Source organism: Artemia sp. Qi Xiang Cuo, chromosome 19 (assembly GCF_049724085.1).
Source record: "Artemia sp. Qi Xiang Cuo chromosome 19, ASM4972408v1, whole genome shotgun sequence".
In the NCBI taxonomy this organism is placed as follows: domain Eukaryota; kingdom Metazoa; phylum Arthropoda; class Branchiopoda; order Anostraca; family Artemiidae; genus Artemia; species Artemia sp. Qi Xiang Cuo.
In genome coordinates, this window is record NC_142812.1 from 12,207,840 (window position 1) to 12,454,766 (window position 246,927).

The window sequence follows — 246,927 nt, forward strand, 5'->3', positions numbered from 1 at the left end:
TGTCGTGCTATCTTTTTTATATATCTTATGATATTTCTCCAAATTCTCTTAATTGTTTTAAAACATGTTTATTCCCAATAAGAATTTTTGGAATATTTGACGACTTTAAAAATTTATATAAATGACTATGAAACTATTCAAAACTTTAACGATTAGCAATCAAATCTAATAACTTTGATCAAATCTGATCAAATCTAAAAGTCTTTTACTTTGCTCACGATATGATGGGGGTAAAAAGTCTACAACACTTGTTAATAAAAATAAATCTCCTTCTTATTTTGGCACTTTCAAGGTTTCAAAACTTTCAGCACTTTCAGAAGTTTAATCAATGCCATTTACTCTGAGCGGTCTTTCACGGTAAGGTTTATGTTTGTCGAAGCGTCGAAGGGTACTTTGAAGCAACATTAATTTTTCATCATCGGCAATTGCTACATTGTTAATAAATTGATCAAGATTATCTTCAAAGTGCTATTTTGGTGTAAGAGCAAGATCAATTGGCGTCAATTTATAGGGTGTAGCCATTTCTGAAGAATAGTGTTTACAAGTCCTTCAATTATGAATACAATTCAATTCAATTTATTGAATGCTACAATAATTACATAAATACACTTAGGCGCTAGAGGTCCCAAGAAGCATAGCTTGTGGAGAACTTCGTATCAATCACAAAATTCCAACAAAAAAAATTAGGTAATGAAAAAATTACAACAATATCTCAAAAATATAACCACAATACGAAAAAAATCACAAAAAAAAAAAACAACTGCTACATAATCTGCAATAACCTTAGACTTAATTTTCTCCAAACTGAAAATTTCCTGTAACTTATTTAAATCTGAAACCATCAATAATATTATTAAGCAACGGGGTTCTAATCTGATTCAACTTGATAAAAGAAGAAAAAAGAAAAGAAAAGAAACTAGATAAAGTAAAGCGGAAAAAAATAAATAAGCAAAATTAATAAACAAATAAAGAAAAACTTCAAGCCATAGAGAATATTTTTCTGCAAAGGCAAGAAGAGTTTTTAACAAGAGAAAGCTCACTGGGAATAGAGTTTCAAAGAACAATTACTCTATAAATTGGTGACCTCTGAGCTGCTGAGGATATCCTTTTAGGCAGCCAAAATTGTAGAACAGAGCTCCGAAGCAAAATCTGGCACTTATGTGTTGATGCTCGATCGCAGTAGGACATGATGTTTGGTGGAAGCGAGAAATTGAAGGCTCGATGAGCTAGTTTGAGGTTCTGCTTCTTGATGACCACATTTAACGCATCTAGACATGTATCACTGTAAAGATCAGTTGCAGTATAGAGTAGGGGTTTGCGAAAAGTTGTCTTCACCGCTCTATTCTGTGTTGTCCGGAGTTGCCAAAGGAAGATTAGTTAGTATTGCCCCATACAGTGCAGCAATAAGAAAGACAAGGAAGGACAAATTCATAGTCAAAAGAAAGCATTACATCGGGAGGAAGAAATTTATTGGCATGATGAAGCATAGACACTTGACGAGAAGTTATAGAATGTTTATAGGAAATATGAATTTTGAAAGAAAGAAAACAATAAACGTGCATACCAAGCTGTTTAACACAAGAGCACTGGGGAATTATATCAGTACCATAAAAAAAAATACTGGAGAAGGTTCAGACATGTGGTTTGGGGTTCGAAAATGAATAATGCAACTCTTAGATCTAGTCACCAGCATCCTGTTCTGCTCATACCAATCAGGCACACGGTTGAGCAGGAGCTAAGCCATAGCAACAGCAGAGGGCAGATCATTAGCAACCACAAAAAAATTACTATCGTCTGTAAACAAAACAGTGTAGGAATCAAGGTTGGGAGATTGAGGAAGATCATTAATAAACATAAGAAATAGGAGTGGTCCCGAAACTGAGCCTTGAAGTACCCTTTTGGAAACTGAGGCTAGATCAGAATATTTTCTATCGTAACACACAAACTGTGATCTATTAGAAAGGTAAGATTTAAACCATTCAAAAGCATTTCCCCGAACTCCAAGTAGAGACAGTTTTCCCAGCAAGACAAAATGATCTACCATGTCGAAAGCCTTACAAAAATCAAGAAACAGTCCTAGAACACAACGACCCTTGTCTAAGTTAACACGCACGAACTGTGTAACATCAACTAGAGCACATGCAGTAGAGAATTTAGGTCGGAAGCCATACCACATATCAGACAGAACAGAACCACTTCCAGTTAAAGCACCAGTAGACAGGAACGAAAAAAGCCTCTTACGCAGAAGCTTTTCAAGCAATTTAGAGAAAATTGGGAGAAGTTATATAGGTTTATAGTTTGACACTAAGCTGGGGTCACCCTTCTTAAAAAGAGGGATTACTTTTGCTATTTTAAACAAATCCAGGTATACCTCTTTGAAATAGACGGATTAGAAATATGGATAAGAGGTTCAACAACATAAGAAGCAACAGACTTAAGCACATGGTTTGTTAGACCAAGCACTTTAGCTGTGTTACTACTAGTTAAAGAATAAATAAAATCACAGATCTCTATGCTTGAACAAGGAGTTAGAAGATACTTCTCTCAGCTGGTGAGGATTTACCTGGTTTAGGAAAGGAAGGGGTCTTAACAGTTGGTAGGGCGGTAAAAGTAAGAGTTGAAGGCATTAGGTACAGCTGCTTTTTCAATAGTTGAACTATCTGCATTCTTGAAGGTGGTAGGCTGTTTCTTTGATTGTTTCCTCTGAGATAAAGCTTAATTAATTAGACTCCAAACTTTCTGTAAGTTACTTTTGCATTCCTGAATTTTCAACAAAAAATAATTCTTCTTAGCCAGTCTCATTATTGATGTTAATACATTCTTATAATGTTTATATTTTGATAAATCATCAGGTTCAAGGCTTTTGAAAGCCAGCTTGAAAAGCTCTGACTTCTGCAGTGTCAATTTCACAAGACTGGGAGACATCCAAGGCATCTTGGGTTTATATTTGCTAGAAGATTTTACTAGTGGAAATTTTTTTTCAATTAGTGTTTGCAGCCGACTCATTAATGAGGCTGATGCCCAATTAACATCTTCAGAATTCATTACTGGACACCAATCACTAGAACTAAGATCAGACATAAGGTCATGAACATTGCTCTGACTATAAATTCTTGTATAAGACTCACCTTTGGCATCCTCTCGGCTCAGCATTTTTATTTTGGGAACAGAATAATAAATTGGAAAATGGTCAAAAAGATCAGATAAAATAATATTAGAGGAAAATTTTATCAAAACTCTTCTCAAGGTTTGAACGTCTCACAACATTAAGATTACTTCCGAAAGGGATATACCACTACAGCACTTAGTTAGAGATGTAGTTGAGTGGTATGCAGTAAAACCTGGTAAGTCATACACAGACATATCATCACTTGAAGACAGGCAGGTCTCTGTGAGACCTACTGCATCATAAGGGCAGTTAACAACACCAACATATTCTAAAACATTATCCCATTTGTACCTTATACTTTGCACATTCAAAGTAAACACATAGGTTTTAACAGAAGACATTGAGGACAGCACTTTTTCATAATAATGTTGATAAGAATGGTAACAACAATCAGACTGAGGAAGAGATTTTAGCAGAGAATCATTTTCACTATCATCACTAGAAACAAAAGGTGAATCAAGGTATACTGAATCAAGAAGAGAAAGTTCAGTTAGGAAAGGAAATGAATCTTGAGACTCATCGATTTTCATTATCCAATATTAGGAAAAGTGATGAAACATATAAAGATAAATTAGTGCGGACAGTAAGAATACAGTATGGAAAATAAGTTAAAAAACCAATTAACTGCATGTAATAATATTGATGACAAGGGAAATAGCACAAGCAAAAGAAAAGATAATAAAAATGGGCCAAAAAACAACCAAGCAGATGAAATTTTGTTGTAAAGAGAAAAGTTATGTTAAGCAGCACTAGTCATTCTGAAATAATACTGGCAAAAGATTCTTGCAAAACAGAAAGGGCATTAATGTCACCAATAGATGACATTTTGAGTACCCTACTTTCACTTTTGACGAAAATACTACCATTTACAGCCCATGCATTATTCCTGCCACAATGGGCCTTAGCTTGTGAAAGTAAGGTAAGCCTAGGTTTAGTCAAAGGCTCATTAATGACCACACCAGATCCTTTCAGGTCCTTTTTATTTTTGAGAAGCAAGAATCCTACTCTCAGGTTGCAGAACTCAATAATAACTGGTCGATTTTTGTTACCAACTCGCTTTTCGATACGTTTCACAAAAACAAAGTCACAGTTCAAAAGACTGATGCCAGGAATTTATCTTGGCAAAGTGACAAAAACTTAGGTTCAGGGTTGTCAAATGTAGTATCCTCAGGTAATCCAAACACAATGAGTTGATTTTTTTTAATTCTTGCTGCTTAAGTTGACCAGTTTGAGCAGCAACATGACCAGCAAGCTTTTTTTTCAATGTCTGAAATTTCACCAGAAAAGTCCATTTCTTGAAGCTGGGAACTGACCATCTGTTTAATGTTTTCTTGGATGGAGCTTGACATCAGGTCTTTTACTGCTAAATTACGGTTAACTTTGTCACCTTTCATAGGCAGACCAAGGGATCGAACTTGTGACTGAACACTCTTTGTAACAGTAGTAAGCAGGGATTTAAAGATATTTTCTTCAATGGACTTTACCATCTTCTTCAATTAGTAATATGTGTCTGAATCTCAGGCGTAGCAACAGCAGGATTACTTGTGTTAGCAGGCCTAAAAGTAGTAGCAGCAGCAGCAGCAGGTTCGCTCCTGGTAGACATTTCAAAGAAGTAATATGAGCAAAGCAAAGCAGAATGCAGAAAGCAAGCAAATATCGGAAGAAAATAGATGCTGAGTAGCAGCAGGTTTGGTGGAAATTAGTTGTAAATTGGAATGAATCTTACCCTTATAGTCCCCTCTTTACCGCAGGGGTATCGTTGAACATGCTTGTCAGTTGTTATAGGGACAACTGATGAACCCACTGGTGCTAATGGTTGTTGTTTCTCGTTAAAAACGAATGAGATAAAGTTCAGCACACATGTCTTGAATTTTGAATTTCTCGCCCAATAAGTGCTATTTCCTTTTCTTTTTGCAAGCTAGGGAACTTACCACTGAACGATGTTGCTTTGTCTATAGTCTAACACCTTCTGACAGTTAAACAGCCTTCCATTAAATTTAAACAAAGTTCAGATAAGAGATTAATGAATTCATTGTCAATGCCATGTTTCAGAATAGCTTTCCTAAGCCGATGTTTTGAATTACTTAGAACGGAAAATAAATGTCTGTTTTCATGTTGCATCTTCAGCGTTATGATGGCGACTAATGACCTTTTTTACTATTCAAGGGTAGACATACAGTAATTTCATTATCAAAAGTATCAGTGACTACACGTTACTTCTCGAGTGTGTTTTTATTAAGATGTATTAAAATATGCCCATAAGGTTTATTAGTAGCTTCATGGTACGCAGAGAGTATAAAATTTGGTTCACCAGGGTAGATTTGCTTGTTTAGAGTTATTAATTATAAAAACTTTCTGAAAAATAAATTTTTCAAAGAAAACTAAAGGCCATTGTAAACTTAAGCTGAAAACCAATTTTATAAAAAATATTTCCTTTTGTACTTATTATTGAAAATAATCATTAAAATTATAATAACATTTTGAACTGGTGAGCTTTCAGCAATTAATATCATTATACATCAAATATTCAGTTTAATTTATTAGCTCTTTTTAAAGTTGTTAAAGACGAGTATAGTTTCACTACAAACAAGTGTTTGGATACTGCTTCCTTTCCAAACTGTAAATAAAAACCAAAATCCTACTGTGTCATTGGCCCTTAACTGAAAACGAATTATATTACAAATATTTTATTTTCCAGTTCTTACTGCATTGAAAATAAAAATAAAATTACAGTGAAATAAATTCTTGAACTGATGGATCTTTCAACAATTAATATCATTATACATCAAATATTCAAGTTGATGTTGTTTATACTTTCCAAGACTGTTCAAGACGCATATAGTTTTCAGTAGAGCGCAAATGAAGCAGTAGGTTTTAGACTTTTACAGTGAGAGAAGGAGGTAATACCCAAACGCTTGTTTGTAATGATTTTTGTTCGTTTCAAGTTTGATTTTCATATTCAATTTAAGTTTCACTCGTTTTAAGATTTATTTATTAATTGATTTTAATATCTATTGTATGTTTGTTTGCATTGATTGTTTATTTAATTTCTGTTCGTTTTAAGTTTCATTTATACTTCAATAGGAAAATAATTTTACGTCTTAAGCTTGATTTTCATATTCAATCTAAGCATTACTCGCTTTAAGATCTATTTGTTCATTTATATTATTACTTGTTGTATGTTTTTGCTAAAAATTTTATTTAATTTTTGTTCTTTTTGAGTTCAAATTTTAAAAGGTAGTTGTATCTGCTGAGCTTAAGTTTAAAATGGCCTTTACTTTTCTTTGAAAAACTTATGTTTCGGCAACTTTTCTTTTAATTAATTTTTGTTCGTTTTTGATTGGAAAAAATTTCAAGTTTTTAAAAATTCCTTATTTCAAAATCAAACTTTAAAAAATAAAACACATATTCATCAAAGTATCAAAACTGGTATCAAAGTAACAATATCCAATATCAAAGTGAAAAAATGGGTTTGTGTCAACCTCGGAGTTTTTATTATCTGATGTTTGAACTATTTTTAACAAAATTACTATCTCAAAATTTTTATCGGATGAATTTGGGGAAAAGGGCATGTAGGGACTAATTAAGCTTCAGTTTCTTTTGACTCTTTAAATGTGAACTAGAAATCTATTTTCAATCAAATAAGCCCTCTCTGAATTTTGTACCTTCTATAAGAACCATATATATCCCCAGAGTATAACTTACAACGCCTGTCCTAGGGCCCTGGGGGGTTGTGTCGACCCTGGAGTTTTAATATCTGATGGTTGAACTATTTTTAACAAAATGGCAACCTGAAATTTTTATCGGATGGGTTTATCCATCCGACATACTCAAAGGCGTGGAGGGCGGGAGGGGCTAGTTGCCCTCCGATCTTTTTCACTCTGAGAAAATGTACTTCGACTTTTAATTTCCATTCAAATGAACCCTCTCTGAAGTTTATGCGAGTATCCCTTTCATAAGAACCACATACAGTCCCAGGACATAGCTTACAATGCCTGCCCCCCCCCCCCCCGGTCGCTGGGGGGATGTGTCGACATCGGAGTTTTTGTTATATGACCTTTGAAGTATTTTGAAAAAATGGCTCTCTCAAAGTTCTTATCGGATGGGTTTGAGGCACATAGGGCGTGGAGAGGGGGGCTAGTTGCCCTCCGATATCTTTTGACTCTTAAAAAGTGAACGAGAACTGTCAATTTCCAATCATGTGGGCCCTCCGAAGTTTATACATTCCATAAGAGCCATATATGCCCCCAGAGAAATACTTACAACGTCTTCCTCGGTCCCTGGGGGGGGGGGTGTCGACACAGGAGTTTTTCTTATCTGAACATTAAACTATTTTTAACGAAATGGTCATACGTAAAGGTCATACGTAAATACGAACTATTTTTAACAAAATGGCTACCTCAAATTTTTTATCAGATGGATTCGTGGAAAAGGGACTTGGGGGGCAGTTGCCTTATGATCACTTTTGACTCTTAAAAGGGGCACTAGAACTTTCGATTTACAATCAAATGAGCCCCTTTGAAGTTTCTGCGAAGACCCCTTCCGTATGAAGTACCTCTCGGGGAAAAAACAAATGGAGTTTGGGGGGAGGCTAGCTGCCCTCCAACCACTTTTGACTCTTAAAAAGAGAAATAAAACTTCAAATTTTCAATCAAATGAGCCCTCTAGGAGGTTTATACGAGCCTCCCTTCCATAACAACCATATATGCCCCCAGGGCATAACTTACAACGCCTACCCCTGGGCCCTGGGGGCTGTGTCGACACTGGAGGTTTTTGTTATCAGAATTTTGAACTATTTTTAACAAAATTTTTATCTGATACTTTTAGGGCGTGGAGGGGGGAGTTAGTTGCCCTCCGATCTCTTTTGACTCTTAAAAAGTGAACAAGAACTTTCAATTTCCAATCAAATGAGCCTTCTCCGAAGTTTATACAAGCATCCCATTCAGAAGAACTATAAATGCCCCTAGAGCATTACTCATAACGCCTGCCTCCGGGCCCTGACGGGTTCCGTCGACACAGGAATTTTTCGTATCTGACCTTTCAACTATTTTTAATTAAATGGCTATTATAAGAATTTTATCGGATGGGCTTGAGGAAAAAAGGATGTGTGGGGGGGGGCTAATTGCCCTCGGATATCTTTTGACTCTTAAGAATTGAACTAGAACTTTCAATTTCCAATCAAATAAGCCCCCCCCTGAAGTTTATACGAGCATCCCTTTCATAAGAACTATATACGCCCTCAGGACAACACTTACAACGCCTATCCCCCGGGCCCTAAAGAGAATTTTGTTATCTAATTTTTGAACAATTTCCGAAAAAAATAGCTATCTCAAAATTTGTAGCGGATGGGTTTTGGGAAAAAGAGCGTGGGGAGAGGTTAGTTGCCCTTAACACTATTGACTCTTAAAAAGTGAACTAGAACTTTCAATTTTCAGTCAAATGAGCCCTTTATGAAGTTTATACGAGCATCCCTTGCAAAAGAACCATACATGCCCTTAGGGCATAACTTAGAACGCCTTCCCCTGGGCCCTGGGGGGTTGTATTAACACCGGATTTTTTCTCATCCGACCTTTGAACCACTTTTAACAAAATGTCTATCTTACAATTTTCCATCAGATGAGTTTGGAAAAAGAAGGCGTGGGGAGAAAGGGGGGCTAGCTGCCCTCGGATCTCTTTTGACTAATAAAAAGTGAGTTCAAAGTTTCAATTTCCAATCAAATGAGCCCTCTCTGAAGTTTATACGAGCATCCCTTCCATACGATCCATATATGCCCCAGGGCATAACTTACAACACCTGACCCCGGGCCCTGGGGGGTTGTGACGACACATGAGTTCTTGTTATCTGACTATTGAGCAATTTTTAACTTAATGGCTATCTCAAAATTTTTATTGTATGCATTTGGGTAAAAAGTGGCTTGGGGGGCATAGTTGCCCTCCAATCTCTTTTGACTCTAAATATCTGAACTAGAACATTCGATTTCCAAGCAACTCAGCCAGTTCTAAATTTTTTACGAGAATCTCTTCAATAAGAGCCTTATATTCCTCCAGGACATAACTTACAACGCCTGGCCACGCGCCCTGGGGGGCTTTGTCGACCCCGGAGTTTTCGTTATATGGTCTTTGAACTATTTTTTAACAAAATTGCTATCTCAAAATTTTTATCGGATGGGTTTGGGGGAAAAGGGCATGTAGGGACTAATTAAGCTTCGGTCTCTTTTGACTCTTTAAAAGCTAACTAGAATTTTTGTATTTTCACTCAAATAAGACCTCTCTGACTAACCATAAGATTTGGCAGATCAGAGAACCCTACTGTTTAGGTTTCAAGCCCCTATCTGTAAAAGTGTTGAATCTTGTATTATTTGCCAAAAGAAAAACCACAGATGCGTGTTAATTTTTTTTTTCCCAGGAGTGATCGTATCGAACCAACGGTTCTAGAACATCGAAAGAGGGCTTATTTGAATGTAAATTAAAAGTTCTGGTGTCCCTTTTATTTGACCAAAAAGATCGGAAGGCTATTAGCCCCCCTCTCACGTCCTTTTTCCCCAAAAAATTATTCGATCAAAAGTTTGAGATAACCATTTTGTTTGGCATAGTTGAAAGGTTCCAAAACTATATCTTTAGATTTAACATGATCCACGCAGCCACTGAGGATAGGTCTTGGGATGAAAGTATGCTAAGGATAATTTGCAAAGGTTATTAAGGACAATGTACGATCTATGAAAACCAGTTTCATAACCACAAAAACAAATAACGGGTGACAGAATGTATTGGACTTGGATACCTTGGGCTATATATTTGTGCATTAGGGGGTGGGTGTAAGGCTAGCTTACTTTACCCCACACCCTCCTAATATGCAACTATATAGCCCAAATTATATTGTATAAACTAAAGTATTATATTTTCATCATATTTTTGGCATATCTCATTAGGATTAAACTAACTTTACTTCTTGGGTGTGTTCCGTATAATTAACAAGTGCCTCTTTATCTTTAAGAAGCACTAAGACCGATGCTTATCGAAATTTTGGTAGAGTTGGACACATTTTTCCATGTAATCATAAAAGGGCCATTTTCAAAATTGTTGCTGGTGTCCCAGTAAATATACTAGCTCAATTAGAGTAAAAAGAAAAACAGCTTCTATATTTTCTGGGAAAAGGCTGGGGTTTTAAATCGACAAGGAAAAAAAATAAAAAGAAAAAGCAAATACTTCTATTAGATCACCGATAACCAATTTTCAGTGATCGGGGTATAAGCCAAGGGTATTAACTTGGAAACAGGGAGTAAACAAGGATTTTGTTCCATTCTGTGCATAAAAATGCAAAAAGGCATTTCTCGAAATTTCAAGGGTAATTTTCGTTTGAGAAAAAAAAACATCTCTAAAGGTATTTTTCCACATCTAATGGGTAATTTTACCACCTTCCTGTAGTTGTGGCTGTATAGACCATGGTAAAGAATTATTAATTACAATGATAAAGAGTATTATAATTCTAGTGATTTCTGGTCAATAGTCTAGTGATTTATGTGCTGATTTAGTGATTTTTTTCAAGAATCTAGTGATTTTTTTTCTCACCGGGTGTCAACCCTGAATAGCGATTCTCAACCTAATAAAGTAACTATAGATAGTACAGAAACTAAAATGGTAGCAGGGGCGGATATTGAGGGAGAGGGTGGATGGCAAGACGTTTGACTATCCTCTTTTTTCCTTCGGCAGAATTAGAGGGCTAGGGTATATCTAAAAAGTTCTTGCTCTAGTAGAGAGTTGCATAATAAAAGGATTCTAAGGTGTTTGAAGCTGGCAAAGCTTGCTTTTTATATATGCATCTCTGTTACCACCATTGAATTAACTATCATCATTCCTGCTTGGTGTATGGTGGGCGTTTTCCTGCTGAAGTATTAAAATACCTTTTCTATATTATCTGGTGCCTATTTTCGTAATAAATCCATAGTAAAGATTTATGGCTCTTAGAATTAACATAAAGAATCTGAAAATTGAGGAGCTCGAAACATCGCTACCTATTTTCGTGACTTATAGATGTCGATGTAAAAGAAATCTCATTGTATTCCATTTCAATATAATAAAATTTTCTGTGTTACCTTAAGAATTTAATAATGTTTTCACAACAAGCAAAACGTCTTCAAGATACGTTGCCTTTTTTACTAACACAGCGATAGAAAAACGTATCCTCGGGAATTATTTCCACAGTATAGTCAGAGCAAAAAAAGAAATTTACTAAAAACAACTAATAAACGACTCACAATAATAATAAAAAAAAGAACTTAACCCCAAGCGGGCACGAAATTGAAGTACCCTTGACATTGTCACTTCAATAAAATTATACTGAGACTCTGAGATTTTTAATATCTTAGAATAATATTCTAATTTTAAAACTGAAAATATTGGAGAGCTGGTTTAAATACAAGAATTCACTGCCACAATGATGAGGGGCATTTTTTATCATCTGTTTCTTTTTTTATCTGTTTCTTTTTTTTAGAAAACTCTCATGTAAGCCTTAAAAATGTGAAAGGTAAATGAAATTGGTTCAGTTTCAGTTGTCTTTGGAGCAAACCTGACAATTAGAACTCAATCAGTTCAATCCCACGAACTGCTTGATTATATCTCCTATTTGGTGCTTTTTTAAGTGGCTTTTCTTTTTCCCCTTTTCTTCATTTTTGTCTCTTTTGTTTTTTGTACTCTATCATTCTACCCTTATTTTTTTAGACAGATGTTCAAATATATTATTGGAGTATTATTATATTTCGAATTTCTTGGAGTTTTATTAGTTTATTTGTTGGTGTATTTATGATTAGGTCTCGTGTCTGAACTGCACTAAGTAACCATCTCTCTGTTTTTTCTTTCTTGTTTGCTTAAGTTATGTTAGTTAAGTGCAACCCCCCCCCCCCAGAACAAGTTCCACCACTTGGGTGGTTTATTGATTATGTTGGTTTACAGCAGTGAAGAGGTGTAATTTCTCACCACAACGAAAATCCAAATAATGTTGCTTCTTTTTTTTTTTTGTTTTTTTTTTCAGTAACTCTACTGATAATGATGACCGACTGTGTCATTTAAATATCTAAAGCCTTTGTATACATATTTGTTTCAATTTCTAATAAAAAGGTATGTCCCTATTTGAATCTTTTACTTGTTATCTTACTTCTGTGTTTTTCGTTTTTTTTTTGTGATTAATGTTTTTTTTTGTAATTAAGCGGTCTAGAGTGACAATAAAAACTGAAGAAAGATGTTGCAAATTCTTATCCATTCTATGGACATGTATTTTAACTATAAATTAATAAACTTTAATTAGTAAAATTAATTTAAAAATAAACTAACATTGTTACATATTATTTCATCATTTACCTTAATTCAACTATAATCTGCTATTAAATTTAATGAAGAAATACAACTCTTTTATACGAGGATAACCAATTTATTTTGTTTCCTTTGATGCTAAATTAACCAATGTATTTTGTTTTTCTTTATGATTCTATTTAAAGCATAGAACAGACACAAAACAGGAACAAAAAACCCATGGCAATTTCTTATTTATTTTAGATAATTGTACTTTTGTAAATGCACCTGTGTTTGTAGTGTGTTTCAATATATTGTGTTTACTTTTGGCTGCTACCTACCAAGGAAAAAAAAGACTTTTTCTTCTGTTTTTCAATCACTGTGTTTAAACCTTAGTATTCAAAACAGTCATAGAAAAGGAATGGAAATTCAAAGCTTCTTCATAAAAAATAGTTTCTTTAAAAATAGTTCTTTTGAAATACACTGTAAAATTGTGAAAGACGAGAATCATACTTCCTCTTAATTTTTTTGTAGAAGCACCTTAAAGTAGTTTTTGGTGCTGCCAGTTGTAATAAGAAAATGCAGCTCCTTACTAACGCAGAAACCAGGTGTTTTCTATTTTTGATCAATGTCTTAAAATAACTAAAAGCCGTCATTAAAAATTTTTTGTAGATTATTGTTTATTTTACATTTCTTTTCTTTTTTAACATATATACATAACATATTAAATATAAGAATATCTGGCAGAGAGACAAGCTCGTTTTGCACAGATAAAAGTTAGATTTTTCAAAATTATAATGTTGAAAGGCACTATATAATCACACTGTGATACAGTGTGATACACTGTGATACATAGCCCCTTTTTTCCACCTAGTTCTGCAAATTTTGTCATTGTATTTACTTCAACCTAGGACCTTTCCAATATGATTCTGTTTTAAAGATCAGGATGTAATACTATTAACGCTTAAAATAAAGTTATATATCTGCTTTCTCAAAAAGGGAGATGGTTTCATTTTAGATTTCATTTCGTCTTGAGTGCAAGTGACACATTAATGAAAGAGCTCAAATTATACAAGGAGTGTAATTGCAACATGCCAGTAGCTTTTTCAATTTTCAGACTATTTTCATTATTTCTAGTCCCAATAATAACACACAAACAAATTCGATTTTGAACAGCGAAAACCGACAAGAAGGAAAGAAAATGTTACAATCTCACAAAATGTTAAAATGTCACAAAATTTCACAATGTCACAAACTTCAAAATTTTTGAAATGATGCCTATGCAAGAGAGGGGGTATACTCATTAATAACAAATGGGTGTTGCAGTTTTTAAAATTTTAAACTTTTTAGAACTTTTTAAATTTTTTAACTATTTTAAAAACGAAGAACGAAAAAGAATGAAGAAAACAAAAATACAAACTAAATGAGGATAAGTTTAAGCAGGCTTATCTTTGTTTGGTTTTGTTTTCTTTGTTTTAGGTTTTTTGTACGTCATATAATAGCCCTTGCAGTCTTTTGTAAAGCCCATGCTTAGCCCTAGCACTCTCAAAACCTGTTTATGTCAAAGTCTTCAAAAGTCCTTGCCTTTCTCACCCTCAAAAGGCCTCTTACTGTAAGGTCATCATTCAAAAAGCATGGGCTGTGCATTATACGCTGACATAAAAAATTATATGAAAATATATTTAGTAAAATATATTATACCACACAACTTGAAACAAAGAAATTATATGATCACAAATACATCATTTGTTCACTGCAATATAATACATCATCATTACTTACTCTTCTAAACTACCAAAGACAGTGACAACGAAATATGATTATCTGGATTGATTAGACAAATGTTTATACAGCCATTCATCTCTTTTAAAGTTGTGACAAAATTAATTTTTAATGAAAAACTTCCATATACATTTGTACACTTTTTGAGAGCAGCGGGTGGCAAGTCAAATAAAAAACATGGGTATAAAATCAAAAAAAAAAAACGGCACCAAAAAGCTTAAGATGATCTAAATATTCTTAAAGGCAAGGCCGTATCCAGGGGGTTAGGGATTTAAACCCCCCACCCACCTGAAATGTTTGTCGGAAATATTTGAAAAATGTTATGCGTTTTTAAGTTTTTTTTTGTGTAAAACCACCCCAAAAAAATACCAGTGTAAACCCCCCCCCCCAAAAAAAATGGATACGAGTAGTGGAGGCATAATTACTTTAAACACATGTCCTCCCCGGATTTTAAACGCATGTCCTGTTTTAAACGCATGCCTTGCTACATAACGACATAGAATTTTAAAGGCATCCTGAAATACAACCGGTCCCTGTTTCCATGGGAGTCAGCAGGTATTTAGTAATGTGGATTACACAATCTTACTTAAGTATTAGAAGGAAAACAGGTGGTAAGGTTCCAACAACACCCAGGATTTTAAAGGTGTCCTGATTTAAATGGTCCCCAGGTGTTTAGTAATTGGAGCTGACGCATTCTTGTGTAACCTTGCTACAGGACCCATGGGGGAGTCCCCTTTTGTAACTGAGCACTGTACACCCGTGGGTAATATGAAGGGATAGCTCACATCCTACATAAAGACAACATTCATCTTAGGTAATGACAGCGCATACATCACTAACACAATACTTTTTTGAGATTTCATTTTTTGCTGAGACGCTCAACGTTTTTTTTTCTTTTTCTTTCAAGATTTTTTCTTTAATTCTTAGGTAAGGGGAATGTTTATGGATGATGCACTCCCATGCAAACCGTATCTTCAGAGTCATTGAGGGAATAATCCGCTTTTAGTTGAGGACGACACATGCGTATGGTGTTACATAATACTTAATTTTTCTTTCAGTGAATTTTGTTTCTCAAAGGATCATTATATTCAAATGATTTTTGTCCTCGTAAGGACTCGAAAGATTCCTTTCCATCCAATATAACAACGCTCCAGACGACAGGTCCGGCAGGCTATCTCCAATATTTTGTTCTGCGTAATATATTCTAGAAATAGCCTAATTGTACGCCTGGAGAATACCCATGTTTCGCTTTCTAGAATGATGTGTTTCGTACCCCTGCGGTATTTGAGGTAAAGAGACGAAAATTTATTTCTAGAAATTATTGTTACCAGTTAAATATGTAATTAGGGTAATTCAGAAAAAGCAGCATTTTAGAGACAAGACTTTGCAAATGGGAAAAACAAAATGTGAAAAAACCAGACATGGGATAAAATATAGACAAAAAAAATATTTAAATTAAAGAAAGGTATGGGTCCTCGCAAGCATTTCCAGAGGGACAGGGTTGTCACTACAGCTAAATATAAGCCATATAAAGAGCTTTAAACGAAAACACAACCTTGCTTTGAGGCAAAGCTATGAATATTTCACACCACCTTGACAAAATGCAGCTTTCGCCCTAGCAATCATACCCAGAGGGCGGGGCGGTTATTAGAGCTAAATTTAAGCCGTATTAAGAACTTTTAATGAAAATGCATCATTTCTTTGAGTGAAAGTTAGATTTTTAGTCCCCTTAAGACAGAAAAAATAGTTTTAACACCTCCACCTTAACTTTAAAGCTGTATAGCGTGATACTCCAAGCAATTCACGCCACACTACCACACTATTACTGCTCTGTGACTCCCTCTGACACCCCTTCATCATACCTAAGGCATTTTTCAGACATTTCTTGTTAAAAATTATGCTGCAACCCTTTGATTCAAGTTTTCGCCTACCCAGTTCAATCAATTCCATTTTCCACTCCGCCCACTCCAATCCCAACTGTAAATCCGACTCTGGTTGTGTCAGTTCTGGATTCCCCCACTTCTGCCCCTGATTCCACAATTCCGATTCTGCCAATTCCACTCCAAGTTCCACCTATTCCAGGATTTTGTATACAGCTACCTCCAGTGCTAATCTATGGCCGTAAAATGGCACCACTCTGGCCCATATTATCATGTCTAGAGGTATTTCAACCTTCTTCCCACAAAAATAGCTTTTTAAAACAAAAGTTGCCATTGTTGTTTACTTGAACAGCGGAAACCTGCCATTTCATTATGTGTTTAGACTAGAATCGATCTTTAAACTTAATGAAAACCCCCACTAACTTTCCTTCTGATGAATCCTGGCAATTTAGATCAGCGTGATACGATATACCCATCCCGATGGCATTCCCATATGCACATTATCGTTTTTAAGAAATTTCCCAAATATTTTCATGTTAAAAAACGGGAAAAATTAGTGTTATTATCAGAAGTTGGCGCGCAAGACTATTGTACAAATTGATAATGTTTCCTCAACCTTATTGGTAAGTTTGGCTCGTAGCCTTTCAAAAAAGAGAGAAAATGTGCAAATTCAACCTGCAGGGATGGAAAATAAAAATTAGGAAAATTACAAAAACAGTCGAAATAGAGCTTTCCAAGGAAAATTTTCACCATAGAAAATCCCTCTAAGCATAAGTCCCCCACCTCCAAAGATCACTTTATAAGAACTATTTTCAAAATTCCTAAAAGTTTAATAATTTGAGAAAAGTTGAAATGAAAAGATAATGATTTAATTTACACGATTGAAAAATTTGAGAAAAGATGAAGAGGATTTAGTTTGCAGACCTTAGATATGGGAATAAAGTACAGAAAGGATAAAACAAATTGTTATCAATTTGTTTGGCTACGAGCCAAACTTACCAATAAGGCTGAGGAAACATGATCAATTTTTACAATAGTCTTGCGTGCCAGCTTCTGATAATAGCACTAATTTTTCTTGCATTTGGTTTCTAGCAGCTCCGTGCTAAAAGTAAAACGCTTAGAAATTCATCACATTAAAACAAATATGCTGATGAATGACCAGTTTATTGTAAGTTCTATTATCTCTTCCATACTTTATTCCCATATCTTTGTTCTGCGAACTAAATCCTCTTCAACTTTTCTCTAATTTTTCAATCGTATAAATTAAATCATTAGTTTTCCATTTCCACTTTTCTCAAATTTTTCAATTTTTAAGAATATTGGCAATCTTCCTTATAAAATGATCCTTGGAGGTCAGGATATTTATACTTGGAGGGATTTTTTATGGGGAAAATTTTCCGTGGAAAGATCTCCTTCGACTGTGATTGTAATTTTCTTAATATTCATTTTCCATCGCTGCAGGATGGATTTGCACATTTTTCTTTTTTTGAAAGGCTATAAGCCAAAAATACCAATATTACTGAGGAAACATTATCGACTTGTACAGTATTCTTGCGTGCCAACTTCTGATAATAACACTAATTTTGCCTGCATTTGGTTTCTAGCAGTTTCATGCCAAAAGTAAAACGCTTAAAAATTCATCACATTAACATAAATATGCAGAGGATTGACCAATTCATTTTAAGTTCTATTATCACTTCCGTACTTTATTCCCATATCTACGTTCTGCGAACTAAATCCTCTTCAACTTTTCTCCAATTTTTCATTCAGTTAAATTAAATCATAATCTTTTTATTTCCACTTTTCTCAAATTATTAAACTTTTAGGAATTTTGACAATGGTCCTTATAAAATGATCTTTGGAGGTGGGGGATTTATACCTAGAGGGATTTTCTATGGTGAAAATTTTCCGTGGAAATCTCTCCTTCGACTGTGTGTAATTTTTCTAATTTTTATTTTCCATCGCTGCAGGTTATATTTGCACATTTTCTCTCTTTTTTTGCTAGACCAGCCAAACTTACCAATAAGGCAGAGAAAACATTATCAATTTGTACAATAGTCTTGCGTGCCAAATTCTGATTATAAATTTTTTTTTTTTCGGTTTTTAACATCAAAATATTTGGTAAATGTCTTAGGAACGATAATGTGCAGGAGGACATGCCATCGAGATTTGTACATTGTGTCACGCTGATCTAAATTGCCAAAAGTCATTAGAAAGAATATTATTGGGGGTTTTAATTCAGTTTAAAGATCGAATCTAGTCTAAACGCACAATGAAAAAGCAGGTTTCCGATATTAAAGTAAAAAGCAACGGTCATTTTTGGTTTATAAGACAATTTTGTGGGTAAAGATTAAAAAACCTCTAGGTATAATATTATGCACCAAAGCGGTGCCATTTAACGGCCATAGATTATCACTGGAGGTAGCCATATACAAAATCTTGGAATAATTGGAACTGGGAGCGGAATTGGCGGAATCACAATTATGGAATCAGGTGTAGAAGTGCAAGAATCCAGAACTGACACAACGGGAGTCGGATTTGGAGTTGGGATTGGAGTGGGCGTGGTGAAACCGGAATCGATGGAACCAGGGTTCAATTTGGGGAAGCATAATTTTAACAAGTAATGTCTGAAAAATGTTTTAAAAATGATGAAGGGGGTGTCAGAGGGTGCCATAAAGCAGTAATAGTGGGGTAGTGTGGTGTTAATAACTTGGAGTATCAAGCCCTACAGCATAAAAGTTAAGGTGGAGGTGTTATAAGAATTTTTCCGTGGTAAGAGGGCTGAAAATATAACATGCACTCAAAGAAATGATGCATTTTCATTAAAAGCTCTTAATATGGCTTAATTTAGCTCTAATAACAACCCTGCCCTCTTGAAATGATTGATAAGGGGTGGGGCCCCCGCATATTATCAAGGTTGTGTGAAATTTTCATAGCTTTGGCTCAAAGAAATGTTCTATTTTAGTTAAAAGCTCTTAATATGGCTTAAATTTAGCTCTATTAACAACCCTGCCCCTTTGGAGATGCTTGCGAGGACTCATACCTTGCTTTTAATTTACACATGTTTTTGTCTATGTTTTATCCTATTGCAGGTTTTTTCACGTTTTGTTTTTCCTATTTGCATAGTGTTGTCTCAAAAATACTTTATTTTGAGAATTTCCCTAATTACATATTTGCCTTGGAAAGTATAATTTCTAGAACTAGATTTCCCCCCCCCCTGTACCTCAAATATCGCAGGTGTAGGAAACACGTCACTCGAGCAAGCAAAACATGGGAATTCTCTTTACGTGTAATAGGCTATTTCTAGAATACATTAGCCAGAACAAAATGTTGGAAATGGCATGTCAGACATGGCTTGTGGGGCGTTGTTCTATTTTATGGAAATTGATCTTTCGAGTCCTAACAATGACAAACATCATTAGAATATAATAATCCGTTTATAAAAAACTGCACTGAAAGAAAAATAAAGTATTATGTAACACCCTTTGTGATTGTTCTCTTCAATTAAAAACTGGGTATTCCCTCATGGACTCTAAGAAGCAGTTATTATGGCAATTCGTCATCCATAAGCACCCCCCCCCCTTACATAAGAATTAAAGAAAAAACCTTGAAAGAAAAAATAAAAAATGCGTTGAACGTCTCGATGAAAAAAATGAAATCTCAAAAAAGTATTATTTGAGAGTTAGTCATTACGTAAGATCTGCACTGTCATTACATAATACCCACGTGTCTGCTGTGCTCAGTTAAAAGTGGGGATTTCCCCATGGGTCTTGAAGCAAGGTTACACAAGATTGCGTCAACTCCAATTACTAAATAGCTGGTGACCATTTAAAAGCAGGACACCTTTAAAATCTTGGGTGTTGTGGGAATCTTGCCACTTGTGTTCCTTCTAACACTGAAGCAAGATTGAATCATGCATATTCCTAGACACCTGCTGACTCCCATGGAAACAGGGACCAGATTTATTCTGGGATGCCTTTATAATCCTATGGGAATCTGCTAGGAAATTCATGACGTAGCAGGGCATGCGTTTAAAACAGGGCATGCGTTTAAAATCCGGGGAGGGTATGTGTTTAAAGTGATTATACCTCCACTACTGATACGTCCCTGCTTATAGGTGCAGTTACCTAGCATTCAGCAAATTTATAGATTTTTAATTATTACAGACAAAAAGGGTTGTCAAATCTAACTATTCAATTTTTCTTATTTCACGATTCAACGTTGTGGTACTGATAAAAATTATATTCTACCCTTATAACTTCATAATATTGGAACAAACGAAAGAAAAATCTTAGGAAATTGCGGTGCTTGCGTATGAATAGACCTAAGATGGATCCAAAGGGAGGGGGATATTCATTTTGATGACCGTGGTGTTTTAACCATCGGAACGAATAATTTTTTTTTAATTTGAATAGTATCATAATTTAAACATACTAATAAATTATAATCTGTGTCACAAACTCTTCCAAAAGGAATGAGAAAAAAGAAGAAACTTGGATACACGTTACAGTAAATTTGAATAATATGACGCATAAAATAGATATATCAGTTATTATCAAGAGCATAGGATTATCCCGAAAAATGGCCTTTTGTTGATGCCTATTTTTGTTGATGCCTATATAATGAGAGGCCTATTTTGTTATAACAAATATAATAAAATTAACACAATAAATAATAATTAAGACATAAATACAAAAAGGAAGATAAAATGAAATAAAAATTTGAATGAATTTATAAAGAATATGATACACCTATTTCGAATAAATATATCATTTATTAAAAAAATTATTCATCCTAATTTTAATATTGATAGCACACTGAATTCAATAAAATAAATAGCGACCACAAGAAAAAAACTTATCCAAAAAGACGAAGAAACATGGAAGAAACTTGGAAACTTTTTTCTTTGGTGCACAGCACTATTGGATTTGGTTCATCTGAAGCTGTGGAAGCAAGTGGCCTTGAGCCGTATGTTGAAACACCGTCAGTGACAGGGTTGACAACAAATAATACCATAGTATTGGGTTTGGTTTGGGGGTAGCTTTCGTAAGCCAGTGGGGACTTATAAAATAATACTGTTGAAGGTTTGGGGCTGTCAATGGGTTTAAAATGGGAGTGGTTTGTGATTGTGTCAAAAGCTGATTTTGTAATTGGCTTAAAACAGGACTGACTTGTTCTGGTTCAAAATTTGGGACTGTCGATTTTTTCCGATTGGGAGTTCGTTTTTCTGAATGCCATACTTGTTTTGTGTGTTGCTGGTCAGAAATGGGTTTTGCGATAGCACAAAATAATTACCGGGGTATGATGGTGCACTACAAACAACCAATTGAACTTTTCATCTATTTACATTTTCAGTTACTGAGTTGTCACTCTGTGTCACACAGCTATATATTATAACCAAATGAAATTAAAACAAAGTTTTGATTTATTGGAATTAAATTAAAGTGTTAAAGTAAAGCTGGACCCAAAATTATTTCGTGTGCTTTTTGCGCAAAGCCCCTCACTGTTTACTCTGAAGTTTGAGCTTTTGTCCCATTTTCCAACAACTGCTGAAAAAAAGGACAATAGAGCTGTATAAGAAGTCTTCTAAATCACAATGAACCAATAGCGTAACGAGTGAGGGCTCGTCTAGGGGGATTCTCCCTAATATATGCAGTACGCTGTGTTCGTTTAAGTTTTAATGTCGCTTTTAACTTTCATTTCGTATTTTTTTTTATATTAAATCCAAAATCAATAGAAACAAAGTTATCAAATAAGTCTTTTACATGGTCCTCCTCAAACCCTCCTCCTCAAATTAAAGTGTTTTTAGTCCTCCTCCGCCCCTCCTTGGAAAGTATTTAGATTTAAAATCTAGTATGCCAACCAAAATTCGGTATTCCTTGTCATTTTTTGGGCTGCAGACCAATATATAAAACATCTCCTTGATTTATAGCCTAAATTTAATCACTTTTATGCCTAAAATAACCTGAAATAATTGATGTGAAAATAGGTTTTTAACTAAAATGTTTTATTGCTTAAAAAAATAAATTTTAACAAGGAGATGTGTCCTAATTTTACAAAAAGGGCTATGTGACATAATTTTTTAAATTAATTAAAAAAACTTTTTCCACAAAATAAGTTTTTCAAAGAAAAGTAAAGAACTCCATTAAACAAAAAATGAGCAAAAATAAAATTAAATAATTTACCAAGCTCGAAACTACCACAAATCAGCATCGATAAGTAAATGAAACCCAAAATGAACAGATTATTAAAATAAATAACCGAGTCAAACTCATAACGAATATAAATTAACATAAGTTGGGTTCAAACCTTCTGTGCCTTCCCAAGGTCAGAACAAAATTTGCTCTTTACTGAAAAAAATACAAATGAATTTGCATTGTCAGTTTAGTATACATATACTGATACTTAGTAATCAAAATGTTAAAATTATTTTATTTATTAAAGTTATAAAAGTAAAAACATTTATATTTTTTTCAGTAAAGTGCAAATTTTGTTCTGGCCTTGGGAAGGCATAGGGGTTTCGCGCCCAACTTATGTTAATTTCAGCTCGTTTTGAGTTTGACTCGGTTATTTATTTTAATTTCTGTTCGTTTTGGGTTTCATTTATTTATCGATGCTGATTTGTGGTAGTTTCGAGCCTGGTAGATTATTTGATTTTATTTTTGCTCATTTTTTGTTTAATCGCGTTCTTTACTTTTCTTTGAAAAACTGATTTTGTGGAAAGAGTTTTTTTAATTAATTTCTGTTCGTTTTATATTGACATAGTCTTTTCAGAGAAAAAGATAATAACACTTTAAATCTTTCCGTTTTTTAAGACTTTATAGTTTGGCCTGCTATTTGTATGCCGGAGAAAAATTTTCAGCAATTTTTAACCACATACATCATTTTAAAAATCTGGACACAAATAGTACTGTTTAACTTAGTTTCATACCTCCTCTAGTTGAACTAAAATGGAAAACTTGATACCATTCGCAAAAAAAATCTATTTACTTTCTTTGATAGCTTTGATACACTTACACTATTTTGATTTGGTTAAACTTTAAGAGCAGAAGTAGCCTCGAAAGTTTGAACATAATACCCTCAGTCGGTCTCGGGATACTGCTGAGATGCCTTATTGGGAATTAGCATTATCACAGCGCATTTTGATTTAATCTTAACGCAACATTTAGTTTTTAAACATAATGGGCAAATGGGAGGGTAGGAGTGGAAGGAGGATTAGTTGCCCTCCAATGACTTTCGACTATTAAAAAGGCACTAGCCCTTTCTATTTTCAATCGAATGAGCCCCTTTCGAAGTTTCCATGACAACTCCTTCGATACGAAGTGCCCTGGTCTAAACAACAACAAAAACAAAAACATTACTAATCACTTTCGACTATTAAAAAGGGCACTAGTGTACCGTGAGTAGTCTGTGATATATTTAAAATACAAAAAAATAAGATTCTTTCCTTCTAAAGATAATCCCGACATAAATTAAACTTCCTCTAATTAAGTTTAAATCTCGTTTCAAAAAGAAAAATTGTTAATCGGCAAAAAGAGAAACTACAGTTTAGCCTCACGATGCTAGACGGTTTTAAATTTCGCTAAGATATTTGGCAATAAAAAAACTACTAGATACATAGTCCACAGGAAGCTTAAGTTATGAAAGTTTAATCATCAAAAATATTTAAAACAAATTATTGGATGTTCAGTGAGCATAATGAAGTGAGTTTGCAAACATTAGTACAAGGTAGCGGCCCCCTCCACAGGACTTGGGCCAACCGTGAAAAATCTAGTAGAGCGCAGAAGCTGTATTTGTGTGATACGATAGTCAAAAAAGTGTTTTTCGAGGCATTCGTAAATCAGAATTATTTCTATTGGCATTCGGTTGTCATAATCTTTTCAATTCTTTTGTCAGAACTATTGTTGGACATTCATTTGTCTGAATTATCATTATACAATCATTGTAGAGATTCGGTCATTATTATCTCTGCCCTGTTGTTGTCAATTGAAGCGAAGCACTGTTGTACACCTAAATGTTAGTCTCAATAAAACTATTGCTTTTCTATTTGTGTTCGTTTTATTTATAAGTCTGTATCTAATCACACAGCAGGTAATTAGTTCACATGTCTCCATTGGTAGCGCTCCCAGGAATCTGATTTCTACATAACATAAGAGGTAATTGATTTCGAGATAACCCAAGGAAAAGAGGTTACATTTATATAGTTACGTATTTTATTTTCTCGCTTTCAACGTGTGGCGCGGTCACCACTTTATACATTCCCCCTCCATTGCACTCGGTGCAGCCCTCAACGGCACGATATAAGCTATAACTACTCGGACGATGCGCGCGTAAAATTCCCAGCCGGACCTTTTGATTTTCTTATTATTTTTATAGCTTGCTTAGCCTATTACTTAGCTTAAGAAAAATCCCCCCGGAAGAACCGGCGCGTCTCATATTCACCCGGCGGACTTCGTATATTCACCCGGCGGAAATGGCGCGGTCGTAAGCTTGGAAGCTTGGAGAAAAAAAAGTGATTAGACCTATTGCCGCTAAGCTATTATAGGAAAACCCTTTAGATTATCTCATTGGAGATAATAGCATTCCCCAAGTAGATTAAGTGAACAAATTATTTTGAGTTAATTCAAACGCAAAAATGTCAGAGGAATTAAGCGAACTATTAATAGTACAAAAGTTGGTCGCGAAAAATGTAGAAATAGCAAAATCTATTCCGCAATATGAAGGACAAACAGATATCGACGAATTTAATATCCAATTGGCCCAGTTTGTAGAATTAACAAAAACAGAGCTAGAAATGTTAGTCGGCATGCTCCTATTAAGATTAAAAGGCAGGCCTTAAGCTTCCTGAAGCAAATTGAAAATACTATTGGTGATGACAGCAGCTTGCCAATAAATACGGTGGACAAATTTTTAACGGCATTTAAACATAGATTTATCGAAACCAGTTCTACAAATAAATTAAAACACGGAATGGTATGCTTTGACCATTCTCAAAACGTAAGAGAATATCTTGATCATATACGGATTTCAGTAGAAGCAAAATACGGAAAAGGTTCAGAAGAATTGTATGAAAAAGTCATACTAAATACCTTTTTGCACGGGCTACCCCAAAAACTATATAGAATGGTAATATCCAAAAATATTCAGACGTTGGATCTTGCAGTTCAGGAGGTAAAGCAATTGATCGAAGTTGATACGATGGTGGCAAATCACAGTAAAGCAAAAATAAATAGCCTAGGCGAATCAAACGCAAACCTGACCTTCAAGGGCGATCAAGCGTCTCCCAATTTCTTTTCAAAGGACAACTCCCCAGTGCCGCAAAGAAATAGAACGCAAGAACCCGCTAGGCAGAAAACAGTACGTTTTCAGCCTGTCAAACAAATTAGTAATTAAAATAACCCTATAATAATAAGATGCTATATTTGTTATCGTATTGGGCATATCGCGAGAGAGTGCCGTTATGTCCCCAATGACACACCAAGGATCACCGTCGGTAAAACGCAAAATTATGGCAACCATTTGTTCGGAAGAACAAATTTTAGCGCCAGTGGTACACTAGGCTATAGCCAGGGAAGATTGCGGCAATCACTACCTTACAACGCGGACCAACCAAATTTGTACAATCCTCCCCCCAATCGACAAATTAATTACCGATTTGAAAACTCAAATACTCGCCAAACACAATATAGTGCAATAATGGTATATAGAAATCACTAAAATTTGCTAACGGAAAATGAACAGTTTTCAAGCCGACGGCAAATAGTTAATTGGTCGACGGGAAATGAAAATTTTTCAAGCCAACGGCATTGGCAGTCAGCACCAGCAGCCGGCACTGACGCAAGAAATCCAAACTACCGTGATAATACATGGCGAAGGCAGACAAATGTATATCAATTAGATAAGCCTATGGAATCTCACATGTCTGAATCTCTATTGCAGACACCGACGTACGAAATAAAACCACGGGGAAACGCGTCAGGCCCCTCAGAAGAATAAATTGGACCCAGAGGGTGCCCAGAATATTTTATAGATCCAAACCAATAATAGTACCGTCCTTTAGTGAGAGAAATAACAAGTTACCAATATTTAATGATTTTTGTGTGGCAAATGTTTACTTTAAAGCTTTAATTGACAGTGGTGCAACGATTAGTATTATAAACTCATGCGTATTTAATATGTTGCCTCCGCATATTAGGCGACAGAGGAATCCTAATAATCCCAATTTAACTAGCGTGATAGGGAATGAATTGGATGCAAAAGGTTCAATTCGCCTAGACATAAAAAGGGATAATAGAATTTTTCCGACAAATTTTATAATATGCAATAACTTTCCGTACAAAGCCATTATCGGCGCAAATTTTTTAAGGTCTAATAGAGTACTATTAGATGTAGCAACCAAAAGGCTTGTCTACCCGGCTAAGGTAGGGGAAGGAATTTCTACCTTAAGAAATTGTAACAGAAGTTACGAAGAAAACGTAACAGTAAATAAAATTTCTGGCGGCAAAATGTTGCAATCTTTTGAACCTCATGTCTCGCAAAGAGGACATGGCATAATCAGAAATTTGTTCAATTATTCTGAGAGACATTGCAGAAATGAAGTAAATTTAAATAATAAGTGTATTAAATCAGAAAAAATAAAAATAGGAGATATGCGACAGTACAGGTCAAACGAAATCAAGAAATCAAACGCCGCAAGATGCCGCAATAACGCAGCATAGCGCCAGTATGAATCTAATAGACAATGAAAATACAGAGAAATTGTACGGGTTTGCGATACGGAAAACAAAGATCCCTCCCAAAACAATGCAAAGAATTCAAACATCACAGATGATTGAATGAGCCCTTTTGAAGTTTCTGCGACAATGCTTTCAAAAAAAAACTTTATATGCCCCCAGGGCATAACTTACAACTCTTGCCCTGATGGATGTGGGGGGAGGGGTTGTCATCCTTAAAGACCTAATTTCCAAAACTTTCAACTACGTTGAAGAAAATAGCTGTCTAAAAATTTTGATTGGATGTGTTTGGGGAAAAGGTGGGCGTGAGAGGGGGCTTTGCTGCCCTCAAACCAATTTCGACTATAAAAAAGGGTACTAGCCCTTTGAATTTCAAATCGAATGAGCCCTTTTTCAAGATTCTATGAAAAAGATTTCAATAAAAACCTTATATGCCCACAGGGCATAACTTATAATCCTTGCCCTGAGGTTTGTGGGGGATTGTCCTCCTCAAAAATATGTCTGGAAATCAACTACGCTGAACAAAATGGCTATTTCAAAATTTTTATTGGATGTGTTTGAGGGAATTATGGGTGTAGGGGGGGGCTAGTTGCCCTCCAACCACTTCCGACTAGAAGGGCAATATCCCTTTGAATTTCTAATCGAATGAGCTTTTTTGAAGTTTCTAAGACAACGCCTTCTTTAAAAACCTTAAATGCCCCCAGGGCATAACTTAAAACCCTTGCCCTCAGGGCTGTGGGGGAGTTTCCTCCTCAAAAACATATTTTCTATTTGGAAATCAACTACGCGGAACAAAATGGCTATCTCAAAATTTTGATGGGATGTGTTTGGGGGAATGATGGGCGAGGGGGGGGGCAAGTTGCCATCCAATCCCTTTCGACTATTGAAAGGGGTACTAGCCCTTTGAATTTCTAGTCGAATGAGCTTTTTTGAAGTTTCTACGACAACACCTTCTTTAAAAACCTTAAATGCCCCCAGGGCATAACTTAAAACCCTTGCCCTGAGGGTTGTGGGGGAGTGTCCACCTCAAAACATATTTTGTATCTGGAAATCAACTACGCTGAACAAAATAGCTATCTCAAAATTGTTTGTGGATTTGATTATAGTAGTGAGGGGCGTGGGGGGGGGCTAGTTGCCCTCCAATCACTTTTTACTATTAAAAAGAACACAATACACTCCAAATTGTAATCGAATTAACCCTTTTCGAAGTTTCTGCTACGGATCGTTCGATACGAAGTGCTCGGGTATGGAGAACCAAAAAAAACATATTGTGCCCATATCGTTCTTTACTTAGGCAGCACTAGCGCGCTGCTTATGATGGCTTGGTTTTACATGGGTCAATTATTCCCCTTGGCACCTCCCAGGAACTCGGCCATTATTTTTATATGCAAGGTTTAATTGAAGGGTAATATATAATAGAAAAAAAAACTGTCCCCAAAAGCAATAACTCTACAAGCTTTTGTCAATTATAGCTTTCCCCTTCCGATTTTGAAAAACATCTTTTTCGTTTTTGTTTTTTTTTAATTGAAAATACCATTTTTGGTATAAATTTACAACCACTCCAGGTCATAAGGAGACATGCAAAATAGTCCTAGTTAACATATTTTCCAGGGGAAGTATCTTTATCGTCACTTCTTTAACTGTTGTACAATTTTTTGTATAACACTTCACTTAACTTCATTTATCCGTTTTCAAATATTCTATATATAAGAAAGTTAAACACCATCACTGCCATCTACAAAAAGATACAAATATGCTAATATTGATAAATTTGAGTTAAGTTAGATTAGGTTAGGTTTGTTTAGGTTAGCTAGATGGCTCTTTGGTGTTTGTTTTATAAACGATTTTGAACGCTTCGAGAATTGACATAAATATTGAAAAATGTTATTAAAAAACTGGAAAAACAAGGAAAATAGTGAGGATAAAGGTGCCCCCCCTGGATAATAAGTTAACTAGGATTATTATGCATACCATGAAGTAAGAATTGTTTTCTTAAAGTGTTTTCTTATGACCTGGAGTGGTTGTAAATTTGTACCCCCTTTTTTGGTATTTTCGTTTAAAAATAAAGAAAATATTAAAATAATAAAATTACAAAAATAACGACACTTTTGTCTTATAGCCACCACACTCAAGATATCGTATCGCGAACATAAGACAGTAACCGGATTTCACCAAACTCAAGGTCTGGCATCCCGAACATGAGACAATAACCGGTTTCATGGTCTTTATACCAGACAATATTAGCTTTGGCTCGGTGGGAAACTACATACCAGAGCGTTAAACAATACATAATAAACAATACACACACATTAAACAAGCATTAAATTAAGCTGGCAGTCCTGCTTCCACACTCGTCTAGTGGCGGATGCTCACTGGCATATTTTTGGCACCAAGACAATGGCAAACAGACTGGCAGACTACATGGGCACCGGCAGGGGGGCCATGGCCCCCCTGGAAATTTGGGACTATAAAGTATTTATAAGGAAACCAAAAGAAAAAAGGCAGAATATGAAAAAACTATGGGGGAAATGTGTGTTGCCACATCGTTGACTGCCTTCCAGCAGATTTTGACTCTATAACGAAAGTGTAATAGCCTAACTATTGATAACACTAAATAAAAGAACCAACTATTTATGGCGATCCTAAATATGTATTTGTTTATTAGTACTTAGTGCAGTTATTAGTACACAAGAAAGTTCGTATAATTAAAGAAAACACAAGGAAAACAACTTAATAAGGGGCAATTTCAGTAAAAAAAAAATGCCGTCAACTTTTGCTTGCATTATCAGAGTATCCATGATCTGATATATGAAGCCACTATAATCAGAAATGTTTCCCCTGAACAGAATGCTGGGAATTTTTGTATTTTCCTCCTGAACGGATACGTTTTTTGTTTTTTATTATCATTTATATATTTTTCAGGAGTGATTGTATTTATCTATTTGTCACTTTGAAAAAGATTAAAATTTTCACAGTATGAAGTATAAAGGTGTCAAATATATTGGCTTTTGGTATTCAAAATCAAACTAAAAATATTGAATTAAAAATTTTTATTGGGTTTTCTTAGTCTTACGTTGAACAAACTACTTTGACTATAAACAATACTATAAATGACTATAAACACACTACTATAAACATGACTATGACTATATGACTATATATGACTATAAACAAACTACTTTGACTATAAACAATTGAGTCTACCGGCATTAAATATTTTGGTGTTTGATAACCAAGTTCAAAACTGTCGATATTGTTAAAAAATATCCGTCCAATGCTTCGGCATTGCTCAACAGAACTGAATGCTGGGAGTTTTTATCTTAGTTTTTTTTTTTAAGTAGGCTATTGTTTTTTGTTAAATCTTTATATTAGTTACTTTTTCAATTTTTATATACTTTTACTTTAATTGACATACTTTTTTCATTGCCTTTAGAAAAATGGTTGTAATCTTCATTAAATAAAAAAAAAGTTTTTTTCCACTGAAAGTAAGGATCAACATTAAAACTTAAATCGAGCAGAAATTATTACGTATGTAGGGAGAACTTTCCCCCTCCTCAAAACCTCGCTCTACACACTACAGTTTTTCGGCACTTTACAAAAGTTATTTATTGTTCTATTGTTCTAATTGTTCTAAACGACCCTTGTGTTTCAGGAGTTGTTTTTAAAGAATTCGCGCAAAATTTAGACTTTAGGGTAAAAAAACGAGGGGTTGAGGAAGGGGCTACCCCCCTCATATACGTAATAGCTTCTGTTCGTTTTAAGTTTTAATGTTGCTCCTTACTTTCAGTTTAAAAAAATTGCTTTTTTTATTTAATTTCTGATCGATTTTTTAATAACGCCAGGATACCTGGCTCAATATCCAAGGAAAAATCCCCCTCCGAACAGAAATATCCTCTGGGCAATTCAATCCAGGCAAAAATTCACGCCGGAAAATTACCCTTAACATCTCCTTGTCTAAAATTAAATCGGTAAAGAAAAAGCAAGACATATAAAGAAATTTGGTATAGGAATCATTCGTTGTTCAAAGCGAAAGGACCTGTGTGTGATTTGTATTACATTATCTAAAACCTGTTACCTACAAAAGCGCAGTGACCTATTGAATGAAATTGGATATGATTTGTTGGACATAATTAATGAATAATGAACTTGATATTGAATGAAATTGGATACAACAATTTTGTTGGATATTTGGACGGATGAACCGATCATAAGGTGATTCATAAGCTCACGTTGACCTACCTATTCAAAGTTAAGTGTAGTTTTTTGTCTATTTGATAATACATTTCAATGGTTCAGTTCGAAAAGGATGCTGTTGTTCTAGCAAAATACAGAAGTTATCCACCATGGCCCTGCCGAGTGTTGGACATAATTAAGGCCAAGAACAATAAAATATCTTACGTTGTATTTTGTTACGGAAGCCATGAAATCGTGACAACAACAGCCTCACAGTTTTCGAACTTTGTTAGCATTTCAAAGGAGGCTAAGAAGAAAAATGAATTAGGCGTTGCGAACGCTTTTGCGGAATTAGCTGATTTTCCTCATAAGCATCTTGAGATTACTGGTTCGAGTTTACCAAATACATCGGTGAATTCAGTAAACTCTGTTTTATTGGACTTGGACACACTTAAATCCAGTCTCTGTAATGATATTTAAAAATAAGTTTGCAAAAAAGTTTGAATGTAAAATAGGGCGGATATGTTTAACTATTTCGTTTCTCAGATTCACGACTCTATACTCGTTCAGTATTCGGCTAAGTTTGATGAGATTGAAAACAAACTACGGGCTCTTCAAAACGCAAACCTAGCCCTGGAAAATAGGGTTGAACAGCTTGAAGCACGTCTTGATGATATAGAGCAGGAAAAAAGACTGAATCAGCTCGCATTTCAAGGTGTTGACCACAGTGGGGGTCTTCCCATCTCTGAGTGTGTATTCAATGTGGTTACAGATACAATGCAAATTTCTGATTTTTCTTCGACCGCAGTAGTTTCTGTATTTAAATTTCGAGCAAATTATACTGATTCAGACACCATTGTAAATGCAAAAAAGCGTCCTTTACCTGTGTTGGTTGCGTTCAAGTCTGTTGAAATTGCAAGAAAAGTGTTTGCATGTAAGTCAAAGCTTGCTCGGTCGGGAATTTTTGTCACCGAGTACCTAACATCAAAAAAGAAACAGATTCTTGACTTGGCTAAAAGTAAGCTTGGAAACAGAAATGTTCGGTCGAATAACGGGACGATTTTTGGAAAAAACTCAGTGGGAGAGATCCGTAAAATTCGAGCTATGGCTGAAGTGGTTCGTTTGCCGAATCTGACCATATAATTTTGTGTTGTGTAAATTGTGTTGTTGAATTACTTGTATGCTTGTTTTCCTTTTTTTATTTTCTAGCCAAATTTTCCGTTCCTTTCGTTTCTTTCCCTTCTTCTTTCTGCCTATCAGTATGTTTTTTTGTCGTAAAGGTAATCACCCTCTTCAATCAGTGCGAATGTATATTATGATCCTTTGAATGAATTTGAAAAAAACCGGTTTATTCTTGGAAGCCAAGCTCGTGACACACTTGCGGGGGATGATGAATGCATAGATAATTTTTCTTTGACTTGTCGCCCTAGTAATTATGTGAATCCAAATAATCTTTATGAGTATTCAAATCCTGCGAGTGCAGAAAGAGCGATCGTTTTCTGGAATTGTCAAGGTCTAAGAATGGCATATTCTTCTTTATGTGAGATTTTAAGTTCGCTAGATAAGAAACCGTGTATTGTAGGTCTTTGTGAGACATTTGTTTCTAGAAGGTCACTGCCATGGGATTTTTCTTTCCCAGGATATATTTGCGAGCGAAGAGAACGGACAACCATGGAGCGGGGCGGTCTAGGCCTTTTGATTAGTGAAGGTACCCAAGATTGGGTTAGGGATGACCTTTCCCTGTGGCTTGAAGGTAGGGTCGAAACACTTTTCATTGAAATAAAAAATGAAGGGGAAAGAAACTTGATTTTGGGATTAATTTACAAAAATCCGTCATGTGATATTAGTTTTTTTCTTGATGAATTTGAACCATTGTTAGATAAAATTAATAATGAAAATAAAAACAAATTTATGATGGGAGATTGTGATATAGATTTACTATAAAAAGAGCGAATAGCTTAGATTTTGTTAATATGATGGTGTCACATGATAGTTTTCTTCTTGTGACTATTCCAACTCGGATTTCGCATCTCTCGGCATCTTTAATTGATAATTTTTTCTTTAATGGTGGATTGCTTGAAAGATCCCAAGCAGATGTGGTCGTGTCCGACGGCTCGGATCACCTTCTTTTAATAAGTAAAATAAAGCTAAATCAGTCAAAGGAAAATAAACGAAATGAAAGAACTTCGTTTTACCGTGAAATGGATAATAAAAACCTAAAGAGTTTTGCAAATATGATAGATGAAACAAATTTCTCGAGTGTAATAAAGGAAAAGTGTCCAAATACTGCATATGACCTATTCAGTGAGATAGTGACGAATGTAATGAATGAAACATGTCCCTTGCGAAGAATAAACACTAATAGAAATTTTCCTAAGAAACCATGGATATCAAAAGCTATTCTAGTTTCAATAAAGCAGAAAAACGAACTATATGTGAATTATTTAAAGGATCATTCAGATGATATCTATCTGAATATCTATCTGATCATTCAGATAGTTTTATAAAATTCAAAAGATTTCGGAATATTTTAAATTCAGTAAAACGGAATGCTCAGAAACTTTATTTCCAAAATGAATTTCATGAAAATCAAGGGGATATGAAAAATACATGGAAAACAATAAATAAACTTTTGGGTAAATTTCAGAGTAAGGAGGAGGTGAGAGTCATGGAGACTACAGGTGGTCGTCTTACTGATTCTCAAGACATATCTGAATTTCTGTGTGGTTATTTTGCAAATGAAGGAAAAAAACTGCGCAATCAAGCGCGGGCTAAACTACACACATCTGCGAGTTTTGGATCTGTCGTTAAAAGACAGCCTGTAAGTCAGAATGCCTTTGAGTTTGCAAGGTATTCGGAACGGGAAGTGGCACGATTCTTGGGTACGATGAAGTCAAGCTCTAGCGGGATGGACGAGTTTTCCCTGAAACTCATAAAGGCCGCAAAAACGAGTGTCTTACCTGTGTTGACGCACCTCATTAACCTTTCTTTAGATCTTGGAGTCTTCCCCGAAGCACTAAAGATTGCAAGAGTGATTCCTCTTCATAAAGGAGGTAAAAAAGATGACCCATTGAATCAAAGACCTATATCTATTCTCCCATTTTTCTCTAAGCTATATGAGAAAGTGGTACATGCCCGGTTAAATTATTATACTGAAAAGAATCAAATTATAATGGAAAATCAATTTGGGTTCAGAAAAGGGCTATCTATGGATATAGCAGTTCTGAAATTGGTTGATTGGATTAGTGATGCATTTGAAGCTGGTCTCATACCTGCAGCTGGGTTTTTGGATATGAAAAAAGCGTTCGATACGGTGGACCACTCAGAGCTTATTCAAGCTCTTGACTCGATTGGGGTGAAGGGTTCAAGTCTGGAGTGGTTTTCATCGTATCTACACAAACGGTATCAGATAGTTCAGAATGTGTCATCTTTATCTTCAAAAAAAAAAGTAGAGTGTGTGGTCCCACAAGGGTCAATCTTGGGACCTCTACTTTTCATTATTTTCATTGATCGAGTGAAACACTACCTGTCAGAGGCTGGTGTCATCCTGTTTGCAGATGACACTTTGCTCTTTCTGGCAGCGCCTTCACTTGATGTTTTATGTAATAAAATTCATAATGCAGTTTCTGAATTTCCAGCTTTTTCTCAGCAAAATATGTTAACCCTAAACTTTTCTAAAACCTTTTTCATGATATTTTCTAGACTTTCTTCTAGTGCTGGAAATGACCATATCACGGTTCATGAAAATGTGATAAAGAGAGTAGCAACAACGAAGTATTTGGGGTTTTTAATTGATGAAAACCTGTTATGGGAAAACCATTCCAGTGCAATAGCTGAAAAATTAAAAAAAGGCCTTGAGGTGATGCAAAGAATTAAAAATCTAGTCCTAAAAAAGATCCTGAAAATGATTTATTTTTTTTTATTTTACCCATATATTAGCTACGGATGCTCTATATGGGCAAGTAATTTTGTAACATGTTTTAAAAGAGTACAAAAACTTCAGAATAGAGCTGTAAAATTATTATCTGAATTTGATGATTCTGATGAGGTTCCTGCTTATGAGCATTTAAAAAGAATAAGTTAATGGATGTATCCCAAATTCGAGATTACCCAGTCGCGATTTTCTCGTGTAAATATTTGAATCAGCTGCTCACCCCTGCTTTTGAAAATATTTTTACTTTTAATAGAGACCTTCATGATCATAATGCAAGAAAAGCTGATGACTTAACTCATGAGTTTAGGAGCACCACTCGGGTATCTTTTGTGATTCGCCATTATGGTCCCCATGTTTGGAATATATTGCCCGAGTGTGTGAAAAATGCGCCTAGTCTTCCGGCTTTCAAGTCACGGGCAAAGACGTTTCTTTTATCTAGTGAGTGAATTTGGTGTTATGCCCACTCCAGGTTGTCATTCTATTTAAGGTATTTCCCCGATTTAGTTTTCCTTTTTTCTTTTTTCTTTTTTTTTCTATCTACTTCTTGTATCTTCCTCTTTATCTCTTTTTTAATTTATTCCTTAATCAGATAATTTTCTTGTGTGTTTAGTATCAAGGTATGAATGTTATTTTAATTAGATGAGAGTGATAACCTCGCTTGCCCTTTCAAGCTTATTGTCTTTCTTGGCAGGCGAAAGGCGAATAGTGTTTGTTTTCTTTTTTAATAAATGTATATCTCTCATATATCTCATATCTAATTCTGGCAAATTCAACATGTGTAAAATTTCCCCTGAAAAGTTCACCCCCTGAAAACTTCTCTCTCCACGGAAAATTATCTCGTGTAAAATCAGAAAAATCTCAGCAGAAAATTCTTCCTCCCCTCATCACCCGAAAAATGCATAAATATTCCCAATAACAAATAAAAAATAGGTAAATTTTATAATTTAAAAACCTTTCCCCAGGGGCTATTTACCTCTAAAGACATAGTTACACCTCTAGTAACTCGTTTTACCTCTAAAGATATCGTTACTGGGCTTTTCAACTATGCTGAGGTAGTCATTAAAATTATATGACTTCGAGGGGGTCTTTCCCCCTTTTTTTAGAAAATCAGACAAATATTCTCAGGTTCATAGCTTTTGATGGGTAAATCTAAACTTAATGAAGCTTATATATTTGGAATCATCATAATAAGTCAATTCTTTTGATATATCAATTAATATCAAAATTCAATTTTTTAGAGTTTCGGTTACTATTGAGCCGTACTTACAGTTCATTACCACGAACTGTTTGATTACCCATAAAATCCAAACAGACATCACTTAAATATTGATTGTTTATTCTGCGTTACCAAAAATACTGCGTTCATAAAACATTACAGTTTCATGAAATGAAATTAAACAAATAGAAAAGGGTTTTCAACTAAAGTAAGGAGCAAGTTCAAAACTTAAAATAAATATAAATTACTTCAGTATGTAAGGGGCACTGCCCCCTTCTCAACACCTTGCTCATTAAACAAAAGTATTTTTGGTGCTTTGAAAGATCTTATCTTTCCAACTGCAAATTTTCTGAAAAAATTGGAAAAAAGCCAAACTTCACAGTAAAGAGTAAGAAGCCAAGGAGGAGACAGCCCCATTCATATAAAGAATAATCTGTTCAAATAGGTTTCAAATCTTTTCCTTGCTTTCAGTTGAAGCCTCGCGAAGAGTAAGCAGTTTGTCCATTGAAATGTATTTTTTAGGAATCTACCCTACCCCGCCTAAACAATGACTCATCCCTCCCTCATTATAGCTGATACGTAATGGCACATGGCCAAACATAGCCTAATTTCATTACAAATAAAGCGAATCATCTTAGTTGAATCCAGTGCTGCCACCGCGTGGCATTGCTTCTTTCACAACTGGAAAGCCTAAAATATAGGTATTCATACTTTTAAATCAATTGGCTTTTCAGAATTTTAAATTGATTAAAAATTCATCCTCTTCGGGGTAAAGTCGTATTTTTGTGCTCTAAAATAGCAAAAAAACAAGATTTTTCCCTGGTCCAATCTGTATGATCACTTAAAAAGGAGCTTTAAATTTACGTTTGAATGAGCTATCCTCCCCCCCCCCAATTATTTTAAGCCTTCAGTTTGATACAATCACCCTTGGGAAACAACAAAACAAATAATTATCACAACAACAAAAACAATAAACAAAACAAACAACAAAAACAATAAACAAACAAAAACAAAAAATAAACAAAAACAATAAACAAACAACAACAAAAAATAAACAAAACAAATAAACATGAATCGACGATATTTCTTCTAAAAAAAAGCGAAATTCCACATTTGGAAGATTGGAGCTTGAAACCTCTATGGTAGGGTTCTCTGATATGATGTATCTAATGAAGAGATTTTCAATAAGATTACTGGCTTTTTTTTTGGGGGGGGGTGTATTTTGTTTCATTTTGCAAGCGATTTAATTGCTCTTTTTATTTGAAAGTTTTTTCCTAAAAGTATTTAAAAATAAACTTATTCCTACGGAAAAATTATTCTGGGATATATTCCCTGTCACCCAACCACCACTGATCTTTTGGGGTTTGCCCCCCCCCCCCCCTGGAAAATTTTCTGCCGGCGTGCTTGGCAGACTGGCAAATACCAGAAAATATTAGCTTCGGCTCGGTGGGAAACTACATTGTAGCTATATTTTAATTAAAAATTTAGTTGGTATTTTGGTTTGGTTAGGATACTTAGTTTAGATTATGTATTTAATAGAATGCACTCTGGATGGCCCCCCTTCCATAATTCTTTGTTGTAGTTTTCATAATTTTGTTTAAGTATTATATTTCATCATATTTAGTTTTATTTCATTAGCCTTAACCGAACTTCACTTCTCGACTGAACTTGAGTGTGGTGGCTATAAGACACAAGTATCAAATAACAAAATTACTCCTCATCCTAGATTTTGAAAATACACTTTAACCCCCCCCCCCCGTTATGGCTTCGTGAATTGGTGCCCCTATGGATGGGTGATTGGCTCTCAAATCTCAATAAAATCGACTTGGATTAGATAGAATCAAAATCGGTACTGGTGCATTATGCGGGCACTGCTTTAGACCGTATCAAGAAAACTAGTCACAAAACCCGTCAAACGGGCTATTTGCAAGAGACCGCTTTAGATAAATGACTGCAAAGCGTTGTTTTTCAATGAGTTACAGTATTTAAACGATTGTTTTTAGAGGGTTTAGGGTGGAACGTACCTAGGTTTGGTTAGGTTACGCATTTAATATATGCTATGCTTTATCCCCCCTCCTTAATGTCCAAATATATAGCCAAAATTTGCTTCTAAACCATTATATATTCATCCTATTTTATTTTATTTCATTAGCATTAACCAAACTTGACTTCTTCCCGGTGCCCGCATAATGCACCAGCAGTGGTGTCGTTTGGGGGTGGCAAGGGGGCAGGCCCCCCCCAATAATGTGAAGAAAAAAAATATTATACACCCCATGCCCTTTGACTATCCGAACATGGACCCCTCCCCCCCTCCAAAAAAAATGCTGGAGATTCGCCCCTGTGCATCAGTACCTCAAAATCTATGGCTTCCAATTCTTGCCTGTGCTTTTTATATACTTTACCTGATTCTAATTTCGGTAAAATTCTACTTTAGCTACTTTTGACTATCTTGGAAAGGGGTTAGGTTAGGAAAATCAGACTTTTAGGGATGGGTCTACAGGCTAAAGCATGTCCTAGGAAGATATTCTGAAGTACCCACCTCCACTCCTTCTCTCTCTAGAGGGTCCTGACCTATGATGACCTTTAAAAATATGTGAGTTACAGAAGTTAAACCTTGCAAAATAGATCTTCTGCTTAAATGAAGTACAACAAAATGGTTTTCAGCTTCACAACTTTGCTCAATCCCAATTTATAAGGTTTTAAAGATATGCAAATACATTTCCTAAATTTTGGAAATAAACTATTTATAGGCTATGTCTTAAAATTCTGCTCAAATAACTGAAATTGCATTTTCACAGCTAAAGCCAGAGAAAAAGAAACTGATAACTGAAATTAAGGTAAAATGTTGTTATGTCAAAATTTCAATAGGTAGCCTATAGATCTGTCATGTAGGCAAATTTTGACCCTCTAGAGGGAGAAGGAGTGGAGGTAGGTATTTCAAAATACCTTCCCGGGACATTTTAGCCTGTAGGCCCATCCCTGAAAATTTCATTTTCCTAACCTAACCCGTTCCCAAGATAGCCAAAAGTAGCTAAAGTAGAATTTTACCCTAATTTCTTGTCTCCGAATTTGTATACTCCCCCCCCCCTTCGAAAAAATCCCTCTGCATGCACCTACTCGTGTTCACTCTCTTTGCTGGTGTATAAGAAACAAACTAGTGTGAAACCCCTTAAAGAAATTCAAATTATTAGCACTAGGTCTTGCCTTTAGGCTAGGTATACTGTTGCCTATTCATACAATCGGAAAAATTCTTAAGGCAATCAAATAATACCTTACAGGTACATTTTTTGACTACCCGGTTTTATACCAATTTTACCAGGAGTAAGAAATACCGCTTTAGTGACGTCAGTGTTTACCTGAAGCGATTCTTCAGGTATTCTACTGCTGTACCACGAAATCACCATTTTCTTAGTTTAACTATTTTCTGTACCAGTGTACATAGAATTTGACTGCCAAGTTTGGATATGTTGTGAAATATTTTTGTCTTGGATATTTTTATATTGACATATATCCTGTTTTGGGCTCTTTAAGCTCTTTTTAGTCTGTGAGTTACTTTTTTAATACATATTCTAGGCATAGTTTCCAAGTTAAGCTATGCCAAGACAATTTTTTTTTTTACCAGAGATTGTAATTAACAAACGTAGGGGAATCTCAGGCCTGCACGTATTTTTCTTGGGGGGGGGGGTCTAAAAGAAAAGCCAAAAGGGTAAAATTCTACTTTAGCTACTTTTGGGTATCTTGGAAAGGGGTTAGGCTAGGAAAATGAAACTTTCACGCGTCCATGTTTGTGTCACCCAGATCCTTCCTAAAAGTGAAAGGGTTATGCAAGGGCGGATCCAGGACTTTTTTAGGGGAGGGTGCAAAATAGGTTGATTTGATAAACGCGTTAGGAGCAAGTTTAATTAACGCAAAATTGCGTTAATTAAGTAAATTACAATACTTTAGACTACGTTAGGGGGCGCGCGCTGCCCTCGCCCCCCTTGATCCGCCACTTGGGTTATGTAAAATATGAAGAAAAACAAAGCCAGAAATTGACTAGCTTTGTCTTTAAAAACCCTCTTCCTAAAAAATTCAACCTCATACGTTAAGGAAGGATATATGGGACCATATGGGTGCCGATTGGGGGATAAGGTAGGGTCAGGGAGATTCCCCCCTCCCCGAAACCACCCAGGTGAAAGGTAAAAGGTTTTGGTAAAAACTTAATGAGAATATCGAAGCGAAGGATTTTTTACACAGTAGTTACTGAATTACAAAACGAATAAAAGCTTAATTTGAAATTGTTAATCAATAAGCTAGCCTTATACTAAACATTGATATATAATTATTTTAAGTGCTAAGAATGTTAAACATTCTCAGTTTAAAACATTTGTCGTTGCGTGATTTCGCTGCTTTTAAGTATTCATTTCAGTTTTCAGAACACTTACGAAAGGAATATTTTTATTTTAAAGATCGTATACTCTTCAGTTCAAAGATGTAAAAGCATGGAAAGATTTGATATAAAATTAGTTGTTTGTTTTTAAACTTTACACCACGCCTCATACAATATCTCTACGTTCTAACGTCTAATCCCTTTAACGTCTACGTTCTAATCCCTTTTCTAAACCTGACACTGTGCTTTTAAAGTTCTTTCTTCATTACATTTAGATAATTTTTGTTTATATTGCTGCAAGGCCCTACCCAGGATTTTTTTCGGAGGGGGTCTTACTAAAAAACATTTTTTTTTTTGGGGGGGGGGTGTTACCCCAAAAAAACACAAAAAAAGCATACAAAATTTGTTTATATCCGTTTTTTTTACGTTTTTACGAGTGAGACAAACATTTCGGGGTGGGGGTTCAAACCGGGTAACCCCCCCCCCTCGACACGACCCTGTATTGTTGGATTATTAGAGTCGTTTCAAGTTGAACGGCATACCCCCGCTTTTCCCTTATGCGTGGATATAACCACGTATTAAGCCAATTACTGAAAAAAATAAAAAAATAAACAAATGACTGCGGATTGTTAGTTTAATATACATAGCTATACTGATAAGTAAACAAAAGTGAAAATATGTAAAATATATTTTGTTTTCAATAAAGTGCAAATTGTGTTCTGGTATCTGCTAATTTTTGGCTTAATGTTAATGCATAAAAAGTTAGCTGTTTTTGTTGGTTTATACCAGCTCACTTATACCAAATAATTTCAATTTGAAAAAAAAAAACAGAATCAGCTAATTTTTGCATATAGCCTATAGTATTGTCATTTGGCAAGAGGGAGGGAAGCATTTGCTCCCTATATTTTTGGCCACTCTCCGGATTTTGAAGAAAAACGGTTTTTTAGAGCATTTTCATTGATCAGTGCCTTTTTGAAGCAAGGGCGGATCCAGAATTTTTTAGGGGAGGGGGGAGGAAATAGGTTGATCCGATAAACTTGCGTTAGGAGCAAGTTTAATTAACGCAAACTTGCGTTAATTAAGTAAATTGCACTACTTTAGACTACGTTAGGGGGTGCCCCCTCCGCCCCCCTCTGGATCTGTCACTGTTTTAAAGGATATTTTCATTGAAAAAAAATAACTAAGTCCTCTCCTATACTTCGGAAAAATAGATGCCCTCCCCTACCTTTTTGCGAATTGACACCACTAATAGTCTAAGGCTAAATCTAGCCCCATTAGATTTGGGATGCAAGTGCGAAAAGTTGGACCGGAGATATCCAGGAATGAACATGAAGGGGGGCCTGAGACATAGTTAAACTAGAAGCGACTTTGACAATTCAATAAATATAAATCTTCTGGATGTTGTGAAGTAGGATATGCTTTGCAACATTCAGTTCAGAATGTTGCCTAACGTTCAGTTCAGAATAGAGACACAGCTGAAATTTTTACAGAGTAAAATTAAGTGATGGTATGATGGTAAATTAAGTAAGTAAGTAAATAATTAAGTAAGATGGTAAATTAAGTGATGGTATGATGGTAAATTAAGTAAGTAAGTAAGTAAGTAATTTAGATGATAAATTAAGTGATTGTTGAAACTGAATGTAAGATTGCACCCTTTTTAATATTCTATTGGTAGAATATTAAACTAAACCATGGAATACATTTTAGTGGTTTCTTATTTTGGTATATTTCATCTATTTTGTTTCATATTTATTTGGTAATTTTTTTTTTTAAGTTTGAAAACCCCTGGTCAGAGGCGTAGCTCCAGAATTTTAATTGGTGGGTAAAAGGGGTGTGCATTTGGAGAGTCAAGGGGCATGGCTATATAATAATGTTTCTCTGAATTATTAGGGGTGGGAGGGATAATCGCCCCCCCCCCGCAACGACACCACTGTCCCTGTTGTAGGCCATTTCATGTAGGTTATTGCTGCAAGGGCATTAAAAGAGAGAGCATCAGCTGACACACTCTAGGCAATTCAAAAATACTTTTAAAGTCTGAGTTTTTTTTTAGTGAAACGAATTACCATTTTTTTTTTTTTTTTTTTTTTGTCTGTCTTCTCTGCAGTATCTTCTAAGCCTTCAAAACAGGAAAGAGTAGAGATTGGAGCTTGACAACACATTCGTATAGCTAAGAATAGAACATGGAGACAAATAGTGGTTTCACTGTCCTAACTCAACACCCTCCGATGCAATTCAGGTTCTGATTTCGTTTATGGTTGTTTTTATTTTCATGACTCAACACCCTCCAAGACCTCAATTGTCTATTGCATCCGGAAGTATTTAGCAAAGATTACCTTCTCCCCTAGATACATTTTCAGTGCTAACATGTTTTGGGAATTTATTTATCTAGAATACTACATATAAAGCTCAATTTAACTTATTATTGTTAATTAATTTTAAAAAAATCCATAAACCAAGTTTTTCAAAGAAAATTAAAGAGCTCCATTAAGCCAAAAATGAGCAGATGTAAAGTCAAATAATCTTCCAAGCGTAAAACTACCACAAATCACTATCAATAAATAAATGATTTTGCACAGACTGATCAGATACCCATCTGACCAATTCTATTAAACAATCAAAACTAAAAAGAATTTAAGGAATCTTTTTTGTTTTCAGAAAATGTTACTATTGGCTTAATAAAGTTGGCTTCAATAAATTTGATGTTTCGCAGACCGTTCAGAGGCCTATTTGACCAAGTCCATGAAACAAACACAAGAAAACAATTAAAAAGAATTTGGAAAATCTTTTTGGTTTTCAGAAAATATTAGTATGGACTTGATAAAGTTGTTTTTGCAATTTAGTTAATATTAGTAATTAATGCATTTATGAAGTTCTAATTAATATATCAAACATTTTCTTTTTTAGAGTCATGTGGCGTTTATTTTTGTTCTTGATGCTGTTAAGCAATCAAAATTGGCAGGCAAATGCTCAGGTAATGTATATCTCATTATTACGTAATATATTATTACAATGTGTTATTATTAATATATTTTTATTATTAATTTATCATTAATATATTATTATTCATTTTTTAAAGGTTTTTTTTTCTTCCATAGTTTCGGTTTTTGCAGCTTTCTTTCGTTTTCTTATTATTCGACTGTATGTTTCGGAAACACAATTCTTTTGCTTTGAGCGGGTTTTTTCCAAGTGAAGACGCATTTTTCAAACCCTTTAAACCGCACAAGTTAGGATTTACGAAAGATATGAGGTTCAAAACACCTTGCTTGGGCCTCAGTTCTGGGCCTCAGATCTATTTCTTGAAGTGTCATTTTTATAACACGAATTTTATCCCGTCAGTTCTCTTTGGGAGGGGGTACGTAAAGGTAGATGTTTCAAAAGACCTTCACAGACTATAATTTATACTCTGAAATGTTTGATGGCCCAACTTGACTAATTTCCAAGCTAGACAAAAGCCCATCTTCTAGAATTTAGCCTTTTCAGTTATAATTTACTATAATTCAGCTATATTATTTTCAGTTATAATTTCAGTTAAAATTTTACCTTTCCATTTATTCAGTTAAAATTACTTTATTCCCCGTGAAAATTGCAATTTTGCTACAAGCCTACTGTTGTAACTTGCACAGAAGAGACAAGATACGTGTATCATCAGACAGTAATATTAAATGTCTAGCTTGCTAAGCTAAGCATGATGTTTTCTTTGACATATGATTATTAATAAAAATCCCCCCCCCGAAAAAATATCTGCTCTGATGCTTGATTTTGGTTAGGTCATAATTTACAGTTATTCTTTGGACATTATATTATGATATGTGAATACAATTATATTCGGCAAAAATAAAGTTTTTATTCAAATATGTAAGATATGTATTTGCAATTGCAAATACTTAAATAAATAAAAAACCGATGCTACTGGTTTTGGAGTTGAGCTGAAGTATTTTTGTATCTTGTAATTACAGGGTTATTATGTCTGAATTATTCGCCGCTTAAAGACGGTGGATGATGATGCTGATGATATGATTTTATTACGTGGGTAAACCAATACATGGTATTTCACAAACTACAGAAAAATACATAAAAGAACTACTAAAATAAAATAAAAACTACCAAATAAAACTACTAAAATACATAGGAAAAAAAAATACTAATACCAACTATATATCACGAGTCCAACGACTGGCCGTGGCCTCCTTCCATGGGCATAACAAGGCAATAGCGATCAGACAATGTTTAAGCGTTCTGTATTTCTTATATAATTCAGAACGATTGTTCTAACTGGAAGACGGTGGAAGACGCTGGAAACGGTGCTGGTGGATGCAGTGAATATGTTAAAAGTAGAATAGCCAGTTGTGCTTTCTCACCAAGAAAGTTTGGAAAAAAGTTTGAGAAAAGTTAGGAACAGTAGAATGACAAGTGTGCGAACCAACATTAGGATGCCAACCAAAATTAGAAAACTGTCCTGCGCGGAGATACCCCCCCCCCCCGTCAGTGCAAAGAGGTTGGTCCTAAATCTAACGAGCCAATAATGAGCGATGAAAAAGAAAAAAGAAGTTGTTATGGTCATTAAGATGCAAAACAGAACATCATTTTACCTCTTATTTAGAGCCAAAAGCCGTTGTCAGTCCTAGGATCACATTTGACATTTTCATACTTTAAAGATAATTGTCAATAACCGTTTAACAACATGTTCTCAAAGTAAAGCTCAGCAGGGCATTATATGTTCAGTAACGCTTTAATCCTCCTGATCGAATTGTCCTACTGATGCTCCTATTGAGAACAGCTTAGCAAACGATATTTGGCAACTATCTCAAAAGGGTAAAAATTTCAGATATAACTTTTAGGCGTGACAATGCCGAAAATCGGATTGTCGTTAGACTAACTAATGTTTGATGGTTCGTTATTTCTTTAACTGCCAAAAAGAACTTCACGCCGCGAAACAAAGTATTGTTTAATTTTTGAAAATGTTTTTTTATGTGTCTTTTTTTTTGCCTTGAATGGTATTTCCTTGGTTTCGACAGTGCCGAAGGAAAACTTGAATGGATTTGAAGTCGAACGTTAATGGATTTTCCAACTGCGTTTACTCAAAAAACGTTATGTTACATGCAGGGCCGTATCCAGAATTTTTTACGGGGGTGGGAGGGGGGGGGGTACAAATTTTGTGTATAGAAAACGCATCAAAAATTTGTTTATTTTTTTTTACGTTTTTACGAGTCGGAAAAACATTTCGGGGAGTCATACTCCCTAACCCCTCACCCCTTGGATGTAGCCTTGGTTACATGGCATGAACTTTACTAGAGAAAGAAAAGGTTTGAACCGCGAGCAAAATTTTTGTCTATGATTTTGAATTCCCTCTCATGTAAACTATACTTATGCACCCCCCCCCTCCCAAAGAAAAGGCTTGTGTGAACCTTTGAATAAACTATATTGAAAACCGAAACAGGAAAGTAAAGTGGGTTAGACCAGTTGATCCAACGGGCTTAGTTTAAGACTGTCGAGTATAAACAACAATCGCGCAGAACATATTACATATCACCTTTTTTTAAAAATAGTAGCTATGGTGTCGCCTGCCATAGTTGAGGGAAGGGGGGAGTATACCGGCTGTTTCACCAGCAAAAAGCAAGATTCCAGTGAAATTGCAGTAAAACTGTGGCACTTTGCGCCGCAGTTTTTAAAAATTATTTTGGATTCACCATTGAGAGGGGTGAGGTGAAAAGTGCAAAAAAAATATAATCCAAAGCATGGAGATTTTCGTTTATTTTGTCTCTGTCTCAAATATTTCTAAGGGGATATAGGATGCGTCTTTGGGATTATCCTCTTTATTTTTAAATTAAATTCAGTGATTCAATTGGATCTGTTCATCCAACAGGCGGTGGCAGGCTATTAACTAAGACAGTGACAGTACTTAAACAGTGATGGCCAAACTAACCTACACGAATATCTCGGCAATAATACACAGCGAGATAGAAAACAGCCAAATGAAAGCCAAAAGAAATTAATGTAAATTAACGAGTAATTATTTCACTAAAATGTTCGGATATTGTGGCCTCATATCCAATAGCTTTTATCAACTGCAATTTGAATAAAACCTAGATAAAAACAGTTAAAATACTAAAAAATAAATTAAAAATATGAAGAAAAAGAACAAAAGCTTAAAAACAGAACAAAACGAAAAAAAACATAGTTATCTAAACTTCATTTTATTTCATTTTCCTTTATTTTTGTAAAACATCAGTTTTTTCATCTTTTTATGCTATTATCTAGAATGCGTTAGCTTATTTGATCTAGTTTTTCTCTTTGGAGGTTTTTGAATATCTTACTTGAAGGTTTTGCCCTTTATAAAATTTTAATTTTTTAAAATTTTTATTTTATTGGATTTGCAAGAATCTTTGCATCAATAGTTTTTTTTTTCGGACCATGAGCTATTGCATTTGGTTTGACCGCAGTCACGTCAAACTTAAGGTCCGAAAGCCAGAAGTATGATTCTTCGTCAGTATGACAAACTATTTTAGAATGAATGCGAGAAGTTGACAACCCTGCTTATTAACGGGAGTTATGAAAAGTCCAACTAGAGTTCGGTGGTAATATGGCCAGATTAACTTGACTATGGAGGGTAAAACGCTTGAAGTTTAATGCATTTCAACTCTAATGAACTGAAGTCCAAGGTCCAGACGCACCACAGATCCGCCGTTCCAAAAAAGTTATCGTTTAGTTTTGAAATGTGAATTATTGTTGTTCTTAATTAGGTATTTCCTTTTTTTCTGGATTAGATATAACCAAAATATCTGTCTGCTTGCCACTTGCCACAGCAGAAAACATCTTATTTCTTGAGAAGTTCGTTTAAAAATATTTTGAGATTGATAACATATATGTAGCTTTTTTTAAAAGATATTTCTTTTAGGATTTCACTGAAGAATCGTTCGAGTGCCTGGAAGGTAAGCAACATGTTCTATTTCACTTTTCAATTTCACTGCAAAAAGCCCACCCTTCTCCCCCGAAACTCGTTAATGACTGCAACTTTGGAACCCAGACCCTTTAGAGAGCACGGACTTTTATTATTTTTATTATTATTATTATTTTAGTTTATTATTTTCAGTTTTATTATTTTCACAATCTTTAGCAGCGCAGCGAACAGGGTCAAGGATGTTTTTTTTTTCGTTGATGTTTTTCTTTGATAAAGGTACCAAAAGTATTTTTGAAATATAGGGGGGGGGGATTAGTTTTAATCCGTTTTTTAGTAAAATAGCATGAATTAAATCTGAATAGCCCGTATCCTCGCAAATGCCCGGGATCCATAGCTATAGTTGGACTTGAGTGTACAATGAGGGAGTAGCTGGCTTCGGACCCTTGTCTGCAATACAATTAAGATTTTTGCGTTTTTACTCATAATATTCTATTTCACTACAAGAAGCAAAACCGTGACTTCTTGCAGTGGCACTAATTCACGAAATTGTATGGGAGGGGGTATTGTTTTTTATGAAGATAAAAAAAAGTATTTTCAACATCTTTGGGTGTGGGGGATACTTTTTTCCAATCTTCTGGGGAAATTTATAAAACGTTATATCAAAATCTAGGGCAAGGGTAATAGCCCCCTCCCATCTTTTGCCCCTTCCCCAATCGACATTCCTGGCTTCATGTACAAAGTTAGGTTTTCCTGTTCGAAAATCTGTATCTTTCACACGGCCTTTGCTTTTTCAGAGAAACTATCCATATTATTGACATCAATTCAGCAGCTAGCGAAATTCAGGAAACAATAAATTCAGGAAAGAGCGTAAAAAGACGCACCAAGCGGTGGGTTCACGCTAATTTATAACTAAGTAATTTAAAACATTCAAAATTTACCTAACCCCCTTTAATTGAAAAATTTCCAAATAGACTTTCTTAGGCTGGTGGTCAGGTTTTCACCTCGGTCGGTTCCTAAAGCGCTACAATTGGCCAAATATGCATGCCACGCAGCGATTTTCGGTGCTATAGTCAAATAATTGACAGAAATAGTGATTAATATTACTTTCGTGCTATTTTAGCCCTTCTTTAGCAACCCTGAGCCCTTGCTACAGTGCTTCACATAATAAGTGCTATAGTGCTAAAATAGCGCTTTAGTGCTACAGATGGCAACCCTGCTACTTGTGTTTTCGCATTGCGCCGTCGAATTTTCCACGCTAGTATTTAGGCTACGTTATATGATCTTACAGAGCAAATAACGCCACTAACGTAGACAGTTCCAAGTAGAATCGGGCTCGTCATAGAATTGTACATTAAGCGAGTTTATATTAAGCAGTGAAAGAGTCAACACAGTAGCCCAAAATGGAATTTCTGGATAAGCAGTTGATAGATTTGAAACATAAATTGACAATATTTTCCTATAAAGCCTTTCAAGCGTGAAATACCCTACCAATTCCATATTTTTGATCTTCGGTAGTTTGCTTATGATGACTATGATGGTTTTAGACGATGATTGTATGATTTTATGGATTTTTACATTAACCTTGTGTCAAACGGCTTTATAGAGATCGCCCACTTTCCGCCACTTTGTGTACGTTTCCAAGCGACACATACGCCACAGAGTTCCGCCTCGCGTGACACGCACCACTTGGTGTACGTGGTTGCTGAAAGTCGCCCCCACAAGGACTTGTTTAAGTTTGAAAAGCTATGCTTAGCGTAACGTAACTTAACCCCTTAGCATAAAAAATTACATCGCCGTGTGAAAGTTGTTTCACTTGGTCTGAATTTAGAAAGAGTAGAATTATCGCCGTAAGGGAATATTTCCTTAAAAAATTCGCTTCGTCTTACGACATTTTTTCCTCACGCAATTACGCAACTTTTTGAACAAGTACATAACCTACTAACGGGACCTACACGCAACTACAATGACTTTGAAAATGATAATGATGGATTCTTCCTTTACTTTGTTAGAGACAATTTGAACGCTATCTTCTTTTTTGAGCAATTATTTAATAAAATGCATTTGGTGCGGCACACAATTTGTGCGGCGCTTTCCACAATTCTTCGTCATAGTTTCCATAATTTTGTTTCTAGAGTTTCATCTTTTTCATCTATTTTTTTCATCTATATATTTTTCATCTTTTTCATCTTTTAAAGTAATACATTTTTCATCTTTTCATATTTCATACATCATCTTTTGGGATATTTCATGAGGATTAACCTAATTTCTTCACTTTTCTTCACATCTTTTCTTCACCTAACTTCACTTCTTGAGGATGTTCTGTACCAAAACGGTATATAAGGTAAATTAAGAAACGAACCTGGCGAATTATAAACAACATCGAGATTCGGGGGGAGCATGGGTTCGAGATCCCCCATGCTTAGGTACCCGATGCTATTCCAGGACTGCCATAGATATATGTTTTGAGAAGTAGGGGATGAGGCTAAATTTTACCACCAGGAAATTGAATAATTCCCTTCGCCGAAAGAAACAAACAAAGCAACAGAAACAGATGAATTACATGAAAAAAATATGGGGGAAACCGTGAACCGGGCAGAGTTGCCAATGTGATAAAGCTCGTGCAGTAAACTACACAAATAAATTAACAAAAGTATACATGATTGGTTTGAATAAAACATAGCACCCTTCTTTAAAGAAAAATTGTTCTTTTTCTCTTTTGAGCACGACTTTTTGTCTTTTTTAATATAAGTAGTAAAAATTATTTTGTTACCCCTTTTCGATGTTTTTCTTCTGGTATTAAGTTTTACTTAAACTAAAACTCTGTTTCTCTATATGTCTCTATTACTCTCTCTATTCTTTCATTTGTCGGACCTGTCTCCTTTCAATATAACTCTAAGCTTTCTTGTTCTTTCTATAAACTGAAGCTGTATTTTTGGGGAGCCTGCGTTTACCCCACCTGGAAAATACCTCCCCCCAGAAAATACCCCTTGCGGCTGGTTGGTCTCAAATCACTTTTGACTTATATAAAAAACGACCAGAACTCTCAATTTCTGATCAAATGAGCACCCTCCAAAGTTTATGCGACCATGAGGTGAAGCTGGGGATGAGGAAGGGGAGGTCCCCCTCCAATACGGAATAGATTCTGCTCATTTTGGAGTATAATGTTACTCTTTTTTGTCCCTCCCCCCCCCAAAAAAAAATAACCACCCCAAAAAAATCCTTAATGCGGCCCTGGGGATTATATAACAGTTTCTACCTCCACCCTCCCCTCGTCTCTCCCTTAGAACAAATTCTGTATTTATCTGAAGGCTCAAAGAGGGATTTTTGGGTATTAAAATGCACTTTTTGAGGTATCCCTCTCCCTTCCTAACTATAAAACAATCATAGAATCCTATTGTAGAGGGTTAAAAGCCCTTATAGGCAAACGTTTGGAGTTGTAAATCAACAGAGAATTTACCTAAGACAGTGAAATTTGTTTAAACCTTAAAAATATTTTTGCTAGTTAGGGAGGGAGGGAGATGCCTCAAAGGGTACGTTTTAATGCAAAAACATCCCAACTCTCATTGAGCCTCAAGATAAATACTGAATTAGTTCTAAGAAAGAGACAAAAGGAGGATAAATTGATTTATAATCCCCAGGGCCGTATTCAGGACTTTTTTTTGTGTTATTTTTCGGGGTTGGAGGACAACAACAACCTTAAAAACGTATCAGAAAACTGGAAATTGATATTTAATCCCTCTTGATTTTTGTGAATATTTCTGGTCTACGCCGTTATTATGAAAGTAAAGAGTAACATTGAACCCCAAAACGAGCAGATTTAATTCCGTACAGAAGGGGGGCTCCCCTTTCCTCGTCCCTAACTCCAACTCATGGTCATAGAAACTTCGGAGAATTCTCATCTTTTTTATCATGTTTCAGATTTCAATCAGATGTCTTTCTTTCTCTCTCTCTCTCTCTCTCCCTCTCTCTCTATCTCTCTCTTTGGCACTCTTCTTTTAGTGAGGAGCTTCGTCCGGTTGGATAATGCTTACCCCACTCCCCACTGTTCTGGCTGTGAAATGGATCTTGCACCCACAATTAAATATGACAGAGTCATATTTTGACAGAGTCATATTTAGAGAGGTTGAGATTCCACCAATTTTTGAACCAGTTATTCCTATATTTTTCGGAACTTATCGGTTATATGAAACACTCGAGAATTTCGACCGCAAATAATGTGAACATGACACAAGAAACTGGTCAAGCAACTTTTTATACCAGAGAATTAGCTTTGCCTGGGTTGGAAAATAAGTTGTAGCTATATTTTATTTAAGTATTTAGTTGGTGTTTCAGTTAGGTTAGGCTAGAATAGGTTTGTTTAGGTTACGTATTTAATATATGCTATGCTTTACCCCCCACCCCCCTAATGTGCAAATATATAGCCAAAATTTGTTTCTAAACTATTATATTTTCATCATAATTTTGTTTCATTTCAATAGTATTAACCCAACTTCACTTTTTGAGTGTTTATTACATAACCGATAAGTACCTTTTTTTCGAACAATTTGTCATTTTTTAGTGTCTTCTTTCTCCGAATCTGGGGCTTCCTGCAGTAAATTATCCGTACCTGGTTCCTGTCCTGAAAGCAATTCCTGGGGAAATGTTTAGATATGGCAGCTACAACATGCAAAAGCAATTTTAATGTTTATTCTGACAGTTTTGAAAGGGATATATCCTTTGAAAGGGGGTTATCTACTGGGAATCTGAAATCGTCCGAAGGCTAACTTTGACGGATTCCCTAGTCCGTTGGCTAGCAGCCAGGGGCGTAATTTGCTATGGAGAAGGGGGCAACTGCTTCCTCCAGACCCTAGTCTCCCCCAGACCTCAGCTTGACCCCTAGCTGAAATTTACTTTCTGCAAAAAATCTTGTCAAAATTAAGATAAGCCTGCATAATTTAAGTCTCCAGAGAAACAGGTCAACTTTCTTAAGTATATCTTTGCCTTTATGGTTGTATAAGACTCATTTTTTCAGTTTTCACGGTCATTTTCACTTGATTTGGGAAAATTGGCTCCACCTTTGCCCCCCCCCCCCCCAGGATTTCGACGTAATAATGCCACTGCTAGCAGCTGAATCTATGAAACATCTTCTAATTCTCTGTCTTTTTTCCTTTTGGAAGAAGAGCTAGGATAATCACTCAATATAATATTCTTTTAGTTTCACGTACAGAATTGGATTTTATATAAACTTTTGCTCCAAGGATGATATGATTTTTTTTTTGCCCATTAAAAAATATCTATATATATTTTACTGGACGAATTCCAGTTTTCCGGAATTACTTCACGGATAACTTTAAATTAAAGATGAACGATAAATGAGTTAAGAAGACCTTTCTCACCAAAATACGGAATTGCAGGATTTGCTCGCTAAACAGGGGCGGATCCAGGATTTTTTTAGGGGGGGGGGGCAAAATAGGCTGATCCGATAACCTTGCGTTAGGAGCAAGTTTAATTAACGCAAATTTGCTTTAATTAAGCAAGTTATACTACTTAAACTATGTTAGGGGGGCACCCCCCTGGATCCACCAGTGTTGCTAAAGTACATCACAAAAATAAACCAATGAAGTTAAAGTGCACTTTTGAATGTTGAAGTATACGATAGCAATCTCTCTTGTTCTGTTTGTCATCAGTAGCCTATCTTTGAAGTAGGTTTTTTTTACAGTTAAAAGGTCTTTAAAAAAAAGCTATAAAAACCAATCGGGAAATGTGCTAGAGTTATGGCCTTTTACCTTATCAGGGAATTTAGAAGGACTTACCTTATCAGGTAAGGTAAGACCCTGTACCTTATCAGGTACAGGGAATTTAGAAGGTAGCCCTTAAAGCAGATTTGATTTGACATGTGGAAATAAATATTGAATCTGCAATCTAAGTAGTATAAGAAGAGTTTTATGTTTTTTTGCTATTCTCTTTTGGTTAAATGGTGGTCTCTACTTGATCAAATATAGTTTCTCTTTGTGAGAAACTGTATTTCGGGGGGGGCAAATACAAAGGAAAACAAGTTCTATTAAAATAGTTTAATTAGTTAAATAATGGAGAACCATTTAAAGTGAAAACATTTCGTTGGAATAAGCGATCGACACCTTTAGAGGGCCTTCGGGATTGGCACAAGTTTTTCCATAAATTTCAGAAAACTCAGAATTATGTCCTAATAATTTTTATTAAATTGGGTCTTGAAAAAGTGGTTAAATAAGAATCCATGGTTGTTTGCATAAATATACTCGTTTATTATTTTTTTGTAATTATTTCTTCACCATAATTTTGATTATAGTTTTTTAATTGTTTTTCCTTTTTATCCAGGATGGGAAAGACACGGCCTACATTGCTTAAGGTATTTTGGTGTGAGGCATTCTTGGGATAAAGCAGCTAGCCTATGCAAAAAGTAAGTAATTTAATTAATTTGGTTTTATGTTCTTAATTTGGTTGTGAAAATAGAATTTATACTGAATTCATATTTATCTGTTAACCTGGGCAAACTTGATTTTATTCTCACTTTTGAATTAACTGACTGATGGAGGAGGATTGTTGTCTTTTTTCTTGTGTATTCAAGAAAGAAAAAATGTACTTGAGAATATACGAACTTATACAGAAAAATCTTGAAGCTTCGGGGGGGGAGTAGAACACAGGCCCGAAGGCGTCTTCAGCATAACAAGCTAAGTGAATGTGAAATTAGTTCATTATTTTTACAGGTATTTTATAGTTATTTTATAGTATTTTTATATTATATGACCTTAGTTCATGTTTTTAAAAATAATCGTAAAAAGTGGGGAATTATACGGGCATTCTGAGCTCAATTGAAACAAATCTTGGGATTTTCGGGGGACGAGTCAAAATACATCCCCCACCCTTACTGTGTATATGTTTAATCGGAATACCAATTTTGTTGTCTTTCAAACTCTGAATATGCATACCGTAGGACTACCCAGTTAGAAAAATGGTGAAAAGGTTGTTCAAATTCCTACTTCATAACTTTTTTTTAATTAATTATATGTCCTAAATTATAATCATAAATTATGCGGGCAATCTGAGCTCAAAAAGGAAAAATATGAAATTCTTGGGATTCTCGGAGGACGAGTCAAAACGCAACCCCCACCCTTACTGTGTATTTGTCTAATCAGAATACCCAATTGGTTGTCTTTCAAACTCTGAATATTCATACCGTAGGACTACCCAGTTAGAAAATGAGTGAAAAGGTCATTCCTCTTACTAGTTCATAACCTACATTATGGAAAGTGGAGGTCACACCAAGGGAGAATTTCAGACTGTTTCTGATTGTTTGATTGATTGAACTTGTTAGGTGGAAACCTACACATCCATATATTAGGAAAAATCGGGTATGAATGAATGATTTTATTCAGTGATTAAACCCGTACAGAGTATTTCACTATCTAATCTACAAAGTATAGCATAAAATATCAAAAACTGAAAATCACAAGCAGAATACTAAACACCACAAAAAAACCAGGAAAAAGGAAAAACAATAAGTTGACAACAATTATCAGCACTTAATAGTAATTAAGTGAAGGAAAAAAAAGAAAACAAATTATACAATATCTAGTCTTTTTGTTCGGTTCAAGTATTCCAAAACAGCATACCGAGCCTCATTGATGAACCAGATAACATTAATATTAAAATTATTAGAGTAAGACTACTACTACTACTACTACCAACTCACCGCAGCACCAAGCCGCCTGAGGCCAACACAGCTACGCACGCTCCTCCTTCACCCCAATCTATTCAAAGCCTCCCTATTTACACCCGCCCACGAAGTTCTCATTTCCTTTACATCTTTCTTTATGACGTCCTCCCACCCAAGACGGGGACGACCTGCTTTCCGTTTAGCCCCAGACGGTTGGCCAAAAAGAACAATCTTCGGCAATCTGTCATCCTTCATCCGCACAACGTGCGCTAACCACCTCAACCTTTCTTTCATTATAGCCCTAGAGAGCGGTATTGAACCACATTTTTCGTATAGCCTATTGTTTGAAATACGGTCAGTCAGCCGGGTACCCAGAACAATCCTTAAGCAAATTCTCTGGAAAACATCTAGCAAATCTTCATCTGCGTTTCGGAGCATCCATGCTTCAGAGCCATATTTGACCACTGCCATCACTGTAGCTTCTAATATTCTAATCTTGGTTTGCAGACTTATCTTCCTATTCTTCCAGGCTTTTTTTTAACTGTGATAAAATACCCTGAGCCTTGGCTATTCTATTTTTAACATCTTCACTGCTCCCACCATCTTTACTAATAATACTACCAAGGTAAGGGAAGCTGCCCACCTGATCAATCTTTTCATTACCCAACGTCACCTTTTCATCTTCACTTATTCTTAGCCTTAGTGACTTAGTCTTCCTAACATTAATTTTCCAACCAATTCTAGCACCCTGAACTCGCAAAACCTCTAAAACTTCATTCATTTTGCTCACACTTTCATCTAGGATGCTTAAATCATCAGCATAATCCAAGTCCAGGAGACTTTTTCCTCCCCTTTTGATTCTGTGTTCTCCCATTGCCCTTCCTGTCCTCCTTAAGACAAAGTCCATCAAAATAATCCATATAAAGGTGGATAGAACACAACCCTGCTTAACTCCTGATTTAATTCAAAACCAGCTGTTAACCTCATTTCCTATCTTAACCGCAGCAGTGTTATTCTCGTGCATATCACTAATCATTTTAATGTGTTTGTCTGGTATTTCATACAAGGATAAAACCTTTACTAAAGCTCCTCTATCAACAGAATCGAACGCTTGCTCAGAATCTATAAAACTGAGGACCAAAGGTATTTGAAAACTCAGGTACTTCTCAATTATTAGCCTAAGAGTGAAAATTTGGTCGACACATCCTCTACCTTTTCTAAAACCGCACTGCTCTTTAGAGTATTTTATCTAATACTTTTAGAGTATTAGAGTAAGAAAACCCTTCTAATTTAAACTGCATTCAATTTTTTTCATTTTCAAAAAATTTACACTCAAAAAGATAATGCTATAAAGTCTCCTCATCACCACAATCACAATTGGAACAATCACTTTTATTAATTCTACATAAAAATGAATTTAATTTACAGTGACCAGTTAGAATTTGTGTCAGTTTATAATTAGGGGTAATTTTTGTGACTAAAAATCGGGTATTTTTCCAAAAAAAAATTACAGTAAAAATTGGGCATTCAGTTTTTAATGAAATACACCTCCGTGTGCAGTTATGTAGTTTCTTGCAGTAGCTTGACTTGACTTGCTTTATTTACTACTGATTACTATATAATACTATATACAAGCAACCGCCCGGGGAAGGCTCAAAAAGTCTGATGAAAGACGGCTGCAATCCTCTAATTCACTACATTTTAAAAATTTCATTAAAAAAAAAAATAAATAAAATAAATAAAAAGACTTGAACACTCGGGCATCAAATGAAAAAAAAGTACTTGTAACCCCACTTGACCCCACTCGATAAGTGAAATTAGGTTATTCATAATAAAACATACCAAAATCTGATGAAAATACAACACTTTAGTAACAAAATTATGGAAACTACAACAGAGAATTACTGGGAAGCAGGCCCCCCAGAACGCGTTATATTAAATACCTAACCAAAATACCAACTCTATATATTAAATATTTAGTTAAAATATACCTATATAGTAGTTTATCTCACTGTGTCTAAGCTAATTATCTGCGAATGCAGACAGACAAACCGGTTTTAAACAAATCAAACTTCTTGAGTGTGGTCCATATATCATACAAGGACCCAGCGAGGTCAATAATCTCCAAGGTCAGTTGATTTTTCAGGCCTAGATCCTCCGTTCTCTTTAAAGTGTAGGTATTTATTCATTGTTCCCATGTTTATTTCGTTTTCTTATGATTTTAGCCAAATCCTTTATTTATTTTTTTTTTTCATTGTTAGTTTGGCGACTGGGATGATGTCTGTATGTATTTTGATGCCCAACAGTTTTAACGAAATTCTTTCTTCCTTTAATGTTTAATTTTCTTGTGCAAAAAAATTGTTTGTCAAATTAGTTTATTTTTTATTTTCACGGCTTAACCTGGCAATGCTGAAGAGAAAGTGAAATAACCTTGAAAACTTCAGAATTTTGCAACAAACCCAGTGGTGGTAATTCATGGAAATTACAGGGCGGGGCCAAACATATTTTTCCAAAATTAGGGCGGGGATTTAGTATTTTCTTATTTTTTCTATATAAATACAAAAAAGCTATCTTTCAGTGAAAATACAAAAAAAGGATTCTTCAAGACTCGGGTCGGGCAAAAAATATCTTGGAGGGAAAATTCCCCCTACTCAACTGACGCCACTGCCACAACCAAAAGAAAACCCTTAGAAAATAATGTTTTCCATGTATAAACAGACCTAAGATGGGTCCAGGGGGAGGGGGCGTTTCTATTTTAATGTCCTTCGTAGTCTTATAGCAATAATTTAATTCAAGTTTTTAGTATGAATGTCCTGTTATTTACTAGAAACACCTTTTGACACTTATCATAACTAGGATCGTTTAATACGAGCAGGTGTTCATATCACCTGCTTACACTTTTTCTTCTCAAGGAAGTTGCTATAATGATTATTACTCTAGATCAAGGGTCTCCAAACTTTTCGGATAGATTGCCCTATCAAGGTCAAACAAACGGATGACACATCACATAAAAAGAAGAAAAAAGCAAAGCAAAAACACAAGAATTTAGTTTGAATAAAAATTGGAAGGGATTTGAAGTGAAAATGGCAAATTTTACAGAAAAGGAAATATAGGATGGACCCAGGGTCGTATCCAGGATTTTTTTCGGGGGGGGGGGGATGGTTTACAAAAAGATTTTTTCAGCATGGGGGGTTACAAAAAAAAACTTAAAAAACGCATCAAAAATTTGTTTGCGTTCATTTTTGAACACATTTGTTTGTGTTCATTTTTTAGATACGGCCTTGGATGAATCATAAATACCTCAAAATTGCAGGGTCAGGTTTCATCGGGTACATGCTTGGGCCAAGATTCTGACTGGGATTTTTCTTCTGGTGGCTCACGCAAAAACCAATTCAAAAAATTCAACCCCCTGATTATATAACGCCGATGCAACATTATACCCCTTTAAACTCAGTTTTGCAAAACAGCCTGGCTAAACACAAGATTAAGCTAACAGAACTCAACCCCTGCAAGATCCAATCCACATATCCTTTAACCCGAAATACTCAACTCACGCAAACTTAAAACTCGGGAAAAGTCAACCCCTGACTAACTCAGCTCAGCAAAATTTAACCACGGAAAACTTCACCCGCCAGAATTCATCTTAGCAAAACTTAATCGGCGCAAAATTCAGAATGGAAAAGCCCAACTTATGCAAGATTCAGCGCATGCTATGTTTAATTCAGCCAAAACTCCATTCACGTAAAACTAAGGGCAGGGAAAATTCAACCCGGAAAAAACTCTGCTTACGCACATCCCTTTGTCCCATGCTGGGAGAGGGATGTTTAGACCTAGGTCCTATCAGATTCATAAACCTAAACATTTTCGCATAGTTTGCCCTTTTCCTATTTGTTTAAATTTATGCCTCTCCCAAAGAAAACTTCTGCACATATAAATAATTAACCATGAAAATCAGTAAAACTCAAAATAATGAGAATTTAACCCTGGCAGTATTTGGCAGAAATCCACTCAAAGCTGTTTATTTCCAACAAACAAAATGAATGCTATGACGTACCACCTTCATTTGCATCGATAAAGAAAAATTTCCCATATTTCTAGAATTTTAAAAGAATACTTTACTGAAAACACAAAACGGACACAAAAAAGGGTGTTCTCTTCGGAACAAGAATGTCCATAAGAAGCCTTCAGAAAAAAATTTACTTATTTGGCTCTCAACGGTCTTTCATTTGCTATGACATCGGTAACTTTTAGCATAGATTTGCATAGATTTAGCGTAGATTTTCCATATTTCTAGAATTTTAAAAATAGTACTTTACTGAAAACACAAAACGGATGCAAAAAAGGATGTTCCCTTAGGTAACTTTTAGCATATATTTTCTAAACTATGCTAAACACAAGCTCATTTTTTTATTGAACTGCTAGTTTTTAGGATTCTACAAATATTAGGAATTACCATGAGTCAGTTCGTTTGAGTCAGTTAATTCTGTAGGTATATCTTGCATGATCTGAGAAGTATTTTTGTCGTTTAAGTTTCAACTTTGTTCATTACTTTCGTAATTAATTTATTTTTAAATTGATTTTTGTAAACCTCACATAATGATTTCATTAACCGTGCAAGAAAAGAACTGGTCGAAGGACGCATGGCGAACAAGCGCCACAGCCAAGTACGTGCTTGGGACAAATTCTGCTACTGGCCTAATATTATAGACTGGACATCAACTTACAATTTTACGTTGTATAAGTTTATGTTACATTACTGAAAAAGTAACGTAACACTGCGTTGGGGGCAGGAGGTTTGGAATTAGACGGCATACATACTAAAACACGTATAAACGTTATTTAGTTGCGTAATTTAGAAAATAGTAACGTTATTTAGGTAGCGTATAACGTTAACGTTATTTATAGAAGTAGTGTAATTTAGTAACATTATTTAGTAAATAATATACAATTTTACGCTACGTAAATTTACGTTACATTACTGAAAAGTGACGTAACACTGCGTTGAGGGGAGGGGGTCTCAAATTAGCTGGAATATATACTGAAACAAGTAAATAACTTTATTCAGTTATGTAATTTAGTAAATGTAACGTTATTTAGATAGCGAACACTAGCGTTATTTAAATAGTAACGTTATTTAGTAAAGTTATTTAGAACGTTAATTAGTAAATAACTAAGTTTTTTGTTCTGTAAGTTTACGTTACGTTACTGAAAAGTAAGGTTGAACTGCGTTCAGGAGAGGGGTTCTCAAATTAGCTGGTATATATACTAAAACAAGTAAGTAACTTTATTTAGTTACGTAATTTAGTAAAAAGTAACGTTATTTAGATGGCGTATAACGCTAAGGTTATTTAAATAGTTATTTAGTTTAGTAACGTTTTTAAAACTGTATTTAATAAATAACTAACAATTTTTCGCTCCGTAAGTTTATGTTACGTTACTGTTATACTGTTACTGTTATATAGTAATCTTATACTGCGTTGAGGAGAGGGGGTCTCAAATTAGCAGGTATACATACTAAAACAAGTGAATAACTTTTTTAGATACGTAATTTAGTAACTAGTAACGTTATTTAAATAGCGTATATCTTTAACATTATTTAAATAGTAACGTTATTCGGAATGTTATTTAGTAAATAACGTGCCATTTTACATTACATAAGTTTATATCACGTTAGTGAAAAGTCAACATGGTAACAACAAAACGGAATCCCTGAATGAGTAATTAATAAATTTTGGGGTACTTGTGCATTATATCCTACACACCGCTATATACTGTATCGGGAAACACTAAAGGAAACCAGTCAAACTGGTATTTGCAATGGATAAATGGATCGCAAAGCGTGATTTCTCATTGCGTTTACAATATTAAAGCTATTCTTTTTTGGGATTTAGGGGGGGGGGGCAAGGTACCTAGGTTAGGTTAGGTTAAACTATTATATTTGCATTCTATTTTATTTCATTTCATTAGCATTAACCAAACTTCACTTCTTTCGTGTGTAGGATACAATGCACAAGTACCAATTTTGGAAATAGATTAGTAAACTTTTCCTAGAAAGCCATTCGTGCTTGATCAAAAGTTAAATCTCCTTCTTTATTCTACATTTTGATTTTTGAATAATTTGCTTATGATGATTGTCAAGATTTTAGATGATGATTTTATGAATTTTTACGTTAGGCTAGTCTGAAAGGACTTGTTTAAGCATGAAAGGTAAAACTTAACGTAACGTAACCCACCTTACCACAGAAAATTACACACGTAGTGTGTAAGGCTCTTAAAGATTTCTATGCTGCCATCTATGTTGCCAGTAAGTCTAATAGTCATCAATTAATGAACTAACTTTATCCTTAGGTATGGAGGCGATTTGGTTGCAACAGATAACTATTTCCAAAACAATGATACGATGCATGTTGCTTCGCAGAAACTAAGGCCTGGATCAACAGATGACGCTTTCTGGGTTGGCTACGAGTCACTGGACGACCTAAGCACGAACAGTTTACAAACAGCCGGCGGTAGCCTTGCTTCTCAGTACTCAGGTAGATTAACCATTAATATTTACAACTAAATCCAAGTTTTAGCTATTATAATTAAAAATAGGTTTCTTTTCATCATTTCTCCTCCAATTTTTTCAAGAAATAAAAAAATTACATTTCTAGAGCACAATTCTTAAATGGCGGGGTACTTTGGCACACTCTGTGCAGATATGATTTTTGTCTTTATTTCATTTGGTATATTATTAATTATTTCTTATTTATGTTTCGTGAATGAGTGAATTTACTTTGCAAAAGTAAATAAGTATTTATTTCGCAGCGTATCAGATATTGTTAGTCATAGTTGTCAACACTGAAACACTTTTGTTATAAGTTTGCCCTTCCTCCCCTGCTCACTCTGAGATAAAAAAAAAATACCTCTATAAGAATGGTCAAAAAAGATTTTTTTTTTGTTTTCATAGTTTAACTTGTCTTTGAAAAATAATATTGAACAAGGTCCTTTTTTTGGCAATGACACAAAATTTATGAAATTTCATGAACGTGGATTTCAATGAGATAGTAAGACAGTAAGGATGGGGTACAGGATAATAGATGGCTGTAGTACTTGGCAGGCTAATATAGGTTATAGCCTAGGGGCCCGTTGGTAAGGGACATACTGAAAGTTTTTCAGACACAGCATATTTTTCCCAAAAAAGGAAAAAAATCACCACTAAAGACCAACTGCTGTCTTTAAAGAAAAAATTTTACATGATATCCAGCATTGCCAGATACCTGGTGTAACAAACCGCAACCAAAAAAGCGAAATCATCCCTAACTTAAATTTTCCTTTTGAACACACGCTGAAGTTGAACTTCTCCAATGGACGCATATACGGATTTGAAGGATTCAACTTGGAACCAGGTTAAAATAGTGAACAAATGGTAAAAGCCTGCGTTAATTGCGACACCAATGACAAACCCCTATATATACACCCAGTTGATCACTTACCTCCATCCATCCTCCAAAGGCCTTTTATCCTTTTCTTAAGCTGACTAAAGACAACAAGGCTTAAACATAAACATGTCGGTCTGACTACCTCCAGGGGGATACATCGAACAAGGTGCTGCAAAACGGTTTGGAATCATCTCACGGAGGGGCCTGTTCTATCTGCTGATTTAACCAAGCGAAGGTTCATGCATAAAACTCCATAAAAGACTAGCAACGCACCAAACTTTGTTATAAACCAGTCAACCTTTTATTTCAACAAGAGACCCCCCCCCCACCTAAGCTGTGCAAGACAGCGTATGAAATTGAAAAAAGCTGGAGGCTTGGTACTTCAAAATATCTTTCATATGAACTAAAAACCACTGCTAGCACCAAGGATAGGGTAGTGCTATCAGCAGAATCGTTTCAATTCAAAATAAGGTCTAACATTACTAAAGAACAGAGGTCTAGCTTTTTTCATCTTCCAGTAAGAGCTATATATTACAAAAATAGCATACACATACACAAAATATCTACTAATAAATATATATACCCACAAAAAGAGGAAGCTCGTTTCCATTCCTGGCACCGTGAAATCAGTTAAAGAAAAAAAAAAAAAACCTTACCTAAATCTTAACGCCACTAAAAACTATGTTTTCCTTAGAGCTACATGGAGGATTCTAGTTTTGCTGGCCAAGAAACCAAGACTGGGAATTATGAGTACCCTAGCAACCAGCCCAGCAAACACCGGGACACCAGCAAACATACAAATTAAATGTTAAAAAGTAAAGGCCTAACATAATTTCAAGTCAGTCAATATTTCATTTCAGCAAGAGTCACATAAATACAAAACACTATATACACAAAACAAATACTAACATATAAATACGCAACAACACAAAATCGTTTTATACCTTGTGCTGTGATAAATGTCGCTACTACAACTACTAACAACTCACCGTAGCACAAAGCCGCCAGAGGCCAACACAGCTACACACGCTCCTCCATCCCAATATATTCAAAGCCTCCTTTTTTACACCCTCCCACGAAGTTCCAATTTCCTTTAAATCTTTCTTTATGACGTCCTCCCACCCCAGACGAGGATGACCTGCTTTCCGTTTAGCTCTAGACGGTTGGTCGAAAAGAATAATCTTAGGCAATCTGTCATCCTTCATCCGCACAACGTGCCCTAGTCATCTCAACCTTTCTTTCATTTTAGCCCTATAGAGCGGTATTGAACCATATTTTTCATACAGCCTATTGTTTGAAATACGGTCAGTCATTCGGGTACCCAGAACAATCCTTAAGCAATTTCTCTGGAATACATCTAGTTAATCTTCATTCGCTTTTCGAAGCACCCATGCTTCAGAGCCATATTTGACTACTTTCATCACTGTAGCTTCTAATATTCTAATCTTGGTTTGCATACTTATCTCCCTATTCTTCCAAACTTTTTTTAATTGTGAAAAAATACCCTGAGCCTTGGCTATTCTGCTTTTAACATCTTCACTGCTCCCACCATCTTTACTAATAATACTACCAAGCTAAGCGAAGCTGCCCACTTGATCAATCTTGTCATCACCCAAAGTCATGTAAAAAAAATTCATCTATGTCAAATAGTTGCGACAAGACTGCCATAGAATTTAATTAATTTAAAAAAACAAAGTTTTTCCGAGGGAAGTTAAGAGCAAAGTTGAAACTTAAAACGAACAAAAATTTTTACTTTACAGCCTATCTAGCATATATCAATAAAACTAGTGCAAATAAATCAACTGGTGATATCGGGGGTCGTAAATTTCCATAACTAGGTTTTCGACCATGCTGTTTCCAATGGTACACTTTTCATTTTGATCTGACGCCATTTTCAAGGGGTTTCAGGCTTTTTCAAAATTAATATAAATTTCTTTTCGCAATAAACTTTTACTTTTAAGACAAAGCGAAACAAAAGTCACCATTCCTGAATCAGTATCAGATGGCAATTTTTTTCACTAGGTAGCTTTTTTCTAAACGCGTTTTTTAACTTTTGGTTACTGTGGGCTGTTGTTCGCTCTTTACTAGGTTGCAGCTACCTCTGCAACCATGATGTAATTTTTTATTTAGAATCAATAAAATTAAAAAACATCGTTAGTTTACATCAAACTAGTCTCGCAGAAACCATAACTTCTAAAAATGTCCCATGCATCATGTTTATTTCTTATATTAGCTATTGTTGATGCTTCAAGAAGTTGATGTTCTTTTAACAGTTATTCTTCGGTCTAATAACTCTGATAGTTTTTTGGAAGCTGTTATCTTGTTGCTAAACATTCGAACATCACTCAAGCAAGAAAATCAATGAAAAAGAAGTAATAGCAACAAAACGTTTGGACAGGTCTATTATTCAAATCAAGACAAATAAAAAACAAAATAAAAATGAAAATAACAGTTAAATAAAAGCAACATTAGATCACAAAGGATAAAGAAAAATGTGTTTAAGTCGAGGATTTGTGGTAAATATCCATTGCATCCAATCGCTTAAACAAAAATAAATCGTCATTCGCTGACTTTAACAATTTATCTATCTAATGGACAAAAACCGTTTCATTGTTCTTTTTGTTTATTGTTCTTCAAGATTTATTGTTCTTCCTTATATATATATATATATATATATATATATATATATATATATATATATATATATATATATATATATATATATATATATATATATATATATATATATATATATATATATATATATACATATATATATATTATCGCTCTTCTTAATTTATTGTTCTTCTTTTAAATATTATAGTTTTCAAAGAATCTTTTGACCTTACCACTTGATTGAAAAGTAACCCTTCATTGAAAAAGATCCAAAATAAGGTGATAATAACTAATAACTAATAAAAAAAACTTAAAATAATAAAACAGTTTAAAAAAACTAATTAATAATAAATTAGTTTAAAAAAAACTAATAAATAAAAACTAATAACTAATAAATAAAAAAAAACTTAAAATAATAAAACAGTTAAAAAAAACTAATTAATAATAAATTAGTTTAAAAAAAACTAATAAATAATAACTAATAACTAATAAATAAAAAAAAAACTTAAAATAATAAAACAGTTTTAAAAAAACTAATTAATAATAAATTAGTTAAAAAAAACTAATAACTAATAAATAAAAAAAAACTTAAAATAATAAAACAGTTTAAAAAAAACTAATTAATAATAAATTAGTTTAAAAAAAAACTAATAACTAATAAATAAAAAAAAACTTAAAATAATAAAACAGTTTTAAAAACAACTAATTAATAATAAATTAGTTTAAAAAAAAACTAATAAATAATAACTAATAACTAATAAATAAAAAAAACTTAAAATAATAAAACAGTTTAAAAAAATAATTAATAATAAATTAGTTTAAAAAAAAACTAATAAATAAAAACTAATAACTAATAAATAAAAAAAAACTTAAAATAATAAAACAATTTAAATAAAAACTAATTAATAATGAATTAGTTTTAAAAAGAACTAATAGATAATAACTAATAAATAAAAAAAAACTTAAAATAATAAAACAGTTTAAAAAAAATAATTAATAATAAATTAGTTTTAAAAAAAACTAATAAATAATAACTAATAAATAAAAAAAAACTAAAAATAATAAAACAGTTTAAAAAAAACTAATTAATAATAAATTAGTTTTAAAAAAAACTAATAAATAATAACTAATAACTAATAAATAAATAAAAAACTTAAAATAATAAAACAGTTTAAAAAAAATTAATAATAAATTAGTTTTTAAAAAAACTAATAAATAATAACTAATAACTAATAAATAAAAAAAACTTAAAATAATAAAACAGTTTAAAGAAAAACTAATTAATAATAAATTAGTAGTTTGTTAGTGCCAAGGGCAATGAAAATGAAATCTGTGACAGTTGAATTGGTTAAGTGGAAACTTACACAATCGTACTACATATCCTTAAGGAAGAGGTCCAAATCTGAGGGGAATTTGGTAAAATTGGGAGTCTTTCAGTATGCTCTAAGGTCGGCCGTCCAGAATTTCATTCACCTTAGTTTTTTTTTGGGCGGTACGTTTTTTGGACTGTACTATTCAAGACCATCAAGTTGAAACCTCTTATCTACCGAGGTGGCGCTGACTTTCCGCCACCTGGTGTAAATCTAAGAGCACCACATGTGCCGTACAGTTCCGACACGCTTGTCTTCCACGTCTTTCCACGATTGGCAGAGTTCCAAAAACACTTGGCACAGTTTCGCCACGTGCTACCTGGTGTCAATAACTTCTGAGAGGGAGCAACCTCTCGTTACCTACAATACAATGCCTCTTTACCACGTGCAATAATAATGGTTTAAATTATGCGTGATTTACTTCCAGCTTATTGCACGAAAATACTGCAATGTTTTTTTGTTTTGTTTTTTATTTATTTTAATGATAGCCTAGACTAATACCCAGAAACTACCAAACCATCTTTACGCCAATGATCAGTATATACTCGTACATCATAGGGGGACGCCACTATTTTTGTCTCTATTTTTGCACTTTTTCTCACGGCCATGGAGTTGAAAACGTATTTGTTTGTTTATGTGGTGGGGGAGGATGCAGTAATTAGAAATTGATTACAATTTGGAAAAAAAAACAACCAAAAATAGGGGAATTACGCCGCTAATATAAGAAACTAAACAAAAAATATGAAATTTCATGTTTTGAGGGGCTGATACTGCATTGAAGAACCCTCTTCCCTGTATATGTCTACTTACATACTAAGGAATTTTCCCGGCCAATGCAAGAATTAGAACCCAGCTTTTAAGAGTAGTAATATATACGGTTTCGAATCTGTCAATTATTATATACCCAATTTTGACAATCTTGCTGCATCTTTTAGATATAATCTTAGATTGTTTGCATTCCCTGATAATGAACATCTATCTCATTTCTTTGTTATCTGGCTTTTAGTGGCTTCGTAAACAAACTAGCAATTTCGCGTCAATAGATGTTTCCAATCAAGCACTGAAAATGACAAAAATATCTTCCAACAAGCAATATCAATAATATGTTTTTAGGCTTCAGTGTGATCATTATATGGGCGCGGTCGATAAAATTGCCGAAATACTATTTTATGAAGGTTCATTTTCTGTGATGTATACCTCTTCAGTCTTGATTCCACTTTGCTTTGGCAAGAAAACAAGCTAATGAAAGTGAGTTTTGCAAATAAAAAACAGTTGATTTATCCATTGGCTAAATTTGTTTTTGAATTTATTTTAGCCATCGTCCATTGGCTGAGATAATTCTCAGAACTAAGATTAGAATATTAGAAGTCATGGCAATGACTGTGGGCAGGAATGTTCTTGAAACTTTGGCAATTCGAAAGAACAAGGAAGATCTGTTAAATATTTTGCAAAAGAATTGTTTAAGGACAGTTTTGGGGACTCGTCTGACTGACCGTTACCAAACAAAAAGCCATACAAAAAATGTGTTTTGATTACACTTTCTAGGGCTATAATAAAAGAAAGGTCAAGGTGGCTAGACCATGTTTTAGAGATCAGAGATGACAGACCGCTAATGATTATGCTCTTTGGCAATCTATCTGAGACCAAATGAAAAACAGAGGTCAAATGAACTGGACAGAGGTCATGAAGAAGTTCCTCATGGGAACGATGTAAAAAGTGAAGTTTCGAATAGATTGGGATGGAGGAGGACTGGGTGCAGCTGTGTTGGGCTTAGGTAACCTGGTGTAGCAGTGAGCTGTTAAAAGAAATGGAATTAGTAATTTAATAGTTCTGTGAACTATTCAATTAAACTAGGGTTTTAGGGTAAAGATGAGTTTCTTAACCAAAAAATTGTATTTTTGTCAAAATAATTTTATATTTTATCTTGGTAAAAGGCAATTTATAGTGCATTTTGGGGTCATTAATTCAGGACGAAACTTGTAATTCAATATTTTCAGGTTTCTGGAAGTTCGACCAACCTGACCCAAACAAAGGGGAATGTGTCAGAGCCCACGTGACGGAGCCAGACCAATCTTGGGAGTTAAGTTCTTGCCAAGCCCTTCTCCCTTTTGTTTGTAAAGCGCCTGCCTGCTTAAAAGGTAAGTCTGCTTCGGGTAACCTATACACACATACAGGCCTACCATCTCTCGAGTACAATTGCCAAACGAAAACTAAAATTAGCTTATTCAGCATACCCATCATGTGCATGGTCTCTACCATCATGTGCACAGTCGTCGTTTACCCTTTCCTCGTCACACAAGTAGGCTACTTCTCGTTGCTTCACTAAAGTTTCTCATACCATAAAAATTCATTCATAGCGTCCCAAAAAAACACTTTTTCAGTCAGTTTCACTTTGCGATCCTATCCCAACTGATATATCTCTCATTTCTTCTTTCAAAAATTTTTTCAGGAATCCTCAAAACTTTTAAGCTCTTCTTTTTGTGTTCTAATACCAACTTGGTCCTTTCTATGATTTGCTTTCTTTATTCCTGATTTTTACTATCATTATCATTACTAATTGTTTTATAATGTTTTTAGCGTATTTTAGTGTATTTTCTTTGTTTTGCATGAATTGCGTGATTTAGCGTAATGTTTATGGTTCTTTCGGTGTTTCATTATTTTACTGTGTCGCCCACACAGTAAAATGTGTGGCCCGCCAAGCTTCTCGGGCCAAATAACAGTTTCAGGTTTGTAAAAGCGATTTACTATAAATAAATTTTTTTTTTTTTTAAACTCGAAAAGAAAATTTGCCCTCCCCCCTAGATTTTGGACAATATATTCCCCCACCCTGATGCATTTTTGTGAATTTTGCCTCCTATTATCTATCTAAAATATCACAATTATTATTATGTCCTTGCTTCAAAGAAAAATCGAAATTAGTGACGATGAAAGATATTGGTAAATTTACAGGTTATTTGGTAAACATGATATTGGTAAATATATTGTGATAAAGTCTTAAAATAGATAGTCTCTGAAATAATTGTATTTCCTAACGTGCTGTAAGCCCTTTTTACTAAAGAGCTGTGTGAGTAAGGAGCCTGGAAGAAATTCCCCCTTTTTTTAACTAGTGAAATTTTACTTCAGTTATATTGAACTTAGCTGTTAATGGCACTGTGGATTTAGTGTTTGCTCAAATAAATATTTCTATATATAGATCATGCTAATCAGCATTGTAGTCGGAATAGGTGCTTATCCACCAAACCCACCTTTTGCTGTGGCTTCTAGCGTACATCTTCAATATTAGCTATGCCTGTGAGGCTTATAACTGTGACTTACCTCTGCAATTAGCTATGTGTGTAATATTTGGATTAGCTGCTGCCAAATCTCCAGATATGTTCTGCCCGGCATTTCAGTCTATTATCAGCTTGACCATAAAAAGCTATGATTGTGAGGCTTGATCAGCTGCTGCTAAATCTACAGACATATTCGTATCGGCAATTCAATCTATTCATGGCCACGGACAATCAGTCCGTGGCCTTAGGGTTCGTTTGAATAATTGCTGCTAAATCTAGAATCCACTAGTCCACAATTCAGCCTAAATAGGGGCATTGGAGTCGCTTTTGGTTAGTACTTCCAGCATCCGTCTTGAATATGAGTGTGGAGCTATGACTTTGAAGCCTGATTAGCTGCTTTCTGAATTTTCCGACATATTCTAGTCGTCGGTCAATTCACTCTATCATCAGCTACACTAAAAAATGGCATTATGTCTTTAGTTTTTGCTCAAATATTTATTCCTAAATATAGAACATAATAAACCAAACTGTAGCCTTAACAGGTGCCTATCCACCAAAATCCCTTTTGGGTTATGACTTCCGGCATCCATCTTCAGCATTAGCTATGCCTGAGAAGCCTATGGCTGTGACTTAGCTATGGAATTAGTTATGACTGGGAAGCTTGATTAACTGCAGCCAAATTTCTATACATATTCTGGTCGTGACAGCTTGACTGTCAGAAGCTAAGACTGTGACACTTGATCAGCTGCTCCTGAATCCCCAGCTATAGTCTGATCGACAATTTCAGCTTCCGTAAAAATTATCATCGTGGCACAGATATAGGTCACACTGCAGCCTGACTAGGAACCTATTCACCGAAATCGCTTTCAGTTATTACTAAAATGTGAAGCTATGACTGTAAAGGTTTATTAACTGTTTCCAAATCATCAGACATATTCTTGTCACCAATTCAGTAGTCTCTCATCAGCTTCACCAAAAAATTTCGTTGTGGCTTTAGTGTTTGCTCAAACAATTCCTGCTAAATCTAGGTCGCAGTAATCTGTACTGTAACCTAAATAGGGGCCTATCCACCAAAATCACTTTCGGTAATGACTTCCGGCGTCCATCTTCAATGTAATAATATTATTACATTGAGTGTTCTCAATTCACCAAAAAAAAAATAAGAGTTTTAGTGCGTAAAACCGCAATTTGATTGTCTGCCATGTTCTTGCCCCATGGCTCCTGTTTGTGGCTATGGTTGATTAGTTCTGAGCCATCATCTTCTTTCTTGTGCCTATTAAATTTGGAGTTTTTTTCAATAACAAAGAAGAATGAAATTAAAATTCAAAACGAGCTTAAATTAGCCCATAAAATGAGGTTACTACTCCCTCACCCTTACTATAAGTATAATAGCGAAATTGAATTTCAGCTATACTGAAAACACAAGGTTGTTTAAAAGTGCAGGGGCCCCTTTAAACAAATTAAATTTAAAAAACGGTTCTTTCTTGAAATGAAAATAAATTGGGACTTTTTAGCTGACAAAAAACACAGAAATAAGTCTGTTTAGAAGCGAAGCTGTTTCCACCTTAACCCCCCGCTATTTGTGTTAAAGTTTTAGTTAACTTTTTTTTATATAATGCCTCGAGAAGAAAGGCGTATTTAGTTGTATATGCTGCAAACAATACATTTTTTTTTGTACAAATATTTCCAATTTTAAGGTTCCACTTTTATTTCTTGTTTTTTTTTTTTTTTTTTTTTTTTTAATTTAAGTTTAAAAATAAGAATAAAACTTAACAAATACGTAGATATATATAATACATGAAAAGTAAAGTCTTCCAACTAAATCTTCTAGCCTCTCCATGATCTTGCAAAAGCAAGTTGTCCTAGGGGCGAGCCAGGAATAAAAATAAAATCAATACTGGTCATAAGCATAAGTTAGTTATAAAAAAAATACTGATAATGCAAGAAAAAAATATTTCCTTGCTGGCTACTGGAGTCACCGTAACGACGAAAAAAAACAATCCACTATACTCCTTCTTACGCCTCAAACAACAATAGAAAACAAATTATACATTTTTCATAAATTTTGTACGAATGCCTTATAGCGCGGTAATAGAGCCTCTGCATTAGACATTTTATATAAATATTAGTTCGAAAATCGTAAATCAGTTGCCTATCTTAAAACTGTTCCTCATATTATATTGGTCTTATTCAAATTAAAATTATGTTTTTGCGGTACGAAACTGCCGAAACCATCACATCTCTGGGGTGTTGTTTATTGCTTCTAAAAAGGTTATTAGAACTTTAAAGTTCACTCATTCAAACCCTCTTCTCACATTCTATGGCGACAGGCTCGATACAACCAGCCCTGAATAGCATCATCATCAAGAATAGCATCAATCAAATAAACATGCATTCATGAGCCTCCTCAGGAAAGTGGAGTTTTGTAGTGTGTATATAGGGGCTTGAAACCTTCACTCGTCGGGTCTCAGAAATCCTGGATTTGATTTTGTATTTTTCATCATGAATATCCAGTGCTTTTCGGGCTTTGCTTTTTGGGTATTTCCCGGGCTTTACTTTTCGGGTATTTCGGGTATATACCCGAAAAACTGGTTTTCGGGTATTTTCCTTTTCCTAAAATTATTCATGCAAATTTGGATGCAAAGCTTTATGCTTCAGAGATAGTGCATGTATGAGATCAGTATAAAAATTCTGTTTGGTATGTATATTGTTATCAAACTTTTATTTCTTAGAGTTTCGTTTACCATTCGTAAGGTTTTCTTATTATTTACTGTTTATTACCATTAAAGACTGGATTCAAGAATCAAGCGCTTCACCCTTATTTTAATGTTTTGCATTAAGAAAACTTAGATTACATTTCAGCAATGATGACAGGCCACTCCTATATGGCGTGATTCAGTGACACCTAACCAGAGGGACTCAGGAGAGGGGATCTAACTCTGAAGCTCCTCAATATTGGGTACAGCATGTACCAAAAAATTGTCCCTTCCTCCCTCCCTCTACCAGTAAGCTAAGTTAGTGTCTTTGATTTCTTATAATCTTGAGCACATTAAAAATAATTAAAATGGTAATAGTCTTGCCAATTCAAGACACCATTTTAAATTAATTTTAAATGGAAAAACCAGATTATGTAAACCCTGATTACAAATAGGACAAAGCCTACGGCTTTTTCTTCTTTGGAGTAGTAAGAGACGAGCCTCAAAGAATCAGCTTTTTATGATGATATTAAATATGTATTTGTTGATTAGTATTTAGTGTAGTTATTAGTGCACAAAAAACTGCTAATTGTCCGTTTTGGTAGATTCATTTTCGTGCTCCAATGGCCGTTGTATCAATTCCAAGTTCAGGTGTGATGCTCAAGATGATTGTGGTGACGGATCAGACGAGCTCAACTGTCCAGAGCTGTGCCACTTTTATGTCGTCTCTAGTGGTGACACCATTGAAAGCCAAAACTATCCAAATAAATACAAACCTTTGATGGACTGCAAATGGGTTCTAGAAGGACCAGTGGGCACTCAAATCGTTTTACAGGTAGGAAACATACTCGTTCTTTCTTAGATGACATTTTTTAATGTAACAATAATAAAAAAAACTACAATCCAGTTCCAAAATATTTTTATATTAATTTTTTTATAAAAATTTATTTTTCATTGGTATGTGTAGGCATTTGGAATATATTTCTTTCAAGGGATTGCCCACTCTTCGCCATGTGTATCTTGGAGCGCACTTCTTCCACAAAAAATGAAACACCTCCGTCACACTTGTAGCTTCTTTGATTTCTGGTATAGGTTTCCTATTCTTTATTTTGGTAATATTTTAAGTATGATTTATTTTGGATAGTCGTAATTTTAGCCCAGCAAGTGCGTAGGAATTTCTTCTGGGAGAGAAAAAGGGCTTGGTTATGTAGAAAATTGAAGGAATGACATGAAAAGCTGTAATGGGGGAAATTTCTGGGAAGAAGAGTTTGTGTGAGTGGGGGGATACCTCTTCCCTCCATACCTGCCTGAGTGAACCCTTTTAAAGGAGGAAGCATATTGTCAAAAAATTAGGCAAGTTTGGTACTTTATTGGTTTTTTAGCTTTAAGTCTATACTGGATTGATCTTTAAGCCTAACTCATTGGTGAACCCCCCAATATACCAAAATGTTTGTACGTTCCAACATCGAAAATACGTTTTTTCGCTGTCACGTCCGAATTTCGTGCCTGTAATTTCCGCAAATCCAAGATAATTGCTAAAAAACCTTTTGATAGACTGGTCTCAAACGGAATCAACAAGGGGATGTATATCCAACCCCAATTTGATCTTTATTGCCTTGATTATCCCCCCTCTGGGAACAGCTTCAGAACGGTTTTTCGGCAATCTTCTTTGAAGCCAAGAAATTTTAGATCCCCCGGGAGGGTGGCGGGAGGGTGCCGACCTCCCGTCACCTGGTGCACACCTCGGAATGCTAAACGTGCCTCACAGTTCCGACACGCTTGGTACTCGCCACCTGCTGTATATGATTTCTGAAAGAGTGTACCCCCTCTTGTCAGATACGACCTTTATGTGTGACAGTGATGATTTTACGCATTAACTTTATAGCAGGCTAACAGAATTTAATTTATAGCAGGCTAACAGAACGTCAGCAAATAGCCAGCGCGTGTACCGAATTGGTCACAATAATGATATCTAAATTTTTGAGACTGGTTTGTTTTTAACATAAATTGGATACGCAGAAATAAACCTGAAAAGTTATTTTCAAAAAGCTCCTATGTATTTTAAGTCTCCAGAAGACTAAATGAGCTAAATGAGCTATAAAATGAGCTATAAAATAAATTAGCTAAAACACTAAATGAGCTAACACTAAATGAGCGACACTAAATGAGCTATAAAATACCATTGTATCAATGTGGAATATACTGAGCTCATAGTCGTTCAAAGCGGGGGGGGGAATCCGGAAAAACTGAACGGGTGGCGTGGCTGGGGGGGGGCTGCCCACTTTGATTCAGCCTGACTGGAGGAGCCGCTCCTCAGGAACGGCTCATTCGCGCGAGTTTGGCAGTTTGAGAGCATACGAATTGTCCTAAACATCAACATTTCATAAAATTTGTCAAATTAATGACCATTTTTCTTCTGAAGACTGTTCGAAACTGCTATTTATTTTTTATGAAGTTGTTTGTTAGTAGGATCTCGAGTGCACTTTAGAGGAATTTTGACTGCAATTTCTAGTGTACTTTGGGGTAAGGGGTTACTCCATTCTTATTTTTGTAAAGCTTTAATAGCATTGTGATATAATTTTTATGGTGTTATTGCTGGTATTATGACAAATAAAAACACACCATCTAAAATTCAAATCGTTTTCAGAAAAGCACTAATTACACTCTAGATTTTAATTAGAGGGTTTAAGTAGATGATGCTTCCTTTTTAATTGAGTTAATTTCTTGTCGTCTAAATTTTGACTTATTGTATAACTTTGATTTATTACATATAATATATGTAATTATTTATATTACGTACTTATTATATATAACTTGTTTAGGTTTCAATATCACTCTTTAGATTTCAGGGGGACCTATTTTTAAATGTTTTTACAAAAACATACATTTATATTAATTATTAAATTTACCAGCTTCTGGATTCTCAGATTTTTCTCTTGCTCATACCACTGAACCAAGTATGTTTTATGATCATTAGAAAATCTAAAGCTTAACTAACCAACCCTGACATAACATGACTCAGAAAATGAACAAAAACGACTAAAATTGTTCACAAATACAATTAGTTATTTAGTCTTTAATATAGCTAAAGAACTTGTTGGGTATGTCAAAGATCACTTTCCTACAATTCTGAAATGAAGAATTAGATTTTATCTCATTAATTTACACCTATGACGTATTTTTATAAGCAAATCACGTTATTCCTTAACCGTATGTCAGAAAGCAAAATAGCCCCTCCTTTTTTGCCTTATTGGTTCTTTTGTGTGAAATTTTAAGCCAATACAAGAACGAAAAGTTAAATTCCCCGGATTGGTTCTATTGCATGAAATTGTAAGCCAATGAAAACAATAAATAGATAAAATCCCCCTGATTGGTTCAACTGTGTGAAATTTTAAGCCAGTAAAACTAACGAAAAGCTTATGCTCAGAAGAACTTATACAACTACTGCGTCCGTTTCTCTACGGTTATACCCAATTTGACGCGTTTGACGTAAATAAATAATGAAACCTATAATTAAGCCTTTTTTTATTTTGCCTCTTCCCGTATACTTAATAGGTATACGGGAAGCTTTCTACTTCCATGACCTCAAGGTCACATTAGAAAACATTATTTTCCCTTTAGACCCCATGCAGTTTATAATTTTCAGGCTGCTACTTTCAAATTGGTTAAGATAATCAAATAGCCTTGCTAAATCCTTAAGACTAAGATTATTCTGGCACACTAACCTTTGACTTTCATTTATGCAAACAATTGTATTGACAAATCCTTTCATTTAACTTTAAAGATATGTCCATTTAAATTCAAAGGAACGCGTAGCAGCTGTACATTGTCAACTACCGCACAAAAGAATCTCTAAATTGATTGCAAAGTTGCTAAATTCGGCTCAATTTTCTAAATTGGCTGATTTTTTTGGGTGCTGCTATGTAGTTCACATTCTTGTTTCTAAGATGAAGAAACGTGAGTAGTGGAAAATCGCTTGAGAAACAAATTTCATCATTCTGATTTGAGATAGTTATTGGCAACCCTTAAATTTTTTTGTTTATATAGATGGGGATACACTTACTGTGGTACCAAGGACAGTGAAAATTCAATCTGATTTTTTGAGCTGGTAAAGTGGAAACTTTCAGAACCATATATATTAATAGTAAAAATTGGGATATCACTTTTTAATGGACCTTCATATGGAACCTTCATATGTTTCTTGGACCTTCATATGTTTTAATGTTTGGACCTTCATATGTTTCAATGGACCTTCATATGTTTCTTTGTGGTATTGGGTGGAAAAAAAAAAGTGGATGAAGAATCAACAGCAAATTAGCTAAGACCTTATGGCAAAAAAAATTATTAAGAAGTTAATAGAGTAATAAACGGATCCTCTGAAGGTATAGTTGTATTTTGGGACCAACAGAAGGCTAATTTTTGATTTTTACGACTGAAAAGTATTGTAAGGTTTAACTAACTATATTTACTTACTTATTTTCACATTTTATTTTTTTTTGTTTTTTAGAAAATCTTAGTTTTCAGGTATGAATAGACCTAAGATGGGTTAAGAGGAGGGGGGGGCATTTTTATCATGATACCATTGATATTTTAATGAAACAAATAACATGCGCATTTCACCTGCCTTAAAGGCAGTGAAGTTTGAAAGAGTAACTGGGACTATACAATGGCGATTATTTACAGCGCCCGTACTCAACAGTTCTTTCTGATCACAGCATAAAGCAGTCTGAAGCCAACATAAGCTATACTAATTTCCTGGCTATATTTACCGTGAGAATAGCCACTCTTTCACTGGCTCAAACACAAAACATCCAATTTAACAAGGAAAAGAAAAACGGAAAAAAAATTAACAAACAAACTGGAGCATTGCTTACATTTAAATAAATGTCGTCAAAAATCTGCCATCTATGTATCAATAATAGTAATAACAATATATTGAAAACCCTTCATATACAGTAAATGTACAATGACAGAGTATACAGAAGAGAGGAAACAGAAAGAAAACATACTCAAAAATAACAACAAAAACAACAACTTCTCCAAAAATAAAAGCAAAAAAACAAAAACTTCTGGAAAAAAAGGAAAAGAGAGACAAAAAATGGGAAACAAGTGGAATATTTTTGAGATGTTCCGTTTCATCTGTTCCCACCTCGCCAGTCTTTGCAAAGCTGTCGTCCAGCCTCCTTTCTCCAGTCCTCATTTCTGGAAGAAAGGAGCCAATTATTCCAGAATTCAATGAGTGCGACGACAGCCTAGAAAGGGTTGCTCACCAGAATTACTCGCTCCAGAATTACCAGCCTCATTTCTGGAAGAAAGGAGCCAATTATTCCAGAATTCAATGAGCACGACGACAGCCTAGAAAGGGTTGCTCACCAGACTTATTCGCTCCAGACTTACAAGCCTCATTTCTGGAAGAAAGGAGCCAATTATTCCAGAATTCAATGAGCGCGACGACAGCCTAGAAAGGGTTGCTCACCAGAATTACTTGCTCCAGAATTACCAGCCTCATTTCTGGAAGAAAGGAGCCAATTATTCCAGAATTCAATGAGCACGACGACAGCCTAGAAAGGGTTGCTCACCAGAATTATTCGCTCCAGAATTACCAGCCTCATTTCTGGAAGACAGGAGCCAATTATTCCAGAATTCAATGAGCACGACGACAGCCTAGAAAGGGTTGCTCACCAGAATTATTCGCTCCAGAATTACCAGCCTCATTTCTGGAAGAAAGGAGCCAATTATTCCAGAATTCAATGAGCACGACGACAGCCTAGAAAGGGTTGCTCACCGTCAGAATTACCGTTTCAGACATACCAGAATTCAATGCTCAGACAGCCTCATTTCTGGAAGAAAGGAGCCAATTATTCCAGAATACAATGAGCACGACGACAGCCTAGAAAGGGTTGCTCACCAGAATTATTCGCTCCAGAATTACCAGCCTCATTTCTGGAAGAAAGGAGCCAATTATTCCAGAATTCAATGAGCGCGACGACAGCCTAGAAAGTGTTGCTCACCAGAATGTGTCGCTCCAGTAATACCAGCCTCATTTCAGTAAGAAAGGAGACAATTAGTACAGAATTCACTGAGCGCGACGACAGCCTAGACATGGTTGCTCATCAGACTAACTCGCTCAAGACTTACCAGCCTCATTTCTGGAAGAAAGGAGCCAATTATTCCAGAATTCAATGAGCGCGACGACAGCCTAGAAAGGGTTGCTCACCAGAATTACTCGCTCAATATAAATGACTTGCCCGAGACTTGAAAGCAGGAATACTAAAAGCATCTTTCGCGTTATCAGGCAGCAGATTCCAAACATGGAGACAACGGCGATGGCTGTGTGTTGCTCTTAAATTCAGGGGATTTTTTTGTATTAAAATTATGACGGCCTCTGTTATAATCCAAAGATTTTCAGGGTTTTTTTTTCTTGTTTTTTTTTTAACACTGACTATATTATTTGTAGGTTCCATTAGCTAACACCAGCAATCATAAATCTAGATAAATATAGAAATGCGATTTCTGGTAAGACAAATAACTTTGTCTGTATAAAACCTGATTCGTACTGATTCGTATAAAACCGATGTATAAAACCTGATATATATATATATATATATATATATATATATATATATATATATATATATATATATATATATATATATATATATATATATATATATATATATATATATTGTTATCATTTATTTCGTATTATATTATATAGTATTTTATTTTGGTTACAGTTTATAGCTTTATAATTTATTATAATTCTATATATTTTATTTGATTTGTTATTATTTTCGTTTTCAGTTTACTGAATTTGAAACCGAGAAGACTTTTGACACGCTGACAATATCCACAGGAGGACGAACAGAGGAATCGTCAACTGTCATGGAGGTTTTGTCCGGAAAAATTGACAATATTACCAGTAGATTTTTTGTATCCGGCTCAAATTTTATGATTGTCAGATTCAGAACTGATGCATCAATAGAAAAAACGGGATTTAGGTAAATTATTTTGATTAATCATTTAATTTATTGAACTGTTCCACTCTTTTATAATAAACTTCTATAATGTACAATAATATTTCTGACTTGTGATGAAACATAAAACAAAGTTTTTCAGATGGTAGTAAAGAGCAGCATTCAACTAGAAGCGAGTAAAAATTGTCCTCTCTGTGAGGAGGACTGGCACCTCAAACATGTATTAACTCTCCTCTGTGCTCAGCAAATACATATTTATAAGAAAACAACATTAAATCTCCTCTGTGATCCGCAAATACATATTTATAAGAAAACAGCATTAACTCTCCTCTGTGCTCCAGAAATTACTGTGCTCCACAATTACTCCTGCACTATTTACATCAGAAATCTCGTGAACACATCCTAGAAAATATGTTCAACCCATTCGACGCTAATGTGATGCAACTGACAGCCTTAACAGTCCTAATTACTATCTCCTAGCCAGTGGTTGAAGAATGTTTTGTTAATTTTTATAGGACGTTTACCTTTTTACCATTTTGTATATCTATAGACCAAGTTGCTTAAACTTTAGCCCCTGAGCAGTGAAGAATGTAAGATATATTTGGTTTCGATCTGTCGTTGCGGTTTCTCCTGGTCTAGCCCACAAAGTCAAGACAAAGGATGCTGATAAACATGTGCTGAAAAAAAAATACTTTGTGAATATAAAATTTGCTGAAAATTCGTTATCATTAGCATGTATTTAAATTATTTGATAGTTTTTTTAATTGACGCTTAAAAAGAAAATAATAGCTTTTCATTTGATTAATTAAAAAACAATTTTTCCACAAAATAAGTTTTTCAAAGAAAAGTAAAGAATTCCATTAAACAAAAAATGAGCAAAAATAAAATCAAATAATCTATCAAGCGTGGAACTATCACAAATCATCATCGATAAGTAAATAAAACCCAAAACGAACAGAAATTACAATAAATAACCGAGTCAAACTCAAAACGAGCAGAAATTGACATGAGTTGGGCTCAAAACCCCTATGTCTTCCCAAGGCCAGAACTTAATTTGCATTTTACTGAAAAAACTTTTATAACTTTAATAAGTCAAATAATATTAACATTTTCATTACTAACATCAGTATATGTATATTAAACTGACAATTCACATTCATTTGTATTTTTTCAGTAAAGTACGAATTATGTTCTGGCCTTGGAAAGGCATAGGGGTTTTGGGCCCTGGTCTAAAAAAAAAAAAAAAAAAAAAAAAAATAGTACATTGTGCCAACATCGTTATTTACTTAGGCAGCGCGATTTCGCTGCCTATGATATGCGTGACTAGTAGAAAGCTGTTAGAACGATCGTAGGTTTTAGAATTTTCGTAGAAATCTAGGAGAGGGCTCATCTGTTGTTGCATTTTCTGCTGGTCTGGCATGCAATGCTAACTCAAGACAAAGATATTGAATAAATATGCAACTGAAGAAATTTTTCCATATGTGTTGCTTCTCGGAAATTCGACGAAAATTTTTAAAATTAGTTTTCGTTGCTTATTATTTAAGAATATTTCTATTAAATAGTGAAGCTGGTTTAGCTTTCCATCTAATAATCACGACTAGTAAAAAGATGCCAGTAAAGAATGATAGTAAAATTATCACAGAAATTAAGGAGAAGGCTCATCCATCGTTGAGGTATCTTCCTGTCTGACGTGCAAAGCTAACCCAAGACGAATGATGTTGAATAAACATGAATAATGATGCTTAATAAACATGAAAATGGAGGGGTTTAGTTTGTATTTCTCAGAAATTTCTCAGAAAATCAAGCAGAATACATTGTGAAGCCCTGCGGTGATGTTGATCCAGTTGAAATTGAGCATAATGATCGAAATGGATATTAAAAAAATCGTTTTTTTCGTAATGCAATAAAGTTTTCCCATAAGTATTAAAAAAAAATGTGTGAAAACACTAACTTAGGGCCATGCATTCTAATTAAATACCATTAACAGAAGTGTGAAAATAATGCCAGGCATAGGACCTTGCGATATATAATCTGCACGAATCTACGTCAATATTTGAACACGAATATCCATTATTCTACCCAAATCAGTTACTATAGTTTTGGCAAGTATAACATGCAAATCATAAGAAATTTGGTCCAAATCAATAAATTTAGATGTGTCTACGAAGTTCAGGTCCTGTGAGTTGGGCCGTTAGGGAATTTGGACTTTTTCTATGGAGGACTAATTCACATGAATCACTGCATGTTGAAAATCCTTTATGTCCGTGGTTTTATTCTTTGTTTTCATCAATAGTTTAGTTAATTATGTTTTACTAAGTTTCAACATGTGAAACATGTTTAACATGTTTCATAGCCATTTGGCTAAGATTATGACAGGGCCGTATCCAGATTTTTTTTTCGGGGGGGGGGGGGGTACAAAAGGTTTTTTTCGGGGGGGGGGGGTCAAAGGACTTTTTTCGGGGGGGGGGTACAAAAAAAATAAAAAGAAACGCGTGAAAAATTTGTTAATTATCATTTTTTCAGTAGGGGTGACAGTGACCCCCATCCCTTCTTAAGAAAAACCACGTTAAAAATGTCCAAATAAGATCACTCTCAGAATATTTTCCATATCAAATTGCAGGTCCCAATTAAATTAAAGTTTGAATTAAATTCGGACCGAATATCTCAGATACGAAACTCGAAGTTCAATTTGTCAAAGCTTGAAAGGAACATATGGATAAAATGGAGCAAGCTCCTACCAAATTCGGTCACTTCCCATGCGAATCATTCGGTCCAAATCAATAAACTCGGACGTGTCTAAGAAATTTAGATCCTGTGAGAAGGAATCTTTAGGGAATTCGGACTTCTCCGAATTCTTCTCTGGGTTTATGTTGATTTTTTCTTCTTTTTGCTGGTTTTGTATCTTGTTTTATTTATTAGTTGAAAAAAGACCAAGCATTTATAACTATTTTATTGAGACAATGGGAGCCCTAACGCTCCTCCCTTGCAGCACCACAACAAATAGGCAGCTACACACTACATTTTCTATTCTATTGCTTCCCCTGCTTTTTTTTCTGCTTCCCCTGCTTTTTTCCCCTGATTTTTGTTCTGCTTTAATTTATATCTTTACGGCAATCGTAAATCCGGTGTGACTTAACTATTGACTATTGCAGGGCATCGTGGAAAACAGAGCAGCTTCGATGCGGTGGAAAACTAAAGGCTCAGCCTCAAGGCCAAGAATTGGTATCCCCAGGCTATCCTAGCTCCTATCCCGGTGGCATTGAATGTGTATGGATTATTGAAGCCCCAACTGGAAAGCTTGTGACACTAAAGGTAAGAATAACTGCAGGTAACAGAGGGCAGGGGCGTAGCTTGTCCGTGGTTAAGCACTTAATTTTGAATTTAGAGGGATTATGGTTTCAAAAGGATGGCACCAAGTGCTCAAATCCGGTTTAAATTAGATATAGCACTCCAAAACACTTTTTCAACAACATTTACAAACTCCCGGTCTATAACAAAAAGAAGAAAAACAACATTCGGTGAAATGTGTTTTGTTGTTGTTGTTTGTTTGTAGCACTCCTGGGCAAGCTGCCCATTGTGCACGTCTCCATGATTTCATCAGAGCCTTTAGGGATGAAAGGTATTCCACGTCAAAATTTCGGCTGTCCAGCGGTTGTTCTCTCATGACCGAGGGTCAAATAATTTAAAAAAGCCATCTGACTTTTGTCACTGTGGTTAGGGAGGGGATTTGAAGAATCTCAAGGCAAAAAAAAACAATAAGCCAATATCAGGCTGCGTTCAACTCTGTCCAATGGTGTCACAAATGAGCCTCCGTATTTACAATTCAAACACAACTGGCTGATATGGCAATTTAAACTGATGAGCTTGGCTTGCAATAGATACACATACTCATACATATAGCTTACATATCACTAATTTACATGTACAATATTAAAATAATGTGCAATAATATTTATATATACAATTATTAATACAAATTACAGCTCTAAGTGTAGCTTAGTATCTACAATAAAACGGCCTAGTGCTTCCACGGATTTTTTCCTAGCCCATGGTGGTGCCTGTGCATGGCCCAGGATACTTCTGAGCGTGAATGCACCAAAATACTTTAGACACGCTTTTTTAAGTGGCAATCTCTGTCTCTCATACTTTTTACAATACATTAAAATATGTCTAACATCCTCTTCTACATTGCAGACCTCACACAATGGGGAGTCTACTGACTTCCATTTAAATAATACACTTCTAATTCGAGCATGGCCTGTTCTGAGCCTGAATATACTAATAGCCAGGTGTCTGACTGGGTGACATAGATCAGGAGGTGGGGTACCATAATCATACAAATCAAGGATCCGGTTCTGAGACCTTTGACCAAAAACCTCTTTCTCCTTCTCCTTTAGCAACTTATCATAATAACATAAAAAATCATTCACTGAATACTGACATACTAATTTCTCCCCATACCTAGCACCCCACATGTTTTTATTGATCCACATTTGAAAGAGATACAATTGTTGATCGGCTGGCAATATTGCAAAAAGTAAACTGAATCGATATCAATTCACTTATTAATTGAATCGTTTAAATGCCAAGCTATATGCACACGTTTTATTCGCACTTCATAGCAAAGGTGGATTCCAATTTTCCTCTGGATAGGCCTGTATATAGGATTTTTGGGGGAAGAGGTGAACTGGAAAAAGTAAAATAAGGGAAATTAGATACTGGATAAGATAGAATCATGACATTCCAAGGCTGATAAGTCGTATAATAGGTCCCTGGACCCCTACATCCACATAGGTCCCGGATTCAGCTTTCTCCAATCAATATTTCTTTGTTCTATTCTTTGGGCTTCAAATTAAAACTGTTAAACAAAAGACCTTGACCGTAATATTCTTTTGCCTAATATGTTCGTTTTGAGGGTTGAACTCTTGCGTTCAGTGTTTGCTTTTGACGTTTTTGGAAATGTTGCATAGGATTCTATACGTTATACTATGTATTTATCAGTATATGTATTTTATCACATTTATAATATTTTCAAGAATATATATGCTTTACTTCAGTTTCTATTATTTATGATTAACTTTTATCTATTATATAACAAATTACCGTTTTATAAATATTGTCTTTTATTTTGCATATTTGTGTTATGTACTTTGATTTATATTTATACTTTACATTACATCTTTATGCTGTTAGAGTAAATTTCTGCTATGCTTGTATGTTTTCCATCAAACTTGAGTTATAAGATAACTAAATAACCTAAAGTTCGTACGCACCAAAACTTGACCATTGGCCTTAGACCTGCAAAACAGGGTTTAAATTTGGTATGCTGAGAAGTGAAAACCTTAGAGTACCCAGGGCACCAAAATAAAACATTGTTTGTCCCCTGAACACATCTTTGGTCTATTCAAGCTTTAAAACCATTATTTTACAAGATTTTTCAAGTAACACCATATTTTCTTCAGTGTTGCCACATTGAACCGTGAAAACAAATAAGCGAAACTAACTAGTTAAATTTGACATCATTTTTCGTCCATAAGAAATTTAAATACTCAAAACAACTAAACCTCCTGATGGAGTCTAAACCATCTTAAACTGGTTGGTGCCATGTGTTTTTAGCTTATTTTTCACCTATGTTTATCTTCGAATTGGCGCCCGCTATTACCAAAAATTGCAAGATTGTATATGAAGATCTTTTGCCTAAAACACTATTTTTTTTTATGTTTTGAATTTTTTTTTAGATGTATATGGATATCTAAGTTTCCGCTTAAGCAAATCAAACTGTCAGATTTCATATTTGCTGCCCGTGGAACTTTAAACATCAGTGTTTCAAGCGTAAAAAAAACGGAAAAAAGTTAAGTTGTGGTAAGAATATTGAAGTTACAGATGATGGTGTTTTGAAAGTTCAATAACACTTTCACGCAAAATTTTAGATGCCATTAATTTGACACTCATAATTCAAAACTACCACTTATTGCTTTTACATAATTTATTGAAATTATTTAGATAATAATGCAAGGTGCGCTCCCGTTAGGTATGTCCAATTTAAATTACACAAATTTTTAAAATTAGGAGTTTAGCTGAGACTATTATTATTTATTGATTATTTTAGCTGAGATTATTATTATTTATTATTATATATAATATATATATATATCATATAAACTTATTAATTTATAAAAGACTAGACAGGACATGTCTTAGTAAGGTCCTCCCCTATCAAATTTTTCGAGGTTACTAGTAAATTTTTCAAAATAAGCTTTTGAAAAATAAAATGGTAGCAGACATCATGTTTGTCTTATTGGTTCAAAAAATAAATAAAAGTTCAAATAGGGATAAAATCATTCTAATAGACAGTGATTGATAGAAATTCACAAAAATTCCAGATATTTCCTGTATATGTGACCGAAATATCTGGTATTTTTGTGAATTTCTATCAATCACTGTCTATTAAAAGGATTTTATCCCTATTTGAACTTTTATTTATCGTCATGGAAAGGCAGTGTGGTCTCCGAAATTATCTAGTTCAAAAAATATTTTCCCAAAAATTATTTCTTCAAAGAAAAGGGAAGACCGAAAATAAAATCCAAAACAAGCAGAATGAAGTCATATAATAAGTCAACATACAAACTAGATAGATCGATGTGAATGCATAAATGAAACCGAAAGACAATGGCAATGATAACTAATGATAAGATAAAACTGAAAAAATAACAGATATGAATAAACAATCAAGCCAAACTTATAACAAACCGAAATTATGATAAATAAGAGTGGGCCTACCACACCCTCAAACTTCCTAAAAGCTAATGTGCCATGACTCATTTCTGCTCGTTTACTTTTAATATTATTCAATACTTTCCTTGAGAAAGTTGTATTTTGGAGTTTATTTTTAATTAATGCAGGAAAATCTTGGTAGATGCCTATGCTCATTAAAGATGTAAGTTTTTATTATTCATGGTCAGCGGGTCAAACAGGAAGGCCACCTCAGGGGTCAAACATGGCTAAGCGGACTTAGCCATGGCAAAGCCAAAAGAATTGATTTACTTTCTCCCAACTGAGGAAGGAAGGAAATATCCTGGAAATATTTGTCATAGTATAGGTCCTTGTTCGTCATAGTATAGGTCATTATTTGTCATAGTATAGGTCATTAGTTGTCATAGTATAGGTCCTTATTCGTCATAATATAGGGCATTGTTTGTCATAGTATAGGTCATTATTTGTCATAGTATAGATCCTTATTCATGCCCGATATTGGGGGATATGTCATAGTATAGGTCATTATTTGACATGGTATAGGTCATTATTTGTCATAGTATAGGTCCTTATTCGTCATAGTATAGTTCATTATTTGTCATAGTATAGGTCATTATTTTTCATAGTATAGGTCCTCATTCACGCCCGATATGGGGGGGGGGGGTATGAGGGAAGAGGTGTCAACCACTTGGGAGGTTCCAAATAACTGAAAGAGTGGAATTGTGGCCAAGGCCGTACCCAGGATGTCTTTCGGAGGAGGTTTTCGGGGAGGGGGGGGTACAAAAAAAAAACTAAAAAAAAACGCATACGAAATTTCTTTATCTTCATCTGTGTTACGTTTTTACCAGTAAAACAAACATTTCAGGGGGAGGGTTCAACCCCCCCTCCCCCCACCCTCTGGGTACGGCCTTGGTTGTGGCGGATATGATAAAGAGGCTGGATTTGCCAAAAATATATTAAACAGCAGGTATTGTTCTAATAGCCATGGAATACTAGGATTTTTTTAAGTGTGTAAGCTTTAAAGTGTTATTTCTATGTTAACATGGGACACAAAGTGATAATATTCTATAATTATATTCATAATCTTAATGTCTTTTTTTTTATTTGTTTTAGAATTTACTTTTTTTACTATGGCACAAGGGGCTACTACGCTATGTAAAAAATAGTTCTTTTTTGTCTCTGCCCTCAACATACAGAGCAAATGACAATAGCAACATGTTGGAGTGTTGGTTCCATCGCAAATGAAAGTTCTTGTACCCGTTCTAAGAATTTAAGCCGATAAGGGGGCAAAATGTCACCCCACCAGCTCTTCGTGTGCCTCCACGATGGCATCACTTGCTAATTTTAACATATTTATTTCAATCAAACAGTTCGTGGTTATGAACTGCAAGTGAGGAGCGATGCGCCTCAATAGTAACCAAAACTCTAAGAAACAGGTTCTTGATAACAATAGATATATCAAAAGAATCAATTTTTGATGCATATTCAAAATATATAAAATTCAACAAATTTAATGTTACACATCAAAAGTTACGAGCCAGAGAAAGTTTGCCCAATTTTCCAAAAAGGGGGTAAACAGACCCCCAAAACATCAAGTGAAGTTAATGAAAATCACACCATAAGACTCAGCATGCTAGAGAACCCTGCTGTAGAGGTTTTAAGCTACTATGTGCAAAAATGTGGAATTTTGCCTCTTTTGCCAGAAGCAAGATCACCGATGCTTGTTCATTTTATTTATTTTTTTTTAGGGGTGATCGTATCAAACCAGGGATTGTAGAAGATCAGTAGAGTGTTCATTTGATCGGAAATAAAAAGTTCTATTGCCCTTTTTAAGTGACCAAAAATATTGGAGGGCAGCTAGCCCCCCTCTGACGTTCATTGTCCCCCAGAGTCGCTTAACCAAAATTTTTAGATAGCCTTGTTTTCAGTATAGTCGAAAAATTTGATAACTATTTTTTTGAGGTTGACTTGACCCCCCAGAGTCCCCGGGGGAAGGACTGCAAGCTATGAACATTGCCCATTGTTTACATACAGTATTGGTTATTTGGAAGTATAGCAACGTTTTTCAGGGGGATATTTACAGGGGGTTACGTGGGAGGATCTATCCATGGAAGAATTTTTCGAGGAGGAAGGGAAGTTTCCATTGAGGGTGAGCCGGGTTTACCCGCACTATTTAAAAAAAATCAGATATTAAATAAAAAAACACAAGTTTTTTCAACTGAAAGTAAGCAGCAACATTAAAACTTGTAACGAACAGAAATTATTACGTATATGGGGGTTGTCACCCCCTCCTCAATACCTCACTCTTTTCACAAAAGTTTTTTTTAGAGCTTTTAAAAGAGCTTATTATTCTAATTAAACTGCCTTTGTGATTCAGCAGCCATTCTTAAATAACTGGAACGAAAAATTAAACTTCAGCGTGAAGAGTGAGGTGTTGAGCAGGGGTAACCCCCCTCATATATGTAAAAATTTTTGTTCTTTACAAGTTTTAATGTTGCTCCTTACTTTGAGTTGAAAAAGCTTGTGTTTTTTTTTTATTTAATTAAAATGTAGAGACCACATGTAGAAAGGCTTTAAGTTTTACAAATAGTACTAGAAAAAGGGGACATAAGGGGATAATGGAGTGTAATTTTTCTTTAGTATTTGTCTTTTTTGTATATGACTTTAAATGGCGTTTAAATTCAGATTATTATTATTATTATTATCGTACCTTGTTGAGATCAGAGGCACATAGAGGTTTTCAATCTACAAGACCAAAGGGCCAATAGTGATTCCATTGGGATGGCTGCCCCTCCAACTATCCCCATCTCCAAAAAATTTCGCCAAAGTTGGCATTCAAATGACCCTAATTTCATTTTTAATCGACTCATACCGTCTTGGTATTATTGCAGGAATCTTCAAAAGCAGTTAAGATAGCAGTATGAGTGTCGAAAATCAAAAAAGACAGGTCGAATTTAAAATAATTCAAACAAGACCCTAAACTGTTGCTTGCGTTACTCTTAAAAAGAAGGATCCTACTAGGATCCTAGAATGCTAATGTACCATACCAAGTTTCCAGGCCCCACTAATGGCCATATTGAGGGGGGATAGCCGATCCCCCCCCCCCGCTCCTCCCCCTAAAAAACATCTGGCTCGTAAAATGCAACCAAAATTCATATTAGCAAAAATTTTTTGCGTTTTGTAGAGTTGTCTCTGTAACCCCCCACCCCAAACAAAAACACACCCCCATCCAAACAAAATTTCTGGGTACGGTTTTGCCTGGAAGATAATAAACGTCCTGTGGTCCTATGAACGGTTTTCTTTCAGAGAATATACAGTAAACCGGTATGGGTTGTAGAAGAAGTGATTCAGTTGCGGTTTTGATTCTAGAGTTGGTAGCTGGATCACCATTTTTCGAGCCTTTATCCCCTTACAGAAATCTAAATCAGTAAAATTATATTAAAATTTGGAGGTTCTTCTGATTAAATTATTCATATATATTCATTCCTAATACAGTTTTTCAAAATCTAATTGAAAACAAGATAACAACTTTTGACACTAATTTGCGGAAAATAAATTCCTGGTTTCCTTTTTTAAATTCTCAGTAAATCAGCGTTAAGTAGTTCTATTTCGTTTTTCATCTAGATTTACTAAACCTGTATAATGAAGTACATTTCATAAATAACGTTACTTATTTGAATGCTTTTTAAAGCTTGATTACCTTCGCTACCAAAAAAAGTACCGTATAAAACTTTGGCAAAGTTTTATCAGAGAAATGTAAATTTTGCTGGGCTTGGTCAGATTGTCGTCTAAATTGCTCATGTGCTAAATTTTGGGAAAGGGGGCATTGCCCATGCTCTGCACCTGGGGTATATCTTGGCAGGGGCATATCTCCATCATTTTTATTGGGGGGGGGGGAGAGGGGTCCATATCCGAATATTCGAGGGGTGTGAGGGTATTGTTCTAAAATGTGGGAAACACGCGAGAAGTGAAGTTTACTTAATGCTAATGAAATAAAACAATGTAGGATAAAAATATCATAGTTTAGAAACAAATTTTGGCTATATATTTGCACATTCGGGGGTGGGGGTAAAGCCTAACCTATATTGAATATGATACCTAACCTAGATACCTTTTCCCCCCTAAACCCCAAAAAAACAAAGTTTAAATATAGTTCCCGGAGTGAGAAACCCCTTTTTATTCAGCGTCAGATAGGTAGTTACCGGGTAATGGCTATCTGAGCTTTGCTTTTCTCGAGTCGCATTCTCGCGTGTTTCTCACATTTTAGAACAGTACCAGTGTGAGCCATATAATAATTTTCCATTCAAATTATTGGAAGGGGAAACTACCCCCCCCTCCCCCAACAATGCCCCTGCGTCTTGGAGTGTCGCTTTTTCCGTCACGCATGGCTTCTACTATGGTAGTCTTCTATGGGCCACTAAAGAGCATACTGTGCCACGTGTGACACACCTTTGCCACGCATGGTGTGCAGTTTCTGAAAGTTTGTAATCCCTTGGATAATTATATCGATTACGTAACTTAAATTGGGCCTGGTTTTGATTAACTCTTTCATTCTCGAGTTAATTTCTGGTTTCGAAAAGCTTCTCTGACTAACCCGGCTAACCGTAAAACGCAGCCAATGGAACTCTTCAATAATGCCCAGCCCTTTTTACAGAATTTCATCATACTGTCTTTTAGGTTTGTGAGTGCATTAGCATGCCTTGATTTCGGGGTTCGACCTACACCCAAGAATAATTCCTAAAGGGTTAGGTTTTGGAATTTTGATTACAATAAAACGATTCTTCACTGTTTTCACTTCAATTGGCGGTGCATTATAATTATAATGCAAATATAGTCATAAAACAGAAAATCATTTAAGACATTCAGCATGGATGAAAGTATTTTATTGGGTTTGGGGGGGGGGGACTAGATCATCAGAGTGATGCCTAAAGTAACTGCATAAAACAACATGGAGAAAATACTCAAATTAATGATTTTTGAGATTTAAGAGGGGGAGCAGAAAATTTAGAATCACTGTTTCCTAACCCACACTCATCATCCTGTAGTAGCTTGACATCATTTTGGTAGAAATGCATGTTGCTACTGCTGCTAGCAACTCATCGTAGCTTCAAGCCATCTGAGGATAATACAGCCACGTACACTCCTCTTCAACCTCACTCTGATCAGCGCTTCGTTCTTTACTCTCTTCCATCAAGTTCTCAATTCTTTAAACGTTCACTTATAACCTCTTTCCACCCCAGTGAAGGACTTCCTAGCTCTGTTTGGCCCCCATCTGGGTTGTAAAAAAATACAATTCTTTGGCAAGTTTTCATCCTTCAAATGAAAAATCTGACCGAAAAATCTTAATCTTTCTTTCATTTTAGCCCTAAAAAGTGAGACAAAACACGCTTTTCGTGCAGCTTATTTTTTTTTTTTTTTAATTGGTACCGAAAATCAATGATAAGGGGCTGTCCCCTCTTCAATGCCTCGCTCTTTACGATAAAATTTAATTACTAAACGTTTTTGAATTACTGCAGGTTTTAATTTTAGCTCACCGTACATGAATAATTAAAACAAAATTTGCATATTAATTTTACTTTTTTTTTGTTTAAATGGCTTTCTCGAAAGTTGTTTAGTTTTATTTACGAACGTTTTTATTAGTAATAAATATACATAACTTACGAATTAACTTATGTAACGAACCTAGTCATTACCTCGCTCTTTACGCTAAAGTTCAAATGTTGTTCTAACTCTTTAAGAATGACCACTTAATCACCAAGGCCGTTAATTAGAATAAATTGCTCCTATGAAAGTACTAAAAAAAAAACTGTAGCGTAAAGAACTTATGATGTGAGTATATCAGTTGCACTTAACATTCGATTAATCTTACAATTCCTACATCAACGAGGTCAATAATATCTAAGGTCAGAAGTGCAACTGGTCATTATCCCGGGATAAATAGACCCACCTAATAAAAAGAAAAACACCTTTTGTGTCAAAGCTACTCGCCTGGCATGGGCGCCCATAAGGGGGGACAGGAGGGGGCACTAGCCCCTTCATGGCTGAATGATACTGCCTTTTTTATATTTTGTTTTGATAGTTCTATTATATAGCATTAAAAGGGCCAATTAGACCAGGTAAGCCCCCCTGGAATTCAGCCTATTGTTGGTGAAATACCTTTGGAACTTCATGACTCGGGAAAGGACATTGTTTTCCCGTGCATAAATAGACCCGCCTAATAAAAAGGTCATTCCTTGAATGAGCTTGTGATTGTCATTTGGTCATTTGTCATGGTCATTTCTCTTATGATTTAGCCAAATCCTTTATTTCTTTCATTTTTATTTTGACGACCGGGATTATGTCTTTACGCTTTTTGATGCCCAACAGTTTTAACGAATTTTTTTCTGCCTTTCTTCGCTCGATGACATGGAAAATATCCATGCGCTCTGAATGGAACCGAATTCGAATCAAATTTTTAATTGTATATAATTCCAATAAAATCTTTTCTTCTTAAAGTCCTATTACATAAACCAAATCGTTGTTTACTTCGATGTCCAAAACTTTTAACAAAACTCATTGTTTGTTTTTTAGTTCGATGACATGGACTTGGAAAAAGATCGTGATATGTTACTTGTCAGAGATGGAATGAACTCAACTTCCCTCAGATTACACACATTCAGTGGCAAGTTAAAGGATAATCCAGTCTACATTACGTCTACGCAAAATCGTCTTTATCTTTACATGAGGAGTGATCTTCAAGGTCACAACAAAGGCTTTAGGCTACGATATTCCTTGGGTTGTGATGTTTCATTAGATGACGTGAGTGGCACTATCGTGACTCCAGGATATGACAGTGTTAGAAGATATCCAAATAATCAAGAATGTAACTACAGAGTGAGGGCTTCTGGAGGCGGCCCTTTGTCGGTGAAGTTCGTGGACTTCCAAATAGAAAACGCTGATAGTGTGCAGGTAATTAAATTTTTACCAGCCTTGTGACACAAGAATTAAGGGTGTGGAGGGAGCGTAATGAATTAATTCCATTTAATAATAGTTAACTGTAATGGCGTAATTTCGTCAAAATGCTGGAAGGGGGCAAAGTTCGTGTCAATTTTCCCAGATCAAGTAAAAATGACAGTGAAAAATGAGCCACAGAGTACCATAAAGGCAAAGATATACTAAAGAAAACTGACCTGTTTCTCTGGATGCTTGAATTCTGCAGGCTTATTTTAGTTTTTACAATATTTTTTGGCAGAATCTAAATTTCAGATTGGGAGGCAAAGAGGGGTCTGTGGTAGTGGAACTAGGGTCTGCAGGGGGAATTTGCCCCCCCCCCTCATGTCCCATAGCAAATTACGCCCCTGCTTATCTTTTCTGACATAGTATAATTCAGACCTGTCAGAATTGTACGTCATACCCCAGAGAGCTGAATGGACCTAATGACTTTTTGTTTGTAGTAAGAGTAAAAAAAGCTATACTTTTTTTACGGTCTTACTACACCGTAGTGTAGTAAGAGTAAAAAAAAGTTATTTTTTCACGTTATTTTCCCACAAATTTTGTTCATAGTTTTGGTAAATCTACCCTGATTTGCTCATATTTGGGGGACCGAGTCGAATCTCTGAGGGGAAGTCTTTTTTTGGTTGAGGGGGAGTGGCAAGGCGGGGAAGCCTTAAATTCAATGTTAGGGGAAGGAGCATTTATACCACAAAGCAGTATACGATACTGGGCTTAAAAATTACGTTACTGCGGCAGTTTTTGTCGCTTTATGAGCCGATACTAATAAACAGGGTAACTATACTAGGCAAGGTCGTATCCAGGGGGCCGGGGCTAGGGAGTTTGAACCCCTCGCCCCTCCCCCGAAATGTTAGTCTGACTCGTAAAAACGTAACAAAAATGAATATAAACAAAATTTTCCCACATTTTTGAGGTTTTTTGTATAACCCCCCCCCCCCCCAAAAAAAAACAATCTTTGTGCAAAACACCTTTCGAAGAAAAATCCTGGATATGGCCCTGATACAAGTAAAGCTAATATATATACCATATATCATAGGCAGCGCGATAGGGCTGCCTAAGTAAAGAACGATGTGGGCACAATGTATTGTTTATTGATTTTTTTTTTATCTCCATACTTCATCTCCATATTTTTTTCAAATCCTTCGACACTTCGTATCGAAGGAGTTGTCGTAAAACCTTCGAAAAGGGCTCGTTCGATAGGAAATTGGAGTGGCTAGTGCCGGAATAGTCGAAATTGGAATAGTCGAAAGTAATTGGAGGGCAACTAGCCCCCCCACGCCCATTATTCCCCCAAACACGTCCAATCAACATTTTGAGATGGCCATTTTGTTCAGCGTAGTTGATTTCCAGATAGAAAATATCTTTTTGAGGGAGAGACTCCCCCACAACCCTCGGGGCAAGGGTTTTAAGTTATGCCCTGGAGGCATATAAGGTTTTCATAGAAGACGTTGTCGTAGAAACTTCAAAAAAATCTCATTCGATTGGAAATTCAAAGGGCTAGTGCCCTTTTTAATAGTCAAAAGTGATTGGAGGGCAACTAGCCCCCCCCCCCCACGCTCATCATTCCCCCAAACACATCCAATCAAAATTTTGAGATAGCCATTTTGTTCAGCGTAGTTGATTTCCAGATGTAAAATATGCTTTTGAGGAGGACACTCCCCTACGACCCTCGGGGCAAGGGTTTTAAGTTCTGCCCTGGGGCATATAAGGTTTTTATAGAAGGTGTTGTCGTAAAAACTTCAAAACAGGTTCATTCGATTGCAAATTCAAAGGGATAGTGCTCTTTTTAGTTGTCGAAAGTGATTGGAAGGCAACTAACCCCCCTCTCACGCCCACCTTTTCCCCAAACAAAACCAATCAAAATTTTTAGATAGCCATTTTATTCAACGTAGTTTTAAGTTCTGTAAATGAGGTCTTTGAGGACGACAAACCCTTCACAGCCTTCAGGACAAGGGTTGTAAGTTATGCCCTGGGGACATATAAAGTTTTTGTAGAACGCGTTGTCGCATAAACTTCAAAAAGGGCTCATTCGATTAGAAATTGAAATGGCTAGTGCCCTTTTTGATAGTCGAAAGTAATTGGAAGGCAACTAAAACCCCTTCCACGCCCACCATTTCCCCAAAAACATCCAATCAAAATTTTGAGATTCAAGCGTGGGGAGGGGGGCTAGTTGCCCTCCAATAACTTTCTACTATTAAAAAGAGCACTAGCCCTTTGAATTTCCAATCGAATGAGCTTTTTTTGAAGTTTCTACGAATCTGCCTTCTAAAATAACCTTATATGCCCCCACGGCATAACTTAAAACCCTTGCCCTCGGGGTTGTGGAGGGAGTGTCCTGCTCAAAGGTATAATTTCCTGAACTTTAACTGCGTGGAACAAAACGAGCAGAAATTAACATAATTTGAGCGCAAAACCCCTATGCCTTCCCAAGGCCAGAACAAAATTTGCATTTTAGTGAAAAAATACAAATGAATGTGCATTGTCAGTATAAATATACATATACTGATTATACTGATTACTGATTATAATTAATATACATATACTGATATGTAGTAATCATAATGTTAATATTATTTGATTTATTTAAAGTTATAAAAGTAAAAACGTTTATATTTTTTTCAGTAATGTGCAAATTATGTTCTGGCCTTGGGAAGGCATAGAGGTTTTGAGCCCAACTTAAGTTAATTTCTGCTCGTTTTGAGTTTGACTCGGTTATTTATTGAAATTTCTGTTCGTTTTGGGTTTCATTTATTTATCAATGCTGATATGTGGTAGTTTCCCGCTTGGTAGATTATTTGATTTTATTTTTGCTCATTTTGTGTTTAATGGAGTTCTTAACTTTTCTTTGAAAAACTTATTTTGTTGATTTTTTTTAAATTAATTACATATAAGAGAGATTGCACACATTAGAGACATTAGGGTTTCTGATAGGTTAAAAATATAGTTTGTTGAAATCAGTTTTAACTCCCTTAGTTCACTTCAACTACGTCTGCTTACTAAAAAGAAAAAAAAACTATCCAAAAATGAGGGAATTATTAAAAAAAAAACCTATCGTTTAGTGAGACATCATTCACCATGGACTTTGTAAACTATTATTTTTAACTATTGACAGGAGTGGATCATAGGAGTGGTTTTAGGGGCATGAACCACCCAAAGGTCCAAATTTAGACTATTTGGAATATAGAATATATTCTAACGTCTAATTTAGAATATAGACGATTGGAACGGTGAATAATACCAATAGGGAATCCAGGTTTTGGTGGTGTCCTCCCAAAACGATAATTCCGCATCCACCCCTAATTTTCAGTTGCTTGTCAAACAGTTCGTGGTAATGAACTGTAAGTAAGGAGCGACCCGGCTCTATAGTAACCGAAACTCTAAAAAACAAAATTTTGAAACCAATAGATATATCAAAAGAATAAGATTTTTATGCTGATTTCAAATATAAAAGTTTCATTAAGTTTAGTCTTACCCATTGAAGGTTACGAGCCTGAAAATATTTGTCTTATTTTCCAAAAAAGAGGTAAACACCCCCTAAAATTCACAGAATCTTAATGAAAATCATACCATCAGATTCAGCGTATCAGAGAACCCTACTGTTTAGGGTTCAAGCTCCTATCTGCAAAAATACGCAATTTTGTATTTTTTTGCAAGAACAAAGAAAATGAAGGGCAACTAGGCCCCCTCCCAAGCCCCTTATTTGTCAAAATCGTCCGATTAAAATTTGAGATAGCCATTTTGTTCAGCATAGTTGAAAAACCGAATAACTATGCTTTTGGAGATAGCATGACTCCCAGAACCCCTGGGGAAAGGTCTAAGTTACAAAATGTGCCCATTGTTTACGTATATTATTTGCTATTGGGAAGTATGCATACAATTGTCGGGTAGGGGGAGAATTTTCTACTGGTGGGATTTTCCAAAGGGATAATTTTCCATGGAGAAGGAATTTTCCAGGGAGTGAATTTTTCTGGGGAAATTATACACTGGGCGAATTTGCCAAAATTCCTATACGAAACTAGTCTTATGTCTTGCATTCTCTTTGCCGACTCAATTTAACGCGTGGATATGTTAAGGGTAATTGTCCGGGGTAAATTTTCACCAGGATTGAATTGTGTAGAGAAAAATCCGTAAGGAGGATGGATTTTTCCGTGGATGTGGAGCCTGATTTCCTGGCGTCATTTAAAAAACGATTAGCCTATAACTAAATAAAAAAGTTTTTTTTTCAACTGAAAGTAAGGAGCAATATTAAAACATAAGACGAACAGAAATTATTACATATACGAGGGGGGTTGCCCCCTCCTCGACACCTCGCTCTTTACGCTAAAGTTTGAATTCTGTCCGTATTCTTTAAGAGCAACTCCTGAAGCTTAATTCGAAATAAGAAGCTTTTTTTAAAGATAGTAAAAAACTTTAGCGTAAAGACCGAGGTGTTGAGGAAGTGCAAACCACCTCATAAACTTAATAATTTCTGTTCGTTTTAAGTTTTAATATTGCTCCTTACTTTCAGTTGAAAAAACTTGTTTTTTTATCTAAGATATTATCAAAATCGCATGAACCACCACCAAAGAAGGAGTTCTATTCCATAAAGGAGAGCGTTATAAAAAGGGCTTAATAACGAGAAGGGGAATATGTAGTATCTCTCCCCCCTCCAGCAAATCGTTCATTTTAGTGGAGAGGGTACCTTAAATTGTGTTTTGAGATACAGGCTTTGTTTTTTATTTCTTCAGGCAAAATGGAAATTTGTATTTTTATAATAAAAACTAGCAGTTTTACGATAAATTTCCTATATTCATTACATATTGCACAACATAGTTCAAAACGAACTTCACGTAAATTTACTAGATTTTGTTTGTTTTGCTAAATTTTTAGTAGATGCGTTTTACTGAGATTTGCTCCTTACAAAATCCTTAGATTTCAGAGTGGTATTAATGTTTTGTACTAAAGTCACTAGAACCTTTTTATTGAAAATTATTAAAATGTGTATTAGGAACACTTAACTATATTTTTGATTAAGTGTAACTAATCTAGTGTCTAGTGTTAACTAAACTACTAAAATATTAAACTAAAAATTACTATATTACTAGAATTTAAGGATTTTAAAAATGTGAGCAAACTAAATAGTACAATTTAATTCTATTTCCTTTAGGTATATGATGGCAGAAACGGGCTCGGTGTTCAGCTCCACCCTAGTGGCGGATATAATGGCAGGGTTATCCCTACTCAGACTTTAACTGCGTCGACTGGGGAATTATTAATCAGTTTCAAATCTGGATCACTTCGGGCTCAGCGTGGATGGCGTGTAGTATACTCGGCTGACTGTCCTCAACTTAAACTTGGGGAAGGAGTGATACCCTCTTCCAGGGATACACACTTTGGAGCTGCGATTGGGTTTACCTGCCCCTTTGGTCAAATTTTTGCAACTGGCGATGAATTTTTGAATACAACCTGCATGATCGGTGGAAAATGGACCAAGTCATATATTCCGAAATGCCAAGGTAAGATATTGTTTCCTTATCCTGGAATTTTTTTTCCACATTTGAAGAGCTTGTGCAAACTTTGTCCTATAAAAGTAAAACTGCCAGGAATAGATCTACAACACACAAAAGAGCCATGGAAGGGGCTTTGAGGCCTAAGTCTTGCTAAATTCTGATTTATAAGATAAAAAAATTTTGGCAAACGAATTACTGAACGTAGCCTATGTGGCAGTCCTGTTTATTGTTTACTTCCCTGTGGCAAATGGACACGTTCTTTTTAAACTTTCTTAGGGAAGTCACAAATCTTCTCAGGGATTGGATGAGTCTGAAGATGATTTTTGCACATATTCACTGACTTTTCTTGTATTTCGGGCGAAGAGTATTGTTTCAGGAGCTCTAAATTGTACCAAAGACGTTAGAATTGTATCGCATTGGCAACGCTGAAACTCAGACCTGCTCTGTCTAATTGCTAAAGCTAGAATGAATTTATATTTTAAATCTTTTCCTTTGTTCTTGCATTCACTTGACCTAATTCAGTAAACCGAGTAGAGCAGATCAGGATAAGAGTATTTGAATTACTACTACTACTAACAACTCCTCGCAGCACCAAGCCGCCTGAGGCAAACACAGCTACGCACGCTTCTCCTCCACCCCAATCTATTCAAAGCCTCCCTTTTTACACCCGCCCACGACGTTCCCCAGTTCCTTTAAATCTTTCTTTATGACGTCCTCCCAACCCAGACGGGGACGACCTGCTTTCCGTTTAGCCCTAGATGGTTGGCCGAAAAGAACAATCTTTGGCAATCTGTCATCCTTCATCCGAACAACATGCCCTAACCACCTCAACCTTTCTTTCATTATAGACCTAGAAAGCGGTATTGAACCACATTTTTCGTATAGCCTATTGTTTGAAATACGGTCAGTCAGCCGGGTACCCAGAACAATCCTTAAGCAATTTCTCTGGAAAACATCTAGCAAATCTTCATCCACTTTTTGGAGCGTCCATGCTTCAGAGCCATATTTGACCACTGTCATCACTGTAGCTTCTAAGATTCTAATCTTGGTTTGCAGACTTATCTTCCTATTCTTCCAGACTTTTTTTTAACTGTGAAAAAACACCCTGAGCCTTGGCTATTTTATTTTGAACATTTTCACTGCTCCCACCATCTTTACTAATAATACTACCAAGGTAAGTGAAACTGCCCACCTGATCAATCTTTTCATTACCCAACGTCACCTTTTCATCTTCACTTATTCCTAGCCTTAGTGACTTGGTCTTCCTAACATTAATTTTCAAACCAATACTAGCACCCTGAACTCGCAAAACCTCTAAAACTTCATTCATTTTACTCACACTTTCATCTAGGATGCTTAAATCATCAGCATAATCCAAGTCCAGGAGACTTTTTCCTCCCCATTTGATTCCGTGGTCTCCCATTGCCTTTCCTGTGCTCCTTAAAACAAAGTCCATCAAAATAATCCATATAAAGGGGGATAGAACACAACCCTGCTTAACTCCTGATTTAATACAAAACCAGCTGCTAACCTCATTTCCTACCTTAACCGCAGCAGTGTTATTCTCGTACATAGCACTAATCACTTTAATGTATTTGTCTGGTATACCATACAAGGATAAAACCTTTACTAAAGCTCCTCTATCAACAGAATCGAACGCTTGCTCATAATCTATAAAACTGAGGACCAAAGGTGTTTGAAAACTTAGGCACTTCTCAATTATTAACCTAAGAGTGAAAATTTGATTAATTAAATCTTATTCAATATTACCACTTTTATTTGGGATTTTGCCGCCGTTTTTTATTTGTATTCATTGGATATTTTTTAAAAGCAGGGTTATAGGGAAAAGGTAGTGTCTCTTGAGGTTCTTTCAGGCTTATGGATGCCCCCTTCGAAATACATTTTTACGTGAGTGCCGGGAAATCAATGAGAGCAGTGGCGTGAAATGGTCTAAAAAATCATGAAAGAAATATAAAAATCATGACATTTCTTGCAGGAAGGGAAGGTGGTGGTGGAGGCTGTCCACTTTAAATGACTGAATCTGTCGTTTAAAATAAAAATTTGTCATATAATTTTACCATGATTTTCAATTAAACCGGTCACACAGGCCAGACAAATAATTTTTGTTAATTTTTTTTTGATGAGATAATTAAATTTTGGAGGAGAGGGGATGAATTACGAAAATGGAATCTGACGAAAAATAAAGGGGATCACTGTGCAAGTGGTGAAAATCAGATGGTTTGAAGGGGGGAAAGCCCAAGACTCCCTGTACATTAATACTAATGACCCTCCTTGTTTTCACAGTCGGTGGAGGAGAGAGGGGAGGAACAACTTAGGTCAAATTCGGGTTTCTTTTTATTTGATGCAAAAATCCGATCCATACAAAATCCAACAGTTTGTCCAATACAAAAAATAGTGTTTAACATATAAGCTGGTAATATTGGACTATATTGACTTATTTATCATTTATTTTGTTGCAGAAATTTGATTTGCATTTTGATTGGTTACTATGGGAGCTTATACTCCCTTATACGGGAGCTTATGGCTAGATACTTATTGGGGAAGGGGGCTAGGAAGTATTTTCAATAGGGTGAAGACTATTTCCGGTATTTTTGGGCCTAAATATCCGGATTTTCCTGGGAGGTTCCTGGTCATAAAAGTTATATTTATAAAAAATATTATGTAAAAACTTAGTACCCAGTTTAATTATTATTCAATTTATAACATTCATTTGCTTACCAATGTATCTAGTGGACATAAATGCATACATACGGTAGACATAAATGCTATTTATACTAGAATAATTGTATTGTTAAAATTTCTAAGCAATTATTGAGAAAAGGCTTCAGCTATTTATATATGTGGAAAAAACCTTACACTACTTATATTTTCCATTGGCGCCCATAAGCTGAATTTTAGGCGGAGGGGGGGGGGACGAACAGGAATTATTCCGTATACGAGGGAGCTGCTCTCTACACTAAAGTTTTAAAGTTCTTTAAAAATGCTTCTCATTCAAATTCAACAGGGCTTGTATTTGAGTTGTCTCTCATTAAGCATTGCGATAGAAGAAGGGACATCCCCTCCCCCCTTATATAAGTAATAATTTCACTCCGTTTTAAGTTTAAATATTAGCTGATCTAATCGGCACTTCCAATGCTGTATAATAGAAATCTCAAAACAAAAATATAAAATATAAGGCAGTATCATTCAGCCAGGGGCAGCTGGATCCCCCTCACACCCTCCCCCCATATGGGCACCCATGATAGAGACTAAAAAACCAGTCATTGAGCCTTTATTGTTTGTTTGTTTGTGGTAAGACTATGTCGATGCAACATTATGCATTTTGAATATGGTCCGTCATGGCCCGATAAAGGTCTAAAGGCCCAATTTGGTTTTTTATAACCCAATAAAGATCTATCCAATCCCGGTAGAAGAGATTATTTTGTTCAGACTAATATCAGACACGTACATCTGGAAAGCTTTCGGGCCCGTTCTAATGGGCCCAAATTTTTTTTACGAAATTTGGTTGTATTCTTCATATAACTTACGAAGTTTTGATTCCAAAATATATCGTATGTATGCTGCTGGTGCTCATCTCTCTTCACCTCTTACCTCTCCCACAAATCTACAATCTTTAGCGGCTGCTTGTCCGTATGTATGCCCCTGACCGACACAGTAAAATGGTTACAAAAGATTATTAACGAACAATATTTGCTGAATTGTTGTTCAATTCAATTCCAAATTGTGTCAAACCACATAATTATTTATTTTGGCTATAACCATTTCCTACTTGGTTAAAAGCGAATTTATAAAACAATACCTAGCTTTTTTAATTTTGTGAAAGTTGATTCTTAGAAAGTTGACCATTATCAAAAAAGATAACTATTGCTATTCATCGCCCGCTAGTACCATAAAACATAACCAAAAGATCGTTAAACGTGACTAACATAAAACATGAACCACATGTAAGATGTGTTGAAATGTTGACGACTTTCAAAAATTCTTTAGAGGAGGTAGCGCACACCACGCACCGTGGAAGTGTGCCAAGCGAGGTACAGAGCTTTATGTGAAGGGAAGCCGCGTGGCAGAGGCATAAGGCGTGTGATAGGAAAAGTGCAACTTCAGGATGAATTTTAGGTTGTGGCAGAGAGTAAACAATCCCCCGATAAATGTTTACTTAGGTGTTTGAGACGTTTACTCTCGTTTACTAAGAGGCACGGCGCGGCAGGGATGTGTAACTTGTGGCGGGATTTGTGGAACTTCAAGATGTACAGCAGGTGGTGACAGAGAGAAGGATGACCTCAGATCAACGTTAACTTATTAATATAACTTGCGCCAACTTCCTTAAATGCTAAATCAAAGAAAGGGGAGGGGTTAAATTGTGAGAACAGTAGGAAAAAGACAATAATGCACAATGCAATTATGGTAAAAATTCAATATTGGGAAGGGTGGGCTCTAGTACTCCTTCTCTGCTCATGCCGGATGGGGGATAAAGGAGGCCTATCCCCTGCCCCCCAAATCATAAATTTTTCCAAATTTTCGGGCTCGTCTTATTCAGACTATCAAATAAAATTTAGGTAATTGTCTAGAATCCAGTAAACACGCGATAAGTGAAGTTTCGTTAATGCTAATGAAATAAAATAGGATAAAAATATAATAGTTTAGAAACAAATTTGGGCTATATATTTGCAAATTAGAGGGGGTGGGGATAAAGCATATATTAAATACGTAACCTAACCTAACCTAGGACCTTTTTTGCACCTTCAACACCAAAAAACTAAAGTTTAAATCTTTGTCACGGAGTGAGCAACACCTCACTATCCAGCGGAAATCTGTTTTTCATATGGCATCTTTGAAATTCTATATGCGGTCTTCCCCGCGTGTTTACTGGATTCTTGACGTGTACCAACATTTATTTTTGTATTTTTGCAGTGTTGGGGTTCCCTAAGAAATTCTGGGTGTGCGCCTGGGTTTGTTCATAAAATACCAGTCGTGAAAGTTGTTATGTACGGTTTTTAACTTAATGGTTGGGGGGAAGAGGTAAGTGTAAATTGATGAATCGCAGCAAAAATCATATAAAATCGTATTTGAACCAAGTTGCACAAATTGATGGTGCGGGAATTTAATAAAATGACTTCTAGAGTTTTTGGGAGGACGACAAATGAAGAGAACCGAGGGAACATAAGAGGGCCCAAGGGAAATCTTTATATTTTGGGTGAAGGGTCGAAGGCTCCCTCCGCCGTATATATACATAAGCATGGGGGTCCTGACTCTTCTTGCTTGAAAAAAAGTCCCCTCCTCTAGATTTTCAAGGAAAAATCTTGCTACCTCTGAAAGAAGTACGTCGTGAGGATTAAAGATAAATTATGTTCATATCATCAATGTATTTAACTGTTATACAGGCGCCAGGAGGCAGAGGGCAGTGACGATAATCTCTCCGCTGCCCCTACTGGCCGTATTGCCTCCACTAGGAGAATGGCGATAATAGAAATTTCACTTTGAGGTATAGGCCCTAAGCTTCCGCGCCCCCTCCCCCGTTGTCGTCATGTCTATTTTGAACCAATTCATATTAATCTTGTCGGAGATATTACAACCAATTAAAACATTTAAAGCACTTTAATATATTACCAACGAACGTCGAACCAATCTACTGGGAAATGACCCCTCCACCAAATTTCCTGGTGGTTGCCTTAACTGTCACAGATTTATGACGGGTAAATAAAAAAAGAATTTTTGGTTGGTTCGGCTGATAACAATCGAACTGGAACTACCACCAATTTATGCTTTCTGGAACTGGCAAATTTAAATCAAAAACAAATTTGATATCAAAAGCTTCATATCTTTGAATATTTTTGTAACTAAGACCAGAAGAAAACCATTAAAAACAAATATCTATATGTCTTCTGCAATTCGACGATATGCTAAAAACAGATGAGAGCAATCCAGAGATTTGCAAAGGGGAGAGACATTCACCCCTTCCAAAATATGGGGATTTTCATAAACATTCGCAATTTCAAAAATTCTTCTAATTATTTGTCTATTTTTTTTTCATCTGGGCTTCAAGGCATTCTTGTGTTTATCCCTGGATCAAGGCCGTACCTAGGATTTATTTTTGGGGAGGGGGAGGGGGTGTTACTCAAATATTTTTTTCCGGGGGGGGATACATAAAAAAACTAAAAAACGCATAAAAAATTTGTTTACATCCATTTTTGTTTCTTTTTTACGAGTCAGACAAACATTTCGGGGGGGATTAATCCCCCCCCCCCGTGGGTACGGTTTTGCCCTGGACTAATCGATCAAATGTCCTAGGCTTAAGGACTTAGGGCTATATCTGTAAATTTGGCAATCGTCCTTACATGGTCTTTTTCAAATACTGCAAGTGTTGAGAAGTCTTCCTAAATCTGTAAAGGGCTTTCGTCAAGGGCTTGCAAGGGCTAGTTTATTTACACTGATGGCATAAACTCATGATATGTAGGCATCTCTTTGACAGACACTGTATAATTCATTGAAATAATTATTCATTATTGATTTTCTTTATTCACGCCTTTTCAATGAGTAATGATGTATATAAATAGATCTTACGTATGCTGATTAATACTTATAAAGAAATGTCCGGATATGATATCACCAGGATGAATCAATTAAAAAATAAATTAGTAGGTATCTACGGAATGTGTCCTATCATAGGCAGCGCGCTAGCGCTGCCTAAGTAAAGAACGATGTGGGCACAATGTGTTTTTTTTTTTGTTTTTTCTCCATACCCGGGCACTTCGTATCGAAGGAGTTGTCGTAGAAACTTCGAAAAGGGCTTATTCGATGGGAAATTGGAGTGGCTACTGCCCTTTTTAATGGTCGAAAGTGATTGGAGTGCAACTAGCCCCCCTCCCCAACCCCATCTTTCCCCCAATCACATCCAATCAAAATTTTGAGATAGCCATTTTGTTCAGCGTAGTTGATTTCCAGATAGAGAATATCTTTTTGAGGAGAACACTCCCCCACAACCCTCGGGGCAAGGGTTTTAAGTTATGCCCTGAGGGCATATAAGAACAATGTTGGCACATGTGTATCATTTATTTTTTTTCCTCTAGAGCAGGGCACTTCCTATGGAATGGGTCGTCGTAGAAACTTAAAAAGAGGCTCATTCGATTGGAAATCGAGAGTTCTAGTGCCCTTTTTAATAGTCGATAGTGATTGGAGGGCAACTTTTGAGATAAGCTATTTTGTTCAGCGTAGTTGATTTCCACATAGAAAATATGGTTTTGAAGAGGAAACTCCCCCACAACCCTCAGGGCAAGGGTTTTAAGTTATACCCTGGGGGCATATAAGGTTTTTAAAGAAGGCGTTGTCGTAGAAACTTCAAAACAGGCTTATTCGATTGGAAATTCAATGGGCTTCTGCACTTTTTAATTTTCGAAAGTGATGAGAGGGCACCTCGCCCCCCCCCACGCCCATCATTTCCCCAAACACACCCAATCAAAATTTTGAGATAGCCATTTTGTTTAGCGTAGGCTAGTTGATTTCCAGATAGAAAATACGTTTTTGAGGAGGACACTTCCCCTTAACCCTCAGGGCAAAGGTTTTAAGTTACGCAGTGGGGGCATATAAGATTTTTATAGAAGGCAATGTCGTAGAAACTTCAAAACAGGCTCATTCGATTGGAAATTCAAAGGTCTAGGGCCCTTTTTAATAGTCGAAAGTGATTGGAGGGCAGCTTGCCCCCCCCCCACGCCCATCAATTCCCCAAACACATCCAATCAAAATTTTGAGATAGCCAATCTGTTCAGCGTAGTTGACTTCCAGAAAGAAAACATGTTTTTAAGGAGGACAGTCCCCTACAACCCTCAGGGCAAGGGTTTTAAGTTTTGCCCTGGGGGCATATAAGGTTTTTATAGAAGGTGTTGTCGTAGAAACTTCAAAACAAGCTCTTTCGATTGGAAATTCAAAGGGCTAGTGCCCGTTTTATTATTCGAAAGTGATTGGAGGGCAACCCCCCCTTCCGCGTCCATCATTCCCCCAAACACATCCAATCAAATTTTTGAGATAGCCATTTTGTTCAGCGTAGTTGATTTCCAGATAGCAAATATGTTTTTGAGGAAAACACTCCCCCACAACCCTCAGGGTAAGGGTTTCAAGTTATGCCCTGCGGTCATATAAGGTTTTTATAGAAGGCGTTGTCGTAGAAACTTCAAAACAGGCTCATTCGATTGGAAATTCAAAGGGCTAGTGCCCTTTTTAATAAGCGAAAGTGATTGGAAGGTACCTTGCCCCCCCCGCCCATCATTCCCCCAAACACATCCAATCAAAATTTTGAGATAGCCATTTTGTTCAGCGTAGGCTAGTTGATTTCCAGATAGAAAATATATTTTTGAGGAGGACACTCCCCCACAACCCTCAGGGCAAGGGTTTTAAGTTATGCCCTGGGCCATATAAGGTTTTTATAGAAGGCGTTGTCGTAGAAACTTCAAAACAGGCAACTAGCCCCCCCACGCCCATCATTCCCCCAAACATATCCAATCAAAATTTTGAGATAGCCATTTTGTTCAGCGTAGGCTAGTTGATTTTCGGATAGAAAATATGTTTTTGAGGAGGACACTTTCCCAAAACCCTCAGGGCAAGGGTTTTAAGTTATGCCCTGGGGGTGTGTAAGGTTTTTTATAGAAGGTGTTGTCGTAGAAACTTCAAAACAGGCTCATTCGATTGGAAATTCAATGGGATATTGCCCTTTATAATAGTCGAAAGTGATTGGAGGGCACCTCCCCCCCCCACACCCTTCACTCCCCCAAACACACCCAATCAAAATTTTGAGATAGCCATTTTGTTCAGCGTAAGCTAGTTGATTTCCAGATAGAAAATATGTTTTTGAGGAGGGCACTTCCCCACAACCCTCAGGGTAAGGGTTTCAAGTTGTGCCCTACGGTCATGTAAGGTTTTTATAGAAGGCGTTGTCGTAGAAACTTCAAAAAAGGCTAATTTGATTTGAAACTCGAAGGGCTAGTGCCCTTTTTAATAGTCGAAAGTGATTAGAGGGCAACTAGCCCCCTCACGCCCATCATTTCCCCGAACACATCCAATAAAATTTTGAGATAGCCATTTTGTTCAGCGTAGTTGATTTCCTGATAGAAAATATGTTTTTGAGGAGGATACTCCCCCACAGCCCTCAGGGCAAGGGATTTAAGTTATGCCCTGGGGGCATATAAGGTTTTTATAGAAGGCGTTGTCGTAGAAACTTCAAAAAACGGCTCATTCGATTTGAAATTCAAAGGGCTAGTGTCGTTTTTAATAGTCGAAAGTGATTAGTAATATTTTTGTTGTTGTTGTTGTTGTTTAGACCAGGGCACTTCGTATCGAAGGAGTTGTCGTGGGAACTTCGAAAGGGTCTCATTCGATTGAATATAGAAAGGGCTGATGCCCTTTTTAATAGTCGAAAGTGATTGGAGGGTAACTAATTCCCCTTCCACACCCACCCTCCCCCACCCACCCTCCTATTTGCCCATTATGTTTAAAAACTAAATGTTGCCTTAAGATTAAATCAAAATGCACTGTGATAATGCTAATTCACAATAAGGCATCTCAGCATTATCCCAAGAACCACTGAGTGTATTATGTTCAAACTTTCAGGGCTAATTCTGCTCTTAAAATTTAACCCGACCAAAATAGCGTAAGTGTGTCCAAGCTATCAAAGAAAGTGAACAGGTTTTTTTGCGAATGGTATCAAGTTTTCCATTTCAGGTCAACTAGAGGAGGTATGAAACTAAAATAAACAGTACTATTTGTGTCCAGATTTTTGAAAGGGTATATGTTGTTAAAAATTGCTGAAAAATTTTCTCCAGCATACAAATAGCAGGCCAAACTATAAATTCTTAAAAAACGAAAAGATTTATAGTGTTATTTTTTTCGACTGAAAAGACTATGTCAATATAAAACGAACAGAAATTAATTAAAAAAAAATCCACAAGATAAGTTTTTCAAAGAAAAGTAAAGAACTCCATTAAACAAAAAATGAGCAATAATAAAATCAAATAATCTACCAAGCGTGAAACTACCACAAATCAGCATCGATAAATAAATAAAACCCAAGACGAACAGAAATTACAATAAATAACCGAGTCAAACTCAAAACGAGCAGAAATTAATATAAGTTGGGTGCAAAACCCCTATGCCTTCCCAAGGCCAGAATAAAATTTGCACTATACTTAAAAAATTCAAATGAATGTGCATTGTCAGTTTAATATAGATATACTGATATTTAGTAATCAAAATGTTAATATTATTTGATTTATTTAAGTTATAAAAGTAAAAACATTAAATTTTTTTCAGTAAAGTGCAAATTTTGTTCTGGTCTTGGGAAGGCATAGAGGTTTTGCCTGGGAAGGCATATTTGGGAAGGCATAGTTCCTTCGTAAATTATTTAAAAATTTACGAAGGAATTTTTTATTTGGGCTTAATATTTTTATTTTCGGGTTATTTATCTTGGGTTATTATTATTATTATTATAATGTTTTTATTGCTAAAATAGCTCCAACCCGACATATGCACCGTATTTCATTAAGGGGGGGGGGGGGGGTTGGGGATGGGGTACACACTTGAATTAAAACGCAATAAACAGGTTAATTCTACAGAAAGTTTGAGAAATTGAAATGAAAATCGTGAAAATTTTTGAATTTTGGGGTAAGGACGGGCCAGGTCCAAAGGCCTCCGACCTGCAAATACTGCTGCCTTTAATTCGGAACGTATTTGCTTCATGTATTTAGTTCAGCCATTATAAAGTCGTCATCAACATTCAAAAAAATGATTTGTTAGAACGTCCAGTCTTTTGATTTTATCTAGATTTGGGTTTCGTCTGATTAAATATTTTTTTCAATTGAAAGTAAGGAGTAGTATTAAAATATAGTCAAACAGAAATTATTCCGTATTTGAGGGGGGCTGGGGCTGTCCCTTCCTCAACCGTCAATATTTACGCTAAAGTCTTAAAGTTCTATAAAAACACTTCTCACTCAAATTCAACAGGCCTTGTGTCTGAGCAGTCTTTTCTTAAGGAACCGTGACAAAAATTCAAACTTTAGTGCAAATAGCAAGTGTATTCTTCTGAAAAAAAAAATGCAAAATTCCGCATTTTTGTACATACGAGCTTGAAACCTCTACTACAGAGGTTTTCTAATATGCTGAATCTGATGGTAAAAATTGGGCAATTTTTTATCAGGCTCGTAACTGTTCATCGGTAACATTAAACTTAATGAACTTTATGTATTTGGAATCAGCATAAAAATTCAATTATCTTGCTGGTCAATACTATAGTTATAAAAGGTATTGCTGTATTATTTGGTACAATCTCGAGAAGTGAAGTTTGGTGAATGCTAATGAAATACAGCAAAATATGAGGAAAATACTATACTTTAGTAGCAAACTTATGAAAACTAAAACAAAGAATGATGGTAGAGGGGCCACAAAGAACGCATAATTTTAAGTACCTAACGTAGCCAAAATACCAACTAAATATTTAATTGAAATATAGCTACAATATAGGGTACAACTGCATTAAACGTACTCATTTATATACTGTATACGGAATATCAAACTGGAGGTGTTACAGATACCGGGACAGATACCCGCCAGACTGGTTATTTCAAGACACCGCTATTAAGAATTGGAATGCAAAGAGTAGTTTCCATTGCGTTTACGATATTTAATCTATTGTTTGTGGGGGTTTAGGGGGGGTACCTAGGTTAGAATAGGTTACGCATTAAATATATGGTAAGCTTTACTCCCCCCCCACCCCCACCCTAATGTGCAAATATGTAGCCCAAATTTGTTTCTAAATTGTTATATATTCATCTTATTTTATTTCATTAGCATTAACCAAACTTGACTTCTTTAGCAGTATATAAAAGAGTTCATTTAATGCTGCAGTACCCAATGTAGTTGGGTACTGCTCAAATTCTCAAGTGTGTACCATATAATACGGAAGTACCTTATAAATATTCTGTGGTACTTTTCCATCTTATGGGCCTCTAAAAACTCAAGTTTGGTTGATGCTAATGAAATAAAATAAAATAGGATGAATATATAATAGTTTATAAACAAATTTGGGCTATATATTTGCACATTAGGAGGTTGGAGGGGAGGGGGTAAAGCATTGCATAAATACGTAACCCAACCTAGCCTAGGTACCTTTTTCTCCTCCTAAACCCCCCAAAAACAACAGTTTAAATATCGTAAACACATTGAAAACCACGCTAAGCATTGCGTTAGCCTACTGTATAGCGGTGTCTTGAATTAACTCGTCAAAAACGGGTTTTTCGTGACTCGTTTCCTTGTAAAGGCCCATATAATGGGAAGGTATCTATTCTGTTTTGTAGAGATTTGGTTACTATTGAGCCGAGCCACTCCTGATTACAGTTCGTTACCTCAAACTGTTTGATTAGTCACAAAAATCTGCGTCAAATTCTGCGTCAAAATGGGAGAAATATACTCATTTTCCTTGGTGTTTCCTGATTCTAAAAAAGGGAACTTATTTGAGAAAAATAAGGCCACAAAAACGAGGATAGAACATAAATTGATGGGCATAGTACGCATCTTTCACTTGTTTAAGAACCAGTTTTTTACATATGGTAGTCAAGTCATAAGAACCAGTCTATCATCTGTAGGTTTGTAGTGTGTCTAAAGGTCGCTCACCGTTATTCAGAGATGATTTAAATAATTATGCTCAACCGGTAAGATGATGAGGAACTATTAACTTCCCATCAATGAAAAAAGCTAGTGTGAGTGAGCATTCGCAGATCATCTTGCATTCTATATTATTGAACGAGCAATAATTGCATACATGTAAGGACGGATCCAGAATTTTTTTAGGAGGGGGGGGGGCGCAAAATAGGTCGATTCGATGAACTTGCGTTAGGAGCAAGTTTAATTGATGTAAACTTGCGTTAATTCAGTAAATTACACTACTTTAGACTACGTTAGGGGGGGGGGCGTCCCTCTCCCTGGATCCGCCACTGCATACATGTATGTTTATCTATTTATCAGTAATTTTTTTTCGAAAATTTCTGATCTAATTCTCATATTTCTCATAATTTTTATATAATCTTCCGGTATATTCTTTGATATTTGTTAAGGAAGCGGTAGATACGCGAGAAGTGAAGTTTATTTAATGCCAATGAAATAAAACAAAATAGGATGAAAATATAATAGGTTATGAACAAAATTGGGCTATATATTTGCAGATTAGGGTTGGGGTGGGGGTAAAGCATAGCGTATATTAAATACGTAACCTAACCTAACCTAGGTACCTTTTATTCACCCTAAACCCCAAAAAACTAAATTTACCATTTTCTTTGATGAAAGAGTTTTTTCTTTGATAAATATCTTTTGGACTGATGAAAAATCACAATTGGAACTGGTCACACTAAAATCTTGTGTGTTTGTCAAGTTTAACGGAAAGAAACCGTGTGATGAGTTTAAGAAGGAAATAGAAAACAATGTTGTATTTCTAAAAAAGGTGCATTCATCAGTCAAATATGATTAAAATAAAAATATAATGACATAAGACGATAAAAGTTTAAGAAACATTCTTGAGTGTTTTTATGAAACCACACACACTTCCTACTCCTTCCAGCCCTCTTCAAATTTTGGTATGTCCCCCATTGGGTCTCAGAAAATCTGGTCACCCTACATTAATGATATAGCCTATTATTAATTTTTATTACCTACTATTGTATAATTAATTTTATAATTACAAATACATATATATTCTTTAATACATAATTCACATAAATATATTTCCCGTCTTTTTTTTTCTTTTCTGAAAATTGGCTTACTACAAATTTGGGACAATTCGTTTATGGCCTTCGTTTTCGAAAAAAAACGGACATTTTCTTTTGTATGAATGTACGTCACAAATGCTTGGAATAGTTATAATAAATTATAATATAATAAATTTTGCTGAAAGTGTGTGTCTGTGCTAAATATTTTTAAACTTACATTACAATGCAACTTGATTGTCGGTAACATAGTATAATTCGTCGGTATAAATGTGCAAAAAGATTTAAAAATTAAATTAAATTTGTCTTCGAAAGAGATCCGAGCATACACTAATTCTTAAACAAATAAGTAATTCAGTATTTTCTTCTTTGACGTTTCTGAATTTGGCATCGTCCTAAAGTCAATGCAGAATGAGGGGGTTGGGACTTTGAAAATACACTATAATATAAAACTTTAATGCAGGCATATTGCCTCCCCTTGTTATTTCAATAGCTACGTCCTCGAGCAGGGTTGCCACCGTCAGTAGGATTTTACTAGATCTAGTAAAAAAAAATCTAGTAAATTTAGAGGATCTAGTAAATTTCCCGAAAACTAGTAAAAAGTCATGATTTAGAGTAAACAAAACTTTTTTTTTATTTTCCATGAATTCAGTGGAAAAAAATATATCATAAACTTGTGACAATTTACAGTTTTTGCTTGTCTGTCTCAGAGACAGACAAGCAGTCACCTATTTTCATAAACAGACACTTCGCTTCCGGCGTCAAAAAGGTCGACAAAATCAACTTTCTGTATATTAAATCTTACCAACTAAAAATGAAGCTATAATGACACTTGGATTTTGTGAGGAATCTATTGGAATCAAAACAAAAGCCAACCACCCAAGGTGATTAGGTGAATCTTCTCAGTTTGAAAATTTTTATTGAGGAAAAAGGAGCCTGCTGAGAGAAATTAAAAGTAAGTAGAAATGTAACATTGTATATATATATCTATATATATCGAAAAAAGGGATTTTTGAACTTGTAGGTTTCCGGAATTTTCAGTCACACTATGAAAACGAAAGAAAAGAGGAAAAGAGAAAAAAAAGAAGAAAAAAGAAAAAAAGATTGTGAAAATCATATTGATTATAGTAAAAATCGATGCTTGATGGTAAATCGATGGAAATGATGGAAAAACGATGGAAAAATCGACGCTTATAGTAAAAATCGATGCATCGATGCTAATCGATGCTAGATATATATATACAATGTTACATTTCTATCTTCAAACTGAGAAGATCAGATGACATCTGATCAGTGTCAGGTGTCCTGCATTCTTTCTGGTCATAATATCTCCTTAGTCACTTATGCTGATGACATTTTTAACCTTAGCCGAACTCTAGACAAAATTCCTGAAACATTTCAAAAACTGCAAACCAAGTATTTAAAATCTGGTCTTGAATTCAACGCTGAAAAAACTGGCATAGTCCTCCTTAACTGGAAAGGCCCACTTCCTGATAAAATTGTATTTGAAGATTCAAAGATCCGCCCGTCCGACTAAATCGTTTATCTTGGCATTATCATTGGAAATACAATTTCTCACATTCGTCATCTTTTAGCAGAACACATCAAACACCGCATATCAGCTTCGCTTCCATAGCCTCCGCTAAGCTTCGTTTTAATCGCTGTTATCTGTCAACCCTATACAACACTGTTGTTCTCCCCCACATCCTCGATATTGCACCCTTCTGGAAGGTTCTTAAACACGTTGATAAATTGAAAATCCGTTTAACCTTCTTCCGTTTTGCAAAATATTTACTGACCAATCTAATTTGGACACGCAATTCAAAGCTCATCAATAGACTTCACAAAGCAGATCCTACTATAGCTGTTGTTAAGCTCATAGAAAAACACAACTAAAAGATTTCCAACCACGCTTGGGAACAACTCCTTATGTACTATCCACATCTATATATATTGTCATAGCTCATTTTCTTCATCTTCTTCATTTTTGTTACAGTGTCTTCATCATTTCTTCATCATTCTTCATCATTTCTGTGTTTTTTAGTTGTCTTTCGTCCTAGAAAGTATAGTGCCCTTCTGTTGTGTTCCGTCATTTTTGTTGTTAAAACATGCTTGGAACCAACTCCTTTTACACTAGTTAAATTGTAATAGCTGCATAGTGATCTTTCGTTTTTTATCGTGCTCTGTCATTTCCTTTTCGCAATAAGACGGTTTTCAATAAGTAATAATAATAATAATAATATACTCAAGGAGAGGGAGCTTCGGTTCACTCCCCTCGAAATCATGATACTTTCACATTTTCCTATAAGTGTCTTTCAAATTTTCCCCGTGTCTTTTTCTTGACTTATCAGGGAACTTTATATATACTTTATATATAAACTTTATATATAAATAAGATTTTTACAAATAAGAAACATACACAATAACACATTATACTATACCCTCAAAGGATCTTTGACAAATAGCTCTGATTCGTTTTTTTCAATAAATACCCACTATACTCACCATAATATATATATATATATATATATATATATATATATATATATATATATATATATATATATATATATATATATATATATATATATATATATATATATATATATATATATATATATATCGATTTTTATTAATAAGAAACACACACAATAACACATTATACTATACCCTCAAAGGCTCTTAGACAAATAGTTCTGATTCGCTTTCATTAACAAATACCCACCATACTCACAATAATAAATACATTTGCCCCTCCTAGATCTCACATCTATTCTAAAAAAAACTTGTTTGGGATACTTTCATTGAAAAGTGTCTTTTGGTGTTTTCATAAAAAAAGCAAATTTGGCTGAGTGGTCTTCGCCGAAATATATGCTTTATTCTTCGTTATTCACCGACTGAAAATTATCTTCATTTGATATTTCTTTTTGTTTGCTTTGTACTTTTTTGCTATTATTTAAAATTTCTTTCTGTTTGCTTCAATTTTTTGTTCTTCGTTTTTTCGTACGCTATGTTCTCGTAAATTCCTAAGGGAAGCACATTTTTCAGTCAAGGAAAATCGACTTTCGAATGCAAATCTTGTGTCATCTGAATTAACCTGATCACGTTTGTTAATGACTGATTCTAGGACTGATTAAATGAATTAATAATAAAGTGGCGTAATCGATGATCATGAAAAGAAGAGGAACAATTGGAATTGAGGCGAGCTTTCCACGTCCAGACTAAAATTCATGTCAACAGTTTTTAACAATAAATGTGGTTCCGCGAACCTGCAAAAAATTATTGCTAGAAACCTTTTGGGACACTTTTTATACAAATTTGACGGTACAAGAGATAAATGGTTACGGATTTCAGATCCGTAAATAGCGAGGCATTGAGGAGGGGGCAGCCCCCCTCACATAAGTAATAATTTCTGTTCGTTTTAAGTTTTGATGTTGCTCCTTAGTTTCAGTTGAAAAAACTTTTTTTTTTAAATTTAATCTTACTTAGAGTACAAGCTCTAGTTTAGACATTCCATTGAAATTGATACCAAATAGTGGCATCAATATATATATATATATATATACGTAAGTGATGCCAAATAGTGGCATCACCATATTTCAAAGATATGGGAGGGCAGGGGAGGCACTATCATTCTGTTTATCTTTTATTATGAAGATACGAAAAAAAGCTTTGAATTAACATGCCCAAAATATAAGATAAATACCACATTACAAAATATTTTTCAAAATACAAGTGTGGGAAATGCCCCCTCCCTGACTGACACCACTGATATAAAACCTTTACACATTTTAAAAGTTTCTAGAACTGAATCTTAATCAAAAATGAAAACTAATAGTGGGTTCTTCCATCCTGGGGCTTTTGAGCACCAGGCACCTAGTGCAGAACTCACCATCCTGGGTCACCCTGGGACTGTGGCTTTTTGGGAACCACACTCTAGACTTCACTCTAGCTCTTTTATTAAGAAAGATTCATTCACATAAAATGCATTTGAATAGCAACGATAGTGACTATTCATAGCTTGAAACACAACATAAATATTATGCCGTATGGAAAATTTGGTTCAGAAATGGAACACATCACAGCGCGCGCTCTGGGAAGTTTCCTAAAGCGTCACAGCAACAGCTTCAATAGGTTTCCCATATTCCGATCGGAATGCGCTAACAATTTATAATTGCACCCGCGCAAAGGTGGAGTCATAACAAGACGTGTGCGAGCGATGTGTCCAAAAAATCTAATGGAGTGAATAGAAATTTTCCATACTGCATAATATTTATGCTATGGCTTGAAATTGCAATAATCTTTTGAATTATATTGTAACAGATGGTTCATCGAACAGTTAACTCAGATGAGTCAATCAAATAGTTTCATCAAGATGCCGCTCTGCAGCTACACAATCAGCATCCTTTAATAAACAATTAAATTTAATTTAATTAATTTAATTTATTTTTCAGAGGTCTATTGCGGTCCCGTTCCTCAGATTGATAATGGATTTGCAATTCAAGCAACAAATGTAACTTATCGAGGAGAGGCAACTTACCAATGCTACGCTGGGTTTGGGTTCCCTTCAGGAAGAAGTACGGAGACAATATCCTGTCTGGAAGATGGAGAGTGGGAGGATCTTCCCCTTTGTGCAGGTAACGCTGTAACAACATAGATAACGTTTTGGGAAACAGACTAGCCTTATTTCGTTATTCCAGGGGGTGTTATCACACGCTTGGTTTAGAATAGCGTAGCAATAGAAGGTACAACGTTCTGAAAGCTCCATTTTTTTTTTAGTAGAAATATATCCAAAAATTTACACCCAAAAATGAGACTAGCCTTATTTTCTTATAATCCAGGCAGTGTTCCCGCAGGCCGGGTGCAAAATAACGTGCCTGTAAAAACGAGATTTTCCAAAAGCAAACTCGACTGTAAACCTAGATTTGACAAGAATGGTACATACCATCTTTTGTATTACCAATTTGGCCCCTAATTACAGTCACAACAACTACAAATTGTTTTTTATTGAATGTCATTTGATGTAGCATATGTTATTTTTCATAGCGATTTTAGGCGTAACATTTCTCATGTTATCTTTTAAGGTAAAATTTTTTCCCAGTTTACCATGTGATTTTTGTGTAGTAGCGGAATATACAAACAATAGGCTGTGCGAATACAAACAGAAGTAGAGTATAGTAGAAGTAGGATGTATAATATAGACAATAAGCCGCACGAATGTAAGCAAAAGTAGAATAGAGTATAACGTAAACAATAAGCCGTACGAATGTAATCAGAAGTAGAATAGAGTAGAAGTAGAATTTAAACGATGAGCCGTATGAATCAAATTGAGCGACCCGGCTCAATAGTAACCGAAACTCTAAAAAACGGAATTTTGATATTAATAGATACATCAAAAGGATCATATTTTTATGTTGATTTCAAATATATAAGTTAAATCAAGTTTAATCTTACCCATCAAAAGTTACGCACCTGAGAAAATTTGCCTTACTTTGGAAAAAAGGGGAAAACACCCCTTAAAAGTCACAGAACTTTAATGAAAATCACACAATCAGATTCAGCGTATTAGAGAACCCTATTAGAGAATTTTCAAGCTGCTATCTGCAAAAATGTGGAATTTTGTATTTTTTTTCCCGAAGAAAGATCACGGATGCGTGTTTATTTATTTATTTTTTTTCTCTATGGGTGATCGTAGCGACCTAGTGGTCTTAGAATATCTTTTTAACTGATCAAAACAAATGGAGGGCAACTAGGCCCCCTCCCACGCTCATTTTTTCTCAAAGTCACCCGATAAAATTTTGAGACAGTCCTTTTGTTCAGCAAGGTCAAAAAATAGAATAGCGATGCGTAAAGAGCGAGGCGTTTAGGAGGGGACAGTCCCTTTCATATACGAAATAATTTCTGTTCGTTTTAAGTTTTAATGTTGCTCCTTAATTTCAGTTAAAAAAAAACTTGTTTTTTTATTTAATATAAAAAAAAGTAGAATAGAGTAGAAGTAGGAAGTGGAGTATAAACAATAAGCCGTATGAATATAAACAGAAGTAGAATAGAGTTGAAGGAGAAATAAAATATAGACGGTAAGTAGCACGAATATACACAGAATTAGAATAGAGTAGACGTAAAATATAAACAATAAGCTGTACGAACATAAACAGAAATAAAATAGAGTAGATTTAGAACATAAATAATAAGCTGTACTAAGAGTGTGGTTGATCCCATTTTCTAGGTCTATAATGAAAAAAAGGTTAAGATGGCTAGGCCACACTTTACAGATAATAAATGGCGACAGATTCCTCAAATCTTGGGCCAAACGAAAAGCTTTCCAACTCAGGGGGGAGGGAGGATTTAAACGTAAATAGAACTTCATGGAATGAGGTAAGAAGTTAAGCTTTGAACAGTCTGGGGTCGGGGGAGCGTCGGTCGCTTTGTCGGCCCAGATATCTTGGTGCTATAGTTGTTTGTGGTCGTAGAAGTAGGACATTAATAAAAAGGAAATTGCTCATCAATTATTTAGTAATTAACACTAATTATTGTATTAAATGTTCCAAGTACCAAAAAATGAATAAGAGAAAATAATTGATGATTTGTGTCTTTTTGAAAAGACCTTTCAAGGCTAAAAGTAAAATTAAACATGAAGTTAATGAACGTAAAGCTATAATTAGGTCTTGAAATAAGAGTTTGTCGTGATCTTTGTTATACATTGTCTTCAGTAACAATTAGTGAGAGTAATTTGTTGTCATTCTAGCTTCCTATTAAGGCTGCCTGACGCGTTCGTCCAAAAAAATAAAATTTGTTCCATAAAAACGTAGAGATTCTAAAACAGGAAATGTTACTTTTCTCAAAAAAAGAAAAAAAGGAAAAAGGGTGCTTGTCAGTATTGTTCAAAGGAGAACTCAATTATGTCAAGAGGAACATATTTAGACATAGTCTCTTTTTCCTTTCTTCTAAGCCTAGCCTCCCAAATAATCTCGTTTGTGGGCTTTTGTGCTATTTCACACTTGATTTTTAGTTTAGTAGTAGGTAGTAAGTAAGTTTTATTGAGCTAAAAGCCATAGGGCTATTTCAATACTAAACAAAAAAAGGAATTCACTTTTAAATAATTAACATAAGCATTACATAATATAAATGCAAATCACAAAAATCTACTTCTGTGTTGAATTGCCAACCTGAGAAATCGTTCTAACTTTTTAACACTTGCAAAACAATCATCCTTCATTACATTCACCAGCCATCTCTCATCAAAGCTACACTCTCCATACAATTCTTTTCTCTACTCACTCAATTCTTCACACTCATACATCACATGACCCACACTCTTATCCATACTTCCACAGATCGGGCAAAAGTAAGGACCATCTTGCCCTTGCCTCCCCCCTAAACAATTCCTTCTTACCCCAAGTGGCAAACTGTTCCTCCTTAATTCAATAATATACTTCAATTCCTCCTTATTTAAATTCCACCTTAAACAAAACCTTTTCACCCCATATCTCCTTCACCGACGAGTAGGGGTGCAGGGAATCAGAAAGTCTTCTTTAGTGCTGCCAAACCGGTATCTCTTTATGTGGATCAAAACCCAAAATAAAATAGTGCACACGATACTATTTTTTGAGAATTACAAAAGTATACAAAATTAAAACAACAATTTACAGAGAAGATTTTGGGAAACCTTATGTAACTTCCGTCGCAAAAAATTCGACAATCTTTTTGGATAACAAGTTTGCTGGGTATTAAGTATGGTCATTATGCAAAAATAACTCATTGAAGAATGTGTTGGATAATATGTTTCAAATATGGGAAGGGCGTCTCAAGAAGAGCGTCGGATTTGAATCGATTATAGATCCAATTCACCACACCTTTACGAATTCACACTACAAATACTAACGTAGAAAACAAGAGCATAGTACCAAAACGTAACCTCAATGATCGGTGATAAAAAGATACGCAAATACAATGTTGCCAACAACTCCAAATAAAAAAAAGGGCTGTTCAAGTCTGGCGTTAAGTGCTTTTCTTTTGGGGATACCCTTTATTTTCCTTGGAAAATAATAAATTAAATTAATAATATTAACCAGCCTTAATTAACAATTAACATTATTAATTATTGAATGAATTATAAAATAAATACTAATTAGTTAAGTTAACAAAAATTAATTGGGTTAATTAATTAATTAATCAAATAGAAATAAATTACTTAGTAATATTAATGCAAATTGATTAAATTAAATACTAATTATTAGCAAACTTAAAAACATTGACCTGGTTAATTTAATATTGAATTATTCGATTTCAATATTAGCTGCGGGCCTACCAACAAAGATAGTCAGCCTCTTTAAAGAACTCTACAGCAGCACAGAAAGGACTTTTCTTGTGAACGGAAAGTTTTTTTTCCCTTTCTCATCAAAGATGGTGTATAGCAAGGTTGCACTACTCCACCTGAACTATTTAACTGCGTCATCGACCACATTTTGAACAAGACACACCGTGTTCACCCTATTGGCATAAGTTATGCCAGGAGGACTTGTCTAATGTCGACTTTGCCGACGATGTAACCGACCCTAGCGAAAATCTCGACTAACTTAAGTGTGCGCTCGAGACGCTCTCCTCCCCTGCTTCTGGAGTTAGGTTGCAAATCAACTGGAAGAAATCGACTAACATGCCCATAGAAAAGACCACATCGGCATCACTCTTAACTGTCGCGATCAAAGGCCAAGATGTTGTCTTGGTAAGGCAGTTCACTTATTTCGGATTAATTATATCATCAAAGGGCACAACTGACGCCAAAATCTCAGCCAGATCAGTCAAGGTAAACTCTGTATTCGGACGGATCCTGAGAGCAGTCTTCCACAAACCGTAAATTAGTCGCCTTACAAAAGCCCGTATCTACAACGCCACAGTCTCAAGCATCATTCTGCACTCTTCTGAGACATGGCCGATAGCCCAGACACAGCTAAGAAAGGTCGATGCCATCCTAACTAGACACCTGCGTCGAGTCGAAGGCTTCAAATCGTATGACAAGATCCGCCCTATTGGGATCCTGAGGACCTTCAAGTTAGCGAATCTCTCCACCCAAGTAGAAGCTCGTTCTCTAAGATGGTACGGCCACTTACTCCGCCTCCCGCCAACTACCCCTGCTATGATCATATCGGACTTCAATTCCTCGATTGTCTGGAAAAGTCCTCGAGGGAGACCACGAACCAGACGGGATGATGTTATAAATAAACGCCTCTTCAACCGCAGCATCGACCCAAATGAGGCCCCATCCTTAGCCCTGGACAGGGCTTCTTGGAAAAGACTGATATCGCTGTCAACCAGTTCTCTCTACGCTGGCGACCCTGCTGAGCAAGAGTGTTAAGTGAAGTGAAGTGAAGTGATTTCAATATTGAATTTATTGAAAAATTTAAAATTTGTTAATTTGAAAAATGCATTTATATAACTTCAGCCAAAAAAAAAAAGGTTAACAGTCTTCTGGGTAACAAGTCTATTGGATACAATTTTTTTTCGGATACAATATCCAAAAAAGTTTGATGATATGTTTCTAATATTCGTAAACTATTTTCTAGCTTCGATGTGCCCCCCTATTGAACGGGTTGAAAATGCCAATGCCACATTATTAAACGGTGGTGGCAGAAACTACGGAACTGTCATCAACTTCGAATGTGACCCTGGGTACGTGATGACAGGAATACCAACTCTTTTGTGCCAAAGCAATGGAACGTGGTCGGCTGGAGTTCCACAGTGTTCACGTAAGTAAATTAAAAATATTTGTAGGAATCTGAACCAGGGGTTCAAAAATTTGATAACTGCTCAAGATAGGACTACATTTTGTAATTGAAAAAGAAAAAATATTGGTTTTATTTTAAATAGAATATGATTTTTTTTTGCAAGCTTCCTGCCACCGTCTGTCGCTTAATGGTACAGCGCTAGTCTTTTTAATTCATATCTTAATTATTTAGCTATATTTTGACTGAAAACGACAAGTTTTTTGGGCGTAACTGACTTGGTGATGTCACTATGTGAATTTTTGCTAGAATGCCTGATTTATATCTTTCCTAAAAAACAGTTTTTGAATGCCTATCTAAGAAGAAGAGTATCAATTGTACTTTTTTCTATGGTGGCTCGTTATCAAGTAGCTTTTATTAATTTTAAACAATTCACCAGCCGAAGAAACGAATTTTTCAACTCTGATGTGAAATAAAAGTGAATCATATGTCCATCAAAATAAATTATTCATAATTACCTGTACATAAATAAGAGGATTAATACATAATTACCTGTACATAAATAAGAGGATTAATACATAATTACCTGTACATAATTACCTGTACATAAATAAGAGGATTAATAAATAATTACCTGTACATAATTACCTATACATAAATAAGAGGATTAATACATAATTACCTGTACATAATTGCCTGTACATAAATAAGAGGATTAATACATAATTACCTGTACATAATTACCTGTACATAAATAAGAGGATTAATACATAATTACCTGTACATAATTACCTGTACATAAATAAGAGTTTATTTATTTTAAACGTAAATTCACCGGCCGGAGAGACTAATCTTTCAACTCTAATAGGAAATAATGGCGTACTGAACATTAACCGACATCAGTAGCACATTTTTATGTGTGCGTAAACAGAAAACTTAATACTTTAAACACAATTTCAGTGTTCGAAAGACAGATTTTATAATCCTGACACGAAACTAGAGCTGATTGAATATTCACCGAAATAAATCAGCGCACTAGCAGAAAGCTTTTATTTTTAAACGCAATTTTTTTGGCCTGAGAGACGAATCTCATAGCCCAAATGCGAAAAAAACAGTGAACTGAATATTCACCGAAACAAATAAATTTTAACCAGCGCATAAGCAGAAAGCTTTTATTTATTTATTTATACGCTGTTTCACTAGTCAGAGAGACGAATCTTTTAGCCCTGATGCGAAAAGTCTGCAAACTGAATATTCACCGAAGTTAGAAGTAAAGAAGTTAGGTCAAATTAAGTTAGAAGTTACGTCAAACTAATGAAATCTGGCTGTTTACAAGTTACTACTGCTACTACTAACAACTCACCGCAGCACCAAGCCGGAAAGATGGAATGTCGTAAAGAAATATTTAAGGAAAATTATGTAAATTCCTGGAAGGGCGTAAAGAGGGAAGCTTTGAATAGAATAGAATGCAGTAGGAGCGTGTGTAGCTGCGTTGGCCTCGGGCAGTTTGATGCTGGGGTGAGTTGTTAGTAGTAGCAGTAGTAGTAGCTTATAAACAGCAAGCTTTCATTAATTTTAAACTCATATATACAGTTTACAAGATTTTCTTTGTTTAAAAAGGAAAGTGAGCCCAATATTAAAGGTTACTTTAAGCCCCTGTTTGGTTAAGCTTTGGACCAGTTTCGGGATCTGACAATTAAATCTAAATGCTGTAACATTAGTTTTTCCCGTTTCTTAACTTATGCTATATTCTCCAAAATTATTTCTAATTCACAATTCAAATAAGTTGGCTTTGAAATAAGAATTAAAAATTGAACAAATAAAAACAAAGATAAAAAAAGATGAATTCACTAAAAGGACAAATTTTCCAAAAAAAATCTTACGTTTTTTTTGCTGACTTGCATAAATAAGTTATGAATTTGTAGTTTTACTCTAACAGTAAAACACGGAAAGTACATTTCGAGCTTGTTTGTATGTTGTATGTTTGTATGTTTGTATGTTTCGGTGGCTGAATTGTTTTAGGTACCGAAATTCATGCAGAGAGAAAAAATATGCTCAAAATATTTTGATAGACGTGAATTCTTGCAATAATTTTGGGATGGGTGGTGGGGGAAGGATCTTTTTCAAGTAAATAAAAAAAATACTTTTAATTTAAAATCTATTACAAGCTTATTTTGATTCTTGTGGAACCCCTTGTAAGTAAGTGTACAACACCCTGTAACTCCTGCTTTGCTTATGTATACATTTGAAATTGATCACTTGCACTAACTAGCTTGATCCGGGTAATGGATTTACTTGCGGTAAATCCATTACCCGGTAAATGGATTTACCGGGTAATGGATTAAATAAAAACGCATTTACTTGCTCAAATTTCCCATTGCAGTAACGAGTAGAAAAGGACGATTCCTTGGCTCCTTTTTGTGATGCATACTTATAGAACAATCTGGTTGACAAGCTTGTCACAAGGTTGAACAGTCTTGTCACAAGAATAAACTAATGACTTTAGAACATACGTCTTAGATAGAAAGTAAAGGACAGTAAGCAATATTTTTCTCTACTGTGTCACTGTTACCACGAGCTTTATTTGTTTTCAGGAGTGCGTTGTCCTGTGTTGCCAACTATATCGAATGGTATCATAACAAATATAACACGAAATTATGCTTTTGGCGATGAAGCCCGAGTACAGTGTCATAAAGGATTTAGAATTAATGGCTCTTCTATAATTCGATGTGGCCCCGATGGCGATTTTGTAAATGTGCCAGTTTGCCAAGGTGAGTTTTTTTTCCTTTCAGTTTTGCTTTGTTCCTTTCTCGATTTTTGCAATTTTTTTCGAAAGCTGATAAGAGAGCTGTGTGAACTTAATATTATATTAAATTAAAATGCTTACACTAAATTATAAATTCATAATTTAAACTAAAATTGCCAAATTATTAAACAAGACTAAATTGTACAAAAATTCCTCTAAATGATATAAAGTGGCCAAAATTATCTAATCTAAAAAAGTATAATTATAATAATCTAGAACGATCTAATCCAAATACTATAAATAATACATCTAAATTATTTCCTGAAAGTATACTAAATTATAAATTCATCCCGAATATCCCTGTTAATCATCCCAAATTCTCCAAATCTCATTAAATATTGGCCCTGGACAAGGAACTCTAAAGTAACAAATAAGTACGCTTCCACTGACCTATTAATTTCTGTTACAATAAGCTTTTCGCTGTTGCATGTTGTTGTGACGCTGTTATTTCTGTTGCTGCTGTTATAATTGCCTGTAGGTTAGAATTGCCTGTAAGAGGAGCCTGCAGGTTAAAAATGGTAAATTTTATACAGGTTAGAATTGCCTGCAAGAGGAGTCTGCAGGTTAAGAAATGGTAAAATGCCTGCAGGTTAGAATTGCCAACAAGAGGAGCCTGCAGGTTAAGGAATGGTAAATTGCCTGCAGGTTAGAATCGCCTGCAAGAGGAGTCTGCAGGTTAAGAAATGGTAAATTTTCTACAGGTTAGAATTGCCTGCAAGAGGAGTCTGCAGGTTAAGGAATGGTAAAATGCCTGCAGGTTAGAATTGCCTGCAAGAGGAGTCTGCAGGCTAAGAAATGGTAAATTGCCTGCAGGCTATAAATGCCTGCAAGAGGAGACATACTGCACGGAGTACTTGAAAGACAACTTTGTAACACGCTTTACTATATTCTGACGTAAATAACAACGAAGACCACACTGAATTTCCATCATAAATACAAACAACAAGTAGAAACAACAGGGATTTCTTCTTAAGAGAGTGGAACCTTTACCCTAAATGAATATTGCGACCCTATATCCAAGGGCCGTCCTCAGCAAAAAAAATGAAACAATATAAATGAAACTTACATTAAAATACGATCATTAAAACTAAAATCTTTTTAAAACAGTCTTAGCATCTTTACTTCAGGGGAGTTGAACCAGGATTCTAAGAGTCTAGAGCGAGATTCTTTTATATTTTCATTTGTTTTGCTGAGGATGGCTCTTGGATGTAGGGTTGAAGTATCAGTTTAGGGTAAAGGTTCCACTGTTTTAAGAAAAAATTAATAAAATTTCCTTTCGTTATGCCATTTGTTTTTTGCATAGTATTCGTGTATTTTTCCTGTGTTTTGTTTAGGCTATTTTTTTCCTTCGTTGATAAATACTTCTGGATGTGAAGCCGAAATGTCGTGACCAAGGCCGTATCCAGGATTTTTTTTTGGGGGTGTGTGTGTGCGTGTGTTTTATACAAGAATTTGTTTCGTGGGGGTACACAAAAAAACCTCAAAAACACATACACAATTTGTTTAAATCCATTTTTGTTATGTTTTTACGAGTCAGACAAACATTTGGAGGGGAAGTTCAACCCCCCCCCCCGTGGATGCGGCCTTGATTTTGACTTTTATTACTGAATTTGTATCAAAAAGTTGCTTTTATTTTCAATGTCCCATTGCAAAAATTTTACCCGTTATTAATATATTTTCTTTTAGTTATGAGAAGCAGTTAAATTTCAGTGCATCTAATTTAATTAATCTTCTGTTTTATGATGATAATTTTTACTTTGAAAGTAAAACTAAACATTAATCACGACTCCACCCACGCAAAATAATATGAAGGCAAACTGGCTTACTAAGAGGCAAGAACTATTGCCAAATTTTGGCATTTTGAAGGTTTATATTTAATTGAGGTCATGGAATTTCATTAAAAAAATTCGCGATCATTCCATATAATAATGAAGGCTTCGGGAATGTATATTGAAAGATAATTAACACAATATCTACATGAAAAGAAGAAAACAGTTCATGGGAAAGCTATGGAAATTTTAAATCGAATATAGGAAGGCCTGGGCAGGGATGTTATTCACTAAAATGTTGAGAGGAGGCAAAATGTATTTTTCAAAGTCTATGGGAGAGGGTAGTTCAGTTGTTTTATTTATTGTTTTTTTTTTCCAACGAAAATATCTAAGAGGGTCTTTTTCATAATCTAGGAGGGACAAAAGAAATGTTGGCAGGGGTAATTAATCCCCTCTCTACCCCCTGTCAATGCGCATTTTGCATAAAAAATGTATTATCAATGCAAATTTAGGGAAATACGCCGGAATTTTGATGATGATGTTTGTTCCATGTATATACCTAGATATATGTAAAGGCTCGCCTAGGTACAGACAAGGATACCTAGAGTGGGAAAAATATTTCAGAGTGGGTTTAATACTGCAGAAGAACTTGTTTTAGACTCAACTTTGATGATACTATGGTATTGATACTCTTGAGGTTTGGAGTGATTATCCACTTTCCCTCCGTGTGTACAACTGTTTTGCGGTAGGAACAGACAAACAGGTGTCAGAGATGAACTCCAGATTGTCAATTAAAGGAGGCCGAAGATATAAAAAATTTACCTTGACCGTATCATGAACTCACCATTTATTAATTGAAAACTTAACATTAGAATGCCTAAGGTCTTATCCTAGGTGACAGATTTATGTGATATGTATAGAGAAGTCAAAAGAGGGAAACGTCTATTGTTAGACCACCATATTTGATACATTGAAAGCGCCTATTGGACAAATCTCAGGGGGACAGATCCTGCCGCTTGAAAAAACATAATTATTTTTTGTAAGGTCATCTAAATACTCAGTTATTGGATAAGTCGCATGCTTAATCTAAAAAAAGGCATTAAAATAATTGTTTTTACAGATATTGATGAATGTGTCATGGAGCAGTGTGATGGAGCGTCCACCGTTTGCGAGAATGTACCAGGGTCTTTTCATTGTGAATGTAAGGCCGGTTTTGCGCCAAGCTTAGAATGCAAGCCTGTAACAGACCTTGGTCTAGGTTCTGGTGCCCTCCCAAATGAATTGATAACTGTTTCAGGATTTGAGCCTGGGTTCCCAAAAGAGGTAAGCAGTGGTAAGCTTTTGGAGAGTGAAAATGATTTTAACAGACCCAATAAAAATCAGTATTTTCAAAAAAAAAAAAATTGTCATTTTAGTGAACTAAGAATGGTCAATAAAGTTCTCTCTGTCGTTCTCATTCTTTTCCTGAATTAATTTCCTTAGGAAATATGTATGGGGAGAAAGCCAATTTCTGGTTGTTGAGATTGTATATGAGTCAGAAAACTAGATTTTTTACTAGCCACAAATCTGACTTCTCGCTGACGCAATTAATGCTCGTAAGGAGTTTAATTCCATTTAGGGCGGATCCCAAGAGAACTCCGCCCAAATCCCAAAGAGAACTAGTCCCTTGGAAACACTGCAGAATAATAAAAAAGAAACTAAGGAAAAAATTACAAAATTGCCAATCAGTTAAAAAAGACAGGTATAGTGGTGTCAATTGAGGATGGCATTGGCCTCCCAAGATATCTCTCCTCCCTATATTTTGAAAAATACCTTGATTTTTCTATTTTCGTTGAAAAGTTGTTTTTTGTTTTTTTTTATTGCACCAAATAAAAAAAAATTAAACCTTAGGATTTGAAAAACATATTTTTACTCCTCCCTAATTTCCTTGAATTGACACCACTAGGCCCATATAAGTATTTAGGCAAAGAAAGGCACTAGTCCTTTTCAGGAAAAGGGGGTGTTTTGACCGTTCTACTACAAACCTTTTGTGTCCCGTTTACAACTGCTGGATTCTGGCAGCGTAATACGGTCTTGCTTTCAGCGTAAACTTGTGTATTTTCAGCTATGCGTTAAAACTGGTTGAAGGAAGTTGCCTACTTTGGTATTCTACAGAGAGACATAAACGTTTGTTACCAAAAGAATTTATAACACAGTTTTGCTTCACCTGCAGAGAAAGCAGGGCACGTGCAGAGATTTTCAGCTTTGACAAAGCTGAAAACTAAAACTGAAAACTAAATAATTGGAAACTGGAAACTACACTGAAAGCTAAAACTGAAAACTGAAACTAAAATGGAAGTTAAAACTGAAAAGACGAAGGTCGTCAACTATGATATCCAGAGTTACCGAAGAAAAAATGTAACACAGTTTGCTTTATGTGCAGGGCAAATCCCTGAACGAAATTCCAGAATTTACATTTTCAGCTTTACATTAAAGTTGGTCGAAGAATGTGGTCCACTTTGGTATTCTACAGAGAGACAGAGATATTTATTAAAAAAAAAATGATCACATAGTATGTTTCATTCGCAGGGACAATCTAGGTGGTCTTGCTAAATAGCATTTGAAAACAACATTTACATGCCCTAATAATGTAAAAAACTCAAATAAAGGAAAAAGGAAAATCAGCCACTAAAAAAAAAATAGAAAAGGGAATATTCCTATTGTAAATAATGAAACCTATGTTTTGATTAAAAATGGTCTGGTTCTTAGTCAAACGTAAACTCTTCGTCAAGTCACTCAATTCCAAATTCAGGAATGTCCAACATCAATCTAGACATCCCGTATGTCGAAGTTAAGGGCCCACACTTGGCACCCTTATCAGAGGAAGGAGGTTTAGGTAGGTATAATCAAGCGAAAGTTATAACCCGGTGAAAAAAAAAACAACTGTGTAAACCATAAACCAACTGTAATCTTATAGTGTATATTTCCTTTACGATTAGGGAACAATAGCACGTTTGTCGTTTACGTTTACGACACGTTTGTCGAAAGACTATGCGTCATTTAATTTGCTACAACAGTTTATAAAAGCTGTGAGAGAACTGACGACATAATGAATCGAAGAAGCTGAAGAAAGAATTGTATAAGAACTTTGGCTTGGAAATCTAACTGTTCTAGTGGCGCGATTTGTTGAAACAAATAATGAAGAAGAACACAATGCTTCTCCATCATACAAACAATAAAGAGCACAAAGCAATGAAGCAATTTTAAAGACTGGATAGTACAGGGAAATTAACTGAATATTTTGGCTAAATGTAAAATTCCCGTCCTCAGCCAAACCAAAAGTAGAATAAAGGTAAAATTCAACTTACGATAAGAAAATAATTATTTTAAATTAAAATCATCAGATAAACAGTCCCAACATCATTAAAGTAATAAGTTTAGGTAAGGCTATATCCAGGGTTGGGGGTTTGGAGATTTGAGCCCCCCACCCCCTCTAAAATGTTTGTCCTACTCGTAAAAACGTAATAAAACATGTATACAGAAATTTTGATGTGTTTTTAAAAGTTTTTCTTGTACCTCCCTCACCCCAGAAATAAATACCCCCTCTCCCCACGAACAAAAAACGTGGATAAGGCCCTGATTTTAGAACTGTTTTAAGGTTACGACGGTTAGGAATGGTTTAGTTTTAATTTTATCGTTTTATCTTATGTTGAATTTTTTTTTTAGTTTCGTCTTTTTTCGCCAAGGACGGCTGTTAGACGAAATGTTCAATTAGTTTTCTTCTACAATTAAATCGTCTTCGAAGTTTCCGCTTTGATGTGTGTATTATTAAAACAGTGTTAAAACTTATTGTGAAAGATTAGAGGTGCGAGGGCCGGTAGGGCCCCCAATGTATTCTATTGGACCCAATCCTAAAAGCCTAACTAAAATTGCACAAAATAGTCTATATGCCACCTTTCTATCTTTTAGAAAGTCCGATTGAACAGTAAAGGAGGATGGTGTGGATCAGAACCATCAGGTGGTGAAAATTGGGTTCAGTTTGACTTCAGAGTCACGACAATACTGAGAGGATTCAGAACACAGTCTGTCATCAGACCAGGAGGTGTTACAGCTTTAGCTTCATCAATCCGTTTGCTGGTAAGTGGAATTAGATGTCAGGGGAGTATAGTAGCTTAGGTTTTTGAAATACTTTTTGGGAGCCATACAATGAAGGCGATACGGTATGCTAAAGGATTAACCTATCGTCCATCATAAACATTTTTAGTTTGTGTGGCCAAACTATTGAAAATTGATTGGTTGATCTTGCCATAACTCGTAGAGCTTGGATAAGAGATCAGAATAAACGAAACAAAATTTAAAGTCAGCATAACTATCCCGGAAATCTTATAAACATCAATTAACTTCTCCCCTTTTGTGCCGGAAATAAAGACATTCACTTTTAAAATAACCTACAAAATCAAAAAGTATGATACTTTTTTAATTAAACGGAGCAGGGCTTTCTTTTTAAATCTCTGGAAAGGGTAGTTCCTAAAAGTTTTCTTTAGTACCTGTTAGGAAAACGCTGGAAATACGCTCAAAAGACATTTCATTTGAGCAATTTTGCAGCTTTGAGAGTTTCCTGTTATGCTAAACATTTTGGTTGACAAGCTTACTGACAAAAGGGACGTATAATTTCATCCTCTTTCAATCAAAGTTCATAGTCAAACCATAAATTGTCAATAGCTCTCAACGATAGCTATTCCCTGGGAGAATTCACTAATGCGCCATCCTTTGTCCTTGTGACAGTCGGCCAACGCTGAGGCTGGTAAAATGATTTTAAGATTTCATAGCCTCTTAAGGAAGTTTGCAATGAAAAATATAAAATGCTGCTAGATATTAACCGAATATCAAACTTTATTGTATAAACATTAAATATCAAACGTTATCATCCAAATATCAAATATAACTGACCAAAATGTAAAACGTTACTAAATAAACATTATATATCAAACATTATTATAAAAAACATTAAATATTAAAAATTATGAACAAAATATCAAATATTATTAACCAAAATATCAAACGTTATTATATAAACATTAAATATCAAACGTTATCAACCAAATGTCAAATGTTATTAACCAAAATATCAAATGCTATTATATAAACATTAAATATAAAACATTATCAATCAAATATCAAATATGATTACCCAAAATATCCAACGTTATTATACAACATTAAATATCAAACGTTATCAACCAAATATCCAATATTATTAGCCAAAATATCAAATGTTATTATGTAAAAATTAAATATCAATAATTATCAACCAAATATCAAATATTATTAACCAAAATATCAAACTTTATTATATAAACATTACATATCAAACGTTAGCAGCCAAATATCAAATATTATTAGCCAAAATATCAAAAGTTATCATATAAACATTAAATTTCAAACGTTATTAACCAAATATCAAATATTATTAACCAAAATATCAAACGTTATTATATAAACGTTAAATATAAAACGTTATCAACCAAATATCAAATATTATTAACCAAAATATCAAACGTTATTATATAAACATTAAATATCAAACGTTATTATATAAACATTAAATATCAAACGTTATCAACCAAATATCAAATATTATTAGCCGAAATATCAAACAAAATTATACAAATATTAAATATCAAATGTTTTGAACCAAATATCAAATATTATTAGCCAAAATATCAAATATTATTAGCCAAAATATCAAACGTTATCATATAAACATTAAATTTCAAACGTTATTAACCAAATATCAAATATTATTAACCAAAATATCAAACGTTATTATATAAACGTTAAATATAAAACGTTATCAACCAAATATCAAATATTATTAACCAAAATATCAAACGTTATTATATAAACATTAAATATCAAACGTTATTATATAAACATTAAATATCAAACGTTATCAACCAAATATCAAATATTATTAGCCGAAATATCAAACAAAATTATACAAATATTAAATATCAAATGTTTTGAACCAAATATCAAATATTATTAGCCAAAATATCAAATATTATTAGCCAAAATATCAAACCTTATTACATAAAAATTAAATATCAAATGTTATCAACCAAATATCAAGTATTATTAGCCAAAATATCAAACGTTATTATATAAACATTAAATATCAAATATTGGCGCAGGTTCGTCATTTATGCAGTAAAATTAATAACACTCAACGCATAAAAATCAGTACTATTACCCTTACAGACAAATCCATAAAATAAACTGCATCAACACCAAATACTTCTTAAAATGTTACCATTAAAATGCCGACTAAAATAAGGGACAAACGATTTACGATATTTCGGCACTATTATCAGGTAAGTTATTAATATTTGACTTACCTAATTGAGGGTAAGTCATCAAAATTGGACAATTCTTTTTGATTTGTTGGAGTCCAAAGCTTGGGTCCTTCAGCAGGGGTGTTCTCAAGGACGGGTAATAAACCATCACAAGTTGGAAAGTTCAAACATTTTAGTGCAAAACGATATGCCAGCTCATGTATGCAAGTACCAAGGGAAATCAGTGGCATCAGTGAGTCTTGAACTCGTGACCCCCCCCTTCAATTACTAGGTAGTTTTGCTGCCTTGTCATCCAAGCTTTTTTCAAGTTGTAAGGGAGTTGAGCTGGATATTGTCTTTTTTTCTATTTGCATTTATAAAAAAGAAAGCTAGAAAGGCTTTTGTTTTTAAGTTATAAGGGGCCATAGATAAATGTTTTCTTTGACCTGTCAAGGGAAGTTCGTTCATTAGTGAAAAATACAGTATGCTGCACGAAGCGCCTTTACTAGTACAATTTTTCATAGACAGTTTATGCTTATAACGACGATCGAATTTTAAACGAAAATTTTTCGTTTTTCAATTGGATGGTATAAACTATTTTTCTATTGTATATTTTCTAAAATGTAAGTTACTCCATAAGACAGACTGGCCCTAAGGGATTCCTCTTGGGAAAATTAAATATTTTACCAAAAAATTTACTTTTTGGAGGATGTGATTTCGGAAAAATTGTTCTGGTTATAAATTAAAAAAAAAAATGTATTTTGTCAACATGTTTCAGGTCTACCTGGAGATGGATTTGAAGCCAATCTAGAGGCTTGAGTAGTTTAACTAATATAACTAAAGAGTTTTGCTGATGTATTAACACGATACACCGAGGCAACGCGGTATCCCGGGGGGGCGGGTCGGGGGTTTGAGCCCTCCCCCCCGAAATCTTTGTCTGACTAGTAAAAACGTAACAAAAATGGACGTGACCAAATTTTGTATGCGTTTTTTGAGTTTTTTTGTGTATCCAAACCCCCCCCACCCCAAAAAAAAAATTTTTTTTTTAGTAAAACCCCCTCCGAAAAAAAGTCCTGGACAGCCCTATGAAGTACTGCCCTAAAAACTTCCTAATTTCGATACAACCAAAAAGGTCTTTAAAAAATATGTGATTTTCAGGTATGAATGGACCAAAGATGGCTGTAAAGTTCTATAACTTAAAAATGGTACTTGTTAATTAAACGAAACACACTCAAGAATTACGCTTAGGTTCGATCTCAGAAAACCGGTTTCATAGCCACAAGTGACGGGTGATGCAATGCATTGGACTATAATTTGGGCTACATATTTGCACATTAGGGGAGGGGGTTGTGGGTAAGGTTAGGTTAGGGGCGCTTTCCAAATACTTAACCCCAACCCCCTAATGTGCAAATATAATAGCCAGGAAAACTAGACATTAATTTTATTGCTATCTAATTATGTTTTCTTTTTTTCTTTTAACTAAGTTTTGACTCATCTTTTTTTATGTATTTTGTTTGGATTATGTTAGACGTGAAGGTCAATGGATTTTGTTTGATGTGAAGGTCAAATTCTTTTGATATGATATGTATATATACTAGTACTATTTGTTACGTAAAATTCAAATTCGGTAACCATGCTGTGAAAGAATTTTTTTAAATTAAGTTCTATTCTAAGTAAAAAAAAAATAATATAGCCCAAATTATATTATTATATTAACTAAAGGTTATATGAAGGTTATATTTGATTAGGATTACCCTAACTTCACTTCTTGGGAGTGTTTTTTAATTAACAAGTACCTTAGAAATTCATTTAGTTTATATGAGTTCAATACATTCCTTTTTAGATTTATTTATTAAACAGTTTTCTTATGTAGTTGTGTATTCATTATTTTTTTTTCCTTTAATCTTCGGTAGGATCTACAAGTTTCTTTCAGCATTAACTCACTATTGTAGTAAAAGTAATCATTTTTTGCAGTATACGGATGACCTTGACGATATATTTAAAGAGTATCGAAGTCCAGAAGGCGCTCCAGTAGAATTTCGAATTCCAGAGGTCACTAGTGTTGCTGTTGTCAATCTCCCAATCCCAGTTGAGGCCCGATATATTCGTCTGGTTATACAAGACTTCATAAAAGCACCGTGCTTACGACTTGAATTGTCGGGGTGTCTGCGACAATCATGCAATGATATTAATGAATGTGCTGAAAATAACGGTGGCTGTGACCAGAAGTGCATTAACAGGTAACATATTTTCTGAAAATCTGAATCAGATCCATTACAAGGAGCTTCTTATACATTATTATATCCGAGTGTGTTAGACGACATGCCTAAAAAAGGAAAAAAAACTAAAAAAGATTTTTTTTTTTATAAAAACGAGAAAAACAGCGTATTTTCTGAACTGGAGAAAGATCTTTGACCCTTTCCCTCAAAGATATAAGTTACTTAAATCTTCCTTTGCCCCTAATCTTTCTAACATCTGGCATAAAATTTCTTTTATTTTATATTCTTACATTTCTAGGGTATATCTTGCCCCCTGCCAGATTATGAGACATAAAACTGCTACAGTTCCTAACTAAATCACATCTATGCTGTGGAGCTGAAGCTTTCTCGTAATATTGGCATTGTCAGGAAACTGAAGCATGCATTGCCTCAAAAAACTCTTCCTCAAGTTTAAAAACCTCACAGGTCTTACAAAACATCATCTGCAATATTGTGCGTCAATTTGGCAGTCAACGTTCTTATCCTACCTGAAAAGGTTTGATTTAATCCACAAAAGTACCCTGAAAACTCCACTTCACTCCACTCCACTTCGTCCGCAATTTGGACGAGTTTCTTTCACTTGTGTTGCCTTATCATTTATCGTGCTCAGTTACCGATTTCATAATTTTTTTTCGGATTACTTCCATCAGCATTCCTCAATCTTCTCCAGGTGGTATCAGACCAACATCCTAGGAAATCGAGATCTGCATCGAACGTTCTAGTTAAGACAAATATCTACATTAAGATCGGATTTTGACCCGGATGTGGCTTGCGCGAAAGTGTGGAACGTGCTCCCAGAAGAGCTGAGATGTAGGACCTCCCTTGGGTCTTTTAAAAATAAGTTTAGAATTATCTGATTGAATTTCAATAAATGCAGTTAATTAATAATTAAGAGATTTTTTTGTTTATTTAATTACTTAATTGTTGTCATTATTATCTCCTTTTTTATTATTATTGTTATTATTTTGTAAGGTTAAGGTTGCTGTACTTTCGCGGAGGAAGGGGGTATTTACTAGATGTTGAATTGTTTTTATGAGGGATGTAGTTGTGTTGAAGAAGGAAGCTAGAGCGGTAACGCGTATTAAGATGAATTTTAAGTTTAAGGTGCATTTTTGCAGAGAGAAGTACAATTTATGTTTATTTACTTATATTTACATTAATAAAACCCGTAATTAGCAATTTAACAACTAAATATAGTTATATTTATACAATTATATTTATGTTATTAATATATATTATGTTTATATTAATATATTACATTACTACTACTACTACTACTAACAACTCATCGCAGCATCAAGCCGCCTGAGGCCAACACAGCTACGCATGCTCCTCCTCCACCTCAATCTATTCAAAGCCTCCCTTTTTACACCCGCCCACGAAGTTCCCATTCCCTTTAAATCTTTCTTTATGACGTCCTCCTACCCCAGACGGGGACGACCTGTTTTCCGTTTAGCCCTAGATGGTTGGCCGAAAAGAACAATCTTTGGCAATCTTTCATCCTTCATCCGCACAACGTGCCCTAGCCACCTCAACCTTTCTTTCATTATAGCCCTAGAGAGCGGTATTGAACCAAATTTTTCGTATAGCCTATTGTTTGAAATACGGTCAGTCAGCCGGGTACCCAGATCAATCCTTAAGCAATTTCTCTGGAAAATATCTAGCAAATCTTCATCCGCTATTCGGAGCGTCCATGCTTCAGAGCCATATTTGACCACTGTCATCATTGTAGCTTCTAATATTTTAATCTTGGTTTGCAGACTTATCTTCCTATTCTTCCAGACTTTTTTTTTACTGTGAAAAAACACCCTGAGCCTTGGCTATTCTATATTTAACATCTTCACTGCTCCCACCATCTTTACTAATAATACTACCAAGGTAAGGGAAGCTGCTCACCTGATCAATCTTTTCATTACCCAACGTCACTTTTTCATCTTCACTTATTCCCAGCCTTAGTGACTTAGTCTTCCTAACATTAATTTTCAAACCAATTCTAGCCCCCTGAACTCGCAAAACATCTAAAACTTCATTCATTTTGCTCATACTTTCATCTATGATGCTTAAACGGTCAGCATAATCTCAGTCAAGGAGACTTTTTCCTCCCCATTTGATTCCGTGGTCTCCCATTGCCTTTCCTGTGCTCCTTAAAACAAAGTTCATTAAAATAGTCCATACACAGCCCTGCTTAACACAGCCCTGCTTAACTCCCGATTTAATACAAAACCAGCTGCTAACCTCATTTCCTACCTTAACCGCAGCAGTGTTCTTCTCGTACATAGCACTAATCACTTTAATCTTTACTAAAGCTCTTCTATCAACAGAATCGAACGCTTGCTCATAATCTATAAAACTGAGGACCAAAGGTGTTTGAAAACTCAGGCACTTCTCAATTATTAGCCAAAGAGTGAAACATCCTCTTGTTTTTGGTCGACACATCCTCTACCTTTTCTAAAACCGCACTGTTCTTCTCTTAAAACTTTGTCTACAGCATCTCTCAGTCTAAAAAGTATCATATTACTAAGTAATTTGCTACCTACAGAGACCAGACTAATGCCTCGATAATTACCACACTGACTCTTATCACCTTTATTGTACAGTGGTTTAATTAAGGTTTTCTTAAAATCGTTAGGTACTTCCCCTTTTTCAAAAATCATGTTCATATTCTTCAGTAACTTATTTCTAACCTCAAAGCCACCATATTTAAGAAACTCATTTACCGCCCTATCAGCACCTGGAGCCTTATTATTCTTTAATCCTTTTAATACTGTTGCTAATTCCTCCTCACAAAACAAATCTTCCTTCACATCCAAGGTATCACAAACTTTTTCATTTTCCTCTATATTTTTTCCTGCAACTCTATCTCGTTTAAGAAAATTCTCAAAATGTTCGGCCCATCTCTCTTTAGTTTTTTCATTATCGATAATTGCGACCCCATTCCTATCTTTAACTGGGCCAAGTCCGGATTGACTAACCCCTCTCAATTTTTTAACGTGCCAGTACATTATTTTACTATTATGCCGTCTAGCTGCATCTTCCAGATCCTCGGCAATTTTATCCATGGCCTCCACTTCACACCTCCTTAGTTCATATATTAATGCTTTCTCCACTTTCTTTACACTTCTTTTGTTTTCATACGATCTATCACTCAGATAATTCGTGTACAAGCCCTTTCTCCTTTCTATTACACATAAAGCTTTTTCACTAATATTCTTAGCTGCAGTTCTAGCTTTCTTACCTAATACACCTTCAACAACTTCACAAATAATTTTTTTTTCTAAAATTATTCCAACCATCTTCCACATTATCAAATTTTAAACTCTCAAATTTAGTACTCAACTGTTCCTGGAAAGTTTCTCTCAAATTCTCATCCTGGAGTCTACCAACATCATAACTTCCCGGGAGGTACTTACCCTTCCGATATTTCAGCTTTAAATTAAACCTTGACACTACTAGATGGTGATCTTTACTTTTAACATCAATAACAACACTCCTATATACCCTAGTATCTTGTATTGATCCTGCCAGTCTTCAGTTTAGTATAATTTAATCAGTAAGGTTTGCTGTCTTACCATCACGTGAATACCATGTTAACTTATGAGCCATTTTATGACCCATCACCGTATTGGTTATAACTAGATTCTTATACCTACAAAATCGCAAAAGTCTGTAACCATTACTGTTTTCTTTTCCTACACCAAATTTGCCTAGGCTAGGATACCATTTATCCTTATTTCTACCGACCTGGGCGTTAAAATCTCCCAGCAAAACATCATATTTCTACCTGGGACCCTGTCTATTTGCTCCTGTAACTGTAAGTAAAATTCATCTGAGTCACTAGTATCTCCGTCAGTTGGTTCTACAGGGGCGTATACTACTATAACTGATACCCTGAACTTTCTAGTCATAAAATGAGCAGTTATGATTCTATTATTAATACCTTCCCAGCCTAAACAAGACTTAGCAGCTTCCTTATTCATCATGAGCCCTACTCCCTCTCTATGTACCCCATCCTTCCTGCCTGAGTAAACAAATTCTATATCACCTAATTTCATGCTTCCTACCCCTGGGTAGGAACCCCTAAGTAGCACCTTCGAATCGTCTGAATTCGTAGGTCAAAGTGTTAATACGATAGTCATTTTTTAATGTCATAACATTCCAAGTTCTAATTTTCATGTTTTTTAAATCATTGAAATTATTTTCACCTCAGGAAAATCAATGATCCCGGATACCAGTGCAGAAAGGGGATCACATATCTTCTCAATCTACAACGAAGTGCTTAAGCTTGCTTAGAACCGGACAGCAAGAAGTCCCTGGGACCTCCATGAATGGAGGCGTTGTGCAATCCTGGGTCCTTCTTGGTCAAAACATGGTTTTCAGCACTTGGCGATGCTCTTCTATCAACAAGAGTCGAAATCCTGCACAGACAGTCTCAAGCCTATTACCTCCGACTCATTATATATTCATGCCTGCAAATATTACGCTACTACGGGGAGGCAACCCATAATAGATAAATTAGCTAGGAAGAGGTTTTTCAGCCCAAAGACGCCCATCGAAACATACCAAGCCCAGAAAAATTGTCCATTAGTCAGAATCCCGTGCGAATGTTGTGTCGTTTACTAGGCTATAATTTCCTCGAGGGGCGAAACTCCTCAAGTGGGAATAGAGTTGAGCGCAAAGTCCCCAGTCTTGCAGGTACCCCGAAAAGGTCGAGGCAGCCCTTTGCAGAGGTCGTTGTCCATAGATCTGGATCTTACGCCCTGCCGCAGTTGTCCTCCTATAGAGGATCCTCCCGCGATGGTGTTCTGCATCACCATGCAATTTAACCCATTACTGGGAGAAGGTTTGCAACTCATGGGACTTGTGGACAAACCAGTGGGCCCTTTTGAATGTACATTTGAGGGGCCTTCTTCCTCTTCCGCCTGTATTTATGACCCCGGGCGAGGGTGCCACAGTTCCTATAATGGACCCCAGGGACAAGGTCCCCACTTGATCCGAGCCTCCTATGGAGGTACCGTACATATCTATAGGGCGTTTTCCTATCACCACCTGGGGACACGTTGAATGGCCTGAGGGAGGTCAGGAACATAAAAAGGAACTTAATCAAAAATATTATTTTTCCTTAAAACATGGAAAATGGACAAAAGAAAACCCTGAAAAATAGCACATAACACTCCAAAATACTACTAATGCTACTACAATTATTAAGAATTATTAAAATACTAAATCCAAAAATGACGTTCATCGCAAAAACATAAGTTGTTCCCACAAAAGGATTTTCTTTCTTAATTAGAAAAAATTGAATTCAGGAAGTAATATCTTTTCACCGTTAGTACTGTTAAGGTTAGGGTAGCATCTTAAGAAATTTTCTACCTACAGAAACTCACAAAAAATGTATTTAAATAAACGATTGTTAAAGCTTAAAGATAATTTTTGTACATAAATTTCAGCGTGTTCATTTTGCAGACAAGAAAGCTCATCTTATTTCAAAGTAAAAATATATTTCCTTATTTTTATAATTATCTTTTTATGCTCAAAATCCAATTAGCATTTCCATTTTTCTGCTATAATTCAAATATTTGAATTGACCTTATACTGAACATATTACTTTCATTGGTCCTATAGTCAAATTTAAAATGATATTCAAGAAACTTCAAACTAATGTTGAAGTTCAAACCGTGTTGATTGATATAGCCTATTTACGGGGAAAATTACATTTTTTCTACTGAAAAGTACATGAATCTTAATAATTTCAATAATTTGTTGGAATTCAATAAGCAAGTCACAAATCCAACAAAAAAATTGGATTTTTCGATTGACTTGTTTGAATTCAATAAGCAACTCACAATTCCAATAGAAAAATTGGATTTTTTTTTGACTTGCTTGAATTCGAGCCAAACATTTTGTTGGAAATCAATTTTTTTTTTACAATGCAGTTTTTTCACTTGAGACACGACACCAAAAGTGTAATTTTTAGTTCCATTTGAATTTGATGATGGGGGAATTTATATGAAAGACGTAGATATGTGCAATATCTTTTATATGAGCTATAAAAGATCTACTAACGATGTTCTGGAAGCTTGCTAGTGCCACCCTTTGAGAAATAGCACAAAAATTTATAAAAAAAAAATTAAAAAAATTTATATTATATTTATATTATATTAATATATATTCATATATTTATATTACATTATTATTATATTACATTATTATATTACAGTAATAATATATTTACTTATACAATACTAATAATATAATAAAATTTATATTATATTTATATTATATTAATATATATTCATATATTTGTATTACATTATTATTATATTACATTAATAATATATTTACTTATACAATATTAATAATATAATAAAATTTATATTATATTTATATTATATTAATATATATTCATATGTTTATATTAATCTAATCGATTGTAGCGAATCCTTACGCCCCCTCCCTTAAAAAAAAGAAAACTTTTCCTGAAAATTCCAACTTTATCTCCGTGCAGTGAGAAAACAAAAACTATACTTAACAAATTAAGAATAAGATTTGTCATATTTTAATGAAATATGTTGACTGTGTGCATATAGTCGATATTTCTGTAAAACACGAATATTCGTTGTTCCATTCAGAAATTATGATATTTAAAAAAAAATATTTTAAGTACAATATTAAAATACAAAATTTTTCACCCACGTCTATTTTTTTTTAATTAGGCACCCACCACCATCAGAAACTACTTAACTACACTTTGAATTTTTTTTTATATTAAAAATTTAATTTCATATTTGTCTTTTTTGTTAAATGTATATGGTTGTATACGTTTCCGCTTAACTAATTCAAACAATTAGGTTTTATTTTCATTCCCCTTGGTACTTCAGCAATATAGATTTATAGAATTATAGAATAGAATTGATGATAGATTATAAATAACGACGAATATCTATAAATGATAGGTTATAGAATTCAAACAATTAGGTTTTATTTTCACTCCTCTTGGTACTTAAGCAATAGATTTATAGAATTATAGAATAGAATTGATGATAGATTATAAATAGCGACGAATATTTATAAATGATAGATTATATAATTGAAACAATTAGGTTTTATTTTCATTCCCCTTGGTACTTCAGCAATATAGATTTATAGAATAGAATTGATGATAGATTATAGAATTCAAACAATTAGGTTTTATTTTCACTCTCCTTGGTACTTCAGCAATATAAATTTATAGAATTATGGAATAGAATTGATGATAGATCTTAGAATTCAAAAAATCAGGTTTTATTTTCACTCCCCTTGATACTTCAGCAATAAAGATTTATAGAACTATAGAATAGAATTGATGATAGATTATAGAATTCAAACAACTAGGTTTTATTTTCATTCCCCTTGGTACTTCAGCCATATAGATTTATAGAATTATAGAATAGAATTGACGATAGATTATAGAATTCAAACAATTAGGTTTTATTTCACTCTCCTTGGTACTTCAGCAATATAGATTTATAGAATTCTAGAATATAATTGATGATAGATTATAGAATTAAAACAATCAGGTTTTATTTTCACTCCCCTTGGTTCTCCAATATAGATATTGATTTTCATACATTTTTCAGCCCAGGTAGTTTCTTATGTGCGTGCAGTGTTGGGTATGACTTATTCACAAGAAATGGCACCGATGGATTTCACATTCCGTCAGTTGAATCTGGAACAAGAGATGGCGATATCTATCGTGTAAACAAAACTTGTGTCAAAAAGATGTGTCCAGAAATTGACCCACCCAAAAATGGAGCCATTATTACGACTAAGGTATGAAACTAAATTCTGATAGAAGAAACTAAATATTGATAAATTACTAATTAATGACTAATTGACTAATTAACCAATTTAAAATTTGTTGATTTATAATTAATATGAAGATACGAAGGTGAATTCCGACAGAATAAGGTAAACTCAACAATTGAATTGCTAATTAATGACTGCTTTTAATTAATCAACGACTAAATAATTAATCAAGAGAAGATGGTAAATTTAATCCTGGGTAAAACGGGCAACGGACTTTAATATGTGGATTGTGGAAGCTATATTTCATTGAAAGCAAAATTATCTTAAGGCTACCTAGAAAATTTAATTAAAAGTAAAATCCCGTAAGTCCTGGTTCAGAAGCATAAAGGTCTTATTAATTTTAAACACAATTTTTAGTATTGATTTGGATTGTCTTTAAACATTTGTTCTAAGCGGTCAACGGAATTTAAAATATTAATTATTTTGATTTATTTCTCAAATTTTTTTCATTACCAATTTTTAAAATTGAATCTTTCCTCCTACTAACATGATTGAAACTCAAAATTGAGCATTACGTTTTTTTAGGTGTTGAAAATTACAACGGCAGTGTGTAAATTCTTTATTCAATCCTTGATTAACTATTTAATTAGTAGCTGATTGATTTGCAATTTATTAATTAAGCAGCAATGACTTAACTAAAATCATTTAGTAATTAGTAATTCACTAATATAGTATTTGACTGGTGTATTTCATTGAAAGCAAAATTTGCCTTAATTCTTCCTATAAAAAACTCCTTTTTTCCGACCAAAAAGCCAGTTTTAGAGGAGTATACAAAAAATGCAACACATCTTTACAGGCCAGCAAAACTTTTTTAGTTTTATTTTAACCAAAAGCTTACTCATCCAGTTCATTTTTTTTTTCACTGGGTGATTTGTAATCCACCAGGCCAAATTCCACTCGTTTGGACATCGACCTTTGATCAAGCTTTAAAGTTCTTACAATATTAAAGGCTCACGGTAAAAAAAAACTTATTTGTTGTCACAAAAAATATGAATTTCAAAAGTTCGCTATAATCTAGAGCAAATAAACACAATAACTAATAAACTTCCCCTTAGTTTTATTAGCAACGGTTAAACCTTGAGAGTATGTACTTTTAATTTCGATCTGACTCTATTTTTAGGAGTTAAGGGTTAAGATTAAGTTAACCGCTGCAACCCCGATTCATACCGTGGATGCCGCCAAACGGTGACCTGGAGGCATTTTCCTTTTGGGAAACAACAGGATATTTAGAAAAATATTTCCTTTGAAAAATGCGTCCACTTGCATAATGGTTAAAACAAAACTCTTGGTAGTATTCGCTCCCTTCCAGGGAAAAAATTCCCGAGGTGCTCTTAATATACGGAGACATTGCAGCTGGGGATATATTTTAGATTTAATAAATTTTTAATAACCAACTAAGTTGGTTTACATAGAAAAATTCTGGTATAGGGGTGGCGGGGGGTGAGGGGTGTACCCAGTGTTCTCCATTTACGACCCATTTATCAAAGCAATCAATGTTTTTAGTTCTTGTCATTTGTTTGGGCAAAAATAGAAAAAACCCTATGTTGATAACACATTAAGAAGAAAATTGAGTTTAAAAAAAAATCCTGAATGGAAATGTAAAAAAAAAATTAAACGGAAACTAAAACAGTTTATTCAATAGCTTCTTCTGTGGAATTTTTCAGATTAATTTGTGTTTGTTTTTTAGATTTTTCCCTGTTTAAGAGAAGAACTTACGACCCATTTATAAAAAAAAGCAACCAAAAACCAAAAAACCCAAAAACCAAAGTTTGTAATCTTGTCATTTGTTGTGGTAAAAAATAGAAAAGAAAACGGACGTTGATAAAATACCAAAAATAAAATTGAGTTGAAAAATATCCTAAATAGAAATAAGAAGAAAATTTTTACATTTGCAAAAATTTTACGCAAACTCATGTGGGGATATGTTCCCAAACACTCCTCATTTTTTTCATCTTTAATCAGTGTCTTATATTTTAGGAAAGTTTTCTATTTTTATACTTTGACTCCCTCTTTTTGTATTTATGTTAAGATGTAATCTGTTTGTAGCTTTATTTTTAATATTCTTTGTATTTGTTTTTTATCAAATAATTTTCCCAAGGCCGTATCCAGGGGGGTTACCCAGTTTGAACCCCCCCCCCCCCGAAATTTTTGACCGAGTCGAAAATAAGTCGAAAATTAGTAAAACCTAGGTAAAAATCAGTAAAATTAGTCGAAAACTGAGTCAAAAATTAGTAACTCCCCCCCCCCCGAAAAAAAAATCCTGGATCCGCCCTTGAATTTTCCTCACTTTTTATCAGGCTTTTGTTTATCTTTTCTTCTTAAGAAATTATTCAGGAATCTTTTTGACCTGAGCACTTTGTTTTGCAGAAGGATCATCATTTTGGCGATTCAGTTCAATTTCACTGCGACTTTGGATACGTCCTTGTTGGTAGTGAAAGCTTGCAGTGCACACCGCAAGGAACATGGACAGGAGATGCTCCGGTATGCCAGTGTAAGTTTGTCACTTTATAATAATTTAAATTGTTTAACTGTTATAAATTATTTTAATTGTTTTAATGTCAGATGGATAATATGATATGATACATACAAGGCAAATTCTGGTTTTGGAGAAGAAATCTATTTTAAATTTAATTTACCGGTTAAGGTTTTGTGTCGATTGATACAATTAAAAGCAAATTGCCTACCGATTCAAATCAGAAAAAAGTATTTGGTAGGAAGAGTGCGATTCCTGAAAGGAGGTATGCTTGTTCCCTTTTTAAGGGGGAAGATGAAGATCTGGACCATTTTCTACGAGAGTGCTCGGTGCTTTCTGATTCCCGGGGACAATATTTACAGGGGGTTAATTTGAAGCTTCTTGACATTCTTCTATGTTGTAACAACAATAAAGAGAATACATAGTAGTGACAAAGGCCATACTTTCCATTAAAAATATGTGACACAGATTTAAAACCACACAAAATTCATACCCCGCCTTCGCGCACGCGCAATTCCGATGTACACATCATGAGCTTATGGAAAACCTGTTTGTTTGGTGTTTTCTATATCCTTATGCTGTGGTAGCAACTGGACTAAGGTTCTGACGTATATGCTCAGGGTCTATACGCATTTCTATATCCTTATGCTGTGGTAGCAACTGAACTAAGGTTCTGACGTATATGCTCAGGGTCTATACGCATTTCTATATCCTTATGCTGTGGTAGCAACTGAACTAAGGTTTTGACGTATATGCTCAGGGTCTATACGCATGGTATGAAATGCGTGTTATATTTGTAAAAAGAAGTCGCCACTGGTATATCCTTATACTGGGGTTGTAACCCAGCGACAGTAACTTGAATCAGTGTATATATAGACAAATACTTAGAAAGCGGAAAAAGTGTACGTGTTTAAGTTGTTTTGTATAGACTATGTATTTTTTTTTCCTTTGTACCCTGTCTTTTGTGTGCTTTGTAATTGGTTTTGCTGGCGATTTTTTTATTTTGCATATATTTTTGTGTATATGGCCCCAGGTATTTTGAAATACACTTATATAAATATTGACCTATTTTATCAAGGGTGTATCCAAGATTTTTGTTCGGGTGGAGGGCTATTTATTCAGAGGTATTTTATAAAAGACACGCATCAAAAATCTGTTTATATCCATTTTTGTTAAGTTTTCACGACTTAGAATTTCTTAGGGGGGAGGAAGGAGGGTTCAAACTGGTAACCCCCTCCTCCCTGGATACAACCTTGGTCATATGGTAAAATTTTAAATCAATGCAATATATATCTTTTAGAGGTTTACCATTTTCCACCACCTGGTGGAAGTTTCTAAGCACCATGTTTATCGTCAAGCGTGGCATACACTATCTGGCGGTTATGGTTTTAAAAGTGGATAGCCCCTCAGAAATCTTAGAATGTTTTACAAAAGCTCTCGATAATTTGTTAAAGTAGGGAAGAGTAATTTGTTAAAGTAGGGAAGACAGTAACTCCTCACAACCTCGGTCTTTGCAATTTCTCTCAAGAAGAAGCACATATTGCCCCATCTATGCTATATGGGAATAAATGACCAGATAGGATAAATTGAGCCATGGACAGTGAATGGATCCCAAACAGAAATAAAATAACTTCTCTCACCAGGGAATCTTATAATTATATATTTGTCCATTTGTCGCTCTAATGGTGTGAATATTTAACAAAATATTTAATAAAACAAGTATCTAATAGAACTTTATTGCAATCAGTTGATTCTACCCAATTTCAAAAAATTGGTTTCAAAATCAGTCACCATATGAAATGACTTCCTAGTGGAAATATTGCCCAAAATTTCCTTGCTTTAAAAACAAATTTCTTATAGAAAAACATATGGCTCGTTTCATAGCATGAAGGAATTGATTTTGCCAGATTTGATAAGAAGTTGTGCTGTATTATAACTATAATTTATTATAATTTGATGAGTTTACAGTTTATTTTATTCTGAATTTAATTCTTTTTCTGTGAAAAACATATGAGAAGTCTTATGGAAAATTAGAATCTACAATATAAAAAAACCCTAATCCATGTATATTTTGATTAGACTATTTTTCGTTCACTTGTAGAATTTTTTTTTTTATTTTATGAGGATTATTTAAGTCCTTATTTAAATTTTTATTTATTTATATTTATTTAACTCTTCCGATTAAAAATACAATGAAAGAGTACTAATAATTTTAGTTTTGTAAAGGAATATATTTTACCTACTTTTTTCTGTTCGTTTTCATTTTCTTTTCAATTTTTACTGCAGTTGGATTACTGTGTCTTAGAATTTGATTTATAATTCATATCATTTTAGTTGCCAAGTGTGAAGTCTTGCCGGACGTACCTGGAGAAGGTCTCAGAATCTTGCGCCCCGATCCCAACACGACTTTAATACCTTTTGGTGCTAATGTAAGCATCGAGTGCAACGATATCGGAAGAGAAAATAAACAAACACCCTTTGGTTTCTTTAGGCAGTGTGTATACGACCCCAGGCCAGGATCAAATGACTACCGATTGTCAGGAGCCCCACCAACATGTCCTAGAATTGACTGCGGTGAACCCCCTGAAACTTTTGGTGCAGAATACGGTATAATTCCTGATACAAGATATAAATCATCATTCTTTTTTGGATGTCAGCCAAGCTTCAGGCTTGCTGGAATGTCATCGCGTAATGATAACATTGTGAGATGCCAAGAAACAGGGATGTGGGATTTCGGCGATCTTCGTTGTGAAGGCCCAACTTGTGAAGATCCAGGCCGACCAGCTGACGGCATTCAACTTGCAAGTTCGTATGAACAAGGCTCAGAAATTTTCTTTGAATGTACACGACCTGGTTATATACCAATAACGAATATACCAATTTCCTGCCAACGAGAACCAGAATGTAGCGTTATCAAGCCGTTGGGTGTAGCTTCGGGTTTGATTCCCGATGAGGCAATAAATGCAACTTCTGAGCGATCAAATTATGAAGCTGCCAACGTCCGACTTGGATCTACAACTGGTTGGTGTGCACAATCAGATGCTTTTAGTTTTGTCACCGTTGACCTCGGAAAGATTTCCAAAGTTAAGGTTATTCTTGTCAAAGGGGTTGTAACAACTGATGTTGTTGGACGACCCACTGAGATTCGTTTCTTCTACAAACTCCAAGAAGAGGATAGTTATGTTGTGTATTTTCCAAATTTCAATTTGACATCTAGAGATCCAGGGAATTATGGAGAGCTTGCCATGATAACCTTACCCTTTGCCGTTGAAGCTCGCTTTGTTGTCCTTGGAATTGTCAGCTATGATAAAAATCCATGCCTGAAATTTGAGCTAATGGGCTGTGATTCTGAGGAGGAGGAGGATGCTGATATTCCTCTGTTGGGCTACGACAATGGCTATCCAGTCTGTGTTGGTAAGTTCTTCTTCGGCTTGATCTCTTTCCAATAATTATGCTAGTTTTATACTGTTGCTCTTATCACAAGCTTATTCTAAGCTTATTCTGTATTTATAACTTTATTCTGTATTTATTCTAAGTTTATTCTGTATTATTTTTTCTATTATAACATATATTTTATTTATTAACATTTATTTATTAGCATTTTATTATATTTAGAATATACTTAAATCTTGGCCAGATATTTACCTTTCTGCTCCACCAGTTCTTATAAGGATCATTCTAAAATATGAATAAGAAATAAACATACTGCTTCTTACAGATATGACTGCTTCCATTCTAATGAAAACTAGACTGGAAGCAGTTACAGAGTAAGTAAATTTTTTTAATATTCGAATCCCTTGCCTTCATCGAGAAATAACACATGCTGAAGTCATAACATTATCCTATTTGACTATGAGCTTACCTATTCCGTAGACAAATGTATAGAACTTTGAAATAGGCAAACTATTTCATTTTATACGTACCAAAAAATTATAAATTACAACCAATGACTTTTAACCTGTTCAAAAACATTATTTAAAGGTGTGTGTGCATGTGAGGTGTTAACCCCCCCCCCCTCCAACCAAAGAATACGAATTTTTACGGTTTTTGCAACATTTTAATATAATTTAATATTTATCTACTTTTTGTATGTTATATCCCACCGGTCATTCCTACGTGGATTGGATTGATCTGTTTGCAAAATTGAAAATTCTTGTGAAATATGAATTATAGCTTAGTAATTAACAGAAAAAAAATGTTTCCGCTTGCCAAACTGGAATGGAATTAAAGAACTTGTTTTTTTTTTTTTTTATTCGGACAATTTTTTTTAGTTTGCGCAAGGAAACCTAAAACCAATAAGACTGGAATATACCATATTTGATGTAAGATGTTAACACTCGTGACTTCTAAAGTACCAAGGACGTCAAAATCAACAAAAATCTCCCCTTAGACCCATTCTATGTCTATTTATATCTGAAAAAAGCGATTTTCTGAGATTTTTTGTTTGGCTGTTTCTTAACTCTGAAGTTTCTAGGGCAGTGTCGCATTTCGTCAATGTTGTGATTAAGGGTGCCTCCAGGATTTTTTTCAGGGGGAGGGGGAGGCTAATTTTTTTTTTTTTTAAACGCAAACAAAATTGTTTTTATGCATTTTTTACGTTTTTACAAGTCGGTCGAAGGGGGAGGGGTTAAACCATACAATCCCCCCTAGGTATGGCCTTGGTAGTGACGTTGAACCGTGAAAAAAAGTAAAATTAATCAGTTAAATTTGGCAGAGTTTTTTTTTTTTTTTTTTTTTTTTTGTAAAAACTCAAACATTAACAAACTACTGATCTCCAAAGAGATCCACACCTTCAAAGCAAAGCTGCATTTTCTTAAGCAATTGATCCTTTATGTATTTGGCTTCTTTTTGCTGATTTATTATCCATGTTTTTGTATTTTAATTTGGTGCCCCTTACTACAAAAACTTAAAGCCCTTACTTACTGCACTACCCCTTACTTACTACACTACCCCATACTTTCTACACTACCCCTTACTTACTACAATACCCCTTACTTACTACATTACTACAAGAAATTTGCTTTGCAAGTTTCCCCTTAACGACCAGATTTCAGATTTCTTAACGATCGGATTTCATTTTCACTGTCCTTTGTACGAAGGCTATAAGGAGAATGGAGGGGTTTTAACCTCTCCTCCCAAAAATTTTTTCTCACTCGTAAAAGCGTAAAAAAGCATATAAACAAAATTTTGATGCATCTTTCTAAGTTTTTCTGCACCCCCCATCCCCTTCCTGAAAAAAATATCCCAATCCCCAACAGAATATTAGCTACAGCCTTGATTCGTACATTTAGTATTTTACTTTCAGTTCAGCTTCCCTACTGAAATTATTATAGATAATAACATGAGGTAACATAATCCCTTAAACTTTAATTTGTATTTTCTTAATACATGTTTTACTATTCCTCGTTTACTTTCTTAAAAAAGCAGTGATTTCTGGAGTTGGCTGGCTCTTTTTCTGGCCACCTATCATACAGCCCGGAATACTCTGCCTGAGTCAGCTAAGTCTGTCCGAGTGTTCCGTGTTGCTTCCATGTTGTGATAGGAGTAACTCATTAGTTGTAGGTTTGTTACTTGGAGTTTTTCCCTGAGTAGTCAAATTATATATATTACCTTCTACTTCCTTGGCTTTTGCTTGTAAAAGCTATTTTACGTTTTAAACAGTTCGTGGTAACGAAATCTAAGTAAGGAGTGACCCGGCTCAATAGTAACCGAAACTCTAAAAAACAAAATTTTGATACCAGTAAATACATAAAGAGAATCGGATTTTTATGCTGATTTCAAATATATGTTTCATCAAATTTAATCAACCCATCAAAAGTTACGAGCCTGAAAATATTTGCCTTATTTTCGAAAAAAGCGGGAAACACCCCCTAAAAATGATAGAATCTTAATGAGAATCAAATCATCAGATTCAGCGTAACAGAAAACTATACTGTAGATATTTCAAGCTCCAAAATGCAAAAATGTGGAACTTTGTATTTTTTGCCAGAAGAAAGATCACGGATGCGTGTTTATTTTTTTTTTCCCAGGGGTGATCGTATCGATCTAGTAGTCCTAGAATATCGTGAGAGGGCTCATTAAGACGGAAATTAAAAGTTCTTGCGTCCTTTCTAAGTTACCAAAAAATTTGAGGGCAACGTGGCCCCTCCAACGGTCATTTTTTTCCCAAAGTCACCCAATCAAAATTTTGAGATATCCATTTTGTTCCGCATAGATGAAAATCTAATAAAATGTCTTTGAGGATGACTTAATCCCCCAAAGTTCCCGGGAGAAGGGCTGCAAGTTATGAACTTTGCCCATTGTTTATATATAGTATTGGTTATTGGGAAGTATAAAGACGTTTTCAGTAGGGATTTCTTCTGGTGGGGGGGGGGTCGGAAGAGGAGTTTACGTGGGAGGATCTTTCCATGGAGGATGTTTCCTTGGGGGAAGGGACATTTCTATGAAGGGGGCGCAGGATTTCCGAGCATTATTAAAAAACGATCAGGATTTCCCAGAATTATTATGTATATGAGGGGGTTCGCCCACTAGTGAATACCTCACTCTTTACGCTAAAACTGTTTCTAATACTTTCAAAAGATCTATCTATTCTAATTAAACGGCCTTGGTGATTCAGGGATTTATGATTCGAACAAAATTCGAATGTTAGTGTAAAGAGCGAGGTATTGATTAGGGGGTGAACCCCCTCATATACGTAATAGTTTCTGTTCGTTTTAAGTTTTAGTGTTGCTCCTTACTTTCAGTTGAAAAAACTTGCTTTTTTTATTTAATAGCAAGACAGACACGAAGGCACACAGCTCGGTTAAATTATCTGGAGGCTGGTAAGCCGAGAACAGAGTACTTTAAGAACAGCTTCATCCGAGGATGCTCTTTCTTCTGGAGTGATCTTTCTGAGGAAGTTATCTCTAAAAGTTTATCTGTTGACTCTTTCAAAAGAAGATTCAGTAATCATGAAAGATTTTGGGAATTAATTGTGAATTTGTGAATTATACACACATTTGTGAATTTGTGAATAATTTGTGGATTATACACACATTGAATTATACACATATTTGTGAATAATTCGTGAATTATACACACATTGAATTATACACACATTTGAATTATATATGAATTATGCACGCAAAATAATCACAATAATTTGTGAATTAAAAAAAAATCACACAGGTTTATTCTTATCTTTTAAATCTCTTTTAATTTTAGTTGTTTTAGACTTTTGTCCTTTTTTATTTTGGTTGGAATTTTTCCCCTTTTTAACGCTGATGACCCATTCTTGTTACACATGTCAAATTTTAGTTCATTTCTTCTTCTTCTTTTGCTTCTCCCTCCATACTCCTCTACATACTCCGCTACATACTCCTCCTGCTCAAAATTCCAGACTTAACCTTTTGTCTTGATACTTCTTAGTATTCCCTAAGACCTCATGCACATCCAAAGTGGCTAGAGCCACAATTATGTTTATCTATCCTTTTGATTAGTCACAAATAAACGTTACCGTCTTTTTTTCTAGATAATGAACCACCACAATTTCTAAATTGCCCAACTGCACCAATTGTGGTTCAGCGTGGTAAAGATGGCGGTTTCCTCCCTTTGGACTTTATTGAGCCTCAAGCAGTTGATAACAGTGGCATGGTGGCAAGAATTGAAGTACGACCAGAGGATTTTACGTTACCAGTAACTTTATTCGAAGACAAAGAACTCGAGTATTTAGCTTATGATTTTGATGGGAATGTGGCGATTTGTCAAGTCAATATCACAGTAGAAGGTAATTTTTTTTTTTCAAATTAGACTGTTTTCTGATTTCTTGTAGTAACGATAATGAAGTTACCCTATAACTCTTGCAGCAAACAAATCAAATTGTAAATATTGAACTTTTTTGAACTTTTACTGAATAAAAAAAGGGCACTGAAAATCAACTTTTGAGAAAAGGAAGACAGAAAGGCGGAAATTGATCCGTCTTGTTTATCACATACCAAAAAAAAGAAAAAAAAACACTTCTCAGAGAGAGAAAGACAAAGAAAAAGAGAAAAAGTAACTGGAGATTGTGATAAGAATCACAAAAAAAATTACAATGTATTATAATAAGCTGTTCCTATAAACTGAAAGAGCAATCTTCTCAAATACATTTTTATTCATCAAAGCAAAGAGTATGGGTAACTTACAAGAGTGGAAACTGGCGCTAGTGTCGAAAAAAGTGTCGCCATGTAGCACCGCTAGTGTCGCCATGTAGCGTTTGGAGACACATGCCATTTTTCAGTGTAATAATAAGAATAATTAGTGTAACTGGTAAAACTAGGGTAGTAATAAGTGTCTGATCTCAATTCCTGACAGAAATATGATTATAACAGATTGAAGAAATGCCAAGTGTAGCCAAACGCTAGATGGCGCAGGCAGTTTTGTCCATACTCTTTGCATCAAAGTACGATGATGATAATCTATCTAATTGAGATGACTTGTCTTTATTTGCAATGGGAGGAAATTGATACAGTCTTAATCTCTCATTTTTAACAGAGAGAAAATAAACTTAATAAGCTATTAATGACTATATTGATTTTCAATCAAAAGTTTTAATAATCATAAATAATTATCGTTTATTTTTAATTTTGACATAACACAATCGCTGGACTTGAATCAATTTTACAGTCAATCATTTCACGAAACAAGACACTGCCGATCCCTCATTTGATGCTGTCTGTCGACATTATAAACAGTGTCTTTTTTCCTACTTTTGTCGACAGAGAATAATAAATAAAAAGCTCGGTTTTTGTGGAGGTTTATAAATTGCACATGGTACCATTTAATTCAATTTTGTAACGCTTTCTGGCAATATCATTAAACTTTGCTTTAGATTCTATTGTCTTATTGACACTTTTCCATTTATTCAGGAAGTTTCATTTCACTACGGATAGGATCATTTAATTCAATAAAGCGGGCCCCCTACCTACTGTATGACTTTCTGATCGTTGAGATCTTCTATTAATTTAACTGCATTTTGCTTAATGAACAAGATGAAGAAAAGAGAAAATGGTTATAGTTACTAGCAATAATTTCACCAAAGGTGTCAAAACCGCTTGAGCCACCCATATACTTTTAATGGAATGCTACCATTTCGGCACAACAACGTCACAAGCACGAAACGTCATAACATCGAACCGTCAAACCTTCGAACCGTCGTACCATATAAAAAAATTTATAATTTTATTTAATATCAACAAGTACATAGTATCTTCGCAATAAATTTCGAGTATATGTGTACAAAGCCGGGGGATGAGGGCAAAACATAGCATATATTAAATGTGTAAACCAACCTAACCTAGGTACCTTTTCTCCCTTACCCCCATAAAACTATAGCTTAAAAATGTTCGATGTTGTGACGGTTCGACGTTCTGACAGATTTTTTTTGTCGATGTTATGACGGACTTTGTACTGCTCCTGACGTTCGTGCTCCTGGCGTTCGTGCTCCTGGCGGTTCGATGTTATGACGCCTTCCCCTTTTAATTCCCTTAAATAATTAATTTCCTTGATCCATGTAAAAAATTAAGCTATTAATTTATTTGTTTATTTAATACAGTACAATATCCATCTTTCGAATTAGTTATGTTTAAGAAATCGGAAAAATTTAAGCGTCGCTGAAGCTTGAATAAAGTTTTCAAATTGTGATGACAGTTCAAAATGTCAGTTGTTGAAATGTTTCCCTTTGTCAAATCATGACATTTGTTTCCTAATATAGTAGACCAAGACAAATCAATCGCTGCTATTGTCGACGTAGACAATACGAACCCTTCTAATGTCCAGATGGATCGATATCGAATGCAACGGAGTCTGCCCTGTCGATAGGGATCATCAGTCCAACGAAGCACTAAACTGAAGTATTTGGTTAAGAAACTAGAGCCTTTTCTGACAAATCCTGGTCTTAAGGCTAGAAGGAACTTCATTTTTTCAAACCTAAATACCAAATCCCCCCCCTTGCTACATGGGTGACTGATCATCGAAATAATATATTGACTTAACTCCCCTTTACTTAATAAACGAGACAAAGAAGATGGAAAATGAAAGGTCACATCAGGTACGCATATGGGGGGGGCTAATGATTGTTATATGGCTAATGAACAGATGAAAGCGCATTGCAAGATACAGGTCATTAATAAGTACTTCTTTACTTTGAATCTCTCTAAAGTATTATGTTCCAAAATAATGAATTAACTTTGGATTCGGAGGAAATACCACAGACGTATTGGTTATTAATAGGCCACAGACAATATTTTTCTTGGTAAGCTCCTTACTTTTTTCTAAGAACAGTTGGATATGATTCTTCAGAGTTTAGAATTTAACAATATGGACAATCGATTGAATAGTGTTTTATTTAATTTTTTCAGGAAATAAAAAAATTTACCAGTTTTATTATTCATTCTTTTAATTTAGTTGTTTTGTTTCAAGTACCAATGACATAAAAAAAAAGAAGAAATTCCTTTGGAATCATCTTAGGTTTATTCTTATCTAAAATATGCGATTTTTAAATCTTTCCTTTTGGTGTCTGAAAATTGTGAACCACTCAGGACAGTTCCTTATCTTTGCCAGTGTTTCTACGTCGAACCGTAAAAATAAATAGCCAGAACTAGTTAATTAAATCTGACAATGCTTTTTGGCCGTAAAAATTTAGATAGTTGCGTGATTGGTTCTTTATTGGTTGCTAAAGACATATATGGCTTTAAAAGAAAGCAGAATCTTAAGCTGTTTAGTGCCATCTATTTTTTCTGAAGTTTGACACCCGCCACTACAAAAAACTAGATAAATGTGTTTCACTAAAAAGTGAAATTCTAATATTTACTAATTTCTTGAGATATACATTAAGTTTCTACCTAACCAATATAAATAGTCAAATTTCAGCGTCACTGTCCTTCGTTAGGTTCTTTAGACCTAACCATGGATACTAATAAAGAAAAATATTTTTTTTAATTCTTAAGACTTAAATCTTTGGTTCTTGGGTGAAGGGGTTAGAGGTAGCACAGTAACAGAGATTTGTTCTCAAGTTCCTCTAATCTATATTAATGAGCCTTGTCTTTCTAGCATAACGATTTTAGCAAGAAATGATAAACGGTATCTTCTCGATACGGATGTGCTGTCATGCTATAATCTAATTTTCCTGAGCCCCAAAATTAGCAATCAGCATTCCCAATTTTATGGTTCTTAAAATTAGGTTCTTTAGCCCTAATTTCAATCTTATTTCCAGACAAAACGCCTCCTCAGCTAAGCTGTCCACAAAGCTTTATAATTGAACTAGTTGACGAACAGGAAGATTATAAAGTGAATTTTACCGAACTTCGGCAAAAAGTTCTTACCTCTGATGCTTCTGGAGATGTGTCAGTTACATTTGCTCCTGAGGCTGTATTTATTCCAGTTGGCTCATTCCAGAATGTTACTGTTGAAGCCCGTGATCCATCTGGCAATAGAGCTGTCTGTCATTTTCAGGTAATTTTTGCAATTTTTAATCGCGTCCTAGAATTTACGGAAATTATAAAGAATCCTGCAGTTTTTTCCATATTTGCCAGTTTTGAAATCTTTTTAAGGGTTATTTATCGTTTTACTTACATTCCCCTCGTCATAATATTCAGTACACAATAAAACACGAAACTGGAATGAATTCTTTTTGAAGCGTGGCAAACTTGGTAAATAGAAAATTGAGTAATTGGGTAAAAAGCGATAATTTTGGCAAATATAAAATTCTGCAATTTGGCTTATGAAGAAAAGACTTCATAAATATCGAAGAAAATATGCTCTAGGTAAAAAAGAATTATTATTTTTGGTATCAATCCTCATTTTTGAGACTATCTTCGCTATTGCCTAAAGTTAAGACCCACTAAAGATAAGTTGCGCTCTTTTTCCAAATATGACATAATTTTGCCATTTTTACCAAATTTGCTATTCTCGGAAATAATTACCATGACTACCATATTATCGAATTTTGAAATACCTATTTTCTGTCATCCATCATTTTAGCTACATTTCTCCTTTCAAAATATTATAGTTATAAGTCGTAAAACAATCTTTGCAAAGAGCACAATGCGCTGCACCGTAATGCAAACAGCGCTTTGCATTAGGGTCCAGTAGAATTGTTTACATTGTTCGGTAGAAAAGAATAAATTGCTAACGTAATATAGGGGAACGTCATTAAGAAATGTATAAGTGAAAACAATTGACAAATAGCAAGATAGGGAACTAATTTTTTTTTAAAGTAACTCCTATACAATGCAGTACCTCTCGTGAAAATGACGGCACTTCTGTTATATGGAAAAAAGGCTAATTTGGTATAATAGGGTTTCAGTAAAAATAGATAGTCAAACCATGGATAAGAATAAAACACAGAACCTGAGTGGATTCTCCAAAAAGAAATCCGTTTACAACTAAGGTTCTCATAGGAGAAACTTGAAACCAAGAAACATGAAAACTAAGTTTTTATGCCACTTTTTAGCAATCTTGTTAAATAAAAAAGAGTTGATTTGATAATTAGAAAAAGCGTTATTTTTGCCAAAAAATTGGTAATTTGACTTAATGAAACAAAAACGACATTAAAAATATCTAAAAAATTATTCGATGGTAGAAAAGGGGGTTGTAATTTTTTTTTGTTAATCCTTAGTTTGGAAATATCCTCGTGACTATCTAAAGTTAAGAGTTAATCAAGGATAAGTCAAGGAAAGTTAATCAAGGTTAATCAAGGATAAGTTAATCAAGGATAAGCTCGACCGAATTCAACAGAAAGTCAAAGATACTAGACAATAGTTTAGATAGAAGCCATTCATCCACATAAATGTAATAATATCTGCAGCAGAGGCAGACACGAACATGGTAATTAAGATTAATAGACAATTTAAACATGAATATATATATATATATATATATATATATATATATATATATATATATATATATATATATATATATATATATATATATATATATATATATATATATATATATATATATATGCAAATTCGCTTAATTTTTAGGTATCTGTTCAGCCAGTACAGTGTGTCGACTGGGAATTAGAGCCACCTAAGCACGGCGCCATTAATTGCTTAGAAAAGCCTAGTGGACCTGGCTTAGAATGTTTAGCAACTTGCAATCCTGGCTATCGTTTTATAGATGGCATTGATGTAAAGAGTTTCATCTGTGAACCTAACGGGCCCTGGTCTCCGAGTCACAATGTCCCTGATTGCATTTCAGAGGGTAAGTTACTCTGCTCATTATTTAGAAGGCTCTATAACAGAAAGTAGTTTTTTTAATGAAATTTGTTTGGAGGGTTATACTATTCTGAAGGTAATGATTTGTCCAAAAAACAGTTCAAATCAAGTTATTGATGGAAATGCAGTTGATATGTGAACAAAGAACAAACGTGATCGACGTTAAACGTGAAACGATACGAGCTTCTACATACTTCAGCATGTAGGCCTATATATATAAGTGTTTCTAGTTTACTAAGATTTTTGTTTAACTTCTAAAGAATGGAGTAGGTAAGCAAAATTATCAGTAATCATAACATGCCTTTCAAGTTCAATCAAATAGCCGTACTAGCCGAGCTGTTAGCACATTCAAATTGCAACCCTGTGTACGTCAGGGTAGATGTTCAATTTCCATTGTCTCTGATTATTTGATTTGGGATGGGCGTACGTGGCGTGATTCTATAAGCTCAGCCAGAGTCTACCCAGCTCTAAATGGGTATCTAAAGAATATTGGGGAAGGTAAACAGGATGGGTGGGGGACATGGACGCCCATAAGGTGAAATTTAGGGGGCTTACCTGGTCTAAAATATAAAAACATAAGGCAGCGTCATTCAAACAGGGAGGGCTTGCGCCCCCCACCTTATGGACACCCATGGTGGGAGAGAGCCCAGGATTGCTACAACGCAACCCCTTATTGTACTTCCTGACTAGAGGGCCATTAATCTATTACCTTTACGATAACATGCCCCCAGGGGATCTAAGATTCTCACAACTAGAGTAGTTTTATGCAATGGAGAGAGCAAGCTAAAAAACTGACCTGGGCTGCTCAAGATTACAAACAAGCTAATTCAACTAGCCCGTGGCACAAGTTCAAGCTACAAGGCATATCTCGAAGTGAAAGCAGTGAAGAAAGCAAAGAAGAGCATAGAAAAAGGAAAAGAAGAGGAAATGCTTGAGATGAAAGAAGGGAATAGGTTGTTAGCCGATAAAAAAGTTCAGTTACAAGTGCTTGAAGAGAATCTTTTTAATAAAAAGAATGATGGTCATAATAAGCACAAAGGTGGGGAGAAGATAGTTCAGGTGGTTAATGGGAGGCCCCAGATTGCTATAAAGAATACAGACTTCATTGAAATAGGCCTAGCCCAATCTGAGCTAGAGGAGCAAATGAGGAGGACTTAAAGGAGGACTACTTAAAGAGGAGCAAATATTTGCAAAAAAATTCCAACTCATATATGCTCTTTCAAAAACGTCAAAGAATAAGTATTGGTAAATAAGTGAAAGAATAAAGAATCAAAATGATTGCTAACAAAAATTTTTTTTTAATTTTCTTGAAGTTGGTCTTTTTTATGTGTGCTATTTTCGTAATTCTGCAAGTAAGTGAAGAAAAAGTGTTATGATCTTCAATCTTGTTCTATGTACACCTATGGTTTATCCAGCAGCAACAAGCCAATTGTCAAAATGCTAATCTAACCAAAACCGTTAACCGAATAAACGGTGGGAATAAATAAGTAGAGAATATTTACGGCTCATTTTAATGTTAATGCACCAGTCATCTAGACACACGCGCAGGATTTTTTTCAGGGGGGAGGGGCAGTAAAAAGTTTGATAATTTGAATAAGAAGATCCAATAAACTTGCAAAAATTTAAGATTTTTGAGGTTGGGCGGGCCCTAAGGCCTCCTGTCGTACGTCCCTGGGTGAGCTGTGCTTGTTTTTCCCTGAGCATTACCAAAGTTTAAAATCGATTATGTCAACCTTAAATACTATTTGGTGGTTGACGCATACACGGAGGTAGAAATTGTTTCTGAGTGGAGGGGTCTTTTCGGTTTGGAAGGAGGAGGGCACAACTTCAAGATAAACGGAATAGTAAGCATATTATGAAGAAACTATATGAAAGTAAAGAAAGTTTCTTATATATCACGAGATTCCGGAGGAATTCGGAGGGGAGGGGGAGAGGTAAGAGCCTCTTTGCATGATTACATGGTTCAACGGGATTAATAGCCTTCTTGTGTTGTATCAATCCTTATTTTACGAAGATATTGCTGTGCATTTGTAAAATTAAGAAAAAGTCAAGGCATTTGAAACAAACGCCTAAAAATATAAAAGGGTGAACTTGCTCAGATCGGCTTTTGAAAGACTCCAGTATCTAGTAGCCTGACAAAGTGTACTGTTCATAACTAAAATGATATTTTCTTATAATTCTATATGTAACTACTTTTCAGATACTACAATGGCCAGCTATAGAGTTTTGGCAGATATTGTATACAAGGCTACTGCTCCGATACCCCCTCCATGTTCTGAACAATATATCCTGAGATTTGAAGACCAGTTTCCTGCTTTAAACAAAATTCTCTCTGCTCGATGCTCTGCTATCAACGTTGATATGAACGTAACGTTTGTTGACTCTTCAGCACAGCTAATAAACGAAGATACGTTCAAGGTAAATATCCAATCCAACACCAAAGGCCCTTGTCACGGCTGAATCTTGTCACGGCTGAATGGATAAAGCAGCGCCTGCAAATCGTGGGTACCGTGGTTCGATTCCTGGCTGTGGCAAGGGAGGTATATAATTAAATACCAAAGGATATGAGAATTGAATAAGAGATTACACCCATTTTGTATCCCTGTGGTGTCAATTAGGGAGGCAGGGGGGTTTTAATCTACAGGATTGGCTTAATTGTACTAGGTACTTAATTTTTAGCTTAATTCTACTAGGTACTTAATTTTTTACTTTACACTGGCTAAAAACGTTCTACCGTCTACTAAGTATTTTATTGCCACAATTATTACTTATCTGATTAATTTTAACTCCTTCGGATGTAATTTGCCATATAAACCAACATACATACCATAGACACACTGTATACACCATACATACCATATCAAACAGTTCGTGGTAACGAACTGTAAGTAAGGAGCGACCCGGCTCAATGGTATCCGAAACTCTAAAAAACGTAATTTTGATACCAATAAATACATCAAAAGAATCAGATTTTAATTCTGATTTCAAATATATAAGTCTCATCGAGTTTAATCTTACCTATCAAAAGTAACGCGCCTGAAAAAATTTGGCTGATTTTCGAAAAAAGAGGGAAAGACCCCCTAAAAGCTATAGAACCTTAATGAAAATCACACCATTATATTCAGCGTATCAGAGAAACCTACTGTAGAGGTTTCAAGCTCCTATCTACAAAAATGTGGAATTTTCCATTTTTCGCCCGAAGAAAGATCACGGATGCGTGTTTATTTGTTTTTGTTTTTTTTTCTTTCTTTTCCCCAGGGGTGATCGTATCGACCCAGTGGTCCTAGAATATCGTGGGGGGAATCATTGGAAAGGAAATTAAAAGTTCTAATGCCCTTTTTATGTGACCAAAAAAAATGGAGTGAAACTAGGCCCTCTCCCACACTCATTTTTTCCCAAAGTCACCCGATCAAAATTTTGAGATAGTCATTTTTTCAGCATGGTAGAAAATATGATAACTATGTCTTTTAGGATGACTTAATCCCTCGAAACCCCCAGAAGGAGGGCTGAAAGTTATGAACTTTACCCAATGTTAACATAAAGTATTGGTTATTGGGACCCGGCTCAATGGTAACCGAAACTCTAGAAAACGGTATTTGGATACAAATAGATACATTAAAAGAATTGAATTTTAATGCTGATTTCAAATATATAAGTTTCATCAAGTTTAATCCTACCTATCAAAAGTTACGCGCCTGGGAAATTTTGGCTGATTTTCGAAAAAAGGGGTAAAGACCCCCTAAAAGCTATAGAACCTTAATGAAAATCACACCATCATATTCCGCGTATCAGAGAACACTACTGTGTTGAAAGACTACTGTGTTGACGACTACTGTGAAAGACTACTGTGTTGAAACACTACTGTGAAGAAAGATCACGGGTGCGTGTTTATTTGTTTTTTTTTCCAGGGGTGATCGTATCGACCCAGTGGTTCTAGAATATCGTGGGGGGGGGCTCATTGCAATGGAGATTAAAAGTTCTAGTGCCCTTTTTAAGTGACCAAAAAAATTGGAGGGCAACTAGGCCTCCTCCCACGCTCATTTTTTTCCCAAAGTCACCTGATCAAAATTTTGAGATAGCCATTTTTTTTCAGCATGTCCGAAAATATGTCTTTTATATTATAAGTATGTCTTTTAGGATGACTTAATCCCCCGAAGTTCCCAGGAGGAGGGCTGAAAGTTATGAACTTTACCCAATGTTAACATATAGTATTGGTTATTGGGAAGTATACAGTACAGACGTTTTCAGGGGAGATTTTTCCTGGTAGTGGGGGAGGGGGGTCGGGGGTTATGTAGGAGGATTTTTCCATGAAGGAAGTTTTCATGGGGGAAGGGACATTGCTATGAAGGGGACGCCGGACTTCCCAGCATTATCTAAAAAAAGATCAGAAATTAAATATAAAAAAACAAGTTTTTCAACTGCAACAGCAGCAACATGAAAACTTTAAACGAACAGAAAATATTACATATATGATTGGGTTCACCCCCTAGTCAATACCTCACTCTTTAAGCCAGAGATTTTTTAGTACTTTCATAAGAGCTATTTATTCTAATTAAGGGCTTTTGTGATTAAGCGGTCATCTTTAAAGAATTGGAACAAAATTCAAACTTTCGCTTAAAGAGCAAGGTATTGACTAGGGGGCGAACCCCCTAATATACGTATTAAAAATATATGAATATTGAAGTTCGTTACGTAAGTTAATTCGTAAGTTACGTACATTTATTACTAATAAAAACGTTCGTAAATAAAATGAAACAAGTTTTGAGAAAGCCATTTAACCAAATAAAAGTAAATTAATATGAAAATTTTGTTTTAATTATTCATGTATTGTGAGCCAAGATCAAAACCTGCATTTATTCAAAAACGTTCAAAAATTAAATAAAAAAACAAGTTTTTTTAACTGAAAGTAAGGAGCGACATTAAAACTTAAAACGAACATAAATTATTCCGAATATGATAGGGGCTGTCCCCTCCTCAACGCCTTGCTCTTTACGCTAAAGTTTGACTTTCTCACGACTCTAATTTTTTTAAACAATAAAAAACTTTAGCGTAAAGAGCGAGGCGTTCAGGAGGGGACAGCCCCTTTCATATACGGAATAATTTCTGTTCGTTTTAAGTTTTAATTTCGCTCCTTACTTTCAGTTAAAAAAACTTGCTTTTTTATTTAATACACATATAAGCCATATACACAAATGCTTACAAACCATGTCGTAATTTAAATGTTTTGGATACCAAATCATGGGTGTGTGTGCCACATCCTCTCTAGTATAAACGTTAGAGTTGAACAGCTATCACTTAAAATATTATGAAATCAGCAAGTTCATATCCGGGAGGAGGGGGGGGGGTAGGGGATTGAACATCCCCATTGAAAAGTTTGTCCGACTCGTAAAAACGTAATAAAAACTACAAAAAAACACAATTTGGATGTTTTTAAAAAAAAAAAATTATACACCCCCCCCCTCCCAACAAAAATCGTGAATACAGCCTTGGAGTTCAACAATCTTGAACAATTTCGCTTTCTTCAAGGTTGCCAAGTTCAAGTAATCCTGACCTGTTTCATTCTAGCAAAACGTCTTATGAATACAAGGGACATGTGAGAAAAATGTTCACTAGATAAAAACACCAGATAAAGTACCAGATAAACGCCAGATAAAAACAGGACTTATCTCTTGATGTCATCCTTACGCCAGAAACCTCAAAGTAACAATCTCAGGCATCTTTGTGGGCAGGGTTGCTCTCTGCTTATAGCCTATAGGCACTTCGGTAGTTGATGGCCGATCTAACTCTCGAAATGGATCACCAGCACTGGTGAGACGTGGTGCAGATGGCTCTAAGGGAATTTACTAGTACCAAGGTCTGACAAGCACCAATTTGAGCCAGTGTTTTTATAGAATTTTGTGATTGGCTGAAATTTTCCATGAAAAATTGTGACTGGCTGAAATTTTTTATGGAAAATTGTGATTGGCTCAAATCAGTGATAGCTAAATCTTGGTATTAGCAAAATATAATTGTGGATAGAGCATATTTGAAAGCAATGATATAAAATTCTGAAAACAAAAAGACTCAAATAACTCGAGGCTACCTTCTATAAACACTAAAGACTCACCATAAATTGAATTAGATGTTTAATGTCTAGCAGGTCTTTAAAACTATTTACAATATTTAATCAAAGAAGCCACAAAACAGATAAAACAGAAAGTCTTCCTTGACAGACAAAACAGATTCTTGTGAATTACCAAATTTAAATGAACTTTTAGCAAAAAAAAAAAAAAGATTTCCAAACTTAAATAATTCCAAATATTATATTTGTTTAATTGTCCCTTGATTAATTGACCTTGATGCATCATTTACAAGTGCTGTAATGTCTTCTTTTCTATACAAAAATTTTGAGAAAAAACGGGTGTAATTTGAATATAACGGTGAAAAAAAAACTAATTTTAAATAATAGAAAAATGTCCGAACATTTTGACTCCACGTCGGGGAGCCTTTATCAACGGATAAAAGTTTAAGTTAAATTAAACGCAACGTATAAAGAAAAATACAAAAAAAAACAAAAAAAAAAAAACAAAAACAAACCAAAACATCACATTGTCTCTGGTATAATTTCAGTTTGGCAGTGAGATCTAGCAAACATGAAATACTATATTTATTTGAAAGAATTTACATAAACCTCAGGTCATTACCCATAGGCTAAAATTACAAGTTAACATTATTTGTGCTGTATAGGCGATCTCAGGTTATACATGGCAGCAGGTCAAAACCAAGCCACTTCTTTAATTTAACTAAGCCACAACCCGAAAAGCTGTCTCAAAGAAAATAAGTAAAACAGATATTTTGGTCAGACAGATAAAACAGATTCTTGTGAATTTATCAAATTCAAAAAAAATTTATTTCTGAATTTAAAGTTTTGAATAGTTTTCTTAGTAAATGATTTCTTCATTATGTCTTTGCCTAATTTCTCTCATTACAAAAATTATAATAAGTAATTGTATTTAACATATTAGTAACTGAGAATGCTGAAACGCACAGCATTTGATTTATTATGAATAAATTACTTGCCATAATCAACAAAGTTATATTATAGGCTGTTTACACTGTTGACATCAATCCAGTGGTACAGCAACCACAGCTCTACGATCTATGTGGGTCGACATTGGGTTTGGTGTTTGACCTTAATGTACCATCTACAAGTGCTGTGATCTCTCCCCTTTTATCAATGGATTTGAGTGGAACAAGTGCTGCCCTCTGCCCTCCTCTAAAGAGCACCCAATCATCAATCTCAAGAGGTTTTGTGTGTGGCCCTGGACAGGTTCTGAACATGCCTGCTCCTGGTGCTGTTCCAAGTTGTCGTAAGTTATTCTTTCAATAAAGTTATTCGGTTAAGTTTTTTTGGAGATTTGATTTTTAAAACATGATTATCTTAAAGAAAGGGTAGTCAAAGAACTAGAAAAATACCAACCCATATGAAACCATATTTCTGTTGTCAGCGTTAATAGCAGGGAAAGAGAATATAGAAGAAGGCCGTATAAAGTTGACTGATAAGCTATACAAGGTCATCGATAGAAGGTTTTGAGGATGAGTATAAGGATATTTGAGGACTTTAATTCCGTCTTTGGAGAACCCTTTTCTGTTAATAGCATTTATCTGTTAGTTATACAATTGCCATAACAAGTAGCTTAGTATCAAGCAACTCTCTTGATACTTGATACTTGATACTTGATTGATGCTATGAATTCTGTTGATTAAAAAGTTGAAAAGTACGGAAGTTTTTTAAAAAAGGTGAGAGCAGAAAATTGTGACTGAAAAGAAAAGTTACCAAACAACAACCACCTACCTCAGTGTTAGGCTAGGTTGCAACTAAAACAAGTAGGGAAACAAGTAACAAAATGATTTTAAAAAGAACGGCACCAAAGCCCCTGGCATTCCACAAAGGAAAAAAAGCCTATGCTATTACGATAAGAGATAAATAGTAGTATACAAAATTAAAAAGGTAAATAAAGATACTCTATAAAAAATTGTTCAAAAAGAAAACCAACATGTGTATATTTTTTTGCCCTTTCTTTGGTATCAAAATTGAAAATCTTTCTTCGTTGTGCTAAGGGATACTACTGCTACTACTACTTACTTCTCATCACAGTACAAACCACCTGAGGCCAACACAGCTTCACACCTCAGCCTCCCCCCAATACCACTCAAAAGTTTATTGTTTACTCCTTCTTATGGGTTCTAGTGCCCTTTAAATCCATTCTTATGATATCCTCCCGTCCTGACTGACGACGATATGCTTTTCGTTTAGAAGTTGGTAAATGGCTAAAAAGTATGACTATTGACCTTTTAGTTATCCATAACCCACAAAATATGTTCCCCCCGGCCCCCTCGATCCGCCAGTATTCCCATTCTTTTTTTACTCTTTGAGAAAATAGAGTCTAAATTCTATCAAGCACAGTAACGAATCGAGCAATATAAAATAGCTCGCTTTGTGAGGTTTTTAAGTACTTTATTTTCTGATATCAGGCTTCGGATTTGTTGGTTCTATAGGGAATTTCTCGTTGATTTTCAACAAGAGCTTCCCCTGGCGAGTAGAAAAAAAGACTTATTTACTAAGATGTTTTGGTAGGTTTACGCCATAAGATAGAAATCAAATAAAAAGAAGAAATATAGCATTACATAGAAATAAGTTATGAATTTTCGTCATTGTTTCGTTCCTTTTAAATTCAATTCAATTCCGTTTTTTGATTATGCCACACGAGAATGGAAAGGAACAGTATTTTTTGCACAGTTTATTCTTTTATATACGGTCGTTCAAAGGAGTGACTTAAAGTATTCTTAGAGAATCCTAGCATGTCTTCCTCACTCATTCGAAACACTTGTGTTTCTGCACCATGCTTAACCACTGTCAATACCATGCCTTCTCGAATTTTATCCTCAGTTCGAATACCTATCTTCCCATTTTTTGAAAACTTTGTCTACTATGAACAATCACCCGGTGTCTAGGCTACTCTGCATTTTACATCGTCACTGCATCCGCCATTATAACTTATAATACTGCCCAGGTAAATGAAGCTATCCACTTCGATGATCTTCTTAATATTTAGCATCATTTTTTCATCCCATCATGTGCCTAATTTGAAAAAACACAGAATATCTTCTTTTGTGTCTGCATTTTAAAGTCATCCATCGCCACTGGCCTTGCCAGGGCTCCTAGTATCTTCATCTTACCACTAAGACATATTTTGTTATTCATCCTTACTTTTTCAACTACGAAAAAAATATTCTTTGCCTTAACTAATCTACCTCTCTTAACTTCACTGTATCCACCGTCCTAACTAATTATGCTACCTAGGTAAATGAGGTTGTTCACTTGGCTGATCTTTTTGCCGTCTAACATCACCTATTTATCTCGGTATATCTCTAATTTAAGTGACTTTATCTTCCTAACATTTAATATATAAACCTATTCTTGCACCCCGAACCTTCAATAGCTCCAAAGATTCACAAAAAAAAACTTTAAAAAAATTGGCTAACTTATGCGGAACTCTCAAATCATCTGCATAATTTAGGTCTAGGAGGATCGCCTTCCTTGATAACTTGTTCTTCCATAGTTTTGTTTCTGTCCGAAGCCACAGCTAGCCTCGCTTCCTAACTTAACCGCAGCAATACCTTCCCCATCAGTTTAGCGTACTTATCTGATTTCCATACAAGCATAGAATTGTCACTGAAGCTTTTCTATAATATTAATCAAATACCCATGAATAATGTATAAAATTAAATTAAAGAAAAAATTTTCAACTGAAAGTAAGGAGTAACATTAAAACTTAAAACGAAAAGAAATTATTACGTATGTCAGGGGGTTCGGCCCCTAGTCAATACCTCGCTCTTTACGCTAAAGTTCGAATTTTATTCTGATTCTTTAAGAATGACCCCTGAGTCACAAAGGCCGTCTAATTAGAATAAATAGCTCTTTTGAAAGTACTAAAAAAAATTGGTGTAAAGAACAAGGTATTGACTAGGGAGCGAACCCCCTCATATACGTAATAATTCCTGTTTGTTTTAAGTTTTAATGTTGCTCCTTACTTTCAGTTGAAAAAACACGTTTTTTCATTTAATCTCCGATCGTTTTTTAAATAATATTGGTAAATCAGGCACCCCTGATAATTTCCTTCATAGAAAATTCCCTTCTCCCATGAGAACTTCTTCCATGGAAAGAGCCTCCCACGCAACCCCCTCCCTATAATCCCCCCTACCAAAAAAAATCCCCTCTGAAAACGTCTGTATTTTTCCCAATAACCAATACTATATGTAAACAGTGGGCAAAGTTCATAACTTGCATCCCTTCTTCTCCTGGGGATTGCTGGGGATTAAGTCATCCTAAAATACTTAGTTATTAGATTTTTCGACTATGCTGAACAAAATTTTGATCGGGTGAGTTTGGGAAAAAAATAAGCATGGGAGTTGCCCTCCAATTTTTTTGTCACTTAAAAAGAGCACTAGAACTTTTAATTTTCTTTTGAATGAGCCCTCTTCCGATATTCTAGGACCACTAGGTCGATACGATCACTCCTCAAAAAAAAAAAAATGAACACGCATCCCTGATCTTTCTTCCGCCAAAAGATACAAAATCCCGCATTTTTACAGATAGGAGCTTGAAACTTTTAAAGTAAAGTTTTTTGATACGCTGAATCTGATGGTGTGCTTTTCATTAAGATTCTACGACTTTTAGTGGGTGTTTTCCCATTTTTTTGAAAATAAGGCAAATTTTCTCAGGCTCTATAACTTTTGATGGGTAAGACTAAGCTTGATGAAACTTATATATTTGAAATTAGCATAATAATCCAATTCCTTTGATGTGTATTTGGTATTCAAATTCCGTTGTTTAGAGTTTCGGTTACTATTGAGCCGGGTCGCTCCTTACTTACAGTTGATAATTTCTTACAGTTCGTTACGACGAACTGTTTGAATCAAGACTCCACTTGCTAGATATTTTCTCTACCCATCCTCACCTCTTTGTCTCCTCGTCTTTTCATTATTCTTCTTTTTTTCTTTTCCTTTTCTTGTTTTTTTGCTTTCTTTTTGTTCTTCCATCTTTTTTTCTTTTTTTGTTTCATTTATAGTTTAATAGGCTTCGTTAACAGGGTATCCATTAACTTGCAAACCCAGTCCGTATACAGAAACCTCAAAATCTCCTAAAATTAAAATCACTCAAATAACCTGCATAATTCTTCAAATTTTGGTTGATTTAGTTTTATAGTGTATATTTAATCATACGAATATCAATAACGAAATAATCAAAAAATTGTCTATTAAAAGACAATACAATCCTGGCAATAAAAGGCAAGATAAAAATTTCTTTTTGACAATTCATTTTATAATATACATAATATTCATTTTATAATATTTCATATTATAATATACAAAATTATAAAACATAGCTGAGCAGCAAGAATAAGAAACAGAAAGATAAACAAGTGAAATTGAAAATTGTAGAAGAAAGAAATACTAACGGAAAAAGAAAATCAAAGAAACTAAAATAATGCCTTTACTACGAGCATTTTACAGTATACTAAACTGTGATATTCTATAGTATACTAAGCTATGATATTCTATTGTATAGTATGCTATGATAATATTTTAATAAGGCTCTAAAGTTAAAAAAAAAATCTTTGAACAGCTTTATATAATAATATCCTCAGAAACATGATTGGCAAATAATTTTGTTATAGTAACAATAATTGTTACTATAACACATTTGCCGAATTGTTTAAGGCTATGTATCTAGTCTCAATAATAAAAAAAAAGAACTAAGTTTATTATATTTTCAGTCCACTGTCCCGCTGGAACATTTGCCCTTGCTGGAGCAAAAGAATGCACTCCTTGCCCTATTGGAGAATTCCAGGATGAAGAAATGAAAGGGTCATGTAAAATATGTCCAGCTGGAACTTTTACAAAGTCTTTTGGGTCAAAATCTCTAGACGATTGTATTCAAGTATGTGGGTTCGGAACTTATTCACCAACGGGTCTAGTTCCATGCATTGAATGTCCTAGAAATACTTATTCTGGAGAACCTCCTAGGGAAGGATTTAAAGAATGTACGACATGCCCTGGAAATATGTTTACATATCAACCAGGTGCATTCTCGCCAGACCAATGTAGAGGTAAGACCTTTCATTTAAAGTTTAAAAAAATAGGAAAATATAAAAAGCTAATGAAAGAAAGCGAATAAAGACTACTTCAATGTTTGCATAATTAATTATTATTGGATATATTAAATTAATTTATACTAAATATTATATAATAAATAATATATATGTATATACCTATATAAAGATATATCAAATAATATGTAATAAAAAAAATATTGGAAGTAATAAATTAATTAATCATTGGACAATTACAGTGAGTACAGTAAGCATAAATAATTAATTGTTTGTTGATTCAGTGGGGTAAACACATAGCAGCTCAAGGTTATATTACCGAGTAAACCAGTAGAGACTGGAGACCAAGGGGTCCTCAAACTTACCGAGGGGTAAGTTATTTTTGGTACCAAAGATACCAAGGACCAAGGGGTTCTCTTAATTTATCTAATGCAATAGATTTTTCGAGAAAAGAGTAAATGTTCAATGGAAATAAATTGTAATCTGAATTTACAGTGAAAAAAGAGGGTGAAATTTCGGCCTCTTACTCAAAATCCATTAGTAGAGATACAGGTCGCGAAAACGATATAATCTGAATTCAATAAAAGTTTGGAGCCTTTTATACGGTTACATTGATAAGTGATCCTTGATCTAATGATATTTCAAATTTCGTTGGCTTAGGTGTCCCACAAGGTCAAGATGATGTCTATTTATACAGCTCTTATAAGAATTCCAACAGGCCAGTAAAGACTGGATACCAAGTGCCCATATATATAGTATAGATTACTTACAAGAGTGGAAACTGGCACTAGTATCGAAAAAAAATAGCACCAATGTCATCTAGCATTTTGACAGACCTATTATTTTATATTATACCTATAGAAATCCAATTTTCAGAAATTTTTAGAAAGACCCTAAACCCTTCATAAAATGATATCAGTCCTGCTGTGATATCATTTTTTGAGGGGTTTTAAGCTCTTTTAAAAGTTAGGGAGATTTTGCGATCATATGGTATGATATTTACTAACAATAGAAGCCTTTATGGGCCATGATTAACACAAAAATGTGAGATACCGTAAAGGGAGGGAGAGTTATCGTGCCATGGAGGACCAGGGGTCAGAAGGCCATAAGTTTTAGAATAAGGGCAACTGAGGAGAAAACTGTCGCTAGTATTGATATGAGAAATTACCAATGCCATCTAGCGTTTGGTGACTACGTTTGACCCAAAAATTCTGTGAACTTGTCTCTTTAGGAACTTTAAAATTAAGGGAGGATAGAGGAGGCAGAGTTCCGTCGCCAGTAGGTCTACCGTCTTAAAGTCAACTAACCCACCAGGATTTTCCTAAGCTAACCTAGGTCTACTTTGTTGAGACTGTATATTGAGTAATTATTGAAGAAAATGCGGATTAATTAATGTCAGAGTTTTGACAGCTCTCTGTTTCTCTTCAAAAAGGAGCCTTTGAAGTTATTCTTTCAGACGCATATGTAAGTTATCAATCGGCATTATCTGTCCTACTTCTACCGTCCCTTTACGAACTTTGTCTGGGTTTGATCTGCAAATTTGGCCTATTTCTTCTTAGCAGTGAAAAATACAGAGATTCCACCACCAATTACTAGGCGTTTAGTGCCCCTCCCTGAATATTTGGGACTATAAAATAATTATTATGAAAACAAAAGAAAAAAAGGTAGAATATGCAAAAATCATAGAAAAATGTCTGATGCCCCATTGTTGACAGCCTGCCAATAGATTTTGACCATATAATGAAAGTGTAAGAGCCTAACTATTCATAACATCATCAGTTTTTCAAATATCGATCGAAAAATTAGTTTTTTATGGTGATCCTAATTATGTATTTGTTTGTTAGTAATTAGTGCTGCTATTAGCACCCAAGAAGGTTCGTATAAATAAAGAAAAGACAAGGAAAACAACTTAATAAGGGGCAAGTTCGCTAAAAATATGCCGTCAACCTTTGCTTGCATTGCCAGAGTACCCATGAGCTGATATATTATTATTATTATTATTATTTATTTCTAACCCACACTGTACAGAGGTACAATACGTGGAGTATCACAAAGAAAAAAACACAAAATGCAACACAAATCAATATAGAAATCAAAGATTACCAGTTACAGTGTAACACATAATAATTTAAAAGAAACTAAAACAAAAAAGAAATAACATGAAAGGAGGGGGAAAGAGGGAGACAGAAAAAAATGACAACTTGCAGAGTCTAATAAGCAGTAATATGCAGAAATATGGACACAAGCTGTCATTATTGTTATCATTATTTGATTTTTACTCACTCTTTACAATGCCAAAAGATGTAGAATGACCTAAAAGAGAAAAACAACTAAACAAATAAAAGAAAAATAACTTACGACTGAAAAAACCTGATAAGGTGATGGTGCAGAGAAAAACGGATACAAGCAGTATTTGAAAGTTTTCTGTGTAGTGCATCCAGTTTTTCAGTAATATTTTTCAGTATTTTCAGTAATATAATTTTCAGTAACAAGAAATTTAATAATAATTACCCGGTCTTTGGTCTATGGTGGAAGAAACAGCAAAAATCTACAAAATCTGAAGCCACTACAATTAGAAATGTTTCCCCTGAACGGAATGCTGGGAATTTTTGTACTTGTATTTCGTAAATGAAGCTATCCACTTGGAGTTTCTCGCTATCTAACTTCACCACTACACCCTCATTTGTTCCAGATCTAAGCGACTTATTCTTCTTACACAGATACACAAATCTTTTTTTTTTCTCAGAACCTGAGATCAGATACTTGTGACTACAATAATCCTGTAAATTGTATTTTTAATCGGATATGTGAATAATATCTAAAGAATCATGCAGGTGGCAACGATTTTTTGCATTTAGGAGTTTGGTGTCAAATTTTGAAGGGTCTGACTTACTTTTAGTTCATCTAATGCGATATTTTTTCGGGAAAAGAGTATTATATTCTATGGAAATGAACCTAGAATCTGAACATCCAGTGAAAAGGGAAGTCCAATTTTTGCCCCTTATTCAAGGTTTATTATTAGAGATACAGCTTGACAACACGATTTAATCTCAGTTAAATAAAAGGGCCTCAATTTGTATAAGCCGTCCTGGCTAAGTGAACGTGCGCTGGGTTGAGAATTCTTTGTCCAAGGGGCACGGGTTCGATCCCTGATGTGGCCAGTTATTTGGGTTTGGGACGCGGGTTATTTGTGTGACTCTGTAAGCTTAGCCAGAGTTGACCCAGCTCTGAATAGGTACCTCGAGAAATCTGGGGAAGGTAAGCAGGAAGGGTGTGCGAAACACAGGATGGCTGCCCCCCAGCCCCCCCCCCCCATTGCACTTTCTGGCTGAAGGGCCACGAAACGGAGATCAGCACGGCCGGTTTGGACCTTAAGGGTCTAGTGCCGTCATACTTACCAACAATTTGTATAGACTGTGTTCGATAAAACAAAACCAAAGAATTTCATTAGTCTCGGTGTCCCACAACTCCTGATGAGGTCTATTTCTTCGACACTTATCAGAAGAAGGCCTGGAGCCCACTCATCTTCTATTTGATAGGTATTAACTTGTATTTAATTTTTTTTCATCTTTTTCAACGTACAAAAAAAAAAAAAATCAACGACGACCTGTAAATGGAAATCCTAAAGGCAGGGAAACAGAGAGTTTACTTGTAAAAAATGTAGTGACTCATAAATGTATATTCTTTCTACTGGCTTAAATGTCACATCAAAGAACCAGTTAAGTTTTTCCTTCTTTTAAAAGCTAAAAATTTAACATATCAATAACAGTTTAAAAGGTGCGCTTGGGCTTCTCGTTGTTACACACGCTCAAGGAAGAAATAAGATTGGTTTACAAAAATTCAGCAAGAAAATGTTAATCAATTTGTTCTTCATTGCTGATTATTTATCAGTTAGTTGATTTTATTTTAAATAAAATTTCTTGCTCTTCCAAGAAATAGTGTTTTTTTCTGATTCTAAAATATATTTCATTCTTTCCCCCCCCTCAGATTGTCATTCTATACCTAGAAGCGCAAGTGTCCCCATAGATTCTTAAACTTACCTTTTTTTCATTAAAAATAGCATAAGAAACAAAACTGTCTCCCCTAGATTGATAAAAACAGACTTTCTTTATTTTTGTTCTATTTAACAAATAAAAATCCTGCATTGTGTAGATACTTAGATAAATATGATTGACTTACAAAAAATACGTGACGAAAACAAACCAATGAAATTAAGTCAAAAACCTAAAACAGAAGCATAGGACAATAATCTCTCTTTTTCTCTTCTTGTGCCTGTATACTCTGAGCTGCTTCATTTTTTTTTTTTTTTTTTTTTTTTAGCAAAATGTCCTTCCGGTCAATACAGTGACACAGGGTTAGCACCATGTGCTAAATGCCCACTGCACTACTATCAGCCAGTTGTTGGCATGACCTCGTGCTTTGAGTGCCCCAGTGGAACAATGACAATTAACACCGGCACTGCCACCGGAAACGAATGCTTACCAGTACAGTGCAATGATGAGCTTTGTGACAATTTTGGGGTCTGTCAAGCTAAAGGTAGGTTTTAAACTGATATACCTTACTTTGAGTGAATACACATTTAGCTGGAATTTTCTGCTACACCTTCAGCTTGATCAGAAATTTTGTCCAGGGTATTCCGACAAAAATCAAGCTAGAATAATTTACATTCAAATATTATAATTTCTTGGCAGTTGGCAGTTTTTGTAAAGATTCTGCGGAGGAAGGTTCCCTCGCCAGTATCTTACCCACTTTTTTGGCAGATTCACTGCATTTTCATCTTGTTGGTTTTATATATAAATTAAATATCTCTGATAATTAATTAAATATTAAAATTATATTTATATATTCTGAATTAAGCGTATCAAATTAAATAATATTTAATATTTAAATATCTGTACTACAATTTTTTTCAAATTAAAGTTAATTTAAAAGGTTAAATAATAGGTTAAATTATATTTAATTATCATATAATTTACTTAAAAATGGAATCTACAGCACCGCACATACAGGCATGGTGGCCTTTAGCCCTAAACCTTCCTCCAAAAATATTAAGATTTCCTCCTTAAATTTCAATTGAAATCTTGAAAACTGTCCCTGAAATCTTGGGAAAACCATTTAACTTCTCCGTTTTTTTTGCCGGAGATAGAAATATTTAGATTTAATGAACTTACATCGTTATAAATTGTAAATTTTGTTAAATTTGTTAAATTTTGTCACAGCTAATTTTCACATTGCCAGTAAAGCTGGGTGGGCAGCGACAGTTTGCACGGTGCGCTGCAGGGAAGCACTCAGCTCTGGGTCCACATTAATTTATATAATCCACATTAATACACGTATATATATATATATATATATATATATATATATATATATATATATATATATATATATATATATATATATTTAAAACGAACCCAAAATTCAGGTTTACGAGAACTTTGCAAAATAGCCCTTTCTTCAAGGTCTTCCATGAAGATATCAGCCTGTATTGGAGAAAGGGGGGCACCCATGGAGAGGCCATATTTCTGTCTATAAAAAATAACTCTATAATGGAAGTAAAAAGAAGTTCTGTTACAAAGGGCTGTAAGCGATAGAAGTGTCTGATTCGAAAGAGTAGATTTTTCTGATATAGATGTGTTAGAATTAGGTTTTTGCTCCAAAAACATTTCGGCCTTTTGAGGATCACATTTGGTATACATTGAATCTGCATCAAAACTGCCAATTCTTGTATTTGGTTTAACCGAAACTTGCTTTATCTTGGAAACAAAATCAGCGGAATTTTTAATATAGGATTTTTGAGTTTGAATTAGTGGGTGAAATATCACTGATAAGAATTTTCCTATTTTTGCTGTAGGAGAATTAAAAGAAGAAACAATGGGTCGAAGTGGATTACCGGGCTTATGAACTTTAGGAAGACCATAAAAGCGAGGGGACGTGGATCCACGGGTGTAAAACCTTTTGTACAGCTGATCTGTAATTTCACCTTTTCCTTTTAGATAAGAAAGCTCTTTTCGGACATCCTGTACAAATTTTTCTGGTATTTCGGAAGAACTGATCAGCGACTAACGGATAGATTAAATCAGCACTCTAGTTCAATTAATAATACACTTAAAAAGCGGAAAAAACCAGAACATTTTTACTCTGCCCTTGCAGAGCACATTTTTGAAAAACCAGACCATACTATTTTGTTTAATCAAGCTAGTCTTATTTCGCATGACAAAGGTATTGTCTAGCACTACAGAGAAGCTGTTGAAATTTATAAATACCAACATTTAGGTCTAGCTTTAAACAGAGATTCCGGTGATTTAAGAATAAACGAGTCATATTTCGGATTTATCAAAAGAGAAGCCGATACTTTATTAATCCCTGAAATAAACCTTGAACCACTTTCCCATTCATATAATCAAACACGAGAACAACCCCTTAGGTCTCAAAGGGTGTCTGCAAGAAATGCATTAATTAAAATCCGAAATCAAATGACATAGTTCTTCAACTTATTTAATTGCTGGTTCGTTTTGTTTTTTCGAGTGAATGAATTGTGTCCTGTACTTTGTCAGTTGTTCGCTAGTATCCGTCGATGGTAGTTCATATTTTTTCGGATTTTGTGCAAATCGTGGATATTGGCGAATAACTCACTTTTATGGTTGTTAGGTAGTTGGTTTTAATTCTTTTAATTTTTGGCTTTTATTGATCCATCGTCTCGTTTCGCGCTGAAGAAGAGAGGCGTTTGTCCTCTCGAAATATTCGCTTTGTTTTTTCTGTATCTTCATTTGGCCTATAAAAACCCCCATTTTTGCTCGTTTTTTTCTTTATATATATATATATATATATATATATATATATATATATATATATATATATATATATATATATATATATATATATATATATATATATATATAAAATTTAATCTACAGGAACAAAATGTCAAAGCAGCAACGTAGCGAAGTCTTGCTTTCTCATCAAGTAAACGTTTCTTCTGTAAGAAGACTAACCTTATTTAGAGTTAAAAATAGAAGAGTTATAATTTATAATAGTAAAGTTGACAAAACAAATGAAACAAAAAGACAGCCCATGGTCCGTTAAAAAAAAATGACCCACTAACATGAAGCTTGTGCCTCATTTATGGATGAGTTAATATATGGAAGAAATAGCGGGTAGTTTGAAGGTTTAGACCCTTCCTCTTTTTTGGGCTTTAAGCTTACAATGACACTTTCCCTTTCACATGTTTTTTTCTACCCCTTCCCCTTCAAAAAGACTATCATAAAGGAACTACCACTTTTAAAATAAAATCCCTATAAGAATTAAATTAGTTGAAAAGATTTGTCCTTTTTTCTTCTTCCTGATATGTTCAGTTAGTTTGTTGTTTCTGTTTGTTTTAACTAATATTAGTTAATGTCCTGTCCTAGCCAAGTATATTTTTTGTGCTTTCCTGGCAGGAATGTTATGTAAGTTATATATTTTGTTTCTAAGTAAAGATAAATGAAACTGAAAACTGAACTGAAACTGAAATAGGTGAACATATTTATTGATAAAAGTGGGACATAAGATTGTTGAAAAAGCAAGAGTCAGAAATGAAAACTGGGACAAAGGGCCAAAAATATAATGAATGTAAAAATAAGTGTTATACTGCTGCTATTACTACTAATGTTACAACTACTAACTCACTGGAGCATCAAGTGACTTGAGGTCAACACAACTGCTCACGTTCAGCCTCCATCCCTCCCTTCTCCTCTCCTCTCCTCCATCCTCCATCCCTCTCCTCCATCTTCCATCCCTCCCCTCCATCCTCCATCCCTCCCTCTTCCTCTCCTCTCCTCCATCCTCCTCTCCTCTCCTCCATCCTCCTCTCCTCTCCTCCATCCTCCATCCCTCCCCTCCATCCTCCTCTCCTCTCCTCCATCCTCCTCTACTCTCCTCCATCCTCCTCTCCTCTCCTCCATCCTCCTCTCCTCTCCTCCATCCTCCATCCCTCCCCTCCATCCTCCATCCCTCCCTCCTCCTCTCCTCTCCTCCATCCTCCTCTCCTCTCCTCCATCCTCCTCTCCTCCATCCCTCCCCTCCATTCCTTCTCTTATTCAAAGTGCTCCTCTTTAAACACTGCCAAGAAGTTCCAATTTCATATAGATCCTCCCTTACGACCTTCTCCCAATTCATTTGGAGACGACCTGCTTTTAGTTTTGCCCTTGATCATCGGCCAAAAAGGACACTCTTTAGCAATCTGTCATCCTTCATCAACTGAACGTGTCCAAGCCATCTCAGCCTTTCTCTCTGCATTGTACATTAATAATGTATTTCATGGTTGTAGTTACTACGTCATGTCCTAAATAATAGGCCTTGTAAAACTTTATTATTTTCAAGGTTACAATAATTGCTTTCTTATAGGACATGAAGCTAGATGTCTCTGCCCAGCTGGCTTTGCAGGCAAGCTCTGCGAGACTGACATTGACGAATGCGCATCGAATCCTTGCTACAACGGTGCCACCTGTATTGATGAACCCCAAGGGTACATATGTAATTGTCCACCAGGATATTCAGGTCTTCAGTGTCAGGAAGAAGAGTCCAGCTGTATAAATAACACATGCTCCCCACAGTCCATGTGTAAAAATGAGCCTGGATTTGAGAACTATAGCTGCTTGTGCAGATCTGGCTTTACTGGGGAGAATTGCAGCGTAACTGTCAATCCTTGCACTGAGAATGGCAATCCATGTGCCAATGAAGCTTCCTGTGTGCCCTTGCAGCAGGTAGCCTTTCTTATATTTTGCTTATATTCTCGAAATTTTCTTAAAACAAACAGAGAGAAAAATCTCAATGAAAAAAAAAACAAAAGTTCGGCCAGTGAAAACAATGCAAAAATCTGGCCAGTTCGGCTTAAGATCTTTCATTCGAAATTTTCCTGTACATTTCTTTGTAGCAAGAATACTATCAGCAGGCAAGGCCGTATCCAGGAGGGTGTGGCTAGGGGGATTGACCCCCCCCTCCTGAAATATCTGTACGACTCGTAAAAACGTAACAAAAATGAATATAGAAAAAAAATTGTTTTTGAGGGTTTTCTGTGTAACCCCCCACCCCCCGAAAAAAATCTTTTTGTAAAACCCTTCCCGAAAAAAAAATCCTGGATACGGCTTTGTCAGTAGGAATAGTTTTTGTGCTTTCCTTATATATTATATTTGTGCGTTACTTTGTTATATTTTCTTTACGCTTTCCCTTGCAGCAGGTATACTTTTGAATTTTTATAACCAGAATTCGACTTGCCATTGGTCAAACAATAAACTGTACAACCGTCTCCTTTGTCTATATGCCTACTTGATTGACAATCTGGATTCTCAAATTTAGAATCGGATCGGGAAATTTCTACTTGCAATCCGGCAATGAAATTCTCCTTTGAATTGTGAAACTCACAACTCTATTTCAGTCAAGGATTATGTATTTTGAATTTTCAAATTGTGGCGCAAATTCAAAAGCTAACAAGATTTATGCATTTTGGGCTGCTTCAGAAAATAGAACTCACTTTTTTCTAAGAAATTGTTCAGCTAGTTTTTTCTAATTTTATCTTTGATCTCATTTTTTTTTATAGGCTACAAGAATATCTGAGTTCTCATATTTTTTCCCCATATTTTTGTGTGTGTGTGTGTGGGGGGGGGTCAAGTAGGAACAATCAGATAAGAACAATCAAACCATGTTTGACACTGTTTGTTGGCATTTTTGGAGAATATATATATATATATATATATATATATATATATATATATATATATATATATATATATAAACTTTCCCTCCTGGTTATATTCCTGTGTGCTGTTATGATCAAATGTTATTTTTTGTTAGTTGCCAATATGATTTAGTGCATATTAAATACTTAAGTACATTGCTTAGATCCTTTGAACCAATCAAAAAGGAGGTTAGTACCCTCTCCGTCCTCTATATACGTACACGATGGGATGATCATTTACTTTTTTTTGGGGGGGGCTATTAATGTAATGTATATTAAATACCGCAGTACATTGCTTAGATCCTTTGGACCACTAACTAGGCAGAAGAATACCCGACCCATCCCTTATATCCCTCTTTGTCGTCATGATCCAATGCATTTTTTTGGGGGGGGGGTCAATTTGACTAAATGAACTTTACACATTGCAGTGTCTTTGAACCAATTCCAAGGTAGAAGAATGTCTCCCTTCTGTAGGGATGATCGAAAATCAAATCTAGGATAGGGGCAATTTGACAAAATAAATACTATCAAACAGTTCGTGGTAACGAACTGTAAGTAAGGAGTGACCCGGCTCAATTGTAACCGAAACTCTAGAAAACGGGTTTTGGATACCATTAGATACATCAAAAGAATCAGATTTTAATGCTGATTTCAAATATATAAGTTTCATCAAGTTTAGTCCTACCCAACAAAAGTTACGTTCCTGAGAAAATTTGACAGATTTTCGAAAAAAAGGGAGAAACACCCCCTAAAAGTTAAAGAACATTAATGAAAATCACACCATCATATTCAGCGTATCAGAGAACCCTACTGTAGAGGTTTTAAGTTCCTATCTTCAAATGTGGAATTTCGCAGTTTTTGTCAAAAGAAAGATCACGGATGCGTGTTTATTTTTTTTGTTTTTGTTTTTTTTTGTTTTTCCAGGGGTGATCGTATCGACCCAGTGGTCCTAGAATATCGTGGGAGGGCTTATTGGAACGGAAATAAAAAGTTTTAGTGCCCTTTTTAAGTGACCAAAATAACGGAGGGCAACTAGGCCCCCTCCCACGCTCATTTTTTCCCTAAAGTCACCCGATCAAAATTTTGAGATAGCCATTTTGTTTAGCATGGTCGAAAATATGATGTCCTTTAGGATGACTTAATCCCCCGAAGTCCCTGGGGAAGGGCTGAAAGTTATGAACTTTACCCAATGTTAGCATATTGTATTGGCTATTGGGAAGTATACAGACGTTTTCAGGGGGATTTTTTCTGGTAGGGGGAGGGGGTGGGTAGGTGGGGGGTTTTGTGGAAGGATCTTTCCATGGATGAAGTTTTCATGGGAGAAGAGACATTGTTATGAAGGGGGCGCCGGATTTCCCAGCATTATTTAAAAAAAAGATCAGAAATTAAATATAAAAAACCAGTTTTTCAACTGAAAGTAAGGAGCGACATCAAAACTTAAAATGAAAAGAAAATATTACATATATGAATGAGTTGACTCCCTAGTCAATACTTCACTCTTTAAGCCAAAGATTTTTTAGTACTTTCATAAGAGCTATTTATTCTAAATAACGGCCTTTGTGATTATGGGGTCGTTTTTAAAGAATCAGAACAAAATTGGAACTTTAGCTTAAAGAGTGAGGTATTGACTAGGTGGCGAAACTCCTAATATACGTATTAAAAATAGATGAATATAGAAGTTCGTTACGTAAGTTAATTCGTAAGTTACGTATATTTATTACTAATGAAAACGTTCGTAAATAAAATTAAACAAGTTTCGAGAATTTCATTTAACCAAATAAAAGTAAGATTAATATGCAAATTTTGTTTTAATTATTCATGTACGGTGAGCCAAAACGAAAACCTGCATTAATTCAAAAACATTCAAAAATTAAATAAAAAAAACAAGTTTTTTTTAACTGAAAGTAAGGAACGACGTTAAAACTTAAAACGAACAGAAATTATTCCGTATATGAAAGGGGCTGTCCTCTCCTCAACGCCTCACTCTTTACGCTAAAGTTTGACTTTCTCACAACTCTATTTTTTTTAACAATAAAAAACTTTAGCGTAAAGAGCGAGGAGTTGAGGAGGGGACAGCCCCTTTCATATACGGAATAATTTCTGTTCGTTTTAAGTTTAACGTCGTTTCTTACTTTGAATTAAAAAAAACTTTTTTTTTTTTAATATATACTTAGGCCTAAGCCCATAGTAGAAGTAAGGGTTTAAGTTCACATGTAGCTATCAGGTTATCAAGAATCAGTTGTTGAATTGAAGGATATTTCGACAAGTTATTTACCGTGTCATCGTAACAATGGATGCTTGATAATTAATAGCAAAATGCTTCTTTTATATTACCTTTGTTTATCGCATTGAAAACAAAATAAGAAAGGCATGTAAATGGCGGCTCTTCATTGACACTTACTAAAAAAAAATTACACTAAAATGTAAAAAATGAAACTTTAAATTTCCTAATTAAGGCTATACTTTTAGGGAAGATTTATGTGCGAATGTCAACCAGGCTGGGAAGGTCAATTATGTGAAGAAAACATTGATGATTGTGAAGACAGTCCTTGCGCAATGGGTGGAAACTGCACAGACTTAATCAATGACTTTGCCTGTACATGTCCAAAAGGTTTCACAGGAAAGCGCTGCCACATTAAATTAGACCTCTGTAAACCCAACCCATGTCTGCACGGAATGTGCATTGATGATTTTACGAGACACGTGTGCATTTGTGACCCAGGGTGGATGGGTAAGTCTCAATATCTTATGCATCATGACCCACTAAAATAAAGTAAAAATGAACGCAGAAGCTTATTATACAGTAGTTTACTGATAGTAAAATTGCGGTAATAAATTGGCCCGTCTTACGGCCTAATTCGGCCTTTCTCTTGATGATTTTATGAGACATGTATGCATTTTTGACCCAGGGTGTATGGATCAGTCTCAATATCCTATACATCGTGACACATGGAAATAAAGTAAAAATAAGTGCAGTAGCTTATTATACAGTAGTTTACTGATAGTAAAATTGCGGTAATAAATTGGCCCGTCTTACGGCCTAATTCGGCCTCGCTCTTGATGATTTTGCGAGACATGTATGCATTTTTGACCCAGGGTGGATGGATCAGTCTCAATATCCTATACATCGTGACACATGGAAATAAAGTAAAAATAAGTGCAGTAGCTTATTATACAGTAGTTTACTGATAGTAAAACTGCGGTAATAAGTTGGCCCGTCTTACGGCCTAATTCGGCCTTGCTCTTGATGATTTTATGAGACATGTATGCATTTTTGACCCAGGGTGGATGGATCAGTCTCAATATCCTATACATCGTGACACATTGAAATAAAGTAAAAATAAGTGCAGTAGCTTATTATACAGTAGTTTACTGATAGTAAAATTGCAGTAATAAGTTGGCCCGTCTTACGGCCTAATTCGGCCTTTCTCTTGATGATTTTGCGAGACAAGTATGCATTTTTGACCCAGGGTGGATGGATCAGTCTCAATATCCTATACATCGTGACACATTAAAATAAAGTAAAAATAAGTGCTGTAGCTTATTATACGGTAGTTTACTGATAGTAAAATTGCGGTAATAAATTGGCCCGTCTTATGGCCTAATTCGGCCTTTCTCTTGATGATTTTACTAGACAAGTATGCATTTTCGACCGAGGGTGCATGGATCAGTCTCAATATCCTATACATAGTGACACATTGAAATAAAGTAAAAATGGGTGTTGAAGCTTATTATACGGTAGTTTACTGATAGTAAAATTGCGGTAATAAGTTGGCCCGTCTTACGGCCTAATTCGGCCTTTCTCTTGATGATTTTGCGAGACATGTATGCATTTTTGACCCAGGGTGGATGGATCAGTCTCAATATCCTATCCATCGTGACCCACTAAAATAAAGTAAAAATTGGTGCAGAAGCTTATTATACGGTAGTTTACTGATAGTAAAATTGCGGTGATAAATTGGCCTGTCTTATGGCCTAATTCGGCCTTTCTCTTGATGATTTTATGAGACATGTATGCATTTGTGACATAGGGTGGATGGCTAAGTCTCAACATCCTATACATCGTGATATATTAAAATAAAGTAAAAATGGATGTAGTAGCTTATTATACAGTAGTTTACTGATAGTAAAATTGCGGTGATACACTGGCCTTTCTTGCGGCCTAATTCGGGATTTCTTTTAATGTTTTACGAGATATATGTGCATTTGTGATATAGGGTGGATGGGTAAGTCTCAGTATAATATACATCTTGACATATTAAAATAAAGTAAAAATGCGTGTAGTAACTTATTATACAGTAGTTTACTGATAGTAAATTTGCGTTGATAAATTGGCGTGTCTAGCGGCCTAGTTCGGTCTTTCTTTTGATTATTTTACGAGACTGGTATGAATTTGTGACACAGGGTGGATGGGCAAGTCTCAATATAACATACATCTTGACACATTGAAATAAAGTGAAAACGGGTGTAGTAGCTTATTATACGGTAGTTTACTGATAGTGAAATTGCGGTGATAACATGGCCTGTCTTACGGACTAGTTTGGCCTGTCTTATGATTTTCTGAGAGTTTCTTGGGTACATTTTATACTTATAGGTTAAAAGTAATCCTACAGTAAGTGACCTGACATCAAAATTGTCCTACTGCTCGAAATCTTTTTCGGAGAAAGATGCGATTAAAGATTCTTACCCTTTCTGTTTTGAACATTTTAAAGAGTATCGGAAAATAAAATAAAAGAAGTGAATCTGCATCTTTGCTTGTCAAACTAAGCTGGATTATAAAATGAATTGCTTTTTTCACAAACAACGGAAAATAAAATGTGTGAGGTAGGTTGTGGATAGGAGGAGTCTATGGGTTCAAAGTTTATCAATCATCAAGAATTTCCGATTTAGAATACTAGTTGAATCAAGAATAGAATTTGAATCGGGAAATTAATTTTTTTTTATTTTTGAATCCCTCCCGTTCGCATAGTTGGGTTATGAACTAAAGCTCATAGCCCAACTAACAATAGGCAAGTTATACTGAAATATGGATTGCTCCAGAAAATCGTAAAACCTTATTTTTTCATGCAAGGCATGTATGATTAACAGGTATGGTTCAAAATTTGAAATTCGTTCGAAATAATCAAAGCATTAAGAGTTATCTAGTTGTCCTTAAAACGTCCTCTTTTCAGTTGTATCACTTTCAAAATATTTCTAAAATATATATTTACTGCATACGGTTTCAGGTCCCTCTTGCGATGTTCAGATAAGCGAATGCGAATCGAATCCCTGCGAAAACGACGCTCAGTGTATCGACATAGTCAACGGATTCCAATGTGTCTGCGAAACTGGTTTCACAGGTGAGCGATGTCAGCATACTGTTGATTACTGCGCGTCCAGCCCATGCAGAAATCGCTCAACTTGTATAAACACACTGGAAGGGTTCGTCTGTCAATGCAGACCCGGATTTCTGGGATTACAGTGTGAGACCGATGTTGATGAATGTATAAGTAATCCTTGTGATCCTATTGGAACAGAGAGATGTATTGACGAGGTAAAGTGTCATTTTTACTGTTTTTTAGAGCCACTTTGAAAATTCTTAGGATCACCTCATTTTTTTAAAAAGTATCTTTGCCATCTTTTGAATCTTTGACATCTGATTTGGTGCAGAAAAAAAAGAGACGGGGATGTTATAAAGAAAAGATCAATCTGAAGTGAGAACTTCATGAGAATGGGGTAAATAGGGGTAAACTTGTTGTTGACCATCCATTTTAGTTAGGATGAAAGTAAATAGGTCACTTGATGCCTTTTTTAACGCTCTTTCATAATTCAATATTTGCTTCTGGAAGGAATGACGTTTTGAACCCTTAATAACCCCAAAAGATAAAACAGTCAATAGCAGCCAAGGCTGTTTTTTCTCACTAGCCAGTTTCTTTAGGAACATTTTTTTAAAATTTTGGTTACTATGGGTTGTTTTGAGCCTTTTTAGCCCTTTAAGGGCTCAAGACGTAATTTTTCCCACGAGCGGCTATTAGATTATGAAAGAGAATAAAAAAGGGATTAAGTGATGCATTCACTTTCATCCTAGCCAAATGTTGTTGTCAACTACGAATTTACCCAGTAAGCTCAGGAGAGAATAGGGTTAAGGAGGTTGGGTATTGGCCTTGAAACCGCAGGGTTAAGGTATTGGCCACATGAGGCTTGGAACTGCAATAAACTGTTAGTAGCAGTAGAAAATAAAATGCGGTATTTACGCACAGGCAAGAGATTTGTACAACCTTCAAATGAATGAGTTCGGGCTTGTAATATAGTAATATAATATGTAACATAATAATATAAATATTATGTAATATGTAATATACATCTCTTTTTATTATCTGGTTTTGTACTAAACATTTTTTCTCTTCTTTTCTTTTGGGTTTTACTCTTTTGTTGAAGAAACTACCATGCCTATGTTTTTTAAAAGGCTTATAATTTTAATAAGATTTTGAGTTTTAATACATAAAAATAAGTTAAAAAAGGGGTCGCAAAAATTCAATACAGCACTGACCTAGGAAATTCAATTTTTTCTATAAAATATTAAACAATTCAAGTAGTTTTGCCTTTTTAAGGGGAATTATTCACGTAACAATTAGTGGTAATAATAAATGAAACACTTCTAGTTACCATTGAATACATCCATGGGTGTTACTGAAAATTCAACCTGGGGGGGGGGGATAAGGCCCAAAATAGTTCGGAAGAGTAGGGGAGCTTATTGGACTTCACAAAATTGGATTATTGAACTAAAAAACGCCTTTGAACTCACAACTGTTGCTCAAATACAGATTTTAAAAGTATAAAATTGGCTGTGTTTTTTTCAATATTTATGAAAAACAAAAAAAAATTCTGCTAAAGCATTTTTTTCAACTTGAGATAGCTCGTGGGGGTTTCAGCCCTTTGACTGCTGTCCTTGGGTACATCCCTGCAGGCCTCTCTTTGTATTTTTACTTATTCTTTATAAACGTGTACTTTATAAATAGGCGTGTCTATATAGAAAAATGTCAAACTATTATCGCAAACGTTATTTTACCTATTCTGTTACTAGAAATACAGTATAAGAGCACTTTCTTAATATTTTGTTTAACTTAATTTTTATAAATATGCACTTAAATAGCAAGCCTATTTAAAATAATATATCAAATTGCTATTGCAGGTATCCCTTTCTGTTTGTCATTATTATTGACAAGCTTTATTTAATTTTTACTTCTACTAAGATAAAGCTATATGCATCAGACTTTCTTACAACATTAAAAGCGTACTGATTCGTTCAAAATATTTTCCTCTAAAGCAGATCATACCCTCCAGGTATCTAGATACCCAGCAGGTTATTATTGTACTTTTACATTTGTTTTACGTTTGAATTATTATATTCAAACGTACATATATTTTATCTTTTAGGTAAACAAGTTCAAGTGCGCTTGTCGTCCAGGGTTCACGGGACAGCTTTGTGAAACCAATATTGATGAATGTGATCCAGACCCTTGTCGTAATGGAGGTATTTGTATGGAGCTAGTGAATGACTTCAAGTGTATATGTCCGGATGGATGGACCGGTAAAAGATGCGAGTTTTCCATTGAAGCATGCGTCTCACAACCTTGTATCAACAGCGCGGACTGCCTCAATCTCTTTAACGATTATTTTTGCGTGTAAGTGTGACAGTCTACTTTCTTCCTCTCTCCAATATTCCTCCCTCTTTCATTCCTCTTTTACTTGGTGCCTTCCTCCTTTTAATGTCACTCTGATGCCTCTCTTCCCTTGTCTTATCCTGTTACTTTTTTGTCCTATCGCTTTGATCTAAGGAGCGTGGACTCTTTAACTAATTGCCTAATATTTTACAATAATTTTTCAGTTGAAGCAGTATTTTTCAGTTTCAGTTGAATCAGTTGAAGCAGATGTGAATTAAGGGTTAAAAGAAGTAACTATGCGTCCAATTTGATCAACCAGATAGGCTACATTGATTCCTTGATATTTCAAAAACGATATTTTTAGCAATAAATTAAACCGGATTCTAACCTGTACCGATGATTTAACCAGTTTCACTAAATAAAAGTTTGTACCATTGCTTTTAAATTAAAAAACTTTAATTTTTAGTTTTATTTATAGTTTCAGATGTTTACTGAAAGATAGTAAGCATATAAAGGGTATGTATGTTCAGTCATTTGCCTAACTATTTGTGAAGCATTGATAGTAAATTATAAAATTAAATTAAGTATATTTAGTACATGCTCAAGGGTATTGCATTATATTTCAAATATGTTGAAGTATGTTATATTGCATTATATTCAAATATATTGAAATATTATATTTCAATTATATTTTATATTTCATATATTTCATTATATTTCATATATTTCATATATTTCATTTATATTTCATTATATATTTCATATATATACATTTATATTTCATATATATACATTTATATTTCATATATTTCATATATATTTCATGTATATACATATATATATGTTTCATATTTCATATATATATTTCATATATATATATATATATTTCATATATATATATATATATATATATATATATATATATATATATATATATATATATATATATATATATATATATATATATATATATATCATATACATATATATATATATATATATATATATATATATATATATATATATATATATATATATATATATATATATATATATATATATATATATATATATATATATATATATATATATATATATATATATATATATATATATATATATATATATATATATATATATATATATATATAATATTTCATAAATATACATTTATATTTCATATATTTCATTTTCGGGTCATCATTAAACCCAAAATATTTGATGTCATACCGGACTGCATAAAGCTGATGTATCTCTGAATGAACATTCATTGGATACGTACAGGCTAAATGATGCATCTTGTACATAAATAAATAATATGTATCCAGTGCAAAAGAGAAATTGTACCCTGGGATAAATTTAATTTGGGCCCTCTATCTTTTTTTGTAATGATTACCTTTTTTGTAATGAATACTATCTTTTTTTGTAATGATTTAATACCAAATCAAATAAGAATAACATACCATAGCAGTTAGTCTAGGTGATGGAAACGAACACGTGTTTCTACCTCTTCCCTGACAATTTTAGGTTGTATTCTATAATATATATGCGTAAATTCTTCAAATGTTTTGACAGAAACATTTGAATTGTTTCTTCACTGATATAAAGAAGCCGTAAAAAGTCTAAAAGGTAATATTTGGTTATTTATTAAATATAAACAATTATATTTATGCTTGTAACATAAATTTCTATATTTAAGAAGTCTTGCACTCGACCTCCATCTGGCTTACATAAAAATATTAGACAACCCTGGACTCAATATAGAAGGTGCCAAAAATTAACGCCACTTACGGATTGCCCCATAGAGTACGGAAAATTTATGAGATGGGAATTGGCAACAGTGTCAAAAAGAAAAGTTTACCAGCACTATTCACCGTTTGGTGACTTTGTTTGACCCAAAACCTTTCCAGGTACTTCAAAATGCAAGAAGGATTAAATTAAGCGCAATTATGTCCACAGTAGTGCTGCCATCCACGCAGTGGCAGATCCAAGGGGTCGAGGGGGGCGCCTCCCTAACGTAGTCTAAAGTAGTGTAGTTTACTTAGTTAACGCAAATTTACGTTAATTAAACTCGCTCCTCTCGCAAGTTTATCCGATCAACCTATTTTGCGCCCCCCCCCCCCCAAAAAAAAATCCTGGATCCGCCCCTGCATCCACGCTGTCAAATAACCATCCATCAATCCCCAGGATCTATCAGAAAGTAAAAATGACATCATTTTTATACAATCCTGAAAAGACTTATGCTAGCTTTGCCTCTCACTCACACCATCTGTCATGGCTGTTTCTTCAATTAGTCATGGCTTGATGGTAACTTGATTTTAATTCAAAAATTTCCTCAACTAAGATTTCCTCAAGCTAACTCAAGTCATCTTTTTGTTGACTAGATTTTGATTTTAAGCAATTCTTGAAAACAAAAAGGGTGGTTAGTTATCACTTACAGCATAATTTCAGCTTTAGTTCTATTGCACTGCAGATTAATCATATTAAATATCCAGTTTAAAAACTTTATGCCGTTTTAGTGAAGTTACAAGACGTTACACCGCCAGTGGCACTGTTAGTTTTAATTCCTATATTCCCGTCTTAAATTGTCAAAGAACCAACTCCTATAAGTTTTCCGTACTCTTTGGATTACCCTATCTGTACAGTCTTAAACCTTTCACTGGTTCTCTTTTAGGCTTTGGCCTCAACCCCAGACAATTGTGGGCCCACTATTGAAGGCAAAGTAAGTGATATGTCATTTGTGGGCTAGCCCTTTCTAACCAAATGATTTTTATTTTAGATGCCCTTCAGGAACAGATGGTAAGCAGTGTGAGATTGCACCAGAACGCTGCATTGGCACACCTTGTCTCAACGGGGGAATCTGTCAAGACTTTGGAGTTGACGTCAATTGTTCGTGCGACGATGATCACGTTGGTGTTGGCTGTGAGTTTGAATTAGACGCTTGTGAAGAAGGTGTTTGTCAGAATGGTGCAACCTGCATAGACAACGGTCCTTCTTATCAGTGCATTTGTCCGCCCGGTTTTACAGGTCGTAATTGTGATCAAGATATTGTCAACTGTGTTCCAGGGGCATGTCCACCTTCTGCATCAGCGTGTATTGATCTTATTGATGGTTTTTATTGCCAATGTCCCTTCAACCTGACTGGAGATGATTGTAGAAAAGGTAAATTTAATATAATTGTTTATTCATAAGAAATATTGAAACCTTTGTTTAGTAGAAAGTTAATTGCACTGCCATTGGTAAATAACAAACAATAACTGAAAATTTTACGAAAAAAAATTCATCAAGAATAAAATTACTATAAAAAGATTTTACCCAATTACCGATTACCAAATTAAAATTTTGAAATTTACTTCATCGTTTTAAGATTGAAAAACACGTTGAAAAGATTCCAGAAACATGCGAAAATAGGAAAAATTTTCTATTTTTAAGCGATTTCGTTTTTAGATCATTTTCTAAGAAAACTCTAAGTAAATCATAATTCTGGTTCGCTGAATTCATATTTCTGGAACTATTTAATTCAGTGATACACCGTTCTTTAAGTGCAAGTTAAAGTTGTAGGCTTGTCGCAAAAATCGTATGTTCACATAGCATAAGCCTTAAACCTACTTGAAGGACGAAAGATGTCTCTTCGATTAGTGTCCCTTTCTCTTTGAGATTTTGCCAAAATTTTATGAATGACTTCAAGGGTCAACTAATCAAAATAGTATCTTTGTCTACGAGCCCAGTAAATTAAATTTCACTTTTAGTATCTATAACCAGAGGACCACAAAAGTTTGACCCATTGAGATTTTCCCCAAGGACTGAGGATGATTTGATCAAAAGTGATTTGGTCTTCCTCCATGTAGGTATGTATTTAGCCTCAATAGCGGTAACGGTATATAGCGGTATTACGTATTTTTACAATTGGTTTTTGAGATTTTGATTTTTTAAAAGTTTTCAATTTTCTCACGAGTTTTTGTTTTATTCTAAAACGTCTTTGCTTTTTCCAGCTATATGTTGCAAAGATTTTTCAATTTTTTTTATTCTGAAGATACAAAAGAAAGGCATTTTTCAAAATGAAGGGGGAGGGGTATTTTTTCCTATTCCTCCTTTCTCTAAGGTCTTGATTTCCCTCTTTATATCCTATAGGTGGTTGAGAATATTTTTATTTATCCTCGAGTGGGGTCTCTGCCGTAGCGTGGTGAGTGATTAACCTGACGTTTATTTTTTTTCTTATTTATTTTTGTTTGTCACGATTTTTGTTTTACGAAAATGTATTTATTTCTTTTTTATCTATTTATTTCTATCTATTTTTTTCCTTTTTTAGCTGCGCGGAACAAAGCTTGTCTTTGCCAGATACTTGTAGATTTAGTGTGCTACATATCTGTGATAGAAAAATAAATGAATTTGAAGCTTAAAAAAAGGAAAAAAAAATTTTGATGAAAATACAAAAAATTATATTTTTAAAATCTAGGAGGTGCAATTTTTCATATATCATAGAATACGAGAAAGCATTTCCTCGACAAAGAAAGTTCTGAGACTCCATCCTTTGACGTAGTTTTCATGGATACCATGGAGCATGTGTGAAAAATGGTGTCTCGTATGTGAAACTTTTCTTGTGACCCAATATTGAAGATTATTTACATTATTAATTTTTACAGTCCTTTCTAGGGATGTTGATTTCTAAAAGCTTTCTTTTTTTTGTAGCTGTTTCTGTTGATTATGATTTGAGCTTCCGGGACATTGCTGGAGGATCTAGTGCCTCACTCATGGTTCCATTCACATTAGGGACAAACAGTTTAACCGTTGCTTTTTGGGTTCGATTCAGCCATAAAGACGATTCTGGCCACATTTTTACTCTATATTCAGTGGAGTAAGTACATTTTGTGTTTATTATTGTTTCTGTTTATGTTGTTTGTTGTGTTATGCTTATTTACTATATTTATTATTGTTATTTGCTTTTGTTATTATTGTTTATATGTTTAGCTATGTTTATAGTTTTTTAGAATTTTTTTTTGCATTAAAAAAAATTAAAAAAAATTATAGGTAATTATAAAATTATATAAGATGAACTTAATAACATTTTTTGCACATTATAAAGGGAAGAGGATCTGGCTAGTACTAATTTTTTTTTAACTATTTAGAAAACATACTTTTTGCATGGTTTTGTCATTTTTTTTTAAATTCCGAAAAATTCGGAAATTTCTAACTGTTTTGAGATTCAGTGCCCTTCCTCCTCCCTCATCTTTCCCATCCTAATTTGTAGGGGAGATTACGTTTACGAGAGTAGAGTATATTCTCCCGTATATTTTAAACGCTTATTATCAAGGATCTGGCTAGAGCTATTTTTGGTACTTGTGCATTAGATGGTCACTTCTAAAAAGTCAAGTTTGATTAATGGTAACGAAATAAAATAAAATAGGATGAATATATAATAGTTTAGAAACAAATTTTGGCTATACATTTGCACATTAGAGGGGCTGGGGGGTAAAGCATAGCATATATTAAATACGTAACCTAACCTAATCTAACCTAGGTACCTCCCCCCCCTAAACCCGAAAAAACAACAGTTTAAATATCGTAAACGCAATGAAAACTAATTTGCATTCCATTTCTTAATAGCGATCTCTTTGAAAATAACCGGTCTCTGGCGGGTTTCGTCTGTCATTGCATGACTGGTTTCCTTGCATAGAATATAAAAGTGACCATCTACTGCACTAGTACCTTATTTTTTTTATAGATTTCTAGAAAATGCATTTTTTGCATGGTTTTCATCATCTTTTTAGCTTCTGAAAAACTTGCAAATGTTAACTGTTTTAAGATTCAATACCCCCCCCCCCTTTCTTTCCTCTCCTTTCCTAGTAAGGCCATGCCAGTGTTATTTTATTTTTTATCTTTAAAGAAACAATGTTTTTCTCTTTGGTATTTTATATTTTTGAAGGAAGTATTTTAGTAATTATTTTCAAAGTACTATTTGAAGAAATTTTGAAGAAATAATTTATTTTTGAATAAATTAAATTACTTAGTGGTGCTCCTAATTTTTGTGATATGGCGATCACAAAATGTGATAGTTGACACCCAAGAGTTAGTTCTGGTCGGTAAGATATATTTCCCAAAAAATAGTTGTCAAAGATGGTCCAGATGGCCCGACACGCATATCAAGCTTAATAACAACACAGCAAAAAAAAAAAAAAAAAAAAAAAAAAAAAGAAAAAAAAGAAAGACTGGTTAGAAAAAAAAACTAAGGATTGACACACAGGCCAACGTGCCACAAAAATTAAAACAGTTAAAACAAGTAGGATATATAAAGGAATTAAACAGGTTGATAAAAGAAGGGGTAAACCAATGAAATAAACAACAAGGAAGAGGGGAACTATTGGATGGGTTTTTATTAACTTTTTTTTTTGGGGGGGGGGGGTTAAAGTTGTAAATATACAAAAAAAATATTCAAAGTTAGTAATTAGTAGTTATATCTGAACTTAATGAATCCTTTGATATAAGTATCTTCTCCTTTCCGTGCGGGGTACAGTTCTTGACTTATCGGAAAATCGAATATTTCATAGAGAGTGTAAACTATAAGCCCATGTTAAAGCGAAGAAGGGGAACTATTGATTTTTATTTTTTTTTGGTAAAGGAGGGGACAGAAGTTCTTACGAAATTTACCAACAAACCAAAATATACAAAGAAAGTTTTATTAGTAACAAACAGAAATACACAATCATTGTTCAAAATGAGTAATTAGTAGTTAGTAGGTGATATACTTTGAAAATAGTGATATGCTCACTATAGTGAATAGGTGATGAAAATAGTGAGTAAGTGATATGCTCAAATCTGATAGTTCTAATAAAATCTTTGCAAAACAAGTTTCAAGCTGCGGCAGAAAATCAAACTGTCTAAATGCACTGTTGCTGGGTTTTTTTTTCAAGTAAAGAAGTGACTTTTATACCTAAGACTAGTTTAGCATATATTATTATAGATGATAAGATGCTTAGTGCATGGGTTTTGGCTGAATATACATGTAATAGGTTCAGTAAAATAATCATAAAATGAAAAACGAAATATTTTGGGGAGTTTTCTTCCGTCCTTCTAAGCAAGTTTTATGCATAGAAAAACCAGATTGAAAAAAATTCATACTTCTATCATGCTTAATTTTTATATTTTAATAGGTTTGATCGCCTTTAAAGAGTTTTTTTTTAACCAATAAAATAGTTGCTCGAAGTGCCATATAAGTGCCATATAATAGTGCCGAAGTGCCATATATGTATATCCATTTAAATATTTTATCGACAGAATGTAAATTTTTTACATTAAAATTGTCTTTGGCAAGAGAGAGAGAAAGAAAACAGAACTCTATATTGTCGAAGAATCACTAGACCAAAGAAAACTTTCCATTTTTTTTTCTTAAAACTAACGCTCTTTTTACAAATTTCTGTTTTTTTTTTCATTTTGAGAGCTTTAAACATAAATAACTACAAATAAAACAGTACAAGAGAGAAAAATATTTCTCTAAATTTACAACTGAAACTGCAGCCTTTATGCCCTCCCAACTCTGAAACCTCAAAGTGTCAGCAGTTTTCCTTTATTTTTAATATAATTTGCCTTTTTTTCAAACATTACCCCCACCTTCAAAATACTTCCCTCACGATTAATAAAGTCTCTGTTTAACCTTGTGTGTTTTTATACATATTCCATGTTAAGATAATTAAATTTATTAGCAGAATTCTTGTGTTATTCACACTGGTTCTCCCATCTGTGGGATAGGAAAAGAGAGCCAGGCCCCCTTATTTTTGCTCCAAAATGTCCAAGCTCTTAAAGTTTTTTTTTTATATTTACTATGTAGCTGACCTATTTTGTGTATTTGTTAAGTAGTCTTCCCGCTTAAATTTGGTACTGTATGACAACATGGATCACTGTATGACAATATGGCTCTATTGGCTCTATGACAATAATTGTTCTGACGGATCTTTATCTCTTTATCCCTCCAATTTTTGTGAAGATAGTAACATATCTTCGCATTGACTATAAAGGGTATTCTACTCACAGATCGTCAAGTATCCCAATTGAAAAGGAGATCCTTCTGCAAGTTCACAGTTCTGGAGTTTCAGTTGCTCTGCTGCCAGAATTGCAGCCAATGTTTGTTCCATTCCGTCTTGGGCTCTCTGTCACCGATGGCGCATGGCATCATGTTGCAATAATCTGGGACGGCAAGGCTGGCACTGTGACGGTAGTTACCGATGCTGTTATAGTTGGTAAAATTGAGAACTATGGACAGAACTATGGATTACCTGACTAGTAAGTTCAGTTGTGTTTTATTCATTTCGAATATTTGTTGTACCTCATAGTCAACATTTGGGGATACATGTCCAGTTGGGTATTTGGGGTTTTACGAGCATTGAGTCTTGTATTAGGAAGGTTTGGGGGATTTTCTTTAAATGGAGGGAGAATACATCGATGATAGGCAGAACTAAAAGAGCGGAACTTTCTTTCTTCCTTCTTTTGTAAATAGTAAAAAAAGATTAGTGTAAAAAATTAATAATTTTGGAATAAAAAATTACGAACAGATTGGTTCAGTTGTATTTTATTTATTCCGGGTATTTGTTCTCTTAAGAAAAGAGCGGAACTTTCTTTCTTCCTTCTTTTGTAAATAGTAAAAAAAGATTAGTGTAAAAAATTAAGAATTTTGGAATAAAAAATTACGAACAGATTGGTTCAGTTGTATTTTATTCATTCCGGGTATTTGTTCTCTTAAGAAAAGAGCGGAACTTTCTTCCTTCCTTCTTTTGTAAATAGTAAAAAAAAATTATTATAAAAAATTAATAACTTTGGAATGAAATATTACGAACAGATTTGGTTTACTTGTAATTTTTATTCATTCCGGGTATTTGTTCTCTTAAGAAAAGAGCGGAACTTTCTTTCTTCCTTCTTTTGTAAATAGTAAAAAAAGATTAGTGTAAAAAATTAATAATTTTGGAATAAAAAATTACGAACAGATTGGTTCAGTTGTATTTTATTCATTCCGGGTATTTGTTCTCTTAAGAAAAGAGCGGAACTTTCTTCCTTCCTTCTTTTGTAAATAGTAAAAAAAAAATTATTATAAAAAATTAATAACTTTGGAATGAAATATTACGAACAGATTTGGTTTACTTGTAATTTTTATTCATTCCGGGTATTTGTTCTCTTAAGAAAAGAGCGGAACTTTCTTTCTTCCTTCTTTTGTAAATAGTAAAAAAAGATTAGTGTAAAAAATTAATAATTTTGGAATAAAAAATTACGAACAGATTGGTTCAGTTGTATTTTATTCATTCCGGGTATTTGTTCTCTTAAGAAAAGAGCGGAACTTTCTTTATTTTTTCTTTTGTAAATAATAAAAATTTGAGTTAAAAACTAATAATTTTGGGATAAAAATTATGAACAGACTGGGTTCAGTTGTATTTTATTCATTCTGGGCAATAGTTCTCTTAAGAAAAGGACGGAACTTAATTTTTCCTTTTTTAATTAGTCAAAACAGTCAAACTAACAATTTTCGAATAAAAAATTACAAATATATTTTGATCAGTTGTATTTTATTTATTCCGGTTACTTTGTTTAAATAGCTATAACTCCACTTTGTTTGTTTCACTTTGTTTAAATAGCTATAAGAATTTGGTATAAAAACTAATAGTGTTTAGAATAATATTTTAGAATCATTGTATCTTTTTTCCTTGTCTGGTTTTTTGTGGTTTCCCTCTGATGTTGGGGTATCACGTTGGGGTATGCCCTCATCACACACATACATGGATTTTTTTGTTGGGAGTGGGCCTAATAACAGAAATATTTTAACGGTTTGAAGAGCAAGTGCTAAGTAATTTGGGAAAGATTAATATTTCTAGAGGGAGGAGAGATCCAACGAGACCGTCTTCATACGTGTCTGGCTCTCATTCAAGCGTATGTTCGTACTGGTAATAAACGAAGCAATTCTTCATGATTTTGATTTTACTTTGAATAAAATACTACTTTTTATTTTGGTTATTATTAAATTCTTTTCTAATAACTTTTTTTTTAATCTTAAAAATGACTTCTAATAAGGAATCTGAATATTGAATTTGTTTTTCTAACAGAATATTATGTCATTTTACTTGATGTATTGCCTTGATAATGAGACCCTGCTACTCTTTAAATTTAACGGGACCCGGAACTGTTCCGGGACCCGGAACGTGCACCGGAAGAGTCTTCATGAATAGTACCTACAATGCCATTGCATTGAAGTGCTTGATCTTTTTCTTGTGTGTTTGAGCTTCCTCAATTCCCAAGTTTTAAAGCTGGTGTCTGGAAACAGAGACGTTACCACGTGTTGGATTGTAGAATTTTAAAATGTTTTATTTTTTGGAGTTTTCATTCAACATGACGATCTCACTTCATAAATAATATAATTTATTCGTGCAAAAGCCAACAAACACCTAGACAAAACGAACCTAACAAGCTAGGGCACTAAAAAAAACAAAAAACACTGTTACATAAGAAGAATCGCCATAAACCTATAGAAAAAAGAGCTCTGTAATTCAGTTTTATCCTCAGAAATTTCCCATCTATATAAATTTCCCAAAATTCTTTGTTTATTATTATGCTTAGCCTATCCAATTATTTTAGTAAATAAAATTTGTCCAAAAACCTGCTACCTTATATCAAACAATTCTTTACGGCTCCCTATAAAATGAAAAAGGTTTTCCCCGATAACCCCACACATTGAGAAAGAGTAGTGGTCATTTTGCTCCCTGACTTGACTAATATACTTTTTTCCTTTTCTAAGTGGTAACCCATTCCCTCCCATACTTGCCAAACAACCCAACTCATCAAAACTCCTGCCGTAAAATGTCTTTGTAAGTAATCTTTTCTGTTCAGTAATAGCTGCTTTCTTACAGCGGCTATGTGACCTTGGGCTCTCCAAATATAGAGGTGGCAAGTGGCCGTGGAGCTGAAGGATTTATTGGCCACTTGTCTCGAGTTAATGTCTGGGGACGAGCACTTGACCTAGTTGGTGAGATCACAAAACAGGTTCGAAGCTGCCAGTCACCAACTATGTTCAATGGTCTTCTTCTTCAATGGATTGGGTACGATAGGATTACTGGAACAGTAGATAGAGCAATTCCGTCTACTTGTGGTATGAAAGTGTGTCCACCCGGAATGACTGGACCAGACTGCAAGTCAATGGATAGGGATAAAGTAAGACTTTTATTTATTGTTTATCATTTATATATATTAATATATATATTTTTTATATTTACTTATTAAAATTTATATATTTATAAATTTTATGTAAAACTAAGTTTTTTATGTTTATATGCACTATATAAATGTCCATATAGCTATATATGTATATACATATAAATATATATATATATATATATATATATATATATATATATATATATATATATATATATATATATATATATATGTATATTTTTATGTTTTTTATGTTTATATAAACTATATAAATGTCCATATAGCTATATATGTATATACATATATATACATATATATATATATATATATATATATATATATATATATATATATATTTATATTTATATATATATATATATATATATATATATATATATATATATATATATATATATATATATATATATATATATATATATATATATATATATATATATATATTATATATATATATATATATATATATATATATATATATATATATATATATATATATATATATATATATATATATATATATATATATATATATATATATATATATATATATATATATATATATATATATATATATATATATATATATATATATATATATATATATATATATATATATATATATATATATATATATATATATAAACATATTTTTGATGTTTTTTTAAATATTTGTTTTAGCCCCCCCCCCCCCCTAATGATACGTTCTTGAATACAACTGCAGCTTCAAAGGAAAGTTAAGCCTTCTATAGTTGTTTGTGCCGTTTTTTTATGGCATTTTTCAGCCACATTATTATTTTTTTTAATTTGGTATTTCCTACTATCAAAACTGCATAAGTACATCCAGGCGTTTTTTTAAAATAAAATTCATCTCCCGTTTTTCTTATTTTTTAAGATATATGTGTTTTTTTTTGTTTTTTTTTTCACTTAACAGATCCAAACAATCTGACTTCATTTTTACTTCCCTTGGTACTTTAAAGTATCCATCGTGTAACACCACCTGATTGTTTTCTGAGTTGTGATTGGTTGGGAGACACATATAATACCAGTTATATGGGTATATTATTTTTTATGTCATGGTAAGACTCTTGAATATTTTTCACATGCTTTTGTATACCTTTTTTAGTTTCAAAAATGCAATAACATTAAAATATAATCTATAGCACAAATTTAAACGCATAACTTGAAGAAGTGCAAAGAAGTCTACAGAGAAATATTTTTACCTATAAAGTATTTTGATTTTAGGAACCTCCAAAGATTGTCTCTTGTCCATCAGACATCTGGGTAGAAACTAAAAACGGAACAGCGCAAGTAATGTGGGAGGAGCCAAAGTTTACTGACAAATTTGGTGTCCAAAATGTAGTTGAAGTACATGGATATAAATCAGGATTGATTCTGGCCTGGGGCAACTACGATATCACATATGTAGCAACTGATGCAGAAAGAAATGCAGCTGTTTGTTCATTCAGGGTTTACGTTTTAAGTGAGTGGTTGTAGTTTATATTTTGGCCTTGTCCTATATTTTGGCCTATGGCCTTTGGCCTTGGCCTTATATTATGCCTAAGGGAGACTTGACGTCACGAAAACACGTCGTATAGTAGATTATTGTCTTAAAATAGAATTTTGTTTTGTTTTTTTAATTAACTAATTTTACTGTGTCAGGATTATTGTTTTAGTTAATGATATTTTCAGTTTTCTTTGATGTAAAACATATCACTTTTCGTATGAAAACAATTGATTGCAGCCAGATTAGGAATTTAGTCAAGATTTTTTTTAGGGGGAAGGGACAGGATTTGAATAAAACGCAAAACGAACGGTAAACTAAATGAAATAAACAGAAAATTTTCCTTTAAAAAGTCAAAAATTTGCCCTACATTGCACTTCTTGGCCGAAGGGCCTCGAAACCAAGATCAGCACCGCTGGTTTGGACTTTAAGGGTCTAGTGCGGTATGCTTTACCTGTTTTATACCTAGCCCCTCTCAAAAAATAAAATCTTAAGCTTTTTTGGGGGAGGAGGACCGAGGTGGAAGTCCTTCCGCCACATTTGTACGCTTGCTAATTAGTTACCAATTTCTGATCACGTTTTAAAGAAGCAAACGTTACATCTCCGTGTACTACATTCTATTTTGAACCAAAATTAGGATTTTTTTTGTTTTATAAGATTTAGAACTTAAATAAGGAAATTTTCGTTGCTTAAAATCAAAAGTTGATATGACACTGATAAAGATTATTTTGTAGAAGGAGCTGAGCCTGATCTTGACCTCATTAAATCTTTACGAAAATCCCTTATAATTCCTTTTCATTCTTATATTAGCCGCACGTTCACGATATCGGGACCCTGATAATCCTCCTCTGCGGATGAAATCATGCTACGTTTACAAAATTTCAAACTAACAAAAAAATGATAAGAATTCCTGGAACTCCAGGAACTCCAGGAATTCCTGGATCAGAGGAGTCTAGTTTTGACGCCAGCAGGTGTTTTTCTTCTTCTATTTGACAGCAGGTGTTGACAAAAATACTTTAAAATTTATGTTCCTTCTTGTATGATTCGCCTGTCCACGATGTCTGGACCCTGCTAAAACCTCCTTTGCTGAGGAATCAATATAAAATTTACCAAATTTCAATAAAGAAAAAGAGTCGACAGCAGTTAAAAATTTATAGTCTGATTAAACCTTAAATAGAATAAAATAAAATTTATTTGCGCTAAAAGCCCATAGGCCATGGTAAAAAAAAAATATAAACAAAGAACCGTTTCAAAGAAATTAAAAAATACTAACGTAATCCAACAGAAATCTACTTCTATGATTCATCGCGAGACGAAGGAATCTTGCCAAGCTTCTGATACCCATAAAACACTCATCTGGACACAAATTCACCAACCACTCAAAATAATAATCCCCCCTACCAAGCATTTCGAGTCTCCAATCACTAGGCTCCTCACATTCACACATCAATTGATATGCACTTTCATCTAAACCTCCACACATAGGACAACAATAAGGACCAGCCTTTGACATTTCCCTACCGATAAACTTTCTTCTTTGGCCCAATGGCAAAATATCAGCCCTCATTTCAATTAATAACTTTATTTTATTTTTATTCAGACCCTCCTTAAAAAATAAAATTTCACCCCAAATCTCCTTCGACCGACAATAAGGACCCTGTGAATTCGAAACCGAACGCTGGGCCTGCCATGCCTGTATTTCTTGGTCCTGTAAAATACTTTCAAGTAATATACTTGCTTGGTCCCTCGAGCCCTAAACCATACCCTCATGTGTCAGTTTCATTAGCATTCAACATGTATAGGAATGGCTACAGAATATTGTAATGATTAAAGTCTGACCTCTAGAAGTTTCACTATTTTTTCGAGAAATTCACAATATTATACTGTCATACTAGATTGCTGTTCATGCTTTTACTATTCATCATCCACGTTGTCTAAACCTTGCTAATCCCACTCTGATGGAATGAGATGGAATAAAAAAAAATAGTAAAAATGAATTAAATTTAAAATTAGAACTAGATAAAACTATGTCAGCCTATAAGAGCATTGAATATGCTTAGGTATGGCTGGAGTAATATTGCAATGATTACGATTTGACCTTCGGGATTTTGCCCTTTTTCTTGGAAAATTCCCAAACTTAGTACTGTAAAAAAATTTTTTTACTTCAGTGATTAAACTTAATACCAGTCAATTCAATCTCACTCTTAAAATAGAACTAATAAGATAAGAAAAACCACAAAAGTTGCATTTTTCTAATTTTATAATAGAACGAATTTTCTGGCAAGAAACAACAGGTTCGTCTGTTTCTTTAACATGAGATCTTAGGTCAATTTGGGAATTTGTTAATTAGAAACTGTTCCAAAGTGATCGAACAAGTTTTTTCAGTGTTGGATTTATTTATTTTTTTTTTTTGCCTCCTTCAGTTTCAAAGTGACTTTATTCTAATTTTGAAACTAAAGCTTCGGATTCAAATTGCTGCTTTAATCTTGAGCACCAGAAACTAGAAGCAGGAGTCTGAAGCTGATTCAAGAATTTATTATTTAGAAACTGTTCGAAAGTGACAGAACAAGTTTTTTCAGTGTTGTTTTTTTTCGATTTTTTTTTTTTGCCTCCTTCAGTTTCAAAGTGACTTTATTCTAATTTTGAAACTGAAGCTTCGGATTCAAATTGCTGCTTTAATCTTGAGCACCAGAAACTAGAAGCAGGAGGTCTGAAGCTGATTCAAGAATTTATTATTTAGAAACTGTTCGAAAGTGACAGAACAAGTTTTTTCAGTGTTGTTTTTTTTTCGATTTTTTTTTTTGCCTCCTTCAGTTTCAAAGTGACTTTATTCTAATTTTGAAACTGAAGCTTCAAATTCAAATTCCTGCATTAGTCTTGAGCACCAGATACCAGAAGCAGGAGACCTGAAGTTGATTCAAGAATTTATTATTTAGAAACTGTTCGAAAGTGATCAAACAAGTTTTCTCGGTTTCGGATTAAGTTTTTGTGCCGCCTTCAGTTTCAAAATACGAAAACTGTGAGTCAATCCCGCTTTCAAGGGTTGTAATGGGAGAAAGGTTAAGGTGGCTAAGACATGTTCTGTGGGTTGCCCAAGATCGTCCTTGTTGGGTAACCTTTTAGGGCCAAATGAAAAGCAGGTCACCCCGGAATGGGGTAGGAGGATGTCGTAAAGAAAGATTTAAGGGAAATGAAAATTCCATGGGGGGGTCTAAAGAGGGAGGCTTTGAATACATTGGGATGGAGGATGAGCGTGCGTAGCTGTGTTGGCTTCAGGAAGCCTGGTTCTGCTGTGAGTTGTTAGTAGTAGTAATAGTAGTTCAGTTTTAAAGTCACTTTATTCTAATCTTGAGACTAAAGGTTTGGATTCAAATTGCTGATTCATTCCGGAGCATCAGGAACTTGAATTGCACCAATTGATTTGTCATGAAATTATGCATATTAGTATTTCATTAATCGAATTTTCCTTAATTTGTGCAACTGGTTTGTCATCTCCTAATAATCAGGCTGAAGGATTGAAATATGGTTATGTTTAATATATGCCTATATAGTCTATGTATCTTAATATTTTCTTGTTCTTTTAATTTCGCTTATATGATTTCTCTCAAACAATGATTTATTTCTTCTTTATAGTCCAAAATTTATTTTATTATCTTCTCTTATTTATATCTTATCTTCTCTTATATATATATTTTTTATATGTCTTCTCTTCTGGGTAATTTTATAGTTTGTCTGTGTAAATCTACGATATGGCCAAGGGTGTCCTTGGTTACGATTGTAGTAATCGTACAATTGCAATTAATCGTTTAATTAACAATTTAATCGTTATTAGTCGTAACTAAGGGCATCCTTGGTTACGATATTACGATTGTAGTATTGAAACCAAATCATTGCATTAAAATTTTCTAAGATCCCATATTTGGTCCCCCCCCCCTCCCATTTCCCGAGTTAAACCAGTTAACTTAGTCGTTTAAAGTTGAATTTATTGCTTAGTTAACATCTTGGAAACCTTAAAAAATGTTAATGACACTCAGGCTCATCAAAGAAGATCAATTTGGGGAGGCGGTTTGCATGAATCCAAGAAATGCCGAAAAATGGGCAAGTTATTTGGCAAATGTAAAAAAAAAAGAGAAAATGCACGGTTCTCGACATGTCAGGTTAAATAGGATCGGGTTAGAGCTAGCCCCCCCCTCCCCCTCTCTCCTTCATATATGCACAAAGAAAATGTTAGGAACAGTTTAGGGGAGAAACAGGAGCACAAATTAGTGATCGATCGAGTGTGGCCAAATTAGTGATCATTGTGGCGATTTACTGTTTAAGGGGGATCGAAAATTTATCCAGAAGTTCAACTTGTAGTAGACTAGCTATGTTTTCTCTTTCTTTTTAATTCGTCGGATAGGTTATTCTAGTGCCACTTTTGTCTTTGCTTTTAAGTCATTTGAGTTCTGAAATATGCCACTGAGAATGTGCGCCGTCTGTCCAGCTTGTATATTTAAATAAAAATTTCAACTACGAGGACATCTCTAGATCGTGAATATTAGCTGAAGCTTCACCTGAATGTGGCTTTACAGAGCCATTAGTGTGGTTGGCTGAAACATATTTTATTTTTAGGGGACTTCTGCCCGATACTAGCAGATCCAGTTGGGGGTATCCAGCGCTGCGCCGACTGGGGTCCAAACGGAAAATTCAAAGCTTGCAGCATTGAATGTAATAGGGGTGGCGCTTTTTCACAGTCAACTGCTAGGTTCTACTCCTGTGGTCCAGAAGGGTTTTGGAGACCTACAGAAAACCCGTCACTGCCTTTTGTGTACCCAGCTTGTAGCAGCAGCTCTGCAGCGCAACTAATAGTTAAGACTAAATTCCAGCTTCTTGGAGCAACACTATGCAATGACGCAGGCCGTAAGGTTTTAAATCAAAAAATAAAGGAGTTAATTAAAAAGACTAATAGAGATTGGCACATTTGTGCAGATGATGTTAATTGCGATGCTCTGAGTATTGGCATCAAGTGCGGCAAAAAGACAAATCAAAATTCAATCAGAAAGAGGAGACAAGCTGATCAAGACGACGTTTACGATATTGAAATATCCTTCCCTGCTGAGAGGTAAGAATTGATCCAGTACTAAAACCAGGGTTTCCTGTTTGTATTTTTGGTAATGTTTTTTCGCATTACTTTTCAGGGTCGGAGATGTGATCGGCATAAAATGTTGTAGCTACCTGTAGGCTGATCATTAATGTATTAAGTCTCACAGCACAATCTGATTTTATGCTGCATTTTTTAACTTTAAAAACTAACCTAATATTCGAAAAGTTTCCTGCTACAACATGCCTTTATTGGCCAATAGCTCGTCATCATTGCATTAAATTTTGCTGCTCAATTTTTCTGTGCTGAATCTTTTTTATGTTTTTAAAGCTAAAATTATGGTTGGAAATATTCCGGCTAAACTATGCCTTTGTTGGCCTTAATTTCACCATCATTGCATCAAATTTGGCAGTACAATCGCTTTTGTGCTGCATTATTTTTTTATTTTGAAGTCAAAGTTTAATGTTGAAGATGTGCATGGCACAGAATACCTTGATTGGCTTTAATTTCACACCCATTGCAACAAATCTTGCAGCACAATCGATGGTTTTGTCTATGTTTGGTCACTGAGCTACATAAAAGCTAAACAGAGCTTTGTATGTTGTTAATACCTTCTAGTTAAAAAACAAAAAATTATTATCAAGAACGAAAAATGTTTAGTTTTTCTGAAATACCACAAGCTTGCGCCTAGAATTTCATTTTAAAGAGGGAAGCTTATAATTTTCTGGAGAATGAATCCAATTAATTTTTGCATAGCCTTCACAAAAGCTTAAATTTCTAAGAACTGGAATTTTTGTATTTATGCCGAAAACAAGTGCCTAATTTAGGGCGCCATTCGGCCTGCACTATGGAGAGAATAAATGCCAAAATATATTTGTTATAATTTTTTCAAAAGTTTGTTAACGTTTTACAGAAAATAGGGCAATATGCGGCAGTAGCATATTTATTTTGACAGATAGTTAACGCAGCAGTCAGGCAGACAAGGAAATTGCCACATTTGCAACAATTAATGTGGCAAAATTTAACAAGGCTACGTTTGATCTTGAAATTTAATTAAAGATTGAGATTTAATTTCTGACTAATTATCATTACTTCGTATTCATTTCAAGTTTCCAAGCTGGTACCACTAACACAAACTCAGCGCAATGTTAAGCCCCTTGGGACCGAGTGACGAAAAAACCCTCCTCTTCTCCTAGGTCCTGTTTTAAGCTTTTACTTTGGTTCCCTGCATAGGAACCACCATAGAGTTGAGCCAGATTTGTTAAATTCTATTATGTTCTAATCTAAGATATCCAACCTTATTTGAATAGTTATCATACAAATAAAAAAAAGCTAAAAATACCGTCCCTAATCTGCTTTATTTTGTCTTAATTTAACATGAAGTATCCAGCCTCTCTTATTCCCCTTGCGGGGTAGTATGTTTTTAATAAGTTTTTTTTAATAATTTTCTGGGGGGTTTAAACTCAGGAATGTAATATGGAAATCTCAGGGGAGTATCCATGGGTTTTGGGCGTAGGTGGCTAGACGTTATCCAGAATGCTTTTTTTAGATTTTTTTTTAAAGCTAAAGTTGTGGGGTGTAGGTGGCTAGAAGTTATCCAGAATGTTTTTTTTTAGTTTTTTTAAGCTAAAGTTGTGGGGCGTTGGTGCTAGAAGTTTTTTTTAGCTTTTTTTTTTAAGCTAAAGTTGTGGGGCGCATGTGGCTAGAAGTTATCCAGAATGCTTTTTTTTAGCTTTTTTTTAAGCTAAAGTTGTGGTTTATGCTTTTTTTTTGCTTTTTTTTTAATGTCGTAAAAGCTGTGGAAGAACTGGTGTTTTGTTGTAAAAATAAAAAAAAAACAAGTTTTTTTTAACTGAAAGTAAGGAACGACGTTAAAACTTAAAACGAACAGAAAATATTCCGTATATTAAAGGGGTTGTCCCCGCCTCAACGCCGTGCTCTTCACGATAAAGTTTTTTATTGTTTAAAAAAATAGAGTTGTGAGAAAGTCAAACTTTAATGTAAAGGGTGAGGCGTTGAGGAGGGGACATCCCCTTTCATATACGGAATAATTTCTGTTCGTTTTCAGTTTTAACGTAATCTAAAAGACATAGTTATCATATTTTCGACCATGCTGAACAAAATAGTTATCTCAAAATTTTGATCAGGTGACTTTGGGAAAAAAAGAGCGTGGGAGGGGGCCTAGTTGCCCTCCATTATTTAGGTCACTTAAAAATGGCACTATAACTTTTAATTTCCATTCCAATGAGCCCTACCACGATATTCTAGGACCATTGGGTCGATACGATCACCCCTGGGAAAAAAAAAAACAACAAAAAAACAAATAAACACGTATCCGTGATCTTTCTACTGGCAAAAAATGCAAAATTCTACATTTTTGTAGATAGGAGCTTAGCTTGAAACTACAGTAGGGTTCTCTGATACGCTGAATATAATGGTGTGATTTTCATTAAGATTATATAGCTTTTAGGGGGTCTTTCCCCCTTTTTTCGAAAATCAAACAAATTTTCTTAGGCGCGTAACTTTTGGTGGGGACTAAACTTGACGAAACTTATATATTTGGAATCAGCAGTAAAATCTGATTCTTTTGATGCATCTATTACTATCAAAATCCCGTTTTCTAGAGTTTGGTTACCATTGAGCCGGGTCGCTCCTTGCTTACAGTTCGTTACCACTAACTGTTTGATTTTTATGACTTGTGTAACTCTTTTTTTTTTCTAAAACATCCATAGTAATAGTAACTGAAAACTACATACAAATAACCCCCCTCAAAGCCCCCCCTCAAAGCAAAGCTTTGAGTCTTAGCTCTCCTTCTCAAGACTTGATTTTAGGATGAGTCCGTCGTTATTTTTACATTAAACCGCCAGTTTTATATTAAGATTTGTGTGCCAAGCTCGAAAACATTTTCCACAAAAAAAGTCATTACAAAGATTTTTTTTCAGAATGTTCTTTAATTTTTTTATTCCATTATAATTTTTTTTAGTTAATCAACGAAATCGTGGATAAAAGTCAATTTATTTCTGTTCTTGGTCGACCAAGCAAACAACTAAGGAACATTTCTGTTTGATGAGATGCGGCCTAAATGTCGGTTCGTGGGTGAACACAACATATCATACATGAATTGGTTTGACCAAGATCTACCCCCCCCCCCCATCTTGTATGCTTGTCAAAGTCAATCGCAGAAAGCTTTCGCCCTTTTAGCAGTTTAATGTTAATTTAAAATTTTACAATCTTGTTTTGCGGACATGAACATTGAGAGCGAGTAGTTCTCAATGTAATCAATATGTTTACATTGATTTTGTTACTTGTAACTTATTCAGAACACACTCAAGAATTTTGATCTATAGATCTGTAAAAACCGGTTTCATACTTGGGTGACAATACATTGGACTTGTCTAATTTGGGCTATATGTTTGCATATTACGGTGGGGGTTAGAGTATTTTGACAGCGTTAAGTTAGAAAACAACTCTTACTTATAATATGAAGTATAATTATAGCTAGCAAATTTTGCATGCAACCTGCTGCACTTTACCCCCCCCCCCCAAATGTGAAAATATATAGCCCAAATTATATCAGTCCAATGCATTTTGTCACCCGTCGCTTGTCTTTGTGGCTATGAAACCGGTTTTCTCAAATCTTAAATTCCGACCAAGAACTTGAGTGTTTTCTGAATAATTAACAAGTACCTTGATTTTTCTAGCACTGATTTTATTTTTATATAAATGCTGATTGTGGATAGTTGAAACATGGTGTGAAATGTTGACGATATCCTACCTCTTTTGCAGTGATCCAGTGACTAACCCAAATACCAACGAACAGACCACCATTCGCAGATTGCTTGAAAGCTTAATACTCGAGAGCAGTGGCTTGGATGTCCGAGATGCCCTCCCAAACACTGTGATCGATCCAACCAGTTTGCAACTAGAAGCTAACTTTGTATGCCCTCCTGGCCAAGTTGTTCAGGGGTCAAGCTGTGGTATGTTTCTTTTTTCTTTGCTTGCTATAGTATCTAAAAAAAAGGACTAAAGGTTCATTAATAAAAACTGCTGTCATAATTTTGGCCTAGGCCGCAACTAAAACGCTATTTATTTACAACACTAGGTCAACAAATTACGAAAGATTAAAGGAACAAAATAGTTCATAGAACGAATGGTGAGGCATCTTAATGGTTCGATTTTGTTCTTGCTTTGGGTAGGCAGACGCTGTATAAATAAATAAACAACAATTCTATTTTCAAACGCCATAAAAACGGTCATGCCAATTAGCGGCGGTTTTGCCATAATAAGACACTAAACATATGAAAATCACAGCCATAGCCATCGTCATGCGAAAATATGCATTGATTCGAAATATCACAGATTCAAACTAAACAGAGTCAAACGAATAAAAAAAGTAAAAGAATAATGAACTAAAGAAAATAAATATATACAATTGTTGAGGAGTGGGTTCAGAATTAAAAACTTGAAGAACGAGGGAACAAAACTACTTGCCTGCCGCATATGCCGTGCTGGTACTAGCTGAATTTTCGGTACCGGTTGAGCTAAATGTTGCGGGAGCCTTTGGTGCAAAGCCGCAGATTTTCTAAAACACCGACACTAAATTTAAAACACAATTTAATACAAGGATATGACACCTAGCGAATGATGCTTCTGAGTCGTGAGTGTCCAAACTTGAGGAGAATTTCGTATCTGCGCTCATGGAGAGTTTTCTTTTGTGTGCCCAAGGAACAAGGGAATGGAAGTAATGTGGTTGCCGAAGACGTTTCAAAACGGGACAGAAAGATGCCAAGAAAGTTTTTCTCAAATATTTGATGTAAGCAATCTGAGCTTCAATTAAATTTATTTAAGTTTTAAACTTAATTCAATTAAGAATCAAATTTAGTTGAATTTCGTTTAATTAATTTTTAAAGGCAACTAAGTTTAAATTGTAATTATAATATCAATTTAATTAAATAAAATACCTTCGTCACGTGTGATTAATAATGAATAAAATTTTGATAAATGCCTGCATTGTATGAATTTATTTTACATGATTATTAGATGATTATAGACAAACAAATAGATTTTAAGCCAGTAAAAGGAATGAAAAGTTTTCAAGTCACCAGATTTCTGATAAATAGGCCCCCTGTTTCTCTGTGGCTCAAACCAGACCAAATTAAAAAGACTAGACTAATTAAAAGAACAGGATTATTAAAAGAAGATTAATTAAAATTAATAGATTATATATCATATATTTATTGATTATAATAATAAATTAGATTATATAGATTGTAAAATCGAATAAAATTGAATAAAATAACAAATAAAAAATCGAATAAAATAATAAAATAGGTTATATATTTATTATATTAATAAATTGACAGATTAATTAAAAGAACAATTATAAGACTAGGGTGACTGCTGTTTTGGCCATGGTCCAATACATGTTTTTGTTACTACTTATTGTGCTTGTCAAAAAAGTTCTTTAAAGAAAAACTATTTTCAGTTCCTTGCTCGTCTGGTCTGTACTTTAACCAAACGGACAGGGCTTGCCATCGATGTGATATTGGAACGTATCAATCACAAACTGGACAGTCTGGATGTATCCCTTGTCCTAGCATAAATGGTAAGCCTGGAACAACTGTATCTACTGGATCAAGAGCTGCAGAGGACTGCAAAGGTAAGCTGATACTTATATTGATAATAAAATCGTTAAAATAAGAGGTTTTGGAAACAAAATATATAAATCCAAAATCTATGATGATTCCCCATATATAAAATTCGTTTACGTTTATAATAAAACATAGACCAAATAAACACATAAACCAAATTATAAATTTGATATTTTTTTTTATTTCAATCGTTTTTTCGATTCAAATAAAAAAATTGATTAGAATCAAATCGTTAAATAAAATTTTGACCAAAATTAACCAAATAGTGTCGAATATTTATGATAGCACGTGTCCGCTTAAAGAAACAAACCCCAGAAAGAATAAACCGAGAAAACCATGGTGTGATGATGAGCTGCTGAATCTGTTTAATATGAGAAATCAGGCGTGTGAGGAGCATCTGAATCATCCGCAGAATAATGAGCTCCATGTGATGTATAAAGAGCTAAGGAATATGGCAAATGCCCTAAAAAGGAAAAAAGAAGGCATTTTTACAAATGTATTTGAAGAAAGTAAAGGTAACCCCAAAGCAACATGGCAAGTTGTGAATGATCTTCTAAAAGATCCTATGAAGCTATCGGAGCCAAAAATTGTGCTAAATAATAGGACCTTGTAAGAAACTGAGGAAATCTGCAACGTATTTGGACAATATTTCTCTGAAATTGGCTGCAAGATTCAAGAAGAAGCAAGGAACTCCCATGTTTTCGAATCAAGCAGTTTTGTGGATGAGCGAGGAAGAAGTTTCAAAATTAATCTCCAGCCTTGTACTGAAGACGAGGTACGCAAAATTTTTAGCACGATTAAGTCAAACAGTGCAGGAGTTTATGGAATGAGCCTTAGAACGCTCAAGTCGGTTCTGGTTTATTTGCTTCCTGTCCTCGTATACCTTATCAATATTTCTATGGAAAAGGGGATGTTTCCGAGTGCGCTTAAAATAGCTAAAGTTGTACCGTTGCACAAAGTTGGAGTCAAAACTGAAATATCTAATTGGAGACCAATATCAATTCTCCCGATTTATTCAAAAATTTATGAAAAGATTGTTCATCACCGGCTTTACGAGTATCTGATGAAAATTGGTGTTTTACACGATGGTCAATTTGGCTTCCGGAAAGGACATTCGACGACGCAGGCAGTCCAGCGTCTGCTGGAAAATATTAACTCGGCACTTGAGAATGGCGAGCAGTGCATGGGCGTTTTTATTGATTTTAGAAAGGCTTTTGACACTGTTGAGTTTAAGATTCTATTGGAAAGGCTGTATTATTTAGGCATAAAGGGTAGTGTTTTAAATTGGTTTGAATCGTATTTAGGTGAAAGGAAGCTACGAGTGACTTTGAGTAACAAATCTTCTCAGCCGTATCCCATAAAGTGTGGTGTTCCACAGGGCTCAGTTCTTGGTCCTCTCCTGTACCTGATATTCGTAGACACAATGAGATTCTACATTCCCGGAGCTTCAGTTACTTCGTTTGCTGACGACACGGCTTTAGTGATTGCAGGAAAGTCGCTGCAAGAGCTCCTGTTCAAGGAAAATAAGGCACTTGATGGCCTACATGAATTTGTTTGTGCTAGCCTACTTAGCGTCAATGCATCAAAAACTAATTTTATGATGTTTACGAGGACTGGTTCTGCTCCCACTCTCGCTGGTGTCATTATTTACAATGGCCTACCGCTCTCACAAGTCGAAGAGATCCGATATCTGGGATTCATCCTGGATGTAAACTTGAGTTGGAGAAAACACTGCGACATTATAGCATGAAAGATGGCGCGAGGCCTTGGAGTTCTGAACCGTTTTCAAATTTTTTTACCTTTGAAAATTCTGCTTTTATTGTATTTTTCCTTAATAGCGCCTTATATAAATTATGGTTGTTTGATTTGGGCGAGTAATTTTAGTTGCAATTTTAGAAGAGTTCGAGTTCCGTAGAATAAGGCTATAAGGTTGATTGGAAGGTATGATCGTGGTATGGATTGCACTGAATCACTTTTTAGAAAGTTTAAAATTTTAAAGGTTGTTGAAATAAAGGATTATTAAATTGGAATGTTTGTATTTCAGTGTCTGAATGGTCTTGCACCCGATTTTTTTATGAATATTTTTAAGCCTAATTCGTTTTACCACGATTATTCGACTAGGAGTGCGGATAGTCTTGCATCTGAGCCACGGAACACAACGAGAGCGAGTCAAGTGACCAGACACATGGGCCTGTCAGTTTGGAATTCGTTCCCAGATTCTGTTCGTCAAGCTGAAAGTGTGCCGCAACTTAAAACCCGTATTAAAAATCATTTCTTTTCAGGAATTTGGTAGTGTTAAAGGTTCGAGAGAAGGCTTTTTTTTGTAGATATTTTATTTTATTTTTTTTTATTTTGTGCCATTATATATTTATCAATTAATTTCAGTTATTATTATTGTTATCCCCTTTTTTCATTTTATTTGGTGTGTTTAATTGGCAAGCATGATATCCAACAGGTCGCTTTTTCAAGCATCTTCTTGCTTTAGTGTGACTTGTTGTCACATTGAGTTGTTTTTTTGTTAATAAAATGTATGAACCTGAACCTATACCGCCGCAGCGCTGCCTATTCACAGAAAAGTGATTTTAAAACAATACAAGAATTCCATGGCCACTTATAAAGTGTCAGATACCTCCCAAGAATGGCAGCTTAGAATTTGGTATCACCTCTCTCTTTTATTACTTTTGGCTAATCAGTTCGGTGATTTTAAAACAAATTTAGAATGGATCTTTTTTTTTGGAAAATAGAAGAATATAAGAAAATTTTGAAAGGAAGAAATATAGGAAATTTGAAGTGTAGAGAATTTTGAATATAGGAAGAAAATAGGAATTTTGGAAAGTAGAAGACAATATAGGAAATCTTGTAAAGCTTTCGGAATTTTAAAGAGGAAACGAGCCTCTTGAGTTATATATGTGCTCTTCTGTTTTTGTAACGATGCAGATATTGAAATGATACATTTAAGAGACATGAACCTTCATTAAACTGTTTGGACGAAAAGCAACGGTTTATTGATGGCTCTTATTGACGGCTTATTGATGGCTCTTATTGATGGCTTGTTTGCCGAAGAAAAACAAGCAAGTGGTTAACCGATCCCATTAGTTAACAAGAAAATCTATATTTTGCTGAAATACTACTACTACTACTAACAACTCACCGCAGCACCAAGCCACCTGAGGCCAACACAGCTACGCACGCTCCTCCTCCATATCATTCTATTCAAAGCCTCCCTTTTTACACCCTCCAACGAAGTTCCCATTTCCTTTAAATCTTTCTTTATGATGTCCTCCGACCCCAGACGTGGACGACCTGTTTTCCGTTTAGCCCTAGACGGTTGACCGAAAAGAACAAACTTCGGCAATCTACCATCCTTCATCCGCACAACGGGCCCTAGCCATCTCAATTTTTCTTTCATTATAGCCCTGAAGAGCGGTATTGAACCATATTTTTCGTACATGCTATTTAAAATTACTAGAAATTACCCAGGTTTTGGATCAATTACCCATAGTTGAAATTATCCAGGTTTTAGACATTTGTCTCTTTCGGTCTGTAAGCACCAGGGAGTCTAGTAAGCATTTAAAAGTATTTCTCAGCAGCGGTCGAGGAAGTAAAGTAGGGGGGTTACGGATTTGGGTCCGTGCTTCTTCACAAAATGATGCTTTCTTATATTTTTATTTTTCTTTTTATCTTATTTATATTTTTATATTTATATCTTATTTATATTTATATTTTATCTTATTTATTTTATTATTTATATTTTTATTTTTATCTTATATTTTTCACATAGTTTGCCTACGCTTTTTTTATTGAGGCACCCTCACCCCTTTAAATTCCTGAATCAAATGATTGTACATTTCATGCTACTTAAAAATACATTATTTCGATTATATTTGTGAAACTAAGATGCTAACTGGCATACAGTTACAAAATGCAAAAGTATCAGAAAAGATTTTTGATTCTTGATTAAACTTTATTTTCTTGTTCTTTTAAAAGTTTGATTTTTATTTATGTTGTTTTTATTGAAACCCTCTTTTACAGAAAAATGCTCTCGTGGTATGATGTACAATGATGAAGCAAAACGTTGTGTGGTATGTGGCTTTGGAAGGTTCCAGCCAGAAGAAGGATCTTTTAGTTGCCTTACCTGCCCCATTGGAAAAACAACTAGAACTGATGTCGCGATTTCTATAGAAGAGTGCCGAGAGGATTGCCCCAGCGGCCAACAGATGACTGCATCTGGCTCAGATACAACTGCTCAGTGCGAGCCTTGTCCAAGAGGAACTTACCGAACAAAAGGACTGCATATGACCTGCACACCCTGTCCAGCTGATAAAACAACACCAATTGGTAACAAAGGAGCAGCTGGACCAGAAGAGTGTACAATACCCAGATGTCCACCGGGTACCTTTTTGCCTTCAGATTCAACAAATTGTACTAAATGTCCGAGAGGTTTTTACCAGCCTTTGCCACAACAGAGTGGATGTCTTTCATGTCCACCAGATACTTCTACGAATGATGTTGGATCAGTAAGTAATATTTATATCGATATAAGATTTGCATAAGGAGAAAAAGTGGGATGACTTTCCTGTAGTTCTGTGGTAAAAAGTATGCTTTTATTTCATTGGCTCACGGCTGTGACCTAGTTTTCTGAGCCAATCACTTTATTCCTTAAGCGTATGCAAGAAAGGAAAGCCCATAAGCCCTTCTTCTTAAAATATCATTGGTTCCTGCTTAAACTTTAAACCTAATAAAATAAGGAATTGTTCAATTCCACCTGGTAGGTTCTCCTGTGTTAAATTTTAAGCCAATGAAAAGCACGGAAAGTTATTTAGTTGTAAGATTTTCAATAAGTAAACTCTATGAGTGTGTTCCGAGTTCAACGAAAAGTTACTAATATTCGATAAAGAACGTACTTTTGTTCCGAGTGAGACTGAATTAATAGTTGTAACGATTGAAAATTAACTGTGGAATAAATTTTTTATCAATGTTTTTTGAATACGGTTAGCTAACATCTATTTTGTGTTAACGTTGGCACAAACATCATCAAATTGCAAAAAATGGAGGCAAATAACCAATCTAAGGAGAAATAAGGCATCAACGCTCATTTTTTTCGTATTTCACTCAATAATCGTTAAAATTAAATATTTAGATTGCTTTCTGATATTGAAAAGTCGATCACTGGAAATAGAGCGAGAGTCTACTGAAAGGCTCTAAGCTATATTGTCAAAATCCGATTTCTTAGCTGAGAAGCTCTGAATTTGTGCCAGCTCTGAATTTGTGAAGCTCTGAGAAGCTCTGAATTTGTGAAACATATTCAAAAAATTGACGAAAAATATAAAATAAAATCCATATAACAAACAATATGATTGGAAAGAACTGATAAAACAAACCAATCGATTAATATAAAATTATATTGATTCCTGGAAATCTCGGCAATTTAAGATTTTGTTCAACACTGTTTTTTTATCCACAAAAAAAAATGTTTAGAATATATCTGGTTTTCACAAAAGCGCAAATGATGAAATAGAGTTTAGAATTTCTACTGATATGGGGGGGGGGGAGACCACCCAATCTCCTGTTTGTAGTAATTTCTGTTCGTTTTAAGTTTGACGCAAGTATTACTATTAGTTTATCCTCGTTTTAGGATTTATTTATTCATCTATATCCGTATCCAATATATTTAAGTGCTTATTATCACATATGTGATCAGATTAGGCCTATATTATGTGATAAGAGATGATTATTCATTTTAATTTTTGTTTCTTTTGATTTTGATTTATTCTTTGATAGTAATTTCTTGCTGCTTGAATTGTAATAGGGCTTCATTTCTGCTCATTTTAAATTTTAATATGGTTCTTTACTTTTCTTTGAAAAAGTTCTTCTTTGGAAAGATTTTAAAAAACTATTTTTGATTGTTTTAATTGCTATTGTTAGTGCTTTGAATATTTCTCACGTTTTTCATATTTTTGGCATAGGAATTAAAACTTCAGATTTTAATTTAATTTTGTTGCTCAATGTGATCTGAGCACTGGCTTTGACTGTATTCAATATAATTATTGCATAATATAATATAATTATTGCATAAGGAATAAGTATCAGCATATGTATATTAAACTGACAATGCACATTTCTTTCATTAAGTTCATTTGAATTTGTTCCAGTAAAGTACAAATTATATTCTGGCTTTTAGAAAGCATAGGGTTTAGAACCCTGCTCAGATTAATTTCTGATTTTTTTGAGTTTTCCTTCTTTTAGTTTATGTTTTGTTTGGGTTTCATTTATTTATTAATACTGATGTGTGGTTGTATGCTTGGTAGATTATTTGATTCTAGTTTTGTTCATTTTTGGTTTAATGGAGTTCCTTACTTATTTTTTGAAAAACTAATTTTGTGCAAAAAGTTTTTCAATTAATTATATTATGAGTGGTGAAGGAAATGAAATGTTTGGAGCCCCTCCACACAAGTTTATATTTATTGCTGTTGGATTAGGGGATGTAACTCTACTTTGTGTATACATGACAACTAACCTATCGTAACTCTGCTTCAAATCATAAATTAACGTCACGTCACGTCACGTGGAACCGTGAGTACGGATCTACGTTCTCAGATACCAAAAGCCTCGTTTCTCTCTAACCTACATATCTTACAAAAAGATCAGACTTACACTTATCTACAGAAATCCGGTAACACCTTTGATTTAGATTTTGTTATAGCAGATTTTCAACAGTCGGCGAACCTTAAAGTACATGTAGCACAATATTTTTTAATTAGTGATCATTTCCACTTAGAAGTGTCTTGCTCTATCCCAATGTCTTTGCTGGGAGGATCAGTGGGGAGGAAACGATTCACCAAGAAGTCTTGGGATAAAATTGAATTAGGGTTATACCACACTAATTTCAATTATATGTTGAATAAAATTAAAGTACCATATCGCCATCAGTGTCCTTCACTTGGCGGGGACGCCGTGGATGTGGATTGCTACCTGGCAGAAATATTACATTCTCTATATTGCTGCAAATATTGCGGTCTTAACCGTATCCATAAAAACTAATACGCCTAAATCGGGACGGTTTGATTTCCGTATAATTTAAAATCATGCGCTACTCTCCTGTCTAGCTTATGACTTTTTCGATTTTGAAGATGGGATATTGATTTTTTTTTCTTTATATATGTTTTGTTGTTGGTATATTTGTTTTTCTCCCCTATTCTTCCCTGGGCATGAAACATTACGGGGGAGACTATATTGAAGTTGCTTATTTATTGTAAATTTATTGTTTAATAAATGACCTCGGAACTCAAAAGTCTAGTTAAAAATGTTTGTGCTCTAGTAGTAGAACAATAGCCCGTGCTAAAATTAGCTTAACAGAAAAAAGGTCAATTGACAAAATCTAGAGTATCTATTCTTGTTATGTCTTTTTGTTTTCAAATTATCGGTTTTAGTGTTTATTTTATTTGTTGGCTTTCCGTTTTTTTATTTTTGCATGAAATCATAGTTAAATATATTGATATAGTTCAAAAATTACTTTTGACTTATTACTATAATTTTATAATTTTGCTTAAAAATTTTAATTCAATTTTTTTTTCATAATTCAAAAAATGGCAAAAAACTTGACCAAGGATGCTCAATCACAAAAATGATGGGGAGGAGTAAGAAGTTTTTTTTCAATGAAGATAAAAAAAAGGTATTTTTCGAAGTTCAGGGGGGGGGGGTTGAACAATAAATATACCAAGGAAATGTATTTTAAAATATAGGGTATAAGAAATTTAGGGGAAAATTGCCCCCTTCCTTAAGTTGTCTATCCTTGGCAAGAGAAAGGATTACTTTTGTTAATTTTCATCTTTAAAATTACATCCTATCAAATTAATCAAATTAGAACAAAGCTGAAATTTCTGAGTCTGGCTTTGTTAGTGTCCTCGACTTCCATCTGGCCTCCAAGAGCTGACCTCCATCTCGAAAGACCCCCTTCGACGCCTATACCATAGTGGCTGAAATTGATGAAAAGTGACATTACAAATATATTTTCCAATTACAAACTACAAAATTACAAAATTAATATTACAAATATTAGAAACATGTTTTAAAAATGTGATTCTATTTTTAGACATCCGTTGATGATTGCTTTAATCCCTGTCTGGTGAATGGTGATAGTCCTTGTGATGTGAATGCTCAGTGCATGTTTAAGAAAGAAGATAGCAGCTTCAGATGCGTCTGCAAACCTGGGTTTAATGGAACAGGCCAAATATGTACTGGTAAGTTTTATACTTGTAAGTGTACTTGGTAAGTACTTGGTAAGTACTTTATGTAAGTACTTTATGTACTTGGTAAGTACTGGTGAGTTATGGTATTCAGCTAAGCTTCATATACAGTATAATGTCTATTTAAACTTATAGATTTAAGAAAGGCTGAAAAATAAGGCTTACAAAAGGCGGGTAAGTCTGCTGGGGGTAAGTTTCCACGGGGAGAATTAAGCGTGGGGAGAGAAGTTTAAGGGGGAAAATTCCAAGGGAAATTTTAAACTGGGGGAATATGACAAAATTCCTACAAGGAATTCTTTTTATTTGTCTTACTCTCTGTTTGCCCGCTCAATTGTGCATGTGGAGATGTGCCAGAGGAATTGTCCGGGGAAAATTTGCAGCGGCGTTGGAATTGTTTGAAGTATTTTACTTTAACAAATTTCGCTTTGACAACAACGTATAAGTTTTTTGAAAAGTTGTGTTTCATAATTAAATCTCTTGTAAATGTTCACGGCTTTAATATACTGCATCTTTTTAGGGTATTATACAATGAATGAAAACATCAAACTATGGCTCCCTTATTTTTGCCTCTTGATTTTTTTCTTAATTCCCTGATTTCCTCTTATTACCCTGTCTTAATACCCTGATTTTCGCTTCTTACCTTCTTTGGTAATTGTTCCACCTCTTATTCTATTTCTATTATTTCACTCTTCAGGCAACAATCTTAAAGCAGCGATGTTTGAAAACTTATTTAGGAAGTTAAGGGGGGGGGGGGGGTATAAGAGGGATAAGTAAAAATATTTAAAGCAAGTGAGAATTTTATGCGAGAGAGCAAAGAGCGCAACTTTACATAGAGTGGGTTGGATTCATGAGAGGGGTAAGAGGGTAGCGTAAATTAAATATAATGTAGAGGAAGGGGCAATATCAATTTTTAAGAATATGGGGGGTTGGGGGGGGGGGGGTACGAATCAATTCATTTTTTAAATTTGGTTAGTCTGCTGTTTTTGGAATTTTTCAAGGAGAATACCAAAAAAGGTATTCGTTGAAAATACTAAGAAATAGGTTTTCGTCAAAATCTGGAAGAAACAAATCTAGGAAGGCAGTTTTACCACGCACAATTTCCGCCCCCTGTGGAGGACGATATTTCCCCCCTTGTTTTTGCATCCACTAACTTTGTACTCGGATACGTTGCTAATAATAGTAGTAGTATTAAAGCAAGCGTTCCAACGCTTAAGTCCAAATCTTGATCAGTGGTGTTCTTAGAACTAAGAAAAGTGAAGATTAATCTTAATCCTTAATTTAAAACTAAGTTCAAACTTGCTGAAATTTCAATCCATCTCCAAAAAGACGGTCATTACTGCCAATACATGTTAATTGCTTTTCTTAAAATTAAGTTCAGCATAGTTGAACTTTCAGTGTGAGACTGAATTCAAGACAGAGACCAGCACCTAAACGTTGCTTAACACTATCAGATCTTTATTCACTCACGTGTGCAAACCAGGGTTGCCACTACGATCACTTCCTAAAGTGCTACCAATTCTCCAAATTTGTGCACTACATAACAATTTAAGGTACTGGAGTCAAAAATTGACCATAATACTGCTAAAAATAGCCCCTTTTTTCAGAATTGTATAAAAATGATTCATTTCAGTTGTTGATGGATAGTCGGTCATCGATTACTACTACATTGAACATAATGTAATAGTGCCAAAATAGCCCTTTTGTGCTACATGTGGCAACTCTGAGCACTTTTTACAGCACTAAATATAATGAAATAGTGCCGAAATAGCACTTATGTGTTACAGGTGGCAACCCTGAGCACCTTCTGCAGCGCTAAACATAATGAAATATTGCCAAAATAGCACTTTTGTGCTACTGGTGGCAACGCTGGTGCAAATCCTCTGTACGTGTGAAATACTCTGTACGGGTTTAGTCGCTGAATAAAAATAAAATCATTCAATCATTCTAGAATAATGCTCATAACACTGAGAAATATTTATTTTGGAATATGTAAACAGTTAGGCAAGCATTATTGAATTAAAATCAACTTGGTGGAAGTGACGAAAAACTCGAGAGCTATGGCTAATTAGGGTAAAAGCCAAATCAGACAATCTCTGTGAGAGGCAGAGATGGCATACCTTTTTTAGAATTGTATAGAAAAGATTCATTTCACATGTTGATGGATAGTCTGTCACCCATTTTTACAGCACTAAACATAATGAAATAGTGCCAAAATAGCCTTTTCGTGCTACAGGTGGCAACCCTGAGCACTTTATACAGCACTAAACATAATGAAATAGTGTCAAATTAGCACTTTCGTGCTATAGGGGGCAACCCTGGTGCAAATCCCTTAGCGCTTCTTTCTGATATTCTGCTTATTTCTAGCAACCTATACCTCTTTTCCAGATTTATGTAATGGCTATTGCTTGAACGATGGTGTTTGTAAGAAAAATAAGGCTTTTGAGCCCCAGTGTCAATGTCCAGGGAGCTATCAAGGAAAGCGATGTGAGGAGAAATCCGAGTTTGCATATATCGCTGGAGGAATAGCTGGATCTGTCATTCTTCTTATCTTGATGATACTTCTCATCTGGATGATATGTGTGAGGTTAGTATTAGTTTCTATTATGTTTGCCTACCTAAAGATTAATTTATGTGTGTTATTTGAATTATAAATAATTAGTTTAATCAATTAATAATTTAATAATTGATAAAATTAATTAAAATTAATTATAAAAAAGAGATTTGCTGTGATTAGTTTTTAAATGAGAAGAGAGCTTATGTAAAAAAAAACCATTAGTTTTTTAAATAAATGAAAACACACTTGGCTGAGCCGTGGTTGTGCCAAGATGCAATTTCTAAACAATTCCTATCTTTTTATTCTTTAATATCATCGATAAATTAAATTTTAGGACGAATCGTCGAAAACAACCAGAAATGAAAGCTGGCTTAGCACCCTCAATAATTGATCCAGCTGGAGGTGCAATTAACCCTAACTTTTTCTATGGTACTGGTGCACCATATGCAGAAAGCATAGCACCATCACATCACTCCACGTACGCACATTATTATGATGAAGAAGAAGATGGCTGGGAAATGCCTAATTTTTACAATGAAACTTATGTTAAAGGTAAGTGTTGCCATGCTTTTTTTATTATTGTTATCCATAAATTTTGTGTCAGTAAAATAACAACTCTCACTCAGTCTAACTATAAAGAACAACCCTTAAAGGCTTAAAAGCCTGTAGATCAGGTCAGAAACAATGTTAAGAAAGAGAGGAAAATAATCAAAGAAAGAACTGATTTATCTGAAAAAAAAACAGATAAGTCAGAGAGACTGATTTATCTATTCTTCGGATTTATTTATCTGTTGAAGCTTTATTTTGTTTTGTCACTTAATTAGTTTCTCAAAATTTTCTGTCAATCTTTCTTTAACTCTTTCCTTCTCATTAATTTTGACATTGTTCCTATCTTTAACTGGAAAAATATTCCAGATTTACAATTCTCTCTCATTTTCTTAGCAGACCAGTACAATATTTTACCATTTTTACCGTCTGGCTGCATCTATAAGATCTTCAGCAATTTTATCTATGGCCTCAACTTCACACCTCCTGAATTCGTACTTTAAAACCTTCCCAGATTTTTTTGAATTCCTCTTATTTTCATATGATCTTATATGTAACAAGATCACTCAGATAATTTTTCTACAAGCCCCCCCTCGTCTCTATTAAATATAAAGCATTTTCACTAATATTCATAGCTGTGTTTCTAAATTTCTTCCCTAAGACACCATCAGTGACTTCACGAATTATTTTCCTAAAATTATTCAATCCATCTTCCACATTGTCAAATTTTAAACTCTGGAGTTTAGCATCCAACTGTTATTGGAAATATTATCTAAAATTCTCATCCTGGAGTCTACCAGCGTCATAGATTCCCAGAAGGGAGTTACCTTTCCGAAATATCAGCTTTAAACTAACCCTAGACACTACTAGATGGTGATCTTTATCAATAAGAGCACTCCTATTGATGAAAAACAAGATTTCTTCTCAACAACGACGGGTGGTATTTCCAAATGACATCTGTTAACCGCGGCGGGTCTACCAACATCATAAATTCCCAGAAGGTAGTTACCCTTCCTAAATTTCAACTTCAAATTAACCCTAGACACTACTACAGGGCAATCTTTATCAATAAGAGCAATACATTTTATTAAAAACATGATTTCTTTTCAACCACGACGGGTGGTATTTCTTAATGACATCTTCTAACCACGGCTTGATTACAAACATCAAAACTTCCCAGATGGTTGTTAAACTTCATAAATTTCAACTTCAAATTAATCATAGACACAACTACAGAGAAATCTTTCTCAATAACAGCACTCCTATTGATGATAAACAATATTTCTTTTCAACCACGACGTGTCGTATTTCCAAATGACATCGGTTAACCACGGCGGGTTTACCAACATCATAAATTCCCAGAAGGTTGTTACCCTTCATAACTTTAAACTTCAAATTAACCCTAGACACTACTACAGAGAAATCTTTATCAATAAGAGCACTAATTTTGATTATAAAGAATATTTCTTCTCAACCACGAGGGGTGTTATTTATAAATGACATCGTCTACCCGCGGCGGGACTACAAACATCATAAATTACCAGAAGGTAGTTAAACATCCTAAATTTCAACTTCAAATTAATCCTAGACACTCCTACAGAGAAATCTTTCTCAATAAGAGCACTCCTATTGATGATAAACAATATTTCTTCTCAACCACGACGGGTGGTATTTCCAAATGACATCTTCTAACCGCGGCGGGATTACCAACATCATAAAGTACCAGAAGGTAGTTACACTTCCTAAATTTAAACTTCAAATTAACCCTACACACTGCTACAGGGAAATCTTTCTCAATAACAGAACTCCTATAGATGATAAAAAATATTTCTTCTCAACCACGACGGGTCTTATTTCCAAATGACATCTGTTAACCGCGGTGGGTAGACCAACATCATAAATTCCCAGAAGGTAGTTACCCTTCCTAAATTTCAACTTCAAATTAACCCTAGACACTACTACAGGGCAATCTTTCTCCATAAGAGAACTCCTATTGATTAAAAAAAAAATTTCTTCTCAACAACGACGGGTGGTATTTCCAAATGACATCTGTTAACCGCGGCGGGTTTACCAACATCATAAATTCCGAGAAGGTAGTTACCCTTCCTAAATTTCAACTTCAAATTAACCCTAGACACTACTACAGGGCAATCTTTCTCCATAAGAGCACTCCTATTGATGAAAAACAAGATTTCTTTTCAACAACGACGGGTGGTATTTCTAAATGACATCTGTTAACCGCGGCGGGTCTACCAACATTATAAATTCCCAGAAGGTAGTTACCCTTCCTAAATTTCAACTTCAAATTAACCCTAGACGCTACTACAGGGAAATCTTTCTCAATAAGAGCACTTCTATTGATGATAAACAATATTTCTTCTCAACCACGACGGGTGTTATTTCCAAATGACATCTGTTAACCGCGGCGGGTTTACCAACATAATAAATACCCAGAAGGTAGTTACCCTTCCTAAATTTAAACTTCAAATTAACCCTAGACACTACTACAGGGCAATCTTTCTCAATAACAGCACTCCTATTGATTATAAAGAATATTTCTTCTCAACCACGACGGGTGTTATTTCCATATGACATCGTCTAACCGCGGTGTGATTCCAAATATCATAAATTACCAGAAGATAGTTAAACTTCCTAAATTTCAACTTCAAATTAACCCTAGACACTGCTACAGAGCAATCTTTCTCAATAAGAGCACTACTATTGATGAAAAACAAGATTTCTTATCAACAACGACGGGTGTTATTTCCATATGACATCTTCTAACCGCGGTTTCATTACAACTATCATAAATCACCAGAAGGTTGTTAAACTTCCTAAATTTTATCTTCAAATTAATCCTAGACACTGCTACAGGGCAATCTTTCTCAATAAGAGCACTCCAATTGATGATAAACAAGATTTCTTTTCAACAACGACGGGTGGTATTTCCAAATGACATCTGTGAACCGTTGTTGCATTACCACCCTCAAAACGCCCCATAATGTTTTTAACCTTCATAACTTACAACTTAACATTAATCAGAGACACTGCTCCAGGGAAATCTTTATAAATAACTGCACTTCCATGGATGATAAACAAGATATCTTGTCAAACCCCACTTGGGTTATATCCAAATGAAAACTTTTAACCGCGGCGGGTCTACCAACATCATAAATTCCCAGAAGGTAGTTACCTTTACTAAATTTCAACTTCAAATTAACCCTAGACACTACTACAGGGCAATCTTTCTCAATAAGAGCACTCATTTTTATTAAAAACAAGATTTCTTCTCAACCACGACGGGGGGTATTTCCAAATGACATCTGTTAACCGCGGCGGGTCTACCAACATCATAAATGCCCAGAAGATAGTTACCCTTCCTAAATTTCAACTTCAAATTAACCCTAGACACTACTACAGGGCAATCTTTCTCAATAAGAGCACTCCTATTGATGAAAAACAAGATTTCTTCTCAACAACGACGGGTGGTATTTCCAAATGACATCTGTTAACCGCGGCGGGTCTACAAACATCATAAATTACCAGAAGATAGTTACCCTTCCAAAATTTCAACTACAAATTAATACTCCACCATACGAACTAGAAAACTTTATAAATATCAGAAGTTATTTTGATTATTAACATGATATATTCTCACCCACGACGGGAGTTATGTCTATCGGATATCGTTTAACAGAGGTGGCATTCCAACCCTCATAAATTAACTGACGGTAGTTACACATCCTAAATTTCAACTTCAAATTAACCCTAGACACTACTACAGGGCAATCTTTCTCAATAAGAGCACTCCTATTGATGAAAAAGAAGATTTCTTCTCAACAACGACGGGTGGTATTTCCAAATGACATCTGTTAACCGTGGCGGGTCTACCAACATCATAAATTCCCTGAAGGTAGTTACCCTTCCTAAATTTCAACTTCAAATTAACCCTAGACACTACTAAAGGTCAATCTTTCTCAATAAGAGCACTCCTATTGATTAAAAACAAGATTTCTTCTCAACAACGACGGGTTGTATTTCCAAATGACATCTGTTAACCGTGGCGGGTCTACCAACATCATAAATTCCCTGAAGGTAGTTACCCTTCCTAAATTTCAACTTCAAATTAACCCTAGACACTACTACAGGGCAACCTTTCTCAATAAGAGCACTCCTATTGATGAAAAACAAGATTTCTTCTCAACAACGACGGGTGGTATTTCCAAATGACATCTGTTAACCGCGGCGGGTCTACCAAGATCATAAATTCCCAGAAGGTAGTTACCCTTCCTAAATTTCAACTTCAAATTAACCCTAGACACTACTACAGGGCAATCTTTCTCAATAAGAGCACTTCTATTGATGATAAACAAGATTTCTTGTCAACCACGACGGGTGGTATTTCCAAATGACATCTGTTAACCGTGGCGGGTCTACCAACATCATAAATTCCCAGAAGGTAGTTACCCTTCCTAAATTTCAACTTCAAATTAACCCTAGACACTACTACAGGGAAATCTTTCTCAATAAGAGCACTCCTATTCATTATAAACAATATTTCTTCTCAACCACGACGGGTGGTATTTCCAAATGATATCTGCTAACCACGGCGGCTTTACCAATATCATAAATTCCCAGAAGGTTGTTACCATTCCTAAATTTAAACTTAAAATTAATCCTAGACACTCCTACGGAGAAATCTTTCTCAATAAGAGAACTCCCATTGATTATAAACAATATTTATTTTCACCCACGACGGGTCGTATGTCTAAATGACATCGGCTAACCGTGGCGTCACTACCACCATCATAAATTCCCAGAAGGTAGTTACCCTTCCTAAATTTCAACTTCAAATTAACCCTAGACACTACTACAGGGAAATCTTTCTCAATAAGAGAACTCCTATTGATGAAAAACAATATTTCTTCTCAACAACGACGGGTGGTATTTCCAAATGACATCTGTTAACCGCGGCGGGTCTACCAACATCATAAATTCCCAGAAGGTAGTTACCCTTACTAAATTTCAACTTCAAATTAACCCTAGACACTACTACAGGGCAATCTTTCTCAATAAGAGCACTCCTATTGATTAAAAACAAGATTTCTTCTCAACAACGACGGGTGGTATTTCCAAATGACATCTGTTAACCGCGGCGGGTCTACCAACATCATAAATTCCCAGAAGGTAGTTACCCTTCCTAAATTTCAACTTCAAATTAACCCTAGACACTACTAAAGGGCAACCTTTCTCAATAAGAGCACTCCTATTGATGAAAAACAAGATTTCTTCTCAACAACGACGGGGGTATTTCCAAATGACATCTGTTAACCGCGGCGGGTCTACCAACATCATAAATTCCCAGAAGATAGTTACCCTTTCTAAATTTCAACTTCAAATTAACCCTAGACACTACTACAGGGCAAACTTTCTCAATAAGAGCACTCCTATTGATGAAAAACAAGATTTCTTCTCAACAACGACGGGTGGTATTTCCAAATGACATCTGTTAACCGCGGCGGGTCTACCAACATCATAAATTCCCAGAAGATAGTTACCCTTCCTAAATTTCAACTTCAAATTAACCCTAGACACTACTACAGGGCAATCTTTCTCAATAAGAGCACTCCTATTTATTAAAAACAAGATTTCTTCTCAACAACGACGGGTGGTATTTCCAAATGACATCTGTTAACCGTGGCGGGTCTACCAACATCATAAATTCCCAGAAGGTAGTTACCCTTCCTAAATTTCAACTTCAAATTAACCCTAGACACTACTACAGGGCAATCTTTCTCAATACGAGCACTCCTATTTATTATTAACAAGATTTCTTGTCAACCACGACGGGGTTTATTTCTAAATGAAATCTTCTAACCATGGTGGCATTACCAACATCATAAATGACCAGAAGGTTGTTAAATTTCCCAAATTTCAACTTCAAATTCATACTAGACACTACTACAGGGCAATCTTTCTCAATAAGACCACTCCTATTGATGAAAAACAAGATTTCTTTTCAACAACGACGGGTGGTATTTCAAAATGACATCTGTTAACCGCGGCGGGTCTACCAAGATCAAAAAGTCCGAGAAGGTTGTTACCCTTACCAAATTTAAACTTAAAATTAAACCTAGACACTCCTACAGGGCAATCTTTCTCAATAAGAGCACTTCTATTGATGATAAACAATATTTCTTCTCAACCACGACGGGTGGTATTTCCAAATGACATCTGTTAACCGAGGCGGGTCTACCAACATCATAAATTCCCAGAAGGTAGTTACCCTTCCTAAATTTCAACTTCAAATTAACCCTAGACACTACTACAGGGCAATCTTTCTCAATAAGAGCACTCCTATTGATGAAAAACAAGATTTCTTCTCAGCAACGACGGGTGGTATTTCCAAATAACATCTGTTAATAGATAAATGCTGGGTGGTCACAATCGAACTCATTTTGGGGAATACTGGAGCCAGGTTCAGATCTAATATCAGTTTGTAACAGGTGACCGCAGTTTTTTGTTGTTTTGTCTAATGTGGGGCGTGGCGCACTTGTGACCTTTATTTCGGGCCAATGAAAATGATATAGTATTACTGTTTATACAGAAGCGATAATTTTCAAAATCTCCAGGACTTGCACTTTCGAACGTTATGTATCTTGAATAATATATATATATATATATATATATATATATATATATATATATATATATATATATATATATATATATATATATATATATATATATATATATATATATATATATATATATATTTCATTTTCAAAACTATCAACTCTCTCATCGCCAAAACTCATCAAAAGCTTTTAACTTTAAATTGTGGCTCAGCTTAATTCTCCCTAAAAACGCCTCAAAAGTCTTAACTCTCACTCTCGTGATAACTCTTAACTATCTCTCTGCTCTTAAAATAAAAAATTCAACTCTCACTCAACTTATAACCCTTAAAAAACGTTCAAACTTTTAGCTATTAATAAACTCAAAACTACCAAGTCAAAACTCTTTGAAACATTTCAAAAATCTTAAAGCTCTCAATCCTCACTCAGCTTAAAATTATCAAATATATCAGCTCTCACTTAGCTCAAAAGTCTTCAAATTTCTCAACTCTTTTGAGTCAGAACTATGAAAACTCACCAAAACTCTTAACTCTTATTCTACCCAAAACTCTATGAAATTTTCCATATATTTCCAAACTCTGAACATCCTCCCTCTGTTTATAATTAGAAAAAAAAATCTTCAAATCTCTCAGACCTCACTCAGCTCAAATTTAAAGGAAAATTCTTCAAAACTGTCAGCACTAACTCCACTCAAAACTCTTAAATTTTAAAAAAAATTCAAATCTCTAAAATGTTGCTCGACTCAAACTTTAAAAAACTCTTCAAAACTTTTAACTGTCACTGAACACAAAACTCTCTTTAAATTTTCACAATTATCAAGACTCTCAGTCCTCGCCCAGCTTCAAATGCTGCAAAATCTTAACTCACACTCAACTAAAAACTTTCTTCATATCTTAGTCAACTTCAAGCTCTTGAAAATCAACTCAAATTTTATTGCTTCATTTATTTTTCCAAGAAAGGACCAGGACCAAAAAAAGAACACATTTACGAGAACGCTTTCAGGATCGACTCGTCAAAGCTTGAAAATTCTTTTTGTTATGTAGTTTGTATTTACAGATGGTGCTGTGTACCATCAGAATAATAATAATATAGCCAGGTCTCAAGGTGCTGTGTACGGGTGAATTATATTTTTTTTTCTACTTGAAGATGGTACAAAGAATAACATGGTCAGGTTCCATCGTGATTTGTATGGGTGATTTTCATTGTGTTTTCCATTTACAGATGGTACGAAGAATAACATGGCCAGGTCCCAAGGTGATTTGTATGGGTGAATTATGTTTTTTTTTCTACTTGAAGATGCTATAAAGAATAACATGGTCAGGTTCCATGGTGATTTGTGTGGGTGGGTGATTTTTATTATTTTTTTCATTTGCAGATGGTATAAAGAATAACATGGCCAGATCCCAAGGCAATTTGTATGATTGAATTAAATTTTTTTTTTACTTGAATATGGTACAAAGAATAACATGGTCAGGCTCCAAGGTGATTTGAATGGGTAATTTTCATTATTTTTTTATTTGCAGATGGTACGAAGAATAACATGGCCAGGTCTCAAGGTGATTTATATGGAAACAAGGATGAATTATACGATAGGCTGAGGCGACACGCGTATCAGGGCAAAAAACCCGAAAAAAATGAAAATGAAACAAGTGACAGTGATGGTCAGTGAATAGTTAAATATAGTTAGACTATTTTGTTATTCCTACTCCGTACCAACGAACCAATATTGTTATATTTGCACCTCAAATTCTTCTTCAACAATTTGCAAAATTTCTCTTTTTTCATGCACAAAAAGTTCACTATTTATTACCCCTTTTCAAATAATGAAAAAGATAACTGAAAACAAAGAGTCCCCTAACTAACAGAGTATTATGAGGAGTCAGTACCACTACTCCTTACTCCTTTATTTTTCATCCTTAATTTTAACTTCTTAATTTTACTTAATATTTACCACTACTCCTTAATTTTTCAATTTCTCTTACGAAAATTAAAAAAACTTTGCAATTTTTTTTATTCGCATACCGTTAAAATTGAGTTTTTCTACGTTGAATCTTAATTTCAAGGAAAAATTGGAAAAAATATCAATTTTAATTTTTTCGAACAGGTCTCCTGAAAGGAGAGCGCCTCTAGAAAGGTATATTCTAACCACAACCCCAGAGCTTCCGTCTGCAGCTGTACCTGTCCCATGCTTGACTATAATCATTTTATTAATTAATGATAACCATTAAAGTTTGTTTATAATAATTTTGTATTTATGGTCATCACACATCAGTTTGTGTTTTACTGTTATAATTTGTTGGTTAGATGGTCATTAGGAAAAAAGATGAAATTACAATAAGATAGCATTGAGGATTGTACATAGTGCTTAGAATTGTGCATAGCGGATTGAGGATTTTGGTAGCAATAAGAATTATGCATAAATTTGTGCATCGCACATCGAGCCGAGACAGAACCTAATTTTATTAATATTTATTATAATCTCAAGATATCGTAAACAATTAATTTATAAATCATAATTTGGGTAGGTAAGGGGGTTATTTTCATTGTCATTACAATTATGTGCCCTAATTAACTGTAATTAGTGACAAAGTGTTGTTTCTGTTTTTGTGTATGTAAATACAATTTGATTTAATTTAAAGTGTGCTGAAAATGTGTTCTTTAGTATCTTTGCTTAAAACTACAATCAGGCACGTACATTGAAGTTCTTTGAGCCTTTTAGAAGATCCATTTTAGAGGTCCAACAAAAGCACACTCAACATCATTTCGTGTATTAGGATCCCCTTGGTCCAGGTTATACGCATAGTGGATTTTGATTACACAAGGTAAGAGATGGTAATCAAATGCTACATTAGTAAAAATTCATTTATATTCAAAATTGTAATACAATATTTATTTAAAATTGTACTAAAAGATAGTATATATTTCACTCTAGGTGCCCCATCTCATTATCTTCAATGTGCTTCAAAATTACATTGAAATTTCCTGTAGTCTAAATATGTGTATTGTGTTCACCTTTGCTGAGAAACATGTTTGCTCCTCTATCTTGAATCTGCTCAATGATATAACATACCTACCAAGCAATTCATCCTACTCAAAAGTTAGTCGGCAACCCTCTGTAATTTTTACTACCCCGTAGGGAACTTTTGTCTTCATATCCCCACTGTCCACTCCATTACCCTTCAATAATGTTAAACCATTCATATCAACGATAAACCGCTTTCAAAAAGTCGAAAAACTGTAATTGCGCAGTTATTTCTCTTAATAATGCTTTCCCACTGTGAAAAAATATACCTAGTATTCTTGCTTAGATACATGAGTCAAGGACAGGTTCTTGTAAACAACTTCAATCGTACAACCCATCTAAATAGAAAGGGTACGGTCGGGTAAAAAAAAGGATGGGTTTCGTAATCAGCTGTCAGACTTGTTATCATAGGCAGTGCAATAGCGCTGCCTAAGTAAAGAACGATGTTGGCACAATCTATTATTATTATTTTTCTTTCTTTTGGTTTTAGACCAGGGCGCTTCGTGTCGAGGAATTTGTCGTAGAAACTTCGAAAAGGGCTCATTTGATTGGGAATTGGAAGGTCTTGTGCCCTTTTTAATAGCCGTGATTGCAAAGTGATTGCAAGGGAACTAACACCTCTTCCAAACCCACCATTTCCCCAAACACATTCAATCAAAATTGGAAATTATGTCCTTGAGGAGGACATTCCTTCCACAGCCCTCAGGGAAAGGGTTGTAAGCTATGCCCTGGGGGCATACAAGGTTTTTTTTTATAGAAAGCGTTATCGTAGAACCTTCAAAAAGGACTCATTTGATTGGAAATTCAAATGACTAGTGCCCGTTTCAATAGTTTTTGAGAAGGACACTCCCCCACAAACCTCAGGGCAAGGGTTTTAAGTTATGCCATGGGGCATATAAGGTTTTTAAAGAAGGCGTTGTCTTAGAAACTTTAAAAAAGGCTAGTGCCAATCTTAATGGTCGAAAGTGATTGGAGGGCAACTAGCCCCCCCCCCCCGAGCCCATCATTTTCCCAAACACATCCAATCAAAATTTTGAGACAACCATTTTGTTCAGCGTAGTTGATTTCCAGATAGAAAATGTATGTTTGAGGAGGACACTCCCCCACACGCCTCAGGGCAGGGATTATAAGTTATGCCCTGGGGGCATATAAGGTTTTTATTGAAATCTTTGTCGTACAAACTTGAAAAAAGGGTCATTCGATTTGAAATTCAAAGGAATATTACCCTTTTCAATAGTCGAAAGTAATTGGAGGGCAACTAACCCTCTTTCTCGCGCCCACCATTTCCTCAAACACATCCAATCGAAATTTTGAGATAGAAATTTTGTTCAACGTACAAGTTTGTACATGTACATTTTGTACAAGTCCGGTGATTATCAGTAGTAACGCTGAAAAGAAATTACCACCCGCTTGAACAAGACTTTTTCTTTTACAACTTGCTTTCTTTTTGCAAGCTATAGCACGCACAAGTGATCGATGTTGCCCTGTCTGCTGCTTAACACGATCTGACAGCTGAACATTACCCTCCGTTAAATTTAACAAAGTTCCGACAAGAGACTAATAAGTTTCTTGTCAACACCATGCTTTAGAATCGCTTTTCTAAGTCGTGGTTTTGAATTGGCTAGCACGGAAAATAAATGTCGGTTTTCATTTAGCTTCTTCAATGTCATGGTTGTGACTAATGACCTTTTTTACTATTCACAGGTATATATACAGTAGTTTCATTATCAAAAATATCAGTGTCTACACGCGACTCTTCGGGTGTGTTTTGATTCAGGTCTATTAATATGTAACCATAAGGTTTATGAGTTGCTTGATTGTTTGCGGAAAGTAAAAGTTTAGGTTCTCCAGGATAAATTTTTTTGTTCAGTTATAAGAGAACTTGAATCGCGAACAACTCTATAGATGATATAGTAGGTACAATTCAAAGCAATTGTTCACATACATTTACTCTGATAAAAAAGATTATGGAGAACAATAGTTGCGGAAATATTTTCGTGGCGGGACCGGACAATAAACAGTTGTAACATTTCCCGCGACCATTCTTCAGTAAATTCAGCTAAATCACAGGCAGCGTGCCAGTGCTGCCTAAGTAAAGAACGATGTTGGCACAATGTGTTTTTTTTCTTCTTCTTCAGTCGGGCACTTCGTATGAAAAAGAGTTGTCGTAGAAACTTCAAAAAGGGCTCATTCGATTGGAAATTGGAGTGGCTAGTACCCTTTTTAATAGTTGAAAGTGATTGAAGGGCAACTAGCCCCCCGCCCCCCCCCCCCGCCCATCGTTACCCCCAACACAACCAATCCAAATTTTGAGATAGCTATTTTGTTCAGCGTAGTTGATTTCCAGAGAGAAAATATATTTTTGAATGGGACACTCCCCACAACCCTCAGGGCAAGGGTTTAAAGTTTTACCTTGGGGGCATATAAGGTTTTTATAGAAGGCGTTGTCGTAGAAACTTCAAAACAGGCTCATTTGATTGGAAATTCGAAAGACTAGTACCCTTTTTAATAGTCGAAAGTCATTTGAGGGCAACTAGCCCCCCTCCACACCCATCATTCCCCCAAACACATCCAATCAAAATTTTTTGATAGCCATTTTGTTCAGCATAGTTGATTTCCAGATATAAAATATGTTTTTGAGGAGGACAATCCCCCACAACCCTCGGGGCAAGGATTTTAAGTTATGCCCTGAGGGCATATAAGAACGATGTTGACACAATGTACTATTTATTATTTTTTCCTTTAGAGCTCGGCACTTCATACGGAAGGGGTCGTCGTAGAAACTTCAAAAAAGGCTCATTCGATTCGACATTCTAAGGGCTAGTACCCTTTTTAATAGTCGAAAGTGATTGGAGGGCAACTAGCCCCCCCCCAAGCCCATCATTCCCCCAAACATATCCAATCAAAATTTTGAAATAACTATTTTGTTAAGCGTAGTGGATTTCCAGATAGAAAATATGTTTTTGAGTAGGACACTCCCCCACAACCCTCAGGGCAAGGTTTTAAGTTATGTCCTGGGGGCATATAAGGTTTTTATAGAGGGCTTTGTCGCAGAAACTTCAAAAAAGGCTCATTCGATTGGAAATTCAAAGGGATAGTGCCCTTTTCAATAGTCAAAAGTGATTGGACGGCAACTAGCGCCCCTACGCCCATCATTTCCCCAAACACATTCAATCAAAATTTTTATATAGCCATTTTGTTCAGCGTATGTGATTTCCGAATAGAAAATATGTTTTTGAGAAGGACACTCCCCCACAAAGCTCAGGGCAAGGGTTTTAAGTTTTGCCCTGGGGCATATAAGATTTTTAAAGAAGGCGTTGTCGTAGAAACTTTAAAAAAAAGCTAGTGCCCTTCTTAATTGTCGAAAGTGTTTGGAGGGCAACTAGCCCCCCCCCCTCCCCGAGCCCATCATTCCCCCAAACCAATCCAATCAAAATTTTGAGATAGCCATTTTGTTCAGCGTAGTTGATTTCCAGATAGAAAATGTATGTTTGAGGAGGACACTCCCCCACAACCCTCAGGGCATGGATTATAAGTTATGCCCTGGGGGCAAATAAGGTTTTTATTGAAATCTTTGTCGTACAAACTTGAAAAAGGGCTCATTCGATCTGAAATTCAAAGGAATACTACCCTTTTCAATAGTCGAAAGTAAGTGGAGGGCAACTAACCCTCTTTCTCACGCCCACCATTTCCTCAAACACATCCAATCAAAATTTTGAGATAGAAATTTTGTTCAACGTAGTTGAAAGTTCTAAAAATTAAGTTTTCGAAGATGAAACCCCCCCCCCCCCCATAGCCCTCACGGCAATGGTTGTAAGTTATGCCCTGGGGACATAGAAGGTTTTTTTAGATAGCTTTCTCGTAGAAACTTCAAAAAGGGCTCATTCGATTGGAAATGGGAAGGGCTAGTGCCCTTTTTAATACTTGAAAGGGATTGGAGGGCAACTACCCCCTCTCACGCCCACCAGGCCCCCACACACATCCACTCAAAATTTTGTGATAGACACTTTGTTTAACAGAGATGAAAGTTTTGGAACTTAGTTCTTTGAGAATGATAACCCCTTCAGAACCCTCAGGGCCCGGGTTGTGAGTATTTCCCTGGGGGCATATAAGGTTTTACAGGAAACTGAAAGGGCTAGTGCCCTTTTCAATAGTCGAAAGTGATTGGAGAGCACCTAATCAAAATTTTGAGATAGCCATTTTGTTCAACGTAGTTGAAAGTTTTGGAAATTAGGTTTTTGAGCATGATAACCCCTTAAAGCCCTCAGCGCAAGGGTTTTAAGCTACTCCCTGGGGCATATAAGGTTTTACAGAAAGTATTGTCGAAGAAAACTTCAAAAAGAGCTCATTTGATTGGAAATTGAAAGGGCTAGTGCCCTTTTTAATAGTCGAAAGTGATTGGAGAGCACTAAATCAAAATTTTGAGATAGCCATTTTTTTCAACGTAGTTTAAAGTTCTGTAAATTAGGACTTTGGGGATGACAACCCTATATTCCTCAGGGCAAGTGTTGTAAGTTATGCCCTGGGGGCATATAAGGTTTTTATAGAGAGTGTTGTCGTAGAAACCTCAAAAAGGGCTCGTTCGGTTGGAAATTGAAAGGGCTAGTGCCCTTTAAAAAAATCAAAAAATTATAGCTTTATCTAAAACATATGCGGTAATTACTCACAAATCATAAGTAATTTGATCGTTTGGGTTAAGAATTTGGCTTAGTATTTATTAAGTAGTGGTTATAGGCCTTATAATCAGGGACGGGGAGGTACACCACAATATCGTAAAAACATAGAATATAAGTACTGCCCCCCCTCCTACCAAGGCCTAGAACCGACAATATATTTGATTAAAACAATCGGGGTAATAACCATGTGGAAAAATAATTCGTTGTCCTTTCTGGTAAAGGAGAATGCTCAGCTAGTTTACTCAGGTCGATAGCTCTTCAAATAGGCTCTCTTATGGGCTCCCTTTCAGGTATAGGTGTCGTTGAATAGTTTTTCATTGTATTAAAATCATTTCAAACAAGTAAAAGCAAAGTGAAAACATTTTAAATTATTTTGTTTTAAGTAAAGCGCAAATTATTTTCCGGTCTTGAGAAGGCATGGGGGTTGTCTTCCCTACTCATGTTAATGAGTAGAACATACACCCACACGTCGTATTGTCCTGAAATACATTTAATCGAAATTTTGAGATAGCCATTCTATTCAAAATAATCAAAATATTATATAACAAGGTTTTTGGGGTTGAAACAAACCCCAGAGATTAGGGGCAAAGGTTGTAAGTTATGCCCAGGGGGTATTTAAGGTTTTTAATGGAAGGGATAACTGTTTAATTTTAGAAGAGGCTCGGTCCTTTTCCCTGAAAAAGACTATGTCAATATAAAACGAACATAAGTTAATTAAAAAAAAACTTTAAAAAAAAACTTTTTTTCAAAAAAAAGTAAACAGCTCCATTAAACCAAAAATGAACAAAAATAAAATCAAATAATCTACCAAGCATACAAATACCACAAATCACTATCAATAAATAAATGAAACCCAAAACAAACAGAAATTAAAATAAATAACAGAGTCAAACTCAAAACGAGCATAAATTAATATGAATAGAGTTCTAAAACCCTATGCTATTTAAAAGCCAGAATGTAATTTATACTGTTCTGAAAAATTCTTTTAAATGTTTTAATATTTATAACTTTGAGAAATCAAAAATTAATTAAGATTTTAAGGAATAAATATTAGCATATGTAGATTAAACTGACAATGCACATTTTTTTCAGTAAATACATTTGATTTTTTTTTTCAGTAAAGCACAAATTATATTCTGGCTTTTAGAAAGCATAGGGTTTTAAACCCTACTTATATTAATTTCTGCTTGTTTAATTTTTGCGATTTAATTTATTTATTGATACTGATTTGTCGCAGTTGTATGCTTGGTAGATTATTCGATTCTATTTTGGTTAATTTTTGGTTTAATGGAGTTCTTTACTTTTTTTGCAAAATTTATTTTGTGGAAAAAGTTTTTTTTAATTAATTGCTTTAAATAAGCAAGTCCCGTCGGAACAATAACAACAGGTCATTCTAAGACACTTGTGACATTGTGTTTATCAACCTAACGGGATTTTGAATATGTCGGAATAAATTATATCAAAGACATCTGATCAAAATTTTTGAACAACAATCTTGTTGAAAAAAGTTGAAAAGTCAAATAATTATGCTTCCGGGGATGGCAAGCCCTCCCAAAGCCCCTGGGGTAACTGTTGCACATTATAAAAGTTGCCCATGGCTTGGAAACTTATATTAAGTTAAAAGACTGGCTTTTGGGGAACACGGGGGGGGGATGTTTGATCCTGATCCTCCAGAAAGGCTAAGTGTATTAAGGTAAAACCCTTAGAAATTGTTGAAGGGTATGTAAAAAAAATAAAAAAATAATAGACCTATATATAGGAGGGCTATAAAAAAAGCTACAATACGAATGACTATTCTAAGGAATGGCTAAGGCACAGTTCATGTATGTACTGTACAAACTGTATGTTTGCTAATGGTATAAGCACAATATAAGTATACATACATGAACAGTAGCAAAAGGTCCTATACTCTCCAATAAAGATTTTTGACACATTTCAGTCTAAACTTCTTCCTGACTTCGCCTCTTCGCGCACGCACAATGACAAATGTTTAGCGCATTATGACGGAATTATGCTGTGATCTGACTGAATGCCAAGAAGCAATTAAACCTATTGCTGCGATGCGCAGAGGAAAACCCTTTTCCGAGCTCTTTAATCTGTGTCATTTTTGAAGAAACTTTTCGCTACTGTTTGTATATGTACTTATGCTGTGGGCTAAGGGTATTAAGGGAATGGCTAATATTTTCTTTTATATTTACAACACTGAAAAAGAAAATAGAAATGAATGTTCAATAAAGTTTTGAGGTTATTAATTTATTTCTGGTTGTCATCCTCTAAGACCGAATTTCCAGAACTTTCAACTACGTCAAGCAACATGGTTATCTCAAAATTTTGATTGGATGTGTTTGGGGAAATGGTGGGCGTGAGAGGGGTGTTTTTGCCTTCCGATCACTTTCGACTATTAAAAAGGGCAAAAGCCACTCCAATTTCCAATTGAATGAGCACTTTCTTCGATAACTTCTTCGATACGAAGTGCCCTGCTCTAAAGGAAAAAATTAACAAATAATACATTGCGCCAACATCGTTCTCATATGCCCCCAGGGCATAACTTAAAACCCTTGCCCTGAGAGTTGTTGGGTAGTGTCCTGCTCTTTACTTAGTCCCAATTTCTTGTGTCGTTCTCGAGTGTCCTCGTTCTTTACTTAGGCAGCGCGATCGTGCTGCCTATGATTTATACAACAACTTTCTATATAAACCTTATATGCCCCCAGGGCATAAATTACAAACCTTGCACTGAGGGCTCTGAAGGGGTTATCATCCTAAAAGACCTAATTTCCAGAACGTTCACCTATGTTGAACAAAATGGATATCTCAAAATTTTGATTGGATGTTTTTTGGAAAATGGTGGGCGTGAGAGCGGCGTTAGTCGCTATCCAATCACTTTCAACTATTAAAAAAGGCAATAGCCCTTTCAATTTCCAATTGAATGAGCCCTTTTGAAGTTTCTAAAACAACGCTTTCAATAAAAAATTTATATGCCACATGTCATAACTTACAACCCTTGCCCTGAGGGCTCTGGGGGGAAGAGTTGTCATCCTTAAAGACATAATTTCCGAAACTTTCAACAACGCTGAATAAAATGGCTATCTAAAAATTTTGATTGGATGTGTTTGGGGAAAAGGAGGGCGTGAAAGGGGGGTTAGTTGCCCTCAAATCACTTTCGACTATTTAAAAGGGTACTATCCCTTTGAATTTCGAATCGAATGAACCCATTTTCAAGTTTATACGACAAAGATTTCAATAAAACCTTATATACCCCAGGGCATAACTTATAATCCTTGCCCTGAGGGTTGTGCGGGAGTGTCTTCCTCAAAAATATGTTTTCTATTTTGAAATAAACTATGCTGAACAAGATGGCTCTCTCAAAATTTTTATCGGATGTGTCTGGGGAAATGATGGGCGTGGGGGGGGGCTAGTTGCCCTCCAATCACTTTCGACTATTTAAAAGGGCAATAACCCTTTTAATTTGCAATCGAATGAGCCTTTTTTGAAGTTTCTACGACAACGCCTTCTATAGAAACCTTATATGCCCCCAGGGCATAACTTAAAACCCTTACCCTCAGGGTTGTGGGGGAGTGTCCTCCTCAAAACATATTTTCTATCTGGAAATCTAATACGCTGAACAAAATGGCTATCTCAAAATTTTGATTGGATGTGTTTGGGGGATAGAAGGGCTTGGGGGGGGGGCTAGGTGCCTTCAAATTACTTTCGACTATTAAAAAGGGCACTCGAACTCTCAATTTCCAATTGAAAGAGCCCCTTTTGAAGTTTCTACGACGACCCCTTCCATATGAAGTGCCCTGCTCTAAAGGAAAAAATAATGCATAGTACATTGCGCCAACATCGTTCTTATATGCCCTCAGGGCATAACTTAAAACCCTTGCCCCGAGGGTTGTGGGAGAGTGTCCTCCTCAAAAATATATTTTCTATCAGGAAATCAAGTACGCTGAATAAAATGGCTATCTCAAAATTTTGATTGGATGTGTTTGTGAAAATGATGGGCGTTGGGGGGGGGGGGGCTAGTTGCCCTCCAATCACTTTCAACTATTAAAAAGAGCACTAGCCCTTTGAATTTCCAATCGAATGAGCCTTTTTTGAAGTTTCTACGACAACGCCTTCTATAGAAACCTTATATTCCCCAAGGGCATAATTTAAAACCCTTGCCCTGAGGGTTTTGGGGGATTGTCCTCCTCAAAAATATATTTTCTATCTGGAAGCAACTACGCTGAACAAAATGGTTATCTCAAAATTTTGATTGGATGTGTTTGGGGGAATGATGGGCGTGGGGGGGGGCTAGTTGCCCTCCAATCACTTTCGACTATTGAAAAGGGTACTAGCCCTTCGAATTTCCAATCGAATGAGCCTGTTTTGAAGTTTCTACGACAACGCCTTCTATAAAAACCTTATATGGCCCCAAGGCATAACTTAAAACCCTTGCCCTGAGGGTTGTGGGGGAGTGTCCTCCTCAAAAACATATTTTCTATCTGGAGATTCACTACACTAAACAAAATGACTATCTAAAATTTTTGATTGAATGTGGTTGGGGGAATGATGGCCGTGAGCGTTGCCCTCCAGTCACTTTCGACTATTAAAAAGGGCACTCGAACTCTCAATTTCCAATCGAATGAGCCCCTTTTGAAGTTTGTACGACGACCCGTTCCATATGAAGTGCCCTGCTCTAAAGGAAAAAAAAATACATGGTACATTGTGCCAACATCGTTCTTATATGCCCTCAGGGCATAACTTAAAACCCTTTCCTCGAGGGCTGTGGGGGAGTGTTCTCCTCCAAAATATATTTTCTATCTTTAAATCAACTACGCTGAACTAAATAGCTATTTCAAAATTTTGATTGGATGTGTTTGGGGGGATGATGGTCTTGGGGGTGGCTAGTTGCCCTCCAATCACTTTCGACTATTAAAAAGGGCACTAGCCACTCCAATTTCCAATCGAATGAGCCCTTTTAGAAGTTTCTACGACATCTCCTTCGATACGAAGTTCTCGGCTGAAGAAAAAAAAAATACATCAAAAGGACAGGACCCTCATGTTGTTTGTCAAGAATTAATTGACAACTTTTGATAAACATGTTTAGTTTCTCAGTTACTTGCAATTTATGGCTCTACAAAGCTTTCAATTCAAAATAACGGATACAATTTTCAACGGCTCGATAGAAATATTTCAACGCAGCCGTTGAAACGTTGTGACGCAGAAACTTGCAGCAGAAAACGAAGGAAATTTGACGGATCACGCAAAAACAGTCGTTTTTGTGCGAAATCGCATCAGTGGTAACCCAGGAATACTCTGTTTTTTGCTGCAAATTTTTTGCATTAGAACTGTTTAACGTTTGCGTTGAAGTATTTTTACTGAACTGTTCAAAATGACATCCCTTCAAAATTTCAAAATTTATCTATTGAAAGCTTTTATAGAACCATAAATTGTAAGTAACTGAGAAACTACCTCAGAGAGGTAATACCTCTCTGGATGTTATTTGTTCAAACATGAGTAAGTATTACAACTCCCCGCAAGCACTGCCACCATTAGGAGGCAGTTACCACTATTGTCTTCTTTTTTCTCCCTCTTTAGCCATTGAAAATTCCTTTACTATCTCCATTGGGGTTTGCCGTCCCCTCAGTGACACAGGCCTTTTTTCTTTTGGATCATGGCTGACCAGTGAAAGTTGGTCGGACTTTTATAATTCTAATAACCTTGATGATAAAATTTTTATTTTTCACAAAAAACTATTTGATTCCTACTCATTATGTTTCCCAGAAGAAAAAAAAATCACATAAAAATGTTAATCCGCACGAAACTAAGCTTATTTAACAGGGGTAATTTATCTGAAGCAAATAAGTTAAGAAAGGAATTAAAAAGTCAAATTAAAAAAGCTGCCCGAGCCTACTATAAAAATAAAATTAAAAACTTGTGCCATGATAAACCAAAGAATTGGTACTCTGAAATTAAAAAACTTACCGGCAAGAGTCAAGAACATCTAAATTTTAATTTAAATGAACCACCAAAGACCACAGCTAATGACCTCAATAAGTTTCTGGCTTCTATTGTCCAGAGTCTCCCACCATTATCTTACACATTTCCAGATGTTCCTGATCCTTTTTCATTCCCACATATTTCTCTATTTGATGTTGTAAAAAAAAAATTGAAAAACTAAAACGATCAAGCATTTGCCGTTTAGATATTCCTGTTCCTCTGATTGAAGCTTTCAGTGATTACCTCTCAAAAACCCTATCCACCCTGTTTAATGAAATTATGAAATCTGGACAGTTCCCTCAATATTGGAAACAAGGCTTTATTACCCCAATCAAAAAGAAAAATGGGAAGCCTGGTTTTGATGGCATTCGTCCTATTACCCTCACATGAATTTTTTCAAAATTGTATGAAAGTTTTCTCGCAGACTGGCTTAAGATAAAAGTCTTCCCCCTCATTGATCTTGGACAGTTTGGTAATCTCAAACCCACGTCAACTTCTCATTACCTGATCCATCTTGTTGATACCATGGGTAAATTACTTGAAAAACCTAACACTTGGCTTAATCTAATTTCTATTGATCTTCAAAAAGCTTTCGATTTGATTAACCACAATTTCCTCATAGATAAACTTATAAATGAATTCCACATTGAAACATTCCTTGTTTAGCTCGCTGCCTCTATTCTCTCTAATAGATCTCAAGCAGCTAAATATCTAAATTGTTTCTCAGATCATCTCCCCATATTTAATGGCATTCCTCAGGGGACTATTCTAGGCCCTCTCCTTTTTTCTCTTATGATTAACAGCCTTTCAACCCTTTATGACAATAGGTCGAAATTTGTTGACGACCTGACAGTTTTAGAGATGTATCGTAAAAATATTTTTAGCAACCCAATGGGCATACCTCCAAGATATTGCCTGTGAGGCCTCTTCCCTTGACATGACAGTTAACCCTTCTAAATCCGCAATAGTCTCAGTAAGTTTCCTTAAATCCCTCCCCTTTTTTTCTTGCTCCTATTCCTCCTGAAACCTCTGTCACATCTCTTAAACTCCTTGGTGTTACAATTTCTTCCAATTTGAAATGGGATGCCCATATAAATAATATCCTACGACAAGCAAACTCCTCGCTTTCCCTCCTACTTTTAAATAAATTTAGTTGCCCCCAATCACATTTACTACAAGTATACATTTCTTTTGTGCGTCCCATATTAGAGTATGCTTGTCCTGTGTGACACCCTGGCCTCTCAAATGAAGCAACACAGAAGATTGAAAATGTCCAAAAGAGAGCTCTAAGCATCATTTTTAAAGAGGGCAAGGTACCATATTTGCATTTGGTAAATATTTCAAAACTAGAGACCCTCGAGAGAAGAAGAAATAATTTGTGTCTCCGTTTTGGTAAGTTGGTACTTTTGAACCCCCGTGTTGCGAACCTTTTCCCTGAATATCATGTACCTGATAGAAATCGTCCTCCATGAACTGTGTCCCATCCTGTCCTCACATTATGTGCCATTCTCTGTATTACCTCGCGGTATAAGAAATTTTTGTCCCTTTTTTTACTGATATAATAAATAGTTGTTAATTTGAACATAAATTTTTATCTTATCTCTTACATGATAAAAAAGAAACAGCTCGTTTTTCTTTTTTTTTCTTTTTTTTGTTCCCTAACCCCTTTTTATGTTGTTTTTTAAACATTTGATAATGTATATATTTTTTTTCAGTTTTATCAGTTTTATCTTTTTAACTAGTTGCCATTTTGCAGTTTTTAGTATAACTGACAAAGGAATCATATAGCATTCCGATATATTTTTTTTTTACATTGTTTACCAATTTTGTTGTTATTGTGCTTTTGTTATGATTTTCTTGTTTATTTGTTTTTTTACGGACTTCAAAATTCAAATTCGGCCCTTCGGGACTTGTGATAGTAATTTTTCGAAATAAATATCTATCTATCTATCTATCTAACTAATCATTTTTATCAGAATTTTTCCGTTAATTTATTCCATTAGTTTAAGATTTTAATCCTCAGCTTCGGGGAAATATCAAGGGAAATGAGAATAGAAGATAAGAATTGAATCTAATTAGGCATAGCTAGCTTTTTTGGCCTCTAGAGTTTGATTCCTGTGAATGTTATTCTTAAATTTTTGATGATAATTTTTGCACTTCGTGGGCTGCGGTGAACCATTTTTCTGTGAACATTTTTGCGATTTTCTTGCATTCGCTATCCGTGTGCCGTTTTCTGTACAATAGAAAATCGTAAAATCATATCAATTGAGCCCTGTTTCAGGCCACCCACATCCAACACGGAGTTTGACACAGGTTGTGCAGATTATCGTTTCAACACGGGCCAAGGTCTTTTCAGAACCCGTGTTCAACCATGCTATTCTGGAGCGTTGCAATTTTGAGGAACTCGTGTCTAACACGCTTGAAACTTCTTCTTCATAGCTTTTTGAGGTCTGTGGATCCAGTGGGAGGTCCATTTACCTCTATGAAATTCCAGGAGAACATTCACTGGCTATAAAGTAATCTAAAGAAAATCTGCTAGTTGATTACATACAGCACACTGCTAGTAATAACGACATCTTTTTAGGATCATAATCATCAATCTATATATTTTGGTTTCCAAATTATGTGAGAGAGAGCAAGTGATAAGAGCATCAAACTAATTGATGACAGTAATTTCTCAGTCTCCCCGAATCTTGATTCCTTGGGTTGCATTCAAAAAGAACATGTTGTGCATTTTCTGAAGTCTGATGGCAGTTTCTGCATAGGAGTGTGTGGCGAATTCCCCATTTAAAAAGATCAGCATTAAGTAAAATACTTCCAGCTTTTAGTTTATAGTAGAGCATATTAAAGTCCTTAGATTTGAAAGGAGGATGCACAAAACGTTGGTGAACAATTTTTGTTTGGGCTCTAACAACCTCTCTAAAATTGAATGTCCTAAAATTTCTTTGGGGGAGGGATAGCTGCTGCCTTATTTGCAAAATTTTATCTGTCATTTCATTATATTTAATTTCTTTATGGCTTGGGATATGAAAACATGCTATGGAATATCCAGTTGAAAATAGATAACTGATTTTTTGGTGTATTCCTTTCAGGTCAAGGTCATCAGCATGATAATTTATTTGGCTAAGAAGATGGATTGAAGAAAGCGAATATGACAGGAACAGATTGTTCCCTGAAGGGGTCTTCAAATCAGTTAAGGCATCTAATGTCAGTCGTACTGCATGTAATTCAGCCGAAAGAACTGATGAATTACTCGGAAGGGGGGCATAAATATTCAAATTTAAGTCTGGAATACAGGCAGCTGCCCCAGCCTTAGAATCTTCAACGGAACCGTCCGTGTATACATGTACATAATTGGGAAAACGGGAATTCACACAATTTTCAAACATTATGTTAACCTCTTGGGCTGATTAGCATAATTTATTTTTTGGGAGCATGCCCTTAA

The 246,927-nt window shown here is 34.9% G+C and overlaps 1 protein-coding gene and 1 pseudogene across 1 annotated transcript; one reads left to right on the forward strand and one right to left on the reverse strand.

Annotated features, from left to right (window-relative positions):
- Nucleotides 1-20,973: 20,973 nt before the first annotated feature.
- Nucleotides 20,974-31,132, reverse strand: LOC148940509 (uncharacterized; annotated as a pseudogene).
- An 8,427-nt stretch (nucleotides 31,133-39,559) lies between these two features.
- Nucleotides 39,560-232,446, forward strand: uif (sushi, von Willebrand factor type A, EGF and pentraxin domain-containing protein uif). The gene is made up of 44 exons (XM_089105261.1): nucleotides 39,560-39,716; nucleotides 43,446-43,512; nucleotides 47,437-47,470; nucleotides 53,773-53,854; nucleotides 61,460-61,644; nucleotides 68,516-68,656; nucleotides 73,092-73,321; nucleotides 79,291-79,487; nucleotides 82,616-82,775; nucleotides 92,787-93,164; nucleotides 98,353-98,701; nucleotides 116,907-117,089; nucleotides 122,013-122,195; nucleotides 124,766-124,942; nucleotides 127,867-128,069; nucleotides 130,695-130,862; nucleotides 135,035-135,300; nucleotides 142,935-143,127; nucleotides 145,531-145,654; nucleotides 147,971-149,050; nucleotides 153,147-153,401; nucleotides 156,867-157,105; nucleotides 158,641-158,860; nucleotides 161,075-161,292; nucleotides 165,959-166,223; nucleotides 170,694-171,026; nucleotides 175,347-175,562; nucleotides 179,412-179,770; nucleotides 183,211-183,472; nucleotides 185,967-186,274; nucleotides 188,158-188,405; nucleotides 191,164-191,546; nucleotides 193,074-193,239; nucleotides 196,410-196,658; nucleotides 199,265-199,565; nucleotides 200,832-201,069; nucleotides 205,702-206,191; nucleotides 209,957-210,147; nucleotides 211,656-211,829; nucleotides 215,854-216,338; nucleotides 219,914-220,061; nucleotides 222,453-222,651; nucleotides 222,956-223,173; nucleotides 231,326-232,446. Exons 2-44 carry the CDS (start codon nucleotides 43,450-43,452, stop codon nucleotides 231,469-231,471), a joined length of 10,707 nt encoding a protein of 3,568 aa, XP_088961387.1. The 5' UTR covers nucleotides 39,560-39,716; nucleotides 43,446-43,449; the 3' UTR covers nucleotides 231,472-232,446.
- Nucleotides 232,447-246,927: the final 14,481 nt, after the last annotated feature.

Bases quoted from the DNA above. Each gene is read 5' to 3' on its own strand.
- uif (XM_089105261.1), top strand. From the start codon at position 43,450: ATGTGGCGTTTATTTTTGTTCTTGATGCTGTTAAGCAATCAAAATTGG. The intron at 135,301-142,934 runs GTAACATATTTT...TACATTTTTCAG, and splicing joins GACCAGAAGTGCATTAACAG to CCCAGGTAGTTTCTTATGTG. The intron at 145,655-147,970 runs GTAAGTTTGTCA...ATATCATTTTAG, and splicing joins AGATGCTCCGGTATGCCAGT to TTGCCAAGTGTGAAGTCTTG.